Here is a 250,178-nt window from a genome sequence, read left to right as displayed (position 1 = left end):
TGCCTAGTCATTTCTTCCCACGGTAAGTGTTGCCAAAAGGAAAAATTACTTCACAGTGAAGAAACCTGTCAAACACTGCTCAACCGCATGATCAAGGTTAACATAAACAGCAATGTCTTTTTGGTAGTATTTACCCTTGATATGACATAATGACAAGGTCACTTTTCATACAGTCTTACTCCCCCGAAAAAGCATAGTCCTAGTCTAACTATGAGAAGAACATCAGACAAATCTCACTTGAGGAATATTCCGCAAAATGCTTCACCAGTATTCCTCAAAACTCAGGTAGTGAAAAACAAAGACTGAGAAACTCGCATGCAATGTAGTGTCCTAGATGGGATCCTGTAACAGAAAAAAAGAAAAAAGATGTTAGTGAAAGAATTCATAAATTCCAAATTCTCATTTTAGTTAACAGTAATTATTGGCCATTTTTAGTTCTGACAGTCCTACATGTAAGATGTTAACATTAGGGGAAACTGAGTGACAGAAATACTCTTTCAGTATCCTGGGGGATGTTGACCGTCTCAGTAGAGCTACAGGTCTAACTCTGACTACCTTCAGTGTTAGATATCTTTCAGAGCTTGGATTTGGAGGGTCCAAAAAATACACTAGCATATTGTCTTTGAGTGACAGGACTCCGGATGACTTATTTCTTCTTCCTGCTTTTCTGTACATTCGAAATTTTCTTTAACAAATCAGTGAAACAAAAACCACTTTAACAAATTAACAAGAAAAAGTAGTACTTGAGTCCAGTTGTAGGTAGATAGATGTTCTGGGAACTGGAGCAGGTACACCTGTTAGTAAGTTTTCTGCTTTAGTAGAATGGGCTTTCTGTCCAAGCTTGCTGACAAGAAAAGTACAGTAGGGAGAAAGCTAACCTTGGGTAATTCACACATTTCCCAATACTGAATATGTGGCTAATACTGAAAGGTGTGCCTCAGGGAACCACACTGAAACTGTTTCCATCAGTTGCCTGACTGTATCCATTGATTGTGTGGTACTCAAGCAAACCAAACTATGATCTGATTAGCCCCACTTCCCGATTACTAGTACTGCTTTATATTGAAAAACTAAAAGTGATAAGTTCTTGTGGTTAAAAAAGAATGTCTAGATAAGACATGGAACTTGCCTGGTGGTCCAATGGTTAAGAATCCACCTGCCAATGCAAGGGACACGGGTTTGATCGCTCATCTGAGAAGATTCTACATGCTGCAGGGCAATGAAGCCCATGCACCACAACCACAGAGCCCACGCTCTAGAGCTAGAGAGCTGCAAGTGCTGAGACCCAAGCCCTGAGAGCCAGTAGCGTGAGAAGCCACCACAATGAGAGACCCGCACACCCCAAAGAAGAGTAGCCCCTAATCGCTGAAACTAGAGACCAGCAAGGAAAACCCAGTGCAGCCAAAAATAAATTTTAAAAATTTTAAAAACAGGACATGAAGTAAAATGTCATCTCCCTGCCACACCCCACATAATCTGGAATGAGAATCTTCCAAGCAACAGGAGGTAATAGACATATAGACGTTCTTTTATTTCCTGCTTCCTTTACCTGTTCTAAATGAATCATAACTGCTCCTGTTCTATTTATGGATTACTGTCCCCACGCCCACCCCTCACAGTATCTGTCTGTCTATCTAAAGCAGAGGTATCACTTGGGGTAGAGCAGTGGAACTTCACCAGCTTCACAATTTTCATCAGTACCCCAAATCTCTCCCAATAGACATACAATTCTAGTGAGAACTGACTGTAGGGCAAGTCAAAGCGAAGTCTAACCCAGAACAGAAGCTCTTCCACCAAACTTGATACACTTTTGCTCCTACTATGAGGAAGTGCAGGAACTGCCGCTAAGAAAGTTTTTGTACGCTTAGATTTGACTTTATTTTGCCCTCAACATCTGCTGAGAAGCCTCGGGTTTCTTCAGTTGAGTTCATTTCTCCTGAGGAGATCAGTTAGGTTTTTGCTCACTATAAACATGAAACTAACATCATATGAGAATGGGGAAGATAGATGAGGTCCAGCTGTGGCACAGGCAGCCTTGCAGTTACTATTCCTGTTTCCAGCTTCGTTTCTCACCACCTTTCCCCTCTGCCCCCTCACACCTGCTCTGGGTTGCAGCTTTTTCTGCCTATTTGAATTATCCACTTGAAAGTGAGTCCCTTCCCTCCCCAACTGCATGCACCAGGGCCTCTACAGCTGCTTCAGTTTTCTCTGATGTCTATTATTTTTTAAACATTTATCATCTATTTCATAAAAGTGTAAGGAGAAATGGAGAAGTATGTTCTTGATCTGCCATCTTGAATCAGAAGCCTCTGACCCCAATTGCTTTCTTTTATGATCAGTTATCTCAAATTTTCAGTTAACTGACAGCGTCCTTTAACTTGTTTTCTGAAACTATTTGGGACTTTAAAAAATACCTTCTTGGGGGACTTCCCTGGTGGTCCAGTGGTTAAGAAGCCACCTGTTAATGCAGGGACAGCAGTTTGGTCCCTGGTCAGGGAAGCTTCCACATGCCGCGAGGCAGCTAAGCCCGTGAGCGCACCTGTGTCAGCACGCTAAAGCCCTCGGGCCTCAGCAGTGGGACACAACGCAGGTAGAAGCTCGTGCACCACACACTGCCACTAGAGAGCAGACCCCTCTTGCCCCCACTAGAAAAAAATCCACACTCAGGACCAAAGACCCAGTGCAGCCAAAAAAAAACTGGGGGACTTCCCTGGTAGTCCAGTGGCTAAGACTGAACTCCCAAAGCAGGGGGGCCTGAGTTTGATTCCTGGTCAGAGAACTAGACGCCACATGCCACAGCTAAGACCCAGTGCAGTCAAATAAATAAATATTGAAAAGTAATTTTTAAAATACCTTTTCTTTTACCTTGACAGGAACTTGGAAGGGAAGAGACATAGATCTCTGTGTTCATCCCAATGTGCAAAACCAGAACAGAGTTATACGTTGCCTCCAAAAACGTTGCCTCCAGATAGTGAACAGAAAACAGTATTTTCTTACTCAACCCTCAATTTATATATAGCTGACAAGAAAAAAACACTGATTCCAATAAAAAAAAAACAGGCAAAGTATATATGAATAAATCATTCCTATAAGAAAACATGCAAATATAACAAAGATTTTTAAATAACTCTTGGCTGGAATCTAACAAATGCAAATTAAAACAAATGAAATATCGATTTTCAGTGATCAATTTAAAAAAGATTTTTAGTGAAATACTCAATAGAAGTGATAGGGGAAAAAAAAAGAAGTGATAGGGACAGAGTAAAGGGACAAAGCAGGTGATTAAGTAGCTAATCCCACTTGGAGATTAAAGTAGAAAAAAGTATGAGACACCCCTGTAAGTTAATGATTACTCAAGAAGGCAGGTATACTTAAGCACAAAACCAAGCAGGCTTGCTTAGCAATAAAACCATGTGTCAGAAGCATGAGACAAGACCCAAAACAATAAAACAGTGGGGGCAAGATCCATATCCTGCTCACAGAGCTCAGTGTTAATGACCCCTAGCACTTGCTCTCTGCACACATAAAAAATAATTTAGGGGAAGGTGACATTTCAAAGTGAAAGACCCTCATTGTACTGAGACCTCAAATTATTTTTTCATAGTGCCGTGACAGTCCTGGCTTGACAATGTAGGGAAAATAAAACTCTCCTGCCCAACCTGGAAGAGGAACTGATGATGGAAACCTGACGTCCGTCTACTCACGCATGAGGAAGAATGTGGTTTTTCTCCCTCCCCACTTTTCCTTTGATTATAAAATTGTAGCCCACTAAGTTCTCCCTCTCACACCACTGCTTGTAAGCCTCACAAGCATCCCACTCTAATAAATCACTTCTTTCCTTGTTGGAGCTTCAAGTAACTTCTTTGTTGAATGAGATAGGAATAGTTTTTGAATATTAGAAGAATAGTTTTGTGCTATTCAAGGTATGACACCTACATATACTATCCTTTTCAATTCTTCATCTGTATTGTTAATACTATTTCAATCATGTTCATAAATCCATAAAATTAAAAAATTAACAAAGCAAGAAATCAAGCCCGGATCACTACTATCCCATGAGTTGCATTCCTGCCATGGTGCGTTTCAGGCTCTAGAGGCAGTACTGTGAAAGGGACACAGGAAGGGAGCCCACAGCCAAATATTAATATAATAGCTCAGAGTTTCCACCTGGCAAAGCCCAGAGCTCCCCAAAACCTTAGGGAACAGGCAACAAGAAAGTAATTAGAAAAGTTTGAATTGTATTTATTCCTTTTGTTTTTACATCAAGTTCCTATAATTCAATGTTTAACAAAGTCTGGCTTGCCAAATTCCTGAAAACGTACTCGTGGATTCCCAGAGATGGTGCAAGCACTGAAAGCAGCCTGCACGCCACTGAGCCTGAATAGCTATCGTTCTCCTAAGGACTGCCATGTTGTCTTACCCGAAGTTTTGGTTGTTATCAATAAAACTGCTATGAACATTTCTGTACAACTCTTTGCATGGAAGAATGCTTTCATTTCTCCTTGGCGGATACCTTCAATTTACTGGCTGACAGGATAGATGTATAGGTGTGCGTATTTCTAAAGAAATGACCAGACCTTTTTCTAAAATGATTATACCATTTTATATTCTTCAAAATATAATTTTATTTCTTTTTAATTTAATTGTATAACATGTGATACATTCCTGTTGTTGTTGTTTCAGTCACTATCTTGCATACGGCTGTGACCCCACAGACTGTAGTACACCAGGTTCTACTGTCCTCCACTATCTCCCAGAGTTATCAAGTCGGTGATGCTACTTAACTATCTCATCCTCTGCCACCCCGTTCTCCTTTTGCCTTCAATCTTTCCCAGCATCAGGGTCTTTTCCAGTGAGTTGGCTCTTCACATCAAATGGCCAAAATACTGGAGCTTCAGCTTCAGCATCAGTCCTTCCAAAGAATATTCAGGGTTGATTTTCTGTAGGATTGACTGGTTTGATCTCCTTGCAGTCCAGGGGAGTCTCAAGAGTCTTCTCCAGCACAACAGTTCAAAAGCATTTATTCTTCAGCACTCAGCCTTCTTTATGGTCCAACACTCACATTTATACATGACTACAAGAAAAACCATAGTTTTGACTAGACAGAATTTGTCAGCAAAGTGATGTCTCTGCTTTTTAATACGCTGTCTAGGCTTGTCATAGCTTTCCTTCCAAGGAGCAAGTGGCTTTTAATTTAATGGCTGCAGTCACCATCTACAGTAATTACAGAGCCCAGGAAAATAAAATCTGTCATTGCTTCCATTCTTTCCCCTTTTATTTGCTGTGAAGTGATGGGGCTGGATGCCATTAATATTAGTTATTTTTGATGTCAACTTTCAAGCCAGCTTTTGGACTCTCTTTCACCCTCATCATGAGGCTCTTTAGCTCCTCTTCACTTTTTGCCATTAGAGTGGTATCATCTGCATATCTGAGGTTCTTGATATTTCTCCTAGTTATCTTGATTCCAGCTTGTGATTCATCGCTGAATCACAAGCTGAGTTGCTGACATTTCACATGATGTACTCTGCATATAAGTTAAATAACCAGGGTGACAATATGTAGTTTTGTCATACTCCTTCCTCAATTTTGAACCAGTCAACTATTCCATGTCTGGTTCTAACTCTTGCTTCTTAATGCACATACAAATTTCTCAGAAGACAGGTAAGGTGGTCTTGTACTCCCATCTATTTAAGAATTGTCCACAGTTTGTTATGATTCATATAGTCAAAGGCTTTAGCCTAGATAATGAAGCAGTATTAGATGTTTTTCTGGAACTCCTTTGCTTTCTGCATGATCCAATGAATGTTGGCAGTTTGATCTCTGGTTCCTCTGCCTTTTCAAAACCCAGCTTGTACACCCAAAAGCTCTTGGTTCACATACTGCTGAATCCTAGCCTGAAGGATTTTAAGCATAACCTTGCTAGCATGTGAAGTAAGTGCAATTGTATGGTAGGTTGAACATTCTTTGGCATTGCCCTTCAGGATTGGAATGAAAACTGATCTTTTTCAGTCCTGCGGCCACTGCTGAGTTTTCCAAATTTGCTGGCATACTGAGTGCAGCACTTTAACAGCATCATCTCTTAGGATTTGAGATAGCTCAGCCTGAATTCCATCACTTCCACTAGATTTGTTCACAGAAATGCTTCTTAAGGCCTACTTGACTTCAAACTCCACAATGTATGGCTCTAGGTGAGTGACCACACCATCATGGTTATGTGGGTCTTTAAGACCTTTTTTGGTATAGTTCTGTATATACTTGACACACTTCTTAATCTCTACTGCTTCTAGTAGGTCTTACCTTTTCTGTCCTTCATCATTCCCACCCTTGCATGAAATGTTCCCTGATGTCTCCAATTTTCTTGAAAGGATCTCTAGTCTTTCCCATTCTATTATTTTCCTCTAACTCTTTGCATTGTTCATTTGAGAAGGCCTTTTTATCTCCCTTGCTCTTCTCTGGAAGTCTGCATTCATTTGAGTATATCTTCCCCTCTCTCTCTGCCTTTTCTCTTCTTACCTAAGCTATTTGTAAAGCCTCCTCAAACCACTTTGCCTTTTTGCATTTCTTTTTCTGTGGGATGGTTTTGGTCACTACCAATGTGGGAGACCTGGATTCGATCCCTGGGTTGGGAAGATCCCCTGCAGAAGGGAATGGCTACCCACTCCAGTATTCTGGCCTGGAGAATTCCATGGACTGTATAGCCCATGGGGTTGCAAAAAGCCAGGCACGACTGAGTGACTTTCACTTTCAGTTTTCCTGTACAATGTTACAAACTTCCATCCATATTTCTTCAGGCACTCTGTTTATCAGATCTAATCCCTTGAATCTATTAGTCGCCTCCAGTGTATAATCATAGGGAATTGACTTATTAATAGGTCACACTTGAATGGCCTAGTGGTTTTCCATTTGCTCAGTTACTCAGTCATGTATGACTATTTGTGACCTTGTGGACTTTAGACTACCAGGCTCCTCTGTTCATGAGATTATCCAGGCAAGAATACTGGAGTGAGTTGCCATTTCCTCATCCAAGGGACCTTCCTGACTCAGGGATCAAACCCATATCTCCTGTGTCTCCTACATTAGCAGGCAGATTCTTTACCACTGAGCCACCTGGGAAGCCCAGTGATTCTCCCCTGCTTTCTTCAATTTTAGCCTGAATTTTGCAATAACGAGTTCATGATACAATCCACAGTCACGTGGCAGAGCTGTTCTCCTGGGTTCCCTTACCCTACTGCTCTCCACCCGGGTGCCCTTTCCCAATAAAATCCCTTGCTTTGTCAGCACATGTGTCTCCTGGGACAGTTCATTTCCGAGTGTTAGACAAGAGCCCAGTTTCAGGCCCTGGAAGGGGTCCCTCTTCCTGCAACAATTTAATCATCTTTTTTCATGTAATTTAACCAACCAAATAAACACAGTTTAATTTCTCTCTTTGGGATGTTTCAGTTCAGTTCAGTCGCTCAGTCGTGTCTGACTCTTTGCAACCTGATGAATCGCAGCACGCCAGGACTCCCTGCCCATCACCAACTCCTGGAGTTCACTCAGACTCACGTCCATCGAGTCAGTGATGCCATCCAGCCATCTCATCCTCTGTCGTCCCCTTCTCCTCCTGCCCCCAATCCCTCCCAGCATCAAAGTCTTTTCCAATGAGTCAACTCTTCACATGAGGTGGCCAAAGTACTGGAGTTTCAGCTTTAGCATCATTCCTTCCAAAGAAATCCCAGGGCTGATCTCCTTCAGAATGGACTGGTTGGATCTCCATGCAGTCCAAGGGAACTCAAGAGTCTTCTCCAACACCACAGTTCAAAAAGGGGCCCTCTAAATCATCCCAAAGTTAGCTAGAGGTCAAAGGAACTTCAAAAGAATTTGATTTGGAAGTTTTACCAAAAAGATCAATTAAAAGCATTTAGAACATTTGGTCAGATTTAGTCAATGTTGATGGGTGTATCATTTAGCTTGTTGATATGTCACATGGGAGTAAATACCAAGACTCGAGGTCTAGTGAAAGTCAGCTCCACCATCTTGGACCTAGTTGACTCTAACCAGTTTTTTTATGGCTGTGTAATTTTTAACAAAATCCATTTATCTACCTAATTGCAATCCAATTTTAGAAAATCCTGATCATGCATAACTCTTTTTAGTATTTTTTTATACCTTTTACTTTTTTTTTTTTAATGAAAACACACTTCCTATTTTCCTTTAGTAACCAAGAACTAACTTTTATATTAGCATTTTATAGATTGGTGAGCATAAATACCAGTGATAATTTCTAAAACCCTTGCTTTCTTAGAACATTTTGCTGCTGCTGCTGCTGCTAAGTCGCTTCAGTCCTGTCCGACTCTGTGCCACCCCATAGACGGCAGCCCATCAGGCTCCCCAGTCCCTGGGATTCTGCAGGCAAGAACACTGGAGTGGGTTGCCATTTCCATCTCCAATGCATGAAAGTGAAAAGTGAAAGTGAAGTCACTCAGTCGTGTCCGACTCGGCAAGAGTACTGGAGTGGGGTGCTAGTGCCTTTAGGATGGCACCAACCATTATTTATTTATAGTCCCAAATCTCTTTAGTTTCTCTGTAAAAGGAAATTAGTGTTTAGTAGTAAATGTTTCAAAATCTTATTTTATTTGGAAATGACCTAACTATTTGATAGACTTCCAACACTTAGCACACTTGGCACAACTTTTAGAAATTTAAGTTCCACCAATCTGGAGAGACTATTTTAGACAGATATTTCTAAAGAATTATCACTTTTAATAGCTTTTATATAAAAGCTCATATTCATTTACATTTTTTTAGAAGTTTCTTCACTCGAGGTAATTTCCTTGTTGACAAACGAGTAAGAGGTATAATATTTAAATTATATTAAACCTAGGTACAATGAAAATATTCTACTTAATTACTCTAAGACATGTCTATATTTGATAGGTCAACAAACAAACATTAATATCAAGTATTTAATACTAAATATTTCCCAGTTCACATGAACCTGGAATTTATTGTTTAATTTAGAATTATTTGATTTGTAACTGCTTACCTTTTTTCAAGCCAATTAAATAGAGCTCATTTACAAATTAACCTCAAAAATATTACCCAGAGACAAAGACATACCAAGACATATTTAGACAGACACAGTGAAGATCTAGCTTCATTTTCTAAGTTTAGTCATGAATTAGATATTACAATATAAAATTTACTAGTTTATAAAAAAACAGTTGAAATAAATAAAAATTTTAAAGTCTTTTTCCCTTTTTCCCTCAGTCTCGGGAGTTAGAGATGGTCTAGATAAGTGTTCCTGAGCGCCCTGGTCTCAAGGCACAGGGAAAGAAAATCAAGTTCTAACAAAATGACGGCAGGCCTAAACCAAATGGTGGCCAGACAAAGCAAAATGGCCATCAAAAATCACAACATAGAACACAGAGTTAAAACACACACATATAAACCTGGCAGTCCTCATCAGACATTCCCTTAAATACAAGAATACAGTCTCTCAGAAAGCCTCCTATAGAGACACAGAACTTCAGATCCAAGTACTAACAGCTTCAAAGATTTCACAGGGAGCAAAGGAAGCCAGCTTGAAAGAAAAAGGGGGAGAAGGCGGGAGAGCAGGGCAAAAGGGGTAGCCTTACAGACGTCTCCTGCCACCTGCAGCTACCCAGGTGTTATGGGGCTTTTCCCTGGGCCTCCAGAGAATGGAGGACTGGGACTCGGCCCTACCAGAAATCAGACCAGAACGGAACCAGAATTCGAGTTCTCTGCCAAGAGGAGGTGATCAGTCTCCAATCCTCAGCTCAGGCTGAGGCCCTTCAACCAGATTCCTGCATCCAGGACCAGGGAACTAGAAAAACGAGGAAGGATAGGAAGGGTTAAGGAGAGGAAAGAGAGGGAAGGGGAGAGAGGTCAATAAAGTCTCTTGTTCCTTACCCGGTTGGGGCACTCTAGCCAGTTGTCCGCGTCAAGAGGAGGCCAGGAACAAAAGGGTCCCAGTTGTGGTTGCTGGGTATGGTCCATTGGCAGGCAAGCTGGCCCCTGAGTACCCCGAGTGGTCAGGATGTCAGTCTCAGGGAAGAAGAGTCCCCGCCAGAGTTGCCATTTGTAGCAGGAAGGGGGACCCCTTCCAGGGCCCAAAACTGGGCTCTTGTCTAACACTCGGAAATGAATTGTCCCAGGAGACACATGTGCTGACAAAGCAAGAGATTTTATTGGGAAAGGGCACCCGGGTGGAGAGCAGTAGGGTAAGGAAACCCACGAGAACTGCTCTGCTGCATGGCTCGCAGTCTCATGTTTTACGGTGATAGGATTAGTTTCCGGGTGGTCTTTGGCCAATTACTAATTCAGAGTCTTTCCTGGTGGTGCACGCTTTGTTCAGCCAAGATGGATGCTAGCAGGGATTCTGGGAAGTGGACGGACTTGCAGTGTCTTCTTTAGACCTTCCCTGAACTCTTCCGGTTGGTGGTGGCTTATTAGTTCCATATTCATTATCAGGGTCTCCTGTTATAATACAATTCATGCAAATGGTTATTATGGTGCCTGGCCAGGGTGGGCGGTTTCAATCAGTGTGCTTCCCCTAACAATATCACAGAGAAGACAGTTTAGACAACCGAAATTGACGTTCTCACAGTTCTGCAGACTGGAAGTCCAAAGTGCCAACAGGTTAGGCCTCTCCTGAGGCCTTTCCCCTCTCTTCTTGGCTTACAGATGGTCACCTACTCACTGTGTCCTCACTTGGTTGTCCATAGATCTATATTGTCTGTATCGTAATCTCCTCTTATAAAAACATCAATCACATTGAATAAAGGCCCACCCTACTGACCTCATTTTAACTTAATTACCTCTTTAAAGCCCTATCTACAAATACAGACATTTTGAGGCATTGGGCTTTAGGGCTTCTACACACGAATTGAAAGTAGGTGACATATCTCAGCCCATAACAACAGTTCTACTCTTTGCTTTGTCCATTTAACAGTTTCAGTTCAGTTCAGTATTCAGTCGCTCAGTCGTGTCCAACTCTTTGCGACCTCATGAATCGCAGCACGCCAGGCCTCCCTGTTCATCACCAACTCCCAGAGTTCACCCAAACTCATGTGCATCAAGTCGGTGATGCTATCCAGCCATCTCATCCTCTGTCGTCCCCTTTTCCTCCTGCCCCCAATCTCTCCCAGCATCAGAGTCTTTTCCAATGAGTCAACTCTTCGCATGAGGTGGCCAAAGTACTGGAGTTTCAGCTTTAGCATCAGTCCTTCCAATGAACACCCAGGACTGATCTCCTTTAGGATGGACTGGTTGCATCTCCTTGCAGTCCAAGAGACTCTCAAGAGTCTTCTCCAATACCACAGTTCAAAAGCATCAATTCTTCGGCGCTCAGCCTTCTTCACCGTCCAACTCTCACATCCATACATGACCACAGGAAAAACCATAGTCTTGACTAGACGGACCTTTGTTGGCAAAGTAATGTCTCTGCTTTTCAATATGCTGTCTAGGTTGATCATAATTTTCCTTCCAAGGAGTAAGTGTCTTTTAATTTCATGGCTGCAATCACCATCTGCAGTGATTTTGGAGCCCAAAAAAGTAAACTCTGACACTGTTTCCACTGTTTCCCCCTCTATTTGCCATGAAATGATGGGACCGGATGCCATGATCTTTGTTTTCTAAATGTTGAGCTTTAAGCCAACTTTTTCGCTCTCCTCTTTCACTTTCATCAAGAGGCTTTTTAGTTCCTCTTCACTTTCTGCCATAAGGGTGGTGTCATCTGCATATCTGAGGTTATTGATATTTCTCCCGGCAATCTTGATTCCAGCTTGTGCTTTTTCCAGCCCAGCATTTCTCATGATGTACTCTGCCTAGAAGTTAAATAAGCAGGGTGACTACATACAGCCTTGACGTACTCCTTTTCCTATTTGGAACCAGTCTGTTGTTCCATGTCCAGTTCTAACTGTTGCTTCCTGAACTGAATATAGGTTTCTCAAGAGGCAGGTCATCTTTTTCAGAATTTTCCACAGTTTATTGTGTTCCACACAGTCAAAGAATTTGGCATAGTCAATAAAGCAGAAATAGATGTTTTTCTGGAACTCTCATGCTTTTTCAATGATCTAGCAGATGTTGGCAATTTCATCTCTGGTTCCTCTGCCTTTTCTAAAACCAGCTTGAACATCTGGAAGTTGTTTACCTTGAAGATATTTCCATTTTATTATATAGATAACCTGCTCATTTCTATCTTGAGTTATGGAGTCAACTATTTAGTCAGTCCCAATATGACAAACACTGGGATTGTTTCAGATATTTTGCTACTCCTAGCAAAACTGCAATGAATAAGCCTGAACGTATTTCATTTTACACTTCAGAGAGTATCGCTGTAGACAAACTCCCGGAAGTGGAATTGTAGAATGAAAATTTTTCTTCTGTATACTTTTCTTGATTTGTTGTTGTATAGCTGCTAAATTGTGTTTGACTCTTTTTCAGCCCCATAGACTGTAGCCTACCAAGCCTTTCTGTCCATGGGATTTCCCAGGCAAGAATACTGGAGTAGGTTGCCATTTCCTTATCCAGGGGATCCTCCCCACCCAGGGACTGAACCTGAGTCTCCTGCACTGGCAGGCAGTTTCTTTACCACCGAGCGACCTGGGAAATCTATATTTGTCTTGATATACATCACTGAATGGTCCCCTCTGCAATCCAGCTATGTGTCTGCTTCCCCACAGCCTCACCAATAGAGAGTATTTCTGTTCATATGTCAAAATTTCTTTTTGGTGCTTGCCAGTCTAAGAGGGGAAAAGATGCTATCTCAGAGTTTTTTCTTTTTTTTAATATTTATTCTATTTTTATTTGACTGTACCGGGTCTCAGCTGTAGCACTCGAAATCTTCCATCCTCGTTGTGACTTGTAGGATCTTTAGTTGTGGCATGTGAACTCTTTGTTGTGACACGTGGGATCTAGACCCCCGACCAGGGACTGAACCCTAGCCCCCAGCGTTGGGAATGCGGAGTCTTACCACTTGACTCCAGGGAAATCCTCTCTCAAAGAGTTTTAACTTTCTTTTTATGAGTGAGGTTGAATCTTTTTATTTTTTATTTTTCATGTAATTAAGAGAAATTTATTTCTTTTTCTGTGAACTTTCCTCATTTTTTGATTGGATTTTAGGGCTTTGTCTTATTGACTTCTGGAAGCTCTTTAAATACTAGGAGGTTAGTTCTTTGCCTATGGTTTGTGTTGGAGCTATTTGTTAATGTTAATCATTTGTCTTTTAATGTTAATCATTCGTCTTTTAAAGTGAAATTGAAAGTTGCTCAGTTGTGTCCAACTCTTTGCGACCCCACAGACTATAGAGTCCATGGAATTCTCCAGGCCAGGATACTGGAGTGGGTAGCCTTTCCCTTCTCCAGGGGACCTTCTCAACCCAGGGATCGACCCAGATCTCCCGTATTAAAGTCAGTTTGTCTTTTAATGTTAATGTTAATCAAAGACAAATGGTCAATCATTTGTTAATCTGTCTTTTGGCTGTTCTCATGGTGCTTTTTTTGTCAAACCAAAGCTTTTCATACCCACGATGTCTAGATTTTGATAGGCAGCTTAAAAAGGTTTTCTTGGAACTCTGCTCAATGTCATGTGCCATGCTGAATGGGAGAGAGGTTTGGGGGAGAATGGTATGTCAGATCAGTTTACTTCTCTTCCTGGGTTCTTGTCTCATTGCAACAAAAATTTGGAGCAATGGGCTAAACAGTCTGACAAGTTACAGCTTAGTTCAGCTCAAGCAGACAGATCTTTTATTCTGAGAAGGCAATGGCAACCCACTCCAGTACTCTTGCCTGGAAAATCCCATGGCTGGAGGAGCCTGGTAGGCTCCAGTCCATGGAGTCGCTTATTAGACACTTGAATGACATGAGAACAGGCCCACCCCGAAGGAATCCTCATTCTTCCTGTTGATCCCTCTTGGCTTCCTCCTTTCATACTTCCAGTCTCCTCCTTTGGGCCCGTGCAAAGTAGCGCTTATCATGGAAAAAGCAAGAGAGTTCCAGAAAAACATCTATTTCTGCTTTATTGACTATGCCAAAGCCTTTGACTGTGTGGATCACAATAAACTGTGGAAAATTCTGAAAGAGGTGGGAATAACAGACCACCTAACCTGCCTCTTGAGAAATCTGTATGCAGGTCAGGAAGCAACAGTTAGAACTGGACTTGGAACAACAGACTGGTTCCAAATAGGAAAAGGAGGACGTCAAGGCTGTATATTGTCACCCTGCTTATTTAACTTCTAAGCAGAGTACATCATGAGAAACGCTGGGCTGGAAAAAGCACAAGCTGGAATCAAGATTGCCGGGAGAAATATCAATAACCTCAGATATGCAGATGATGGGAGAAATATCAATAACCTCAGATATGCAGATGACACCACCCTTATGGCAGAAAGTGAAGAAGAGCGAAAAAGCCTCTTGATGAAAGTGAAAGAGGAGAGCGAAAAAGTTGGCTTAAAGCTCAACATTCAGAAAACGAAGATCATGGCATCCGGTCCCCTCATTTCATGGGAAATAGATGGGGAAACAGTGGAAACAGTGTCAGACTTTATTTGTTTGGGCTCCAAAATCACTGCAGATGGTGACTGCAGCCATGAAATTAAAAGACACTTACTCCTTGGAAGAAAAGTTATGATCAACCTAGATAGCATATTGAAAAGCAGAGACATTACTTTGCCAACAAAGGTCCGTCTAGTCAAGACTATGGTTTTTCCTGTGGTCATGTATGGATGTGAGAGTTGGACTGTGAAGAAGGCTGAGCGCCGAAGAATTGATGCTTTTGAACTGTGGTGTTGGAGAAGACTCTTGAGAGTCCCTTGGACTGCAAGGAGATCCAACCAGTCCATCCTGAAGGAGTTCAACCCTGGGATTTCTTTGGAAGGAATGATGCTGAAGCTGAAACTCCAGTACTTTGGCCACCTCATGTGAAGAACTGACTCATTGGAAAAGACTCTGATGCTGGGAGGGATTGGTGGCAGGAGGAGAAGGGGATGACAGAGGATGAGATGGCTGGATGGCATCACTGACTCGATGGACATGAGTCTGAGTGAACTCCGGGTGATGGTGATTGAACAGGGAGGCCTGGCATGCTGCGATTCATCGGGTTGCAAAGAGTCAGACACGACTGAGCGACTGAACTAACTAACTAAAGTAGCTCTTGTACTCACCTCCAATCAATGAAAGGGAATGCAAATGGGCATATGCTATATAACAGTAGACTATGCTCTTTATCGGAGAAGGAAATGACATCCCCCTCCAGCGTTCTTGCCTGGAGGACCCCAGGGACTGGGGAGCCTCATGGGCTGCAGTCTATGGGTTACAAAGAGTCGGACACGACTGAAGCGACTTAGCAGCAGCAGCCTGCTGTTTATGTCTTTCCATAATTCAGTCTGTTTTAATTAGATGTAGAATATTCATGATCCCTTACCAGGCTCCTCACTGCCTAAGGTTACTTGGAGAAGCCCCTGTGGTCATTTTGTGGTGCCTAGGACACAGATGCAGAAGTTGAAAAGTCTCTGTGTTTATTTTGCAGCCTATCCGTGAGCTCTCCTGGGTGTGTCTAAGATGGAGTTCAGAGATCAGCTTGCATCTGTTTCAGCCAGGCCTCCCCTTGTTGCCTTTGTCTAACTTCCTACCTAACAGATACATGTATACGTGAGGCTAAGTCCTTTAGCTGTTCACCTGAAACTGCCACAACATTGTTAATCAGCTATACCCAAATAAAAAATAAAAAGTTTAAAGTTTGATTTTTAAAAAAAGGCTTTTTTATTCCAAGATAAAAAATTATTTTTTGTTTATTTCCTATTCTTTTATAATTCCATTGTTGTACATTGTATCTTTTTTGATTTGGATTTTATTCTGGTATGGTAAGCTATAGATTCAATTTTATATTTTTTCAGATGGCTGTTTCTGTCCAAATACCATTTATTTAGTAGTCCATCTTTCTTCGCAGTGACTTGAGATGCTGCCTTTATCAGATATCACTTCTGAAAATAATCTGAGTGTATTTCTGAATGTTCTATTTCATTGATCTGTCTATTCATGTATCCGTGACACACTGCTTTGTTGGTTGAGTGTAAGGCTCGGAGAACCGCGCTCTGAAAGGAACACTCAGGGACAGCCTCTAGTGGACTGACAAATTTTATTATCCAGCTGCACAGTTTTATGGTCTCAGGGAACAGAGCATAAAGCAGACTTGCCCGTAGCCTTTCTCGATAAACATCAAAGCAGTCAAGCATAAAATACAGTTCCCACCGCCCAAGACATAACATAGCCTTGTCGAAACTCTAAAGGGAGTCTTATCATGAAACAACAGTCCTTGCTCCAAGAAACAGGTGGTCAAAAGGAAGACTTTGAATGCCTCAAGGCCGGGCATATTGACCCTTCGTCATCCGTTCCCAGCCTCAGGCACTCGATGAATGCTCATAACCCTCCGTTATGGTTGTTCCAGCTCCCAGCCTTCATCATGAGTGGAGCAAATATTTGCTCAAAGCCTTCCAGCTCCTCCGCATTGAGGATTTTAAATACGTTTTCTTATTTTGATAGGTCTAGTAGCACCTTTACTATTACTCTTTGCCCTCAATGTTTTCCTGGCAAATATTCTATTTTTTGGCTTGAAGGATCTTAGTTTCCCAATCAGGAACTGAGCCTGGGTCCTGGGCAATGAAAGCTGAGTCCTAACTGCTAGGGAATTCTCCAGATACTCTTGCTTTTGATTTTTCTTGTTGATTTTTTCATGTGTACATCAGAATCACTTTACCTAATTAAAAGTAATTATTGGTGTTTGATAGGAATTGTATTACATTCATAAATTTAGAAAAAATTATCCAAGAATAATGCTTTTCTCCATGTATTTAAGAGGTTTTTTGTGTGATTTGGTGCATATTTTAAATTTTATTCATATAGACATTTCACAACTATTATGCAAGTTTTATCTCTGGGTATTATTGTTATTTTCACATATTGTTTTGTCTATAAATAATCAACCTTGTATAAAATGGATCTTCTCTTTCATCATATCTTCTAATTCGTTGTTAATTTAGATACCTTATATTTTTTCCCATTTTGATAATCACTGGTTGCTCTTGTTAGTATAGTTTTTTAGATGATTCCACTTGCTCCAGATGTGATGTTTAAGTGAGAAATAAACTTCTCTATTGTGTGAAAACACTGAGATCTGGGGCTTGTTACTGCAGCATTTCCTAGCTATCCTGACAGATACAAGTGATTTTAAAAAATAGAGAGACTAAATACACAAATATATTAATATTAGGGTTAAATTCTGTGTGGACAGTGGTATGCAAGCAGGAGTTTAAGAAGAAAAAGCACAATGGAATTCTGTACTGTTACCGAACTTATTCATGTATTTCTAAATTATCTTTGGCTTATTGGGTCTTCCTTAAACTGCAAGGACTTTTTCTAGTTTCCATGAGCAAAGGCTACTCTTCCTTAGGGTACATGGGCTTCTCATTGCAGTGCCTTCTCTTAAGGTGGAGCACAGGCTCTAGGGCCGGCAGGCTCAGTAGTTGTGCTGCTCTGGCTTAGCTGTCTTCTGCATGTGCGATTTTCCCAGACCAGGGATCTAACTGCTTCCCTTGCATCAGCAGGTGAATTCTTAACCATTAAACCACGAGGAAAGCCCTTTATTCATGTACTTTTAAAATGGAAACTAAGGAAATGGCAACCCACTCCAGTACTCTTGCCTGGAAAATTCCATGGATGGAGGAGCCTGGTGGGCTACAGTCCACGGGGTCGCAAAGAGTAGGACACGACTGAGCGACTTCACTATCACTTTTCAGTGGGACTCAAATCACCATAGTGTCTATATTACAACGGTTAAGAGTAACATCTACTTGTATTTAAAACCATCTTCTAACCTGTGACAAAAATTAAGTCCTTTGCAACTATTTTAGTGAATGTGGCTCAGTCATGTCCGACTGTTTGCAACCCTATGGACTATACAGTTCATGGAATTCTCTGGTCCAGAATACTGGAGTGGTAGCCTTTCCCTTCTCCAGGGCAGTTTCCCAACCCAGGGATTGCACCCACATCTCCCACACTGCAGGCTGATTCTTTACCAACTGAGCCACAAGGGAAGCACAAGAATACTGGAGTGGGTAGCATTTTAACGTGCACGTCTATCTTAGAAATGCCAACCAGTCTTTAGGAACTGTAGTAGATGTTCTCGGCTTGGTCAGGGAAAGATAGACTGTCTGGACCCTCCCAGCTGAGCAGAGACCACAGGATTCCTCCACCTTTCTCCAAGGCAGAACCATTGGCTCTCAGATCCACGCAGGGAACCTGGGAGCCCTAGTAACGTTACAGAAATAGTTGAGAGCAGCTCTGGAAAAGCGCAAACCCCAAAGTCCCCTTTTAAGAGCAAGTGCCCTGAAGTCAGACGTTCGGGTTTCAATCTGGTCGGCTTCCAAGAAGTCTGTCTGCTCTCGAAGGAACTTGTCAGCCTCTTCGTGCCTTAACTGCTTCATTTGTAAAACGACTTATTGTATCAAGTGACTTAATGAATGCAGAGCACTCAGAACGGCGAACGCGAAGAGCGCCGAGCGCGCGAGCTCGGGAGGTCCCGCAGTTAAGCCGACAGCCGACCACACAGGCCGGGGGACCGGGGCCTGGCACTGGGGAGGAGCGCGCCCCCACCGCCGCGCCTGCATTTACACAAGGGTTCCTGTAGTGCGGGGCTATTTAAACACACGAAATCGAATACATTTTTTTTTCCCTTAAGAAGTTAATAATTATGTTCCACTGGGCCCTTTCCATACCATGAGAGTAGGACCCCAAAGATGGCCTAAGGAAAAATATTCCACATGAGCGTTTATTCGAATGAGTCAACAGATACCCTGCGGGCGCCATTTGACTTCTGTCTGAACCCCCCCGCCCTGGACGCGCCAGACGCCGAGACAACAGAAATTCTGCCCGACAACCTCTGTACGCGACAGCTCCCGGAGGCCTCCGGCTCCCGTCGCCTCTTGGACGTCGGCGGGAGCGCGCACGCCGACCCGGAGCCCGGAAGGCGCCGGCGGGTCACGTGTCGGCGCGCCCCCGCCAAGGCGGGCTCCAGGCGGAAGTGAGGTTTGGGCTAGGCGGCAGCACAGCGTCGGCGAGGAGCGCGGGCTGCGGCGAGGCGGGCCGGGCAGAGCGGGGCGAGCGGGAGCGCGGGCCGGGTAAGCGGCGGCGGCGGCGACCCGGGCCTCGCGGCTCAGCCCCGCAACGGGCAGGCCTACGCAGCGCGCGCCTCTCACCGACCCCGACCGCTGAGCCCGCCCTGGGCCGGCGAGCTCTGATCACTGAGGCCCAGTCTGCCCTCGCGGCGCGGTGAGTGCGGGCGGGGCGGGCGGCGGACTTGGCGGCGGCGTGCGCGGCCGGAAGTGCGGCGCTTTGTGCGGCCGATTTGGGCGGCGCCAAGGTCGGGCCCGCGGCGGCGCTTTGTCCCGCGGGGCCAGGCGGGCGGGTGCTGCCAGAGGGAGGCGGGGCTGGGCTGCGGGGCGCGCTGGCAGGTGCGGCGTGGGCGGCGGGGAAGCTGCCCCTGGGCGGGCGAGAGCGGCGTTTGTTGCACAACAGTGTTCTCTGGGTCTTTTTTTTTTTTTTAAGGTCCAGGTGATCAGATCAGGAAAATGCAAAAAATGGGGAAGCAATGGGGTGGTGTTTCGGTTCGTAGGATCTTATCGTTTCCAGTGTGTAAACTATCCACTTTTCTCACAAAGTAAACATTATTCCATTTGCTTGGCAGAAGCTTTAGCTTGAAAGGGTTTCAATGTTTTATCCAGAAAAGACGTGTCGTGGCCCAACCTTGGTTCACTTTGAAAGAGAGGTGCGCCTTTACAGCGTCCACGAATAGGGTCTTCCTGTTTTATAGTGTATATAAGCGTGCATCTAATGGATTGTATGAGTTAGTGCTTCATTAAACTCATATATAAAAGTATTTTGGAATGTTTTGCCAAGCAAGGCTTTCTTTAAGTGAAAAGGTTTGTCTCCTTCCCCTTCCTTAAATTCTCAAGTCACCCTTGTGTAATTTTTAAGATTATTGTCTCAAGTAGTATATGAAAAACTTGGCAATAATAGTAGGGACACATTTTAGAACTTTGGTTAAGTAAACAAGGATTGGGTTAGTTTTGCTTTGACAGGAAAGAATTAGGCCAATTGTTCTGTTGTTGAAGGTACTATGGTGCACATTGTGAAGTTTTTTTGTTTTGAGGTTTATAGGGTGGGCTTGCTTTAGTATGTGTTTGCATAATTACTTCCGTTCAGTCGTATTTGTGACTAAATGGACAAACTAAGGTGTGCCAACAAGGGTGCCTCTAGTCAAAGCTGTTTTTCCAGTAGTCTTGTATGGATGTGAGAGTTGGACTATAATGAAGGCTGAGCGCCGAAGAATTGATGCTTTTGAACTGTGATGTTGGAGAAGACTCTTGAGAGTCTCTTGGAGTGCAAGGAGATCCAACCAGTCCATCCTAAAGGAGGTCAGTCCTGCGTGTTCATTGGAAGGACTGATGTTGAAGCTGAAACTCCAATACTTCGGCCACCTGCTGTGAAGAACATTGGAAAAGACCCTGATCCTAGGCAAGACTGAAGGCGGGAGGAGTAGGGGACTGCAGAGGATGAGATGGTTGGATGGCATCACCGACAGGATGAACAGTTTGAGCAAGCTCTGGGAGTTGGCCATGGACAGGGAAGCCAGGCGTACTGCAGCCCATGGGGTCGCAAAGAACTGGACACGACTGAGCAACTGAACTGAACTGAAGGTGTGGTAGAGGTCCCTGCAGGCTTTAAGAGTTGGAAACTGCAGCCTTTCTCTAGGTTCTGTGTAGCAGTCATTCTAGACACGCCGATCAGGTAGCATCCCCTCTTCCTGCCTCCTGCTCTTCAGAATAGGGGAAGGATCCTACAAGCCAGAAGGGCGGAGGAAGCTGCTATTGGTATTACTGCTTCTGCCCTCTTATCCAGACCTGATAGATTTGTTAGATTTTTACTTAGTATTCTACTCTACAACTGCCATTCAACTCATTTCCGTTTTAAGGTTAGACAGAATTGTGATGTCAAAATTAATTCAGTTTTCAAATGAGAAAATGAGGAGTGTAATGCCACAGAGGCAGAGGATTAGAATTGGGAAAAAGAAGCTTAAGTGCGTATAAATAATATCATTTTAAGTTTTTTTTAATAGGTTTGGTAGCTTAAAGGCAAATTTTTGTCTCCCAAACTTATCTTATTTAAACAGCTTCTTTTCACTGATCAGTTGAGAGCAATTTTAAAACAGTAGCACACCAGCCAAATAGAGGTATGGTTGCTTTTCTTATGCCTGTGTTCCACTTTATGTCTATATCTTTGAAGTTCTGTGCAGAAATATGTGGATGTCTCCCAGCAGATTGGAAATCTTGATAGTGAAGCTTGAGTTTGGAGGCATTCAGAGTCTATCTTATTATGTGCTCTTCTTGATGTTATCAGGTGTTACCTAGACTTTCCAGTGTTGATTGTGTTCGGATTTTATCTTGTGTATTGCTGTCTGAGAGAGAGAATTTAAGCCCCTTGACCTTAGTTTTCTTGGTATGAAGAAAAATAATACACAAGGCCTCTACAGTCCACAGGGTAGCAAAGAGTCAGTGAAGAGAGTGACTTCACTTTCTTTTTTTTTCTTTTTTTAAAGTTTTAGAATTACTGTTTTGTGTGGGAACTTTGTGTAGGTCATGGTATATTTTGAGACTAGAGAAATTAGTACAGTGATGGATGTTAAATATACTTTCTGAGGATTATTAGATTTCAAGTTGAGAAATTTTTGCTGTTATCTTTTTTAAACCCTAATCTGCTGCTGCCAAGTCCCTTCAGTCGTGTCCGACTCTGTGCGACCCCATAGGTGGCAGCCCACTAGGCCCCGCTGTCCCTGGGATTCTCCAGGCAAGAACACTGGAGTGGGTTGCCATTTCCTTCTCCAATGCATAAAAGTGAAAAGTGAAAGTGAAGTCATTCAGTCTGACTCTTCGTGACCCCATGGACTGCAGCCCACCAGGCTCCTCCATCCATGGGATTTTCCAGGCAAGAGTACTGGAGTGTGGTGCCATTGCCTTCTCCGAAACCCTAATCTGAGACTTACCTATTTTGCTGCAGATGTCAAACCACCCATAGGAATTCTGACATTTTCGTCATTACAAATGCGAAACTTAAAAAGTGACACTAGCTTCCCTGGTGGCTCAGAGGGTAAAGCGTCTGCCTGCAATGTGGGAGACCTGCGTTTGATCCCTGGGTCAGGAAGATCCCCTGGAGAAGGAAATTTGGCAACCCACTCCAGTATTCTTGCCTGGAGAATCCCATGGATGGAGGAGCCTGGTAGGCTACAGTTCACGCGGTCGCAAAGAGTCGGACAGGACTGAGCGACTTCACTTTCTTTCTTTCTTTCTGGCTCTAGCCTTGAAATTGGGATTCTTGGACCATACCAAATCAGACTGGGAAATTGGTGGTTTCTGGGTGACCATAGGCACTAAAATCCCAGGCAGAGTGGTGATGGTGGTTTTTTACCTTTAACTTTTCATTACTTAAAAAGTATGCAAATACAACATACAGCCATGTGCCCAACAATCCCATTATATAGGTTGCTCAGGGCTGGTGCACTGGGATGACCTTGAGAGATGGGATTGGGGGAGGAGGTGGGAGGGAGGGTCAGGATGGGGAACACGTGTACACCCATGGCTGATTCATGTGAATGTATGGCAGAACCACCACAATATTGTAATTAGCCTCCAATTAAAATAAAAAGAAAAATGTTTTAGATTACAGACATTGTGTCATTTTTACCCTTGTACAGTTTAATACATACTTCTAAAAATCAATGCATCTTTACATAACAAAATGCTATTCTCACATATAACAAAATTAATGATTGTTTAATGCCATTTGATATCTAGCCCATGTTTGTTTGTACCCCTCAATCCTTAAAATATCTTTTTATAATTTTTTCCATCTTAAAATCAGGATTCAAACAAAAACCTCCTGTGGCCTTTGTTAAATCTATGTTAATCTAGAACCATCCTTCTTCCTACTGTCCGCCTTTTCCCAGACCATTGACTTACTGAAGAAGTGACCCCTTGCCCTCTAGATTCCCTCCTTTTGGCTTTGTGTGATTGCTTTATGGTGTTCAGTATTTTTCTCTAACTCCTGCCTTTTTCTGTCACCTGGGAGGTAGATGTGTAGGGTGCACTGGATTCAGATTTTAGTATTTTTGTAGCAGTACATCTCAGATGATGCAGAGTGATTCCGTCGTATGAGGATGCATGTAACAGGTGGCTTGGGGGGGCTTCCCTGGTGGCTTAGTGGTAGTAAAGAATTCACCAGCCAGTGCAGGAGACATGGAGTCAATCCGTGATCTAAGAAGACCGCACTTGCCTGTGTGCCACAGCTGCTGAGCCTGTGCTCTAGAGCCCAGCAGTGGCAGCGATGAAGCCCGCACACTCTAGATCTTGTGGCGTGTAACGAGAGAGGCTGCCAGATGAGAAGCCGGAGCAGCAGCTGGAGAGTAGCCACCTCCCAGCACAACTAAAGGAAAGCTCGAGCAGCTGTGAAGACCCAGCATAGCCAAAATAAAAATTTTAAAAAATAAGTAGTTTGCTCTTATTGATGTTAAGATTGGTCAGTGGGTTCAGCATTCATGTCCACTGATCAATAAACTGAGCACAATTATATGGTGGTTTGAACATTCTTTGACGTTGGAGTGAAAACTGTCCATTTCCAGTCCTGTGGCCACTGCTGAGTTTTCCAAATTTCCTGGCATATTGTGTGCAGCATTTTAACAGCATCATCTTTTAGGATTTGAAATAACTCCGCTGGAATTCCATCACCTCCACTAATTATTTGTAGTAATGCTTCCTAAGGCCTACTTGACTTCACACTCCACGATGTTTGGCTCTTGGTGAGTGACCCCACCATCATGGATATGTGTGTCATTAAGACCCATTTTTGGTACAGTTCGTCTGTATACTCTTGCCACCTCTTTTTAATCTCTTTGTCCTTTGTTAGGTCCTTAACATTTCTGTCCTTTATAGTGTCCATCCTTGCATGAAATGTTCCCTTAATATCTACAATTTTCTTGACATGATCTCTAGTCTTTGCCATTCTATCTTTTTCCTCGATTTCTTTGCACTGTTCACTTAAGAAGGCCTGAGTTTAGAAAAGGCAGAGGAACCAGAAATCAAATTGCCAACATTCATTGGATCTTAGAGAAAGCAAGGGAATTCCAGGAAAACATCTACTTTTGCTTCATTGACAGTGCTAAAGACCCACTTTGACAGTGTGGGTCACAACAAATTGTGGAAAATTCTTAAAGAGATGGGAATATCAGATCACCTTACCAGTCTCCTAAGAAATCTATGTGGATCAAGAAGCAACATTTAGAACCAGACATAGAACAACAGACTGGTACAGAATTAGGAAAGGAGTATGTCAAGGCTGTAATATTATCATCCTGCTTATTTGGTTTTTGTGCGTAGTACATTATTTGAAGTGCTGGCTTGGATGAAGCACAAGCTGAAATCAAGATTGCTGGGAGAAATGTCTACAACTGCAGATATGCAGATGATACCGCCCTAATGGCCGGAAGTGAAAAAGAAAGAGCTTGATGAGGGTGAAAGAAGAGAGTGAAAAGGCTGGCTTAAAACTCAATATTAAAAAAAAAACTAAGATTGTGGCATGTCAAATAGAAGGGGAAAAGGGGAAGGAGTGACAGATTTTACTTTCTTGGGCTCCAGAATCACTGCAGACAGTGACTGCAGCCATGAAATTAAAAGGCGCTTCCTTTTTGGAAGGAAGCTAAGACAAACTTAGACAGTATATTAAAAAGCAGAGATATCAGTTTGCCACAAAGGTCTGTATAGTCAAAGCTATGGTTTTTTCAGTAGTCATGTACAGATGTGAGAGTTGGACCATAAAGAAGACTGAGTGCCAGAGAATTGATGCTTTCAATTGGTGCTGGAGAAGACTCTTGAGAGTCCCTGCACTGCAAGGCTATCAGACCTGTCAATCCTAAAGAAAATCCACCCTGAATATTCTTTGGAAGAATTTTAGCTGAAGCTCCAGTACTTTGGCCATGTGATGTGAAGAGCTGACTCATTGAAAAAGACCCTGATGCTGGGACAGATTGAAGGCAAAATAAAGGATGAGATGGTTAGATAGCGTCACCGACTCAGTGGACATGAATTTGAGCAAACTCTGGGAGATAACGAAGGACAAGGAAGCCTGGCGAGGTGCAGTTCACGGAGTTGGAAAGATTCGGACATGATTTAATGACTGAACAACAATCAATAAGCATGTATTCCAACAGTTCTAAATTAGATTTTATATAATCATCTCAATTTCATGTTTATTGCTATGAAGATTCCTGTATTTTCAATTGGACAGTTCTATTTATTAAAGAACATTCAGAGCATATGAACTATCTTTGGACTAGAGAGATGCAGGGGGCCAGGACTGAATAAGCTATTTTCCCTGCCCTTGAGGGTCAGCATCTTAGGGGAATCTCATCATTTGAACAAGTAACTTAAGAAGCTGGTACAGTATTGTTCATAGACCTTGTGCAAACCTTTTTGTTGAAGTGGGAACTGCAGCTTTTTCTTTCATTAATCCTGTTACTTTTTTACCTGTAAGTTTTAATTATAACTTCTTAATCACTTTAGGAAATAGTTATTAGTCTCTTGGGAAGCATAAATGCTCTCATAAATAACTTCTGGGTAGTTTGGATGTATGATATTTAGAATTCAAGTGTAATTCTGTACATTTTTTTAGTGGCAAATGTAGAGTAAGATTTTATTAGTGGTTTAGACTGTAAGGTTGTGAAAGGAAAGCCTTTGTGGTATTCAGTGCTTTGAGTTGTCTACAGTTCTTGGCTGTAATGAATAATTTTGTTACAAACAGTTCAGGTACAGGTTTTTGTGTGGATATGTGTTTTCACTTCTCTTGGGTATATACCTACGGGTGGAGTTGCCAGGTCAAATGGTAGCTCCTGTCTTTAACTGCCATGCTGTTCATCAGCTTCATTGCCTACCGGATGATATCTCCTGCGCAGCCCCACATTTAAGGGTCTCCATGTGATAGTTTCAACCTAACCTATGTCTCCGTAATCCTCTTTGTTGATTCACATGTAGCCCAAGCTCTAAACAAGCCCAGTTGCAAAGTGTCCCTAAAGTGCATCTTGCATTTTCTAATTTCTGTGGCTTTTCAAGATCCTACCTGTTGAGAGCTTATACCACCTTTGCAATCCAAGTTATTCCTGACCATTCCTCTCCTCCTGCATTAAACTTTTGCTCTTCCCACTCAACCCTCACAACACTTTATTCCTTTATGGCCCTTAACACTCTGGCCCTGAGTCATCATTGTTATGTCTTCTGACTTGCAGACCTGCCTGTCCAGTACAGTACCCACCACCTACATGTTGCTGTTCGGAGTTCAGCTAACGTGTAGGTCTTTGGTCTAGCCACATTTCAAGCGCTCAGGTAGTGACTGCTGTCTGTGGACAGAGCAGATGTACATTTCCATCTTCACAGAAAGTTCTCCAGGACAGCACTTTTCTAGATGGTGAACTCAGAACAGGGACTGTGACTTGTCTTTCTTCCCCCTCTGTGGCCTTTGTGTAGTGCTTTACGTATTCAGTTAAGAAAATGAAATTAGATCCTGGCACAGAATAGACAAATAGTGTTGAAAAGTATTCACTTTTCCAGAAATGATTGCTGAACCAGAGAAGTAGATGACATATGTGAAAAATCTCCACATCTTCTGTTGTAGATCCACCAAGAGTGGGTTAAAAGTGCAAGCTAATGGGGATTGACAAGTTACCAATTTGTTTCTTCTTAAACTGTGATGTAATATACAGTTGGTTTTCATGTCTACTTCTTAGGCTTTGCTCTCCTTGTTTCTAAACTGTTCTGTAGATTTGCATTGTCCAGTATGGTAGCCTACAGCCAAACACGACTATTTAAATTCGGACTGAAGTTAAATAAAAAATCAGATCCGATCCTAGCCACATTTTTCAGGTGCTCATTGTTTCCTTGTATTAATAGCTAATGGATGCTCTATCAGACAGCACAGATAGGGAGCATCTTCATCCTTGTTCTTTTGGGCAGCACTGATCTAGATTTCTGTCTTAGCTGTGGTTGTGGATGTCATGTCAGATTTTGTTCTGCCTTTTGGTTTGGAAGTTAAAGAAATAAGACAGTTTTTTAGGTAATGAATGTCCCAATCACAGATATCTCCAATTAATTTCTACTTTAGAACTTAACTGCACAGGCTAAGGACTTGACCAGGTATACTTTTGTGTGTACTGAACTGCTTGGTTGTAAATATTCTAAGTCAGTAAGCTGAGGTAGAAATTTGAAGTGATGTGTTTTTGTATTTTTGTCTTCGTAATGGAATTTGATGCCAAGAGTGTTAAGTCAGCAGATAGTGGCACCTTTTTTTGTGTGTCATTGTCTTTGGGGCTAGAGGTACTGCAAACAGGACTAAGTTCCAGTTGCCTGTGTACATTCTAGCTGAGGATGCAGTGGGGCAGGCTGCTGCTGCTGCCGCTGCTAAGTCGCTTCAGTCGTGTCTGACTCTGTGCGATCCCAGAGACGGCAGCCCACCAGGCTCCCCCTTCCCTGGGATTCTCCAGGCAAGAACTGGAGTGGGTTGCCATTTCCTTCTCCAAGTGGGGCAGGCAGACACTGGCAAGTACATGTACACTTTATGTTTTTCTCTTTTTTTGGCCATACCACATAGCTAGTGGAATATCAGTTCCTCAGCCAGGGATTGAACCTGGGTCATGGCAGTGAAAGCCCGGAATTCTAATGGCGAGGTCACCAGAGAACTGCCTGTTTTTCTTTTTAAATAGATTTAATTTTTTTAGAGCAGTTTTGGGTTCAGAGCAAAACTGAGCAGAAAGTGCAGAGTTTCCATATGCCTGTTGCCCCCTCCCCCATTGCTGTTTTTATTTTTGAATTTAAGATCCCTTTAATCCTTACTACCAAGTAAGTCAGTGATTGACTTACTGGATAAGGAATACTGAATAGTCTTAATTAAGCTCACACTTTAAGAATGCATTGGGTGATAAAATTCAGAGGAAGGGATAAAACCATGGTTGTAGCTGTGCAAATTCTTGAACTTGTCAGGCAAAGAAGATTGTGAATTATAGAACATTGACTGGGTTAGTAGAGTTGCTGTAGTTAATTTGTCTCTTTTAGGAAATACACATATATTTTATTTATTTTTAGGAAGTATATAATTTAACGTGTTGTTTCAGAAATAGAGAAAGGTGCAAAAAGAACATTAAACCGCTCCATCTAGAGGCAGTCACGGTTCATGCTTCATTCTCCTCCCAGATAGTTTTCCGTCTGAGCTGGAGGTACGCATGCCCAGGGTGTAGGTGCACATTTGGGATCACACTGCATTTCAGTACTGCACTGCCTCCCCTTTTACCCCAGTTATCGTTATAACATCCTGTGCTTTTAAACACTTAAAAGAAAAAAGCAGCTGCATGGTATTCATGCTCTGGATAGATTTGGTTAAGACTGTTCTCTGCAATAAGGACATTTAGATTATTTATAGTTTTTTTTTTTTTTTAACTGTTTGAAGAAACAGGGACATGGAGAACACTTTTTTCCCTTAGCTTCTGTTGGACTCGAGAGTTATAAAGCAAAGCATGCAGTGTCCTGGGGGGGCACCTGTTAGGGCTTTGGCATTCCTTTTCTGTTCTCTGTTGGTTAGCAGCAGTGTGGAGTGCCTTGTTTCTACATTTCAGAATAGATTAGAGAAGGGCCTCTTGCTACCTGCTCTTTTGAGACTGATGATGGAGAAAAACCTGAGAACAAAAGTGCTTGGCTAAATCACTTTTTTTCCCTTTTTAGTTCTTGAAATCATGAATCCTGTTTATAGCCCGGGTTCTTCTGGGGTACCCTATGCAAATGCCAAAGGAATTGGTTATCCAGGTAAGCACGTGAAATTTTGTTTCCATTATTAAACTTTGAATACATGGTCCATTTCTGTGTCATTAAGAATGCTGTTGATGGACAGACCCAGCTCACATGGCTTAGATAAGGAAGAAAATGTGTCAGCTCATGGCACTGAGAAAGAGCCTGATCTGGTGGTTCCAAGGGTAGGGACTGGGTCTGGTTTCTTTGCTTCCTGTGCTCAGCTTCACTTCCTCAGTGTTGTCGCAGTGTGGGTCACAGGTCACACTTCTCCCCGTTGTGGTGGTGTGGTGTTCAGCCCCTCCCTTGGCGGTGAGTCTCTTTATCCGGCTCTATAGGAAAGCCCCATGGGACTTCTTGTTCTCTTCATGCCAGCCCCCTGGATCAGGAAGGGGAGTCCACTGATGAATTTATGCCTGAGCCACATTCTCCACCTTGATGAAGCCTACTAGTCAAACATGGGCTGAAATAGGGTGAAGCAAAATTTGTGAGAATAGGAATTGATGGTCAAAAATAGCAAATGGTTGCCCTAGTTGAAAGGAATAGTTGTCTGTAACATTACAATTTTGGGTTTAGATAATATGGTGGGACAGATACTCTTAAAGCCCTGTTGCTCAAAACCCCTGAAAAATTGAAGAAACATTTCAAAAATGTTTAACTGAACTTTTGCAAGAAAGCCATTTCTACAGCTAAGTATGAAGGTGACATAAAAACCAGAGTATTTGGCCATTGAGTTGATGTGCCTACCCTAGGGGCATTTGTTCTTTGTGGGTTTTAGCAACCCTTTTGGGGACGAAGTAAAGTCTCTGCTCTTCTTAAGGCTGGGATTTGGAGTGGGACCCCTCATCAGTCTGATTCCTCCAGAGGGTGATACTCCTATAAGAGAGGTAAGTAAATCAGTCCATACTGGTTCCATGGAGAAGTTCACTTCAGCTTGGGCTCTGGGAAGGAAGAAGTCTTTTCTAAGAATTTTTAACCATTCAAGAATGTTTTGGATTCTGCTTTGAATTACTTGTCCTTCCAAGGGGTCCATAAATTGAGAAACTAACAAAAAACATAGTCTCTGGGCTGCATTACCGCTGAAGCACCTGACAGCAACAAGCGCAGAGCTGTGTGAAGGCAAGCGCTCCCAGTCCAGCTTGTGCGGGTGGCCCAGAGTTCTGCCTGGTAAGTCAGAGTCATTATGAAACACCGTGCTGCTGTTCATCGTGTCTGCGTCACCAGTCATGATAGACAGCAGGAATGGAGCATCAGGTGGAAACCACATCAGACGAGCGTGCTGGTAATACCTGAAGATGCAAGAGAAAGAATCACAGCGAAAAGAACCAACTGGAACTTTAAAAAAAGCATTTGAACAGAATTCCAGTTAAACCACAGGCAAACACTGCTAGAGGAGGGACCAGTATGCAGCATAAGGAAGGGGAAGTAGACTGGTTACGAAATAGAGGTGTTAGGATGAGAAGTTTTGAGGAGAATTAAAAGCTCCAGAAGGACTAAGTAGAGAGACTAGAAGAAAAATAGTGACAGGATTTTCTGGAATTGGTAAAAAATAATTTAGTGGTGAGACCTCCTGTCTTGAATGTATTTGCACTAGTTTAAACAGAGTTCCAGGTAATCTGCTGAAGAGAATCCTGTGTAGATCTGAAATCAGGGAGTAGGTAAAACCTGATGGTGTTAGCATTGCCTGATAGACTACGTAATCAAATACTGGTTGCCTGCCATATACCAGGCATGTACTTTTTAGGGTTTTTTTGTTTTTGGTCTTTAAAAGGAAATTTCTAAAACTTTAAATCTTTAACATTTTATAACTGATCCTTATTTTATTCATTTCTTCATACTTTGGAGAAGGCAACAGCAACCCACTCCAGTACTCTTGCCTGGAAAATCCCATGGATGGAAGAGCCTGATGGGCTGTAGTCCATGGGGTTGCGAAGAGTCAGACACGACTGAGCGACTTCACTTTCACTTCTCACTTTCACCCATTGGAGAAGGAAATGGCAACCCACTCCAGTGTTCTTGCCTGGAGAATCCCAGGGATGGGGGAGCCTGGTGGGCTGCCGTCTGTGGGGTCGCAGAGTCGGACACGACTGAAGTGACTTAGCAGTTAAACATATCTCTTGCCTTGCTTTTAGTATTTTGGTCTCCTTGACTTTGATAAAACTCTCTGATCAGCAAAAGTTCAGTATAGAAACTTGTAGCCACTCTAGGTATTTTGATTTTAAGGCTAGGATAACTTTAGTACCAAAAGCAAGACATCACAAGGAAAGAAAGTACCTTTATACCGTTTTATGCTTACCATTCCATACTTTAATACGAATAGATGGAGAGTCTTGTCCATAATTTTCTAAAATTTACACTTAATGGGAAAAAAGGAACATCTAATTGTAGTTACATGAGTCCTTCATACCTGTGAATTTTGGGTATCATGTCCTGGAACCTGGGATACTGAGGGATGACAATAATTGCGTTCGTATACACCGTCTTACTATTGTTTCCTAATTCATAGCTCCTGTATTTGTTTTGTTCACTTTCTTTTTCTTTTGGATTAACCAAATATTTTACATTAGATTTTTCCTTCTGTTAATTTTTGAAGAAATTACTATTTAGTGATGACTAACAATTACAACACATTTTGCCCCCCCCTTTTTGTATATCATTACCATGCCTTAAGACATTACTGTTTTTATTCTGTGCAGTCAGCATTAACTCACACATTATTTTCATTGCTTTCTGTATCTGTACGTTTTTTGTTTGGGATCATTTTCCTTTTACTGGGATAAATCCCTTTAGTTACCCTCCTCCCCCACTCTTACTGCATGTCTGCTAGCAGGGAATTTTTGTGAAAATGTTTTTCTTTTGCTTTCATTTGAGCCTATTTTTGATGAGTGTACTGGTTTTTTGTGACTGCTGTGACAAATTGCTACAAGGATGGTGGCTTTAAAACCATAAAAATTGATTCTCTCACAGTTGTGGGAGTCAGAAGCCAAAATCCAGGTGTGGCAGGGCCTCACACCCTGTAGAAGCTGGAGGGGAGAATCCTTTCTTGCTTCTTGAAATTTCTGGAGCGTAGATTGCTTTGTGCACACATCATCCCGGCTTCTGTTTTCATGGTTACGTCATTTCCTTCTTATCTGTGTTTCACAGTGTGGACACTTGGGTTTAGGCCCCCACCACCTGTAATCTATGATGAGTATCTTGAAATCCTTAACTTATGTTGACAAAGACCTTTTCCCAAATAAGGTAACATTTATAGGTTCCAGGGATTTGATGATATTTCTTCTGAGGAGTTCCTTTTTTTTTTTTTTTTTTTTTGCCTGCCACACTGAGTGTACAGTTTTAGGCTGGCAGTTATTTTCTCTCAGCACTTTAAAGGTAGTTGTGTTGTCCTCTGGTTTCTGTCATTTTTGTTTCTTTGAAAGTAGTATTTCCCTGCTCCCTCCTTGCTGCTTTTAACATATCTATGTTTCTCCTGTGGAATGACTAGACGTGACTGTGTTTTGTGTTTATTCTGCTTAGTGCTCACAGAGTTGTTTGGCTTGATTTTTTTTTTTTTTTAATTCATTTAGGTTATGTCAGGTCTTAGTTGCAGCCTGTGGGATCTAGTTCCCTCAGCAGAGATAGAACCTGGGCCCCCTGAATGGGGAGCGCAGAGTCTTAGCCGCTGGACCATCAGGGAAGGAAGGAATGGGAAGAAAAGAATATCTCCTCTGAAGTGAAGGTAGTTTTTCCAAGAGAGTAGAGTTTAGTCTCAATTTAAGGAGAACACTTTTAAATAGCTTGGACAGCTCAAAACTGCTATTTAGGGAACTGAAAACCAAGTAAGCCAAGAACAACATTAAAAAAAAAATTCTGGCAAGGTAGCAAGAGGATGAAAAGTTGGGTTTGTATAGTTTTCAACACAGAAGTAAGGGAAGAGGCACCTCTTCTCAAAAGGCTCTGAAAACCTGTGGCATCAATGGATAGTTGCAAGGGGTTGGGGTTTCTTCCTCAAAGGCTCCTTGGGCACTCACCCCTGTCTACCCTACCCCGTTACTACATGCACCCTTTCTCCCTCCACTTCTACACCGAAGGGGCAGCACTTTCTAGACTTGAACCTCCAGGGACCATCTCTGCAGCCTGGATTCTCCCTGGAGCCTGGGGAGTTCTGCAGCTGGAAGCCAGATTGCAAGGCTGCCAGAGGTGCGTCGGACCTGGAAAGAGCTGGATGCAGGCGACTGGAGCTGTAAAGCTCACCCACCAAGGGGGAGAAGGAGCACATCTTTTTATGGAGCAGGATCAGCCTGCTCCCTACCCCTTTGGTGATCAATATTCACTTGATGAGACAGGGACCAGCTTCTGACTGTCCCCCTGGACCCTGCCCTAAGAGGCCACTGGCATCTGTGATAGTGCGGGTCCCGACCTCAGTCAGCTGAGGCCAGCGCTTCAGGGGTCCCTCCAGTCCCATCTCAGACCCCTCCTCCCTGGAGCACAGAGGGACTTGGCTGAATCAAGGGTTCCACGAGCCTATGGACCAGTTTTAATCCCTAGAGCTTGAGATTCAATTAAATATTACTGGAACCTACTGTAAGGTAGGTAGTCTTCCCTGTAGCCCAGATGGTAAAGAATCTGCTTGCAATGCAGGAGACCAGCTGGGTTGGATTCCTGGGTTGGAAAGATCCTCTGGAGAAGGGAATGGCAGTCCACTCCAGTATTCTCGCCTGGAGAATCCCATGGGCACAGAAGCCTGGCGGGCTCCGGTCTGGCCGCAAAGAGTTGGACACGACTGAGCGAGTAACACTACTGCTACTACTGTAAGGTTGGGAGACTCGGAGACTGAGACTCAGCACCATGGGTGCAGCCCTGGGACCTTGCACAGGGCACCCCCCTCAACTTCAGGAGGAGGGTTGCTGCAACTCCGCCAGGGCCTCTGCAGCTCCTGCTCCCAGATTCCCCCTGGACTTGTAGGTTACTGGTGGAGCAAGCCTGGCTGGTGGAGGGCAGGGGCAAGATGAGGGACCAAAGACTTAGACACTGTGCACAGGTCTCCTAAACAGCTGCAGCAGCTCAGAGCAAACCTGAGCTCTAGTTTTCAAAGAAATACAGTTATTTTGAAGACCACGTTGCAGTCTCTGGATCTGTGGTCTGTTATCAGTTTATCTTTTTTGTTCTTTTTCACTCATATATGGTCCTATGCCTTAGCATTCCTAGTATTTTTTTCATGGAATGTAATACATGGTGTATTAAAAAGTATAGGTGGTCCAGTTGATGTCTTACCCCCCCATTTGAGGTATGATAAGAAAAAAACTGTAAGTATTTAGTTTGTACAGCACTTTTTTAAAAGTGTATGTGATGATTTGATGTATGTATATGTTGTAAAATGACTACCACAATTAAGTTTCCCCAAATACCACCACACTGGGGATTCGAGTTTCAAAAAATAAATTTTGGAGGGCACATTGACATTCAGTCATATCATGCCCCCCGTCCAACTGTGTCCATATATTCTAATTTATTCTTTGTTATATAAAGGGTGTTGTACACTGAGATGGAATTAGGAGTGCAGACATCATTGTGGTGGATGACACTTGTGAAGGATATGGTGGGTGGAAGCAGCATTGGGGAGGGGGAGCCTCAGGGCTGTGGTGCACGTGTGCAGTGTCAGCTGGCTCGTTGAGGAGCCCTGCGCAGGCAGAAGTGGCCCGAGAGTGTGCTGCTGCTGAAGGCTGTCAGCCTCCTTCCTCCTTGAGGCTGAATAGGCTTCTGGAATGGAGGTGCAGGTGGTGGTGTTCGCTTTGGTTTGTCAGCTTCATCATTGTTCCCTCAGCTCACAAAGGTTTGCCTTGATCTTTGTGTTTTACATAATACTGCTGCATAAGCCTGCAGGTTGTGGGGTTTTCATAGTTTAATTCAACCAGTTTTTTGGATGGATATGTTGTTTGAAGGATTTTGCTATTCCAGTAATACTGTAGTGGATTGTGTTTGAGGAAATTATCTTCAGGGTGGATTCCTTGCAGTGAAATGGCCAGGGGAGCAAGTGCATGCAGATGTAATTTTTTTCCTGTTCTTAAAAATTTTTTTTTAATTTTATATTGGAGTATAGTTGATTAGCAGTGTTGTGTTAGTTTCAGGTCTACAGCAAAGTGATTCAGTTATGCATGTACATGTATCCTTTTTCAAATTCTTTTCCCATTTAGGTTATGACAGAATATTGAGCTGAGTTCCCTGTGCTCTATAGTAGGTTCTTGGTTATCTGTTTTAAATATAGCACCAACTTTACTCTGTTTACCATAAGTCCTTCTCTAAGTCTGTGAGTCTGTTTCTGTTCTGTAAATAAGTTCATTTATATCAATTTTTTTTAAGAGTCCACATAGAAGAGATACCGCATGATACTTGTCTTTGTCTTGCTTCACTTAGTATGGTGACTTCTGGGTCTGTCCATGGTGCTGCAGATGGCAATATTTCATTCTTTCAGTGGCTGAGTAATACTTCATAGTACATATACTACATCTTCTAATGCAAATGTAATTTTAAAGGTACTAGGAAAAAATCGTACTTCTTTGTATTCCTACCAGAAGTGTGTGAGTCTGTTGTTTCCCCCACAGCCTTGCCAGCAGAGTGTGTTGTCTCCTTTTGGATTTTCTCCAGTCTGAAGTTAGAAATGTGGTTGGCAGTTCTCTCTGTTCATGTCTTCTGTTGACTGTTTTTTCCTTTTTTTTTTTTAACTTAAAAAATTATTTGCATATTGTGTATTTGCCCATTGTCTAAATAATTTGCAAGTATGTTTCTTGTGAAAAGCTGTCTTTTTTTACTCAACTAATGGTATTTTTTGCTATTCTGAAGATTTTGTTTTCATGAAGTGATTAGGATTTGAGATCACTTCCAATTTCTTGCAAGAGAGGAGTGCAATATTTAGCTTTACAGCCCCTGTGTGCCAGAAGAGAGGTAGAGTAGATGTTGGAGACAGTTTATGGTGCTTGCCAAGGGGCATTTTCAGGAGGACAGTTCTGTGGCCAGCGCAGTGGGCAGGAACAGGAAGGGACAGTGGTTCTTAACCTTGTTGATTGGAGCCCTGCAAATGAGAATCTCCTGGAGGGATTATAGCTCCTCACAGCTAGTTGTGTTGTTAGTGAAGACTAGCAGACCTTGGCTCTGTGCCCTGTAGTGCCCCAGTGACTCGTAACTGGGTCCAGCTGAACTGTGAGGGCCCTAGAGGAGATAACTGAGGCCCCTCTGGTTTTGACCGAAATTTCTTTTGTGTTCACATGATTGATAAGTGGTTATAATTTAGTTATATTAAGGATCCCTCATTTGTGTTAATAAAAGTCAGGTTGCTTGCAAATGGATTGTGAGGTTGGATTTTTCCCAGTTCCATGTGTATATACACTTGTATATGGTTAGAGCCTCTTTAGTGCATGAAGCTCTTAGTGCTCTTATTAATCTTGCTAAGTAATGAATTATGTGAATAAACTAGAGTAAAGCTGCCAGAAATATTGTGAGTTTTCTGACTTCATTTTGGGTTTTTGTTTTTCCTTCTTCATTTAATTCCACTTCTATCAAATGTTTTCAGTTATAGAAAGTTGTAAGCATTTACTCATAGGTTTAAATGACATGTTTACGATCATGACCCATCACAACTCTGAGGCAAGGAGACAACTAGAGGCAGCCTGCTGAGTACCCACGTGCTGTTGGGCTCCTGAGCTCAGTCTGGGAGTTGTGGTGAAGAAGGTGAGAACAGTCAGGTCTTTGGGAGCCCTGGTTTTAAAATCACACTGTTTTTTATTTTTCTCCAGCTGGTTTCCCAATGGGCTATGCAGCAGCAGCTCCTGCCTACTCCCCCAACATGTACCCTGGAGCGAATCCTACCTTCCAAGCAGGTATGCAAGCCCACATGTGCTGGGTGGCAAAAGTGTTTTGTTAATGTGACTGTGGGAGAATGCAAAGGGGATGAATTTCAAGAAGAGTGGTTATAGAATTAGAATTTGGGGTTTGTATTGATTTCTTGGTTCATAGGATTAGGCTTCTTGATAAGTAGAATAAAAACTTAATTGGTTTTGCATTTAAAGCTTTGTATATTGTGTTTCAGATACCCTTCCACAACACAGAACTTCATTCCAGTCACAGCTTGGTACAAGTAACTGTGCCAGACTTTGTATGTATTTATGAAATAGTGTTATTACTAGAAACTAAAGATCATCTTGCCATATTAATGGGTAGAATTTCCATGTTGCTAACATTTTTAGAGATAACTGATCTCTCTCTAGTACTTTAGCACTTTGATTATGGTTTTAAAAGAAAGTCTTATTTTCTGTGTAAGGTCCATAAGAATATTTTCAGATTTTAGAAATCAGTGGTACAGTTGAAAGTGGAATTTGTTTGAGTCTGGATCTTGTAAAGATAGTTTTTCTTAAATGGGACTTTCCTCTGTGAGCCTTCATTTTGGTGTTGGCTCATTGCAGGCTTTATTCACCCAGAGTGGACTTTGTGATTGTGCTGCAACTGTGGTGGCCTACACTCTGACCCAGAGGCTCAGCCTCCTGAGTCTGCTGGGGTGTGTTTGTCCCTCAGAACCCATAGCCTCACATAGTTAACTTCACAGGAGAGGAGACAGCAGCAGGGTCGTTGTCCTGAGTTCTTGGTTTGATAATCATAAAATTCTTCCTTCCTTCTGCCCCTGTCTCCCATTCGAGTCCTATCCTTACTGCCTTTGTTCGCCTTGTAGCTCACACCCAAAGGAAGGCCTTCTTGGTGTGGTCTTCTTGCCTCCAAGGTTTCTCTCCTTGACTTCGTGTTCCTTGGCCTTATACCAGAGTCATGTTTGCAGGTTGATTTCCCATGACTCTTTAAGACACACTGAAGCCTAGAGTCTCCAACTTAGAATTCCTAGGTCTTTGCCACAGTGACCTGTTCTTTCCGAAAAATATTCTTCTTGTGTTTCTGCATGGCTTTTGCTCGCACTCTGTCTCTTACACCTGGGCTGGAATACCTGCTCCTTCATCCATCTTTTGGGATCTGTAAGGGAACGTCCCTTCCCTGGGATGAAGCAGTATTTTTCCCTGTTATTACTCACTGAATTCTTTAACTGCTAAATGGTACTACTATCTCCTTTTATAAGACATCTTATCTGGTTTAACTTTCTAAACACAGCTGTCTGCAGGTATGACTGCCTCTCAGTAAACCGCATGTATTTGAAGGGCACTCGATACGACGCGTGGCATCCTTTCAGTTTCATGTGGTCACTCATTCCTCATCCCCAGAAGTTTTCTTCTGCCCCTTCGTGACCTTGCCTAGGCTCCAGGAAATAGCTCACCTGTTTTCCCTCACTGCAGATTACTTGTAGTTAATCTAAAATTTTGTACAAGTGAATCATATAAAATGTATTTTGGAGGGTGCTGGCTTTCATTCAGCACAATTTTTGACATCCACGTTGTAGTTTATATCAGTAGTTCATTTCTTATTATTTTTCCATTGTACAGAAATTCCACTAATTGCTCATTCGTTCACCAGTTGATGAACATTTGGCTTGTTTGCAGTTTGAGGCTGTCACAAATGAAACTGCTGTGAATATTTGTGTACATTCTTTATATGAGCATACACTTTCATTTCTCTTAATGAATACTTCAGGCAGGTAGGTATACGTTTAACTTTGTAAGAAACTGCCAAACTATCTTCCAAAGGGGTTGTGACATTGTATGCTGCCACCAGCAGTGAAGGAGAGTTCAAATTCCTTTATATCTTTGCCAATACTTGGTAGTCATTCTTTTTAATTTTAGACATGCTAGTGAATATGTAGTGATATGTTAATGTAGTTTTAACTTGAACTTATCTAATAACTAATAATGTTAAACCTTGATTCATGTGCCTGTTTGCCATTTGACTTTGGTTAACTGTGTACATCTTTTTCTGCCTGTCTGTTTTTAAGTTTGTTTTCTTATTATTGGGTTTGAGAGTTCTTTATCAGATACATGATTTGCGAATATTTTTTCATAGTCTGTGGCTCTTTTCAGTCTCAACATCGTCTTTAAAAGAGCAGGAGGTTTAAAATTTAATGAAGTTCAGTTTATCATTTTGTTCTTTTATGGATCATGATTTTGGTATCATTTCTAAGACATCTTTGCCTAACCCAACATCACAACAGTTTTCTTCTAGAAGTTTTACAGTTTTAGATTTTACTTCTAGATATATGACCCATTTTAGGCTAATTTTTCTGTATGGTGGTACGAATGAATTGAAGTTATGTTTTGCATAAGTACTAGTTTTTCTGCTATGTGTGATCATGCTGCAGACCTCCAGAAAATGTCATTGTTCTAGAATTCTCCAGTGTAGCTCACTTGTACTCATTTTCTGTGTGGTACAAGTTAATGTAAAAATGTACTAGAAGCTTCCAGTTTCTTCTTATCTTTCACAAAAAGAGCCTCAGGTTTATTTGCGGCTGGTGAAGCTGCTTTGCTTGGCCTGCAGGTATGAAGTGCTCCCCTGAGGAGGAGGTTTGGTGTGTAGAGGGCAGGTACTACTGTCTGATAGCTTTCTCCTTGCCAACCTGTAGAACAGCTGCCATTCCTCTTCCTTCTTGTAGAGAACTGGGTCCTTTCTTTTCCAAGACTGCTCTTAAGCTGTTCCTCTAACCCAGAAGCTGGGGCCTACAAGGGGGGAGTAGTGGGCGTAATGGGCATGGCGGCTGCTGAGAGGACCTGCCTTTGGACGGATGTCCCCTGCTGAGTGCTGGATGGTTGTCGACTGCCGCACTGCTGGCCCAGCATTGCCAGATCTTCAGATTGTTAGGAGATGCTGGGAATAAAGATGTATGTAAAATTTGCAAAAAAAATAAATGGTACTTTGAAAGCCCCACCAGTGTCCTGTTGAGTGCTTTTAGCCACCTGACTGGAGTCTGAGCTACAGCTGTGTCCCTTCTTTTTCTGAGATCCTGTCAGTATTTTTATAACTTGAATTTTTAAATTTCCTTTTTTAGTAAAGGGCCTTTTTTCTTATCTGTTGATTAAGTCAAAATTTGTCACTGTAAAACAATTAAAATTTTTCTCCATTTCTGCTGCTTTCTCAATCTTCTGGTCCTCTCACCACCAGATTTTCAGACAAAGCTGATGTGCAGTATATGGAATGTGTATGTGTATGTGGCCTTTAAAGCAGTTTTGAAGCCCTAACACTGTTTATGTCTTAGTTCTTAGAAGTGTGACATAGGGAGGGTTTAGAGAACCTTAACGATGAGACGTCGTGTCTTTTGCTGAAAGATTGCATTACTCAGAATCTGGAGATGAGGGTGATATTAGTTGCATTCTCATGAACAGGCATAGTAAGCTGACTACATGCGCATCCGGAGAGGAATGTCTGGTTTTGGAATCAGAACAATATACTGGAAAGTGTTCAGGCTGTTGTGTTAGCAAGATGTGGCCCAAATCCTGACTGTGTCACTCCTGGGAAAGATGTTTCATTTTTGGCATGTATTTAATGACTCATTACATCTCCTCAGCTATGTTATTTGAGGATTCTAGCAGCAAGCATGCAGTTGTACTCGCAAGGCACATTCAGGCACACATTCAGGATTCTTTTCTACTTCCATTTACAGCCAGCAGTATCTGTAACTAACATCATATCTGCATTGATCATCAAGAAAACATTCAGTTTTTTGTAGTAAGCGCTGTGTAAGAGGTGATTTAGGTATTACATGGACACTGTCTTTTTACAAGATGAAAACATTGCTAAGAGTAATGCAAAGGCTTCTGTGATTGCTTCCGTGCATGGCTTGGTGGTGGATAAATTAGGGAAACATGTTTGGAGGACAGTTGGGCAGTATAATAGAAAGAAGCTTAAAATTGAGATCAGCATGCAAATAGTTATGTGTAAGTGCAGATCTACCTGGTAAAGTAATGGTTTGATTAAACTGTTGGTTTATTTCAGTGTTTAACTGGTCTTACTATTTGTTTGAGAGGGATATTAAATAAGTGAAAATGCTTTATGATATGCTGCTTTTTTTCTTTTTAAACCCAGAATTATGTCCATGAAGTAAGATCCCAGATTTGTTAAAAATTAAGGTTCACTTTGAACTTACGGTTGATGTGGGGAAGGGGTAGTTAGGGAGTTTGGGACGGACGTGTACACATTGCTGTATTTAAAATGGATAGGGCTTCCCTGGTGACTTGGTCAAGAGTCCACCTACCAGTGCAGGAGAATGTGGGTTTGATCCCTGATCTGGGAACACCCCACATGCTGGGAAGCAGCTAAGCCCATGCGCCACAGCTGTTGAGCCTGTGCCCTGGAGTCTGGGAGCAGTAACTCCTGAGCCCACATGTTGTAACTGCTGAAGGCCAAGCACCCTGGAGCCTGTGCCCTGCAACAGGAGAAGCCGCTGCAGTGAGAAGCCTGTGTGCGCTGCAGCTGGAGAGGTGCTCCCACCCTCTCTCTGCTGCAGTGACCGTGTCAGTATGCATACTGCTGTGAACGTGTGGCTGTTTTCTTCTGCAGTTACTTGTTTCTTCCCTGGGCCTAGTGTCCTTTATTAGATTTCTGTAACTGCATAGTTAATTAAACCCTCAGCTTCCGCCCAGGTGTGGAATCTCTTCTTAGCTTTTTAGACCATGTAAGGTGTTTGTGTTTTCCCCTCTTGGTGATGTCTTTTTGAAACCTCCTCTCATCTTCTGGTCTTGGCTGCTTGTCCTCTGGGGCTTACGCTGGGTCTTTCTCCTCCATCATCACAGGGAGTTCGCGCCTCTTCCCTTCCACGTGATTCTTTGTCTACTTTTTTAGTTATTCCTTGGTGTTAGTGGAGGATCTTTGCTCAGTAATCTCTCAGGAGAATATTAGAAAATCATAGTTTTAAGATTTTTCATGTTTGAAAACAATTTATTCTGTACTCACTGTTCGTGGTTAGTTTGTCTGGATATAGAATTCTAGGCTAACAGTTATTTCCCCTTAGAATTTTGGGGACATTGCTGAATTATTTGCCAGTTTTGTTGTTGCCATTAAGAATGCCATTACCTTTTGAAGAACATTTTATGTGTCTGTTGGCTGCGTTTGGTCTTTGTTGGTGCACACGGGTTTCTCTGGTTGCAGCGAGCAGGGGCTGCTCTTCACAGTGGTGCGGAGGGCCCTCATTTCGGTGGGTGCTCCTGTGGAGCACAGACTGTAGGTTGTGGTTTCAGCAGTTGCAGCATTCGGCGCTAGGGCCGTTGCTCTGCATGTGGGATCTTCCTGGACCAGGGATTGAACCCCTGACCCCTGCATTGGCAGGTGCATTCTTAACCACTGGACTCCCAGGAAGACCCAGTATCTTTCTGATGCTTGGTTGGCTGAGCTGGGCTTATCTTTGGTGTTCTGTCTCCGGGTTCTGAAATTTCATGATGCTGTGTTTGGTGCAGGTTTACCTCTTCGTATGTTCTATATGTTTCTGAATTTCCATATTTCCTAAGTAAATGTCTTACACTTGGAAAGTTATTAAATGAAATCTGTGTGGTATGCAGTACTTTGGGGGAAAAATGATCTGTTTCCAAGTGAAAAGCTTCTGCCCCTCAAGAGTTCACAGTTGGAGAGCTATGGCCCTGTCTGTGCGTGAGTTCTGCCCAGAGAGGGCAGCCCATGGCAGTGTGTGTTTCCTGAGAGTCCTTCTGAATGACCTCTAGGAAAGGGGCATGTGGAAAGCCATTAACTGTTTTTGAAAGACCAAGCAATGAATGTATTCGGTTTTGCATTATGAATCATTGGCACATCTAAAAATTATTTCACAAAAGCTTTGTCTGTTTTTGATATTATGAGATGTATATGCTTTTGTTTGTATTTTTTAATTTTAAGTTTGTAAGACTCCTGTTGAGGTTGTTTGTTGTGACACAATGAATCTAGTGCTACATAAAAGAAAAAGGAATGTGTCTACACACATTTGGTTTTTAATTGACTGAGAGACAAGTTTGCATCCCTTGAAATTGATTCACATTTGCCTCCTTTGAAATTGATTTGTCTTCAGTGTTGGATAGAAAGTGATGTAATATTTGTGCCCATACGAAAAGCCAAAATCAATTTCCAAGTTTAGGACATAGTTCACAGTTATAAGAATAAGCAGTAGGATAATATATATATTAGAAATTGTTGTTATAATTAGCAGAAATAGTGGGTGACTGTTTTTCCATTATACAGAGAAGCTGGAAAAAACTCAGTGAACATCGATAAATGGACTATCAGAGTTCTACAGTTAAACTTTAAAATCAACTTTTAAAATTAAACATTTTACTCCGTCCATCCTAAAGTGTGCCTTGTTTTTTCATGTGTTTGAAGTAAGCTGTGAACGTTGATACACTTTCCCCTATTTATTTCAGTGTGCATATTGTTAGTATTTGTTTACAGTTCTTTTAGGTTTTGATTTTAGGTGAAATATACACATATGAGATGTGTACATTTTAAGTACATCATTAGTCATCTTTTTATCTTCAGTAAAATGTACATATGAGGCAGGTGTTAAAAAGGACACTTCAGGTGATTAAGAGCCCTCAGGCCAGCTGGATGGACCTCTGCCACAGTAGGCCTCTGCTGCTGCTGCTAAGTCGCTTCAGTCGTGTCCGACTCTGTGTGACCCCACAGACGGCAGCCCACCAGGCTCCCCCATCCCTGGGATTCTCCAGGCAAGAACACTGGAGTGGGTTGCCATTTCCTTCTCCAGTACATGAAAGTGAAAAGTGAAAGTGAAGTCACTCAGTTGTGTTCGACTCCTAGCAACCCCATGGACTGCAGCCTACCAGACTCCTCCGTCCATGGGATTTGCCAGGCAAGAGTACTGGAGTGGGTTGCCATTGCCTTCTCCAGTAGGCCTCTAGTGTCTCTTAAAAAAAAGCTTGACATCTTCTGTTGGCCTGTTGTTGATTGTGGTAAATAAAGGACTTCACCTTTTTTCAGTGGGTGTGGTGGGGCAAAAGAGTCCTTCAGAGTCAGAGGGCTCAGACTCTGGAGGGGTGTGTACTTAGATCTTCCTAACTTGGCTTTATACTATGTCCTTGAGGCTTATTTAGGTGGACAGCTTCCTTTTTCTCTTCAGTCCAAGCTTCAGGCTCTTGCTGAAGTTAGAATAGTGACAAAATGGTCATGGACTTTCTTATTAGGAATATTGAACTTTGAATATTCAGTATTGAATATTGAATAGTTTTTCTAGAGGCTCTTTTCTCCTGATTTTTCTTTCAGGTCGTGGACGTGTTACTTGTATGTTTTCACTTCCTCAGACAGTTTCTCCGTTTTCTGTTCTGTTTATGAAATACTTTGTCCTGTAGAGCTATGCCTTTCTATAGAACGTTGGCTGTATGTATTGACCATTGGCATATTTTACCTTTATTTGCTTTTGTAGATCAGATAATAATATATCAGATAATAATAATCCGATCAGGTTATTTTTCAGATCAGATTGCTGAAGACCATGCCGTCCTAAATTACGGCCTTCTTAAAGACTCAGCAGCCTTCCGTGTTTGTTCCTAGTAGTGGTGGGCCTCTGCTTGCTCCTTCCTTGTGCCTTCAGCTCCTGCAGGTCTGTTGTCTCCTGGGGCGTTTTCTTAGATCCTCTCTCGGCTGTGTGCCGCCGTCTGAAGGCATTATTTTTTTCACTTTATTTTCCTACAGAACATTTTCAAATATACAGAATAATGGAGTGAACAATATAGTGAATCCATAATATCCAGCACTGAGACTCATCAGTCACTGTTGCGCCATGTGTGCTTTACCTACTGTATAAGAGAGAGAGTGTGTGTGTGTTCCAAACCAGATCAGAGTTACGGTCTTTTAGGCTTTTGTCCTTCGGTGTGGCCCTTAACATAATGAAGACATTCCACTGCATGACCACAATAGTTATCATACTTAGAAGCTGTAATTCTCTCAGTTATTTGATAGCTCATATTTCAATTTGCACAGTTGTCCCAAAAATTTAAAAAAAAAAATGGAAACAAGATCTATTCAAAATTTACATGTTGAATTTGTTTAAAAAGTTGAATTCATTATGTCTCGTCTGTTTTAATCCGTAAGTTTACTTCACCTTTGTAAAATACTTTGAAAAACCTTTTATTGTGAAAATTTTCTAATACAAAAATACATAAGTACACAGCAGTATGATGTCCGCTTACCCGCACCCTAAGCCTCAGCAGTTACAATATACCCAAGTACACAACAGTATGGGGTCCACCTGCCCATGCCCTGGCCTTAGCAGTTAATAGCTTCTAGGTGGTTTTTTTTTTTTTTTCCATCTGTATTCCCATCAGTTTCCCCTGTGTTATTTGAAGCCAATGTCAAGACATCATATTCATCAGTTTTACAATATTATCTTTAAATGATGAATTTAAAATATGTATCACCACACCTAAAAAATAACAGTAATTCTTAAATAGTATCAAATACTACAGTCAGTGTTTATATTTCCAGTTGTTACATCTATGTCATAGATATTTTTTAATTGTACAGTGAAGAAGGGGGCCCTTTCTGGTTCTTTTCAACCTATGACAACTGGCTAGCCCCAGAGAATGTGATTTTCAGGTTTGAAGTCTTAGCAGTTGTTCTGAAAATATGCAATTTTGTGACTGTTTTGATTGTCTGACATTTTTATAAAAAACTGGTATCCTTTTGGTCAGATGTAAGTTTAGTGACTCCTGTGAGGGTCTCTTAATTCAGGCCATTGGGACCGTGTTTAGCAGTGTTCTGTGAGTTACAAACTCAAGGACGCCACTGCTGCATGGTTTTGAGAAATGGGAAGGAGAGGTTAGTTCTGGGAAGAGGAAGCTGTCCAGACATACTTTGCCTTCGTTCGCAGCCTTCCATTCTTGAGACTGCCTGCTCCTCCTTCTGTCTGCAGGACTGTGTCTGCGCTGCTCTGGGCGTGCTCCCTTTCCCTGTGCTTTCCCCCTGAAGGTGGCACCTTGTCAAGAGGGCTGGACCTTCTTTGGTGGGCCCTGTTGGCCCTGAGCATGGCAGCTGATGTTGGTGATGAAGAGCCACTCTGCCCTGATACAGTGCTTCCGTCACTGTGACTGGTAATGAGTGTGCCCCCCAGGCACCAGTGTCTCATTTCCGTCTCTGATTAGGAGCTGTTATTGAGCCATCTCCTGGGAGTGTCAGTGCATCGTTAGAAGTTGGTGGCTTTGTAGTTACCTTTTTCTTTATAATTAAGGAAAATGTTTTGCTACCTTATTGTGGTGTAATTGGTATACAGTTAAGTACACATATTTAAAGCTTCAGTGTGATGGATTTTTACATATCTATACCTGTGAAACCATCACTTTCCTTTTCTGTCTCTCTTAAATACTGGTAGATGAACAGCTAGAGAGAGGGACTTATTTAAAGTTGCATTTCCAAACCCTGAAAGTCTGTTTATTCTACTCTCTTTTAGCCCAGAATTGGTCTTAAATTTTGGTGTCTTCAAATTTTGGCATTGTTTTTACTTAACGTCATATTTAGTGAATTTCAGAATACTGGGTTAGCCAAAAAGCACCCCCCCACACACACACATAAGGCAAGTTCTAGGAGCACTTAGTTGTTTTTAACTTCATTCAAAACAGTTTTGTTAGATTGTATTGTGACAGCTATCATATCAGCATACACTTTTTAAGAATCTTATCAAAATTGGTGAATTTTTCTGTAGCCATTTTATTATTGAAGATGGTAGAAGAAAAGCAACATTTTTGGCATATCATGCTTCATTATTTCGAGAAAGGTAAAAACGCAACTGCAGTGCAAGAAAAGACTTGTGCAGTATATGGAAAAGGTGCCGTGACTGATCGAATGTGTCAGAAGTGGTTTGTGAGATATCAGGGTGATTTCTTGCTGGACAGTGCTCTATGGCCAGGTTTAACAGTTGAAGTTGATAGCAGTCAAATTGAGATATTGAGAACAATGAACATTGTACTACTCAGGAGACAGCCAACATGTCTGAAGCAAGCACTGACAATCATTTGCACCAGCTTGGTTATGTTCATCTCTTTGACGTTTGGGTCCCACATAAGTTAGGATAAAAAACCTCTTGACTGTATTTCCACATGTGATTCTCTACTTAAACATAATGAAAACATTCTGTCTTTTGTTTTAAAAACACTTGTGATGGGCGAGAAAAAGTGGATACTGTACAATAATGTGGAACGGAAGAGACTGGGGCAAGTGAAATGAACCATCACCAACCCTATACCAAGGGCCGGTCTTCATCCAGAGAAGCTGATGTTCTGTGTATGGTGGGATTGGAAGGGAGTCCTCTGTTACGGACTCCTTTTGGAAAACTAAACAATTCCAACAAGTACTGCTCCCAGTTAGACCAACTGAAAGCAGCACTTGACAAAAAGTGTCCAGAATTAGGCAACAGAAAATGCATAATCTTCCATCAGGATAATGCAAGACCATGTTTCTCTGATGACCAGGCACAAATTGTTACAGCTTGACTGGGAAGTGCTGGTTCATCCGCCGTATTCACCAGACATTACACCTTTGGATTTCCATTTATTTTGGTCTTTACAAAGTTCTCTTATTTGAAAAAATTTCAGTTCCCTGAAAGACTGTAAAAGGTACCTGGGACAGTTCTTTGCTGAGAAAGATAAAAGGCTTTGGGAAAATGGAATTATAAAGTTGCCTGAAAAACAGCAGAAGGTAGTGGCTATATTTTAGTGAATGAGAAATGGTTTCTCAGACTTTTTTGAAAGCACTTTTATTGAGATATAATTTGCAGATGAGCCATCCTTAAAAGTGCACAGTTTGGTGTGTTTAGACACGTATACAGGTTGTATACAGATGTGTAACACCACCGCAGTTGAGTGACTTTGTTCCCATGAAAGGTGCCCTCATGCCCTCTGATCCCTGGGTACCTCTTATTGGTTTTCTGTGTAGATTATGTTGATCTTTCTTGGAGTATCATGTCATGTGTTACCGTGTCTGACTTCTTTTGCATATTTTCGTTTTTTGAGATCTATCCCATGTAATTAACATGTGTACCAGCACTTCTGCCTCTTTGATTGTTGAGTAGTATTTAGTTGTTTGGTTGTACCACAGTTTGCTGATGGGCTTCAGTTCAGTTCGGTTGCTCAGTCGTGTCCGACTCTTTGTGACCCATGGACTGCAGCATGCCAGGCTTCCCTGTCTATCACCAACCCCCGGAGCTTGCTCAGATTCATGTCCATCGAGTCGGTGATGCCATCCAACCATCTCATTCTCTGTCATCCCCTTCTCCTCCTGCTTTCAATCTTTCCCAGTATCAGGGTCTTTTCCAGTGAGTCAGTTCTTCGCATCAGGTGGCCAAAGTATTGGAGCTTCAGCTTCAGTGTCAGTCCTTCCAGTGAATATTCAGGGCTGATTTTCTTTAGGATGGACGGGTTGGATTTCCTTGCAGTCCAAGGGACTCTTAAGAGGCTTCTTCAGCACCACACTTCAAAAGCATCAGTTCTTCGGCGCTCAGCTTTCTTTATAGTCCAACTCTCACATCCATACATGACTACTGGAAAAACCATAGCTTTGCCTAGATGGACCTTTGATGGCAAAGTAATGTCTCTACTTTTTAATATGCTGTCTAGGTTGGTCATAACTTTTCATCCAAGGAGCAAGTGTCTTTTAATTTCATAGCTGCAGTCACCATCTGCAGTGATTTTGGAGCCCCCAAAAATAAAGTCTGACACTGTTTCCACTGTTTCCCTCTCTGTTTGCCATGAAGTGATGGGACCAGATGCCTTGATCTTAGTTTTCTGAATGTTAAGTTTTAAGCCAACTTTTTCACTCTCCTCTTTCAGTTTCATCAGGAGGCTCTTTAGTTCTTCTTCACTTTCTGCCATAAGGGTGGTGTCATCTGCATGTCTGAGGTATTTCTCATGGTATTCTTGATTCCAGCTTGTGTTTCATCCAGTCCAGCATTTCTCATGATATACTCTGCATATAAGTATATAAGCAGAGTACAATATATAGCCTTGACGTACTCCTTTCCTGATTTAGAACCATTCTGTTGTTCCATGTCCAGTTATAACTGTTACTTCTTGACCTGCATACAGATTTCTTAGGAGGCAGGTTAGGTGGTCTGGTATTCGCGTCTCTAAGAATTTTCCACAGTTTATTGTGATCCACACAGTCAAAAGCTTTGGCGTAGTCAATAGGGCAGAAGTAGATCTTTTCCTGGAACTCTCTTGCTTTTTTGATGATCTAGCGGATGTTGGCAATTTGATCTCTGGTTCCTCTGCCTTTTCTAAATCCAGCTTGAACATCTGGAAATTCATGGTTCACGTGCTGTTGAAGCCTGGCTTGGAGAATTTTTAGTATTACTTTGCTGGCGTGTGAGATGAGTGCAATTGTGTGGTAGTTTGGGCAGTCTTCGGCATTGTCTTTCTTTGGGATTGGAATGAAAACTGACTTTTTCCAGTCCTGTGGCCAGTGCGGAGTTTCCCAAATTTGCTGGCATATTGAGTGCAGCACTTTCACAGCATCATCTTTTAGGATTGGAATTAGCTCAACTGGAATTCCATTACCTCTACTAGCTTTGTTGGGCTTAGTGGTGTAGGAATAAGTTTGCTGTGAATGTAAAAGCTCAGAGACCCTTCCTGGAGAAAAACTGTTCTCTCTTGGGATGGGGAGTTAGGAAGGGGAGCCAGGCGGTTTACAGCTTACCAGATAGATTCTCAACCACTCTTCCAGATTGTGGTCCTTCATCACTTCCTGGAAACAGGTGCTGATTAGGTCGTGTGTGTGTGTGTGTGTGTGCGCACGTGTGCGTCTGCACGTGTGCGTGTGAGTGTGTGCACGTGCTTAGTCGCTTAGTTGTGTCTGATTCTTTGCAACCCCATGGACTGTAGCCCACCTGGCTCCTCTATCCATGGGGATTCTCCAGGCAAGAATACTGGAGTGGGTTGCCATGCCCTCCTCCAGGGGATCTAGGTCTTGGGAAAGGGGCTTTTCTGTTGTCAGGCTGCTGCTTGACCCTCTTCACTGCTGGCTAAAAGTGTAGCTTTTTTGAGTTTGCCAAGTCATCTTCCATTTCTGCTTCTTAAAGGTTCTAAGATTTTTAGGTTCCAAAATGTCTTTTCTTCCCTTCTTATCTTCGTGGCTTTATGTCTTTTTATTTATTAACCTGCTTTATTGTAATTTTGGGTGGGGACAAAGGCAAGTGTATGTGTTCAACTGCTACCTTAGACCCAGGAGTCTTTACCATAACCCTACTGTTTGACAAGTTTTTCCTTTTATTTTTGCTGCAATTAACAATGCTGGGGATGAGCATGCTTACCGTTGAGACTTTGTTTAAATCTATGCTTATTTCTTTTTTAATTGAAAATTAATTCACCATTTTTAAAGGTCATATTCCAATTCTAGTTGCTGTAAAATATTGGGTATATTCCCTGTGTGTTTCCTTGTAGATTGTTTTATACATAATAGAGTTTACCTCTGAAATCCCCTTCTGCTATGTTGTCCCCTGCTCCCTTTCATCTCCAATGAACCACTGGTTCTGTATCTTATGAGTCTGGTTTTGTCAGTTATATTTGCTAGTTTGTATTAAGATTCCACATATAAATAATATCATGCAGTTTGTCTTTCTGTCTTATTTCATTAAACATAATACCCTCCAAGTCCATCCGTGCTGTTGCAAACAACAAAATTTTATCCTTTTTTAATGGTTGAGTAATACTTCCTTGTGTGCCTGCATATGTGTGTGTGTGTGCATTTAATACATCTTCATCTGTTGATGGACCCTTAGGTTGCTTTCATATCTTGACAGTTGTAAATAATTCTGCTATGAAAATTGGGATCCACATATCTTTTCAAATTAGTATTTTCATTTTCTTTGTCACAATACCCAGCAGTGAAATTGTTGGTTTATTTGGTAGTTCTGTTTATAGTTTTTTAAGACACTTCCATACTGTTTTCCTAGTGGCTACACCAGTTTTCATTCTTACCAACTGGTGTACAAGGATTCCCTTTCCTCCACATCTTCACCAACAGTTGCTTTTTATGTTCTTAATTTATTAATAGCCATTCTCACAGGTGTGAGGCAATACCTCATTGCGGTTTTGATTTGCATTTCCCTGGACAGAGGAGCCTCGCGGGCTCCAGTCCATGGGGTCTCGGTCTGACACAACTTAGCCATTGAACAACAATGGCAGTTGTGGTTATAGAGCTTCTCAGGTCCTCAGTGGTAAACATTCTGCCTGCCAAGCAGGGGATGTGGGTTCCATCCCTGAGTTGGGAAGATCCCCTGGAGAAGGGAATGGCAACCCACTCCAGTATACTTGCCTGGGAAATTCCATGGGCAGAGAAGCCTGGCAGGCTACAGTTTAGGGGTCACAAAGAGTCGGACATGACTTAGCGACTAAACATCAACAGTAACAACAAAGACTAGCTGTGTTGAGCATCTTTTCATGTGCTTGTTTCTTTAAACAAATTTCTAGAAATAGATGGTGGGCCTAAAAGAAATACATACTTTTAATGCCAAATTGTGATCTAGGAATGGCATGCTAATACATATTCCAACAAGATGGATGTTTCTTTCCTGTTCTGTGTGAATATGTACTCAGTAGAATGTTCTCCCTTGCCTCCACCGCACCCCCCACACACATACTTGCATATCAAGTTTAAGAAATGAAGCCAGATTGTAGTGGCGGTGTCCAATATGACTGTGGTCGGGACTGGAATACTACCTTGTTCCTTGCTGCACACTTGCTGCCTCCCTGGGTCTGGTCATGTGTGGGTTTGAATTAAGGCTTTGGCCGTTTTTGTTTCAGGTTACACTCCTGGCACACCTTACAAAGTGTCCTGTTCCCCCACCAGCGGGGCAGTGCCACCGTATTCCTCCTCCCCCAACCCTTACCAGACTGCTGTATACCCCGTGCGAAGTGCCTACCCCCAGCAGAGCCCGTATGCACAGGTAGGCCTGGGGTGCGCTATGGGTGCCGTGAGGAGTCTCCTGGGCACTGTGTGTGGGAATGGGTCGGCTCCTCGGGGCTCTGACCCAGCGTGTGGGCCCCTGTGGCGTTTGTCTCTTTTCTTTCCCCAGCAAGGCACGTACTACACCCAGCCCCTGTATGCAGCACCCCCTCACGTCATCCACCACACCACGGTGGTGCAGCCCAACGGCATGCCAGCGACGGTGTACCCTGCTCCCATCCCTCCACCGAGAGGCAACGGGGTCACCATGGGCATGGTGGCGGGCACCACTATGGCCATGTCAGCGGGTGAGTCCTTGGCCCCGGGGTGCCTCCTCTGTGATGGCCTGAGGGCTGGGGGGGAAGGGAGAGTTCACCAGAACTCTGACCCTTGGCTTTGACTTTTCATTGCTAGAGTTGTGTGAAAGGACATCTGATCCTTTGGGAGGAATGGCATGTTATCTTTTTCTTTACTTCCTCTCCTTTCTTTTCCCTTCTTCAACTGAGTTTGAGTGTGAGGTTTAGAACCATAAGCCAAGTACCTTTTCCATAGACATGACTGGCTAGCCCTCTCCAAATTTGGTAAACTGAGTTACTTGGCTGTAGGGACAAGGAGTGGCCAGATCCCTGTGGTGAGCACGTTAAAGCTTGAGCAGAAGGGAGGATATTCTCTGATCTGGGGGACTGACCCTCTGGTCCTTCCCTTTAGTGTGGGCTACTAGCGCAGGCCAGCTTGTCTTAATGGGAATGTTCTCATGAATTGCAGAAAGCCAGTCTTGTGTTCACAGAGCTAAGAGCTGCTTATAGAAATCCTTTGGCATACACGTAGACTGTTTCCCAAGGCTGCTTCTAGGTTGGGAAGATAAACCACAGAGAGAAGAGATCCTTGGCTTGGACCGGCCTGTCTCCATGGAACCTTGGAGCATTTGAGGGCTTGGTTAAATGTCTAGGAGTGAGGTCATCTCCTGTGGGAATGTAAGCTATTTGTGCAGGGGTGCCAGGTACACACAGTGACTGGATTGCATGGCTGTAACTTTTAAAGAATACATTGTTTCCTCTTTGTTTTGTAGACTTTACTTCAGCATAAGGGAAATGTCAGAGAGGAAGGTGGTTCAGGATACCATGTGTGTTTCTGTTCAGTGTCTCTGATTTTATTTGGTTTTCCCACACTTACCCCAGAGGCAAAGGAGAGTCTGGCACAGATAGAAACTCAGTGTTTGAGGCACACGGAGGGAGGCATTGGCAGGCCCTGGTGTGGGTGCACGCAGGGCGCAGGGGGCCAGGTGAGACTGTGAGGTTTGAGGCGGTTCTTGGCTATAAGTGGACACAGATGGCTGCTGAGTTTCCTGTATTTATAGGGAAAATAAGCTTAGCTTAAGGCACTCAGAAGCTTGCACATTTGGGAACCTCCCTGCTCCCCTCCCTTCTTCCCAGTTAGTTAGTACCATCTCAGCCATTTCCAGGTGTAGAGGTCGCTGGTGCTACCACACTGTGTGCCACATCTCTGGAGGGCTTCATCTCGCAGAACTGGAGCTCTGCATATCGAACACCTCTCCCTTCCCTCTGCTCCAGACCCTGGCAGCCGCCACTCTCCTTTCCGTCCCATCCATTCGACTCTTCTAGGGACCTCACGTGCATGGGCTCAGGCAGTGTCTGTCTTCCGTGACTGGGTTATCTCACTGAGCATGATGTCCTCAAGGCACAGCCATACTGTGGGACGTGACAAGTCTCCTTCCTGTTAAGACTAAAGAACGTGTCTGTTTTGTTTTTGTCATCCCGCCTGCAGAAGTAATTCAGTGCATTTGTGTGAAGGGGAAGCACACAGGCTTCTACAGGCATGCCGTCACTGTGAGCCTGCTGTGTTTACACAGCCTTGGCTTGGATATAATCGGGTTCTGAGAGCACTGTGGGTCACGGCCACCCCGCTTCCTCTCTGCCTCTCCTTGCCACGAGGGTCGGGCAGGAGCTCTCTTTGTTGGAGGTACTGGGGCAAGGGGAGTGCTGCCCTCCACTGAGATGCTTGCTCTTCCCTCTAGGTACCCTGCTGACTGCCCACTCCCCAACTCCTGTTGCTCCCCACCCTGTCACTGTGCCCACGTATCGGGCCCCAGGAACGCCCACCTACAGCTATGTGCCCCCTCAGTGGTGATCACCCTGCAAACGTAAGTGACCAATGAAGCCCAGGCCCAGCTTTGTGGCTAAAGTGCATTTTTTAAGTGGAGAATGGGAGATCTATGACAATTTAAACAGTGACAAGGAAACTGATACCTGATGATTCGAAGGCAGTGCCACATTTAACGTTTTGTCTTTCCTGGGACTACAGAGGAAGGAAGAGGAAGCCATTTGAGTTCTTGCTGTGTGCGCCCCTGCACTATGTTACCTGGACTGTGCTCTGGTCTCCTGCCCGCCTCCTGTAGGAAGTAGGATTCCAGTTGTAATTGGAAGTTCTTAGAAACCAGGCACAGTCACCTCTTTTGCTGTTGCCCTTTCTTGTCTTAGTGGATTTCCTCCTCCTCCAGTTGAAATGGCTCCTTTTCAGAGCAGTGGTGCCAGAGGAGCTGTGTGTGTGACTGTGTGCCCATCTTTCTCCCCACCCTCAGGTTTGTGGATGGAGCTGTGCAGTCACATCATGGAGGTTCCACAGCTGGTGCTGCAGGCCTTCTGCCTCCAACCAGGACTTTCTTCGTAATGCTCTCGACACTTAGCTAAACACTACTGCAGCCAGCCTAGCAGGTCCCAGCGCCCTCAGTCTCCAGCTGACTCTTTGGGTTCGTCTTACAGCAAATCCTGTTTGGTGGGCTGCCAGGCAACTTTTTAGCTAACTGTAACGATAAAAGGGAGTATTAATCTATTCTGAATCATATCTAGTTGAATGCATGTTAAAAAACACACACACACACACACACAAAGCTTGCTCAATCTACCTGCAGTGACTGATGCAGAACCATCATATGCAAAATCCAAAGGAATGGAAAAGTATTTTACAACTTGTATCACTAATGCACTGTTGTAATGTATGCAAAGTCTTAAAGTTATAAGTGTTAAAGTGAATTTCTTCATAGAGCATCTGAGATCTCTTCGATGATTCTTCAGCCTTTGGGGTTGAGGTGGGTTGCCAGTTGGATACGTGGACTTCGACTTTCCAGCCATCTGTTCCTTTCACGCTGACCACAGTGAGAGAGAGTTGCAGGCACGGGGAGAGTGTGCGGAGGCCCAGCACTGCTTGGGGTGCAGTCAGGTTAATGGCTTTCTTTCCATTTAGGCTTGTGGGGTCTGTGTGATGTGGATGTTCTTACGGATTACCATGAAAGATTAGAGTAGGGTGCCAGTACAGTGAGGTGATATAACAGCAAAACAGTTTTCTCTAAATGCTGTCTAAATTTTTGTTACAAATCACTTACAGATGGATATGATGTTTTCTATATCTTTATTGGAAAAGTCCTATGTAGAGTTTAAATTATTTTCCTGGGATGGAAGAGAAACAGCCACACTTGGAGGAGGTATTGACCTCTCCTTTATTTAGCTTAGGAAAAGTCATCCCTATTTTTTTTCCCCTGAGAAATGTTTTAGTTTCCTGAAAACATGTGTAGGAATTGCTGTTCTCCCTCCCACAAGGAAGGGCAAAGATACCAGCTGCGTTACGAAGAAAGCTGTACATTTAAGAACTGTTCAATGGGAACAAAGGATTGACACTGATGGTTTCTTGTAGAGAGGCAGGGCTGCGGCTGTCCTTAGGCGCCCAGCTTGACGGGGACTTGTCCTGAGGCCGCTTGGAGGGGCTTGTGGAGATGGGAGTTGGGGGTGAGGGAGTGACCTGTCGTCTGTGACCCCTTCGACCATTTCTCCTGTGGCTGAGGAGACTTGGCGCACAGCAGTGGGCAGCAGAGGGCCAGGCAGCGTCGAAACGTGTCTGCCAGTTAGAACATGCTTGCCTGTTACTACAGAAAGGATTTTGTGTTTAAAATCTGAATATTGTACATAAGAAGCCAAGAGGATTTTTTTTTTTTTGCTTAAATATCCCCAGCCTGTATCGATGGTTGTGTGTGTCTGTCTGTCCTCAGATGGAGTCAGAGGGGTTGGGGGTGGGGAGGGTTTGTTGCTCTTCAGCCTGTTGGGGGTGGGGGTGCCCCTGCTCCACCCATCCCATCGTTGTTTCGAGTGCTGTGGGCCTTGGCTGGGGAGGGGACCCTAACTCTTCTTACAGATCCGGCAGCTGGTCAGGGCTCTGGCACTGGGATGGCATTCAGGCCTGGTTGGTGAGTGGGGCAACTGACTGCTGAGCCTTGGTAACTATTTTCTATAGTAAGTATTCATCATAGTTTTCTTTTTCACATTTTATTTTATAAAAAGTTTAGGGATATTTTTGCATGGATCATTGTACACAGAAGATTTATTTCTACTGTCTGTAACATAGTATGTTTACTGATAAGTACTTTAAATTGGAGAGCACTTAACCCACCTTTGTATGTATGTGTGTGTGTGTGTGTGTGTGTGTGTGTGTGTGTGTGTGTGTGTAGTAGTTGTCTACCCCAGACACACCATGTCCACCTCAACTCTTTGCTGGTTATTCTGTCTGTTTAGTGGGTGGTTGGTAATGTTCTAATGGTTCCGGGGCAGAACTGGTCCAGTAGCAGAGAAGTAGGCTTGCCCAGTTTAGTGTAGTGAGTGAGTTTTGTATAACTCTTTAAAAGTCCCAGTCTCTCTCTCTCTCTCTCTCTCTCTCTCTCTCACAAACACACACACACACACACACACACACACACACACAGAGACTACCTGTAAGGGTTAGAGTCATTTGAATTCAGGAAGAAGTTATGAGAAGTTCCATAGGCTCTTTCTTCAGTATTGTCTGAGACACACACACAGGGTGAGTGTTTTCATGAGCACTGAATTAAATGGTGTTTTTAAGAGAAAAAAAAAGAGTGGGTTGTGTTTTCTCCCCATTTACGTCAACTTATAAATACTATGCCCCTTTTAATGTCTAAAAAATCTTACTTCCCTTTTGTGAGGTTGAGCTGGAAAACTTCATCAAATACTTCTGCATTATGGAATACCTATGTGTGGAAATCTTTTCAATTTTGAAACTATCAGGGCATCAGTTATCAAATATGAAAGGTAGAGCGTGTCTAGCAGGTGAGAATCTGGACATAATGAATAGTAACAAAACTGTCATATGTTGTAATTGTAGCAGCATTTAGTTCCAGTAAAATTAAGGAATAGAGCTTCTGTTATAAAATGCATAATTTGATATCTTAAGCACAATAGTAGAATATTCAGAGAAATTTTTCATTTTTTGTATGTGACATTCTTAATTTGAGGGTCTTTTAGCTAAATTACAGTTATTTTAGAAATTGAGACAGGAGAGTAAACAGATACCATCATGGGTATTTTTTTAAAAATTCTGTTCTACAGCCCTCCTCTAAGGTTTAGGAGATATGTTTCTCTTGTTTGGATCTGGGCCAGGTGACTGGACATTCTCCGATGAGTGATGGTCCCGTCAGCTTGCTGTCTGTGAGGAGTGCAGCCGGCATCAGGGCCACTCATGGGAACAAGCACAGAGGCGCTTCAGGATCTTTTATGTCTCTTGTGTTGAGTCTTCCCTGAAAATTTTTGTTGGTTTGGTTACTAGGCCTCCCAGTTACATTACGTGACTCTGTTTGTTGAGTGCTATGCAAATGTGGTGTTATAGGAGTCTCCGGCGGTCCTGAGCCTCGGGCTGGGAATCTGGTCAGTGCTTGCCGCATCCCAGACCGGGCTCGCAGTGCCTGTCCCTCCTCTGGCGCTGGCACTGCACACACAGGAAGAGCGTCTGGGGGCTCGGGGTGTGCCCGTCTCGCAGTGCTGTCCTGCCAGAGGGTGGGGAGAGCATAGTTGACACTGGATGCATCCATGTTGGGGCCTGCTGTCTAAGAAGGAGACCCAGACTTCTTCACCTGAACTTGGTAGACATGTGGAAACAGTATTACTCTGACCAGTTGGGCCGCCTTCTCCCTATCTGGCAGCTAATGGCTGGACGCCCCAGTTCTTCGCGGCCTGGGCATCTCCCAGACAGGATAGCACACCTGTCTGACATCCTCTGGCCATGCAAGGGCAGGCTTGAGGATGTGGGGCTTGAGGTGGGGGACAGCTTCTGGCTCTTCTCTTGGTGCTTTCTAAGGAGGGGGTGTGTCTTTAGAGCGGAGTGATTGGCATAGGGGAAGGGCGGCCTGCATGACTCCCTCTCTACCACATTTCAAATGTTGGCATGTTTTTTTCTCCTAAGCTGTTTAATACTCAGCCTAAGCTTCTGAAAGGAGCCTGCAGATGACATGCTGCAGAGGAGGGTCTAATCTTTTCAGATAGAAAGTTGCAGAGTTGATGTTTCAGAGGATTTGTCTTTCCCTACCCTATTGACTTGAAGAACAGAAAACCTCTGGTGTGATCTTATTTGAACCCCCAGGACCAACCTCCAGTCACCTGGGACAGAGACAGGAGAGCCTGGCACCTCTGCACAGGGAACCTGCAGTGAGCACTGGAAGGCTGTGCTTCCAGGACACGGGTGTTGAGAGATGATGAGTGTCTTACTTGGCCTCCTGAGCCCTGAGGTCTCCTGTAGGTCCTCGTGCAGACCAGTGGTTAGCAGAAGGCCAGCTCTCCTGTGTTCCTGGGGGGTTGCTGTGATGGCCACCCAAGAGAGACCTAAGGGAGCCACTGTTACTGACTAGGAAACGGTTGGTTTTTTTTTATTTTTAATGATTTTTGAATACTGTTTTTTTAGGCCATTCTCTTAGTACTTTTTAAAAACTTAAGTCAGCATTGTCTTCCAGTGTTAAAGGCACCCCTCCCCGCCTCCCGCCTTTGCATTGAACTAAGGTGTCAATCGATACAAAGGAATGGAACATCCATCCTGAGCCAATTCCATTATGTGTAAATTCTTACTATTTTAATTTTTTATGCAATCTGATGAGTGGATGAACTCAGATTTAAAATTCTTAAAAGCACGTTTATTGTAAATTGTTATGTATTAATACTGCAGTTTTCAATAAAGATTGACTTGTGTTGCATATTATGATTTTCATGCCTTTTCCCTATAGGTTTTGCCTCCAGGTGGCTTGGCCTGGATGGGAGGTGGTGTAGCGTGTCTCACCTTAGAAAATCCAGGGGGTTCCGGCTCAGCCCCTGTGACCTTGGCAGTGTGTACAAATGTGAAGGCGGCGGGTTGTGGGGAAGGGGAGGGAAGCCACCCTCTCCTGGTCCTGTCGGCTCAGTCCTCCTGGAAAGAAGACACATCCTTCCCCATTTCACCAAAGGGGAAGCTCAGACCCAAAAACATTAGGACTGCCTGTCCCCCAAACTCACATTTCTGATAAGTTCAGCTCAACAGAGACCCTAGAAGCAGCTGGGGACAGAGGTGCTGAGACAGCTCCTAGTTTCCCTGAGCCTCTGAACACTGAGCTGCTCTCCACCAAAGCCTTGGCGGCCTGGCTTATTCCTTTAGTCTAAAGAAAGGCTTGAGGTGGAAAGGTAATAGGAGGGGAGGAGAAAAATGGATAGACAACAATAGAAAACAAGGGCTGGCAGCCAGGTTATTTTTCACAGGTTTCTTTATGAAATTAAATGTGGTTTCTGCTTGGAGAAGGTATAGTGCAAGAGTGACTGTACATGCTGCTGAATTCCCATGGGCCACAGGGGCGGCTCTGTGCTCTGCCCCATGCCAGGCCCTGGCCACCCTCTTCGGTGCCCCTCCTCCATGGGATGTAGGCTTCCTTCCAACCTACGTGCCCACCAGCTTCTGGGTGGGTCAGTCCTGGGTGCTGGGCCACAGAATTCAGTCCTTATGGCTTCTCACACTCACTTAGGGTAAGGCAATCTTTCTGTGTCACTAACAATTCTCTATTGTTGGAATTTAACAACAAAATCCAAACTGGAACCAGGTTATAGAATCATCCCACAGCTGCAGGTGGACTGGTTACAAATCCTGACAGAAGTTTTCAGTTGACTATGGTTCTGTTTTCTTTCCACTATAAACAAACACATCACAAGTGAAGAGAGGGTGTCCAGCAGCCAGGAGTGTCTACAGAGGGACTGGGAGGAAGTAACAGGTGGGCTCTGGGCCAGATGTTTTTGTGCCCAGAATTCCTGGTTCCTGCCAACCAGGGGTGCAGGTTGCCTGGCCCACCAGCTGGGGGCCTGTGAAGAGGGCAGGAGGGCAGAGAGGTACACAGCCTGGCTCTGCAGGTAACTGAAGGCAGAGGCGGTCTCCTGCCCAGAGGAAACAGGAGCAGGAAGGATGATTAGATGTGCAAAGAAGAGAGTTCAGAGCGGCCATTCTCACACACGCTGGCCTGTTGGGTGGTTCTGAGCTGTGGCTCCCAGGAAGCCCAGCACAGGCTTGGAGGGTGTGGGAGGTTCACGTGCCGGGGGCCTGCCTCTCCAGCCAACTTCTTCAGCACCCCAGCACCGGGGAGGAAACTGAGAATGCGGGCACTGAGCAGATCCCACACTCAGCCCTGCTAACTTGCAGTTTGTAGAACAGACAGAGGGCCGGATGTGGTGAGCCTCGGATAGGAAGAGCTGGAGCCCCACCGGCAAGGCAGGTCCAGATGGTGCCACTAGTGGGGCACGGGCTCACTTGCGGAAGGGTGCCAGCCGGCTGATGCTGTGCCAGAAGGTGGATGGCTTTCGCTTGGGCTCTGTCAGCACCAGGACCTGTTGCTGAGGCAGGCTGGTGGGGAGGGTCGGATGCTTCTGGCGTGCCAGGTAGTAGGGTCGGCCGAGGGCTGGCAGGGGAAGAGTCAGGGTCAGAGATGCCTCAGGAGTTAGGCGGTACAGGGCAGAGCCTGTAGGGGTGGACTGGGCCATCCCTAGGCTGCTTCAGACATCCCCCTTTGCTTCCCCTGGGGCTGTCCACATCCAAGGGCCTGGGCTGCCCTCCATGGCCTGCAAGGGGTGTAACCAGGGGGAGCTGGAAGGTGCGGGGTGTGGAGTTGCTCTCATGATGATGTCTGTAGGAATGGGCTCTCAGCTCCTTGGCTAGGCTGGCTGCCAGGAAGCAGTCCTGCCTGGGAAAGAGCACTGGCACTGACGATGCTGCTCGGGGGATCTGAGGAGAGCAGGAGCGTCGACCAGGTGCCTGCAGTGCAGGCTTCCTCCTCAGCGGGCCCTCCCAACCCACTGTAAAGGGCAGTGGGCACCTCCGAAGACCCGGGTGCTGGCCCTGCTTCAGGCCATCACCCGCTTACCTTTGGGCTTCCCAATGGCCTGCTGCTTGCTGGCATTCAGCATGGCCTGCTTCTTCTGCAGCTGGGTAATGGAGAAGCCTGGGAGGGGGCCACAAATGAGACACCGGCTTCCTGGTGAGAACGCAACTGCCTTCCCATCTCCCCTGCCCATGGTCCTCTCATTCTGGCACCAGAACAATTTGTGTGTGCCTGAGGGCCCAGCAGGCCACAGGGTCTCACCCACCTGCCCCACCAACTGGCTCTGTCCACCCAGGCAGAGGAGATGCTCTGAGGAGCTTCTCTGGGGGCCTCCTTTGCCCTCCTCCATGACTCAGCCTGACCCATTGATGGCTACTGTCCTTTCTTGGCACTCTAGGGGAGGCTCTTGGCCAGATCAAGGACTGACCTGGTCACTGCCTACTGTGATGGCCGGGGGACCAAGGACAGGAGGGGAATGCAGTGGGCGGATGCCGTGCTCATGTGGGGTAGGGGGAGGCTTCTGGAGGCCAGGGTCCACCTCCCACTCTAACTGAGCAGAGGCCCTGCCCTCTAGAGGGTGTGCATGTGAGTGAGTCAGGGGAGCGACCCTCAGGCATGCAGACCTACAGCGAGGGTCGAAACCAAGACACGCCCCAGAGCCTCACCAAACCCCGAGGTTTTCCCGGTGTGAGACCTGCCTCTCACAGTTGCAAGGTCATGTCGACTTCCTTGCACCCAGTATGCAAAAAGCGCCGGGCGGGCCCTCACGTGAAGCAAGGCCGAGTGGGGTCTCGCACCTGTCTCCTGGTCCAGCCGCACCTGCTCCCGCTCCCTGGCAAAGGCCTTGAGCCAGCGCTGCTTCTGCTCGGGCTTCTTGGCACACAGCAGGTGGCTCTCGCCCGAGGGGCCACAGCGCAGCCGGAAGGCATTCCTGACGCTCACGTGGAGCTCTCTGTCCTTCCCGTCCTCCAAGTCCACCACCTGCAGGCTGTCCATGTCCACTCGGCCCTTATAGTAGAGCACATCCCGGCGGAGAAGGTCCTGCCAGAGACAGCATGAGCCCCTGGCCTGCCTACTTGCCCAGCGCCTCGGCCTAAACCACTCTCCTGACCACATCTAAGGCCCTGCCTCATTTTCTTCCCTGAGACTGGAAAGGCCAGTGGGCTATCACCCACCTCCCTGGCAGAAAGTTCTCTCAGGAGAGACGACAAGCCTGGCTCGGCCCACAACTGCATGCTGAAACCATGGCCAGGAGCGGCTGTTTCAGTTAGCAGTTACTCAGCAGCTTGGGGGTCTCTGAACACTCATAGTCTTGTGGGGGAGGCAGCCATGGAAACAGGTCGCAGGCAGGACCCGCGCTACACAGCAGAGAAAAGCAGCAGTCTGCCAGGGCCGCGAAGAGCCTGCACTCAGGAGGGCCGCCCGGCCACGTGGGCCCGTTTTCAAGAGGGAGTCAGCAGCAAAACAGAAGATCCCAGGGTTGGGGAGGGGAAGCTGAGCTTCGCAGGGAGAGAAGAGTTGGCTTGAGGCCCAAGCAGGGCTTTATCAGCACGGAGGGTGTTCTTACCAGCACTGGGCCCTGGTCAGACTAAGGGTCACCCTCTGGTCCCTGGGGCAGTAGGCTCCCTCTTAGACACCTCCCTCCCACCACTTTGGCCCAAAGTGCCTGACCAGGGAAGGGCCTCCTGTACACATGGTCCTGGGGAGAGGAATCGCGTGTGTGTGGCTCGTTTTCTCGGGGCAGCTACTTCTAGCCCTCAGCCTCACTCCTGCCACAGCTGCTCTTAACAGGCCCATCCAGCAGGGAAGAATGACTCTGGTACCTTCTTACAGTAGATGAGCTGGTGGTCAAAGAGAAAAAACATTCTCTGCTGGCTCTTGGCTTGTGGCTGTGTGATGCGGGTCAGCTCCCCCGAGTGGATGAGTTCCGAGCTCCTGACCAGGAGATCTTCCCCCTGCGGAATCCAAGGGAAGCCGTGAGCTGAGTGCCCCCACGCTGGGGCTCAGAGCAAGACTCTGCTGGGCTTTGTGTCCTGCTGAGTGCCCCCACGCTGGGGCTCAGAGCAAGACTCTGCTGGGCTTTGTGTCCTGCCTCCTGCTGAGTTGGTGTGGTCATTGGCGGTCTTGTCTGCCGTGGCCCCCACTGGGCCAGGGCCTGCAGCAGACCACAGAAATTGGGGGAAAAAAATTAGTGGTGGTTTGGCCTATAAGTTGTCTCTGCTAAGTGAGGCCCTACAGCAGCCAGTGGCATATTTGCATTGTGGCTGATCCCTATCGAGATGTCATCAAACTGAAAGATACTCTGATTTCGAAGACTTAGTATGAAATAAAGACTGTGGCTATTTCACCAATGACATTTTATATGTTGATTACACGAATTGATATTTTAGATATGTTGAGTTAAACAAAACATTGTTAAAGTTTGTTTCATTTTTTCCCCCCCACTTTTAAGATGGCTGTATGTGCGTGCGTCCTCTTAGTCATATCTGACTCTTTGCGACCCCATAGTCTGTAGCCCACCAGGCTCCTCTTTGTCCATGGAATTTTCCAGGCAAGAATGCTGGAGTGGATTGCCACTTCCTCCTCCAGGGGATCTTCTCAACCCAGGGATCGAACCCACATCTCTTGTATCTCCTGCACTGGCAAGCAGATTCTTTACCAACTACGCCACTTGCAAATGTAAAATTCCCTGTTGTGATTCACATGGTACTTTGATTGGACAGCACTGCCCTTAGAGAATAATTAAACTTGGCTGAAAGTCACTTCCAAGGCCAGTCTTTTAAAAGAAGTTAAGGAGGTCTTCCAGCTCAGTGTACCTGAAGTCCCATCATCAGACATTACAATTTCAGATGAAGCTGTACTATGTCTGGTTCCTCCAGGAAAATACAAATCCCAGGTATTTGTTTGGGATAAGTGAGTTTGTGGGGACCCTTAGCCAGGGCTGGGCCTCAGAACCCATGATCAGGAAAGCAAAACCCAAACACTGAAAACAAAACATAAATCATAGCACTCAGCCCCACTCCTGGGGATTCTAATTCCGTATTTCTAGGGTGGGGCCCAGGAATTTGTTTTTTTCATTGATGTTTTGGTTGGTGAGTGAGAGTGGAGAGAACAGGCCAGGAGTGCCATCATTAGTTCAGGCCTCCTTGCTGCCCTAAGAGGTGAGACTGGCCCACACGAGGGGATTGTGTGTGCCCGGAAAACAGAACCGAGAGGCTCTGACCGGTGGCAAGCTGTTTCTGGTCCTGCTGTGGCAAACCTGACCACTTCTGTTGAGAACCCCAGTAGTTAACTCAAACTTGGGGGCCCAGCCTGTCCCTGGAAGCTGGCTGGTTGCACCCTGGGAGGAGCATGTTGCGTATTACACGTGTCCTGAGCCCTTCACCAGGAAGGAGGCCAGCAAGCCTCCTCCGGGAGCAGCGCCTGAGGCTTGGTGTTTGGAGAATGGCTGGGCTGGCCCAGCAGAGGCCCAGCTCTCTCTCCTGACACCAGCCTGTTTGCTGGTTCACAGAAGCATGGCACCCTGCTTCAGCTCCCTCTTAGGATTTCTCAGGGGGCAAGCATGATTTTAATGCCAGGGCCAAGCCCTTTGGTATTTTCTGAGGTATTGGATCCTCACCTCCCAGTCCTCTATAGAGCTTTGCCACTGAGCAATCTTGTCGATGTTTTCAAGTCTCCGTTTCCGTTCATTGATGAGCTGGGCCACATTTTTCATGGCATGTAAGGCAGCTTCCACGTCCTTGAAATCCCTGGGGCCAAACAGAGATGGCAGAGGGCTTATGGATCAAGAGCAGAGGAGGGCTGGGAACATCCTGGAGCCCCCCGTGGAGCCGCTTCCTTCGAGGGCTCTGCCCCTGGGCTATTTCTTCACTTGTCAAGTGCACCCTCCCATCTTCTGCATAAACGAGGCACGGAGCAGAACTTTATATCCTACTCTCGCCCTCTTCCTTCCTGTCAAGGATAGCTTATGAAGGCAGGGACTGTTACATATTTTAAGCCTGTGCTGTTGCCCCAGTGCCTGCAGCATTGCCCAGCACACTACGAGCCTCCACAAATGGACTGACCCAAGGCCTGGAGAGCCACCCCTCTCCCCCAGCACCCTCCTACCTGTGCTGGGGGTGTGTGTACTTGAGCAGCTCTGCCAGTTGCAGAGGGTACTTGCAGATCTTCTGCACGGGCGTCAGGAGGAAGCCATCCAGGGAGATGTCAATCATCTTCTGCAGCAGCCGGCAGGCCTCGAAGAAGTACACGTACTTGCTGAGCTTGGCGAGGCGTGAGAGCTCCACGCAGGCATTGGGGTGGTTGTTGCAGTACTCTGAGTAGATCTGGAAGTCTGCTTGCTGCAGGCACAGCTCAGGGTGAGAAGACAGTCTCCTGCTCCCCCAGGCCATGGGCAGTGTTGGGACAGGGGTGGGAGAGAGTGCAGGGGATTCAGGTTCTGTCTACCTGCTTCTTTGGGCACAAGCTATGCAGAATCATGCCCAAGGACATGAAAGACCCCAGAAAACTCAGGTACAGAGTGCCTACTGCCAGTTGGCTTTCTCTCCTGGGCTCTCAGCATATATTCTGACAGTATGCCAGGTACTGGGGTGAAATCAATGATACTAATATGAAAGGCCAAAAAGGAGAGAGAGAGGGAGATTGAGATGAAATGGGTGCCAGGGCCAATGGCTGTGCCTCCCAGGCTGTCTTTCTTCTCAGCCCAGGGTTTTGTTTCTTCCTTACAAAGCTCTGGCTTCACATCTGAAGACAGCCACTGTCAACGTCTTTCCTCAACACCACGTGACACAGACATACCCATGTTGCACGTGTGTCCTACGGGAGACTCCCTGTGTCTGTTTCTGTGTGTATCTTTCATCTGCCTGGAGTCAGAAGGAGACCAGGGCTGGCATTTAGCAGCCTAGGACTTCGTGAACTTAGGTGGGAAAGGAGGGTGGCATCAGCTGGCTGCCTGACAGGCTGCAGTGATGGTCACACTGGGTAATGCTGATAGCATGCCTTGTTAGACCTGCCCTAGTTCCCACTTCCCCGTCACAACTCTGCCTGTTGACAAATGGACCCAGATCCACAGTCGCTCAGGTGCCCAGACACACCACCTGCTCCTGAGGTCTCCCTCAGCTCTCCACCTGCCACTAGCAAGAGGTGGCAAGGCCTGCCCACCCCCCACTGCTAGCAGCCAGAAAGGAACACAGGTTGTCCTTGATGGGCTGGGCAAGGCGTCTTCTGCTCAACCTCGTGTGACTGCTACAGGAGAGGGTTAGAAATGAGTCCCATCTAGCCCAGACCAGTCCAATGAACCTCGGCTAAATGTCAACCGGCATTTAGAGTGGAAATAAGAATTACTTCAACCCAAATTTCAGTGTGCTTACTGTGTAAGGAACCCCAGAATTTGCTAGGAATGTCCTTAGGGTGCCCAGCCCACCTCTGCCCCAGGCAGTTCCTTTCAGGGCTGAAGCCTAGGCCCTCCTACTCCAAGGAGCATTCTCTTCCTTGGGCCCCAGGCTGACCCCCAGAAGTGGTGACACTTCTAAAACAGGGTAGAAGGGAGAGGGCAGTTGGGGTCAGGGCTGGTGGGGTAGGGCGAGCCCCCAGCAGAGATGGGCAGAGCTGGGGCTACTGCCCGGGGAGGGCTTGGGGCCCAGGCCCCAGGGCCAGTGTGCTCACGTGCTCCAGGAAGCAGGCACCCAGCTCGCTCAGGTGAGGCCGCTCCCGGTTGAACTTCTGCTCCAGTGCCTTCACAAAGGCCTTCTGGCATCTGTATATGTCCTCGATGTTCCCGAAGATGGTGCGCAGCTGCTCCTCGCTGAACATGTCTGCCCGCTTGCGGCACTGCCTGAGGTACCCCTGGGGGTGCGGGTGGTCAGGGTCCCCTCTGGGCCCCACCCTGCCAGCCCGCCCACCTGCCAGCAGCCTCACCTCGCAGATGTCTCGCAGGTGCTTGATGTAGTCTCGCTCCGTGCTGAGGATCTCGTTGATGACATTGGTCCGCATCTGGTCCCTGCTGCCCTGTGCCTCGGTGCCCCCGCCATCCCCAGCCCCTCCATGCCCAGGCCCCAGCGCCTCATCGTCTGCAGGCTCGTCCTGGTTCACCCGCAGCTGCAGACAACACGGCCAGTCAGAGTCCCCCCAGGGTCAGCGCTCAGCATCCCACACGCTGACATCACGGAACTGACCCTCGGAGGACTCACGGCGTTACAGGGGCAGGAAGCTCCCGCATCACCTGAGTAGTGCCCAGAGGGACGGGGAGGGCAGGTCCAAAGGCGGGTACCCAGTCCCCATTTTCTCCCTCACGTTTGGCTCTGCCAGCACAGAGGCTAGAACGGTGCAGATGCTCACTACAGGGGTTCTGCCAGCACCTGCTCACACTGGGCCTACTGGGGGCTGTGAAGCAAGTAGATAGGTGGTGTGGCCTTGCTGGCTCTGAGACTATAACTAGGAAGGGCTCAGGGGGCAGAGAGGGCTGTTAACCCAGGAGGTCTGGGGCAAGAGAAGCAATGAACCTCAGGGCCTGGGGCCTCCCCTCCCCACTGCCCTCTGCCTGACCTTTTGGAGGCTGCACCAGGATTCCTTCCCTGGAGAGCAAAGGCTGCCTCAGGTCTGGGTTTGCTCCCTGTGATCTCCTGGGTTAAAGACTGAGCTTGTCCTTGCCTCAATTCCCTAGGTGTAGTGACAGTTCCCAGAGTCCAGGACTGTTGTGAAAGTTAGAACTGAGTATCTGCGCACATGGTCTGCACAGCTTCTGAAGATCCTGGGAGGCCCAGCTGCCTGTGGCAGTGGTATTCTAACATGCAGACCCTCTGCCCCCAAAGAGACCCATCACTTCTGACCCATTCTTCTCTGGCCTCTGAGGACTCCTGGAGAGAGGGCAGGGGTAAGGTGCAGTTGGTGGTGGCGCAGGAGGAAGGCTGTGTCTCAATTCCCAGGCTGGGCTTCCTGGGAAGCTCACCCAGCCCTGAGCCTGCAGTCCCACCCATGGGTGAGACATCCACATCCAGCACCTCAGACCCCAGAGCAGATTCAGGCTTGTGTTTCAGAGCCTGCTGCTGGCTCTTCTCAGGTCTAGGAAAAGCCAGGGCCAGTGCCATACCCGCACAAAGTTCGCTGGAAACCAGCCCTCGCCGTCAGCGACACGGCCCCACCACCACTCTCTGTTGGTGGCGTCCATCACTTCGATGACATCTCCAGCTTTGAAGCCCAGTTCCTGGTCATCCATGGTGACATGGTCCCAGAGCGCTTCGGCACAGACCACACTGCCATCGCTGATGAGCTGTGGAGAGAGCCAGGGAGGACATGTCAGGGGGTAGAGGTGCTCCTCTAGCCTCTGTCCCCCTACTCTGGAAAGAGGGAATCCTGGCTTGTTCACAGAGGAGTGGACTGATGGGGGCTCCCCTGAGCTCCTCAGGGGGACAGGGCTGTGCCCAGGGCATGTGCCCAGACATGCACTATGTCTAGACTGGCACTGAACTTATCACTGGAATCCTGGTGAGCCATCAAATCTGAGTGCAAGCATGCTGCTCCCCCCGCTGTACAGGGCACACATTCCTCCCGTCCCCACTGGGCCAGGATTCAACTACTGGCTCTCAGCTCCCGCTGTGTCTCTGCTGTGCTCTGTGATGCTGGGCCAGGGCACTGCCAGCTGCATCTCTGCTGTACCCCTTGGACCCCATCAGGGGCTCCTACTGTGGACTTTGAGGGGACCTCAGAGCTGGAGAGAGAAGGGCCTCACTCCTTCCTAGTGGCTTCTTGTGGACACGCAGTACCTGTAAAGCCACCTGACAAACAGCAACGCCTCTTTCCTCAGGTCTGGCAGTGCCCAGCCATTGCAGTAGCTGGATCTGGTCTGCAGTGGTTTTTGAACGCTTGCAGAACCAGTCTCCTGGCACCCCTGGCACCAGCTGAGCAGTACCTCTCCTCAGTTCTAGATCTCCAGCCCACAGGATTCTCACTCTTTCTGATTCCACCATTTCCCTTTATTCCCCAGCTCTAACGAAGGTCCATCTTAAAACTGCCATCTCTAACAGAAACCTCAGGGCTGTTCTTGAGCACGTGGTGACTGAGTCAGCTACTTTATACCTGCTGAACAATTCTCAACATTAATTTCTCCCTGTGAAAATGACTGGTGTGGTTCCTCTTTCCCACATGATCAGAAATCACATCAGGAGGGATGCTCCCCTCCTATGCAGTCCATGTGCTCAGAGCTCTGTTTCACACTGGGCTTGAAGCAGGAGGTAGACCCCCCCTACCCCCACCCAGGGTGAGCAATTAAGAGTTTATTCCCTGTGGACAGGAACTCCGAAATATCAATAAGCAGGACAAAGAGAGAAGGCTGAGCCCTGCCGATATAAAGATAAGATACCACACGTTTCTCATTCTTGACGTTAAGGAGACCTTCCTGACTAGAAAGCTCCTTGGAGCTTTCATAGGCCCCTGCAGTGGAATCCATCTTGACTGAGATGTGCAGGCACATGGGAGGGTCCCGAGGTATACCAAATACAGACTCAGAACCAGGCAAATCAAAATGACTGGCCAAAGGAAACTTGGACCAAATGCCCCCTAAAAGTGACCATGAGGGTGTGACTCTGAGTGTGCCCATGTGTCTATCCACATGTACTGTACTCTTCTTCCTCCTAGTACACGTTTCACTTATTTCATCACTCTCTTTGTGGGAAATCTTTTCTGCAAAGCTGAAGAGCCAGGGCCTTGTCACCGACCACTGACCTAGTGGTCAGGATGTGGGTCTCTAACTGTTGTGACCCAGCTCAGTCTCTGGCAGGGAACTGAAGCCCTACTTCAAGCCGCTGCAGGCCGAGGCCACCTGAGATCCGGCCGACTCCTGCTTTTATGTCATGTGGGCTCAGCATCTCCTCCGTGAGTGACAAGCGGCTCTGTGGGCTTTGGGCAGGAGGAGGAGCAGACTGGGGCTGCCCAGGAGGTGAGGTCTGTGCTCCTCTACTAGGGCCAAGTGTTGGCTCTCATTGTCACAGGCCTGGGCCAGCTCTTTGGCTAAGCGGTCAAGGCCTTGGGGCATCACCAGACAGCCCCTCTGTGCTCTTTCCTCTTCTGAGCTGCTACCCAGCGAGGGGCCTTCTTTGTTCCAAGGGCGGTCCTCCCACCAAAACAGGAACTAGCGAGACTAGCTGGTCTCTACCTCAGTTCCACTTGCTATCTCCACAGTGTCCCAAAGGGACAGGGTGGGAGGTGGGAGGGGTGCTTAAGTACTGGTGCCCATTCCAGCTGGGCCTTGCCTCCAGGGTAGGGCCTGAGAAAGCATGTTCAGAGACTACCATGAAGTGCTTTATGTTTTGGTGGGTGGGGTTTAAGCCTGTTCCAAACCCCAGTGAAATGACTTTTCAGAATAATCTACAGCTTATATGTACACCCATTCTCATAGTAGCAGCTCTTCATGGGCTGCACATTTCTGTGGTCCACCCAGGGACCCTGGGCTCAGAGCACTGGGCAAATCCTGGGGGTCACAGACCCCCTCAAGACACCACTGTACTCATCCAGCTAAGAAGACCCACTATGGGTTTGTCCTTTCCTGCAGGGAGAAGCCTCCTGGCTGCAGTGAGGCCAGGATGAGACAAGTGGACTTGGTGGGGCCAAACAAGAGGAACTGACCAGCTGCAGCCTGGGAGCAGGCATCAGCCTGGGCGGTTAGCACAAGCAGGCTGCCATCCAGGTCTTGGTGGGTCTGGCCCCACACCAGGATGAAGCAGAGTGCCTCAAAGGTGGTATGGGTGAGCCAGTGTGGACACAGCTGCAGGTGAACATCCCTGCACAGGGACAGTGACCAAAAGTAAGTGTGCCCATAAGGATGGAGGCTATTTGGGAAGATTTGTATGTTTTGAGTGATGAGTTACCGAGACTGGGGAGGATTCACCCCTGGAGCTGCTTAGGTAACCTGAAGTTAGGATCTGGAAGGGAACAAAGCTTCTTGTTTATTAAGCTTTGTAGATTTGATCCTGGAGAAGTGAGTGTTCTCAGACTTCCTATTCCTGCAAGTCCCCCAGCGCAAATCTGCCAGTTCACTTTCATAGGCCGGCTAATGGGATGCTACACTCTGATCGGAGAACAATCTGTTAGATGGCAGGTGGATGCTGTCCATCCTCAGGGCACACAAACTGCACACACTGGTCCCCACACAGGGAGGGAGTACTGCAGACACACTAGGTAATTTCCACCAGAGGAACCAGGTCAGGTGTCTCCCCTTGTCTCCATATTCCCTCAAATGAGCCCTAAGCAAAAGCCCCTCTTGAATGGCCAGTGCTTCCTGCTCTTGCCAGTCTTTGCAGAGAGGTGCGGATCCTCCACAGGTGGTTTTCTGCTCAGCTGGAAGGGCTCCAGCTCTGGGGCAAAGAGACACAGCTTACTGGAGAGACCAGGACTCATGACACCTTTATGGACAATCCCATACTCATCCTGATCCATGGGGGTCACTTTTGAGTCCCAGCACCTTGCTGGGAACAGGGGAGCCATGAGCAACTTACACAGTTTCCCTGTGCCTTGGCCCCCATCAGCTCAGAGTTCCAGGGAGCTGGATCACCAAGCTCCCCTGTACATCCACAAATGGGAGGTGCTTAGAGGAGTTACAGCTATGACATTAACCATTTGTGTGATGTCACCAATACAGAATGTAGCTCCAAGGGGTCAGAGATGCAGTCTACCTCCAGGGCAGCCCAGCGGCCACCAGAGCCAACAATGGTGTGCTTCTGGACAGGGGCCCTTCCTGGCACTCTGAAGTGCAGCTGCACGGAAGGCAAAACTCAACCTGGGCAGGCCCAGCGGCGAGGGTTCTGGGCTCAACCTTGGGCTGGTAATGAAGAGCACAAGCTGCCTCTGAGGTGTGAGGTTTTTATGTGGGGGCAGGTGGAGGACTGCACCAGCGGAGGGGGAGTCAACTTCAAGACTAGGATAAGCCAGGGACAGGGGGCAAGATACCTTTTTGTGCGTCTGAGATTTTGACAGGCCGGGGAAAGCCAGGCTCTGCCTGAGTGCCCCAGGATAATCACCCATCACCCTCCCCACCCTGCCCCACCTCCTCTCTGTCTCACACATGTGGGTTGTTGGAGGATTCCACTCCGACAGTCTTGGGAACAGGGCTTGGCTCCCACGGCCCCCTGCGCAAGCATCCTGGGTGTGGGGCTGTTCAGAATGCTCACTTGCAAGAGGCAGGGTGGTGGGTGGCCGTGCCTTTGGTGGGGGGCATGCTGACTGAGAGCACTTAAGACTTAAAATGGTCAAAGCAACTGCAGATAACATGAACAGAGGAAACCACTCATCCTCAGACATCTCAACCCATACAGAAAAGCACGTCCAGATCTGCTCACACAGTGGTCACATGTGCAAGGTTCCCTGACAACCAGATAGCCGCGGCCACAGCTGCATCCGCATCCTCAGTTACACACACAGACGCGCCATTTTACACACACGCGCGCGCGACAGGCGTGGCACATGTGTTACCTCGTCCCTGAGTCACCCACCTGGCCGCATCCCAGGGGAATACACACAGACGGGCCCTAGCACCCGGGACTTGCGGCGGAGGCCTCTCTTCAGCGGCCGGCAGTGCGGCGCTACCCCGGCCGCACCTCGGGCTGTTGGCGACTGCGGGCTGGGGGTGGCAGGAAGATGCTCACCGGCGCCACTCACCCCGGCGGTCAGCGGAAGGCCAGCAGAAATATCAGCACGACGTTGATGAGCACAAGCAGTGCCAGCACGGCGAAGACCACCACGCGCTGGGCGCCGGGGGGCAGGTTGCAGCGCAGGAGGGCGCGCAGGACGCTCCCGGGCGGCGCGGGGCGGCGCCGGGACTGCGGGGCCCTGGCCATGGCGCCCGGGCTCTCGGCCCGCGCGCCCCGAGATCCCGCCGCGATAGGGCGGCTGTGAGGCTGCCGGGGCGCCCGGAGTGGGGCGGAGTCGCCGCACTCTCCAGGCCCCGGCTTCTCCCTAGCGGCGCGCGCCGAGGTCCCCCCCAGTCCCAGCCCCGCTACCCAGCCACCGACGTGGGCGGGGCAGGGGGTGGGGCCGGGCGATCCGGCGTGCTCCCAGCTCCGCCCGGAGCGCCTCCTCGCTAGTGGTCCCAGTGGTCCCGGTTCCTAGCCGGCCGGGCGCACAGAAGACCAGGGTGCGCTCGGGGCGCCGGAGGCCAGGGATTCTGAGTCCTAACACCAAGGACTCTCCTTGACCCTGACTTCACAGGCTAGTGAGTGCGGCTCAGAAAAGTCAGACAATTTGCTGTCAGAAAGAAGCTCGCCCAGGAATTTGAATTCTGGATAGACAGCGATCCATGCAGAGGTGCTCCAGGAAGGCCCTGACTCAGGACATCTGCTTACGACCTTGCCTATCAGCGCAGCATTTTGTTCCTATGAGAAAGCATCTGGCTTCTTCAGCTGCCGACCCTCCTCCCCAGTTTCATTGAGGTATAACTGACAAAGATTGTGTATATTTAAGGCGAACGACTGGATATTAGACATACACTATAAAATTACCCCCACAACCAAATTAACTACCATTTCCATCACTTCAAAGAGGTACCATTTTGTCTGTGTGGTGAGAACACTTAAGAGCTAATTACTTAGCAAATTTTAAGTACAATATTGTTAATTATACTCATCATGCTGTACATTAGATCCCCAGAACTTATTCATCTTGTATAATTAAAACTTTGTACTCTGACCAACGTCTTCCCATTTCTTCCCCTGCCCCTCAGCCCTTAGCAAGCATTCTACTCTGATTGTATGAGTTTGACTTTTAGATTACACATATAACTGAAATTATGCAGTATTTGTCTTTCCGTGTCACTTAGCATAGGGATCATTCACATTGTTGCAAAGGGCAGGATTTCCTTCTTTTTTTAAGGCTGAATAATATATATACCACATTTTTATTCATCCATTCATCTGGATATTAAGTATAATACCTAATACTTAGGTGTTAGACTTCCATGTCTTGACTATTGTGAATAATGCCGCAATGAACATGGGAGTGCAAATATCTCTTGAGAGATCCTGATATCATTTCCTTTGGATATACATTCAGAAATGGGATTGTTGGATTATATAATAGTTCTATTTTAAATTTTTTGAGGAATCTCCATACTGTTTTCCAAAGTAGCTGTACCAATTTACATTCCCATCATCAGTGTGTAAGGGTTTTCGATTCTCCACCCGCACTAACACTATCTTTTGTCTTTTTAATAACAGCCATTCTAATGTGTGAGGTGATACCTCATTATGGTTTTTGTTTGCCTTTCCAATGTTGAGTGACAGTGAGTATTTTCTTTCAAGAAATGTCTATTCAGGTCCCTTTGCCCATTTTTAAATTGGGTTGTTTTTGTTTGTTTTGCTATTAAGTTGTGAGTCCTTTAAGAGATTTTACCTATTAACCTTTTATCAGATACATGGTTTACAAATATATTCTCCTACTCCATAGGCTGCCTTTTCAGTCTGTTGAGGGTTTCCTTTTACTGTGCAAAAGCTTTCTAGTTTGATGCAATCCAATCCCACCTACTTTTGCTTTTGCTGCCTGTGGTTTCCAAATGTGTCATACCCAAAAATCATCACCCAGACCAATGCCAAGATTTCCCTTTGTTTTCTTCTAGGAGGTTAATGGTCTCAGGTCTTACATTTAAGTCTTTAATCCATTTTGAGTTGACTTTTGAGGGAACAATTTTATTCAGCAGCTAAAAAAAAAAAAAAAAAAAAAAAAAAACACCCTATGTCCAGTACCTAGGGACTTCTTTTGCTTCCTGGTCAGAGCCTTCAGTCTTAACCTTGTAAGGCTCAGAGCTCACATGCAAGCCTCTTGTTCCATCCATGTGAGGAGCTCTGTCACAATCACTGTGCCCCTCCGATGGGTCAGAAGGCTGCAGCTGAGGGGGCCAAGGAAACTGAAGAGCATCTAAGATGTGGGCAGAGGTTTCCAGGCTCCATGCTCAGCTCTGTGGCTCCTGGAGTAGGAGGAACCCATGGTGGGATTATGTGCAGTGGCGGGGTGTTCCCTTGTGGGTGACAGTATGTTCAGATTCCATGTGTGTGCCCGCTCTATATGGATGTAAGAGATGAGGTAACCTGAAGACGTTACCATCCTGCTGAATAGTGCAGGTGAAATACCTGTGGGTGTGGCAGAGGAGGGTTGGGATATGTCCAGCTGGGCTGTCTGCTCCCTGCAGATCTGATGGTTTAGCCTGGCTCTACCTATCTGTCTAGTAGGGGAAAACAGTCCTGCTCCTGCCCAGTTCTTCAAAAAACTGGTTCAAGATTTTCTCTCTTAACCTCTTACAAGGATTGTAGGGGCTCCCTGAGCCCCAAATCCCATACCTCTGGTGGGGTATGGCTCAGACCTCTGACCTGGTCATTTTACCCCTATGGTTCTAGAGCCATCAGACACCCAGGAAAGAGGGCACAGAGGGCTGTGTGTCTTCAGGCCACGGGTCAGGGCGGTGCTGAGTGCTGTGGGTCTACAAGACCTACCTGGCCTCAGGGGCCATGCTTTAGGACTTCAGTCATGGCCCAGTTCTGGGATGAGGTTTCTGTCCCCTCTACAGCTGAGCAGCCCAGCAGAGTTTCAGTGGGAGAAGAACCTCTGAACGTGGGCCAGAACAGAGAACTGAGCGGTGGCCTCTTGTCCAACCTTGGGCACCCAGGCTTCAGACCCCGGTGTCTGGGTACATGGCAGGAAAGACAATAGCAACAGGCTTTCTGTATTTCATGACCAAAAGCAAAGCCAAAAAAAGCTTAAAAGCAAAGGCCTAGGCCGCCGAGGGGTTCAGGCTGGAAGGATCCAAGCCAGGGAGAGGAAGGTAGGTGGAGGAGGCAGCAGGGCCTGGCCCACCAGGCTGGTGGCGTGGGTTGGTGTGCAGGTCTGTGAGCAGGCAGGATTGCTGTGGAGATGGGGGCAAGGCTTTGGGAGTTGAGGGAAGAATAAGGCTGCCCTGGGCTGCTGGCCATGGACACTTGCAGGCCTGGAGCACTGACCAGCACTGGGCTCCTCCCTGGGGCTGAGGAGTGGGTGCAAGAACCATGTCAGGTCTGGGGACAGATATCCCGGATCACAGGCACTGGGGAAGACAGAAACTCCTGGAGAGAGGGGGGTCAGACCCCCTCCATGGAGGGGTGGTCGCAAGTTGGCCTTGAGTCCTGTGGTGTTCTTTAAATGCTCCATAAATAAGTGCTAGGAGCAACAGGAAGGCCACACTACCTTCTACCCTTGGTAACTCTGTGGCCCTGTGCGCCAGGCCAGTCCTGCTTCCTACCTGCTGTGCTGCTTGTGTGTGTGAGTCAGTCACTCAGCTGTGCCTGACTCTTTTCAACGTCATGGACAGAGCCCACCAGGCTCCTCTGTCCATGGGATTTTTCCAGGCACGAATACTGGAGTGGGTTGCGAGTTCCTTCTCCAGGGGATCCTCCCAATCCAGGGATCAAACTTGGGCCTCCCACATTGCAGGCAGATTCTTTACTGTCTGAGTCATCTCAGGGAAGCTGTGCTGGCTTACTTATTGGCAAAACTCCTTAAAAAATGTTTTAAGCCCCAGGTTGGAGTACCAGCTTTATGTCTGTCTGCCCTCTAGTCTGGGTGTCATCTTCTCTTGGCAGGATGATCCACGAGCTGCCACCAGGCTACCTTGCCCTCCTGGAGCAGGGCCATCAGAGCAGCTCAATACACAAGTGCTTAGAGGGGAGCCAGACACATGAAAGCCCTTAGTTCCATGCAGGAAGTGGGCAGAGCTGGGGGCAAGCCCCACTCCCCATGTGTGCCGTCCTGCAGTGCAGCTTGGCCTGGCCCAGAAGGGAGACACTGTTGTCTGCAGGTTAGTGAGTGGCCACCAGGAGATCCCAGGCCTCCTGGCTGAGAGCTGTGCCTACCATCCTCTGGTTCTATCTCACAACTTGGTGTGGGGGTTAAAATGAAAAGGAAACCATGACTTCCAAAGACATTGCCTACTTTTAGCCTTCAACTCTTCAGAAAAAAAAAAATCCCTAGGGTAAGAATGTCCTCAAGCCTGACCTCAGGGATGTCGCTGGCTCAGCAGGGCATGGCTGAAGCCATAGAGGCAGGGAGAGAATGGAAGGAGGGTAGAAACTGGGCAGATGAGCAGGCCCAGGCCTGGGCCTGGTCACAAGCATCTGGAGGGGACAATGATGAGAGGGGACAATTCTGGGCCCTGACACTAACTCATCCTGCAGGAACTGGACCATCGTGAGCTGTGAGGCACAAGTTAGGTGCGGGAAATACAGGGAAAAGACACCGCTGTGCCCCCTTCTCCTTCCATGAGGGCACATGCAGTAAAATCCAGAGACGTGTACAGATGGGCACTGTCTGCCCCCGCCCCCGCCGTCAGCTCCCTGAAGGCAGGGCGGCCTCCCGTGCACAGCTCTGTCCCAAGGCTGGGACACTGCCTGACACACACACTCAGTAAATGCGTGTCTCAGGCATACAACATGAGGCATACACTCCACATCCAGACCCTCACGTGGCCACACACACGCGCTCCTCACACACTCAGAACACAAAAGGGCTTCACTGTGCCCCTGTGATGTGCCTGCTCTTCAGCCCAGGTGGTCTCCGTTTCCTCCTGCTTAGGAAACAGTGACCACTCCTTCTTAGGTCACCAGGAATAAGAAAGTGTCCCAATTTAGAGCATGACACTCATATGTTCTTAGAAAGTCCAAGTGATGTTATTTAGTATGGGCTTTTCTCTGACACCTGTGGCTTCTGTTATTTCCAAGCCTGAAACCCACGCTGAGCCCCAGCAAGCCTTCTGGCCACACACGTGAGCGCCATGAGCATGAGAGGGGCCAGGGATGCAGAGGAGGACACGCTGCCCTCACAAGGCTGGGTGAAACAGCCTGTCACCGGAGACTCAACTCTTACGTCTCTTTGGAGTTCCCGATAAGGTGAATCTGGTGAATGCTGCCAACAAATCATAACAAATACTGCCTTTCCTGAGTATCCAGTACACCTGGGCACAGTGACTCTGACATGCCAGTGGGCACAGGTGCAACATCTACCCCACATGGAGGAAACAGAGGCTGAGACGGAATAACCTGCAGCAGCTCCTCCACTACCCAGTGTCAGGAAGGGGGTCAGACCCAGGCCCTGCTCTGCGCTGTGCTGCCTGCTTCAGGACTTTGTACGTCGGGGTCTGGGAGTGCTGGTGGCTCTCATGGGGAGAGCAGCCCAGTCTCTGCCCTGAGTCAGCTCACTGCATCGCTGGAGGGGCTCTGCAGCTAGCCCTGGCCCTCCTCTGCGGTGTGCTTTGTCTTCCCCCTCCATCCCGGGGGCTCTCATAGGGTGTGGGGAAGACCAGAACCTTGGAAGCACTGAGGGTTCTAAACATAAGTACAACATCAGCACCCTGTCCACGCAGTAACCTCAAACACCAGGCAGGACCTTTGAACCAAACAAGAAACAAATTCTCTAAGCAGTCAAAATAGGTCCTATACAATTCATAGTCCCAATTGCGTCATTTCCATCAAAATGTGGCCCCCTCCTGCCCCACATCAGAGATTATTTGTTCTTCTAGAGCACTCCTGGCTCTTAGCTTTCCTCATCCAAAGCATCTGAGAGTGGACAATTCGTCAAGGGTTGAAAAGGCACGTCCCCAACCAGCAGCACGATGTGACCGGCCAGATTCCACCACCAGGTAGGAGACTGCTATAAAAAGCAGACACGAGAGCTGTAACAAGGCTGCACTGATGGCCAATCAGATAACCCCACACCTTCTCAGCGTCCTGGAAAGCTTTACGTTACTGTTCCTTCCTCATTATCATCCTCATCATTGGAGACCAAGAACCTACTGCATGCCACGTTACTTCCGTTTGTTACTTCAGTCTGTCCTCCTGCAAACACATGGTCACCCTATTCTACAGGTCAGTAAACCAGTGCTCACAGGGCTACCTGCTCAGAGCTGTGTGTCTGGTCACTGCAGGGAGGAGTTCTGATCCAGGGGTGGGAGGCTCTCCCCCACCGTACATGGCCTCCCACCAGGGTTGGGCCCCAAGACTGGGAAGGGCAGCTGAGTCATCAAGGAAAAGCGAAATATTTTCTGTGAATTATGCTTAAAACGACATCATTTTGGAGCCCCTTATACTCAAAACAGCTTATTAGAAGCACTTAAAGAAAGGCTTCAAAAACTGGGAAAATCAACTTATTTGGATGCTGAATCCTTATGAATAATGGATTTTGAAGAAATCATTACTTCATGGCTATTTTAAATCATTTAAGAGGCTAACCCCTGTCCTCCTTCCTCCCAAACAGATCTTCCATTGAGGATGATATTACAGGGGTTATATCATAGGTGCTGGGTACAACACCTACTATTCTGGGTTCCCTGGAGGCCCCATGAAGGCAGAGAGGAGGGACCTCGGATTTGACAGCTCTGCTCGTGGACACCACATTCCAAACTGGGAGCCATAGACTGAAATTGTGCCCAGTGCACACCGTGCCACTGTCATCTGCTTGGAACACAGTCTGTGGCTGTCCGGGCCTGCATGAATGTGCTGAAGTTGCTCTCCTGGCTGGGCCGTGCGTCCCACGCAGCCCACGCAGCCCCGACTGTACCTCATTGATGGCCAACTGCTCGCCGCCTCCTCCAGTGTGGCTGTAGTGGTGGCTGGAGCTGTGCACATCCTCATACAGGTCCTCCTCACTGCCCGCCTCATCTCCACGGAGGGCTGTGTCCAGAGCTCCATCAGGGAGGGCTGGAAGGAGAGAGAGAAGCTGCCAAAGAGGACTGACAGAGGGGACACACGGAGAAGGAGACAAGTCTTTCAGGGATAAACAGTCCTTCTTTGAGAGGAGAGAGGGGCTCAGGGAACCAGATTCTCAAACCATTCTTGCTGCAAAAACATAATCTGGTTGAAAGAGTGCACTGGGTGACTTCATACCATCACTATACATCACCTACCATTCAGTCCCCACCAGTTCCATAAACAAGGACACACAATTATATCCAGTGGCACCCAAGACCCCTCCAGTTGAATCAGATTCAAAATCACATACCAATGTATCAGATATAGATGGTATACCTTACCATACTTTATACATGGTATAAAGCCCTTTAAAATGTTACTATTAAATATATGTATCTCCAAAGAAATATACAGTATATAGATGCAAATATTGTTTGAAAATTAATTAAATACATTTATTATTATCCTGATATTTATCATCCTGTTTAAGAAAATACAGACTCTTAGAATTCAAACTCCTTTATAAAGTAAAAGTAAATGTCGCTCAGTCATGTCCGACTCTTTGTGACCCCATGGACTGTAGCCTACCAGGTTCCTCTGTCCATGGGATTTTCCAGGCAAGAATACTGGAGTGGGGTGCCATTTCCTTCTCCAGGAGATCTTCCCAACTCAGGGATTGAACCCAGGTCTCCCGCGTTGTAGGCAGACGCTTTACCATCTGAGCCACCGGGTAAATCTCAAACTCCTGTATATACCACTTCAATCCCACTCCCCACTCTCTCCTTTAGAGTTATCCAGTATTTCAAGCTTTTTATAAATTATACCCAGGCTGTCTTTGTTTTAGCATGTATTTCTGTTGACTTTTGCATGGTTTGACCTCATATTAAAGGAACCATCCAGTAGCTTTTCTTCTCTGATTGGCTTTTTTCCCCAACAGCTCATGTAGCTGTGATTGATTCAGTCTCCCTGATGCACAGTCTTGCATTTTGTGAGTATCTTCAGTTTTGCAGGCAGGCTGCACTGCTGCAGAACAGCCAGTGTTTCCCAGTCTGTCACTGGTACAAAGGATGGTGATGCAGACCCACATGCCTCCCGGACTTTCTCCCAGTGTTTCCCAACTCTTTTTCAAGGAACTGTCTCCATCCAAAAAGCCTCTTACACACTGTTTTCCTATTCACCCCAATCAAAACTTAATACCACAAATATACTGTATATTTTAAAGTTCTGTGGCTCTTTGGAGGATCACAAACTATTGTAATAGCTAAGATTTTCACCCCCCTTGGATGAAATCATTACCTGTGGTGTGAAGTCATGCTCCTGGGTATAGACAGCTAGGGGTGACATCCCTAGGTCCTGGGCATACCACACTCTTCCCTAAACTATCCTACCAATTTAGACTTCAGACAGTGTGTATGAATGTTCTCACCACTCTACATCCTCCCAACTCTTGGGGTGGGCATTGTCAGACATTTTCATTTTTGACAGGCTGATAGGTATGAGATGAGATCTTAATTTTTATTTAAAATTTTAATTAAAAATTTTTAAATTTAAAATTCTTAAAATTTAAGAATTTTAAGATCTTAAATTTTAATTTAAAATTCTCTGCTTACTCATGAGTTGAACATCTATGTTTATGGATTATTTGTATTTCCTTTAATGTGAAGTGTCTGTCTGTTGAGTTGTTTTATCTTTAATATAATCATTAATGTAAAAAATATATTTCTATGTGAGTCTAGTTTTATATATATATATACTTTCCTCCCTCTATTCTGGATTCTAAATCTTTGTCACCCATCTGTGCTACAAGTATCATTTCCCTGTTTGTAATGTCTTGTCTCTTTAAGGTATTTTTGATGAACAGAAGTTCTTAATTTAATTTATTTACTTATTTTTTAGCCATGCCATATGGCTTGTGGGATCTTAGTTCCCCAATCAGGGATCCAACCTAGGCCCTCTGCAGTGAAAGTTCAGAGTCCTCACCACTGGACTTCCAGGGAATTCCCAAGGAGTTCTCAATTTTAATATAGACCAATTTACCAACATTAGCATGTATAGTTTATATTTTTTTAGAATTTTTTAATCCCTAGTGCATGGAAACACAATTGCTTATCTGTCTCCTGCGGCTCTGGGTCTTCGTTGCCGTATGAGGGCTTCTCTGCAGCTGTGGTGTGCATGCTCCTCACTGCGGTGGCCCCTCTTGTTGCAGAACACAGGCTCTAGGGCACACAAGCTTCAGTAGCTACATGACATGGGCTCAGCACTTATGGCGCTCAGGCTCCAGGGCACAGGGCCCATGGGCTTAGTTGCCCCATGGCATGTGGAATCTTCCTGGACCAGGGATCGAACTTGTGTCACCTGCATTGGTAGGCGGGCTCTTATCTACTGGACCATCAGGGAAATCCTGGTTTATTTTTTTTGTGTGTAGGAACTTCTCTTCTACCTCAAGGTTATAAAGATATTCTCCTTTCATGTTTTATATTTTTCTTTAGACATTTAGGCTTCCCAGGTGGCTCAGATGGTAAAGTGTCTGCCTGCAATGCGGGAGATCTGGGTTCGATCCCTGGGTCGGGAAGATCCCCTGGAGAAGGAAATGGCAACCTACTCCAGGACTCTTGCCTGGAAAATTCCATGGACGGAGGAGCCTGGTATGCTTCAGTCCATGGGGTCGCAAAGAGCCAGACACGACTGAGTGACTTCACTTTCACTTAGACATTTAAGTTTTTAACACACTTGGAAATGATTTTTGTGTTATCGTGTGTGGCTGGAATCTGTAATACTGTGATTTATAACAAGAAATAGATGCTTGATGTTCAACCTGTTCCTGGCACAGAGCTCCTGCAACCCTGGGAATGTCCTATATGTGACAAAGGTGTCTTATGTTATGTTAATGATAGGGTCCTGAACTGACCTGAGCAAACCCATGTCTGTGCCTAAAGACCAAAGGGTCTGAGCCCATCTTGGGAGCAGAAGCCTTTTACTGACATACACAGTCAGGAATCCCAAGGAACTCTCATAACTTGTATTTCATTGGCATTTGAAAACTGTTTTAGTATGGAAACTTTCAAATGTGTACAAAGGGAGACATGATAGTAAAAGGAACCTTGTACACCCATCACCCAGTTTTGATAATTCTCAACATGTAGGCAGTTTTGTTTCATCATCTGCATAGCTTCCTCACTAGATCCAAGACAAGACATAGTTTCATCTATAAACACTATAATATATATTTCTAAATAAGATGAGGACTATTTTTTTTAAACTACAATATATATCTTAAACAGACTATAGTCCATCCAAGGTTGTCTGTCATACCTTCTCTACAACATGAAAAAATCTTTGTATTTTGAAATAAATGTAAAGTATAGGGTGCTGAGACTCTAGTGTAGAGTGATCCTGTCTCCTCTTCACCCAGTTTCCCCCAATGATTATATTTCATATGACTCCAGGAAACTGCCCTTGGTATATGGCCTGTAAATTGTTCTATGTCACTTTATAGCTGTGTAGATTTGTGTAACAACCACAGCAACCATTATATAAGCTTGGGAGGTTGACTTTTTTCACTCAGGCAAATGTCCTTGGGATTCATCCAAGTAGTTGCTTCTATTTTTACTTCATTCCTTTTTATTGCTTACTAGTACTCCATGCAATAGATGTAAATTTTGTTTAAACATTCACCCACTGAAAGACATCTAGGCAGTTTTCAGTTTTCAGGTTCAGTTCAGTTCAGTTGCTCAGGACTCTTTGCAACCTCATGGACTGCAGCACTCCAGGCCTCCCTGTCCATCACCAATTCCTGAAGTTTACTCAAACTCATGTCCATTGAGTCGGTGATGCCATCCAGTCATCTCATCCTCTGTCATCCCCTTCTCCTCCCGCCTTCAATCTTTCCCAGCATCAGAGTTTTTTCAAATGAGTCAGTTCTTCGCATCAGCTGGCCAAAGTATTGGAGCTTCATCTTCAGCATCATTTCCTCCAGTGAACACCCAGGACTGATCTCTTTTAGGATGGACTGGTTGGATGTCCTTGCAGTCCAAGGGACTCTCAAGAGTCTTCTCCAACACCACAGTTCAAAAGCATCAATTCTTCGGCACTCAGCTTTCTGTATAGTCCAACTTTCACATCCATACATTTCAATTTTAGGCTCTTACAAATAAAGCTACTGGGAACTCTCATGTACAGGTTTTGGGGTGGTCATAAGTTTTCCTTTTTCTGAGATAAATGTGATTGCCCAGGAGTACAATTGCTGAGTCATACTAATGTAGGAAATAGATGAGCTCCAGGTTAGATGTTACAACTGGTCTCCTGTTCACATTTCATGACGGATAAAAGTGGGCTTCAAGCTGGATACTAACTAACTGTTAGCATTTCTTGAGATAAGAGATAGGTGAGCTCCAATTAAGGCATTTACAATCAGCTTCCTATTTGCCCTCTGAAATGGAAGTAACAACAGAAACAGGGTAAATAGCCAGTGTTGGTCTCTTGTAAACACTTTAGTGTAATAGTCATGGCAAGGACAAAGAGGGGAGAAACCCTATTTGAGTAAAGGATTAAGGGATCTCCACACCCCCTTCTCTTGGGACAAGGGAGAGACTACACGTGCACAGAAAGGCTCCTAGTAGGTCAAAAGTGAAAGTCGCTCAGTTGTGTCCGACTCTTTGCAACTCCATGGACTGTTCTCCAGGCCAGAATACTGGAGTGGGTAGCCTTTCTCTTCTCCAGGGGATCTTCCCGACCCAGGGATTGGTCTCCCGCATTGCAGGTGGATTCTTTACCAACTGAGCTATCAGATTATGTGGGTCAAAAGTTAAGAGATAATGCCAGGCCATAATGAATCGTGTTCCTCCCAGAAGCCTTCATTTCAAGACCTGTCTTGTCTGAGGGGTGTGTGCATATCCCAGGGCAGGGTCCTAGGGTAGGTCAGGTGTGGAAAAAGAATTCAGATAATTGGCCTGAAGGAAGACAACAACTTGGAAGAACTGCCCTATATAAATAACTTAACCACCTCTCTACTGCTCTCCTCATAAGTGGAGATGTCCACACCCTTCCTCTCTGGGTGGGCATCCCTACATTGCTTCTGTCTTAACTAAAAAGACAGAAGCTTCTATGCTCTCCCACTTGTGCTATGTCTCTAATAATAAACTTTGTACCTGCATTTACAGCTTCTGCGTCCGCGATAAATGCATTTTTCACTGGGGGCAAAGATCCAGGGGAAAATAGCTTCTACCTTCTAACCTTGTTGGTCTGATGGCTAGGATTCCTGGTTCTCATCCAGGCTACCCAGGTTCAACTCCTGGGCAGGGAATTAAGATCTTGTTGCACACCACCACTTGCTGCTGCATTGTTGAGATCAATAGAACAGTTGATTTTTTTTTAAAGAAATTGTTGAACTATTTTCCAGAGTGATTGTATCATTTTACATTCCCACTACAATGGATAAAAGATCCAATTTCTCAGCATCCTTACCAGCATTTGGTATTGTCTGTATTTTATACTGTAGACATTCAGATAGGTGTATAATAATATTGCTTGTTGGTGTTCCGTCATACTCTGCGACCACATGGACTGTAGCAATCCAGGCTCCTCTGTCCTCCACTATCTCCTGGAGTTTGCTCACATTCATATCCATTGAGTTGGTGGTGCTATCTATCCATCTAAGAATATTGCATCTTGATCTTTGTTTGTATTTCCCAAAAGGCAGGTGGTGCTGAACATCTTTTCCTGTGCCTATTTGCCATTCACATATCTTTTCCAATGAAGTATTTCATGTTTCTGCACATTTTCTATTTTATTGTTTATTGTTTTATGTTGAGATTTGAAAGTTCTGTATATATTCTAGGTATGAGTCCTTTTCAGACATATAGTTTGCAAGTATATTCTCTCACTCAGTCTGTTGCTTATCTTTTCACCCTCTTAACAAAGATTTTTACAGAGTAAAAGTTTTAAATTTTGACGAAGTTCAGTTTATCAATTTTTCCTTTTATGAGTGATGCTCTTGGAATCACATCTAAGAACTTCACCAAATCTTAGTTCCAAAAGATTTTCACTTATGTTTTCTTCTAAAACCTTTATAGTTTTACCTTTTACACTTGAACCTATGATTCATTTTACTTTTTTTTTTTTGTATAAAATGTGAGATTTAGGTGAAATTTCATTTTTATTGCCTATGGATGTCCAACTGTTCCAGCACTATTTCTGAAAAAAAAAAAAAAACAACTTTCCTCTACTGAATTATTCTGCACTTTTGTCAAAATTCTGTTAGCCAAGTGGGGATATTACTATCAATTTTAAAAAAATTAAAAGAATTATAAGATAATACTATCAACTGACAAATTAGATAAACTAGGTTATATGAATAAATTCTTAGAAAAACACATTACTAAAATTGACTCAAGAAGAAATAGAAAATCTGAATAGATCTATAATTAGCAGGGAACTTGAATCACAAACTTCCCAACAAAGAAAAGCTCAAGATTTGACAGTTACACTAGTGAATTCTACCAAACATTTACACAACAATTAGTATTAATCTTTCTCAAACTCTTCTGAAAAAGGATTATATATTAAAAGAATTACATATCTTGACCAATTGGGATTTATTTCTGGAAATTCAAGAATGGTTTAACATATTAAAATAATTCAATATAATATAAGACAGTAATAGAATGAAGGGGGAAAAAACCCCCACATGGTCATCTCAATTGACGAGGGAGCACTGACTAAGTTCAACACTAATTCATGATCCTATTCAAAGCAGGATGCAAAGAGAAGGTCCCCAACATGATAAAGACCCTATGTGAAAAATCCATAGTTAACATCATGCTTAACAGTGAGAAACTGAAGGCTTTTCCTTAAGATCAGGAGCAAGACAAGGCTGCCTGCTTTCACTGCTTATATTCAACACAGTGTTGGAAGTTGTGCCCAACTAGGCAAGAAAAAGAAATAAAAATCATCCAAATTGGAAATGACAAAGTAAAATTATTTATGTTCATAGATGATACAATCTTAAATATAGAAAGCTCTAAAGATCCACATCAGATTTTAGAGCTAATACATAAATTCAACAAAGTTGCAGGATATAAGTCAACACACAAAAATCAGTTTTATTTTTATATACTTGCAGTGAACAATTTGAAAAGAAAAAAAACAATTCAAATTCCACTACAGTAGCATTGAAAATAATAAAATACTTAGGAATAATTTTAACCAAGAAGGTAAAACATTTGTACAATGAAAATTGTAACATTGCTGAAAACCATGAAAAGAAAACCTAAATAAATGGAAAGACATTCCATATTTATGGACTGAGAGATTTAATACTGTTAAGATGACAGTACTACTCAAAGCAATCTACAGATTCAATGCAATCTCTATAAAATCCTAATGGCATTTTGACAGAAGTAGAAAAACTCATTCCAAAATTCATATGGAATCTCAAGGGACCCTGAATAACCAAAAATATCTTGAAAAAAATTAAGCTGGAGGGCTCACAATACTTGATTTCAAAACTTACTACAAAGACACAGTGATCAAACAGTATGGTACTGGCATAAGGACAGACATATATTCTATTGGTCTAACAGAATAGAATAGAGATTTCAGAAATAAACCATCACCTAAATGGTCAATTGATTTTCGACAAAGGTGCCAAGATAAGTCAGTGAGGAAAAAGACAATCTTTTCAATAAATTGTTTTAGGAAACTGGGTACACACATGCAAAATAATGAAGTTAGATTTTTATCTAGCACCATATACAAAAATTAACTCAAAATGAATCAAAGACCTAAACATAACAGCTAAAACTGTAAGACTCTGAAGAAAACAGAGGAAAGGTTTTATGACATTGGATGTGGACACTATTTCTTGTATATGACACCAAAAGCACAGGGAACAACAACAAAAAATAGATAAATTGGACAATGTCAAAAATTTGAAGTTCTGTACAATATAGGATACTTTTAAGAAAGTGAAAAGGCGGCCTATTGAATGGGAGAGAATGTTTGCAAATCATCCATCTGATAAGGGAATAATATCCATAAATACATAGAAGGACTCCTACAATTCAAGAACCACAACAGAAACAACAAACTGCTTTAAAAATGGGCATTAAAAACAACCATACCACTCTGAATGTGCCTGATCTTGTCTGATCTTAGAAAAATGGGCAAATATCTTGGGTAGACATTTCTTCAAAAAAGATACAGGGCAGTTGCTGTAGAAATGAGTTCAGCAGGTCCTCAAAAAAGCAAAAAATAGAATTACCATATGATCTAGCAATCCCACCTCTAGGTATGGACCCAAAAGAATGAAAATCAGGGACTCAGATTCTAGTATACCAATGTTCATGGCAGCATTATTCATAATAGTCAAAAGGTGGAAACAACCCAAATGTCCATCAACAAATAAATGGATAAAAACAAAATGTGGTATTTACATATAATGAAATATTATTCAGCCATAAAAAGGAATGATATTCTGATAATACTGCAACATGGACGAACCTGGAAAATACTCTGTTAAGTGAAATCAGCCAGACACAAAAGGACACATATATGATCCCATTTATATAAGGTACCCAAAGAAAGGCAATGCCAAAGAATGCTCAAACTACTGCACAATTGCACTCATCTCTCATGCTAGTAAAGTAATAAAATTACTTTAGTAATTCTCCAAGCAATACGTGAACAGTGAACTTCCAGATGTTCAAGCTGGTTTTAGAAAAGGCAGAGGAACCAGAGAGCAAATTGCCAACATCCACTGGATCATGGAAAAAGCAAGAGAGCTCCAGAAAAACATCTCTTTCTGCTTTATTGACTATGCCAAAGCCTTTGACTGTGTGGATCACAATAAACTGTGGAAAATTCTGAAAGAGATGGGAATACCAGACCACCTGACCTGCCTCTTGAGAAACCTATGTGCAGGTCAGGAAGCAACAGTTAGAACTGGACATGGAACAACAGACTGGTTCCAAATAGGAAAAGGAGTACGTGAAGGCTGTATATTGTCACCCTGCTTATTTAACTTCTATGCAGAGTACATCATGAGAAATGCTGGACTGGAAGAAACACAAGCTGGAATCAAGATTGCCGGGAGAAATATCAATAACCTCAGATATGCAGATGACACCACCCTTATGGCAGAAAGTGAAGAGGAACTAAAAAGCCTCTTGATGAAAGTGAAAGATGAGAGTGAAAAAGTTGGCTTAAAGCTCAACATTCAGAAAACGAAGATCATGGCATCTGGTTCCATCATTTCAAGGGACATAGATGGGGAAACAGTGGAAAGTGTCAGACTTTATTTTTTTGGGCTCCAAAATCACTGCAGATGGTGACTGCAGCCATGAAATTAAAAGACGCTTACTCCTTGGTGTTTGAGTCCTTTAACGGACCAGAACCTGGTGGTCCAGAGTCGAAAGTGAAAGAGAGAGCCAGAAGGAGGGAGGGGGAGAGAGAGAGAGAGAGAGAGAGAGAGAGAGAGAGAGAGAGAGAGAGAGAGAAAGACATGGGGACCCACGCTCTGATGGAACAAAGGTGTTTTATTAGCAGAAATGCAGGCTTATATATCTTTAGTAAGATGATTACTCAACTATTACACAGGATGAAAATTTATCAATAGCCACAATATGGATAGTCTAATACATACAAGGTCGCTGACACTGAAAAGAGTCACTGAAGGGAGTTACTGAAAGGCATCCAAGCAGATACCATTTCTCATGGTCTCAGGCCTGAAAGCTGCATGCAGCTCTACTCATTCTCGGAATAGGAACTGATAAGGAACAGAGAATTTATGAGAAACAGCACGTAGGAATCCTCCTATTAAACATTCCCTGACAAGGAAAGTTATGACCCACCTAGATAGCATATTGAAAAGCAGAGACATTACTTTGCCAACAAAGGTCTGTCTAGACAAGGCTATGGTTTTTCCTGTGGTCATGTATGGATGTGAGAGTTGGACTGTGAAGAAAGCTGAGCGCCAAAGAGTTGATGCTTTTGAACTGTGGTGTTGGAGAAACTCTTGAGAGTCCCTTGGACTGTAAGGAGATCCAACCATTCCATCCTAAAGGAGATCAGTCCTGGGTGTTCTTTGGAAGGACTGATGCTGAAGCTGAAACTCCAGTACTTTGGCCACCTCATGTAAAGAGTTGACTCATTGGAAAAGACCTGATGCTGGGAAGGATTGGGGGCAGGAAGAAAAGGGGACGACAGAGGATGAGATGGCTGGATGGCATCACCGACTCAATGGACATGAGTCTGAGTGAACTCCAGGAGTTGGTGATGGACAGGGAGGCCTGGTGTGCGATTCATGGGGTCGCAAAGAGTCGGACTCAATTGAGCGACTGAACTGAACTGAACCTCCCTGCTGCCTAGCACTGCCTCTCAGCTGGGACCAGATGCAGAGCCACTTTCCATATGTACTGACAGCCCGGCCCGACCCAGAAGAGACAAGGAGCGGGTCCTGCAGCCCCCATGCCAGTCTGTCCTCTGCATGAGACTGGCCTCTCCCCACGTGCCCTTGACTGCACTGCTGCCTCTGCTCAGTGCTTCATCTGCCTTCCACTCTATCTAAATCTGGTCCAGCTTTCACGTTAAACAAACAAACAAAAATTATTTTTTTGATAGACTTTACTTTTTATTTTTAATATACTTCCAAATTTTTTGGCCATTTGCACGCAGGATCTTAGTTCCCCAGCTAGAGATCCAACTTGTTTTGCCTGCAGTGGAAGCATGGAGTCCTAACCACTGGACTGTATTGCCAGGGAAGTCCATAGGCTCTACTTTTTCAAACAGTTAGAGATTTATAGAACAGTTGGGCAGACAGTACAAAGGGTTCCCGTATAACTCACACCCAGTTTCTCTCATTGAAATCTTAATTAAGATCTTAATTGATAGGGTACATTACTAATAATTAATGGACCCACATTGATACATTATTAACTAAAGGCTATAATTTCCTCAGGGCTTCCCTGATAGCTCAGTTGGTAAAGAACCCACCTGCAATGCATGAGACCCTGGTTCGATTTCTGGGATGGGAAGATCTGCTGGAGAAGGGATAGGCTACCCACTCCAGCATTCCTGGGCTTCCCTTGTGGCTCAGATGGTAAAGAATCCGTCTGCAATGTGGGAGACCCGGGTTCGATCCCTGGGTTGGGAAGATACCCTGGAGAAGGGAACAGCTACCCACTCCAGTACTCTGGCCTGGAGAATTCAATGGACTGTGTAGCCCATAGGGCTGCAGAGTTGGACATGACCGAGCGACTTTCACTTCACTTCATACTTTCCTCAGTTTTTCCCTTAATACACTTTCTGTTCCAGGATCCCCTATCATATTCAGAGATCCCCTTAACTCAAGATTTTGGATTTAGGTTGCACAAAGTCTGCTTTTTTTAAGCTCCTGAGTACTTTTTCATTCAGCAACGAAAACTTACCAAAATCTATGACATCAAATCTGAACCCTCTCTGCACTTCAAGGCTTATTTCTCAGGGTTTTCTCACAGGAAAGACTGTGACCTTCTTTTGTCCTCCCCAGCCTCCATGTTCTCTACAGGTGAGAGTAAAATAACTTTTACTGAGAATTTATAATGTATTGCCTACTAATCTATCAGATTCAAGTCTACCTGTGAAACAGGTATTATTAGACATGTTACACAGATCATTCTTGAGGCTCACAGAGGTTAAGACACTTGCTAAAGTCTCACAGGCAGTCAGCAGCAGAAGCAGGATTAAAATCTGGCCAAATGCCCACACTCTTGCCTGCACCTCTCCAGGGCCTCTGAGCTTCTGGCTTCCATGAGCACACAGCCTCTTGCTTCCCTGTGGCCTTTTCTCCCATGAACCATCCTCCTATATGCAGCTGTTTGCTGCCCCAATTCCCTATTATTCAAAGCATTAAGTTCCAGGGAAATCAGTCAACTATAGGTCTTCATGTATAAAAGATGCTGTTTGGTTACAATTACTTCAAAAAGCAATTACATTTAAAATGTGTTGTCATGCTTTAGCTGTAAGTGAAACATGATTTTTGATACATGGCTATTTTATGTTCAACAAATGTGAAGTGGAAAATTTAGGTAATGACTTTGATTTTTTAATTTAACATATTGAGCCCACAATATAGATCACAGACTTTTGGACTACAAATCCAAAGAAGGCAAATTACAAATTTTGGTAAATCAATATAATACTCTATAATATAATGAAATTACATCACATAATACTTTAATGAAAAATTTCATTTTTACTTTAATTTTCTGCAATGCAATAAAATATCATGCATTACTTTAATAATAATTTTCAGTGCAAACAATTAAACATCATGATTGTTCATGGTAAATTTAGCTGAGCATTATTTTATTTTTTTTCAAGTGTGCCAGTACATTTTATGGATATTGTTGATTTCTAATATTAATTTAGTTTCAGGTATATCATATGCAGATTCAAAATTTTACAGATTATAATTCATTTTAAGTTATTATAAAATATTGGCTATATTCCCTGTGCTGTACAATATATCCCTGCAGTTTATTTATTTTATACATAGTAGTTTGTACCTTGTAAGTCTCTGCTCCTATCTTGCTTCCCCTTCTTCTCCTCACCCTGGTAACCACTAGTTTGTTCTCTATATCTGTGTGTCTGCTTCTATTTTATTATATTTATTTGTTTGTTTTATTTTTTAGACTCCACATACAAGTGGTAATATATAATTTTGTCTTTGACTTTATTTCACTAAGCATAATACCTACCAGGTCTATCTATCTTACTGCAAATGGCATTCTAACATTCTTTTTTATGAGTAATATTCCATACACACACACACACACACACACACACACACGTGTATATATATATATATATATACACTATACACACACACACACATATACACCACATCTTCTTTATCTATTCATGGACACTTAGGTTGGTTCTACATCTTGCCTATTACAAATAATGCTGCTATGAACACTGAAGTGCATGTATCTTTTTGAATTAGTGTTTTCATTTTCTTCAGATATATACCTAGCAGTGGAATTGATCATATGGTAAGTCTAATTTTAGTCTTTTGAGGAACCTCCATAATGCTTTCCACAGTGGCTATACCAATTTACATTCCACCAATAGTATAAGAGGTTTCCTTGTTTTAATTTTTAAATTTAAATTTATTTATTTTAACTGGAGGCTAATTACAATATTGTATTGGTTTTGCCATACATCAACATGAATACGCGATGGGTGTACACGTGTTCCCCATCCTGAACCCCCCTCCCACCTTCCTCCCCATACCGTCCCTCTGGGTCATCCCAGTGCACCAGCCCCAAGCATCCTGTATCCTGCATCGCACCTGGACTGCCGATTCTTTTCTTATATGATATTATACATGTTTCAGTGCCATTCTCCCAAATCATCCCACCCTCTTCCTCTCCCACAAAGTCCAAAAGATTGTTCTATACATCTGTGTCTCTTTTGCTGTCTCGCATACAGGGTTATCGTTACCGTCTTTCTAAATTCCATACATATGCACTAGTACACTGTATAAGAGGTCTTTTTTTCCACATTCTCATCAACATTTGTCATCTGTGGTCCTTTTTATGATAGCCGTGCTGACAGGTAGGAGGTGATATCTCATTGTGGTTTTGATTTGCATTTCTCTGATTAACGATGTTGAGCATTCTTCCATGTGCCTGTTGGCCAGCTGTATGTTTTCTTTAGGAAAAAATGTCTATCCAGGTCTTCTGCCCATGTTTAAAAAAGTTTCCTTTCAGGCTCTCCAGTTTCTTTTATCTCTTCCTTCCTTCCTTTCTTTCTCTCCTTTTGGCTGCACTGGGTCTTTGCTGCTGTGCATAGGCTTTCTCTAGTTGCAGCAAGTGGGGCTACTCTCTAGTCGCAGTACACAGGCTTCTCGTTGTGGTGGCTTTTCTTGTTGCAGAGCCCAGGCTCTAGGGCATGTGGCCTTAGCTGTGGTGCATGGGCTTAGTTGCCCCACAGCATGCGAAATCTTCCCAGACCAGGGATCAAATCCATGTCCCCTGCATTAGCAGGTGGATTCTTTTTTTTTTTAAATTTTTTCCTCTTTCTTTTTAAATTTTTAAATTATTAAAGTATGATAACACATTTACAGGAGACTTGGAAAATACAGAACAAAGGTACATGTAGTTTCACAATATCTTACAATTATTTTTTAAGCAGATAAATTAAGATTTTTAGTTGGAGTTTCAGTGTCAAGTTCTCAAAAAATAATAAAATGAATATACAGGAAAGTAGGATATAGTAGACCTGAAAAGCACTATGAACCAATTCAACATAACTACAAGTTTCACACAACAGTAGGACACAAATTCTATTCAAGTTCCATAGACTATAAACTAGGAGACACCGGACAGGGACATAAAACAAGGTGCAAAAATTTCACGGTCTAAAGGTACAGAAGTCATACAGAGTCTGTTCTCTGATCACTGTGGAATTATTTTAGACATCAATATCAAAAGATATTTGAAAATAGCCCACATATTTTCAAGTGCAATGTGACATTTACCAAGAGAAGATCTTTGGCTAAGTCAGAAAAATGAAAAAACACAAAGGGTGATTGCAGAGAAGAAAGCATTTAAGTGAGAAATTGATATCAAAATAGGAAGTTAATATCAAAGATACTTAAAATAACCCAGGTATTTGGAAATTAAATGTTGACTTTTAAATGATGAGTGTATCTAAGAACCAATGACAAGGAAAATTAGAAAATACTTGAAACAGAATAAAAATGAAAAGAGAATTTACCAGAATTTGTTGCATGCAGCTCAATGCAACTAAATACCGTGTGGAATCTTGAATAAGGTATGAAAACAAATAATGGATACTAGCATGAAATTCTGTGAAATTTGAACAAAATCTGTAGTATCTGTAATAATACTGTATCATGTGTTAATTTCCTTTTTTTTCTTTTACAACAGTATCTCTTTATATTTGAAGAACTGGATTAGAAGTTTCAAGCCTAAAATTTATTTTTAAAACCAAATCACTAAGATGATAAGCTTTCTAGACTTTTAGTAGTAATATTAGATGCCAAAATACATGGAATGATACCAAACATTTGAGAGGGTATAAATTAAAAATCTAGCATTCTATTTATATTAATTCAAATAAGTGGAATCAAAATGTCAGAAATTTTTTAGATAGTCAAAAATTCATACATTTTCTAAAATATGTATATTATACATACTATTTATATGCATATAAAATGCATACAAAAGCTCTTCTATTACACTTGATAAAGGCTTGAGAAAGAACAACAACAAAAAGAAGAGAGGGAGGTACTGGAAAACAGACTAAATGAAATGGGAGAATATAAAATAGAAAACATGAAATAAACTGGATAAAAGTAAAAGATCATGAAATAGTCCAGTTGTGTCTAAAAATGGCTGCTCACTAGAAACACATCTGGAGATTCAGAGACTAAAAAAGCAATACCTGGGCATTTGACTTTTCAGAAAAGTCCAAGATAATTCTGGTATGCATCTGGATTTTGGAAAATGATTACAGTTTTTTCTATTAATGGTAGTTTCAGTGATATAGAATTCTATTATCTTTCAATTGACTAATCATGATACAATGGTATTAAGAGAATAATAGTTACATAATCACAATAGTAAGAGATGTTTATCAGTTTTCACAATCAACAGCCAGACAAAAAATAAAAGGTAATTACAACTGCAAGTCATAATGGAAACATGATTAACTTAGCAATATAATTACATACAATTTTGGGGGTTAAGCAGAGTGATGTGGTAAGTCAAAGTGCATACATGCATATGTTTTCATCCACCAGCCAATCTATGGCTTTTGGTTGGCATTTAATCTATTTACATTTAAGGTAATTATCCATATGTATGATCCTATTACCATTTTCTTGATTGTTTGGGGTTTATTTTGTGTAGGTCTGTTACTTCTCTTATGTTTTCCTGCCTAGAGAAGTTCCTTTAGCACTTGTTGTAAAGCTGGTTTGGTGGTGCTGAATTCTCTTAACTTTTGCTTGTCTAGGAAAGCTTTTGATTTCTCCATCAAATCTTAAAGAGAGTCTTGTTGGGTAGAGTATTCTTGGTTGTAGGTTCTTCCCTTTCATCACTTTAAATATATCATGCCATTCCTTCTGGTTGGTAGTTTCTCAGAGAATCAGCTGATAATCTTATGGGAGTTCCCTTGTATGTTATTTGTAATTTTCCCCTTGTTGCTTTTAGTATTTTATCTTTGTCTTTAATTTTTGTCAGTTGATTACTATGTGTCTCGGCTGTATTCCTCCTTGGGTTTATCTTGCCTGGGACAGTCTGTGCTTCCTGGTTGACTTAGTTGACTATTTCTTTTTCCATGTTAGGGAAGTTTTCAGCTATCATCTTGTCAAATCTTTTTCTGGGTCCTTTCTCTCTCTGTTCTCCTTCTAGGGCCCCGGTAATGCAAATATAAGTGCATATAAAGTTGTCCCAGAGGCCTCTTAGGCTGTCTTCATTTTTGTTTCATTCTTTTTTCTATATTCTGTTTTGTGGCAGTGATTTTCACCATTCTGTCTTCCAAGTCACTTATCCATTCTGCTACTGATTCCTGATATGTTATTCATCTCTATTTGTTCTTTAGTTCTTCTAGGTCTTTGGTAAACATTTTTGCATCTTCTCCATTGTTTTTCTGAGATCCTGGATCATCTTCACTATCATTATTTCTTTTTCTGGAAATTTGCCTATCTCCACTTTATTTAGTTGTTTCTCTGGGATTTTATCCTATCCCTTCATCTGGGACATAACCCTCTACTTTTTTCATTCTGATTAACTTTCTGTGATGCAGTTTTCATTTTAGCTGCTGTGGGACTGTGGTTTTTCTTGCTTCTTCTGTCTGCTCTCTGATGGATGAGGCTAAGAGGCTTGTGTAAGCTTCCTGATGGGAGGGACTGGCAGTAGGAAAACTGGGTCTTGCTCTGTTTTTCTGTGGGCAGGGCTGTGCTCAGTAAAATTTTAATTCAATTATCCTCTGATAGGTGGGGTTGCACTCCCTCCCAGGTTGTTTGGTCTGAGGTGCCTAGCCCTGGGCTCTATGGTAGGGTTAACGGTGACCTCCAAGCGGCACCTTCCAGGGTTGCTGCTGCCTTTGCCCCTGTCCCTGCTGCAAGCCACACCAACCCACACCTCCACAAGAGACCCTCCAACACTAGTAGGTAGGTCTAGTTCAGACTCCTGTGGGGTCATTCTGAGCAGTTATTTTAAACAAATTAAACTTTTAAAAGCTTTCTAAAAATGATACAGTTTCCTTTTAGCATGTAAACTGCTAAAGTTAAATGCAATAGGACCATCTTATGTATCTAAAAGGTGCCTTTGCCCCCAAAAGAACTGATGCCAATCCTTCTCAAAATATCCCCCAAAATAGAAGAAAGAACACTTCCAAACTCACTTTATGAGGCCATAACTACCCTGATTCCAAAACCAGGCAAAGACATATTTTTCTGACAAGAAAACTACAGACTAATATCCCTGATGAATATCGATGCAAAAATCCTCAACAAAATACAACACATTAAAAGAATCATGGATCATAATAAACTGAGGAAGACTCTTACAGAGATGGGAATATCAGGCCATCTTACCTGTCTCCTGAGAAACCTGTGTGCAGGTCAAAAAACAACAGTTAGAACCATATATGGAACAACTGACTGGTTCAAATTTGAGAAAGGAGTATGACAAGGCTGTTTATTGTCACCCTGTTTATTTAACTTGGAGATCAAATGAAATTCCAGGGTGAATGCGTTACAAGTTGGAGTCAAGACTGTCAGGAGAAATATCAACAACCTCAGATATTCAGATGATACCACTTTAATGGCAGAAAAAGAAGAGGAACTGAAGAGCCTCTTGATGAGGGTGAAAGAAGAGAGTGAAAACGCTAGCTTAAAACTCAATATTAAAAAAACATATGGTCCTATCACGTCATAGCAAATAGAAGGGAAAAAGGTGGAAGCAGTGACAGATTTCCTCCTCTTGGGCTCTAAAACCATTGTGGATGGTGATCGCAGCCATGAAATTAGAAGATAATTGCTTTTTGGCAGGAAAGCTATGACAAACCTAGACAGTGTATTAAAAGGCAGAGACATCACTTTATCAACAAAGGTCCATATAGTCAAGGTTATGGTCTTTCCAGTAGTCATGTATGGATGTGAGAGCTGGACCCACCAGGCTCCCCCGTCCCTGGGATTCTCCAGGCAAGAACACTGGAGTGGGCTGCCATTTCCTTCTCCAACGCATGAAAGTGAAAAGTGAAAGTGAAGTCGCTCATTCATGTCTGACTCTTGGTGACCCCATGGACTGCAGCCTACCAGGCTCCTCTGTCCATGGGATTTTCCAGGCAAGAGTACTGGAGTGGGGTGCCATTGCCTTCTCCAGAGCTCTCTATGCTAGCTGGTAAATAATCTTTCTGCAATGCAGGAGACCTGAGCTCAATCCTTGGGTTGGGAAGATCCCCTGAAGAAAGGAAAGGCTACCCACTACAGTATTCTGGCCTGGAGAATTCCATAGACTGTGTAGCCCATGGGGTTGCAAAGAGTCAGACATGACTGAGCAACTTTCACTTCACTTCACATGCTGTATTCCCCAGCTGGCCCTCTGCTCATGCTCAGATTTCCAGATTGAGCATTAGCTAACTCTGCTTTCAACTGGTTGATATCACCTCTGGTTTCCCTTGCTCACCAAGTCAATCTCTTGTACTCTTTTCTTTAGAACATTTTGGTTATAACTGTATGTGTGGAAGTGTGTGTGTGTGTGTGTGTGTGTGTGTGTGTGTGTATGTCCCAGTATTCCTGTAATTACCTACTTGATCTTCTCCCACTAGAACACAGGCACAAGTCACCCCCAACAAGAAATCAACACAAACCACCAACCAAAATTTCCCTCCAAGGGCAAAAATCAAAAAGAAGTAATATAACCCTAAAGCTTGGGAAAAGGAGACCTCAAGTGGAGCAAACTAGAAAAGAAAAAGATGAAAAGATGGAGAAATACAGCACAAATGAAAGAGCAAGGTAGAAACTCACAAGACCAAATAAACAAAGAGGAAATAAGTAATCTCCCTGAAAGAGAATTCAGAATAATGATAGTAAAGATGCTCTGAAGACTTAAAAATAGAATGGAGAAAATGCAAGAAGCATTTAACATAGTTTATACAATCACCAAGGACATAGAAGAAATAAAGAATAAGCATACAGAGATGAATAACACAATCACTGAAATTAAAAATACTCTAAAAGGAACCAAAAGCTGTATAACTGAGGCAGAGGAACGGATAAGTAAGCTGGAGGATAGAATGGTGGAAATAACAGCTGAAGAGCAGAATAAAGGGAAAGAAATGAAAAGAATTGAGGAAAGCCTCAGAGACCTTTGGGACAATATTAAATGCACCAACATTCGAGTTATAGGGGTCCCAGAGGAAGAGGAATAAAAAAAAAAAAAGCATTGAGAAAATTTTTGAAGAAATTATCGTAGAAAACTTCCCCAACATGGGAAAGGAAATAGTCAATTAAGTCCAAGAAGTGCAGAGAGTCCCCTACAGGTTAAACACAAGGAGAAACACATTGAGACACATATTAATCAAGCTAACAGAGATTAAGCACAAAGAAAGAATATTAAAAGCAGCAAGGGAAATGCAACAAGTAACATACAAGGGAAAATCCATACGATTAACAGCAGATCTTTTAGCAGAAACTCTGCACGCCAGAAGGGAATGGCAGGATATATTTAAAGTACTGAAAGAGAAAAACCTACAAACCACGGTCACTGTACCTGGCAAAGATCTCATTCAGAATTGATGGAGAAATCAAAAGCTTTATGGACAAGCAGAAGCTAAGAGAATTCAGCACCACCAAACCAACCTTGCAAAAAATACTAAAGGGAAACACAAGAGAAAGGAAAGACCTACAAAAACAAACCAAAAACAATCAAGAAAATGCCAGTAGGAACATATGTATCAATAACTACCTTAAATGTAAATGGATTAAATACACCAACCAAAAGATACAGACTGACTGAATGGATACAAAAACAAGACCCATACATATGCTGCTTACAGGCGACCCACTTCAGACCTAGAGACACATAAAGACTAAAAGTAAAAGGATGGAAAAAGATATTCTATGAGAATGGAAACCTAAAGAAAGCTGGAGTGGCAATCCTTATTTCAGACAAAATAGACTTTAAAATAAAAATATCATAAAAGACAAAGAAGGGCACTACATAATGATCAAGGAATCAACCCACAAAGAAGACATAACAATTGTAAATGTCTATGCACTCAACATGGGAGCACCTCAATACATAAGGCAAACACTAACAGGCATAAGAGGAGAAATCGACAGCAACACAAGTGTAGGGGACTTTAACACCCCACTTTCAACAATGGACAGGTCATCAAAACAGAATCAATAAGGAAACACAAACCTTAAATGAAACTTTAGACCAAATGGACCTAATTGATATCTTCAGAACTTTCCATCCAAATGCAGAAGAATACACGTTCTTCTCAAGTGCACATGGAACATTCTCCAGGATAGACCACATCTTGGGCCATAAATCAAGCCTCAGTAAATTTAAGAAAATTGAAATCGTATCAAGTATCTTCTCTGACCACAACGCTATGATATTAGATATCAACTACAGAAAAATAACTGCAAAAAAACACAAAATTTGAGATTAAACAATACATTACTAAATAACAAAGAGGTTACTGAAGAAATAAGAAAAGAAATCAAAAGATTCCTAGAAACAAATGACAATGAAAACACGAGGACACAAAACCTGTGGGACTCAGCAAAAGCAGTTCTAAGAAAGAGGTTTATCTTGTATCTTGAGGACCCAATCATACCTCAAGAAGCAAGAAAAGCATCGAATAGACAGCCTAACTCTGCATCTAAAGCAGCTGGAAAAAGAACAAAAAAACCCCAAAGTCAGCAGAAGATCATAAATATCAGAGCAGAAATAAATGAAAAAGAAATGACGGAAACAATAGCAAAGATAATAAAACCAAAAGCTGGTTCTTTGAGAAGATAAACACAATTGACAAACCACTAGCCAGACTCATCAAGAAAAAAAGGGAGAAAAATCAAATCAATCAAATTAGAAATTAAAAAGGAGAAGTAAGAACAGACAACACAGAAATACAAAGGACCATAAGAGAATAGTATGAGCAACTATATGCTAATATGCCGGGGTCCAGCCTCAGCAGAGTCCAGGGATACCCTCAGGATGAACGGCATTGGCGAACGAATGAATGACATGGGGAGACCAAGCTTCAGTGAGCAAGGCCCATAACTTTATTTTCAAAAGGGGCTTTTATACCCTGACTTGTACATAGAGGAAAATGAAAGATGCAAGGTCATGCAGAGTCAGCTCAAACACTCCAGCAGTTTTGCCCTTATCGAAACCAGGATTTTTTTCTGCATATCTTTCCCATAAACAAGGGTCCTATGTTGTGTACATTATCTTATGGCCTTGGAGGCCTGTTGACATTCTATGACCCTTTTTTGATAAAGGTTGATCAACCAGAAAACTTGTTTTCTCTTGAAGTGTTTTTTCTTTATACCTCTAATCTGTGTCAGCCTCAGAAAGTACTAAACAGAGTTACATTCTCATGGAGCAAAGGTGCAGTGGGTTACAACAAAAAAAAGAACTTATTAGCTCAAAGATCCAATGTGGTTAATACCAAGGCTACTACTTGTTTTTCTTACATTCCAACTATATTAACTAATGCACTCCCAGGCACACAATGGATAAGGGATATGGGAACTTGGCAGCAAGCATTAGCTCAGCAATGAAACCCTTCACCAGTATTATTTTAATAAAACTTTTTTACACATTGAAGGGCTCTATATTTTTAGAATGTTTAGGCTTCCCATGTCATGGTTTGTGAACAATCATATGCGTAGTTGCAAGAGTCTGGATAAACCTGCCAAGCAAGCTAGAATGCTAACAGGGGGTTTTAATTGAAATGCTCCTTTCATGCCCAGGAGACTTATCAACTAGAGCCCTAAGCTGATTTTCTCCATAAAAAGGTGGTCGGGGATAGCCTCCTGTTAATGTCAGAAGAGTTGGTGAAAGGCATAATATAGTAAACAGTAGACAGACAGATTTTGGTTTGGGGTAGATGCTCGAGCAGGGCCAGGGAATCCCTTGGGTCCTGATCCGCCTTGCCTGTCAGGTCTCCTCCACATGACCTTGTCATGGGTGGGATCTCCCATACTGGCTCCTGGCACTAATAAAATGGACAACCTAGAGGAAATGGACAGATACTTAGAAAATATCAGCCTCCCAAGACTGAACCAGGAAGAAACAGAAATTATGAACAACCCAATTACAAACACTGTAATTGAAACAATGATCAAATATCTCCCCAAAAATAAAAGCCCAGGGCCAGCCACATGGCTTCACAGGGGAATCCTAGCAAACATTTAGAGAAGAGCTAAGACCTATTTTTCTGAAACTCTTCCAAAAAATTGCAGAGGAAGGAACATTTCCAAACTCATTTTATGAGGCCACAATCACCCTGATTCCAAAACCAGGGAAAGACAACACACAAAAAAGAAAACTACAGGCCAGTATCACTGATGTACATAGATGCAAAAATCCTCAACAAAATTCTAGCAAACAGGACCCAACAACACACTAAAAAGTTCATGCACCATGATCAAGTCAGGTTTGTTCCAGGGATGCAGGAATTCTTCAATATATGCAAATGAATCAATGTGATAAAATATATCAACAAATTGAAAGATAAAAACCATATGATCACCTCAATAGATGCAGAAAAAGCCTTTGATAAAATCCAGCTTCCATTTATGGTAAAAACGTTTCAAAAAATGGTCATAGAAGGAACCTACCTCAACATTGTAAAGGCCATATATGAAAAGCCCACAGCAAACATTATTCTCAATGGTGTAAAACTAAGCTTTCCCTCTAAGATCAGGAACAAGACAAGGGTGTTCACTTTCACCATTATTATTCGACATAGTTTTGGAAGTCCTAGCTATGGCAATTAGAGGGCAAAAAAAGAAATAAAAGGAATCCAGATCAGAAAAGAAGAAGTACAACTCTCACTGTTTGCAGATGGCATGATACTATTCATAGAAAACACACACACACAAAAAAACTATCAGAAAATTACTAAAGCTAATCAGTGAATTCAGCAAAGTCATGGGGTACAAGGTCAATACAGATATCACTTGCACTCCTATACACTGCTGCTGCTGCTGAGTCACTTCAGTCATGTCCGACTCTGTGAGACCCCATAGACAGCAACCCACCAGGCTCCCCCGTCCCTAGGATTCTCCAGGCAAGAATACTGGAGTGGGTTGCCATTTCCTTCTCCAACATTAACAATGAAAAATCAGAAACAGAAATTAAGGAATCAATACCATTCACCACTGCAACAAAAACCTAAGGAAACAAAAGACCTGTATACAGAAAACTATAAGACACTGATGAAAGAAATAAAAAATGACATAAACAGATAGAGAGATATTCCATGTTCCCGGTAGGAAGACTCAATATGGTGAAAATAACTATACTACCAAATGCAATCTACAGATTCAATGTGATCCCTATCAAATTACCAATGGATTTTTTCACAGAACCAGGACAAAAATTTTCACAATTCATATGGAAACATAAAAGGTCCTGACTAGCCAAAGCAGTCTTGAGAAAGAATGGAGCTGGAGGAATCAAACTTCCTGGCTTCAGACTATACCACAAAGCTACAGTCATCAAGACAGTATGGTACTGACACAAAAACAGAAATATAGACCAATGGAACAAGACAGAGAACCCAGACATAAACCTGCACCACCTATGAGTACCTTATTTTTAACAAAGGAGGCAAGAATATACAACAGGGCAAAGACAGCCTCTTCAGTAAGTGGTACTTGGAAAACTGGACAGCTATGTGCAAAAGAATGAAATTAGATCACTACCTAATGCCATACACAAAGATAACGTCAAAATGGATTAAAGACCTAAATGTAAGACCAGAAACTATTAAACTCTTAGACAAGAACACAGGCAGAACACTCGGTGACATAAATCAAAACAAGATCTTCTATGACCCACCTCCCAGAGTAACGGAAATAAAAACAAAATTAAATAAGTGGGACCTAATTAAACTTAAAAGCTTTTTGAAGAGCATTACAAACAAGGTGAAAAGACAACCCTCAGAATGGGAGGAAACAACAGCAAGGGAAACAACTGACAGAGAATTAATTTCCAAAATATACAGGTAGCTTATACAATTCAATACTAGCAAAGCAAACAACCCAATCAAAAAGTGGGAAAGGGACCTGAAGAGACATTTCTCCAAAGAAGACATACAGATGGCTAATAAGCACATGGAAAGATGCTCAACATCACTCATTATCAGAGAAATGCAAATCAAAAGTACAATGAGATAACACGTCACACCAGTCAGAATGGCCATCATCAAAAAGTCTACAAACAATAAATGCTGGAGAGGGTGGGGAGAAAAGGGAACACTCTCAAATTGCTGGTGGGAATGTAAACTGATACAGTCACTATGGAAGATGGTATGGAGACTCCTTAAAAAGCTAGGAATAAAACCACCATCAGTTCAGTTCAGTTCAGTTCAGTCGCTCAGTCATGTCCGACTCTGCAACCCCATAAATTGCAGCACGCCAGGCCTCCCTGTCCATTACCAACTCCCGGAGTTCACTCAAACTCATGTCCATCGAGTCAGTGATGGCATCCAGCCATCTCATCCTCTGTCGTCCCCTTCTCCTCCTGCTCCCAATCCCTCCCAGCATCAGAGTCTTTTCCAATGAGTCAACTCTTCGCATGAGGTGGCCAAAGTACTGGAGTTTCAGCTTTAGCATCATTACTTCCAAAGAACCCCCAGGACCGATCTCTTTTAGAATGGACTGGTTGGATCTCCTTGCAGTCCAAGGGATTCTCAAGAGTCTTCTCCAACATCACAGTTTAAAACCATCAGTTCTTCAGTGCTCAGCTTTCTTCACAGTCCAACTCTCACATCCATACATGACTACTGGAAAAACCATAGCCTTGACTAGACGGACCATCATATGACCCAGCAATCCCACTCCTAGGCATATACCCTGAGGAAATCAAAACTTTAAAAGACACATGTACCCCGAATGTTCACTGCAGGACTATGTACAGTAGCTAGAATATGGAAGCAACCTAGATGTCCATCAACAGATGAATAGATAAAGAAGCTGTGGTACATATATACAATGGAACACTACTCAGCCATAAAAAGGAATGCATTTGATTCTGTTCTAATGAGGTGGATGAAACTATAGCCCATTATACAGAGTGAAGTAAGTCAGAAAGAGAAATATAAATATTGTATACTGACACATATATATGGAATCTGAAGAGAGGGCACTGATGAATTTATTTTCATGACAGCAATGGAGAAATAGATATAGAGAACAGACCTATGGACAAGGTGGGAGGAGAGGAGGGGGAAGGGGAGAGGTATGGAGAGAGTAACACAGAGATTTACAATACCATTTGCAAAGCAGATAGTCAATGGGAATCTGCTGTATGATGCAGGGAACTCAAACAGAAGCTCTGAGACAGGCTGAAGGATGGAGTGGGGAGGGAGATGAGAGGGAGTTCTGGGAGGGAGGGGACATGAGTGTAGCTAGGGCTGATTCTTGTTGATGTATGACAGAAAACCACAAAATTCTGTAAAGCAATTATCTTTCAATTAAAAAAATTTTTTAAATCACATACTCTCATTAGATGCAGGAAAAGTGTTTGAAAAAATTCAACACCCTATTCATGGTTAAAAAAAACTCAACAGACTAGAAATAAAAGGAAAGTAAATTAATAAAATGAAGGCAATGTATGAAAATCCCACAGCCAACATCATACTCAATGGCTAAAATTTTAAAGCTTTTTCTCTAGATCAGGAACAAGACAAGAATGTCCACTCTCCAGTAATGCAAATCTCAACCAAAGCAAGTAGGGGAGAAAAAAGACATTTAAATTGGGAAAGAAGTAAAACTGTCCCTGTTTGCAACTGTACATGATCTTATATACAGAAAACTCTTAATATTCCATAAAAATACAGTTAAAAGTAATAAACAAATTTGATAAAACTGCAGGATATGATGTCAATGTACAAAAATCAGCTGTGTTTGTATATATTTACAAACACTTTCTGAAAAGGAAATTAGCAAAACAATGCCATTTATCATAGCACCAAAAAAGAATAAAATACTTATTCAGGAATAAAGTTAACTAAGGAGGTGAAAGACTTGTCTACTGAAAACTACAAAACACTGAAGAAAGGAATAGGGATTTCCCTGGTGGTCTAGTGGTTAAGAATCCATCTTGCAATGCAGGGCATGTGGGTTCGCTCTCTGGTCAGGGAACTAAGATCCCATATGTTGAGTGGCAACTAAGACTGAGTCGGGAAGTTACTTAGCTCAAACACTCCAGAGCCCACGTGTCACAACTAGAGTCTGGATGCTGCAATGAAAGATCCTGAATGATGCAAGGAAAGATGCCACAACTAAGACCTGATGCAGCCAAATAAATAAATATAAATAAAAAAACACTGAAGAGAGAAATAAAAGAAGACACAGTAAGAAAGACTTCCTCTGTTTAGGGATTAGAATATGTAATATTATTGCACTATCCTATCCAAAGTGATATACAGATTCAATGGAATCTCTATGAAAATTTATTAGGCATTTTATTTTACAGAAATAGAAAAGAAAAACCAACACTGCAACTCACATGGAAGCACAAAAGATTGCAAATAGTCAAATCAGTCCCAAGAAAGAAGAACAGACATCCTGATTTAAATATATTATGAAGTTCTTCAAACAATACAGTACTGGAATAAAGACAGACATATAGACCAATGGAACAGAATAGTGAACCCAGAAATAATCCTATGCATGTATGGTTAATTGACCTTTGACAAGAGTGCTAAGAATATACAATATGCATTCCTCAACAAATGATGTTAGGAAAACTGGATTATCCACATAAAAAAAGAATGAAACTGAACATTTATCTTATACCTTACAACAAAAATGAACTCAAAATATCTTATACATAATACCTGAAACAGTAAAACTCCTAGAAGAAAACATAGAGGAAAAGCTTCATGATATTTGTCTTGGCAATGATTTCATGGATGTGACACCAAAAGAATAGGCAACAAGACCAAAAATAAACAAGTGGGATTATATCAAACTAAAAAGCTTCTGCACAGAAAAGAAACAATCAACAGGGTGAAAAGGTAAGCTATGAAATGGGAGAAAATATTTGCAAACCACATATCTGATAAGGGGTTAATCTCCAAAATATATAGGGAACTCCTACAACTCAATGTCAAAAAGCCTAATAACTCAAAAAAATGGGCTAAGGACTTAAATAGGTATTTTTCAAAAAAAAGTCATACAAATGGCCAATGAGTATGAAAAAAATGCTCAAAGTCTCTAATCATCAGAGAAATGCAAATCAACACCACAACAATATATCACCTCACATCTGTTACCATGGTTATTAGGAAACAAATATACAAACCAAAAGATGATGAGAGGATGTGGAGATACTGGAACTCTAGCACACTCTTGGTACGAATGCAAAATGCTGTCTCTGCTATGGAAAGCAGGATGGAGGGGCCTCAAAACATTAAAAATAGAACTGCCATATCATCTAGCAACTCCACTTCTGAATATTTATCCAAAAGAATTGAATTCAGGCGCTCAAGAAAGTATTAGATTCCCATGTTCATTGCAACAATAACCAAGATGTGGAAACAAAATGTCCAGCAGCAGATGAGTGAATAAAGAAAATGTGGTGTGTGTGTGTGTATATATATATATACAATGAAAGATCGATTCAATCTTAAAAAAATGAATGAAATTTTGCAATATGTAACAAGACAAATGAAGCTTGAGGACACTATGCTAAGTGAACTAGGCCAGTCACAGAAAGACAAAAACTGCACAATTCTCCTTATAAGAATTTGATTCTTATAATTGATTATCTAAAATCAATCAAAGAATGGAATGTAGTTGCCAGTGACCAGGAGGAAGGGCAAACAAGAGTTACTAATAAATGGGCATAAAGTGCCAGTTAAGCAAGATGAACAAGCTCTTGAGATCTGTGAATATCATTGGACCTAAAGTCAACAATGATACACTTAAAATTGTTAGGAGGGCATTGCTGTTATTGTTCAGACACTAAGTGGTATCCAATTCTTTGTGACCCCATGGACTATAGTAAGCCAGGCTCCTCTGTCCTCCACTATCTCCCAGAGTTTACTTAATTCATGTCCATTGAATTGGTGACATTGTGGCTCAGACGGTAAAGCGTCTCTCTACAATGAGGGAGACCCGGGTTCAATCCCTGGGTTGGGAAGATCCCCTGGAGAAGGAAATGGCAATCCATTCCAGTACTATTGCCTGTAAAATCCAGTGGACAGAGGAGGCTGGTAGGCTACAGTCCATGGGGTCACAAAGAGTCGGACACGATTGAGCGACTTCACTTTCACCTAACGACTTCACCCTCTGCTGCCCCCTTCTTCTCTTGCCTTCAATCTGTTCAAGCATCAGGATCTTTTCCAGCAAGTCACCTCTTCACATAAAGTGGCCAATGTTTTGATGCTTCAGCTTCAGCCTCAGTCCTTCCAATGAATATTTAGGGTTGATTTCCTTTAGGATTGACTGGTTTGATCTCCTTGCTGTCCAAGGGACTCTAAAGAGTCTTATCCAGCACCACAATTTGAAAGCATCAGGTTTTCAGTGCTCAGCCTTCTTTATGATCCAACTCTCCCATCTATACATGACTACTGGAAAAACCATAGCTTTGTCTAGATGGACCTCTGTCGGCAAATTGATATCTCTGCTTTTTAATACTCTGTCTAGGTTTGTCCTAGTTTTCCTTCTAAGGAGCAAGCGTCTTTTAAATTCTTGGCTGCAGTCACTATCCACAGTGATTTTGGAGCCCAAGAAAATAAAATCTGCCACTGCTTTCACTTTTCCCTCTTCTATTTGCCATGAAGTGATGAGACAGGATGCCATGATTTTAGCTTTTTTAATGTTGAGTTTCAAGCCAGCTTTTGTACTCTCCTATTTGACCTTCATCAAGCAGCTCTTTATTTCCTTTTCACTTCCTGCCGTTAGAGCGGTATCTTCTGGACATCTGAGGTTGCTGATATTTCTCCTGGCAATCTTGGTTCCAGCTTGTGATTCATTGCTGGATGAATTACAAGCTGGGATGCTGGCATTTCACATGATATACTCTGCATATAAGTTAAATAAGCAGGATGACATTATACAGCTTTGTCATACTCTTTTCCCAATTTTGAGCCAGTCAGTTATTCCATGTACAGTTCTAACTGCTGCTTCTTTTTCAAAAAAATTAATTAATTCATTTTAATTCGAGGATAATTGCTTTACAATATTGATGGTTTTAACCATCCATTAACATGAATCGGCCACAGGTGTACATGTGTCCTAGCCATCGTGAACCCCCCTCGCACCTCCCTCCCCACCCTCTAACTGTTGCTTCTTGACCTGCACAAAGGTTTCTCAGGAAGCAGGTAAGGTAATCTGGTATTTCCATCTCTTTAAGAATTTTCCACAGTTTATTGTGATCCACAATAGTCAAAGGCCTTTAGCATAGTCAATGAAGCAGAAGTAGATGTTTTTCTGGAACTCCTTTGCTTTCTCTATGATCCACTGAATTGGCAATTTTATCTCTGGTTCCACTTCCTTTTCTAACCCAGCTTGTATATCTAGAAATTCTCAGTTCATGTACTGCTGAAGTCTAGCTTGAAGGATTTTGAGCATAACCTTGCTAGCATGTGAAATGAGTGCAACTGTATGGTAGTTTGAACATTCTTTGCCATTGCTCTTCTTCAGGATTGGAATGAAAGCTGACCTTTTCCAGTCCTGTGGCCACTGCTGAGTTTTCCAAGTATGCTGGCATATTGAGTGCAGCTCTTTAACAGCATTGTATTTTATGATTTAAAATAAGCTCATCTGGAATTCTATCACCTATGCTAGCTTTGTCGTAGCAATACTTTCTAAGGCCCATTTGACTTCACACTCCAGGATGTCTGGCTCTCGGTGAGTGACCACACTATCATTTTTATCCAGGTCATTAAGATCTTTTTTTGTATAGTTCATCTGTGTATTCTTGCCACTTCTTCATCTCTTCTGCTTCTGTTAGGTCCTTACCATTTCTGTTCTTTATTGTGCCCATCCATGTAGGAAATGTTCCCTTGATATTTCCAATTTTCTTGGAGATTTCTAGTCTTTCCCATTCTATTGTTTTCCTCTATTTCTTTGCATTGTTCATTTAGGAAGGCCTTTTTATCTCTCCTTGCTATTCTCTGGAATTCTGCATTCAGTTTGGTATACTTTTCCCTTTCTTCCTTGCCTTTTGCTTCTCTTCTTTTCTCAGCTATTTGTAATGACTGCTCAGCCAACAATTTGCCTTCTTCCATTTCTTTTTCTTAGGGATGGTTTTGGTCACTGCCTTCTGTACAATGTTGTGAACTTCCATCCATAGTTCTTAGGCACTCTATTTACCAGACCTAATCCTCTGAATCTATTCATCACCTCCACTATATAATCATAAGGGATTTGATTTAGGTCAAACCTGAATGGCTTAGTGGTTTTCCCTACTTTCTTCAATTTAAGCCTGAATTTTGCATTAAGGAGCTCATGATCTGATTTCATGTTAAATGTTCTTAACCAAGATAAAATAAAATTAAAAATAAAATTGGCTTTGTTTCATTGTGAGTTGTCCTTAAACAATGTAAGCATGTGAAACTTTAATGCTTAACTCATGGAGGTTGAGCTTGCCAGCACCAGTTTCAAGTAGAAGTAACTTTTCAAAAGTTGCTTCATCTTCCCATGCACAGTGGACCGCTAAACGTTTGCTGGTCTTCACATCTAACCTCATTCTATTGGACCTTTTAGTTTGTGAGATCTGAACTTCTCTTTAGCTTAGACTAATCATTCATCTGGCTTTTCTTTAGCCTGTTATTAAAAAATCCTGCCTAATGTAAATTCACACCTTTTAAATAGCAAATATAAATAGATATATTGCTAGTTTGGAGAGACCTGAGGAAATTTGTGGTTTACACTAACTGGATGATCATTTCTCTATAATTGCTATTGTGGGTGTCTTTAGGTTCCTTCCTTCAGAGGTTAATTCTTCAGTTTCAGTTCAGTTCAGTTGCTCAGTTGTGTCTGACTCTTTGCGACCTCATGAACTGCAGCATGCCAGGCCTCCCTGTCCATCACCAACTCCCAGAGTCTACCCAAACCCATGTCCATTGAGATGGCCATCCAACCATCTCACCCTCTGTTGTCCCCTTCTCCTCCTGCCCTCAATCTTTCCCAGCATCAGGGTCTTTTCAAATGAGTCAGCTCTTTGCATCAGGTGGCCAAAGTTTCAGCTTCAACATCAGTCCTTCCAGTGAACACCCAGGACTGATCTCCTTCAGAATGGACTGGTTGGATCTCCTTGCAGACCAAGGGACTCTCAAGAGTCTTCTCCAACACCACAGTTCAAAAGCATCAATTCTTCAGCACTCAGCTTTCTTCACAGTCCAACACTCACATCCATACATGACCACTGGAAGAACCATAGCTTTGCCTAGACGGATCTTTGTTGGCAAAGTAATGTCTCTGCTTTTTAATATGCTGTCTAGGTTGGTCATAACTTTCCTTCCAAGGAGTAAGCATCTTTTAATTTCATAGCTGCAATCACCATGTGCAGTGATTTTGGAGCCCCCCCCCACCCCCGGCAAAATAAAGTCAGTTTGGCAGGTAATATTTGAAACATTATATTTAGTCATAAGTCCCAAGTAATTGCTGAGGTAATTCTTTTCACAGTGATTATGGTTTCTTGAATCAGAATAGTTTTTCTTAAATCTTGAGAATGTAGAAGGTTTATAAATAAGCCTCTCATATTCTACATGTAAATGAAACATTGGTAGATTTCATTTCCACTGTTCTGTCCATAGAATCAATTAAAGTATGTTCTTGCAATAAGTCTTGATTTATGCTGTATGAATATGTGACTTCGCAGGGTAAGGTGTTTCCACCTCTGTGCTCCAAAGCCTATGAGGGCGTAACTGTCAGTGTGAGCCAGCTGCTGTTGGCCACAGTCACTCTGGGTTCACATTTGCATATTTGCATATTTGGACATTCCGGTGCTGCAGTCATTGTAACAGCTTCCCTTAGGTGGTTGAAGATGTGCTCTGGAGCCAGTGACCCACTCTGTCAGGCAGTGCCAGGTGACATGAAGCAGTGCCTGCCCTGCCCCAGTCTTTAGTCCTGGTGCTGAAGACTCACTCGAGTTCTCCAGCCTGGAGCTTTCTCTGCAACTCCTGCCTCACAGTTTCAACCACCTGCTTGCTCGTCTGCCTGAAGGCCTGAAAGGTATCTCAAAGTTAATATGCCCAGAGCTGCCCTTCCACCAACACCTGCTCGGCTCACAGGCATCCGTATCTCAACAGCCCACAACCGCATTCTTTCAGTTGCTCAGAAAAAAATACCTTGGAAGAGAACTCAAACAATACAAAAGGAAACCACCAAACCACAAAAGGAAAAAGTAAGGAACAAAGAAGAAACACAAAATCAACTGGAAAATAAGGTTTAAAATGGCAATAAAAACATACCTATCAACAACTATCTTAAATGTCAATGGCCCAAATGCTCTGTCTGATCAAAATACATAGATTGGCAAACAGTATAGTAAAATAAGAACCTACAATATGCTGCCTACAGGAAACCCACTTTAGGGTGAAGGACACACATAGATTGAAGGTGAGGGAATGGAAAAAGATATGTTATACAAATGGAAATGATAAAAAAGGAGGGGCAGCAAAACTCACATCAGACAAGATAGACTTTTAAAACAAATGCCATAAAGAAAGATAAAAAAAGGACACTCTATAGTGACAAAAAGATCAACATATAAGAGGATATTATACTCACTAACAAATATACACCCAATATAAATGATACAAATGAACTTATTTACAAAACAGAAACAGACTCACAGACATAGAAAACAAACTTATAGTTACCAAAGGGGAAATGAGGGAGGGACAAATTAGGAGTTTGAGATTAGCAGATACAAACTACTCTATATAAAACAGATTTTTTAAAAAGGTCCTATTGAATAGCACAGGGAATTATATTCACTGTCTTGTAATGAACTACAATGGAAAAGAAAATGAAATATATATCATATATATATATATAACTGAATACTTTGCTGTATGCTAGAAACTAATACAATACTGTAAATAAACTACACTTCAATAAAAATAAATATATGCACCCAATATAGGAGGACTTAAATACATAAGACAAATACTAACAAACATAAAAGGAGAAATTAATGAAAATACAATAATAATAGGAGACTGTTACACCCAACTGACATCAATGGGCAGTTCTTCCAGACAGAAAATCAATAAGGAAACAGACACGCTGAACAACACAATAGAACAATTTGATTTAATTAATATCTTCAGGAATCACATCCCTCCTGCCCCCGCAAAAAACAGAATACACATTTTTCTAGCACACATGGAACATTCTCTAGGATAGATGACATACAAGAACATAAACAAGGCTAAACATTTACAACGGCATGAAACTAGTAATTAACCTCAGAAAGAAAAATGAGAAAAAGATGCTTACATGGAGACTAAACAGCATGCTATTAAAAACCAATGGATCAATGATGAAATCAAAGAGGAAATTAAAAAATAACTTGAGACAAATGACAATGAAAACACAACCATATAAAGTCTATGGATGCAACAAAAGCAGTTCTAGGAGGGAAGTTCATAGTGATACAGGCCCTTGTTAAAAAACAAGAAAAACATCAAGTAAACAACTAAGGTCCCACATAAAAGAGTTAGAAAAAGAAGAACAAACAAAACTCAAAGTCAGCAGAAGGAAGGACTAATAAAGATCAGAGAGAAAATAAACAAAATAGATATTTAAAGATAATAGAAGAAAATCAATAAAACCAAGAACTGTGCTTTTGAAAGTATAAACAAAATGAACAAACTTCTGGCTAGGCTCACCAAGAGGCAAAGAGAGAGGACTCAAATAAAATAATAGATTAAAGAGGAGAAATAATAACTGAGACTGCAAAGATACAAAAAAGCATAAGAGAATACTCTAAATAATCATAAGCCAACAGACTGGACAATCTAGATGAATGAGACAAGTTTCTAGAACTTTCAGTCAGTTCAGTTCAGTCACTCAGTTGTGTCTGACTCTTTGCGACCCCATGAATTGCAGCACACCAGGCCTCCCTGTCCATCACCAACTCCCAGAGTTCACCCAAACTCATGTCCATTGAGTCGGTGATGCCATCCAGCCATTTCATCCTCTGTCATCCCCTTCTCCTCCTGCCCCCCAATCACTCCCAGCATCAGGGTCTTTCCCAATGAGTCAACCCTTCACATGAAGTGGCCAAAGTATTGGAATTTCAGCTTCAACATCAGTCCTTTCAATGAACACCCAGGACTGATCTCCCTTAGGATGGACTGGCTGCATCTCCTTGCAGTCCAAGGGACTCTCAAGAGTTTCTCCAACACCACAGTTCAAAAGCATCAATTCTTTGGTGTTCAGCTTTCTTCACAGTCCAACTCTCACATCCATACATGACCACTGGAAAAACCATAGCCTTGACTAGACAGACCTTTGTTGGCAAAGTAATGTCTCTGCTTTTGAATATGCTATCTAGGTTGGTCATAACTTTCCTTCCAAGGTGTAAGCGTCTTTTAATTTCATGGGTGTAATCACCATCTGCAGTGATTTTGGAGCCCAAAAAAGTAAACTCTGACACTGTTACCACTGTTTCCCCCTCTATTTCCCATGAAGTGATGGGACCAGATGCCATGATCTTTGTTTTCTGAATGTTGAGCTTTAAGCCAACTTTTTCATTCTCCTCTTTCACTTTTATCATGAGGCTTTTTAGTTCCTCTTTACTTTCTGCCATAAAGGTGGTGTTGTCTACATATCTGAGGTTATTGATCTTTCTCCCGGCAATCTTGATTCCAGCTTGTGCTTCTTCCAGCCCAGCATTTCTCGTGATGTACTCTGCATAGAAGTTAAATAAGCAGAGTGACAATATACAGCCTTGACGTCTTCCTTTTCCTATTTGGAACAAGTCTGTTGTTCCATGTCTAGTTCTAACTATTACTTCCTTGACCTGCATATAGGTTTCTCAAGAGGCAGGTCAGGTGATCTGGTATTCCCATCTCTTTCAGAATTTTCCACAGTTGATACTATATATGTGTGTGTTAATCAGTTAGTCATGTCTGACTCTTTGTGACCCCATGGACTGTAGCTCACCAGGCTCCTCTGTCCATGGAATTCTCCAGGTAAGAATCCTGGAGTGAGTTGCCATTTCCTTTTCCATGGGATCTTCCTGACCCAGGGATTGAGCCCAGATCTCCCACAGTTCAGGCAGACTCTTTACTGACTAAGCCACCTAAAGACCACACAGAAACTACTAGAACTGATAAATTAATTCAGAAAAGTAGCAGGATATAAGATTAACATATGGAAATCTGTTGTAATTTCTTGACATTACAATGAAATACAAGAAAGGGAAAATTTTTAAATTGTATAAAATTCCTTTTGTAACTGTATAAAAAATACTTAAAGATACATCTGACTAAGGAGGTGAAAAGTATAAAACATGCTGAGAACTATGAAACATTGATAAAGCAAACTGAAGATGATTCAAAGAAATGGAAAGATATCCCATGCTCCTGGATTAGAAGAATTAATACTGTTAAAATGTCCATACTACCCAAAGCAATCTACATATTTAATGTGATCCCTATCAGATTACCCAGGACATTTTTAAAAGAACTAGAACAAATAATCCTAAAATTTACCTGAAATTTACAGAAGACCTAGAATTGTTAAAGCAATCCTAAGGAAAAAGAACAAGCTAGAGGCATAACCCTCTCAGACTTTAGACAATATTACAAAGTTATAGTAATCCAAACATCATGGTATTAACAGAAAAACAGAGACATGAATCAATGGAACAGAATAGAAAACCCAGAAATAAACCCACATGCCTACAATCAATTAATCTTTGACAAAGGAGGAAGGAATATACAATGGAGAGAATTCTCTTTGGCAAATGGTGTTGGAAAAGCTGGACAGCCACATATAAATCAATGAAGTCAGGACACTCCCTTATACCATATGCAAAAATAAACTTAGAATGTCTTAAAGACTTAAATAAAGGACATGATACCATAAATTTCCTAAAAGAGAACATAGGCAAAACATTCTCTGACATAAATCATAGCGATGTTTTTTTTAGGTCAGTCTCCCAATGCAAAAGAAATAAAAGCAAAAATAAACAAATATGAGCTAATAAAATTTATAAGCTTATGCACATAAAGGAAACCATAAGCAAAACAAAAAGACAACCCACGGAATGGGAAAACATTTGCAAATGATGCGACTGACAAGTGTTTAATTTCTGAAGTATACAAATAGCTCATACAACCCAATAACAAAAACCCCAAACAACCCAATCAAAAAATGGGTAGAAGACCTAAATGGACATTTCTCTAAAGAAGACATCTAGATGGCCAGGCACATGAAAAGATGCTCAACATCTCTACTGTGTATGCTCAGTCGCTCAGTCATGTCCAACTGTTTGCAACCCCCTGGACCTCTGTCCGCTAGGCTCCTCTGTCCATGGGATTCTCCAGACAAGAATACTGGGATGGGTTGCCATGCCATATTCCAGGGGATCTTGACCCAGGGATTAAACCCATGTCTCTTCCATCTCCTGCATTGGCAGGCAGATTCTTTACTATTAGTGCCACTTGGTAAACCCAATATGTATGTATCAGTTCAGTTCAGTTCAGTTCAGTCGCTCAGTTATGTCCGACTCTTTGTGACCCCATGAATCGCAGCACACCAGGCCTCCCTGTCCATCACCAACTCCCAGAGTTCACTCAGACCCATGTCCATCGAGTCAGTGATGCCATCCAGCCAGCTCATCCTCTGTCATCCCTTTCTCCTCCTGCCCCCAATCCCTCCCAGCATCAGTTTTTTCCAATGAGTCAACTCTTCGCATGAGGTGGCCAAGTACTGGAGTTTCAGCTTTAGCATCATTCCCTCCAAAGAAATCCCAGGGCTGATCTCCTTCAGAATGGACTAGTTGGATCTCCTTGCAGTCCAAGGGACTCTCAAGAGTGTTCTCCAACATCACAGTTCAAAAGCATCAATTCTTCGGCGCTCAGCTTTCTTCACAGTCCAACTCTCACATCCATACATGACCAAAGGAAAAACCGTAGCCTTGACTAGACGGACCTTTGTTGGCAAAGTAATGTCTCTGCTTTTCAATATGCTATCTAGGTTGGTCATAACTTTTCTTCGAAGGAGTAAGCGTCTTTTGATTTCATGGCTATAATCACCATCTGCAGTGATTTTGGAGCCCCCCAAAATAAAGTCTGACACTGTTTCTACTGTTCCCCCATCTATTTCCCATGAAATGATGGGACCAGGTGCCATGATCTTCGTTTTCTGAATGTTGAGCTTTAAGCTAACTTTTTCATTCTCCTCTTTCACTTTCATCAAGAGGCTTTTTCGTTCCTCTTCACTTTCTGCCATAAGGGTGGTGTCATCTGCATATCTGAGGTTATTGATATTTCTCCCGGCAATCTTCATTGCAGCTTGTGCTTCTTCCAGCCCGGCGTTTCTCATGATGTACTCTGCATAGAAGTTAAATAAGCAGCGTGACAATATACAGCCTTGACGTACTCCTTTTCTACTTGGAATATATATGTATACATACACACAACTGAATAATTTTGCTGTACTCCTGAAATTAACACAATATTGTAAATCAACTATACTTTAATAAAAAAAAAATCTTGGCGTTCTCCTGGACTCTTCTCTTTCTCTCACAACTCATATCCTAATCTATCAGCTCTGCGTTCACGTTGTTATTCAGAACTCAACCATTTTTCTTACTTCTGTCCCTGGTGCAGGTCACATCAACTGCCCTCTCCTCCATGGATGACCCAACAGCCTCCCGGCTGGCCTCACTACTTGAGTCCATCATTCTCTACACAATAACCAAAGTGACCCTTGGTAAAATACAATCAGATCACATCACTCCTCTGCCTAAAACCTTCAAAGGCTGCCATTCAATTCAGAGGAAGAGTCAGAATCCCCACCATGGCACCCAAAGCATATGGCTTATCTGGTCTCACTTTTTCATTTTGGATCTGCTTTTAAAACACAAACATGAATTTGATTTTTAAGGTGAACAGATGTAGGGCTCTGTAAAGATGATAAATTCCTTTCACTATATTCTAAACATGCAAATAAATTAATCTTTTACAACAGTAACACTCACTCTGACTTAACCATCCTCGATTATTCTTAGATAGAGGTGTTTGCTTAATTAAAACTTAATTTCCCATGACAGGGACTGTCAAAACATCTCCCTCAACCACTCCATAAATTAAATACTTATTTTATGTCAAGAAGTTTGTAATAGTGAACAACTGGTACCAGACAAAGCCTTCCATAGATAACTGTAGCCACTAAAAAAATATAAACACTGCTATCAGATGACACTGGGGAATGACCTAAAACAGCCTCTCCCATTACTCTTGCCAGAGGTTTATCAATTACAGACTTAAAAAAGTAACTAGACTTTGCACAGGAACAATTTTTATTTTTTTATCCTATCATATATTTGCTTTTCATTTAATTAATTTCTTCTCTCACATTTAATATTCCCTTCTTTCTACCTAATTTTGAATTTAACTTGCTGCCCTTTCCCGAACTTCTTTAGATGGATACTCAGATCTTTGATGTAATACTTGGTGATTCACTGAGCTGTTGGTTTCACTGTGCTCGACAGGACACATTTGGAATACTATTGGCTACAAACTTCCAAGAGGAACCCTGACAAATATGACCACGCCTAGTTGAAGGAAGCTAGGATAATGACACATCTCTGAACATCAGGAAATACTGATGGTTACCCTGGCAAAGGGAAGAGTTGGAAGCAGCGGAGATGAGAATGATTTTCAGACATTTGCAAGACTGGCACATTTAAGAAGAATAAAATTTTATTTGAATTACTTCAAAGAATGAATAACAGAAAAAAGCTATAGGAAGGTTGATTTTTGCATCGGGGAAAAGCCTTTCTCAAAGCTGTAAAGTTTCCAAAATTTAGACTAAGAGGACATCCCTGGTGGTCCAGTGGTTAAGACTTCACCTTCCAATGCAGGTGGTGCAGGTTTGATCCCTGATCAGGGAGCTAAGATTTCACATGCCTTGTGGCCAAAATACCAAAACATAAAACAGAAGCAATATTGTAACAAATAAAGATTTTAAAAATGGTCCACATAAAAATATCTTAAAAGAAAAACTTAAGTGTTCAATTAGGGATAAGGGGAGTGACATCTGACAGGAGTAATAATGAAGGGGTTCTTGATTGCCGTTAATGTTAAATGAGAATGGCTTTTAGCTTTCTGGGTGATACTCTTCTCCTAAGTCAGAGACCAGTCTTAGTTCTATGAACAGAACTACCATAGGCTACTTATCTCAGGAGTATAAACATAAACAGTGTCATGGAGGAGGGGACCCCAGGACTGGATCACACAGCCAGGGCCTTCCTAGCAGAGCCCAATAGATGCTATGCTCCTAGAAGAAAGCGGGGAGGTCAAGGTGGAGTCAGCCAAGGGGAGTCCTGAGGACAGATTTTAAAAATCAGTTTCTGCTCTCCCATCCTGCCTAGTCCCATTACCAATCAGAATCTAGGGCAGTTTGTTAAAAAAATTCTACATATAAAGTCTTGATTACAGATGATTAGAAGAAGGAAAGGATTTAGAAAAGGATTCATTGCAAGATTTCTTTCAATAGCAGGCAACCCCTTCCCACCTCTAGTACATTTAAAAGACAGTTCAGCTTTGCTCTTATATGAAACAAATCAGTTTTTCATTGTGAAAAATTTTAAACAGTGAGTACATAAAATGAATAGTAGAAGACTGCCCACCACAGTCCCAGTATAAAACACTATCAATTATTTGGCATGTATCTTTCTAATCCATAGTCTGAACATATACATAGACATACATGTCAAGATTCAACTTTTCAAAATTTAACATATACATATCTGTATGTGTATGATTCATGACATTAATCTAAGAAGAAATGAAACCACTGAGTACTGTTTATTAAATGGCAGGCATTAAGCTATGTATTTTAATTCATTTATCTTGCTTAATTCTCCTAACAACTCAGTAAACAAGTGTTATTCAATCTCATTTGAAAGTTGAGAAGTGGAGGCAATGAAAAGTGCTTTTCCTAGTAAGTGCTTGAGGTCAGATTTTGCACACAGGACTGTTTGGATTAAATTCTCTTGCATTCTCCTCTGTTCTGATTCTCTCTCTTGAGGCTTGCAGGTGGCACTGCTCCATCATTGTGCCTTCACAGTCAATCTGCTGATGAAGAAATTTGAAACCCATAATAAAAAGAGGTTGGAGTTGTATAAACGAGACAAAACAGTCTCAACAAAATGATATTTGCTTAACGTTTTTTTAAAGAAATGTATTTATTTATTTTTGGCTGTGCTAGTCTTCGTTGCTGCATGTGGGCTTTCTCTAGCTGTGGTGAGTAGGGGCTACTCTTTGTGGTGGTGCCCAGGCTTCTCACTGTGGCAGCTGTTTTGTTATGGAGCATGGGCTCTCAGTGTGTGGGCTTCAGCAGCTGCAGCCCTCAGGTTCAGTGGTTGGGGTTCTTGGGCTCTAGAGCGTGGACTCAGCTTAGTTACTCTGCCGCATGTGGAATCTTCCCAGACCAGGGATCAGACCCAGACCACTGGCAGGCAGATTCTTACCCACTGCACCACCACGGAAGTCCAATATTTGCTTAATGTTTTATTAGACAGATCCTAGAACTCCTTCCTAATGCGTGTGACCATGACTCATGAAATTCAACTTTCCAATCCTTCAAATGCTAAACTGCTAACCTATGGATATGTAGTTTTCCTTCCTCCTCAGTATCACAAGCTCCCCAGCCCAGCACAGCCCACAGCCTCTGGGACACAAATCTTCCTAACTGCGAACAAGGCAGTTCTAAAAGGGGACCCAGTTATAGCTGTATAGAGATCTTGCCACATTTGCTTTGTCTCCCTAGCTGTTTTTTTTTTTTAACTGAGATATAATTGACACATAATATTGTGAAAGTTTAAGGTTATAACATGTTGATTTGATATTAATACATTTACATATTGCAATGATGATCACACTGTAGCATTACCTAATACCTACATGAAATTACATAACTATAATTTTTTGTGGTAAGAATAATTAAGATCCATGCTCTTGGCAATAAAGCAACTGTTAAGTTTATAACAGTATTGTTATCATAATTACTAATTCTGTGCATTAGATCTCCAGGACTTATTTATCTCCTAGTGGCAAGTCTGTACCTTAAATAATACCCTTCTAGTTCTCTCTCCAACACATTCTCTCCCCACACATATGTGACATTTGTCACACACTTTGTTTTTTGCTGAACCATTTAAAGGTAAGATGTGGCCATGATAACAGTCACCCCAGTACTCAGCATGCATCTACAAGTAAGACATTCTGCTAGATGAGCACAGTGCCATGATCAAATGTAAGAAAATGAACATTAGTTCAATAATACCTAGATTAGAGCTCACATTAAAGTTCCCAGTTATTTCTCAAAGAAGTGTTTATAACTGGTTTGTTGCAAAAACTCCTATATATCCTACTGACCCCTTGCCTCTTAGGAACAGTCTTTCAGAGTCATCTGAAATGCTGTGTTCTGGGCTTAAGTCCTCAGTTTTGTCCACCAAATACAACATAACTCTTAACTTTAAGCTTGTGCATTTTTTGTTCAATTGACAACATCTACACCAGGTTGGGGGCAGGTTGTGAGGGGGTTGATCTTGCCCTTTCTAGAAGGCCTTAACTGAAATGTCCCCTGGATACAGATCATTCTTCATTCTCGAGTTAGCACAGAGATCTGGACCTGGGCTCTGAAAGGACATGGGTGAGGCAGAGACCACCGTGTGCACTGGGGTGGGAGGGAGGGCTGGCAAGTGCATATAGCCCCAAACACACAGCAGGGAGCAGGACCTGGGATGTGGCCCTGGAAGGACTATGGATACCAGCTCTCAGGGTATGATGAGGAGGGATCAACTTTGCCACTGGGTGAGCTTCCTCACCCCCTTCCCTTCCTGGGCCTTCATTTTTACTCTGAGGGGAAGACAATCATAAAATGGAAACAGTTTAGAATCTGGTTTTAAAATGAACAGATATACAATAATTCTAAAGATATACCAGGAGCTGGCCCCACGCTTGCCCAGCCTCCTCGATTTCTCATTCTCTGCCCCTTGTCCACCCCAGGCAGGTCTGGGCCCCTGGGGGATTTGGGAGCCCCTATGTGAAGCTCCTTTCCATTGATGGCCTTGTTAGTCCACTGAACAAAAAAATCACAACCTAAAAGTTGAGAATTATATTTTATTCATTGGATATACTGAGAACTTAAGCCTGGAAGACAGCCTTTCTGATCACTCTGAGGGACTGCTCCTAAGAGGTATGGGAAAAGCCAGGATATATAGGAATTATGGCAATAAAAACACAGACAGTAGGAACATCAAAAGATTACTGTTAGTGAAAGAAAACTAGATATCTCAAGTTAAGTAATTTAGCACTTTTCTATGTATGGGAATATGCAAGAGTCTGGGATTATGGAGATGCACTCTTTGATATGCACCTCAGCTATAAGGGGCCAGCACCCTGCTTCCCTCCAGCCTGAACCCCCTCAAGGTGCACAGTTGGGGTGGCTGTGGGGGCTGCTGGCTTCAAGGCTGCAATGTCCTCTCTTCACTGATATGGCAGGAACTTTCACAGCCCCTGCCAAAAGCATTCCTTTGTTGAAAGCTTTCAGATGTAAAAAGTCCTATTTTGACAAAAAACTCCTTATAATGGATCCCTACATGAACATTTCTAAATCATTATTGTCCGGTTACTTTAGTTCTTTCTAATGAAGCCCATCGATTTCATAGCAGTCAATTTTGCAGAAGATGGATCTGAAAACTCTCAGCTAATGCATATGTAACTGTGCTTAGGTTTGAATTTCAGGCTAGGTTGTCAGATATTATTTTCTCTTCAATGTCTCTGCATTTCAGTAGCATTCTAGCAACTGCTGTCACATACTATCCAAAGCAAGGGAATGCTGGCTAAATCAGAGTTCAGAAGCGATTATTCCAATTTTAACATCAGAGTCTCTGGGACATGGCAGACCCTGGCAGGTTGCTGTCTCTTTCACTGACGCAGCAATCTGGACAGAGTGCTTTTTAGACATTTTTTTCACCCACCTGCCCACAGGCAACTCATCCTAGTGCTTCTGGGGACTCAATGAACCATGCATGCAATCCCATCAATCAGTGTTTACGAGTGTCTCACCAATGACCAGAACTCTCCTTAGAGCAGTTGCAGAGCTTACTAGAGAAATTTCAAGAGATGGTTCTCATGCTCAAGAAGGAAGACACTAAACTAACATTCACTGAGAAGTTATGATGCTGCAGGAATTTTAACATATATTATTTTACCTCACACACAGTATAAGACAGGAATCACCATTGTTTTAAAAATAAAGAACTGAAAAAAAAAAATAAAGAACTGAGTGAGGGTTGGAGAGGTTGTGTCTTAGAATAAGTAGGAGGAGGGTGTGAAGTCTAGCCACAACCAGAGCAAGCTATTTCCACTGAGAAACCAAGATGAATATATAAGACAGTAAAACCAAGTGACAAGGGATTACAGACATGCCCTTGTACTAGAAACCAAGGGAGATGTTGTGAGCGGGAGGGTGTTTCCAAGAATGAGAGACACTGGAGCTGTACCTTAAATTCAGCTGGGATTTTGGATAGACAAAGGGAGAGGAAAGGCTTAGGGCAGGATCAGGAGTGTGAGGCGCTCTGAACTCTCAGGAAGATCCAGAGGGCCCTGCCCCACTGGAGAAGAAAGATTTATTTGGAGAATTTTGGAAAGACAAAGACAGAGAAGGTGGCTGCAAATACAAAAGACTCCAAAGCCTTGTGGAATTAACCTGTTTGATGAGAAATATTTTTGGCTCCTGATTTCAACACGGGTTTTGGATTCACACAACCTCATTTCCAGATAAAAGAGTCAGTGGAATGAGGCATTCTTGAACTAACTGTGTACTTCATATTCCTATTATGATCTATGGAGGTGGAGCAGTCTGCCTAGTGAAACAACCAATGCATGAGAAACAGTGAGGCAACAACTCAAACAACACTAACCAAGCTGGAAATGAGGAACAACAGGTCCCGGCCCTTGCATCACTATCCAAGACCCACTTCACTGACTCACCTCTGTCCCAGAAGCTGTCTAGGCCTTGTGGGAATGTTATGATTGATCTGTGAAAAACCCAGAGAGAGAGATGAGGGCTGGTACTGCCAGGGGACAGTTCTTGGAGGAAGGGGAGGGCCTCACTGAGCAGTGAAGTGTAGGTACAATTTGGAGACTCAGAAAAGAATGGGGAAGGAACTCAAAATGAGGTTACCAAGTACACGAGTGAAGACACAAGTAGGGACAAGCATGCTGATTCTTTAGAGTCTGTTTTGGACAGAGCAATACCTATATGTCAGGGATTAGAGAAATTGACCTGATGTGGAAAGGTCAACGCAGACTTCTCTCAGGAACAGATGGTAGGCCCTTTGCCACAGATGGCAGGCAAAGTGCCTCTTGATCTTGCTCACCTCATGGTATACAGAGAATTGGTAATGTCGGTATCTGTGTACTTCCTAGGGAAAGAGACAGCACTACTGTATACACACAGGGAATAGATCTCAGAGGTGGCATGGATCCAGCTGAGTGAGCATGGCTACTCTTCTGAACACACTTATCCAGGCTGTTCTGCCTTTCAGATACAGTATCAATAGTATACACATCACCAATGCCCTAGCTATGGCCTGACCAGTTGCTCTATTATCAGACTTCAAATAGCTCGGTCCAACATGGGGAAGAGTGTGCTCATTTGCTCAGTCCCTCCACCCTACTGCTGACTCCTTCAGATGTCAACTGAAGTCTTTTAGCAGCTTTTCTCCTGTGCTACTGTTATGAGCCATATCTCCTATATCTCATCCTGTGCAGTGAGGGTTTTGAAGTTTTAGTTCTTATATTAGGTCTATGATGCATTTTGAGCTAATTTTTGAATATGGTGTGAGATAGGGCCTAATTACATTCTTTTGCATGTCCATATCCAATTGTCTCAATCCCATTTGTAGAAAGACTGTTTCTTCATCCAGCGAATGACCTCAACACCCTTGCTGAAAATTAATTGAGAATAGATATATGGAGCTATATCCGGACTCTCTGATTCCTTTAACCTGTATGTCTATCTATGCCAGTGCTATACTATCTTCATTCTTGTAGCTTTGTAGTATGTTTTGAAATTGGGAAGTATGAGTCCTCCAACTTTGTTCTTTTTTAAGGTTATTTGTCTATTCTGGTTCCCTTGAAATTCTATATGAATTAATTTCAGGATCAGCTTGTCAATTTCTGCAGCTGAGATTTTTGACAGGGGTGATATTAAATCTGTTGATCACAGGGTGTCTTTCCATTTAGTTAGGTATTATTTCAGTTATGTTTTATAGTTTTCAGTGTACAAGTATTGCATGATTTTTGTTAAATTTATTCCTAAAATTTTAATTTTTTGATGTAGCTTTCAGTGTACAAGTCTTGCACTATTTTTGTTAAATTAATTTCTAAAATTTTAATTTTTCATGCTATTATAAATGGAATTGTCTTAATTTCATTTTCAGACTATACAGTGCTAGTGTGCAGAAATACTCATTTCTGTGTGTTGATCTTATATTCTGGAATTCGTTTATTAGCTTTAAGTGTGGGTATACTGTATGTATATCCTTTAAAATTTCACAGATGTCATCTGTGAATATAGTTTTACTTCCTCCTTTCCAATCTATATGCCTTTTATTTCTTTTTCTTACCTAACTGCTCTGTCTAGAACTTCCAGGAGTGTTGAACAGAAGTGGTGAGTGTAAACATCCTTGCCTTGTTCCCCTTGATTTTAAGGGGAAAGTTTCAGGCTCTCGCCATTAAGTATTATGTTAGCTGTGGCTTTTCATATGTTCTCTGGGACATTTTCTGGGACACCCAGACTGGTTAGATTTCTCCTTCCTTGATGTACACAGCATCCCATACTTCTCTCTACAGAAATACTAACAATATCACCCTTTGCAATTACTCTTGGTAATGTGTTTTTACACTCCCTCTTGCTGGTCTTTCCCCAACTAGGGCAAATTTTCTGTGAAGGAACAACTTGTTTCTGACTGTATTCCAACAGCTCACACAAAGCCTGACACACGCTGGGCATGCATGTGTGTTTGGCAAGTGTCTGACACTAGATTCCAGCTCTCAGCTGTGGATCCCGGCCCCCTTGGGCAGGGGCCCTTCAGGCCTGTAGCTTCCCATGAAGGAAGGCCCATCTCCAGCCCTTTCTTCTTGTCACACAGTTGCCATTAGTGGTCTCTCTGTTTGCTCTCAGCCATCCTCAGACACCGTGTACAAGAGTAGAAGACAGACTAACCAGGTTCTCAGGAATAAGCCTTCCACCCAAGGAAGGTCCAGGATGCAGAATGTGATCAAGGATGACAATACCTGAGAGCTTGGGGAAGGGTGCAGTGAGGACATCTGGATGGAACAGGCCAGGATGGAACCTGGCCTGGGTCAAATCCCACGGAACCATTAGCACCATGACCTGACACATCCACGTGTTTGATGTGTTAGTATCTGTGCTAAAGTGTCTGCCAAGTTGAAGGGTGAGAGGGGGCCCTCCTGTTGACTCTCATCATCAGTGAGGCTGGGCATGTGTACTGATGACTTAGGTGCTCTGTTAAGCACTGTGTATTCACACCATATGCCCACTGTCATGGTGACGCCTGGCTTCCTCTTATCCACTCTCAGAAGTTCTTCATACATTCTTTACACCAATCTTTTGCCATTTACAAGATACTGTAAGTAGCTTTACTAGTCTGTGACTTGCTCTACTTCCTAGTCTGTGAAAAGTAACACTGTCTAGAAAGTCTTTTGAAGTAGCATTACATTTTAATGTTATTAAAGTTATCTGTCTTTTGCTATATACTAGGGTTTCTTTTTTGGCTTTGACTTTCCTGACCACTTAAAGGCATATATCTTTTCCCTCTAGTTACGGTTGTATTTAGTTTTGGTTTCTCATTCAATTCTAAATCTGAACACCTAAGTAAAATGAATAAATTCCTAAAAATGTAAATAAAATGGTAAAATGTACATAAAATGGCATGGGAAAATGTGAACAAGCCATTTGAGAAACAAGATTTAAGAAATTAAAATGGTTTTAAAAAATAAAAACCTTTCTGTCCCAAATCTCTTGGCCTGGATGGTTTTATACAGGAGGCTATCAATCTTTTAAAGAACAGTTAATTCAGGGAATTCCTTGGTGGTCCAGAGGTTAAGACTCTGTGCTTCAGCTGCCCAGGGTCCAGGTTTGAGCCCTATTTGGGGAACTAAGATCCCAGAAACCACAAGGCACAGCCAAAAATAAGTTAATTCATATCTTATACAAGTCCTAGGAAGTAGAAGAAGAACAAAAACTGCTCAACTGAGGCTAGTATACTATGATTCAAAACTAAATAAAAGAATACATGATAATAAAAAATCAGGTTCAGATCTCCTTTGTAAAAGTAGATGTAAAAATCCTAAACAAAACATTAACCCACCAATATAATAGTACATTAAAAATAATGCATAATGCTTAAATAAGGGTTTATCCAGAAGGGTAATGGTTCCACATTAGATAACTGATCAGTGAAGTTCAGCACAATAGTAGACAAAAAGAGGGACAAACAAAAGATATTTCAATCAATTATGAAAAAGTACATTAGAGGCATTAAGTTTAATGCCTACTTAAAAAATCTTTTTGCAAAACTGGAATAATAGAGAATTTCTTTCTTTTTACATATTAATTTAAAAAGTAAAAAGAACCCATTTTATTATGAAAATGTCCAAATACAGGTAGTTCTACTATAATGCAACACACGTAATATCACCATGCTATGTAAAAATCATGCAATAAAAGCTACAGGATTTGGGGAAAAGTGAGGCTAGGGGAATAATACTCAAATGACTGGTTGGTAACACGCTAATAAAAGACAGAAGTCCATTAAAAATGAAAATCAAATGAAAAGAAATGAAAAAAGAAGGAAAGAGCAGAATGTCAATAGCTAGCATTGGGAAAACTGGATTACTAGATGGAGAAAAATCAAACTGATTCCTAGCAGCACATTATACAAAAGTGGACTCCAAGTGATTTAAAGACAAAAGAATGGTAAAAATATGAAATCAAATGCTTATAATATGAGAGAAATAAGGCAGTAACTTCTTAATAGGACAAAGCACAAGCCATAGTTCAGTTCAGTTCAGTCACTCAGTCGTGTCCGACTCTTTGCGACCCCATGAATCGCAGCACACCAGGCCTCCCTGTCCATCACCAACTCCCAGAGTTCACTCAGACTCACGTCCATCGAGTCAGTGATGCCATCCAGCCATCTCATCCTCGGTCGTTCCCTTCTCCTCCTGCCCCCAATCCCTCCCAGCATCAGAGTCTTTTCCAATGAGTCAACTCTTCGCATGAGGTGGCCAAAGTACTGGAGTTTCAGCTTTAGCATCATTCCTTCCAAAGAAATCCCAGGGCTGATTTCCTTCAGAATGGACTGGTTGGATTTCCTTGCAGTCCAAGGGACTCTCAAGAGTCTTCTCCAACACCACAGTTCAAAAGCATCAATTCTTCAGCAAGCCAACAATATTGATCAATTAAGACATTATGAATAAGATTGCAGTAAGATGACAGATTGAGACTATATTTGCAATATTTGTATCCAACAAAGGGTGGTATTTAAATACAAAAGTAACTCTTGCAATCAATAAGAAAAATGTAGAAACTCAAATTGAAAAATTAGAATCAGATAAATGCAAATTAAAAGGATGAGATCACTTTATTTCCATTAGACTTGAGGTGAATTAGAAAGCTGGTATTTTCCAGATTTTGGTGATGGTGTGGGGATATGGTACTCTCATACTCCTGGTGGAGGGATGCAATAATCCTGGCAGAACTTAATTAATACAGATTAAGATAAATAGAGATAATCCATGGTCCAACAATTTCTTCCTAGATATATGTTCTCCCAAATGCCACAGTTTATAAATAAACATTTCAATGTTATATTTTTCGTCCAGCCAATTTCGGCAGTCGCCAGTTGAAGGCAATCTGGGTATTCATCAATGGAATACTTGGTAAAATGTGACAAAAAATCGTAGACAAAATCATAGACAATGGTGAGAACAGAACAGCAGCACAGGTAGACCTCAAAAACATAATGATATGGTGTTTCTGCTCCACAGGTGGTGACTGTAATCCACACAAGCCACTTATGGAGAACAGTTAGAAAAATTAGACAAAATGTAAAATACAGGCTTTAAGACATGTGAGAGCTATCCAATGAGGTCAGGATCCAGAGAACAGGCTCAAGCAAATAAACCAAGTATTTATGGGTGTCCTTCCCTTGGAAAAGAGGTGCTGAATCACACATGACAAAGCAGAGGAATAGCTAGAGGGTGGGACAATACTTGTGATGATCCCAGGAGGTTAGAGGGAGAGAAAATGGATGCAATAGCTCTCCAAAGAGGGTGAGGGTGGGGACTTTCTCTGCTAGGACTTCAAAAGACTACATGCCTGGAGTGGGGATAAATTAGGTAGGCAGGCCCTTGTAGGACTTGGCTTGGCTTTGAATAATTTGAAACCGGACTAAGGTAAGGCAAAGTACTACTGCCCAGAGTTACTTGGCAGAAGAAAATATGAATCCCCTTTGGGGTAAGATATATCATCCTGAGCCCAATATTATTTCTATAAACAATTCTGTAAATACTTTGTTTGTCATAAATATAACCAGGCACATGTAAAGGAAAGGCAATATAAACAAAAGAAGAACTTCAATAGAAACAAATCCACAGGCAATCCAGAAACTGGTTATTTTCTGGTTATAACCAGAAACTGGTTATAAGACACAGACCTCAAAATTAATATATAGGTTCAAGGAGATAAAAGGCAAGATTGACTATGTCAGCAGGGAGTGAAGATCATAAAAAAAAGGAACAAATGGTACCTTTAATTCAATAACTGAAATCAAGGGCTCAATAAATGGGTTTAACAGAAAGTTAGATACAACTGAATAGCGAAACTAGGTCAGACAAAAATATTGTAAATAAAATAGGGATAAAATGATGGAAAGCAGAGAGAGAGTAATGGACACAGTAAATTCACTTCTCACTAATGTCCACATGTAATTGAAGTTCCAGGATATGAGAGAGAGAACATGCTAGAAGCAATCAATGTTTGAAAAGAATGGCTGAGAATGTTCCAAAATAGGTGACAAACAACAAATCACAAGTTCAAGATGCCCAATGAACTCTAAGCTGAATAAATGAAAAAAATAAAACAACAACAAACTATATCTAGGCATATCAGTAACATTGTTGAAAACCAAAGGCAAAGAGAAAATCTTATAAGGAGCCAGGGTGGAGACAGATTGACTTTTAAATGTGCAGAAATTAGGGAATTCCCTAGCAGTTCAGTGGTTAGGACTTGGTACTGTTGCTGTGGGCCCAGGTTTGATACCTGGTTGGGGAATTAAAATCCCATAAGCCTCATGGTGCAGCAAAAAATTAAGAAACAAAATAAAACAAAACTGTAAATGCAGAAATTAGACCAACAGTTGATGTTCAACAAAAACAATGAGAACTAGAACACAATATAATGATATCTTCAAAGTATCTATTTCTATATGCAGAAAAAAAGGAATTAAAGTAAAAGGAAGGCATTTTCCAACACAGAAAAACTGAGAGTCTCAAGCAGATATACTTTAAAGAAAATACTCGTCATCTTTATTCTGGAAGAAGGAAAAGGATCCCAAGTAGGAAACTGGAGGTTCAGGAAGAAATGAAGAGCAACGAAAAATCAAAATATATGGGAAAGTAAAAACAAACACTAACTCTACAAAACAGTGATGTTTTGTTGAGTTAAAAATACATAGATTAAAAATATACAATTAAAGTAAAATTAAAATATGTGACAATGATGGCCTATAAGTCAGGAGGGGATTATTCTAGTGTCCTTGCATTGTCTATGAACATGTTAAGAGTATTTATTTTACTTATTAGACTTTTATAAGAGAGTGGTAATTATAATCTCTAGGGCAACCACTAAAAAATAATAACATTTATAACTATCAAGCTAACAGAAGATTAAAAAAGGGAAAAATAAAAAATAGTTAATTCAAAAAAGAAATTGAAAGCAACCCAAAATAGACAGAATAAATGAAGCATACTTATTAAGATGGAAGATCCAAATCCAGATATATCACTAATCACATTGAATTAAATATTCCAATTAAAAAAGAGATTTTCATATTGGATTTTAAAAAAAATCACTTACTTGCTATTTATAAGAGATACATCTAAAGTCAGATAAAGGTTAACAGAATGATGTGTCATGCAAACACTAACCAAAAGAAAGCTAATGCACTTGCATGTATATCAAGGTAGACATTAAGGCAGTATAGACTGTAAGAGATAAAGAAGAACATTTAATAATGTCAAAAAGGTATTATTTAAGGAAGAGAAAACCAAACCTAAATTTCTATGCTTTAAAAAACACAGCCTCTAAGAATACAAAACAAATAGAAAAATTAAAAATGCTAATGGAAGATTTTGGGATACTTTTCTCTGCAACTAAAAAAAGCAAGCAAATAAATGCAGCAAGAAGACTTAAATGACACAGCTTGAATCCAATAAAGACAGAATATACATTCTTTACAAGTACATATGAAACACTGAAAATGCTGTAAAAATCAACAAAATTTCAGTAAATTTCAAATGGTTGAAATTATGCAGATCTTTTCTCTGCCAATGCATGTCAGAAGTTAAGAATAAAAACCTAATTAGAAAATCCATATATATATATATTTAGAAATTAATAATATACTTTTCAATAACACACAGGGCAATGAAGAAATTTCAACAGAAATTAGAATATATTTTAAACTGGAAATTAAAATATGAAAATCTCTAGAATGCAACTTAATCTGCTTAGAGGAAAGTATACTGCCTTAATCTTATATTAGAAAAGAGGATGGGCCTTAAACTCTTTATTTTAATCTCAGTCTTGAATGATGCTTCGTTGAGGTAAGAATTTTTGGTACTTTGAAGTGCTCTGAAGTTATTATTAAATTTATTATTTTCCTGGCTTCCACTGTTACTAAGTGAAAGTGAAAGTCATTCAGGTGTGTTCAACTCTTTGAGATCAGATGGAATTCGTGGAATTCTCCAGGCCAGAATACTGGAGTAGGTAGCCTTTCCCTTCTCCAGGGGATCTTCCCAACCCAGGGATCGAACCCAGGTATCCTGCATTGCAGTTGGATTACTGGTGTGGGTAGCCTATCCCTTCTCCAGCGGATCTTCCCAACCCAGGAATCAACTGGGAGGTCTCTTGCATTGCAGGCAGATTCTTTACCAACTGAACTATCAGGAAAGCCATTACTAACTAGGCTTTCAATCTAATATAGTTCCTTGGTGGATAATCTGGCTTCTCTCTCTCTCTCTTTCTGGTTGTTTTTAGTATCTCTACTGACTGCAGCCGTGAAATTAAAAGACGCTTACTCCTTGGAAGAAAAGTGATGACCAACCTAGATAGCATATTCAAAAGCAGAGACATTACTTTGCCGACTAAGGTCTGTCTAGTCAAGGCTATGGTTTTTCCTGTGGTCATGTATGGATGTGAGAGTTGGACTGTGAAGAAAGCTGAGCGCCAAAGAGTTGATGCTTTTGAACTGTGGTGCTGGAGAAGACTCTTGAGAGTCCCTTGGACTGCAAGGAGATCCAACCAGTTTATTCTAAAGGAGATCAGTCCTGGGTGTTCTTTGGAAGGAATGATGCTAAAGCTGAAACTCCAGTACTTTGGCCACCTCATGCGAAGAGTTGACTCATTGGAAAAGACTCTGATGCTGGGAGGGATTGGGGGCAGCAGGAGAAGGGGACAACAGAGGATGAGATGGCTGGATGGCATCACTGACTCGATGGACGTGAGTCTGAGTGAACTCCAGGAGTTGGTGATGGACAGGGAGGCCTGGCGTTCTGCAATTCATGGGGTCACAAAGAGTCGGACATGACTGAGCAACTGAACTGAACTAACTGAACTGACTGTCTTTAGAGCTGAGTGAAAAAGCTGGCTAAAAACTCAACATTCAGAAAACTAAGATCATGGCATCTAGTCCCATCACTTTATAGTATATAGATGGGAAACAATGGAAACAGTGAAAGATCTTATCTTCTTGGGCTCCAAAATCACTGCAGATGGTGACGGCAGCCATACAGACTGAAACTGAAGGGCTGGAAAAATATATTCCACGCAAATAGAGACCAAAAGAAAGCAGGAGTAGCAATACTCATATCAGATAAAATAGACTTTAAAATAAAAGCTGTGAAAAGAGACAAAGAAGGACACTACATAATGGTCAAAGGATCAATCTAAGAAGATATAACAATTATAAATATATGTGTACCCAACATAGGAGCACCGCAATAGGTAAGGCAAATGCTAACAAGTATGAAAGGGGAAATTAATAATAACACAACAATAGTGGGAGACTTTAATACCCCACTCACACCTATGGATAGATCAACTAAACAGAAAATTAACAAGGAAACACAAACTTTAAATGATACAATAGACCAGATAGACCTAATTGATATCTATAGGACATTTCAACCCAAAACAATGAATTTCACCTTTTTCTCAAGTGCACATGGAACTTTCTCCAGGATAGATCACATCCTGGGCCACAAATCTAGCCTTGGTAAATTCAAAAAAGTTGAAATCATTTCAAGCATCTTTTCTGACCACAACGCAGTAAGATTAGATCTCAATTACAGGAGAAACACTATTAAAAATTCCAACATACGGAGGCTGAACAACATGCTTCTGAATAGCCAACAAATCACAGAAGAAATCAAAATATGCATAGAAATGAATGAAAATGAAAACACAACAACCCAAAATCTATGGGACACCGTAAAAGCAGTGCTAAGGGGAAGGTTCATAGCAATACAGGCTTATCTTAAGAAACAAGAAAAAAGTCAAATAAATAACCTAACTCTACACCTAAAGCAACTAGAAAAGGAAGAAATGAAGAACCCCAGGGTTAGTAGAAGGAAAGAAATCTTAAAAATTAGGGCAGAAATAAATGCAAAAGAAACAAAAGAGACCATAGCAAAAATCAACAAAGCTAAAAGCTGGCTCTTTGAGAAGATAAATAAAATTTATAAACCATTAGCCAGACTCATCAAGAAACAAGAGAGAAGAATCAAATCAACAAAATTAGAAATGAAAATGGAGAAATCACAACAGACAACACAGAAATACAAAGGATCATGAGAGACTACTGTCAGCAACTATATGCCAATAAAATGGACAATGTGAAAGAAATGGGCAAATTCTTAGAAAAGTGTAACTTTCCAAAACTGAACCAGGAAGAAATAGAAAATCTTAACAGACCCATCACAAGCATGTAAATCAAACTGTAATCAGAAATCTTCCAGCAAACAAAAGCCCAGGACCAGATGGCTTCACAGCTGAATTCTATCAAAAATTTAGAGAAGAGCTAACACCTATCCTAGTCAAACTCTTCCAGAAAATTGCAGAGGAAGATAAACTTCCAAACTCACTCTATGAGGCCACTGTCACCCTAATACCAAAACCAGACAAAGATGCCACAAAAAAAGAAAACTACAGGCCAATATCACTGATGAACATAGATCCAAAGATCCTTAACACAATTCTAGCAAACAGAATCCAACAACATATTAAAAAGATCATACATCATGACTAAGTGAGCTTTATCCCAGGTATGCAAGGAGTCTTCAGTATCCAAAAATCAATCAATATAATACTCTACATTAACAAATTGAAAGATAAAAACCATATGATTATCTCAATAGATGCAGAGAAAGCCTTTGACAAAATTCAACATCCATTTAAGATAAAAACCCTCCAGAAAGCAGAAATAGAAGGAACATACCTCAACATAAAAAAAGCTATGTATGACAAACCCACAGCAAACATTATTCTAAATGGTGAAAAATTGAAAGTATTTCCCCTAAAGTGAGAAACAAGACAAGGGTGCCCACTCTCAGCACTACTGTTCAACATAGTTTTGGAAGTTTTGGCCACAGCAATCAGAGCGGAAAAAGAAATAAAAGGAATCCAAACTGGAAAAGAAGAGGTAAAACTCTCACTGTTTGCAGATGACATGACCTTCTACATGGAAAACCCTCAAGATTGCCGGGAGAAATATCAATAACCTCAGATATGCAGATGACACCACCTTATGGTAGAAAGTGAAGAGGAACTAAAGAGCCTCTTGATGAAAGTGAAAGAGGAGAGTGAAAAAGTTGGCTTAAGCTCAACATTTAGAAAATGAAGATCATGGCATCTGGTCCCATCACTTCATGGGAAATAGATGGGGAAACAGTGGAAACAGTGTCAGATTTTATTTTTTTGGGCTCCAAAATCACTGCAGATGGTGATTGCAGCCATGAAATTAAAAGACACTTACTCCTTGGAAGGAAAGTTATGACCAACCTAGATAGCATATTCAAAAGCAGAGACATTACTTTGCCATCAAAGGTCCGTCTAGTCAAGGCTATGGCTTTTCCAGTGGTCATGAATGGATGTGAGAGTTGGACTGTGAAGAAAGCTGAGTGCCAAAGAATTGATGCTTTCAAACTATGGTGCTGGAGAAGACTCTTGAGAGTCCCTTGGACTGCAAGAAGATCCAACCAGTCCATTCTAAAGGAGATCAGTCCTGGGTGTTCTTTGGAAGGACTGGTGCTAAAGCTGAAACTCTAGTAGTTTGGCCACCTCATGCAGAGTTGACTCATTGGAAAAGACCCTGATGCTGGGAGGGATTGAGGGCAGGAGGAGAAGGGGACAACGGAGGATGAGATGGCTGGATGGCATCACCGACTTGATGGACATGAGTTTGGGTGAACTCTGGGAGTTGGTGATGGACAGGGAGGCCTGGGGTGCTGCAGTTTATTGGGTCACAAAGAGTCAGACATGACTGAGCAACTGAACTGAACTGAATCAATGAATATAGTAAAGTTGCAGGATATAAAATCAACACACAGAAATCCCTTGCATTCCTATACACTAACAATGAGAAAACAGAAAGAGAAATTAAGGAAACAATTTCATTCACCATTGCAACGAAAAGAATAGAATACTTAGGAATATATCTACCTAAAGAAACTAAAGACCTATATATAGAAAACTATAAAACATTGATTAAAGAAATCAAAAAGGACACTAATAGATGGAGAAATATACCATGTTCATAGATTAGAATAATCAATATAGTGAAAATGAGTATACTACCCAAAGCAATCTACAGATTCAATGCAATCCCTATCAAGCTACCAACTGTATTTTTCAGAAAACTAGAACAAATAATTTCACAATTTGTATGGAAATACAAAAAGCCTCGAATAGCCAAAGCAATCTTGAGAAAAAATAATGGAATTGGAGGAATCAACCTGCCTGACTTCAGGCTCTACTACAAAGCCACAGTCATCAAGACAGTATGGTACTGGGACAAAGAAAGAAATATAGATCAATGGAACAAAATAGAATGCCAGAAATAAATCAACCCACCTATGGACACCTTATCTTTGACAAAGGAGACAAGAATATACAATGGAGAAAAGACAATCTCTTAAACAAGTGGTGCTGGGAAAACTGATCAACCACTTGTAAAAGAATGAAACTAGAACACTTTCTAACACCATACACAAAAGTAAACTCAAAATGGATTGAACATCTAAACGTAAGACCAGAAACTATAAAACTCCTAGAGGAAAACATAGGCAAAACACTCCGCAACATAAATCACAGCAGGATCCTTTATGATCCACTTCCCAGAGTAATGGAAATAAAAGCAAAAATAGACAAATGGGACCTAATTAAAATTAAGAGCTTCTGCACAACAAAGGAAATGATAAGCAAGGTGAAAAGACAGCCTTCAGAATGGAAGAAAATAACAGGAAATGAAGCAACTGACAAAAAACTAATCTCAAAAATATATAAGCAACTCCTGCAGCTCAATTCCAGAAAAATAAATGACCCAATCAAAAAATGGGACAAAGAACTAAACAGATTTCTTCAAAGAAGATATACAGATGGCTAACAAGCACATGCAGAGAAGGCAATGGAACCCACTCCAGTACTCTTGCCTGGAAAATCCCATGGATGGAAGAGCCTGGTGGCTACAGTCCATGGGGTCGCTAAGAGTCAGACAAGACTGAGAGACTTCCCTTTCATTTTTCACTTTCATGCATTGGAGAAGGAAATGGCACCCCACTCCAGTGTTCTTGCCTTGAGAATCCCAGGGACAGGGGAGCCTGGCGGGCTGCTGTCTATGGGGTCGCACAGAGTTGGACATGACTGAAGCGACTTAGCAGCAGCAGCAGCAGCAACAAGCACATGAAAAGATGCTCATCACTCATTATCAGAGAAATGAAAATCAAAGCCACAATGAGGTACCATCTCACCCCAGTCAGAATGACTGCTATCCAAAAGTCTACAAACAATAAATGCTGGAGAGGGTGTGGAGAAAAGGGAACCCTTTTACACTGTTGGTGGGAATGCAAACTAGTACAGCCACTATGGAGAACAGTGTGGAGATTCCTTTAAAAAATTGGAAATAGAACTGCTATATGACCCAGCAATCCCACTGCTGGGCATATACACTGAGGAAACCAGAATTGAAAAAGACACATGTACCCCAATGTTCATCACAGCACTGTTTACAATAGCCAGGACATGGAAGCAACCTAGATGTCCATCAGCAGATGAGTGGATAAGAAAGTTGCGGTACATATACACAATGGAATATTACTCAGCCATTAAAAAGAATATATTTGAATCAGTTCTAATGAGGTGGATGAAACTGGAGCCTATTATACAGAGTGAAGTAAGCCAGAAAGAAAAACACCAATACAGTATATTATTGCATATATATGGAATTTAGAAAGATGATAATGATGACCCTATATGCGAGACAGCAAGGGTGGGATGATTTGAGAGAATAGCATTGAAACATGTATATTATCATATGTGAAACAGATCGCCAGTCCAGGTTCGATGCATGAGACAGGGTGCTCAGGGCTGGTGCACTGGGATGATCCAGAGGGATGGGATGGGGAGGGAGGTAGGAGGGGGGTTCAGGATGGGGAACACATGTACACCCATGGCTGATTCATGTCAATGTATGGCAAAACTACTACAATACTGTAAATAAGTTAGCCTCCAATTAAAATAAATAAATTAAAAAAAAAATAAAAGACACTTGCTCAAGAAAACCTATGACAATCCTAGACAGCGTAGTAAAAAGCAGAGACATTATGCTGTGACAAAGGTCTGCATGGTCAAAACTATGATTTTTCCAGTGGTCACGTATGGATGTGAGAGTTGGACCATAAAGAAGGCTGAGCACCGAAGAATTGATGCTTTTGGACCGTGGTGTTGGAGAAGACTCTTGAAACTCCCTTGGACTGCAAGGAGATCAAATCAGTCAATTCTAAAGGAAATCAACCTTGAATATTCACTGGAAGGACTGATGCTGAAGATGAAGCTCCAATAATTTGGCCACCTGATGCAAAGAGCCGACTCTTTGGAAAAGACCCTGATGATGGGAAAGATTGATGGCAGGAGAATGGGAAGACAGAGGATGAGATGATTGCATGGCATCACTGACTTAATGGATGTGAGTCTGAGCAAGTTCTGGGAGATACTGAAGGACAGGGAAGCCTGTCCTTCCTTGTGTGCTGCAGACCATCAGGTCACAAAGAGTTGGAAATGACTGAATGAGTGAACAACAATTGTCTTTAGGGGTTTCCCTGGTGGCTCAGCGGTGAAGAATCTGCCTGCCAATGCAGGAAACTTGGGTTCAATCCCTGGGTTGGGAAGATCCTCTGGAGAAGGAAATGGCAACCCACTCAAATATTCTTGCCTAGGAAATCCCATGGACAGAGAAGCCTGGCAGGCTACAGTCCATGGGGTCTCAAAACAGTCAGATACTGAACTCAGTCACTAGACTAGACTAAGAGACTAAATAGCAACAACAACATCTTTAGAGTTCCGTAGTTTCACTATGATGAGTAGTGTGTTGTCATTATTGAGTTACGGATTCATAACCTAATGATTCAAAAGCAGAGACATTACTTTGCCGACTAAGTTCCATCTAGTCAAGGCTATGGTTTTCCCAGTAGTCATGTATGGACGTGAGAGTTGGACTGTGAAGAAGGCTGAGCGCCAAAGAATTGATGCTTTTGAACTGTGGTGTTGGAGAAGACTCTTGAGAGTCCCTTGGACTGCAAGGAAATCCAACCAGTCCATTCTGAAGGAGATCCACCCTGGGATTTCTTTGGAAGGAATGATGCTAAAGCTGAAACTCCAGTACTTTGGCCAACTCATGCGAAGAGTTGACTCATTGGAAAAGACTTTGATGTTGGGAGGGATTGGGGGCAGGAGGAGAAGGGGACGACAGAGGAAGATGGCCAGATGGCATCACTGACTCGATGGACGTGAATCTGAGTGAACTCCGGGAGTTGGTGATGGACAGGGAGGCCTGGCGTGCTGCGATTCATGGGGTCACAAAGAGTCGGACACGACTGAGCGACTGAACTGAACTGAACTGAATTTTGGAAAAATTATAGCTATGCATCTTTCAACTATTTCTCTTATTCTATTTTCTTCTATTTGGACACTCATTAAATATATGAATGTTTCTCAAATGCCCTGGGTTATCACTAAGCAGGAACTAACTTTTAGGTGATTTCCCAATTTGTAGGGTCTCAGCAATGAACTGAGGTAATGTGGAGTCATGTATGGTACAGGCCCAAGATTTCACATTCTCAAGGAGTTTTTTTTCTCAACAATGTTTTTTTTTTCTCCCTCAGTCAGAATCTAAACAGAGATAACAAGAGCTGAGTATAATAAAAAATCCACTCTTGCACCCTGATGTACACCTCTTAGTGGGTCTCAGTTTTGGATAAGGTTTTTAGTTCCATCTCCCAGCCTCACATCAGTCTAAGGACTGATCTGTTCCCAAGTAAACAACACCAACTCTAGCTGCTACATTTTCCCATTAAATGCACTGCTGTTCCCCAATAGCTGCAGTGTCAGGGAAAAAAATAGAAGAAGGCTATGCTCAGTTGTGTCTAACTCTTTGTGGCCCCATGGCTGGGGCCTGCCATTTCCTACTCCAGGGGATCTTCCCCACCCAGGGATCAGAACCCACATCTCTTGCATCTCCTGCATTGGCAGGTGGATTCTTTACCACCAGCACCACCTGGGAAGCCCCAGCGTCAGAAGATATGACTATTAACTCTTGTCTGTAGGGCCTCCTAGTGCTGGCACCTGAGACTTCTCTTTCATTTCTATGTGTTGAGCTGTGCAGTAAATTTTTGTTGTATTTTATCCAGTACATCAAAAAGTTTATAACAGGAGTTTTTCAAGTTATCTCAGCACATCATCTTGCAGAACTGGAAGCTGTAATTTTATTTTTACCAGTACAAAAAAATGCTAGCTGAATTGTGACCTCAAAGCTGTAAACTCATCAAGAAATTAGCAAGAAATTAAATATTTATTTTAACAAAGAATCATGGAATCTTGCTCTGTAAAATGTCAGACTGGTGATTTTTTAAAATTAAAACAATATCCAAAATACTACCCACAAATCTTTTACATACCTCTTTAAATTGTTTATAAATCATACTCTCCCTCCCAGTCACAGAGATTGAAGAAAAAAGAAGCAGAAATGAGCTAAGCAGAAAGAAGTCTAAATTTCAAATATAGTCAATTTTTATTAGGAAAAAAACAAAACAAAACTGCTATTAAGAATTTGTTCAAGAACTTAACCAGTTAATACCTGGAGATCATTATTTATGTGGATTAGCTGCCTATGTTTTTTCCACCCACAACTCTTGGTCACAGTTGGTGCCTCAGGGATGATGGCCTCAGTCTTAGATCATAACCACTGACAATGGTCCTTAGGGAAAGTAGAAGGAAAGTTAAATGCTGATTAAGCATTTAATATGTTCCAAATACTGTTCGGAACTTTACTTTCAATATTTCAGTTAGTTAAGTGTCATTAATCTTGTTCTAGAGATAAGAAAATTCAGGCTCCAGATTAGACAATGCAGCTGAGCCAAAGAGTTCACAAAGGCTGCAGACAGGACTTGACCTCAAACAGGTATGACTTTGAAGCCTGTGCTAGGTCTACTCCACTAGAAAACCTTCTTTAGTATCTGCTGATAAGCAAAGAAGTTAAATCAGCATCTCTAGATTCAACTAAATAAGAAGAAATGGATTCAAAGTGTTTAGGCTGAAAATACAAAAATGTTAAAGCAAAACAGGCTTGCTGTTTAATCCTCAGCTATTCAGTATATTTTTCTCAATAGAGGAAAATCTAGAGACGCTGATTTAATTTTTCTTTGCTTATTAAGTATCAGGAGATACTGAAAAAGGCTGAACTAGGTCTGTATGATATCAATTCACTTTATATATAATTTTTTTTCCTGAATCTGTCAAACTCTAAAAGCTCACTTCAAAATTTAATATCTCTAGACTCCAAAGCTGCAAATCTGACTGGATCCCAACAAATCGCAGAGGTTAGGAAGTCCCAGGTAAAGGTGAACATGTGCAAGGGAAATGATTCACTGTCCATGCTATTTATTTGCATGAGCATCTGCCTGGTGCTCATGACAATGCTGCCTGGTATCAGGAACAAGGAGTTTAGAATGTGTGTCCTGGGAGCAGAAAGCTGATGGAGACAAGTCTAGCACATTTCACTGCACACAAGGCACACCAACACAAGTACCAAATGGGGCTATAGGATGATCTCAGCCTGTGTAAGTGAACAGAAAAAAAATCTGGAAGAAAAAATACTAAAATGTTAAGAATGGATCTAATTGGGAAGAGAGGTTATGGGAAATTTTGTTATATTCCTTTACATTTATTCTTCTCAGATTTTTAAAAATCACACTGATGCTCACTGCTATTTTACAAAATATATTATTTATAATACAGCATATTTCCCTAACACAAATATACCAGGTCTAATATATTACTGAAATTTTAGAAGATAATCCTGTTCTAGGGATTCATACCAAATGGTAAATAAAGTCACAAGCAAGGGACTTCCCTGTGGTCCAGCAGTTGAGAATCTGCTTGCCAGTGCAGGGGACACAGGTTTGATCCCTGGTCTGGAAATATTCCACATATCTTGGAGCAAATAATCCCGTGCGCCACAAAGTACTGAAGCCCACATGTCTAGAGCCTGTGCTCTGCAACAAGAGAGGCCACTGCAATGAGAAGCCCACACACCATCACCAGAGATTAGCCCCCACTCACTGCAAATAGAGAAAGCCCATGCACGGCAACGAAGACCAAAGACAGCCATAAAAATCTTGTTTTCAAAGATCCACAAAATTTAATTCAAGCATATCAGAAACCTTCAAATTTTACATGTTTTGCTCAGAAAATACAAGTTTATCTAGAAGTTTATCTTAAGAAAATAATGATGAAAGGCTATAAAGATACCCAGTAGAGTTTAAAATACTAAAAAGTTGTAAACAACCTAAATGCTCAAGAACAATGTATTAACTAAAAATACCATGACATGTCTATAAAATGGACTAACATGTAGCCATGAAAATACTATTGTTGAGAAATATTTAATAACATCTAGAGAAGCCCACAGCATGTTATAGTGTGTGAGTGTGTGTGTGTGTGTGTGTGTGTGTGGCAGGGGGGGAAACAGGTCATGAAACAATACTATGAGTTTCATCTTGTTAATGAAAGGTTTATACACAAAATAAAGATTGGCCAATATATACCATAATGTTAATAGAAATGTTATCTGGGTTGGGAGATTTCAACTGATTTTTTCTAAAATTTCTATAATGATTATATATCAATTTTGTAATACTAAAAATCAATAAAAATTAATTCTTTAAATCTGAACTCCAGATCAAATTTCATTTCTTTGAGTCCACATATCACAACTTCATGTGTGATACTAATATCCAGCCCAAGATGCTTCCAGATATGGAACACAGCCTACTCAGATGTAGCCTGAACTGGGAGTTCTGACCTCCAAGGCCAACAGGAAAACTCCAACCTAAGGAAGTCTCTTCCGGTGCCCCTGGGGTGGACTTCAGGGGTATGGAATGAGAAAAGCCTCGCTTGCCTCTGGTCTCTCTTGGCTGAGTCTGTTGCCAGTGGCCGGCCAGCCTCCCTGGGTACTCACTGGGGCATAGACTGACCTACTCATCCACAGAGGATGTACTCAGCTTGTTTTTCTACCAAGAATTAAATCATTTATTCCATGAATTTATTGAGCATCTACTCCCTCTGTGCTAGGCAATAAATTAGGAACTTTTGCACACAATACTTCCTTAATTCTCATGAAAATCCTCAGAATCATGTTATGGTTCTGATTTTACAGATGAGAAGCCCGAGGGGAGAGAATCAGGTTGTTTGCTCACTCCTCACAGTAAGAGACACAGTCAGGATCCAAGCTCTCAAGCCTAGTGCTTCCTAAAGGTTATTTCTTTAAAAATAAACAATAAAAGATCAATTTTGATGCTTTGAACATTAATCCACATCTATTACCACATTCATAAGCTGCTTTTCCATTAAAATCCCAGTCAATGTGGCCTTGACATAGCTAATGCCCACTGCTGAGGGTCTGCAGGCTCTGCCAGGAAACCAGTGAGGAGCAGCATCAAAATGTGGAGGTCTGCAAATAAAAACTACAGTGAGGTATCACCTCACACTGGTCAGAATGGCGATCATAAAAAAAATCCACAAACAAGTGCTGGAGAGGGTGTGGAGAAAAGGGAACCCTCTGGCACTGTTGGTGGGAATGTAAATTGATACAGCCACTATGGAAGACAGTATGGAGATTCCTTAAAAAAACTAGGAATGAAACCACCATATGACCCAGAAATCCCACTACTAGGCATACACCCTGAGGAAACTAAAATTGAAAAAGACACATGTACCACAGTGTTCACTGCAGCACTATTTACAATAGCCAGGATATGGAAACAACCTAGATGTTCATTAACAGTTGAATGGATAAAGGACTGTGGTACATGGACTATACAATGGAATGTTGTGCTGTGCTGTGCTTAGTCACTCAGTTGTGTCTGACTCTTTTCGACCCCATGGACTGTGGCCCTCCAGGCTTCTTTGTCCGTGGGGATTCTTCAGGCAAGAATACTCAAGTGGGAAGCCCTGCCCTCCTCCAGGGGATCTTCCCAACCCAGGAATCAAACCCAGGTCTCCCGCATTGCAGGCGGATTCTTCACCATCTGAGCCACCAGGAAAGCCCCAATAGAATATTACTCAGCCACAAAAAGGAACGCTTATTAGAACATCAGTTCTAACAAGGTGGATGAATCTAGAGCCTGTTATACAGAATGAAGTAAGTCAGAAAAAGAAAAACAAGTATCATGTATTAACACATATACATGGAACCTAGAAAGATGGTTCTGGTGAACCTATTTTCAGGGCAGCAATGCAGATGCAGACACAGAGAGCAGACTTATGGACAAATGAGCCAGGGAGGAAGGAGAGGGTGAGACGAATGGAGAGAGTAGCATGGAAACATATACACTACCATATGTAAAACAGATAGCCAATGGGAATTTGCTGTATGACTCAGGGAACTTAAAACGGGGCTCTGTAACAACCTAGAGGGGTGGGAAGGGGTGGAAGGTGGGAGGAAAGTTCAAGAGGGAGGGGAAATATCTGTGCCTACGACTGATTCATGTTGATGTATGGCAGAAGCCAAAGCAATATTGTAAAGCAATTATCCTTCAATTAAAAATAAATTTTAAAAATGTGGAGGTCATTCCACAGTGGAAGGAGATTCACCATCAACTGGGTTCTTTGAGGAGCCTCTTCTGGAAGCCAGAGATGCTGGGCTACCTTCTAACTTCCCAGTGCTGCCTCCTTGTGCTTCTCCCCGGGGGAATCTGGGTCCAGGACAGTGAAGCGCAGCTCACAGACTCCCTGCTGGCCTGGGAAGGCCTGAGCACGGGCCTGTACCAGCACAAGGCAGACTCAGTGCCCAGGCTGGCCCAGCCCTTTGCTGCCCGGCCACATGCAGGTGGCTGAGCCCTTGTCACAGGTTGTGGGACTGCTGGAACTGTGGTAGATACATCAGAAGGAAGACATGCAGAAAGTACAGAAAAGTCTGCTTGCTGTGTGAGATGGGTGACAAGAGGCTAAAAGAGGCTCCTTCTTCCTGGTGCTTGTGCAAGGAAGTGCTCTTCCCGCTGAACTGGCCAAAGCAGGAGAGGCTCTGGGAGAAAGAGCAGGTGCGGACACTTATTAAGCACCTCTTGCCAATTATTTTCCCCCAATTTCACCTGGGTCTCACACTAGCACCTTTACAATCCTGTTTTCTTAGGGACATGGCTGCAGCCTGAACATGAAGCAGAGGCACTGCTGAAAGGGACTGTGTGGCTAAGGAGATCTCACAGTTGGTTGTGCTGGGCCTCAACTTAGTCTGGTTCTATTGCAGGGGATGGGGGTCCCGAGATTTGTCCTGTGGTCCAGCTCAGCCCTTCTGATGTCTGAGCACAGAACAGCTGCATCCCTACACCACTGCAGCCAGACCCCACTGAGCCCATCTCACCAGCTTTCAAGGAGCCTCTCCACTTCAACTGGCTTAACAGTCCTGTCTGAGCTGTGCTTTCTAGCAATCAGTGTCTTCATGACTTCCTGTGTATAAATAGCATCTTTCTAATGAGACTAGAAAGTCCCTTGCAGTAGAGCCCTCTTCGAACATCTGTCTGCCCAGCTCATAGAAGCAATTATGACTGTGCTAGCTTCCTAGGAAGACACTGCTTTCCACAGCAGACAGAGAAGGAAGCTGGCATGGATGAGAGCAGCAGCGAGTACCCTCACAGACCCCCACTACTGCCTGATCCCCAGCTTCTTGCTGGGCCAGGTTGCATCTCAGCTTTCTTATACCACATCTCTTCTTTTGCTTAAGGTTAGATCTCTCATTTTATATCACTTGCCTCTAGTCTATGGGTCCCAACTTTTTTTTTCATTGTATCTTACACAATTCAGGTTCTTAGTTAAGACTAATGAGTTCAGAGAGTTGTCCAGATTATTTCCTGAAACTATCCGAAATGTTTTCACATCTGCCTTCATCTGCCTTCACCCCTCAAAACGAATTGTTTGCTGGCACTACTATCGGCTGATATCAATAAGTGTACTTCAGAAGGCTCTTTTATAACCTCTCACCTGACTATCTAACCATCCTGGCAATAAACTTGGAGCCCAGGGGAGGCTTCCAGCATCTACAGTGCAGGTGGAGCAGAAAAATGTGAGCACAAGGTCAGCATCTCCCAAATGTGTCCCTCAGATGTACATGTGTGGTGTGAGTACACACACACACACACACAAATTCTGGAGTCAAATGAACTTTGAACGTGCTACAATGCAGATAAGAAAATCATAGGCTCTGAGATGGCTGACCTGCCTTCCCCAAAGTTATCTGATTGTGGATCCCCTTTTTCACTTAATATTGCTCACAACTAGTGCTGTAGTCTGGAGAAGGCAATGACACCCCACTCCAGTACTCTTTCCTGGAAAATCCCATGGATGGAGGAGCCTGCTGGGCTGCAGACCATGGGGTCGCTAAGAGTCGGAAATGACTGAGCGACTTCATTTTCACTTTTCACTTTCATGCATTGGAGAAGGAAATGGCAACCCACTCCAGTGTTCTTGCCTGGAGGATCCCAGGGATGGGGGAGCCTGGTGGGCTGCCGTCTATGGGGTTGCACAGAGTCAGACACGGCTGAAGCGACTTAGCAGCAGCAGCAGTAGTGCTGTAGTCTAGGCCACACTCTGGGATGCGTGTTTCTAGTTTCGCTCTCACAGTAATTGCCTTAGACAACCCCGTTGCACAGCAATTTCCTCACTGCTCAAGAGATCAAATAAGCATTTCAGATGAGATGCAGATGGAATGGAGGAAACATGGTAAACTGATAGACCAGAGGTCAATTTCAAGCTACCTAATCAATCATCTGTATGACGGGATCACCACTGAGTACACTCTGCAGACTCCCATTTTTCTTCTTTATAAAATAGAACTGTTATGAGGATTAAACAGAACAATTCTTATTTAAAATGGTATTTCTTCTTTCTTTTCCTCATCTGCATTCTTTCAGCAGTATTCTTTGAGCTACTGACAACAGAGGGTGGGTAGAGAGATGCTTAGATGACAGGTCTGGAAGCCTAGATCACTTAAATTCATGTTTTAAAATGCACCCAGAATTTGTTTTAATCAAGTACAGTAACACATGCAGACACAGAAATGACCGTTATGAAGGAAGAAGTTTATACTCACAGTCCCTAGAAATATGAAGCATGGCACACCATGCAGGGACAATGGGGAACCATCAGGGTCAGTCATGAGGCACACGGAGAGGGGGAATGTGGGCCAGTCTTTGCTGTGGCTTCAGAGGGAAGGCAAGGGAAGGCAGGGTACACAGGCATGACTGCCCCATCTGAATCACTTCAGTGGGTTCTGGGGTGTAGAGGCTGGCCTAGTGGTCTGGCCTGTGACCCTAGAGAGGTTAAGACAGGGCATAGAGGCACTGAGTGTGACAGTGTGATAAAGGACGTGGGGCACTAGATTGGGAATGTGGGCACTAGATTGCTAGATTGCATTTAAAGAATATGGGCTCTAGAGGGGTATTCTCTCTAGTGTTAGCAAGGCCCCAAGACATCAAAGCATTCAGTTCAGTTCAGTTCAGTCGTTCAGTTGAGTCTGACTCTTTGCGACCCCATGAATTGCAGCACGCCAGGCCTCCCTGTCCATCACCAACTCCTGGAGTTCACTCAAACTCACCTCCATTGAGTCAGTGATGCCATCCAGCCATCTCATTCTCTGTCGTCCCCTTCTCCTTCTGCCCTCAATCCCTCCCAGCATCAGAGTCTTTTCCAATGAGACAACTCTTCGCATGAGGTGGCCAAAGTACTGGAGTTTCAGCTTTAGCATCATTCCTTCCAAAGAACACCCAGGACTGATCTCCTTTAGAATAGACTGGTTGGATCTCCTTGCAGTCCAAGGGACTCTCAAGAGTCTTCTCCAGCATCACAGTTCAAAAGCATCAATTCTTCGGCGCTCAGCTTTCTTCACAGTCCAACTCTCACAACCATACATGACCACAGGAAAAACCATAGCCTTGACTAGACGGACCTTTGTTGGCAAAGTAATGTCTCTGCTTTTCAATATGCTATCTAGGTTGGTCATCACTTTTCTTCCAAGGAGTAAGCGTCTTTTAATTTCATGGCTGCAATCACCATCTGCACTGATTTTGGAGCCCCTCAAAATAAGGTCTGACACACTTTCCACTGTTTCCTCATCTATTTCCATGAAGTGATGGGACCAGATGCCATGATCTTCGTTTTTTGAATGTTGAGCTTTTTTTTACTCTCCACTTTCACTTTCATCAAGAGGCTTTTTAGTTCCTCTTGACTTTCTGCCATAAGGGTGGTGTCATCTGCATATCTGAGGTTATTAATATTTCTCCCAGCAATTTGATTCCAGCTTGTGCTTCTTCCAGCACTCATCAAAGCATTAGGTAATACATAAAGTGAAAACATGATAATCCAACTGATTTTGTGTACAACTTGGGAAAAGGGTACCTCATCCTGTTTATTGATTCCCAAGTTGTCAACATGTCCAGAACATAACCCAGCATCTTCCTATAACCTATTGGTCCTGGACTACTTACCTCAGTGAGAGCATCTCCACCCCTCTGGGTACCCAAGTCAAATGCCTGGGAGGTGCAGATGCCTCTCTCTTGCTCTCTGTGGGCAGTTGCCCCAGTGCTGGAAATGGATGACAAGTAGCCTTCAGTGACAGTGCCCTCAGAGACTGCTGAACCTTCAGAGAGCCATCATAGCCAAGGCCCTGCCCCTTCCTGGAGTGGTCCACAATCAATTTATATGGAAGGATAAAGTCCTCACCATCTCAGCCCAAGCTAAGACAACTATGAAGGGCCATTCTAGCTCCTGTGTAACTGGGAAGTTGGTCATGGCAGTTGATGGATCTGCATCATAGCTGATTCCTTCCTTTGCCAGCCACCCCCTCTTTTCTCTCCTTTCATGCATGTTGATCCCCAGAGACACCCAATAAACATCCTGTGTTCTAAATTCTGTCTGAGGTTGCTTCCCAGGGAATCCAACCTATGACACCAATCTACTACCAAGTCTGGGCAATGCCGCCTACTAAACCTTTTGAAGTTTACTTTCACGTGTTTCCCTACTGTTAGTGTTTCAGTGCATAGCCACCATTACTTCTTGCTTAGATAACCACAGGAAATCTCAGTAGCTCAGTGGTGGAGAACTGCCTGCAATGCAGGAGACACAGAAGATGTGGGTTCTATCCCTGGGTCAGGAGAAGGAAACTCCAGTATTTGTGCCTGGGAAATCCCAGGACAGAGGAGCCTGGTGGGCTACAGTCCATGGGGTCACAAAGAGTTGGACATGACATGCAACATCAATGTAGACAACCACAGAAGACTTTAAGGAGTCTTGGTCAAAAACCTACAGTGATCTTTCAGGTCTGACCAAAGGGAGTTACACAGACTTTTACCTGGGAAAGATACCCTATTCACAGCAGAACTGGTGCACAGCAGTCTCTGAGGGGAGTTACGGTCAGGACTCAGGTCTCTTGGCCTGCCATGCTCCACACATAGCTGCATCCTTAGCCCAGGTGCTTCTATATTCAGATTTGGGGAAACCTTGAAGACACTTTTATCCAGTCTTATCCAGTACTCCTATCATTTCCCTGCTGTCTATCCCTGGTGCCCGTCTATAAAATGAGCCCTCTGTTCTGGGGTATCTCTGCAATGAGACATTCTTTCCATCTGTGCAGATATTCAGGAAAAGGGAACATTATGGGAGCCAGTGCTTTCTCCTCTTGCTTACACTATCGTAGGGAGTGGTTAAAGGCTAGACTGTTACTCTCATTTTGGTGTCTCAATCAATTTTGTCAAAGCCTGGCCACCCAGCACTCTCTAGCTCAGTACAATTCTTGATGGACTCTACTTGTTCTCTGTACCAAAATGACCTTTCAAAGTGAAATTTGCACCCAACATTAACCAAGATAGATCATATTTTGAGCCATAAAATAAAGCTTAAAATTTTTTAAAGAAACTAAATCAAAGTATGTTTTCTAACCAAATCAAATTAAACTTGAAATCAATAAAAGATATTTGGGAAAATCCAAAGTTTGGAAGTTAAAAACACAGTCTAAGTAACCTAAAGATAAAAGAGGCACTCACAAGGGAACCTAGAAAATATTTTTAATTGAATAAAAATTAAAATCTGACATCAAAATTTGTGAGATACAGCTAAAGCAGTGCTTAGAGGAGGATTCATAGGTTTAAATGATTCTGTTAGAAAAGAAAAAAGGTCTTGAATCAACTGTCTATACTTACACCTTAGGAAACAAGAAAGAGAACGACAGAATAAACCCAAAGAAAGAAAAGACAGGAAATAAAGACAAAAGAGGAAGTCAATGAAATTAAAAACTGAAAAACAACAGAGAAAAATAAGTGAAACAAAATCGGTTCTTTGTAAAGTCAACACAATTGATAAACCTCTTGTCAGACTGACTTAAAAATAAAAGAAAGTACAAATTACCAATTACAGAAATAAAAGAAACAGACTGTAAATGCATTAAAAACACAATAGGGAACATTAGGAATACTCTATGCCCAACATTCAACAACTTAGTTAAAATGAACCAATTCCTTGAAATATCTTAAACCATCAAAGGTTTATGCCCTGAATAAGCCTGTATCTATGAAGAGAACTGAGTTCATAGTAAAACAAACAAAACAAACAAAAACCTAACAACAGCAAAGTCCTCTAGGCTCAGATAGCCTCACTTTGAATTCTACCAAACATTAACAAAACAAAAAATAATCCCAAGTCTACACAATCTCTTTCTGAAAATAGACAAGGAGGCAACAGTTCTGACAATGTTCAAGTTGATCCCTCTGCCCACAGCAAACAGAGAATATGCCTCTTTTGGTGATCTTTCCATGTTCTTTGAAAGGGTGAGTCACAAAGGACCACCCTACTCTCCCACATCCTGAGATAAGACCACGTATGCCCTTCTTTAGTGACTCCCTTGTTCTATAAAACCCCCAATTTTCTCCTTTTTTCTTTGAGACTTTCCTCACTAAAGTGCATTATCCCTATTACAACAGATTGAGTAAAACCACCTCCTCAGTTGCCCAGTGCATCCTGTTGCTGGTGCTTTTGTCGCTGTGACTTGTATAGGGCCAGACCTTGCCTTGATCTCTGCTTACTCCACACAGGTGATGAGCCTCTCCTTCCTGGTCAGTGATGGGGAAAAATGGTGTGTTTCACTCCTGATCTCCAGACTTGCATCCATCAGTAGCATGATAAGGATTTGATTCTGATACCTTTTGAGTAATCACTTGATTGCTGGTGCTGAATTCTTTGGGATTCATAGTCTGACCATTTGGTGATCTCTGTCAATAGATGAAGATGAAGTTCTCTATAGTTTTATAGAGAACTTGTTTCTGTTGAGTGGAAGATAGCAGGCAATCTGGTTAGTTTTCCACCTTAAGCTCAAATCAAGAATTCCATGCCTAGCCAGAAGTGGGTATCTGGACAGGTGATTTTATATTTCCGGATCACAAGTGACTCATGGTTGACATTGTATAATTGAAGTTTTTGTCTCTATATATCTGTATTTATATGTTTATAATTCAGAAAAGCCTTTCCCTCTCACTGCATGAACGTGTAATATTTCCCTAACTCCAGATAGTATAACCAAATTAGATTATAAGATCTCTTAAAAATTGTTTTATTTTTGGCTGTGCTCAGTCTTCGTCGCTGCTTGCGAGCTTACTCTAGTTACAGGGAGCAGGGACTACTCTCCAGTTGCGGTGCCCGAGCTGCTCATTAAGGTGACTCCTTGTGGAATACAGGCTCTATGTGTGTAGGCTCAGTAGTTGCAGTGGGCTTAGTTGCCCCATGGCATGTGGAATCTTCCTGGACCAGGGACTGAATTTATGTTCCCTGCATTGGCAGATGGATTTTTAACCACTGGACCACCAGGGAAATCGAGATTATAAGATCTCTTAAAGAAGCTTTATTCTGATTGGCCTAAAAATAAATATTTATGTAAGTTGAATATTCCAAATATTACCAGAAGTTAAGGAAATTGAATCTCAAATATTTTCAATGTGAAAAATAGAGGTATTCTCATAGAAACTAAGAAACACTTCAAGTAAATTTAGGTAAATCTTTTGACAAATAAGACTAGCTTAATATTTGGTTTAATAAACAGAGCTGTGTCTTCTTTGTGTTAAATAACTATCCATGTTAAATAATATATTTGTAAATTTTAATTTTGCCTGGGTATGTTCTTCCTAAACTTATATGAGCTTACTGATTGTATAAGCTAGCATCATATATTCTAAATGTTTAAGATTATAAAAAATGTACATTTGTACCAAACCAAATTGAGTCATTATTCTGACAAACTTTCAACAGGAAGCATGTCAGCTTGAAGATAATTTCTAAGAGCTTTAAGCAACTCAACCTTGGAGTTAACTGTTGAATGGGAAAGGTATCTAGATAATTTCAGTAAAATAGAACACTGCATCATTGATACTAAATGGAAGTTAAGTTTATACACTCTTGCTTTTTATTTTTATATGCTACAGAGAGACTGCATATAGTTAGGTCTGTTAATCAATGTGTTTGCTTTTTCCACTTTGAGAAGCTATGCTATAAGAGATGGAGAAGGCACTGGTGACCCACTCCAGTACTCTTGCCTGGAAAATCCCATGGATGGAGTAGCCTGCTGGGCTGCCGTCCATGGGGTTGCGAAGAGTCAGACGTGACTGAGTGACTTCACTTTCACTTTTCACTTTCATGCATTGGAGAAGGAAATGGCAACCCACTCCAGTGTTCTTGCCTGGAGAATCCCAGGGACGGGGGAGCCTGGTGGGCTGCCATCTCTGGGGTCGCCCAGAGTCGGACACGACTGAAGCGGCTTAGCAGCAGCAGCAGCTATAAGAAATATAGCAGAGCTACATCTGTATCTGTAGATACAGAAAGTCTATGTCATGGTCAAAGCTGACTAGGAGTTGATGGGTTTTTAAGTAAGATTTTCAAAAGGAACTTTAGTATATAATATTATACTGATAAAAAAGATTTTGATGTTCTATTAAAAGGAAAACATTTTCTTAGGTTATTGGTCAGTTATTTTTTTGGGGGGCAGCGACCACACCACATGGCCTGCAGCCAGGTCCCTGTCAATGGAAGCATGGAGTGCTAACCATTGGACCGCCAGGGAATTCCCTACTGGTCTGCTCTTAGTAAGAGGTTGTAGAAGGTTATTAATTGCTTTCTGTGTAATCTGCCTACATAGTAGAGATTCTATGTATTATCAAAATCATTCCTTTGTGCTTGATGCCAACTTTGTTATACCTTTGATTTTAAGAAAACAAAAGTTTCTTAGTTAGGAAATAGATAAGGCTCTTTACAATAATGTTTATTTTAGAAACATTTTATAAGTTAGCCAAGTACTGCTCTCAGTAACCCAGATCCAACTTAATCAGTGTTCAAATCTTGTGACAATTTTTGATATTTTACGTTTCCAAAATTAAATCCTAAATGATGACTTTTCCACCTAAAACTGTCTTTGTGATTTCCCAGAGGGCTCCTGGAAAATCATAATGCATTTGTTCTCTCACCTTATAAAAAAGTCAAGTGCTAGATATATTTAGGCATATTTGATACTGATGAGTCAAATGGGAAGAGCTGTCAAGCCAGAAGAGTTGCATGGCTTTCCCTTTGCTGTTGTTCAGTCACTAAGTCATATCCAACTCTTAGCAACTCCATGGATTGTAGCACACCAGGCTTCCCTGTCCTTCACTTTCTCCTGGAGTTTGCTCAGATTCATGTATTGAGTTGGTGATGCTATCTAACCATCTCATTCTATGCCGATCCCTTCTCATTTTGCTTTCAATCTTTCCCAGCATCAGGATCTTTTCCAATCAGGTGGCCAAAGTATTGAAGCTTCAGCATCAGTCCTTCCAATGACTATTCAGGTTGTTTTCCTTTAGGATTGACTGGTTTGATTTCCTTGATGTCCAAGGGACTCTCAAGAGTCTTCGCCAGCACCACAGTTCAAAAGCATCAGTTCTTCAGTGCTCAGTCTTCTTTATGGCAACTCTCACATCCATACATAACCACTGGAAAAACCATAGCTTTTACTATATGGACCTTTGTCGGTAAAGTGATGTCTCTGCTTTTTAACATGCTATCCAGATTTGTCATACATTTCAAGGAGCAAGTGTCTTAAGTTTGTGGCTTCAGTCACTGTCCACAGTGATTCTGGAGCACAAGAAATTAGCCTGTCACTGCTTTCACTTTGTCTCCTTCTGTCTGCCATGAAGTGATGAGACCAGATGCCGTGATCTCAGTTTTTTGAAAGTTGAGTTTTAAGCCAGTTTTTTTCACTTTACTCTTTTACTCTCATCAAGAGGCTCTTTAGTTCTTTGCTTTATTGATGTTTATTAATATACAGACCTGACTCAGACTTACTGAATTTATATATAGATATTTTTGGCATATTCTAACTGTATACTTGGCAAATTCATAACATAATTTGGTTAGGATTTTTACATCCTGAAGATTTGTCCTCTGCAAAGATCATCCTCTGTACAGATTCCCTGCAAATGTTCATCCATTTTAATAAATTAGATGTGATGTTAATGGCCTTCTTTAAGAATAGAGTTAGTCATTATGTTTATAGTTATGATGTCTCAGGGTTTTTTTGACTGAATTCATTATCTTGCTTTGTACACTGCAAGGAAACAACTAAATTTCCTTGTCCATTACATTATTATTATGAATTCTCATCAGATCTTTCATTTTAATGTTCTATCTCTTAGATGTACAAGAACCCTCTTTTGTTCTTCTCACATTATCTTTAACTCAGAAATTGTCAGTTAGCAGACTATACTCTGTAAAGTTAAGTGAAACATTTGTAAATGATATCTTTTTCTCCCTGTCTAGCCCCTCCAGAATTTAAAAATTCTTACTGAGTATTCTTATTTTCAAAGCAATGTAATTATTTGCATAGGTTCAATAAGAATCTATTCTCCTTGTCAATGGAAGGAATACCTGGAACACTGGCTATGCAATCAAACCCTTGCCTAGAATGACATATTTGGGAATGATTTGATTTAGTCAAATGTAACCAGTCACTGTAAGTAGTTAAGGCTGATTTCATGGAGTCAATGTTTACAAAGCTCTCTTGGAAAAGTGGCCTGATGTCAGGCTAATAGGGTTCCCAGAACAGAATTAGGTGATTTACATACCTGATTTTAACACATACTAGGCAGCTACAACAATCAAGAATTATGTGGTATGGGAAAAAGAACAAACCCTTAGATCAGTGGAAAAGAATAGGGAGTTCAGACACAAACAGATTTCGCTGAAAACACAGGTTTTCAGCAAAGGTACAAAGGCAGTTCAGTGGAGAAAGAAGTCTTTGAACTAAACGGTGCTACAACGTTTGCACATGCACATGCAAAAAAAAAAAAAAAAGAACTTTCACCTTCATCTCAAACCTTAAAAAGCTAACTCAAAATGGATCAAAGATCTAAGTATAAAATGTAAAACTATACAATGTTCCTGAAGAAAACACAGGAAAAACTCTTCACGTCCTCAGGTTCATCAAGATTTCTTGACTATAACACTAAATGTATGATACATAAAAGAAAAACTGTAAATTAAATTGCATTAAAATTACAATTTTTTTCATGCAAAAGAAACGATCAAAGAATTAAAATACAAGCCACAACTGGAAACAATATTTGCAAATCATATATCTGACAAAGTACTTTATTTGCAAATCATATATCTGACAAAGTACTTGTATTCAGGACATAGTACACAGAACTCTCAAAACCCAATAATAAGAAAAACTGGCAAAAGACTCAGGTACTTTCACCAAAGAAGATATAAATATAGAAAATAAGCATATGAAAAATGTTCAACATCAATAGTCTTTAGGAAACAAATAAAAACCAAATGAAACATTACATACCTAACAGAATGAGTTAAAAAACTGGCAATACTAAGCATGGACAAGATTCTGAGCAATGGTAACTGTCATACTTCAATGGTAGCTACTTTGAAAAAAAGTTTGGGGTTTCTTATAAATGACAAAATGATCTCTGTTCAAAAATAAAAAATGATCTCTGATTGTTTCCATTTAATATCACAGTAATCCAAGTCTATGCCCCAACCAGTAATGCTGAAGAAGCTGAATGGTTCTATGATGACCTACAAGATCTTCTAGAACTGACACCAAAAAAAGATGTCCTTTGCATTAATAGGGGACTGGAATGCAAAAGCAGGAAGTCAAGGGATATTTGGAGTAACAGGCAAGTTTGACCTTGGAGTACAAAATGAAGCAGGGCAAAGGCTAACAGAGTTTTGCCAAGAGAACACACTAACCATAACAAACACCCTCTTCCAACAACACAAGAGATGACTCTACACATATACATAACCAGATGGTCAATATCGAAATCAGACTGACTATATTCTTTGCAGCTGAAGATGGAGAAGCTCTATATAGTTAGCCAAAACAAGACTGGGAGCTGACTGTGGCTCAGATCATCAAATCCTTATTTCAAAATTCAGACTTAAACTGAAGAAAGTAGGGAAAAACACTAGACCATTCAGGTATGACCTAAATCAAATCCCTTATGATTATACAGTGGAAGTGACAAACAGATTTAAGGGATTAGACCTGACAGAGTGCCTGAAGAACTATGGATGGAGGTTCGCGACACTGTACAGGAGGCAGTGATGAAAATCATCCCCAAGAAAAGAAATGCAAAAAGGCAAAATGGCTGTCTGAGGAGGCCTTACAAACAGCTGAGAAAAAAAGAGAAGCCAAAGGCAAAAGAGAAAAAGAAAGATATATCCATCTTAATGCAAGGAGAAATAAGAAAGCATTTTTAACTGAACAATGCAAACAAACAGAGGAAAACAATAGAATGGGAAAGAGTAGAGAGTCTTCAAGAAAAACAGAGATAGCAAGGGAACATTTCATGCAAAGATGGGCACAATAAAGGACAGAAATGATACAGACCTAATAGAAACAGAGATATTAAGAAGTGATGGCAAGAATACACAGAAGAATTATACAAAAAAGATCTTCATGACTCAGATAACCACAATGGTGTGATCACTCACCTAGAGCCAGACATCCTGGAATGTGAAGTCAAGTGGGCCTTAGGAAGCATCACTATGAACAAAACTAGTAAAGTGATGGAATTTCAGCTGAGCTATTTCAAATCCTGAAAGATGATGCTGTGAAAGTGCTGCACTCAATATGCCCACAAATTTGGAAAACTCAGCAGTGGCCACAGGACTGGAAAAGGTCAGTTTTCATTCCAATCCCAAAGAAAGGCAATGTCCAAAAATGTTCAAACTACCACACAATTGTACTCATCTCACACGCTAGCAAAGTAATGCTCAAAATTCTCCAAGCGAGACTTCAACAGTACATGAACTGAGAACTTTCAGATGTTCAAGCTGAATTCAGAAAAGGCAGAGGAGCCAGAGAGCAAATTGCCATCATCATCAAATTGCTGGATCATAGAGAAAGCAAGAGAGTTTCAGAAAAACATCTACTTCTTCTTTATTGACTATGCCAAAGCCTTTGACTCCGTGGATCACAACAAGCTGGAAAATTCTTAAAGACATGGGAATATCATATCAGACCACCTTAACTGCCTTCTGTGAAATCTGTATGCAGGTCAAGAAGCAACAGTTAGAACTGGACATGGAACAACAGACTGGTTCCAAATCAGGAAAGGAGTACATCAAGGCTTTATATTGTCACTCTGCTTATTTAACTTATATGCAGAGTTCATCATGTGAAATGCTGGGCTGGATGAAGCACAAGCTGGAATCAAGACTGCTGAGAGAAATATCAATAACCTCAGATATGCAGATGACACCACCCTTATGGCAGAAAGTGAAGAATAACTAAAGAGTCTCTTGATGAATGTGAAAGGGGAGAGTAAAAAATTTGGGTTAAAATTTGACATTCAAAAACTAAGGTCATGGCATCCGGTCCCATCACTTCATGGCAAATAGATCAGGAAACAATGGAAACAGTGACAGACTATTTTGGGGGGCTCCAAAATCACTGTGGATGGTGACTGCAGCCATGAAAGTAAAATATGCCCTGCTTTTTGGAATAAAAGCCTTGACCAATCTAGACAGCATATTAAAAAGCAGAGACATTATCTGGCTGACAAAAGTCTGTCTAGTCAAAGCTATGGTTTTTCCAGTAGTTATGTATGGATGTGAGAGTTGGACTATAAAGAAAGCTGAGTGCTGAAGAATTGATGCTTTTGAACTGTGGTGTTGGAGAAGACTCTTGAGAGTCTCTTGGACAGCGAGGAGATCAAACCAGTCAATCCTAAAGGAAATCAGTCCTGAATATTCACTGGAAGGACTGATGCTAAAGCTGAAGCTCCAATAGTTTAGCCACCTGATGCAAAGAACTAACTCCTTAGAAAAGACCCTGATTCTCAGAAAGACTGAAGGCAGGGGGAGAAGGGGATGACAGAGGATGAGATGATTGGACTGCATCACTGACTCAATGGACACAAGTTTGAGCAAGCTCTGGGAGTTGGTGATGGACAGGGAAGCCTGGCGTGCTGCAGTCTATGTGGTTGCAAAGAGTTGGACATGACTGAGCAACTGAACTGAACCGAGTTTCTTATAAACTTAAATATTCATTTACCAAATGATCTAACAATTCACTCCAATGTATGTACTCAAGAGAAACATAACTTACATCCATAGAGAGACTCATACACTAATGCTCACAGAAGTTTTATTTGTTATAGACAAAAACTGGAAATAACCCAAATGTCAATCAGTTAGTGACTAATGAGCAAATTGCGGTACATCCATTCAGTGGAATATTATTTGCCAACTAAAAGGAGAAAATCAATTATTGATACAGGCAAAAACATATACATTATGCATTATGTCAGGGAGAATAGCCAGACTAAAAAGAAAATATGATATAACTTGATTTATATGACATTCTGGAATAGGCAAAGCCATCTGTATAGAGAATAGCCTAGCCAGCAACTGGAGGTGGGTGAAGGGATTGACTGCAAAGAGGCAGCTTTAGTTTTCCAGAGATATGAAAGTTCTATATTTTGATTATGGTGGTGGTTATACAGGTGCTTAAATGTGTCAAAACTCACAGCATTATACACCAAAGAGAGTAACTTTTACTGTGTATAACTTTTAAGAAAAATACAGAAAGATGGAAAAAAGTATGCAAGCAATTTGGTCATATCAGTCTTCTGCTTGAAACCATTCCATGGCTCCAACTGTCAGGCCACATTTTCTAGCACACAGCCACAGCCTGGTCTTCTTTTCTCCAGCCTGATCTCTTGCTATGCTCCTCGTTCAACACTATTTGCAATTCCTGCATATTAAGGCACAGTACCTAGCACAGGTGCTCAGTCAGCATAGGTTCCATTCCTTCGTACATCATTCTGCATTTGTTTATGTTAGCCCTTTCTCCACAAAGCTCTTTCTCCTCCTCACCACAGTTAACTTGCAGGCAGCAAGTCCCAGGCAATACCTCATCCTAACATGTCTCTCTAAACCACTTCCTCCCTGTCTCTGTCCCCCATAATAAGTTGGGTCTGGCACACTGCTTCTGCGCTTCCTTATCTGTAAAGACAAAGATGTTCAAGCCTTGCATATTCTGAAGAAAGGACTGATTTTCAGTTGGCTCCTGGAAGACGGACTCTTAAGTCCTTAAAATATTCCTGTCCACTAACAGAGTCTTTCATACCTGGGACCTTGGAACATGCCAGATAGTTTATACTAATTATATGATTTGTGCTAGGGCCCTTGAGCTACACTGTATTAGTGGCCTCTGGACAGACTGAAGATTAAATAAGTAAGGTCGGTCTTATGGATGCTGCATGCCTAAGTAACTGACTGCGAATGAAAACCCTAGACTTCAAGGCTTGGGTGAACTTCCCTGGTTGGCAACACTTCCTACATGTTTTCACCATGTTGCTGGGAGAATGGAGCATTGTCCATGGGCTTCTACAAAAGGGCATATTTGGAAGCCTGTGCCTGATTTCTCCTGAACTCTGTCCTATGTACCTTTTGCCTAGGTTTTAATTTGAATCCTCTCACTGTAATATATTGGAACTATGAGTATGACCACTTTTCTGTGTTCTATGAGTCCTTCTAGAGAATTATCTACTGAGAGTGGTTCTGGCACATCAAACCATCATGGTAACTTCAATCAGAGCACTTATCATAATGACCAGACACTGCCTGTCTCTCTGTGCTGTGATTCCTTCAAGGGTAATGACCTTGGATGATTTGTCTGCCATCTCTGGTGCCTAGTGCTGTGCGTGGAAAATGATGTGTTAAATAAATGTCTGATTGCAAGAAAGGCACAGTCTTTTCATGAGTCTGATTCCCTTCTGAGCCAGAAAACCACCTCCAGGGCTTGATGAGGAATGCAGATGTAGCAGAGGTTCTCCCAAGAAATCATGCAAAAGCACAGGCAGTAAGAACTGTCAACCCCAGGAGCCTGAATTAAGAATTAAGCCTGTGAGACAACACATCCAGAATAGGAATTTTTAAAAACCTCAGCCAAGTAACAGCAGTGTGATAGCATAGCAGAGGGCTACAGAGGCTATTGGCACTTAAGGGGAGATGAGAACAGGGACCAGAAAGAAGAGCCATGGAAATTTTACTCTGTCAACTACGTTTTATTTTCAAAATTTGCCTTTAAGGAAAGCCTTCTCCAAATCAGGATAAGTAACATTACAGTGGAAAATGTCAAGATTGGATATTTAAAATTCAAGAAGTCTTTGGAAATGAGGAACGTCTACCTACAGTTCTCTGCTGGATTCCCTGCTAATGTTCTGCCCTGCAAGTTAGCTGCAATTCCAGTCTCAAGTATTAGCCTTTCTGGCTCTTGCTGACAGCTTTTAAAATGTTTAGCAATATTTTCTATCACAAAAATCACAACACCAATACTTAGGTTTTGCTAAGGCTCTTTTACTGGTAATTCTTAACCTTACTTAAGCAATAAACACAGCTCAATTCAACACACCTGTACTTTGTCTTAAATGCCAACTCACTAGCAGGAAAGTGAAAGTTGCTCAGTCGTGTCTGACTCTTTGTGACCCCGTGGACTATACAGTCCATGGAATTCTCCAGGCCAGAAGACTGGAATGGGTAGCCTTTCCCTTCTCCAGGGGATCTTTCCAGCCCAGGGATCGAACCCAAGTCTCCCGTATTGCAGGCAGATTCTTTACCAGCTGAGCCACAAGGGAAGCCACTAGCAGGAACCCACCTTAAATCAACATCTCTGACTAGAATCATGGAGTTGATTAGAGAAAAGGTCAGACCTTAGATTTCAATCTCCTTGTTTTGAAAATGGGAGTACCTGGGACCCAGAAAAATAGCCCTGGCTGTTGAATAAAGACAACAGTGACCAGGCAAGTAGCCAAGACATTATTCCAATGTGTGAACTGCCTCAGGATTCTGCTTTTCTCTGATGGGCCTGGCATAGGCTTCGCTCCAAACCTAGCAGAGTCCCCTGATAAGACACACCAATCCAGGCCTGAAAGTGAAAGGAGCTCAGTTATGTCCAATTCTTTGCGACCCCATGGATTATACAGCCCATGAGATTCTTCAGGCCAGAATACTGGCGTGGGTAGCCTTTCCCTTCTCCAGGTGATCTTCCCAACCCAGGGATCGAATCCTGGTCTCCCGCATTGCAGGCGGATTCTTTACTAGCTGAGCCACAAGGGAAGCCCAACAGTACTGGTGTGGGTACTTTTCCTTCAACAGGGGATCTTCCTGACCAGGAATTGAACCAGGGTCTCCTGCACTGCAGGTAGATTCTTTACCAACCGAGCTATCCTAGTCAAACATGACCTAGCTGGGAAATTTTGAGTATGTTATTGCATCTCTCTGACCCTATTTTTGTATCTGGATTGTAGGACAGCAATGGATTTTTATGTGGTTAATGAAGTAACATGGAGCCTTATGCCTGGCATATGTAGAAGATACTCAACAAATGTACCTTCCCTTTCCTTTTTCCATCAAGTTCTCCTCTATGGCAGCCTTTCCGGTGAGATTTCCTCAACTGAACTACAGACACCCCAAAATTATTTGAATGCTACCAAGGATGTCATATCCATTCCAAAAGAATAGAATTCATTCACTGCATATAATGGGTGTCTCTGGACATCAGGACTTAATTCGATTCAGGAATTCCGTTAAGAGATGGTTCCACGGACTCCCACAGCCATACGGGGTTCATGTACCCTTTCATACCTCTAGTACAGAATACTACCCATGCAGAGCCTCCCAAAACAAGGCAGAAAGTCAAGGCCTGAGGGTTCTCATGTCAACTCTTCCAGTATCATGTTACTTTAAACCCTCCCCTGCCACTGCAGGGGCAACTCAGCCCCTTGAGGAGAAGCTTTCTGGGCCTTAGCTTTTACCTTGTCTCCCCTCACCCCACCTTTCTCCAACATCCACCCACCCTACATCTTCATGCACATACAGCTGTTCTCTCTCAACTCATCCATGCTGCCTCAGTTCTCCTAGCCTAGTCCAGACAGTCCATGGATCTCAGGAGTGTCTAATAAGCGTAGGCTTTGCCATATTCATCTGCCTTCTGCTTGCCCTGGGGGCCACCAGGGCTATCTATACTCCAGACAAACCTCCCCCCTCCCCAGGGGCTCTTTGTACCAGTCTGCCATTGCTGAGGAGGAGCAGTAATTCACTTGACTGTAGAAGTGGAAGGAAAGTTATCTGGGCAGAGAGAAGAAAGGGTTCATTTGCCAATTTGCTTAAAATTCCCCTTTGGTATTTATCTAGTTTGGTTTTCTTAAACTGAGGGCTATTTAAGCACTCTGGAGAGGAGGGAAAGGAAAGTTTCAAGGGAACTGGGATGGGAGGGAGGAAGAGCTGCAGAATTCTGAAAAGCCTTTAGTTGGAGGGTACACCAACAGCTGAGTCATTTAACTTTTCTGAGTTTCACCTGTTTGCTCTGAGACAAGACAGATTAGAGTCATGGAGTGCTCAATGCAGGTGAATGGGCATCCTTCTTCAAGTCTACTGAGTTCAAACCCTTTATCTGCCATTCTTGGTCCTCTTACACTCAACCCAACCTCTACTCCTCCTCAACCTGGCCTGTGCTCCATCCAGAAATGGTGGGGACAGGCACGGCACAACGAGGGAGAACGGGATGCCACAAGACAACCCTGTGTATCTGGAACCCTGCAGCTTTCACAGGCTGCACCCCAACCCCCATCCAGAAGCATAATGGGTGCACTACCTCAGTTTCCCCGGCAGCACCTGTCTTCCTTTATAGCTGTCACTGCAAGGGCTCAAAACTAACTTGAACGTGTCTAAGAAATAAAATATAAAGATTATAGTGTAATAGCTAATCAAGGGTCACCACTCTGGGCTTCCCTGCTTAATTAATATTTAGGGTCAATGTCTTCCTATCAATTTGCACCTAGAACTCGGTCCCTAAGATATGAAAGGCAACCCTAAGAGGAGCCCACTAGTCCCAGGGGACACCACAGCAAACCCATCTCCAGCAAACGCAGTTGCAGCAGGTCCAGGAGGAGAGCCCCTCCTCTGGCAGAGAGCCTCAGTCCTGGAGCCAGGACCATACACACACTGAATCTAGTCCACCTTAGCCAGAAAGCCTTCTCCTCTCCCCTATTTTACAGAACCCAAGGAGCTTCAGTTCGGAAAGCCAGACCTGTGACATCGGTCAAGAACGTTTAGAGAAGGGAAAGAACCCATCAAGGGATCGCATTCTATTCTCACCGTAAACACTCAATTTCCGAGTTGAGGACGCGCCTGGCTAAGAGTGGGTAGGGGGCCGACTAGGCTCAGCTGTAACAGAAGTGGTTAAAAGAAGGTACGAGGGTGGTGGGCGGTGGTGGTGGTCAATCAGAAAACCCGATAAAACAAAGATTCGGAAGAGCGAAGCAATAGGAACCAAGGAAGCAGAAGATGGAAACGAGCAACAGAAAAAGTGCAGGAGGAAAGGGCAGGCGGAGACATCGTCTCGAGGGGGATGGAGAGAAAGCGCTCTAGATGGACTGACGCGGGGAAGCGAAGGGGTGCGGCGGCGCGAGGGGCGGCGGCGGCGGCACCCTTACCGGCGGTGGCCGAGCGCAGGCTCTCCAGGCTCCAGGAGCGGGACAGGGCGCCGCGCATGCCCCCGCTGCCGCCGCGGCCCCCGCACACCACGCCGCTGCTGTCCGAGTCGGAGCCCGGGGACAGCCCGGCGCTACTGCCGCCGCCGCTGCTGCTGCTGGTGCCGAGGTCCCCGCTCGTCTGCCCGCTGGACTCGCTCGGGCATTGCTGCGCTCTCGTGCAGGCGGGTCCGAGCTCCAGCCACAGGTTCGCGGGCGACTGGGCCGCGGCGGCGCCGGGGCTGCCGGGCGACGGGGCCAGCGAGCCGGGGCCCGGGCCGGGCGAGGGGCGTGCAGACAGCCGCGCGGCGTCCTCGGCCCCATCCCCGCTGCCGCACGGCCGCCGCTCCGGGCCAGCTGACATCATGGGGCTCCGCTAAGGAGGCTCCCGGCCGCCGCCAACCGCTGGGGCTCTGCGGCCGCGGCGGCTGGGACCCTCAGCGGGCGCGGGGCGCGCGCGGCTCGGGCGAGGCCAGGTGTCCACTGGGCAGGATGCGCGCATGTGCTCGTGGCCCGTTCCCGGCCGCCCGGCGGGCGCTGAGCCGCGGCGCCGACCCCGGTGCGGGTCGCGGGCTCGGTCAGCACGCGCTCACGCAGGCGCGCACGCAGACTTGGGGCGGCCGCGGCGGCGACGGGCGCGGCGTGCTGGGCCCCGGGCAGTTCTCCGTCCCCGCAGGGCCGTGCCCTGCCGCCGGCATTCGCGCGCGTGGGTTAGGACTGGGGCATCCTTGGAAGGAGGCGTCCCAGACACCTCGCAACCATGGCGGTGAGGAGAGTTGGCGGGCGCTGGCTTTCCCCCTTCCAGGATCCAACGCGTCCTTGCCTGTCTGGGGCAGGAGTGTAGGCTGGAGGCCACGCTCAGCCCTGCAAGCCGGGTCGGGGAGCGCGCTTGGTGGCGTCGCGTCCCTCCTCTCCGGGTCTGCCACGCGGCGGTGCGCTGGGAACTTTCAGCACTGACGCCCCTCGGGCCAGCGGGCCAGCAGGAGTACGGCGGTGGTGCTCTGCCATCAAAAGTTGAGGCACGGTCCACGCCAAATAATTTTAGAAAGTGTCTGGGAAAGTCCAGTGACAGGTACAATCGAAAATAGGAGTCACAAAGCACATGAGCCAAGAGCCAAGGGTTCTAGGGTTTTTCAAATTTTGTTGTTGCGGAGGCAGGGATTAGAGAACGGAGCGTTTCCTCCAACGCTCCCACACAGCCGTGAGCGTTCTGTAGGTTCTCGGAGTGTGCCTAGAGGGAGGGTGAGATACCTCTACTGCTCCAAGCAAGCGCGATGATCAGTGAGAAGTGTGAGAGGACGTCCCAGTAACTACTGACAAGGGCTAAGCAAGGCTGCTGACAGCCCCATTCCCAGGCTCACCACTCCTGCAAGCTCTAGGGAGCTGGCTGTAAAGCAGCGTAAGTATTAACGATGGTGAGGATGACATGAGAGGTCCTTGCCATGCCCTAGCATACTAGCTGGTGTAGGGTGAAAGCTGATAAGTGGTAATCCTCTCCGCATCCCTCCACTTGGGGTCGATTTCCTGTAGCCCATCTCCTTCCCTAAGCAATGTGTGTGCCTAACTCTGTATCATAAGGGATCCTGCCTCTTCACAGATATCATCTCCTCTTCTTACAGGCCCTGGGTTATCTTTTCATATGATACCCACCCTAACAACTCAGGGGGCTGGGACAATGGCATGGCAGCGTTTATGTACAAAGTACAGAACTCTGCACAAACACAAGGCAATACTAGTGTTTTGGAAGTTCAATCGACGGGCATTGCAGGGCGACTCAGCTAAATCTGAACCTTGAAGGCCCTCTTCCCCCTTAACTTCTCTGGGAATCCTTCTTGATCATTCCATACCTTGTATGCACACTTCCCACCCATGCCTCCATTCTTTGCTGTCCTTGGGAAGGGCAGCCCTCCTCTGACTCCCCCTTGCTCTTTAGTGAAGGCTTTCTGCAAGGAGAGTCACCACCTGTGTTCTTGTCTGGTTGTCCTGTTGAGGCCTGTGAACCTAGCCCTCGTAGGTAGGAAGAACTGCTGTGGGAGGGATGAGTCACAGATCAGGAGACACCCTCCCAGTCTGTCAGCAAATCTGTGGGTTCTCCCTCCAAACTAAGTGTCCAAGTCCAGCAAGACCCCACTTTCTGTCATCACTTTCTTTCCCTTGCTCTTTGCACTCCAGCTACGGTGGCTTCCTTGCTGTCTCTCATTCCTGCCTGAGGGCCTTTGCACTTAACTGTTCAGGAAAGAGTAGAGTGTCTTCATTGAGTTCTGGTATGCAAAAGGGATCCACATTTCTTAAGACCACAGTGGTGATGGCAGCTGAAATTAAAGCTTACTACCTGAGGTTCAGGGAATATCAGGGGACAAAAGTTATGCAGTGAGATGTAGCTGCCCTGCCCCCGCCACAGGAAGTATTCCGTTGTGTATATACCACATACATACTACTGAATCATTTGAAAAAGAATGAAATAATGCCATTTGCAGCAACATGAATGAATCTAGAGAATATCATACTAAATGAAGTAGGTCAGAAAGAGGAAGACAAATACTTATATGTAGACTCTAAAATATAAAAGAAATGAACTTACGTACAAAACAGAAATAGACATAGAAAACAAACTTACGGTTACTAAAGGGGAAAGGGATAAATTAGGAGTTTTGGATTAATGGATACAAACTAATATATATAAAATAGATAAACAACAAACTTTTACCGTATAGCACAGAATAGTCAATATCCTGTAATAAAATGGAAAACTTAAAAAATTAAAAAATAAAAACTTTATTTTCATGGAATAATAAATACAGTTGCAAAAGAAGGAGTGAGAAAGTAGCAAGGAATATTAGTTCTATCCCATAGAAATTCTGTGAGAGTCAACTAAAAATTGTTAGAACAAGTGCATCTTTAAAAGCCATACAAAAATAATCAAGTATAGGATAGATATTATAACAGATTTTTTTAATATCAATTATGTAATTTAACTCGGGTCTTTTATTTGTCTTTTACTTCAGTTTTTTCAACTTAAGCAATTATACTACATGATTTCCATATGACTGTTATTCTAACACTATATACTTCCCCTTTAGCCATGGATTCTAGCTGTTAATATCTCTCACATTACTACCTGTTTAAAAAATCATAAAATATAATCCTAACGGCCTGTAAAAAAAGTAAAGAGTTCCTACATCAAGCAGAATGGGATAACCTATTTTACTTGGTTTGCAGAAACCTCCAAAAGCTTCAAAATTAAAAAGTAACTTCATTAAATATCTATTGCAAAATACTAATGAAAAATTAAAGACACAGGAGGTACGAGATTGAATCTGGGCTCTTGGCAGTGAGAGCGTGGAGTCCTAGCCACCGCCAGGGGTTCCCAAGACTGAGGTGATTTCTACCGCTCCCCTCTATCCTCTTTTATTTGAGTGCTCAACCTGGTAATCCTTGTCTGTAGTGCCCAGTTGAGAGAGGAAAGTAAAATTTCATCTGCCCTCCCATCCAAGTCCTCACATACTGGTTATTGATTCTCTCCCAGGGATAACTATTACCTTCTTGTTCGTCATTATCTAAGTCTTCCTTTTGGCTATCTTTGGCAGTGGCTCTAAGATCTTGTAAAGATAATATCTTCTGCATTGTCTTTGAGAACACCTTGAAATCTAGTTCAAACTACCAGAAATATTTAGTTTGTCTCAGCTGAAATCTGACAAGACATTTGAAAGGATTTAATAACTATATGATCAGAAATTTGGCCAAAATGGAAGCCAAGGTTCACAGCCTGTCAGGACTTTTCTTAAAGCCTTTTCCCCTAAGTTAATTGTACAGAGAGAGAGAAAAAAATTCCAAAATAGGTGGATGGGTTATTAAATCCTTTCAAATGTCTTCTCAGGTTTCAGTTGGGACAAACAATAAATATAAATCACAAACCTCAGAGAAGTAATTCTAATCTGAAGAATAAAAGAAGGGAAAGGTCATTTGAATTTAGAGAAGTGAAAAATAATGTGTCTTCTCCACAAATTAGCCAAGAAAGCTTTAGCTATCTGAAACAGAACTTATTCCAATTGTTCTTTTATAAACAGTGATTTTTACATCATTCTATCTGTCTGGTAACTAAAATTTTAAAACAAAGCTATGAGGTCTCTGTTTGCATTTGTATGTTTCTCTGTATTAGGTTGGTGAAAAGTAATTTCAGTTTTGCATTGTTGAACTTTGCCATTTGATATTGGAATACATTCCTAAATAAATTGTGGTTATGGTATATATCATTTTAATGTACATTTCTTTATTTATTTATTTTTTGCTGATAATTTATTATTTGCTGTTTATTTTATATTTATTTTAGACAATGGAACTGATGTTAGACAAAAAGCAAATATGAGTAATTTTCTTATTTGAGTTCAAAATGGTACATAAAACAGCAGAGACAGCTTGCAACCTCAACAATGCATTTGGCCCAGGAACTACTAATGAACACACAGTGCAATGGTGGTTTAAGAAGTTTTGCAAAGGAGTAGAGAGCCTTGATGATTGGAAATTGATAATGACCAACTGCAAGTCATCATTGAACCTGATCCTCTTATAACTACACACAAAGTTGCTGAAGAACTCAACATGGACCATTCTATGGTCATTTGGCATCTGAAGCAAATTGGAAAGGTGAAAAAGCTTGATAAGTGGATGCCTCATGTATGCTAAGTTGCTACAGTCATGTGCAACTTTTTGCAACCCTATGGACTGTAGCCTGGCAGGCCCCTCCTCTGTCCATGGGATTTCCCAGGCAAGAATACTGGAGTGGGTTGCCATTTCCTCCTTCAGGGGATCTTCCCTGATCCAGGGGTTGAACTCTCATCTATTATGTCTCCTGCACTGGCAGGTGGGCTCTTTACCACTACCACCACCTGGGAAGCCTCACAAGCTGACTGCAAATTAAAAAAACCTATCATTTTGAAATGTCATCTTCTCTTATTGTCTGCAACAACAATGAACCATTTCTTAATCAGATTGTGACATGTGAAGAAGTGTGGATTTTATACAACAACTGGCAATGACCAGCTCAGTGGCTGGACCGAGAAGAAGCTCCAAAGCACTTCCAAAAGCCAAACTTGCACCCAAAAAAGGTCATGGTGACTGTTTTGTTGTCTGCTGCTGGTCTGATCTGCTATACCTTTTTGAATCCTGGTGAAACCATTACAACTGAGAAGAATGTTCAGCAAATCAATGAGATACACTGAAAACTGCAACATCTGCAGCCGGTGTTGGTCAACAGAAAGGGGTCAACTCTTCTCCATGACAATGCCTGACCACATATCACACAATCGACACTCAAAAATTGAACAAATGGGGCATCAAAGTTTTGCCTTAGATGCCAGATTCACCTAATCTTATGCCACTGACTACCACTTCTTCAAGCATCTCAAAAACTTTTTGCAGGGAAAACATTTCCACAACCAGGAAGAGGCAGAAAATGCTTTCCAAGTGTTCATCAAAATTCATAAAAGTTCGTAAAAATCCAAGGCATAGATTTTTATGCTATAGGAATAAACAAATTTATTTCTCATTGGCAAAAATATGTTGATTGTAATGGTTCCTATTTTGACTAATAAAGATGTGATTGAACCTAGGTAAAATGATTTGAAATTTACAGTCCAAAACTGCAATTATGTTTTCATCAACTTAATATATATGCGGTTGATGTGTGGTATTTCCTACCTCTGGATGATATTACTAAAATTAATTTGTAAAAAGAGCTCTATTTAATTGCCTTAAAAACAAACAAGCACTTACAAACAAGCACAAATTAAGGGTTTGAGAATTATAAACTAACACAAACACTTTTCACGTTCATGAGATCTGAGAAAATATTCAGTATTAAAACTAGTTTAAGTGCATTGGCTTTGAGTCTGAGGAAACTCCAGTTCAGTTCGGTTCAGTTCAGTTCAGTTTGTTGTGTCCGACTCTTTGCAACCCCATAGACTCAGCATGCCAGGATTCCCTGTCCATCACCAGCTCCCAGAGCTTACTAAAACTCATGTCCATCCAGTCAGTGATGCCATCCAGCCATCTCATCCTGTGTCGTCCCCTTCTGCTCCTGCCTTCCTTCTGCTCCTGCCTTCAATCTTTCCCAGCATCAGGGTCTTTTCCAGTGAGTCAGTTCTTCACATCAGGTGGCCAAAGTATTGGAGCTTCAGCTTCAGCATCAGTCTTTCCAATGAATATATTCAGGACTGATTTCCTGGTTGGATCTTCTTGCAGTCCAAGGGACTCTCAAGAGTCTTCTCCAACACCACAGTTCAAAGGCATCAATTCTTCAGGGTTCAGCTTTCTTTATAGTCCAACTCTCACATCCATCCATGACTACTGGAAAAACCATAGCTTCAATTAGACAGACCTTTGTTGGCAAAGTAATGTCTCTGCTTTTTAATATGCTGTCTAGGTTGGTCATAGCTTTCCTTCCAAGGAACAAGTGTCTTTTAATTTCATGGCTGCAGTCACCATCTGCAATGATTTTGGAGCCCCCAAAATAAAGTCTGTCACTGTTTCCATTGTTTCCTGATCTATTTGCCTTGAAGTGATGGGACCAGATGCCATGATCTTAGTTTTCTGAATGTTGAGTTTTAACCCAACTTTTTTACTCTCTTCTTTCACTTTCACCAAGAGACTCTTTAGTTATTCTTCACTTTCTGCTATAAGGGTGGTGTCATCTGAATATCTGATATTATTGATGTTTCTCCCAGCAGTCTTGATTTTAGGTTGTGCTTCATCCAGCCCAGTATTTTGCATGATGTATTCTGCATATAAGTTAAATAAGCAGAGTGACAATATAAAGCCTTGATGTACTCCTTTCCTGATTTGGAACCAGTCCGGTTCTAACTGTTGCTTCTTGACTTGCATAGAGATTTCTCAGGAGGCAGTTAAGGTGGTCTGGTATTCCCATGTTTTTAAGAATTTTCTAGTTTGTTGTGATCCATATAGCCAAAGGCTTTGGCGCAGTCAATATAGAAGTAGATGTTTTTTATGAAACTCTCTTGCTTTTTTGATGATCCAGGAGATGTTGACAATTTGGTCTCTGATTCCTCTGCCTTTTCTAAATCCAGCTTGAACATCTGGAAGTTCACAGTTCACATACTGTTGATGCTGTGCTTGGAGAATTTTGAGCATTACTTTTCTATTGTATGAGATGAGTGCAACTGTGTGGTAGTTTGAGCATTCTTTGGCATCGCCTTTCTTTGGGATTGAAATGAAAACTGACCTTTTCCAGTCCTGTGGCCACTGCTGAGTTTTCCAAATTTGCTAGCATACAGACTGCAGCACTTTCACAGCATCATCTTTTAGGATTTGAAATAGCTTAACTGGAATTCTACCACCTCCACTAGCTTTGTTTGTAGTGACGCTTCCTAAGGCCCACTTGACTTCGAATTCCAGGATGTCTGGCTCTAGGTGAGTGATCACACCATCATGATTATCTGGATCATGAAGATCTTTTTTGTGTAGTTATTCTGTGTATTCTTGCCACCTCTTCTTAATATCTTCTGCTTCTGTTAGGCCGATGGAATTGTTCTCCTTTATTGAGCCCATCTTTGCATGAAATATTCCCTTGGTATCTCTAATTTCCATGAAGAGATCTCTAGTCTTTCCCATTCTATTGTTTTGCTCTATTTCTTTGCATTGATCACTGAGGAAGCCTTTCTTATCTCTCCTTGCTATTCTTTGAAACTCTGCACTTAAATGGATATATCTTTCCTTTTCTCCTTTGTCTTTTGCTTCCAGGTTTGCAAGATGGCAGAGTAGAAGGACATGTGTTAATCTTCTCCTGGGAGAACTCCAGAATTACAGGTTGCTACTGAACAACTGTTGACAGGAAAGATACTCCCACCAAAAGATATCCACATCCAAGGGCAAAGGAGAAGCCCCAGCAAGATGGTATGAGGGGTGAAACTGAGTTTAAAATCAAACCCCATACCTGGCAGAGACACTTGGATGGCTCAAACAAAACTTTGTGCACACCAGAAGACCCCACAGAGACTGAACCAGTCCTGTCTTTGAATGTTCTGAGTGTCTCCTGTGGTGGTACGGGTTAGCTGTGGCCTGCCGCAGGGTCAAGGGCTCTGGGTGCAGCAGACCTGGGTATGGCATAAGCCCTCTTGGAGGAGGTCGCCATTAACCACACCATAAAGCCACCAGAATTTACACAGCACTGGGGAAACAGACTCTTGGAGAGCACAGACAACACCTTGTGTGCACCACGACCCAGGAGAAAGGAGCAGTGACGCCACAAGAGACTGACCTAGACTTGCCTCTGAGTATCTGGGAGTCTCTGATGGAGGTGAGGGTCAGCAGTGGCCTGCTGCAGGGTCAGGGACACTGAGTGCAGCAGTGTGCATGGGACCTTTTGAAGGAGGTCACCATTATTTTCATTACCTCCACCATTAGTTTGGCCTCAGGTCAAACAACAGGGATGGAACATAGCTCAGCCCATCAACTGAAAATTGGATTAAAGATTTACTGAGCGTGGCCCTGCCCATCAGAATAAGACCCAGTTTCCCCCTGAGTCAGTCTCTGCCATCAGGAAGCTTCCATAAGCCTCTTATCCTTATCAATCAGAAGGCAGGTAGAATGAAAACCACAATCACAGAAAACTAATCAAAGTGATCACAGGGACCACAGCCTTGTCTAACTTGATGAAAGTATGAGCCATGTGATGTAGGGCCACCCAACATGGATGGGTCATGGTGGAGAGTTCTTACAAAACGTCGTCTGCTGGGGAAGTGAATGGCAAACCACTTCAGTATTCTTGACTTGAGAACCCCATGAATAGTATGAGAAGGCAAAAAGATAGGACACTGAAAGATGAACTCCCCAGGTCGATAGGTGTCCAGTATGCTACTGGAGAAGAGTGGAGAAATAACTCCAGAAGGAATGAAGAGACAGAGCCAAAGCAAAAGCAACACCCAGCTGTGGATGTGACTGGTGATGGAAGTAGTATGATGCTGTAAAGAACAGTATTGCATAGGAACCTGGAATGTTAGGTCCATGAATCAAGGGAAATTGCAAGTGGCCAAACAGGAGATGGCAAGAGTGAACATCGACATTTTAGGAATCAGTGAACTAAAATGAACTGGAATGGGTGAATTTAACTCACATGACCATTATATCTACTACTGTAGGCAAGAATCCCTTAGAAGAAATGGACTAGCCCTCATTGTCAACAAAATAATCTGAAATGCAGTACTTGGATGCAGTCTCACAAATAACAGAATGATCTCTGTTTGTTTCCAAGGCAAACCATTCAATATAACAGTGATCCAAGTCTATGCCCCGACTAGTAATGCTGAAAAAGCTGAAGTTGAATAGTTCTATGAAGACCTACAGGACCTTCTAGAACTAACACCCAAAAAAGATGTCCTTTTCATTATAGGGGACTGGAAGGCAAAAGCAGGAAGTCAAGGGATACCTGGAGTAACAGGCAAATTTGGCCTTGGAGTACAAAATGAAGAAGGGAAAAGGATAATAGTTTTGCCAATAGAACACACTGGTCATAGCAAACACACTCTTCCAGCAGTACAACAGAAGACTCTACACATGGATATCACCAGATGGTCAACACCAAAATCAGACTGATTATATTCTTTGCAGCTGAAGAAGCTGAGAAGCTTCTATACAGTCAACAAAAAGAAGCCTGGGAGCTGACTGTGGCTCAGATCATGAACTCCTAATTGCCAAATTCAGACTTATATTGAAGAAAGCAGGAAAAACCACTAGACCATTCAGGTATGACCTAAATCAAATCCCTTATGATTATCCAGTGGAAGTGACAAATAGATTCAAGGGATTAGATCTTATAGACAGAGTGCCTGAAACAATCTATTCTTTTAACTTCTTTGCTTTACCCTCTTTCTACCTATAAAAACTTTCCAATTTGTGCAGTTTCTCAGAAACTCCTTTCTACTTGTTTGGTGGGATACTATCTTGATTCATGACTTATTATTGCTGTTCGGTCGCTAAGTTGTGTCCAGCTCTTTCCAACCCCATGGACTGCAGCATGCCAGGCTTCCACATTCTTCACTGTCTCCTAGAGTTTGCTTAAACTCATGTCCATTGAGTTGGTGATGCCATCCAACCATCTCAAAACTCCATCACCCACTTCTCCTTCTGCCCGCAATCCTTCCCAGAATCTAGATCTTTTCCAGTGAGTTGGCTCTTTGCACCAGGTGGCCAAAGTATTGAAACTGCAGCTTCAGCATTGATTTCCTTTAGGATTGACTTGAGAGTCTGACAGACTCTCAAGAGTCTTCTCCAGCACCACAATTTGAAAGCATCAGTTCTTTGGCGCTCAGCCTTCCTTATGGTTCAGTTCTCACATCTATACATTACTAGTGGAAAAACCATAGTTTTGGCTATAGAGGCCTTTGTTATCAAAGCGATGTCTCTGCTTTTTAATATGCTGTCTAGGTTTGTCATAGCTTTCCTTCCAAGGAGTGAGCATCTTTTAATTTCATGACTGCAGTACCATCCACAGTGATTTTGGAGCCCAAGAAAATAAAATCTGTCACTGTTTCCACTTTTTCCCCTTCTATGAGTAATTGAATAAAGGCAAATAGATCTTCAAATTTATTCAGTTGAAATTTGTTTTTTAAACACAAGTTGTAGCAAATAGAGAATATCAATAGATAAACAGCAATTATTTTTTGAAAATGGATATTCTAGAGTTGAAGAGTGCAATAACTAAAATTAAAAATTCACCAGAGGGTCTCAATAGTAGGTTTGAATCACAGAAAAAAGAAGCAGCATACTTGAAGAGATAAATAGGATTATGCAAACTGAAGAACAGAGAGAAAAAAAGAGTGAAAAAAATAAATACAGTCTCAGAGAAATAAGGAACAAACCCCTAGCACTGTCACTGTTAGGTGGAAGAATTTCTTAAAGGTGGGTACCAGGCAGGGTCCTCCTTTCCCAGCCATGAGTAGATATAGGAACCCCATTAACCACACCAACATAATAGGAGCCCCAGAAAGAGAAGAGAGAAAGGAGAAAAAAACTCAAAGCAATAATAGTTGAAAACTTCCAAAATTTACTGAGACCCAAAAATTAAACATGTCTAGGAAACACTACAAATTCTAAGTAGGATAAATGAAAAGACACCCCAAAACAGACACATCATCCTAAACATGCTGAAAGCAAAAGACAAGGAGAAAAATCTTGAAAACAGCAAGAGAAAAATGATATATAACTTACAAGGGGACCCCAGAAAGATTAACAGCTGACTTCCCAGCAGAAACTGTGGAGGCCAGAGGCAGTGGGATAATAATAAAATTACTAAGGGAGAGAAAAAAAAGCCTCTCAATCAAAAGTTCTATATCTAGCAAAGATTTCTTTCAAAAACAAAGGCAAATAGACTTTCTCAGATAAACTCTGAGAAAATTTGTTTCAGGAGACCCAACTTACAAGAAATACCCAAGTTCTTCAGACTGAAAACAAGTTACCCTAGACGGTAATTCAAATGCACACGAACAAAAACAGCACTAGTAAAGGTAATTATGTACTCGTAAAAGATACTATAAGTTGCTTTCCCCTCTTTTTCTTTAACTGATTTAAAAGGTAATTATATAAAATAATATGTATCCAAAGTATTGTTTGTCCTGCAACAAATAGAAATGTAATAATGTAGGTTATATCTGCTAATACTAGCATAAAGGAGGTATGTGGGAACAAAGCTGTAATAGCTAGGAAAATAAGGACAGATGGTAGAGTAATAATTTTAATCATGCATTGTTGAGATTGTAACATTAATAGATATAATATGTGTAACAATAATTCCACAAAGAGGAGAAAAGGAGTAGAGCTATATAGGACAAATATTTAATTATCCTAATGGATTAAGCTAATATACATCTGAAGTTTATTCTAATATGATGTATATGATAAACAACAAGGTCTTACTACATAGAGAACTATATTCAATATCCTGTGATGTATGCATATGTATCCATATGTATAACTGAACCATTTTGCAGTAGAAATTAACACAGCATTGTAAATCAGCTACCCATCAATAAAATAAATTTTAAAAGATGTATATGTTAAACCTTAGACCAGCCATTAAAATACTCAAAAATATAGAAAACAAAAAGTAAAAAGGCAAATAGCCATTTCTCCAAAGAAGACATACGGATGGCTAACAAACACATGAAAAGATGCTCAACATCACTCATTATCAGAGAAATGCAAATCAAGATCACAATGAGGTACCATTTCACACCAGGCAGAATGGCTGCAATCCAAAAATCTGCAAGCAATAAATGCTCAAGAGGGTGTGGACAAAAGGGAACCCTCTTACACTGTTGGTGGGAATGCAAACTAGTACAGCCACTATGGAGAACAGTGTGGAGACTCCTTAAAAAATTGCAAATAGAACTGCCATATGACCCAGCAATCCCACTGCTGGGCATACACACCGAAGAAACCAGAATCGAAAGAGACACGCGTACCCCAATGTTCATCACAGCACTGTTTATAATAGCCAGGACATGGAAACAACCTAGATGTCCATCAGCAGATGAATGGATAAGAAAGCTGTGGTACATATACACAATGGAGTATTACTCAGCCATTGAAAAGAATACACTTGAATCAGTTCTAATGAGATGGATGAAACTGGAGCCGATTATACAGAGTGAAGTAAGCCAGAAAGAAAAACACCAATACAGTATGCTAACACATATATATGGAATTTAGAAAAATGGTAACGATAACCCTGTATGCGAGACAGCAAAAGAGACACAGATGTATAGAACGGACTTTTGGACTGAGGGAGAGGGAGAAGGTGGGATGATTTGGGAGAATGGCACTGAAACGTATACTATCATGTAAGAAATGAATCGCCAGTCTATGGTTGATGCAGGATACAGGATGCTTGGGGCTGGTGCACGGGGATGATCCAGAGAGATGATATGGGGTGGGAGGTGGGAGGGGGTTTCAGGATTGGGAACTCATGTACACCCGTGGTGGATTCATGTCAATGTATGGCAAAACCAATACAGTATTGTAAAGTAAAATAAAGTAAAAATAAAAATTAAAAAATAATAATAAAATAAAATAATGATGGTCACGAGTACTTAGAGGATAGAAAAAAAAGTAAAAAGGCAGATGTACCTCCAATTATAGCAATAACAACACTAAATGTAAATGAACTAAACAGTGCAATCAAGAGATAGAGTGGTGAGTGGATAAAAAATCTGATCCACATACTTGTTGTCTATAGGAGACACGTTTTAGATTCAAAGACACAAATAAATTGAAAGTAAAAAATGGAAAATGATATATCATGTAAACAGCAACTGCAAGAAAGCTGGAGTGGCTCTGTTGACATCAGATAAAATAAACTTTAAAACAAAAGATGCTGCAGACAAAGAATTACAATAAGAGAGTTAATCCATCAAGAAGATATAAGTATAAACATATATACACCTACCTAAGATCAGACCCATGCCCGCGGGGCAACCCCAGATGGGTGGGTCATAGTGGAGAGGTCTGACAGAATGTGGTCCACTGGAGAAGGGAATGACAAACCACTTCAGTATTCTCTCCTTGAGAACCCCATCAACAGTATGAAAAGGCAAAATGATAGGATACTGAAAGAAGAACTCCCCAGGTCAGTAGGTGCCCAATATGCTACTGGAGATCAGTGGAAAAATAACTCCAGAAAGAATGAAGGGATGGAGCCAAAGCAAAAACAATACCCAGCTGTGGATGTGACTGGTGATAGAAGCAAGGTCTAATGCTGTAAAGAGCCATATTGCATAGGAACCTGAATTGTCAGGTCCATGAATCAAGGCAAATTGGAAGTGGTCAAGCAAGAGATGACAAGAGTGAACATCGACATTCTAGGAATCAGCGAACTAAAATGGACTGGAATGGGTGAATTTAACTCAGATGACCATTATATCTACTACTGCGGGCAGGAATCCCTCAGAAGAAATGGAGTAGCCATCATGGTTAACAAAAGAGTCTGAAATGCACTATTTGGATGCAATCTCAAAAACAACAGAATGATCTCTGTTCATTTCCAAGGCAAACCATTCAATATCACAGTAATCCAAGTCTATGCCCCAACCAGTAACGCTGAAGAAGCTGAAGTTGAACGGTTCTATGAAGACCTACAAGGCCTTTTAGAACTAACACCCAAAAAAGATGTCCTTTTCATTATAGGGGACTGCAAGGCAAAAGTATGAAGTCAAAGGATACCTGGAGTAACAGGCAAATTTGGCCTTGGAATGTGGAATGAAGCAGGGCAAAGACTAATAGAATTTTGCCAAGAAAATGCACTAGTCATAGCAAACACCCTTTTTCAGCAACACAAGAGAAGACTCTACACATGGACATCACCAGATGGTCAACACTGAAATCAGATTAATTATATTCTTTGCAGTCAAAGATGGAGAAGCTCTATACAGTCAACAAAAACAAGACCAGGAGCTGACTACAGCTCAGATCATGAACTCCTTATTGCCAAATTCAGACTTAAATTGAAGAGAGTAGGGAAGACCACTAGACCATTCAGGTATGACCTAAATCAAATCCCTTATGATTATACAGTGGAAGTGAGAAATAGATTTAAGGACCTAGATCTGATAGATAGAGTGCCTGATGAACTATGGAATGAGGTTCGTGACATGGTACAGGAGACAGGGATCAAGACCATCCCCATAGAAAAGAAATGCAAAAAAGCAAAGTGGCTGTCTGGGGAGGCCTTAAAAATAGCTGTGAAAAGAAGAGAAGTGAAAAGCCAAAGAGAAAAGGAAAGATATAAGCCTCTGAATGCAGAGTTCCAAAGAATAGCAAGAAGAGATAAGAAAGCCTTCTTCAGTGATCAATGCAAAGAAATAGAGGAAAAGAAGAGAATGGGAAAAACTAGAGATCTCTTCAAGAAAATTAGAGATACCAAGGGAACATTTCATGCAAAGGTGGGCTTGATAAAGGACAGAAATGGTATGAACCTAACAGAAGCAGAAGATATTAAGAAGAAGTGTCAAGAATACACAGAACTGTACAAAAAAGATCTTCACGACCCAGATAATCATGGTGTGATCACTCATCTAGAGGCAGACATCCTGGAATGTGAAGTCAAGTGAGCCTTAGAAAGGATCACTATGAACAAAGCTAGTGGAGGTGATGGAATTCCAGTTGAGCTATTTCAAATCTTGAAAGATGATGCTGTGAAAGTGCTGCACTCAAAATGCCAGCAAATTTGGAAAACTCAGCAGTGGCCACAGGACTGGAAAATGTCAGTTTTCATTCCAATTGCAAAGAAAGGCAATGTCAAAGAATGCTCAAACTACCGCACAATTGCACTCATCTCACACACTAGTAAAGTAATGCTCAAAATTCTCCAAGCCAGGCTTCAGCAATACGTGAACTGTGAACTTCCTGATGTTCAAGTTAGCTTTAGAAAAGGCAGAGGAACCAGATATCAAATTGCCAACATCCGCTGGATCATGGAAAAAGCAAGAGAGTTCCAGAAAAACATCTATTTCTGCTTTATTGACTAGGCCAAAGCCTTTGACTCTGTGGATCACAATAAACTGTGGAAAAATCTGAGAGAGATGGGAATACCAGACCACTTGACCTGCCTCTTGAGAAATCTGTATGCAGGCCAAGAAGCAAGTTAGAGATGGACATGGAACAACAGACTGGTTCCAAATAGGAAAAGGAGTATGTCAAGGCTGTATATTGTCACCCTGCTTATTTAACTTATATGCAGAGTACATCATGAGAAATGCTGGACTGGAAGAAACACAAGCTGGAATCAAGATTGCTGGGAGAAATATCAATAACCTCAGATATGCAGATGACGTACCCTTATGGCAGAAAGTCAAGAGGAACTAAAAAGCCTCTTGGTGAAAGTGAAAGTGGAGAGTGAAAAAGTTGGCTTAAAGCTCAACATTCAGAAAATGAAGATCATGGCATCTGGTCCCATCACTTCATGGGAAATAGATGGGGAAACAGTGAAAACAGTGTCAGACTTTATTTGTTTGGGCTCCCAAATCACTGCAGATGGTGACGCAGCCATGAAATTAAAAGATGCTTACTCCTTGGAAGAAAAGTTATGAGCAACCTAAATAGCATATTCAAAAGCAGAGACATTACTTTGCTGACTAAGGTCCGTCTAGTCAAGGCTATGGTTTTTCCTTTGGTCATGTATGGATGTGAGTTGGACTGTGAAGAAGGCTGAGTGCCGAAGAATTGATGCTTTTGAACTGTGGTGTTGGAGAAGACTCTTGAGGACTTGAGAAGACTCCAAGGGACTGCAAGGAGATCCAACCAGTCCTTTCTGAAGGAGATCAGCCCTGGGATTTCTTTGGAAGGAATGATGCTAAAGCTGAAACTCCAGTACTTTGGCCACCTCATGCAAAGAATTGACTCATTGGAAAAGACTCTGATGCTGGGAGGGATTGGGGGCAGGAGGAGAAGGGGACAACAGAGGATGAGCTGGCTGGATGGCATCAGTGACTCGATGGACGTGAGTCTGAGCGAACTCCGGGAGTTGGTGATGGACAGGGAGGCCTGGTGTGCTGCGATTCATGGGGTCACAAAGAGTCGGACACGAATGAGCGACTGAACTGAACTGAAGATCACAGCACTAAAATACATAAGGCAAAACTGACAGAAATGAAGGAAGAAATAGATAATTCAATAATAATAGTTGGAGATATACACCCAACTTTCAATGATGGATAGAGCAACTATACAGGAGATCAAGGAAAGAGAAGACTTGAACTACACCATAAACCATTTAAGCATAATAATCATACTTAGAACACATTACTCAACAATAATAGAGCACATTTTCTTCTTAAGGTCCCTTAAAACATTAGATCACATGTTAGCCCACAAAACAAACTTCCCCAAATTAAAAGAAAAAAGGAAATAATACAAAATGTGTTCTCTGACCACATGGAATGAAATTAGAAATCAAAAATAAGGGAAATTTGAGAAACTCACAAATATGCAAAATTAAATAACAAGCTACTAAATAATTAATGGGTCCAGAAGAAATCAAAATAAAATCATAAAATACCTTGAGATAAATGAAAATGAAGATAAAATAGGCTAAAGTTATGAAGACAGCTAAAGCAGTGCTCAGAGGGAAATTTATAGCTGCAAATACCTATTTTAAGAAAGAAGAAAAATCTTAAATCAACAACTGGATCTGCATCTAATGACACTGGAAAAAGAAGTGCAAAACTAAATCTAAAACAAATTAAACCTAAACTGAAAACAAGCAGAAGAAAGAAAGCAATATGGATTAGAGCAGGAGTTAATAGAGACACAATGGAGAACAGAAATATTGAGAAACAGAAAGACAAGAGAAAAAACATAGAAAAATAAAAGAAACCCAATGCAGGTTTTCAGGAAAGAGGAAAAATGTTGACAGACCTTTAGCAGGTTTGCCCAAAAGAAAGAAGATGACTCACTAGTATAATCAGAAATGAAAGAAGGAACATTACTTCTGACCTTGCAGAAATAAAATAATTATAATAGAAGACTATGAACAATGGTATACCAACCAGTTAGATGACTTAGATGACATATACAAATTCCCAAAATGACACAAGATGCCAAAACTTATTCAAGAAAAACAGACAATCTGATTAGCTCTATAAAAAACAAAGGGATTGAACCAGTAATAAGACTGCCTACAAAAGACTGTTCTATACATCTGTGTCTCTTTTGCTGTCTCACATACAGGGTTATCATTACCATCTTTCTAAATTCCATATATATGCGTTAGCATACTGTATTGGTGTTTCTCTTTCTGGCTTACTTCTGCTTGGGGCTGGTGCACTGAGACAACCCAGAGGAATGGTAGGGGAGGGAGGAGGGAGGGGGGTTCAGGATGGGGAACACGTGTATATCTGTGGCAGATTCATGTTGTATGGCAAAATCAATACAATACTGTAAAGTAATTAACCTCCAATTAAAATAAATAAATTTATATTTTAAAAAATGACTGCCTACAAAGAAAAGCCCACACCCCCAAGTGGCTTCACCCTTGAATTCTACCAAATATTGAAAAAAGAATTAATACCAAATTCTTCACAAACTATTGAAGAAGATTGAGGGAAGATTCCTCAATTTATTTTATGAGGTCCAAATCAGACAAAGACATTAAAAAAATTATAGACCAGTATCTTTTACGAATATGGACACAAAAATCTTCAACAAAATACTAGCAAACCAAATTCAGCAAACTATAATGAGAATGACATATCTTGACCAAGTGAGATTAATCTCAGATATGAAAGGGTGGTTTAACATCTGAAAATTAATGTAATATACCATATCAACAGAATTAAGAACAAAAGGTGCATGATTATCTCAACAGAAGGGTAAATGTTTTTAAAAAATCCAACACTGTCTCATGATTAAAAAAAACTTGACATACTAGGAATACGAAAACTATTTACTCAATAAAGGGCATCTGTGAAAAAACTATAGCCAACATCTTATTCAAGGGTGAAGATGGGATGCTTTCCCCTAAAATCAGGAAAAAAACAAGGGTATCTATTCTTGCCACTTTTATTAACTGTGCTACAGGCTCTAATCAAGGCAATTAGGCAAGAAAAAAGCTATTCAGATGTGAAAGGAAAAAATAAAACTGTCTCTGCTTATAGATAACATGATCTTGTATGTAGAAAATCCTAAGGAATCCATTAAAAATCTAGAACTAAGAAAGAGGTTCAGCAAGGTTGCAGGATATAAGATCAATATACAAAAGTGAATTGTATTTTTATGCACTTTTAGTGACCATTCTGAAAATGAAATTAAGAAGATAGTTTCATTTTCAAAGCATCAAACATTATATAAAATACTTAGGAATTAATTTTCAAAGGAAGTACAAACTTGTATTCTGAAAATGACACACTGTCATTGAAAGAAACAAAAGATCTAAATAAATGGGAAAAAATCCTATGTTCATGGATCAGAAAACTCAACACTGTTAAGATGAGAATGCTCCCCAAACTCATTTACAGATTCAGTGCAATCTTCATTAGAATCCCAAATAATATCTTTGCAGAAATTGACAACCTGATTCTAAACATTGAGAACTTCCAGATGTTCAAGCTGGATTTAGAAAAAGCAGAGGAACAGAGATCAAAATGCCAAAATTTGTTGGATCATAGAAAAAGCAAGAGAGTTCTAGAAAAGCACCTATTTCTGCTTTATTGACTACACCAAAGCCTTTGTCTGTGTGGATCACAGCAAACTGTGGAAAATTCTTCAAGAGATGGGAATGCCAGACCACCTTATCTACCTCCCGAGAAATCTGTATGCAGGTCAAGAAGCAACAGTTAGAACTGGACATGGAAAAATGGATTGGTTCTAAATTGGGAAAGGAGGACGTCAAGGCTGTATATGGTCACCCTACTTATTTAACTTCTATGCAGAGCACATCATGTGAAATGCTGGGCTAGATGTAGCACAAGCTGGAATCAAGATTGCCAGGAGAAGTATCAATAACCTCAGATATGCAGATGGCACCACCCTTATGGCAGAAAGCAAAGAAGAACTGAAGAGCCTCTTGATGAAAGTGAAAGAGGAGAGTGAAAAAGCTGGCTTAAATTTTAACATTCAAAAAACTAAGATCATGGCATCTGGTCCCATCACTTCGTGGCAGATAGATGGGGAAACAATGGAAACAGTGGGTTCCAAAATCACTGCAGATGGTGACTGCAGCCATGAAATTAAAAGACACTTACTCCTTGGAGGAAAAGCTATGACCAACCTAGAAGCATATTAAAAAGCAGAAACATTACTTTGCCAACAAAGGTCTGTCTAGTCAAGGCTATGGTTTTTCTAGTCATCATGTAAAGATGTGAGTGTTGAACCATAAAGACAGCTGAGCCCCAAAGAATTGATGCTTTTGAACTGTGGTGCTGGAGAAGACTTTTGAGAGTCCCTTGGACTGCAAGGAGATCAAACAAGTCAGTCCTAAAGGAAATCAGTCCTGAATATTCATTGGAAGGACTGATGTTGAAGCTGAAACTCCAATACTTTGGCCACCTGATATGGAGAACTGACTCATTGGAAAAGACCCTGATGCTTGGAATAATTGAAGGTGGGAGGAGAAGGGGGCAACAGAGGATGAGCTGGTTGAATGGCATCACCGACTTGATGGACATGAGTTTAAGCAAGCTCTGGGAGTTGGTGATGGACAGGGAAGCTTGGCGTGCTGTAGTCCATAGGATCACAAAGAGTCAGACACGACTGAGCGACTGAACTGATTCTAAAAGTCACATGGAACTGGAAGGGACTCAAAAGAGCCAAGACATTTCTGAAAAAGAAGGGGAAAGTCGGGAGATTCCACTTCCTGATTTCAAACCTTACTACAGAGTAATGTAAAACAAGACAGTGTGGTTACTAGTACAAGAATGGACATAGATCATGGAATACAATTGACAGGTCCAGGAATAAATCCATACATCTATGATCAACTACAGCAGCCATGACCATTCAAAGTGGAAAAATAGTCTTTTCAACAAATGTTCTGCAAGTACAGAGGGCTTTATGTGATGCTGTGTGCGGTCATCATGTTGGGGTTCACAGAGTCACATCTGGACCAGTTATTTCCACTCAGAGAGGAGTGAGTGTAGTAGACTTTATCCTGGGCACCAGCCTGTGGAGCAAAAGGTGGCATGCTCTCACATCATGCTAATTCTTGACTACTCTATGAAACATAGCTAAGTTCTGAAAAGAGGCAAAGATCTCACTGGGACTGCTTAAAGCTCCCCCACCCCGGGTGATGGAACCTGTGATACACATAATAGGAAAGCTTAACTTCCTGCTTCAGCTGTGCTTGAAGGATTTTAAGAGGAATCTATAACAATCTCTGAAAGGATGTCTCCAGTGCTACTTGGCAACCAGCCATTGTTGGGGAAGAGCTGATATCTGTAAAGATAAGCAAATAGAGAAATTTCACCTATAAAAAAGTTACCAGTTATAAGAAAAGCATATGAGCTTGGAAATGGATTTATAAAACATCAACAGAAAATTTTACAAAATTCCCAACTTTCTGTTTTTAAGAAGCTTCAAGAGGACATTGGAAAGATTGCATGGAGATTAAAAACATCACTGAATCACAAATAGTAATGGAGGCAATGAATAGTAGATGAGGTAAACCAGAAAAACAAGGTTGAAGATAAAACTGAGATATCTCAAAGAACCGAGAGGAAAAGGATAAAATAATAAAAATAATGAGAGACTCTAGGGATAGAATCTGGGGTAGAAAGAAATCCCAGAAGTTCGGAATAGAAAAGTTGGAGTAGAAGAAATAATTAAAGAAATGAAAGCTTTCCTTAGCTAAATATTTACAGAGACCCAAGCTACCCCTCATAGTAATCTGGTGAATACAGGATTTATACTGTTTATGTAAAAAGAAGTATGAGATAGAGAAATGGAGGAATGTGCCCAATTTCTCACCTCTATATGACAGACAGCTAAAGGCAGAGCCCTGACTTCTGACTTTCAGAGCAGTGTCCTTGGCATGGGTATGCTGTGCAACTTGTCACGGAGGCTTTTAAAAATCTCTTATTCTGCAACAAATTCATCTGCTAATTAATTCAAATGAGGCCCCGAAATAATAGGAATATGATTATTAAGCATGAATTTGTAAGAATGTTCTCATTTCAAGAGCCAAAATGAGGATTATCCCAGGAAAAATGCTATGCTTACTTGTTACTGTCCCTTCCATAAGCCTCTAAACTATTCCAAGACTTAATGAAGAGTTTATTTTAGAACTATCTTTTTCTTTGGAAGGATTCTTTCAGCAGCTGTCAAATCCATTTTCATGACTTTGCTTACGGTGAATTTGAGATTATAACCTTATCTGGGGCAGAATAAAAGCCCACTGCACGATATAGCATAAGCACAGACATTTGGTAATGGAAAACAATCATGGTAGCTAAACATCTGGGTAGCCAGCTCCTGCAGGACCAGCACCCAGTATGCACTTAGCAGATTCAGAGGTCAGGTCTTATGTCTGCATCAGAGCTGACTCATCAGCACAGCATAGTCCATGCTCTAATGATCAGGACTCACTACTCTGCCATATCATCTTTTGCTAACCTCACTGGCTTTCTACAGGTCTTTAGCTCCAATAGGATCAAACTACAGACATCCTTGAATACCTACCCTGTCCCCATCCCCAAGTCTAGAAAAGTACATGTTTGATATGTATAGCCATTTTGTTTTTCCAAACCAGTCTAAGGCTTTTATTCTTACTTATCCTCTTTAAGCACCATATTTGGGCTTCCCAGGTGGCGCTAGTGGTAAAGAACCTGCCTGCCAATACAGCAGACATAAGAGATGCAGGTTTGATCCTTGTGTCAGAAAAATACCCTGGAGGAGGGCAGGGCAACCCACTCCAGTATTCTTGCCTGGAGAATCCTATGAACAGAGGAGCCTGGCAGGCTATATCCATAGGGTTACATAGAGTCGGACATGACTGAAACGACTTAGTACGCACGCACTGTATTTGGCCTCTTCCTTCAGTCAGCTGGATGCCTCTAAACCATAAGGTTGCCATCTAACGTAATCTGTACCTGAGATCTAACATTTGTCCTTATACTCAGAGCTTTGAGCATTTTCATCATGTCCAGCTGTTCTTGGGTTAAGTTCAGGAAGGGTGGTGGCTGTACATGAAGAGGCTGCATCCTGGCTCTCAGTTCAGTTCAGTTCAGTTGCTCAGTCGTGTCTGACTCTTTGCAACCCCATGGAATGCAGCACACAAAGCCTCCCTGTCCATCACAAACTCCTGGCTCTCACTGGGGCCCAGTTTCCTTCTGGCACAAAAATCAGCCCTTTTATGGACAAATATGTGATATGATGATATAATGCTTTTGACATAGTTTTTGGGAAAGGGCAGTTGGTAAAGAATCCGCCAACAACCCAACCTGGGTTCCATTCCTGGGTTGGGAAGATCCCCTGGAGAAGGGCATGGCAACCCACTCCAGTATTCTTGCCTGGAGAATTCCAAGGACAGAGGAGCCCGGCACGGTACAGTCCACAGGGTTGCAAAGAGTTAGACATGACCAAGTGACTTTCACTTCACTTGGGAAAGGGACTCAGAAAGACTGCCACAAAACTCAAGAGCCTTGTCCCCGAGAAGGGGAAACACCCAAGCCTCGTCACTGGATTAGACAACTCTCTCTGTAATTATTTCTTCTGTAAGTTATACCCTATTATAAGTCTCAAGGAATGGTCAGTAGTTCTGCTCAAAATAAATGAATGTAACCAGGTCTAGGAATTTAATAATAGAATCTTCCTCAAGCCAAGAATTCCTTTATCTGGGTACTAGGGACCTCTTCCTAAATGAAAGTGTTAAAGACAGTGATCTATTTCTCACACTCAAGTTACTTCTGCCAGACAAGTAAACACAGCTGTCAACAACATGCTCTCACATCTTGTTCTTTTTGCAGGACACTGTAGTGTGAAAAAAAGAGAAAGAGTCATATAACTCACCAATGTCAGGTGTGGACTCTGGCCAGCCCATGTGGTTCAATCCTGTCGGGGCACTCTGCGAGAATGGATGGCTTCTTCCAGGGAGATTCAAAGACTCTGGAGAGGTAGTGATCATCTTCCTCCAACACTGGGAGAAAAGGAAAAGAGGCAGAGAGTAAATGAAGAAAAGAGATAACATGCTGTCATTGCCACATCCTGATTTTCCTAATTGCCCATGGACTTTGCTGTGAGCAGAGCAAGCAGCCAAAATGCACACAGCTCGGGGAGGTGCCATTCATTTCAAAATCCATGTAAAAAGAAAAGTTTCTCTTGGAATCAGTAGTCTGCAATCTGTACAGCCATATGTGGCAACCATGGCAGAATAGGTTGTCATTCAACAATGTGAAATGAGGACTGTCAGCAGGTCTCCAAACCCCAAATTATACCAGCTGGTCAGCCCACACAGCCTGACATTTCTCCAAAGCAAGACATTGTTTTAGCTATATTCTTGCAGGGGTGCTTAATTAAAATGCAACTCATGGAGTTTCTGACACCTCACAGCTCTACCCTTTAGACAGTAAAGACCAGTGTTGCATGGGGACTTGGTAAGGCAAGAATATTGTCCCTTTCTTTATTATCCCATTATCCAGAAATATACTTGGTCCCTCCAGATTTTGTCTATTTTATAAAGTTATCAAATTTACTTAAATTTTGGATATTAATCATATAAATGTTCCATTTTCTTTTGTATTCCACACAAAGTAAGCAAACAGTGCTTAGAAAATTCTCTTAGTGATTTATGGAAACATAAATATAGAAACAAGGATTAGGGAATATGATACTTCATTCTATCTCCTCATTTTGAATGCAGCTAAAAACCTTGGGAGGATGTATAAGTCAGTTTCCCAAGGGCTATAAGTAAATAATAGCATGTAGGTTGGAGTAGAAAGCCAGTATTTGAAACTAAGCTAATCCTGTGGTAAGTTACCTTTTTTTGTTTGTGGTTCTTGACATCAATAGCAGCTTAAGACTGAGTATGGAGCAAACGTACTCCAAAAAGTCTTCTCTAGTCTGAAGAAAGGGGAAAGGGACCCTGAGGATATGAATAAGTAGGGAAATCTTCTATGTTATCATTTACTTCCACCCTAGACTTCCAGGAAATCCTGTTATATCCAGTATGTATGGCAGTGATGGCCAGGAAGGCCCCTAAAATTCTGAGCTAGGGGATTCTTTATGACCAGGAGAAATGTAGCCTCAAGACCATGTGGGAAGAAGACTTATTCCTTTTTTCCCACTCTGTCCTCCTGCCACTTGGCTCCAGAGGCAGACATAGTTACAGGAAGCATAAGGCAAAGTGGGAAAATGAAAGCCTAGCTTTACAAAAAGTGTAGGCAAAGGGGGACTCCTGGAAGCCAAGAGGTGTCTGGAAGAATACAGAAAGGAAAAAGATCAAGAAAATGATACCATAAAGTTGTTTATGAACACCTGGACTTATGCACAAACCTTGCTTGTGTGGATCTAACGCTAAACAGAATAGTAAAATCACTGAGAACCAAAATTTGAGAACCAAATTATGGAGTATATCATTTTATAAGTTTCAGACTAGCCACAGAGTGATTCACATTATCAAAATAACACTGAAAACACCTTGAAAATTTTAACTGACATAAGAAATATAGCTCCTGAAAGCCAGTAAGAACTTTTACCCTAAACTGAATCAGTTACTTGAAAATTTTCATTATTATTTTTCATAGAAACTAAGGCTCATAATGTAATATTCAAACATCCAAGATACAACCCAGAATTATTTGATATACAGAGAACTATGAAAATCTCAATAACTTATAAGGGGAAGACAATCAACAGATCCCAGCACCAAGATGATACAGTGTTGGAATTATGAAAGATTTTAAAGAAGTTCATATAACTGTGTGCCAAGAAGTGCATGTGAACACTCTTGAAATGAATTGAAAATAATAGCAAATGAAGCAACTGACAAACAACTAATCTCAAAAATATACAAGCAACTCCTGCAGCTCAATTCCAGAAAAATAAACTACCCAATCTAAAAATGGGACAAAGAACTAAACAGACATTTCTCCAAAGAAGACATACAGATGCCTAACAAACACATGAAAAGATGCTCAACATCACTCATTATCAGAGAAATGCAAATCAAAACCACAATGAGGTACCATTTCACACCAGGCAGAATGGCTGCGATCCAAAAGTCTATAAGCAATAAATGCTGGAGAGGGTGTGGAGAAAAAGGAACCCTCCTACACTGTTGGTGGGAGTGCAAACTAGTACAGCCACTATGGAGAACAGTGTGGAGATTTCTTAAAAAACTGGAAATGGAACTGCCTTTTGACCCAGCAATCCCACTGCTGGGCATACACACCAAGGAAACCAGAATTGAAAGAGACACGTGTACCCCAATGTTCACTGCAGCACTGTTTATAATAGCCAGGACATGGAAGCAACCTAGATGCCCATCAGCAGATGAATGGATAAGAAAGCAGTGGTACATATACACAATGGCGTATTACTCAGCCATTAAAAAGAATACACTTGAATCAGTTCTAATGAGGTGGTGAAACTGGAGCCTATTATACACAGTGAAGTATGCCAAAAAGAAAATACCAATACAGTATACTATTGCATATATATATGGAATTTAGAAAGATGGTAACGATAACCCTGTATGCGAGACAGCAAAAGAGACACAGATGTATAGAACAGTCTGTTGGACTCTATGGGAGAAGGCGAGGGTAGGATGATTTGGGAGAATGGCATTGAAACATGTATAATATCATATATGAAACCAATAGCCAGTCCAGGTTTGATGCATGATACTGGATGCTTGGGGCTGGTGCACTGAGATGACCCAGAGGGATGGTATGGAGAAGGAGGAGGGAGGGGGGTTCAGGATGGGGAACACGTGTATACCTGTGGCAGATTCATGTTGATGTATGGCAAAACCAATACAATATTGTAAAGTAATTAACCTCCAATTAAAATAAATAAATTCATATTTTTAAAAAGAAAATAATGGCAGGAAAATAGATACAAAATAGAATACAATGGAAACATTAGACCTGAAAAAGAAAAAGGCTAAAATTAAAATTTTACATGGGTGGACCTTGAGTGCATTATGCTAAAGTGAAATAAGTCAGACAAGAAAGAAGAAGACTGTATGACCTTACTTATATTGAATATGTGAAATCTTATAAAAGAAGAGTCAAGCTAATAGAGACAAAATAGCCAAAGGCAGGGAATAGGTGGTAGGCAAACTGGATGAGGGAGCCAAAAGATACAAGCTTCCAGTTATAAAATAAGTCCTGTAAGGTGCGGCATGGAAACTACAGTTAATAACAGCGCACTGTATAACAGACACAAAGGAAACAAATTGACAGTAATACAATAATAGTGGGAGACTTTAACACCTCACATCAATGGACACATCATCAAGCAGAAAATCAACAAGGAAACAGTGACATTAAATAACACATTAGACCAACTGGACTTAATAGATATCTATAGGACATTCCATTCAAAAACAGAAGAACACATGCTTTTCACATGCACATGTAATGTTCTCATGCTGGTCCACAAAACAAGTCTCAACACATTTAGAGGACAGATATACCAAGTATCTTTTCAGATCACAATGATATGGAAGTAGAAACCTATTACAGAAAGAAAAGTGGAAAAAATGCAAATATGTAGAGACTAAACAACATGGTACTAAAACCCCAATAAGTCAACCAAAAAAAATTAAAGAGGAAATCAGAAAACACCCTGAGACAAATGAAAATTAAAAACACAACTTTCCAAAGGCTATGGGAAGCAGCAAAAGCTGTTCCCAAGAGGGAAGTTTCTATTAATATAGCCTTACCTCAAGAAATAAGAGAAATCTCAAATAGATAACCAAACCTACCATGTAAATGAATTAGAAATATAAGAACAAACAAAATCCAAAGTCAGCAGAAGGATGGAAATAATAAAGATCAGAGTATAGATTAAAAAAAAAACCCACAATATGGCAGATTCATGTTGATGTATGGCAAAACCAATACAGTAATGTAAAGTAAAAACAAAATAAAAAAAATTAGTGAAAAAAAAGAGAAAAGACTAATGAAAGCAAGAGCTTGTTTTTTAAAAAGATAAACAAAATTGATAAGCCTTTAGCCAGGCTCATTAAGAGAAAGAGAGGAGCCTTCCCTAGTGGTCCAGTGGCTAAGACTCTGTGTTCTCCATGCAGGGAGTTTGGGTTTAATCCCTGGTCAGGGAACTAGGTCCCACATGCCACAACTAAAGATCCCATATGCCACAACTAAGACCTGGCACAATAAAAATAAATAGATAGATATTTTAAAAAAGAAAAAAGAGAGAGGATCCAAATACAATAACTTAAAAATTAAAGAGGACAAGTTGCAACCAATATCAGAGAAGTATGAACAATCATAAGAGAATACTGTGAACAGTTACATACCAACAAACTAGACAACCTAGAAGGAATGGATAAATTCCTAGAAACATATAATCTTCATAGTTTGAATCAGGAAGAACCAGATAATCTTAACAGACTGATTATTTGTATTGAAACTGAATTGGTAGTCAAAAACTCCCAACAAACAAAAGTCCAAAGCCAGAAGGCTTCACAGGGGAATTCTGTGTGTGTGTGCTTAGTCACTTAGTCATGTCCAACTCTTTGCGACCCTTTGGACTGTAGCCCCCCAGGCTTCTCTGTACATGAGAATTTTCAGGCAAGAATACTGGAGTGGGTTGCCATTCCTTCCTCCAAGGGATCTTCCCGACCCAGGGATTGAACTCGCACCCCTTGGGTCTCCTGCATTGCAGCCAGAATCTTTATTTGCCGAGTCATTGGGGAATTCTACCAAACATTTCAGTTCAGTTCAGTTCAGTTGCTCAGCTGTGTCCGAATCTGCGACACCATGGACTGCAGCACGCCGGGCTTCTCTGTCTATCACCAACTGCCGGAGTTCACTCAAACTCATGTCCATTGAGTTGGTGATGCCATCCAACCATCTCATCCTCTTTTATCCCCTTCTCCTCCTGCCTTCAATCTTTCCCAGCATCAGGGTCTTTTCAAATGAGTCAGCTCTTTGCATCAGGTGGCCAAAGTATTGGAGTTTCAGCTTCAGCATCTAAAGAAGACTTAATATCTAGCCTCAAACTATTTTTTTTAAACTTTTAATATAAATTTATTTATTTTAATTGGAGGTTAATTAATTTACAATATTGTATTGGTTTTGCCATATATCAACATGAATCCACCACAGGTGTACACGTGTTCCCCATCCTGAACCCCCCTCCAATGTCCCTCCCCATACCATCCCTCTGGGTCATTCCAGTGTACCAGCCCCGAGCATCCTGTACCATGCATCAGACCTAGACTGGCCATTCATTTCATATATGATATTATACATGTTTCAACGCCATTCTCCCAAATCATCCCACCCTCTCCGTCTCCCACAGAGTCCAAAAGACTGTTCTATACATCTGTGTCTTTTTTGCTGTCTCACATACAGGGTTATTGTTACCATCTTTCTAAATTCCATATATATATGCAATAGTATACTGTATTGGTGTTTTTCTTTCTGGCTTACTTCACTCTGTATAATAGGCTCCAGTTTCATCCACCTCATTAGAACTGATTCAAATGTATTCTTTTTAATGGCTGAGTAATACGCCATTGTGTATATGTACCACTGCTTTCTTTCTTTTTTTTTTTTAAATCTTTAATTCTTACATGTGTTCCCAAACATGAACCCCCCTCCCACCTCCCTCCCCATAACATCTCTCTGGGTCATCCCCATGCACCAGCCCCAAGCATGCTGTATCCTGCGTCAGACATAGACTGGCGATTCAATTCTTACATGATAGTATACATGATAGAATGCCATTCTCCCAAATCATCCCACCCTCTCCCTCTCCCTCTGAGTCCAAAAGTCCGTTATACACCGCTGTGTCTTTTTTGCTGTCTTGCATACAGGGTCGTCATTGCCATCTTTCTAAATTCCATATATATGTGTTAGTATACTGTATTGGTGTTTTTCTTTCTGGCTTACTTCACTCTGTATAATCGGCTCCAGTTTCATCCATCTCATCAGAACTGATTCAAATGAATTCTTTTTAACGGCTGAGTAATACTCCATTGTGTACATGTACCAAAGCTTTCTTATCCATTCATCTGCTGATGGACATCTAGGTTGTTTCCATGTCCTGGCTATTATAAACAGTGCTGCGATGAACATTGGGGTACATGTGTCTCTTTCAATTCTGGTTTCCTCGGTGTGTATGCCCAGCAGTGGGATTGCTGGGTCATAAGGTAGTTCTATTTGCAATTTTTTAAGGAATCTCCACACTGTTCTCCATAGTGGCTGTACTAGTTTGCATTCCCACCAACAGTGTAGGAGGGTTCCCTTTTCTCCACACCCTCTCCAGCATTTATTGCTTGCAGATTTTTGGATCGCAGCCATTCTGACTGGTGTGAAGTGGTACCTCATTGTGGTTTTGATTTGCATTTCTCTGATAATGAGTGATGTTGAGCATCTTTTCATGTGTTTGTTAGCCATCTGTATGTCTTCTTTGGAGAAATGTCTATTTAGTTCTTTGGCCCATTTTTTGATTGGGTCGTTTATTTTTATGGAATTGAGCTGCATAAGTTGCTTGTATATTTTTGAGATTAGTTGTTTGTCAGTTGCTTCATTTGCTATTATTTTCTCCCACTCAGAAGGCTGTCTTTTCACCTTGCTTATAGTTTCCTTTGTTGTGCAGAAGCTTTTAATTTTAATTAGATCCCCCACTGCTTTCTTATCCATTCATCTGCTGATGGACATCTAGGTTGCTTCCATACCCTGGCTATTATAAGCAGTGCTGTGATGAACATTGGGGTACACGTGCCTCTTTTGATTCTGGTTTCCTCAGTGTGTATGCCCAGCAGTGGGATTGCTGGGTCAAAAGGCAGTTCCATTTCCAGTTTTTTAAGGAATCTCCACACTGTTCTCCATAGTGGCTGTACTAGTTTGCATTCCCACCAACAGTGTAAGAGGGTTCCCTTTTCTCCACACCCTCTCCAGCATTTATTGCTTATAGACTTTTGGATCGCAGCCATTCTGCCTGGTGTGAAATGGTACCTCATTGTGGTTTTGATTTGCATTTCTCTGATAATGAGTGATGTTGAGCATCTTTTCATGTGTTTGTTAGGCATCTGTATGTCTTCTTTGGAGAAATGTCTGTTTAGTTCTTTGTCCCATTTTTAGATTGGGTAGTTTATTTTTCTGGAATTGAGCTGCAGGAGTTGCTTGTATATTTTTGAGATTAGTTGTTTGTCAGTTGCTTCATTTGCTATTATTTTCTCCCATTCTGAAGGCTGTCTTTTCACCTTGCTTAGAGTTTCCTTTGTGGAAGGAAACTTTTAATTTGAATTAGGTCTCATTTGTTTATTTTTGCTTTTATTTCCAATATCCTGGGAGGTGGGTCATAGAGGATCTTGCCGTGAATTATGTCGGAGAGTGTTTTGCCTATGTTCTCCTCTAGGAGTTTTATAGTTTCTGGTCTTACATTTAGATCTTCAATCCATTTTGAGTTTATTTTTGTGTATGGTTTTAGAAAGTGTTCTAGTTTCATTCTTTTACAAGTGGTTGACCAGTTTTCCCAGCACCACTTGTTAAAGAGATTGTCTTTTCTCTATTGTATATTCTTGCCTCCTTTGTCAAAGATAAGTTGTCCATAGGTGCATGGATTTATCTCTGGGATTTCTATTTTGTTCCATGGATCTATCTTTCTATCTTTGTGCCAGTACCATACTGTCCTGATGACTGTGGCTTTGTAGTAGAGCCTGAAGTCAGGTGAGTTGATTCTTTTGGTTCCATTCTTCTTTCTCAAGATTGCTTTCTCCAACTATTCTAAAATATTGAAGAGGATAAAACATTCCCAAACTCATTCTATGAGACCAGCATTACACTGATACCAAAACCAGACAAAGACACTACAAAAATTGGAAATTACAGACCAGCATCTCTGATGAACACAGATGGAAAACTCCTCAACAGAATATTCTCAAACTAAATTCAAAAGTAGATAACAAAGGATCATACTGATACACCATGATCAGGTGGGATTTATCCCAGGGATGCAAGGATGATTCAATATCTACAAATCAACCAATGTTATACACCATATTAATAAAATGAAGTATAAGGGAATTGATCAAGATGGCAGAGTAGGAGAAAGTAGAACTCATCTACCCCCACAAACACATCAAAAATACCTCTACATGTGCAACAATTGCCACAGAAAACTAACTGGAATTTGGCAGAAAGCCTCCTGTACAAACAAGGCTATAAGAAAATACAAAGTATAAAAATCACATGATCTCCCAATAGATGGATAAAAAGCATTAATAAAAATTCAGTATCCATTCATGATAAAAATTTGTCAAAGTTGGTATAGAGGTAAATTTCTTGAGATAATAAACGCCATTTATGACAAACACACCAAACATCATACTGAATGGGGAAAACCTGATATCTTTTCCTTCAGGATCAAGAACAAGACAAGAATGCCCACTCTCACCATTTTTACTTAACACAGTATAGGAAGTCCTAGCTATAGCAAACAGATAAGAAAGAAAGCACCAAAATTAGAAGGAAAGAAGTAAAACTGTCATATTTGCAGATAACATGATATTATATATAGAAAACTTTAAAATCTCTGCCAAAAAACTTTTAGAATAGATGAATTCAAAAAGATGCAGGATATAAGATTAATATACAGAAATTCACTCCTTTTATATTATATGCTAATAATTAATTATGAAAAAGAGAAGCAAGAAAACACTACCATTTACAATTGCATCAAAAGAATAAAATGTCTAAGAATAAATTTACTAAGGAGGATAAAGACATATATTTTGAAAATTATAAGACATTGATGAAAGAAATTGGAGATGATACAAATATATGGAAAGGCATTGTGTGTGTGTGTGTGTATATATATATATATATATATATATATATGAACTGGAAGAAGTAATATTGTTAAAATATCTATACTACCCAAAGGAGTCTGAAGACATAATACAATGCCTATCAAAATATCTATAACATTTTTCACAGAAGAAAAACGAATAAATAATCCTAAATTTGTATGGAACCACAAAAGTCCCCAAATAGACAAATCAATTTTGATAGAAAAGAACACAGTTGGAAGTATTATGCTGTCTAACTTCAAACTAATCTTGAAAACTACAGTAAAAAAAACAGCAGCATGGTATTGATGAAAACAGACACGTGGATCAATGAAATATCACAGAGAGCCCACAAATAAACCCATGTACATATGGTTAACTAGTCTATGACAAAGGCAGTAAGAATATGCAATGGAGAAAAAAATCTCTTCAATAAGCACTGCTGGGAAAACTGGACAGCTACATGTAAAAGAATGAGATCAGAACATTTCCTCACACCATATAAAGAATAAACTCAAAATGGATAAAGACCTATATATAAGATCAGAAAGTATAAAACTCCTAGAAGAAAATGTAGACAGTATACTCTTTGACATAGGCCTTAGCAAGAATGGGAAATACTAGAGATCTCTCAAGAAAATTAGCGATATCAAGGGAACATTTCATGCAAAGATAGGCACAACAAAGAACAGAAATGGTATGAACTGAACAGAAGCTGAAGATATTAAGAAGCTATGGCAAGAATATACAGAAGAACTATTCAAAAAAGATCTTAATGACCCAGATAACCATAGTGATGTGATCACTCACCTAGAGCCAGACATCCTGGAAAGTGAAGTCAAGTGGTCCTTAGGAAGCATCACTACCAACAAAGGTAGTGGAGGTGATGGACTTCCAGCTGAGCTATTTCAAATCCTAAAAGATGATGCTATGAAAGTGCTGCGCTCAGTATGCCAGCAAATTTGGAAAACTCAGCAGTGCCCATAGGACTGGAAAAGGTCAGTCTTCATTCCAATCCCAAAGACAGGCAATGCCAAAAAAATGTTCAAACTAGTGAACAATTGCACTCATCTCACCAATACCAAAGTAATGCCCAAAAATCTCCAAGTGAGGCTTCAACAGTACGTGAACCAAGAACTTCCAGATGGATTCCAAGCTGGATTTAGAAAAGGCAGAGGAGCCAGAGAGCAAATTGCCAACATGTTAGATCATAGAAAAAGCAAGAGAGTTCCAGAAAAAAATCTACTCCTGCTTTATTGACTGCACCAAAGCCTCTGACTGTGGATCACAACAAACTGGAAAATTCTTCAAGAGATGGGAATACCAGATCACCTTATCTGTCTCCTGAGAAACATGTATGCAGGTCAAGAAACAACAGTTAGAACTGGACATGGAACAATGGACTGGTTTCAAATCAGGAAAGGAGTACACCAAAGCTGTATATTGTCACCCTGCTTATTTAACTTCTATGCAGAGTACATCATGTGAAATGCTGGGCTGGATGAAGCACAAGCTGGAATCAAGATTGCTGGGAGAAATATCAATAACCTCAGATATGCAGATGACACCACCCTTATAGCAGAAAGTGAAGAAGAACTAAAGAGTCTCTTGATGAAAGTGAAAGAGGAGAGTAAAAAATTTGGGTTAAAATTCGAAATTCAAAAACTAAGATCATGGCATCCAGTCCCATCACTTCATGGCAAATAGATCAGTAAACAATGGAAACAGTGACAGACTTTATTTTCTTGGGCTCTAAAATCACTGCAGATGGTGACTGTAGCCATGAAATTAAAATACACCTGCTTCTTGGAAGAAGAGATATGACCAATCTAGACAGCATATTAAAAAATAGAGACATTACTTTTCTGACAAAGGTTCGTCTAGTCAAAGCTTTTTCCAGTTTTTCCAGTAGTCATGTATGGATGTGAGAGTTGGACTGTAAAGAAAGCTGAGTACCGAAGAATTGATATTTTTGAACTGTGGTGTTGGATAAGACTCTTGAGAGTCCCTTGGAGTGCTAGGAGGTCAAACCAGTCAATCCTAAAGTAAATCAGCCCTGAGTATTCATTGGAAGGACTGTTGCTGAAGCTCCAATACTTTGGCCACCTGATGCAAAGAACTGGCTCATTGGAAAAGACCCTGATGCTGGAAAAGATTGAAGGCAGCAGGAGAAGGGGACGACAGAGGTTGAGATGGTTGGATGGCATCACCATCTTGACGGACACGACTTTGACTGAGCTCCAGGAGGTGGTGGTGGACAAGAAGCCTGGCATGCTGCAGTCCACAGGGTCACAAAGAGTCAGACATGACTGAATGACTCAGTGACTGAACTGAAAATTTATATATATATATATATATATATATATATATATATATATATATATATGACACCACCCTTATGGCAGAAAGTGAAGAGGAACTAAAAAGCCTCTTGATGAAAGTAAAAGAGGAGAGTGAAAAACTTGGCTTAAAGCTCAACATTCAGAAAATGAAGATCACGGCATCCAGTCCCATCACTTCATGGGAAATAGATGGGGAAACAGTGGAAACAGTGTCAGACTTTATTTGTTTGGGCTCCAAAATCACTGCACATGGTGACTGCAGCCATGAAATTAAAAGACGCTTACTCCTTGGAAGAAAAGTTATGACCAACCTAGATAGCATATTCAAAAGCAGAGACATTGCTTTGCCGACTAAGGTCCGTCTAGTCAAGGCTATGGTTTTCCTGTGGTCATGTATGGATGTGAGAGTTGGACTGTGAAGAAGGCTGAGCGCCAAAGAATTGGTGCTTTTGAACTGTGGTGTTGGAGAAGACTCTTGAGAGTCCCTTGGACTGCGAGGAGATCCAATCAGTCCATTCTGAAAGAGATCAGCCCTGGGATTTTTTTGGAAGGAATGATGCTAAAGCTGAAACTCCAGTACTTTGGCCACCTCATGTGAAGAGTTGACTCATTGGAAAAGACTTGGATGCTGGGAGGGATTGCGGACAGGAGAAGAAGGGGACGACCGAGGATGAGATGGCTGGATGGCATCACTGACTTGATGGACGTGAGTCTGAGTGAACTCTGGGAGCTGGTGATGGACAGGGAGGCCTGGCGTGCTGTGATTCATGGGGTCGCAAAGAGTCAGACACTACTGAGCGACGGAACTGAACTGATTATATATATATATATATATATATATATGATTTGTCTCCTCAGGCAAGAATTTGTGGGTATGTGAATCCTCAGTCACATCTGATTCTTTGCAACCTCATGGATGTAGCCCACTGGGCTCCTTTTTCCATGAAGCTTTCCAGGCAAAAATACTGGAGTATGTTGCCATTTCCTACTTGAGAGGATCTTCCTGACCTAGGGAATGAATCTGCATCTCCTCTGTCTCCTGCATTGCAGGTGGATACTTTACCCACAAACCATCAGGGAAGCCAAAGTAAGCAAATGGAACCTCATCAAACTTAGAAGATTTTGCAAAGTGAAGGAAACCAATAAAACGATGAATGGGAGAAAATGTTTCCAGATGATATGTCTGATAAGCAGTTTATATAAGAAATATAAACATCTCATATAACTCTGTATCAAAAAACTCCAAACCACCCAATTTAAAAAAGGGCAGAGGACCTGAATAACCATTTTCCCAAAGATGGCATATAGATGGCCAAAAGGAATGTGAAAATATGCTCAACACGGCTAATAGCTAGTGAAATGTAACTCAAAACCACAGTGACCTCCTACACTGTTGGTGGGATGTAAATTGGTACAGCCACTATGGAGACTAGTATGGCGATGCTGTAAAAAAAAACCCAAACAAACCAAAAACATAAAAACCAGTTCAGTTCAGTCATTTAGTCGTGTCCGACTGTTTGCGTCCCCATGGACTGCAGCACACCAGGCTTTCCTGTCCATCACCAACTCCAGGAGTTTACTCAAACTCATGCCCATTGAGTTGGTGATGCCATCAAACCATCTCATCCTCTGTCATCCCCTTCTCCTCCTACCTTTAAACATTCCCCAAATCTGGGTCTTTTCTAATGAGTCAGTTTTCACATCAGGTGGCCAAAGTATTGGAGTATCAGCTTCAACATCAATCCTTCCAATGAATATTCAGGACTGGTTTCCTTTAGGATGGACTGGTTGTATTTCCTTGCAGTCCAAGGAACTCTCAAGAGTCTTCTCCAACACCACAGTTCAAAAGCATCAATTATTTGGCGCTCAGCTTTCTATATAATCCAACTCTCACATCCATGCATGAGTACTGCAAAAGCCATAGCCTTAACTAGATGGACCTTTGTTGGCAAAGTAATGTCTCTGCTTTTTAATATGCTACCTAGGTTCAGTTCAGGTCAGTCAGTTCAGTCGCTCAGTCGTGTCCAACTCTTTGCAACCCCATGAATCGCAGCACGCCAGGCCTCCCTGTCCATCACCTACTCCTGGAGTTCACCCAGACTCATGTCCATCGAGTCAGTGATGCCATCCAGCCATCTCATCCTCTGTCGTCCCCTTCTCCTCCTGCCCCCAATCTCTCCCAGCATCAGAGTCTTTTCCAATGAGTCAACTCTTCGCATGAGGTGGCCAAAGTACTGGAGTTTCAGCTTTAGCATCATTCCTTCCAAAGAACACCCAGGGCTGATCTCCTTCAGAATGGACTGGTTGGATCTCCTTACAGTCCAAGGGACTCTCAAGAGTCTTCTCCAACACCACAGTTCAAAAGCATCAATTCTTCGGTGCTCAGCCTTCTTCACAGTCCAACTCTCATATCCATACATGACCACAGGAAAAACCATAGCCTTGACTAGACAGACCTTAGTCAGCAAAGTAATGTCTCTGCTTTTCATAAATTTTCTTCCAAAGAGTAAGTGTCTTCTAATTTCATGGCTACAGTCACCAGCTGAAGTGATTTTGAAACTCAAAAAACCAAAGTCTGCCACTGTTTCCACTGTTTCTCCATCTATTTGCCATGAAGAGATGGGACCAGATGCCGTGATCTTAGTTATCTGAATGTTGAGCTTTAAGCCAACTTTTTAACTCTTCTCTTTCACTTTCATCAAGAGACTCTTTAGTTCTTCTTCACTTTCTGCCATAAGGGAAAATCTGCATATCTGAGGTTATTGATATTTCTCCTGGCAATCTTGATTCCAGCTTGGGCTTCATCCAGCCCAGCATTTCTCGTGATGTACTCTGCATATAAGTTAAATAATCAGGGTGACAATATACAGCCTTGATGTACTCCTTTTCCTATTTGGAACCAGGCTGTTGTTCCATGTCCAGTTCTAATTGTTGCTTCCTGATCTGCATACAGATTTCTCAAGAGGCAGGTCAGGTGGTCTGGTATTCCCATGTCTTTCAGAATTTTCCACAGTTTATTGTGATCCACAGTCAAAGGCTTTGGCATAGTCAATAAAGCAGAAACAGATATTTTGGAACTCTCTTGCTGTTTCTATGATCTAACATGTTGGCAATTTGCTCTCTGGTTCCTCTGCCTTTTCTAAATCCAGCTTGAACATCTGGAAGTTCATGGTTAACGTATTGTTGAAGCCTGCCTTGGAGAATTTTGAGCATTACTTCACTAGCATGTGAGATGAGTGCAATTGTGTGGTAGTTTGAGCATTCTTTGGCATTGCCTTTCTTTGGGATTGGAATGAAAACTGACCTTTTCCAGTCCTGTGGCCACTGCTGAGTTTTCCAAATTTGCTGGCATGTTGAGTGGAGCACTTTCACAGCATCATCTTTTAGGATTTGAAATAGCTCAACTGGAATTCCATCACCTCCACTAGCTTTGTTCATGGTGATGCTTCCTAAGGCCCACTTGACTTCGTATTCCAGGATGTCTGGCTCTGGGTGAGTGATCACACCATTGTGGTTATATGTGTCCTGAAGATCTTTTTTGTACTGTTCTTCTGTGTATTCTTGACACCTCTTCTTAATATCCTCTGCTTCTGTTAGGTCCATACCATTTCTTTACTTTACTGAGCCGATCTTTGCATGAAATGTTCCCTTGGTTTCTCTAAATTTCTTGAATTTAGTCTTTCCCAGTCTTTCCCATTCTATTGTTTTCCTTTATTTCTTTGCACTGATCACTGAAGAAGGCTTTTTTTTATCTCTCCTTGCTATTGTTTGGAACTTTGCATTCAGATGCTTATATCTTTCCTTTTCTCCTTTGCTTTTTGCTTCTCTTCTTTTCACAGCTATTTGTAAGGCCTCTACAGACAGACATTTTGCTGTTTTGCATTTCTTTTTCTTGGGATGGTCTTGCTCCCTGTCTCCTGTACAATGTCAGAAACCTCCATTCATAATTCATCAGGTACTCTATCAGATGTAGTCTCTTAAATCTATTTCTCACTTTCACTGTGTGGTCATACCTGAATGGTCTAGTGGTTTTCCCTACTTTTTCAATATAAGTCTGAATTTGGCAATAAGGAGTTCATGATCTGAGCCACAGTCAGCTCCCGGGCTTGTTTTTGCTGACTGTATAGATTTTCTCCATCTTTGGCTGCAAAGAATATAATCAATCTGATTTTGGTGTTGACCATCTGGTGATGTCCAGGTGTAGAGTCTTCTCTTGTCTTGTTGGAAGACAATGTTTGCTATGACCAGTTCGTTCTCTTGGCAAAACTCTATTAGCCTTTGCCCTGCTTCATTCTGTACTCCAAGGCCAAATTTGCCTGCTACTCCAGGTATCCCTTGACTTCCTACTTTCGCATTCCAGTGCCCTATAATGAAAAAGACATCTTTTTTGGGTGTTAGTTCTAAGAGGTCTTGTTGGTCTTCATAGAACCATTCAACTTCAGCTTCTTCAGCATTACTGGTCAGGACATAGACTTAGATTACCGTGATAGTGAATGGTTTGCCTTGAAAATAAACAGAGATCATTCTGTCCTTTTTGAGATTGCATGCAAGTAATGCATCTCAGACTCTCTTACTGACTATGATGGCTAGTCCATTTCTTCGAAGGGATTCTTGCTGACCATAATGGATATAATGGTCATCTGAGTTAAATTCATCCATTCCAGTCCATTTTGGTTCACTGATTCCTAAAATGTTGATGTTCACTCTTGCCATCTCCTGGTTGACCACTTCCAATTTGCCTTGATTCATGGACCTAACATTCCAAGTTGCTATGCAATACTCCTCTTTACAGCATCAGACCTTGCTTCCATCACCAGTCACATGCACACTGAGTGTTGTTTTTGCTTTGGCTCCGTCTCCTCGTTTTTGGGGAGTTATTTCTCCACTGATCTCCAGTAGCATACTGGGCACCTACCGACCTGGGGAGTTCATCTTTCAGTGTTCTATCTTTTTGCTTTTTCATACTGTTCATGGGGTTCTCAAGGCAAGAATTCTGAGGTGGCTTGCAATTCCCTTCTTCAGTGGACCACATTTTGCCACATTTTGTCAGTATATGATCCAGCAATCCCACTCTTGGAGAAAATGATAATTCAAAATGATACATGCACCCCAATGTTTACTGAAGCACTGTTTACAATTGCCAGGACATGGAAGCAACCTAAATGTCCATTGGCTGAGAAACGGATAAAGAATATGTGGTACATATATACAATAGAATATTACTCAGCCATAAAAGAACTAAAATATGCCATTTGCTTCAACATGGATGGACCTAGAGCTTGTCATACTGTGTGAAGTAAGTCAGACAAGACAAGTATCATGATATTGCTTATACATAGAATCTAAAGAAATGGTATGAATGAGCCTATTTACAAAACAGAGGTTGAGTCAGAGATGAAGAAAACAAACTTGTGGTTATCAGGGGGAAGAAGAGAGAGGGATAAATGGGGAGACTGGGACTGACATATACACACTACTATATATAGAATGGGCAAGAGAAATGGATTCGATCCCTAGCTCAGGAAAATCCCCTACAATATGAAATGGAAATCCACTCCAGTATTCTTGCCTGGAAAATTCTATGGACATAGGAGCCTGGTTGGCTACAGTCCATGGGGATCACAAAGAATCAGACATGACTGAGCATAAGCAAACACATATATAGAATAGAGAGGTAACAAGAACTTACGAATAGCACAGGGGACTCTATTGAATACACTGCAATGACCTACTTGGGAACAGAATCTAAAAAAGAGTGGATACATGTGTATGTATAACTGACTCACTTGTCTGCACAGCATAAACACAACATTGTAAATCAACTATATTCCAATAAAAATTAATTAAAAAACCACAGTGAGCTATACCCTCACATCTGTCAGAATGGCTGTTGTCAAAAAGACAACAAATAACAAATGTCGGTGGGGATGTGGAGAAAAGGCCACTGTAATACAGGTTTGGTGGCAATGTAACTTGGTACAGTCATTATGGAAAACCACACAGAAGTGAGAGAGTCAATTCCTAGGTAGGTTGATAAGATGTCCAGTTCAGTTCAGTTCAGTTCAGTCACTCAGTCGTGTGTCTGACTCTTTGCGACCCCATGAATCGCAGCACGCCAGGCCTCCCTGTCCATCACCAGCTCCCAGAGTTCACTCAGACTCGCGTCCATCGAGTCAGTGATGCCATCCACCCATCTCATCCTCTGTCGGCCCCTTCTTCTCCTGCCACCAATCCCTCCCAGCATCAAAGTCTTTTCCAATGAGTCAACTCTTCACATGAGGTGGCCAAAGTACTGGAGTTTCAGCTTTAGCATCATTCCTTCCAAAGAAATCCCAGGGCTGATCTCCTTCAGAATGGACTGGTTGGATCTCCTTACAGTCCAAGGGACTCTCAAGAGTCTTCTCCAACACCACAGTTCAAAAGCACCAATTCTTTGGCACTCAGCCTTCTTCACAGTCCAACTCTCACATCCATATATGACCACTGGAAAACCCATAGCCTTGACTAGACGGACCTTAGTCAGCAAAGCAATGTCTCTGCTTTTGAATATGCTATCTAGGTTGGTCATAACTTTTCTTCCAAGGAGTAAGTGTCTTTTAATTTCATGGCTGCAGTCACCATGTGCAGTGATTTTGGAGCCCAAACAAATAAAGTCTGACACTGTTTCCACTGTTTCCCCATCTATTTGCCATGGGGTGATGGGACCAGATGCCATGATCTTCGTTTTCTGAATGTTGAGCTTTAAGCCAAGTTTTTCACTCTCCTCTTTTACTTTCATCAAGAGGCTTTTTAGTTCCTCTTCACTTTCTGCCATAAGGGTGGTGTCATCTGCATATCTGAGGTTATTGATATTTCTCCCGGCAAACTGGATTCCAGCTTATGTTTCTTCCAATCCAGCATTTCTCATGATGTACTCTGCATATAAGTTAAATAAGCAGGGTGACAATATACAGCCTTGACATACTCCTTTTCCTATTTGGAACCAGTCTGTTGTTCCATATCCAGTTCTAACTGTTGCTTCCTGGCCTGCATACAGATTTCTCAAGAGGCAGGTCAGGTGGCCTGGTATTCCCATCTCTTTCAGAATTTTCCACAGTTTATTGTGATCCACACAGCCAAAGGCGTCCAGGGGTCCTCAAGGAGAGAGGGGTCTGGAATTCTCAAGGAGGAGGAAAGGACAAATGTTTGTTTTTCCTCTACATTCCTTAGGATTATATAACAATAATGTATCCTGCTTGAGCACAGTCTCTGGGAAAACCTTCTGGCTAATCCTGTTGTCTTAAAATGTAAATTACGGGGGTGGGTGTAAGTAAGGTCTTTACAACCTCCAGACATACTTTTTATTCACTGTAATAACTAATTAAAATTGTATAATTTAATTATTTAAACTAATTAAAAGTATATAACTAATTAAAAGTATATAACTAATTAAAAGTATATAACTCCATTGCTAACACTAGTGAGGGGTTACTCTTTCTGTCCCCTTATGATGTCTGTGTCAGAAGCTTTCTCTATCCCTTTTATACTTTAATAAAACTCTATTGCACAAAAGCTCTGAGTGATCAAGCCTCGTCTCTGGCCCCAGATTGTGTTCTTCTCTTCCGGAGGCCAAGAATCCTGGCATCTTTTCATGGGTCAGCAACAACCTTCAGAAGTTCCTTAAAAAATTGAAAATAAAACTACCCTATGATCCAGCAACTCCACTACTGGATATATATCTAAAGAAAACAAACAAAAAATAATCTAAAAAATATATGCACCCCAATGTTCATATCAGTACTGTTTAAAATTGGCAAGGTATGAAAGCAAACTGAGTGTTCATCAACAGATGAATAAAGAAGATGTGGTAAATATATATATTAGAATAACAGCCATAAAAAGAATGAAATTTTGCCATTTGCAACAATGGGGATGGGCCTGGAGGGTATTATGCTTAGTGGAATAAGTCAGGAAGAGAAAGATAGCTACTGTATATTTTCACTTAGATATGGAATCTAAAACAAAAAACTCAAAGATATAGAAAACACATCAGTGGTTAATAGTGGGGAGAGGATGAATGGAGGGGAAAGATAGGGAAAAAAGGGTTAAGAGGTACCAAAATACTATTTATAAAATAATAAGCAGCAAAGATATGTTATACAGTACAGAGAAATATAGTCATTACTTTATAGTAAATAAATATGGAGTGTAATCTATAAAACCATTGAATCACTGTGTTGTACACTTGATGCTAACATAATATTGGACGTAAATCAATCGTACTTCAAAAAGAAATGTAGGTAGAGAAAACACAAGAGAATTATATTTTAATAGTGGTTAGCTCAGCTGGTAAATCCACTTGCAATGCAGGAGACCCTGGTTTGATTTCTGGGTTGGAAAGATTCTCTGGAGAAAGGATAGGCTACACACTCTAGTATTCATGGGCTACCCTCATGGTTAGATGGTAAAAAATCCACCTGCAATGCAGGAGACCTGGGTTCAATCCCTGGGTTGGGAAGATCTCCTGGAGAAGATCTTGGAGGAGGGCATGGCAACCCACTCCAGTATTCTTACCTGGAGAATCCCTATGGACAGAGGAGCCTGGTGGGCTACAGTCCATGGGGTCGCGAAGAGTTGGACATGACTGAGTAACTAAGCACACAGCACAGTACAGATAGTAAATGAACCTCAGTGGAACTAAGATTACTAAAGGTCGTTGGAAGTGGTAAAATGTTGGTAACAGTAGACTATGATAGGTTATGTATGTATATAATGCTTTTAATGTAGTAGTGTTAGTTGCTCAGTTGTGTACAATTCTTTGCAACCCCATGGACTGGAACCTGGCAGGCTCTTCTGTTCATGGAATTCTCCAGGCAAGGATACTGGAGGGGTGGTCATTTTCTTCTAGCAACCAGTATGAAAACTATACAGAACAAAATATTCAAAAATACTGCAGATAAATTATGATGGAATCCTAAAAACCGTTCATGTAACTTACAGAAAAGAATATTGGGAAACAGAAGAAACAGAACACAAGTAATAAATTGGCAGACTTAAGCCCTAATATAATAATTATTTTACATGTTAACTGTCAAAATATACCATATAAAAACAAACATAAGAAGAATGGATAAAATAAAAAGATCCAACAATGCTGCCTATATGAAATTCAAATCAATGACAGGTTGGAAGTAAAAAGACATGAAAAAAGACATGTGTAAATATTAACCAAAAAAGAAGTGGTCATATTAATATAGTGTAGAATTCAGAGCAAAGAAAACCAATTTTACACAATCTATCTAAGAATACAGGAAAAGAGAATTACTTTCCAACTCATTTTGTGAGGTTCATATTATCCTGATACCCAAACTATGGGAAAATAGTACAAAAGTGAAAACTCCAGCTCAGTATCTCTTATGAGCTTAGATATAGAAGATCTGGATGAAATATCAACAAATTAATATAAGATTTTATAAAAATTATACATTCTATATATACTACATGACTAAGTGGGATTTATTCCAAGTAGAGATGGCTGATTCAACATACCAAAAAATTACTGTAATCTACCACATCAAGAGGTTAAAGATAAAAACATAAAATGATCACATCAGTAGACACAGAAAAAGCTTTTAAGAAAAGCTAACACATTCATGATTTTAAAAAAAATTCTCCTCCGGAGCTGTAGCAGCAAACTAGGAATAGAGAGGAAATTTCTCAACAAAATTCTACAAAAGTTCTACAGCTAACATCATACTTAAGAGTGAAAAAATGGAAATTTATCCTATTACAACAGGGAACAAGGCAAGGATATCCTCTTTTCCCACTCTTATTCAACACAATATTGGAATTCCTAGCCACTGCAATAAGTCAATGGAAAAAAAAATCATACAAATTAGGAAAGGAAAAATAAAATTGTCCCCACCCATAGAAGATATTACTCTTTACATAGAAAATCCCAAGGAGTTTTTAAAAAAAATTTCTGGAACCAATCAATGAATTCTTCAAGGTCACAGGCTATAGTACAAACAAACACACAAAAGTCAGTAATGTTTTAATATACTAAGAATCAACTTGTGAAAAATAAAATTAAGAACACAATGCTGCTTACAACTCCCTAAGAAAATTAAATGCAAAGATATAAATTCTAAAAAATGTATAGGATCTATATCTTAATCTTATATATAGAAATTTCTAAATAATACACAAAGATACTCAGAGTTAATAAACAAAGTCAGCAAATCTGCATGTACAAGATCAATACACAAGTATCCACTGTATTTCTATACACTAGCAATGAACAAATCCCAAAGTGAAATTAAGAAAGCAATTCTATTTGCAATATCATAAAAAGAATAAAATACATAGGAAATATTTTAACCAAGGATGTGTAAGACTTGTACAGTGGACATTATAAAACATTGTGAAAAGCAACTAAATAATACTTAAAAAATAAAACAACACCCTGTGTTCATAGATTTGCAAATTTGTTATATATATAAGAAGGTAATACTCTCCAGAGTAATCTACAGATTCAATTTAAACTTACCAAAATCTCAGTGGCCTTCATTTTTTTTTCCCCCAAGAAATGAAACAGCTGACCCTACGATTCATTTGGAATTGCAAGGGACAGCAAACAGGCAACACAATCTTAAAAAATGACAAAAAGGATTCACACACCCCAGCTTCAAAACTTAATAGAAAGTTATGGTAAGTAGTGTGATACTGGCAAAAGGACAGATACAAGGGCCAATAGAATAGAATTGAGAGTCTGGGAATAAACCTATATGTCTAAGGTCATTTGATTTTTTACAAGAGTGTCAAGATCATTTTGGAGAAGGTAATGCAACCCACTCCAGTACTCTTGCCTGGAAAATCCCATGGACAGGGGAGCCTGGTAGGCTGCAGTCCACGGGGTCTCTACGAGTCAGACACGACTGATCTACTTCACTTTCATTTTTCACTTTCACGCATTGGAGAAGGAAATGGCAACCCACTCCAGTGTTCTTGCCTGGAGAATCCCAGGGACGGGGGAGCCTGGTGGGCTGCTGTCTATGGGGTTGCACAGAGTCGGACACGACTGAAGCGACTTAGCAGCAGTAGCAGCAAGATCATTTAATGAGGAAAAGAATAGTCTGTTCAACAAATGGTGCTAAGACAATAAGATATACACATGGAAAAGTTTGAAGTTGGAATCTTACCTCACATAAACCACAAAAATTAATTCAAAATGAATACAAAACCTAAATATAAGAGCAAAAGATATAAAAGCTCTTAAAAGAAAGTATAAAAATAAGCTTCCATGACCTTGGATTTGGCAATGGATTCTTAGGCATTACACTAAATTCACAAGCAACAAAAGACAAACTAGATAAACTGGATTACATCAGAATTAAATACTTTCATGCAACAGTAGACATTATCAAGAAAATGAAAGGTAATCTACAGATGGCAGAAAATACTTGTAAATCATTTATTTCATGGGGTCTAGTATCTGCATATGTAAAGAGCTCTGACAGTTGAACAACAAAGAAAAATTACAGTTAAAAAATGGTCAAAGGACTTGAATAGACATTTCTCCAAAAAAAGACATACAAATGGCCAATAAATATATGAAAATATACTCAACATTAGTCACTAGGAAAATGCAAATCAAACCACAATTAGGTACCATGGTTTTAGAAAAGGCAGAGGAACCAGAGATCAAATTGCCAACTTCCACTGGATCATGGAAAAAGCAAGAGAGTTCCAGAAAAACATCTATTTCTGCTTTATTGACTACACCAAAGCCTTTGACTGTGTGGATCACAATAAACTGTGGAAAATTCTGAAAGAGATGGGAATATCAAACCACCTGACCTGCCTCTAGAGAAATCTGTATGCAGATCAGGAAGCAACAGTTAGAACTGGACATGGAACAACAGACTGGTTCCAAATAGGAAAAGGAGTACGTCAAGGCTGTATATTGTCACCCTGCTTATTTAACTTATATGCAGAGTACATCATGAGAAACGCTGGGCTGGAAGAAGCACAAGCTGGAATCAAGATTGCCGGGAGAAATACCAACAACCTCAGATACGCAGATGACACCACCCTTATGGCAGAAAGTGAAGAGGAGCTAAAAAGCCTCTTGATGAAAGTGAAAGTGGAGAGTGAAAAAATTGGCTTAAAGCTCAACATTCAGAAAACGAAGATCATGGCATATGGTCCCATCACTTCATGGGAAATAGATGGGGAAACAGTGGAAACAGTGTCAGACTTTATTTTTGGGGGCTCCAGAATCACTGCAGATGGTGACTGCAGCCATGAAATCAAAAGACGTTTACTCCTTGGAAGAAAAGTTATGACCAACCTAGATAGCATATTCAAAAGCAGAGACATTACTTTGCCAACTAAGGTCTGTCTAGTCAAGGCTATGGTTTTTCCAGTGGTCATGTATGGATGTGAGAGTTGGACTGTGAAGAAGGCTGAGCACCGAAGAACTGATGCTTTTGAACTGTGGTGTTGGAGAAGACTCTTGAGAGTCCCTTGGACTGCAGGGAGATCCAACCAGTCCATTCTGAAGGAGATCAGCCCTGGGTATTCTTTGGAAGGAATGAGGCTAAAACTGAAACTCCAGTACTTTGGCCACCTCATGCGAAGAGTTGACTCATTGGAAAAGACTTTGATGCTGGGAGAGATTGGGGGCAGGAGAATAAGGGGACGACAGAGGATGAGATGGTTGGATGGCATCACTGACTTGATGGACGTGAGTCTGGGTGAACTCCAGGAGTTGGTGATGGACAGGGAGGCCTGGCGTGCTGCGATTCATGGGGTTGCAAAGAGTTGGACACGACTGAGTGACTGAACTGAACTGAACAGATCCATTAGGATGGTATAATTTAAACAAAACAACACAACACGAAGCAACAAGTGTTAGGAAGAATGTAGAGAACTTGCAACCCTCTGCACTGTTGATAGAAATATAAAATGGTGTGGAAAAGTCTGGCAGTTCCTCAGAAAGTTAATCATGGAATTACCACATGTCCCAACAATTCCACTCCTATGTATATATCCAAAAGAATAGAAAACCTGTATATAAGCAAAAGCTTATATACAGATGTTCCTGACAGCACTATTTAAAACAGTCAAAAAGTGGAGACAACCTAATGCCAATCAATGGAGGAGTGAATAACAAAAACAAACATATCCGCATGATGGAGCAAAGTGCTGCTGTATGCTACGACAGAGAAGAACTTCAAAAGGATTATGCTGAGTGAAAAAGTCAGGCACACAAGATGACATACTATAATTCCATTTGCATGAAATATTTATAGGTAATACGTAAATCCATTGGAATGAAAATCAGATTAGTGCTTGCCAGGGTCTAGGGAGGGGAAATTGGTTGTGACTATTTAGTAGTTAGGAAGTTTCTTTCTGAGATGATGAGAATGTCTTGGAACCAGATAAAGGTAAGTCCTGCAAAATCTTGTGAATCTACTAAATGCCACTGAACTGTACATTTTAATTTGGTTCATTTTATGTTATGTAAATTTCACCTCAATTTTTAAAAAAATGGATATCAGGGATGATGTGAGACTCAGGGATGTGCACTTCACAAATACTTGATAATAAAAAAAGACTGCTATTTTATAAAGGGAAAGAATAAGAAACAGAGTTAGGGATTGTGTAAAAGGTATGCTTTATAAACTATTAAGCCATTTTTAAATAGCTGACAATTTCATGGAAAAATTATAGTGTCACTTAGAGAAAAAATCTAATTCTCTTTATATGATTTTGTTTAACTGAGATTGTTGTATGAGAATGTCATGCACCTTTGCGAGTATCAGAATTAATGCTGTCCAGCATCTAACACAATGTTTGACACAGAGTGGGCCCTCACTGAATGGTCATTACTATGGGAGGGGCTTCAGGGCAGGCCTCCCTTTCTTCAGTTCTGCTCCATCACCTGCACAGGGGCGGACACTGCAGAGCGGGAAGGGGGAGCCACAGCCTCTGTGGCTCTCAGACACATCACTGCACAATGTCTGTCCTTCAGACTGTATAGGGCAGAGGTGCAAAGGGGGCAGGAAAGGCAAGCTGATGCATTGGAAGAGGAGGTACCAGGTCATGTCCGATGACTATGGCATGTGAGCAGCTTACTTGCACTCCATCTTTGTGTGCATGAGTCTTCCTTTCAAACTGGGCCTGCTTCTTCAACTTCCTCCTCTGCGTCTTCTCCAGCCACAGGTCATCTAAACTGATGTGTGAGTGCTGAGGGATACTCCTGGGTTGTGAAGGAGTCTCCCGGGGGATGTCTTCTGCAGAAATGAAGGGAAGAATCCATGTCCCCACCTCAGCTGTAGAGAATGGCCCCGGAGCTGGCTCAGTGTGAAAAGCTTTCAGACCTTGGAAGCAACTGGGCTTTTTGCCTGGTTGTTCTTCCCACAGCATGTGATTCTAGAGAACAGAGAGGAGAACATATCAAGTGAGCACAGTGTTCTTTCTCTGTTCACTTTCTTTCTATGTTTTGGTCAATCCCCAAAATACAGATTCCAGTGAAGTACTTTGTTCACAGTAATTTTGGAAAATGTGAAGACTAGAAACAAAAGAAACCTTGTTTCCATTGAAATGTTCTATTTTCAAGACTATTTCAAAGAATCAAGCCTTCCACCTTGATCAAAGAATTAGGTCTTGAAAGTAATTCATTAGAAATATTTTTTAAGGGTCAGTGGTTTGGGCAGAAAGCTCTTGCCTAAACAATGCCCCCTGAGAACAGAATTTGAATGGAGACACACAGGCATCTGTTACTCCTTACTCAGCACAGACATTAACTAGACGTGTACACACTGCACCTTCCTTTGGCAACTATGCCGCCATACTTTGTCTGGGTTGCTGTCATTCACTCAGGAACCCTAACTGAATTTCAGAGTAACATTTGTCCACACTAGCAGAATACTTTGGCTTCTTGTTGCACAACCATCTCTCTGTGCTTTCAAATCAAAGGAGCAGAAACCTTTCTTCCCATGTGTTGAGTCTAATGACCACTATCCCCAGTCCCACTCTAGTGGACACCTCCTTCACATCCCCTCTTTGGAATGTCATCCCCAAGTACTTTGTGTATACTATTTGGTGGAAACAAAGGTGAAATTTCTCTTAACTATTTCACGAGGCTTTGTATATTCACAGATACACACAGACACAGACATACACATGGAGAAAGAAGGGGAAAGGGAGGCATAATTACTACAGAATGGCTTTGGTGTACAGCCTGGGAATTGGGACTTTTCAAAGCTTGGCAAGTGATTCTAATATACATCCAAGGTAAAGAATCACTGTGTACTTTTGGTACCAATTTAAAAAGTGCTTTACTTAGTTCCCTCTCCTCAACTTCACTCTAGCTAGAAGCCACAGGCATATTATCCATATCCTGTAAATAAGGTAATAGAAACTCAGAAAACCTAAGTGATAACCCAAGTTCACACAACTTTGTGTGTCATTAGACAGTTAATCCTTGGACAACATGAGTTTGAACAGCATGGATCTACTTGTGGATTATTTTCAATAGTAAATACTACAGCAATATAGGATCCATGGATGGCTGAATCCCTGGATGTGGAACTGTGAGTATGGAGGGCTGACTGTTAATTTATACTTGGATGTTCCACTATGCAGAGCGTAGGCGCTGTTAACCCTGGCACTGTTAAGTGTCAGCTGTACTCTTTCTGATTCTAAATCCCATATCCTTTTCACAATTATATGTGGTAAAAATTCCTGTTGTTTTACAAGTGGAAATAACATCTGCTTAACTAAGCAAGGACCACACCTTACGCTCTTTTATAATTCTCAAAGTTCTTGCAAAGGGAATGGAAGTTAGTGATCACATCTTTATGCAAGACTCTCTGTTGTGCATTTTATGTACAGTACATAAAGAAGCTGTTCTCCTAAGGCTTTCAGTGAGCAAATGACACAAAGCTTCCTGAAAGGAAGCCAAGCTACCCTCATGCTAAGGCTTCCACAGGAATGCGGTTACTGCCACTAGATATGAGCTCACAAACAAAAGAAACCCGGACTTTTCCAATGCACCGTCACCAAGCCGTCTACCAGCTTGTACAGGAGTTATTGGCTGGGACCTCCTGATGTTGTCAATGATCCTCAACTTTTGCTTTATCAGAATTTTAGAACATTACCATCTTCATAGCTTGGCTATAGGGCTTTAGAGGAAGTCCTGGCTGGAGGATGATGCTCTCTAAGTGCAAAATTTCACCTTTATTTTTTCCATTAGCTTAATGGAAAACAGACCCCTCCCTTCCCATTTCCCCACCTTGGGGGTGCTACTAGGGCCATATATCCATTCACTCGCCAAGGAATTTTAATTTTCTCAGTAAAAAAGATCTTTGCTTTGAGGTTATTAATTAGAGCAGTATTTGTAAAACCACCAGCATCACCCAGTATGGTGGGCAGCTTCTAAGATGGCCCCAAAGACCTCATCACCTTGATGAAGGCCCTTGTATGAGCCCTTCCCCTGAATATAGGCTGGACTTAGTGACTTACTTCTAATGAACGACTTTGGCAGAATGAAATATCATTTCCAAGATTAGGTGATAAAAAGGTTGTCACTTCCATTTGAGGGTGCCTCTCATGGACCCCTTGCTCTGGAAGAAGTAAGATGATATACTGCGAAAAGGGCCATGGAGAAGCTCATATGGCAAGAAACTGATGTCTCCAAGTCAATAGCCAGCATGGATCTGAAGCCTGTCAACAGCTACCTTAGTGAGTGTGGAAGCAAGACATCTTGCAGTCTGGCCTTGAGCTGAACACAGCCCCTTGAAAGAGACCATGAACCCAAGCTTAATCAGCTGGTTTTATAGCAATAGGTAGAAACTTGCTAGACCGGCAGACTTTTAAGCCCCTTCCTATCCAGCAATTCCACTACTGGGCATATATCCTGAGAAAACAATTCAAAAAGACACATGTATCCCAATGTTCACTGAAGAACTATTTACAATAGCCAGGACATGGAAGCAATGTAGATGTTCACTGACTGATGAATGGATAAAAAGTTGTGATATATATATATATATATATATATATATATATATATATATGAGAAGGCAATGGCACCCCACTCTCAAGTACTCTTGCTTGGTAAATCCCATGGACAGAGGAGCCTGGTAGGCTGCAGTCCATGGGGTTGCGAAGAGTCGGACATGACTGAGCGACTTCACTTTCACTTTTCACTTTCAGGCATTGGAGAAGGAAATGGCAACCCACTCCAGTGTTCTTGCCTGGAGAATTCCAGGGACGGGGGAGCCTGGTAGGCTGCCGTCTCTGGGGTCGCACAGAGTCAGACACGACTGAAGCAACTTAGCAGCAGCAGCAGCATATATATATATATACCCCCCCCACACACACATAAATATATGCAATGGAGTATTATGCAGCCATTAAAAGGAACAAATCTGAGTCAGTTCTAGTGAGGTGGATGAACCCAAAGCATGTTATACAGAGTGAAGTAAGTCAGAAAAAGAAAAACAAATATTGTATATTAATGCATATACTGATGAACTTACTTTCAGCGAAGGAATAGAGACATAGATGTAGAGAATGGATTTGTGGACACAGTCGGGGAAGGAGACGGTGGGACAGCTGAGAGAATAGCACTGACATATATACACTACCATATGCAAAAGAGATATGTAGTGGGAAGCTGCTGCATAATACAGGGAAATCAGCCTAGTGCTCTATGATGACCTAGAGGGGTAAGATGGAAGGGGTGTGAGGAAGGGAGATAAACGTCTACTTATTTCTGATTCACACTGCTGTACAACAGAAATGAACACAAGCAATTATCCTCCAATTAAAAATACATTAAAATATAACTAAGGAGATAAAATCCTTGTTCACTGAAAACTATAAGACTTTGATGAACAAAATCAAAGAAGACAAATGTCACAAGTAAATGTTAAGATGCTTTATGATCATGGATTAGAAGAACTAGTATTGTTAAAATGGCCATACTACTTATAGCAATCTACAGTTTCAATGCAATACCTATCAACATTCCAATAACATTTCCCACAGAAATAGCACAAACAATCCTAAACTTTGTATGGAATCCCAAAAGATCCCAAATAGGCAAAGCAATTCTTTGTGAAAGAAGAACAAAGCTGGAGGTATTGAGCTTCCTAATTTCAAACTATATAATGAAGTACTCTAATCAAAACAGTAGTGACATAAATACAGACATATAGATCAGTGTAACAGAAAAAAAGCCCAGAAATAAACTCACTCATATATAATCAACTAATTTATGACAGACAGGCCTAGAATATATGATGGTGCCAAGAATATATGATGAAGAGGACAGTTTTCAATAAAGGGTGCTGGGAACTAGACATCCACATGCAAAAGCATATCTTTTACCATACACAAAAATCAACCCTAAATGGATTAAAGGCTTGAATGTACAACCTGAAACCATAAAATTCCTATAAGAAAACACAGGCAGTAAACTTCTTACATTGGGTATAGTGAAGAATTTTTTGGATTTGACACCAAAAACAAAGGAACAAAAGCAAAAATTTACAAATGGGATTATATCAAACAGTAAAGTTTCTGCACAACAAAGGAAACCTTCAACAATACGAAAAGGTAACAATATTCAATGTGAGAAAGTATTTGCAAATAATATATCCAATAAGGGGCTAATATCAAAAGTATATTAATATATAGAGCTTACACAGCTCAAAAATAAAAAACAAACAAAAACCATCACAATTCAATTAAAAAGTAGATGGGGGCGGATGTGTGTGAATATACACTTTTTCAAAGAAGCCATAGAAATGGCCAATACGTACATGAAAAGACACTCAACAGGCCTAATCATCAGGGAAATGCACATCCACACCACAATGAGATATCATCTCACACCTGCTAGAATCATCAAAAAGACAAGAAATACCAAGTGTTGGCGAGTATGAGGAGAAAAGAGAACCCACGTGCAATGTTGGTAGAAATGTAAACTTGTACAGCCACTATAGAAAACAGTATAGAAGTTCCTCAAAACATTAAATGTAGAACTACCATCTGATCCAGAAATTCCACCTTTGGATATTCAAAGAAAATAAGATCAGTAACTTGAAAAGATATATGCACCACTGTGTTCAACTGCAGAGTTATTTGCAATAGCTAACATACAGAAACAATCAAGGTGTTATTGATAGATGAATGCATAAAGAAAATGTGGTATATATACAATGGAGTATTATTAAGCCTTAAGATAGAATGAAATCTTTCCATTTGTGACAACATAGATGGTCCTTGAGTACATTAGGCTGTTTTCAAAGTAAGTCAGGCACAGAAAGATTTATGATTTATTTTATAATCTCACTTATATGTGGAATCTAAAAACAAAAGCTCATAGATACAGAGAAAAGACTGGTGGTAGCCAGAAGTAGGGGATGAGAAGGTGCATGAAAGGAGTGAAAGGAGTTAGAAGGTACAAACTTCAAGTTATAAAATAGTTAAGTCTTATGGATGTAATATGGTGTCCTTGTTGTTCAGTCAGTAAGTCATGTCTGACTCTATACCACTCAATGGACTGTAGCATACAAGGCTCCTCTTTACTTCACTGTCTTCCAGAGTTTGCTCAAATTCCTGTCCATTGAGTTGGTGATGCTATATAAGCATTTCAACCTCTGCTGTACCCTTCTCCTTTTGTCATCAATCTTTCCCAGCAACAGGGTCTTTTCCAATGAGTTGACTCTTTGCATCACGTGGTCTAAGTATTGGAGCTTCGGGTTCAGCAACAGACCTTCCAATGAATATTTAGGATTTATTTCCCTGCAGTCTGAGGGACTCTCAATAGTCTTCTCCAGTATCACAATTTGAGAACATCCCTTCTTTAGCACTCAGCCTTCTTTAGTCCAACTCTCACATCTGTACATGACTACTGAAAAAGAAAAAACCATACCTTTGACTATGTGGACATTTGTTAGCAAAGTGATGTCTCTGCTTTTTAATAGGCTGTCTTAGGTTTCTCATAGCTTTCCTTCCAAGGAGCAAGTATCTTTTAATTTCATGGCTACAGTCACTATCTGCAGTGATTTCAGAACCCAATAATAAGGCCCAATAATAAGTCACTGTTTCCACTATCCCCCCTTCTATTTGTCATGAAGTAATGGGACCAGACGCCATGATCTTAGTATTTTTAGTAATGAATTTCAAGCTAGCTTTTTCACTTTCCTCTGTTATCCTCATCAAGATGCTCCTTAGTTTCTCTTCACTTTTTGCCCTTAGAGTGGTATCATTTGCATATTTGATGTTGTTTATATTTCTCCTGGCAATCTTGATTTCACCTTGTGATTCATCCAACCCAGGATTTTGCATGATGCACTCTGCACAGAAGTTAAATTAGCAGGGTGACAATATACTCATTGTAGTCCTTTCCCAGTTTTGAACCAGTTAGTTGTACCATGTCTGGTTCTAACTGTTGCTACTTGACCCACATAACAGGTTTCTCAGAAGGTAGGTAAGGTGGACTGGTATTCCCATTTCTTTAAGAACTTTCCAGTTTTTTGTGATCCACACAGCCAAAGGCCTTAGTGTAGTCGATGAAGCAGAAGTAGATGTTTTCCTGGAACTCTCTTCCTTTCTCCAGATCCAATGAACGTCGGCAATTTGATCTCAGGTTCCTCTGCCTCTTTCGAACAGAGCTTATAAATTTTGAAGTTCTCAAATATGTACTGCTGAAGCCTAGCTTGAAGGATTTTGAGCATGGCCTTCCTATAATAGCATGTGAAATGAGTACAATTGTATGTAGTTTGAACTTTCTTTGACATTGCCCTTCTTTGGTATTGCAATGAAAACTGACATTGTCCAATCCTGTGGCCATTGCTGAATTTCCAAATTTGCTGACATACTGAGTGCAGCACTTTAACAGCATTGTCTTTTAGGATTTTAAATAAGTCAGCTGGAATTCTGTCACCTCCACTAGCTTTGTTTGAAGTCATGCTCCCAATGGCCCACTTGACTTCCTAAGGCCACTTGACTTCACACTCTAGGATGTCCAGCTCTAGGAGTGACTACACTGTGGTTATCTAAGTCATTAAGACCTTTCTTGTATAGTTCTTCTGTGTATTATTACCACCGCTTCTTAATCTCTTTTGCTTTTGTTAGGTCCTTACCATTTCTGTCCTTTATCATGTCAATCTTTGCATGAAATGTTCCCTTGATATCTCCAATTTTCTTGAAGAGATCTCTAGTCTTTCCCACTCTATTGTTTTCCTCTATTTCTTTGCATCATTCATTTAAGAAGGCCTTATTATCTCTCCTTGCTATTCTCTGGAACTCTGCATTCAGTTGGGCATATCTTTCCCTTTCTTCCTTACCTTTCACTTCTCTTCTTTCCTCAGATATTTGTAAAGCCTCCTGAGACAATCGCTTTGCCTTGTTTCATTTCATTTTCTTTGGGAAGGTTTTGGTCACTGCCTCCGGTACAAGTTACAAACCTTTGTCCATAGTTCTTCAGGCACTCTGTCTACAAGATCTAATCCCTTGAATCTATTCATTATCTCCATTGTATCAAATAAGAGATTTGATTTAGGCCATACCTGAATGGCACAGTGGTTTTCCCTACTTTCTTCAATTTAAGTCGAAATTTTACAATAAGGAGCTCATAAACTGAGCTACAGTCAGTTCCAGGTCTTGTTTTTACTGACTGTATAGAGCTGCTTCATCTTTGGCTGCAAAGAACATAATCAATCTGATTTTGATATTGTCCATCTGGTGATGACCATGTGTAGAGTCGTTTCTTAGGTTATTGGAAAAGGATGTTTGCTATGACCAGCGTGTTCTTTTGACAAAACTCTGTTAGCTTTTGCCCTGCTTCATTTTGTACTCTAATGCCAAACTTGCCTGTTATTCTGGATATCTCTTGACTTCCTACTTTTGCATTCCAATCCCCTATGATGAAAAAGGACATTTTTTTGTTGTTGTTGGTTTTAGTTCTAGAAGACGTTGTACTGCATAGAACCTGTCAATTTCAGCTTTTTTGGCATCAGTGATTGGGGTATAGACTTGGATTACTGTGATGTTTAATGGTTTGCCTTGGAAAGGAACTGAGATCATTGTTATTTTTGAGATTGCACCTAAGTACTGCATTTTGAATTCTTTTGTTGATTATGGGGTCTATTCAATTTATTCTAAATGATTCTTGCTCACAGTAATAGATATAATGATCATCTGATTTAAATTCACCCATTCCTGTCCATTTTAGTTTACTGATTCCTAAGATGTTGATGTTCAGTCTTGCTATCTCCTGCTTGACCAGGTTCAATTTACCTTGTTTCATGGACCTAATATTTCAGGTTCTTATGCAATATTGTTCTTAACAGCACTGGACTTTCACCACCAGACATATCCACAGCTGAGCATCATTTTCCCTTTGGCCCAGCCACTTCATTCTTACTGGAGCTTTTGGTAATTTCCCTCTGCTCTTCCCCAGTAGCTTACTGGACACCTTCCAACTTGAGGGACTCATCTTCCTGAGTCATTTTTTTCTTTTGCATTTTCATACTGTTCAAAGGGTTTTCCAGGAAAGAATATTTGAGTGGGTAGCCATTTCCTTCTCCAGTGGACCCTGTTTTGTTAGAACTATTCACTATGACCCATTCATCTTGGGTGGCTCTGCATGGCATGGCTCATCGCTTCACTGAGTTATGCAAGCCCCTTCACCATGACAAGGCTGTGATCCATGGGAGGGGGGCATGTACTATACACCATGGCAATTACAGTTAACACTGTATTGCGTATTTGAAAGTTGCTAAGAGAGTACATTTTAAAAGTTCTAATGACAAGAAAAAGAATTCTGGCTGGGACTTCCCTGGTGGTCCAGTAGTTGAGAATCTGCCTTGCCACACAGGGGACATGGATTGATTTCTTGTTGGGGAACTAAGATCCCACATGTTGCAGAGCAACTAAATTTGTGCACTGCAACTACTGACCCACGCACCACAAATAGAGTCTGTGTGCCTCAATGAAAAAGATCCTTCAGGATGAAACAAAGATACTATATGCTGCAACTAAGTCCAGATGCAGCCAAATAAATAAATAATATTAAAAAAAATATGTAATGGCTTAGAATTTCCCAAATGTGAGGAGAGATTTTGATAACCTAGTTCATGAAACTTACAGGTTACCAAACAAAATCTAGTTAAACAGAACCTCTCCAAGACACATTATAATAAAACTGTCAAAAATCAAACACAAAGAGAGAATCTTAAAATAATCAAGAGAAAATAAGCTTGTAACTTACAAGGGAATCTCATAGGGCTACTAGTGGATTTCTCAGCAGAATCTTTGAAGGCCAGAAAAGAGTGGGATGATATATTCAAAGCGTTGAGAGTAAAAATCTGCAAACCAAGAATACTCTATCCAGTAAAGTTATCCTTCAGAAATAAAGGAGAGATAAAGACTTCCAGAAAAATAAAAGCTGAGATCACTATTAGACCTACCTTATAAGAAATTTAGAAAGGAATTTCACAAGCTGAAATGAAAGTATACTAATTACTAACATGAAAACATGAAAATGTACAACACACTAGTACATTTTAACTGGTAAAGTTATAGTCAAATTAAGAATACTCTGATACTGGAATATGGTGGTGTATTAATCATTTAAATCCAATATAAAAGTTAAAGGGCAAGAGTATTAAAAAAACTAGTTACAATAATTTGTTAATAAAAGTACAATAGAGAAAGAAGTAAATTATGACATCAAAAACATAAAGAGGCAGGGAATGAAAAGGTAGAGGTTTTGTATATGATTTAAGTTGTTATTAGCACAGAAGAAAATGTAAGCCTCCTTGTTAACCTCAGAGCAAAAACCTACAGTAGATGTAAAAAAGGTAAAGAGAAAGGAATCGAAGCATACCATGATGGAAAATCATCCATTCACAAAGAAAGGCAGAAAGTAACAAAGGAACTACCAAACCCCCAGGAAGCAATTAACAAAATAGGATTAATAAGTCTCTATCAGTAAATACTCTAAATATAAATAGATTAAATTCTGTAATCAAGAGTCAGAGAGTGGTTGAACGGATCAAAAAAGAAAGAAATTTTTGCTGCTTATAAGAGACCCAATCAGATTTAGGGTCACATAGGCTCAGTGAAAAGGGGTGAAAAAATATATTACATGTATGTAGAAATCAGAAGACAGCAGAGTAGCTATACTTATCTCAGACAAAATTAAGCTAAAAATTGTAATGAGGTAAAGATAATTTTATAATGATAAAGAGCTCAATTCATGAAGAAGGTATAATAGTCATAAATATAAATACACCAACACTGGAGTATCTAAGCATACTAAAGCAATATCAGAAAAATATATCAGAAGGGAAAAGCAGACAATAATACAATAATTGTAGAAGATTCCAATATCCCACTTAAAACAATGGATAGGACATCCAGAAAATCAATAAGAAAATGTTGGATCTGAACTATACTTTTAGACCAAATGGACCAAACAAACATATTCATAACATTTCATACCACAGTGGCAGAATACACATTGCTCTCAAGTACACACAGAACATTCTCCAGGATAGATCATATGATAAATCAAAGAAAAAAAAATCTTAGCAAATTTAAGAAAATTGAAATATTACCAGATATATTTCTAGACAATATTATGACTAAAAATCAATAACAGAAGAAAAACTGGAAAGCTCACAAATATGTGGAAATCAAATGGCACAGTCCTGAACAATCAGTGAGTCAAAGAAGAAATAAAAACTGAAGTAAAAATATATTGAATGAAATGAAAATGGAAACATAATACTCCAAGTCCTGGGTGGTGCAGCAAGAGCAGGTCTTAGAGGGAAATTTGCAATTATAAATGCCTACAGTAAGAAAAAAAATCTCAAATAAGCAACTTAATTTCATATTTCAAGGAACCAGAAAAAGAAGAACAAGAAATTGAGCCTGAGTTATCAGAAAGAAACAACAAAGATCAGAGCAGAAACAGATGAAATGGAGACCAGAAAAACAATAGAAAAGACAAGGAAACTAAGTGTTGATTTTTAGAAAAGATAAACAAAATTGACAATCCTTTAGCTAGACTAGGATAAAAAGAGCAAAGGCTCAAGTAAAATCAGAAATGAAAGAGCTGACATTACAGGTGATACCATAGAAATAAAAAGGATCATCAGAGACTACTATTGACAGCTATATGCAACTAAATTGAATATACCTAGAGAAAATGGATTGGAGAAGGCAATGGCAACCCACTCCAGTACTCTTGCCTGGAAAATCCCATGGACGGAGGAGCCTGGTGGGCTGCAGTCCATAGGGTCGCTAAGGGTCGGACACAACTGAACGACTTCACTTTCGCTTTTCACTTTCACACCTTGGAGAGGGAAATGGCAACCCCCTCCAGTGTTCTTGCCTGGAGAATCCCAAGGATGGGGGAGCCTGGTGGGCTGCCGTCTATGGGGTCGCACAGAGTCAGACACAACTGAAGCGACTTAGCAGCAGCAGCAGCAGCAGAGAAAATGGATAAATTCCTAGAATCAGACAACCCACCAAGACTGAATCATGAAGAAATAGAAAATCTGAGCAGACCAAGTCGTGTATTTCCCAACATAAAAGAGCTCAGAACCAGATGGTCTCATCAGTGAATTCTTAGTTCAGTTCAGTGGCTCAATTGTGTCTGACTCTTTGTGACCCCCATGGACTGCAGCAAGCCAAGCTTTCTTGTCCACTGTTAACTCCTGGAGTTTGTCAAACTCACGTCCATTGAGTTGGTGAATTCGATCAAACATTTAAAGAAGAACTAATGCAAATTCTTCTTAAACTTTTCAAAAAATTGAAGAGAGAACACTTACAAATTCACTTTACAAAACCAGTATTACACTGATACAACAAAGAAATTTATCTAAACAACCACATGCAGAAAAATGAAATTGGACCCCATCTTATACTACTCACAAAATTAACTTGAAATGAATTAAGCACATAAACATAAAACTGAATACACTAAAGCCTCTAGAAAAAAGGGAAGAAGCTCCTTGACATTGGTCTTGGCAATGATTTTTGGATATCACACCAAAAGGACAAGAAACAAAAGTTAAAGTCAGCAAGTGGGCTATATTAAATTAAAAAGCTTTGCAAGGCAAAAACAAATAAAAAATCCAATCACCTAAATGATAAGGCAATCCACAAAATAGTAGAAAATATTTGCAAACCATATATTGGAAAAGACATTAATATCCAAAATATATAAAGAACTCATACAACTCAGTAAAAAAAGAACCAAACAATTTAATTGAAAAATGGGCAAAGAAACTGAATTCATATTTTTTTCCAAAGAAGACATACAAGTGGACAACAGGTACATGAAAAGATGCTTAACATTACTAATCATCAGGGAAATATAAATCAAAACCACAATGAGATATAACCTCACATCTATTAGAATAGCTCTCATCAGGAGGATAAGTATTGGTGAGGATGTGAAGAAAAGGGAATCCTTGTGCACTACTGATGGGAATGTAAATTTGTTCAGCTACTATGAAATCTAGTATGAAGGTTGCTTACAAAATTAAAAATAAAACTACTTGAAGATTCATCAATCCCATTTCTGAGTATATAGCCAAAGGGAATGGCAATAGGATATCAATGAGTTGTCTGCACTCTCATATTCAAGACAGCATTATTCATAATAGCCTATTTAGGCATCCCTCAATGAATGAATGGATGAAGAAAAGTGGTATATATTTCAGTTATGAGAAAGGACATCCTGCCATTTCCAACAAGAGTGCAATATGTTGAGATAAATGAGACAGAGAAAGACAAACACTGTACAATATCATTCATATGTGAAATCTGAAAAGCTGAATTTGTAGAATCAGAGAGCAAAATAGTGGTTACCAGGGGCTGAGGGACTGGGTAACTTTGGAGATTTTGTGTAAGGATATAAACTTGCCACTAGAAGATGAACAAGCCCTGGAGATCTAATACACAGCATAGTGACTGTAGTCTTCAATACTGTATTATAAATTGCAAAGTTGCTAAGGGATTAGATCTTAAATGTTATCACAACAAAAAGAAATGAAAATTAGGTGACATGATAGAGATGCTAGTTAACAGTGGTAATCATATTGCAATATAAAATGCAATCTATAATATATAATTCTATCAAACCAACATGTTGTACAGGTTAAACTTATACATGTTCTAATTTATTTCATAAAAAGAACTCTCAAAACTCCACTGTAAAAATCAACAGTTCAGTTAGAGAATGAGCAAAAATATGGAGAGACATTTCACCTAAGAAGATACATAGGTATGGCAAATTCTATAGACTGAATATTTGTGTCCCCCCAAATTAATATGTTGAAATCCTAACCTCTTAAGGTGATGATATAAGCCATATGGGGCCTTTGGAGGTAATTCAGCCATGAGGGCAGAGCCCTCTTGAGTGGGATTAGTGCCCATTGAAGCGCTGTTACAGTGAAAACGGCCACCTAGGAAGAGAGCTCTCGGCAGACACTGAATCTGCTAACATCTCAATCTTGGATTTCCTGGCCTCCAGGACTGTGAGAAATAAATTTCTGTCATTTTTTAAGCTGGAGCCTATGGTGTTTTGTTACAGCAGCCTGAGCTATATGAAAAAAGCACATGAAGCACACGGAAAAAGCTCAACAGCACTAGCCCTCGTGGAATGTTATGTCAGAGTCACGAGACCACTACATGCTTATCAGTACAGGTAAAGTGAAAAACATTAAACATTTCAAATGTTGGCAAGGATGTAGAAAACATTATGGTAAAATAGTACGCCATACTGGAAAAAAATTGACACTTAAAAAAAAAACTAAACATATGCATATCATGCAACTCAGCAGTCACACTGATGGGGCATTTATCCCAGAGGAATGAAAACCTTTGCTCACCAAAAAACCTCTTCAAAAATCTTCATGGGAGCTTCATTTGTGACAGCCTCAAGCTGGAAGTGACCCAAATGTCCTTCAATGGGTAATTAATTAAGGAAAATATGGTAAAGTCATTCAATGGAATAATAGTCAGCAGTAAAAAGGAATGGATGCACACAACTCAACAGAAATCACTGGATTTATGCTGAGTGAAAAAAGCAAATCTCAGATGGTAATATTTTTGAAATGACAAAATCAGAGAATGGAGATCAGATTAGTGGTTGAAAGTGGTTATGGAAAGGGAGGAAAGTTTTGACTGCAAAGGAGTGCAGTCTGAGGCTGGTGGAATAGTATGCAGCTGGTGGTAGTTGTCACATGAATCTACACATGTGATAAAATGGTGCAGAGGTACATACACACATGTTCTTTCAGTGTCAGTTCCTGGCTTTGATGTTGTTCTATAGTGATATAGCATATTACTTTTGGGGAACTGGGTAAAGGGAACACTAAGCCTCTCTGTATTAAATTTCAGCTTCCTGTGATCTATAAATATTTTAAAATGAAAGTTTAAAAAGAACAAGAGGAAGTAAGAAAAAGCAATTGTAGTTAAATGTATTAACAAAACTGAATCAAAATAAGAATATAAAACATCAGCAACAATATCAAACCAAAACCAAGAATTATAAGATTATATGCTCATTATTCATGGAGATTAGGAGAGATATAAAAAACTAGCAAAAATATTGTAGCCTTTTTGGAAGGCAATCTGGAATCTATTAAAATTCTTATAATCATCACCCATCCCACTACTAAGCTTCTGTTTACTAAAATGTATCTATCTGTATGGTTATACATAAAATGGGGTTTTCTAAATCAGTATTTGTAATTTCCAGTAATTGGAAACAAAGTGTGTCATTATCCACAGGTGAAATGAGCAAATTTTGATACACTTATACCACGGAATAGTAAAGTTGCTCAGTCTTGTCTGACTCTTTGCGACCCCATGGACTGTAGCCTACCAGGCTCCTCTGTCCACGGGATTTTCCAGGCAAGAATACTGGAGTGGGTTGCCATTTCCTTCTCTAGGGAATCTTCCTGACCCAGGGATCGAACCCAGGTCTCCAGCATTGCAGATAGACGCCTTACTGTCTGAGCCACCAGGGAAAGTTAGATTATACCATGGAATATTATGCAGCTATTATTTAGAATTACAAGTTCTGTGAAGACACTTCCATGAATGTGAATGTTATTAGGTGGTAAACGTAAAACACAGGAAAGGTGTTTGTATAGGTGTGTATGTATGTACACACATGTATGCATCTGTTTGTGATTATAATACCTTGGAGAAAATATAGAATGTAATTCACTAGCTTGTAGGCTCATGTTAATGGAGGCCACTGTGCAGTGATGCTGAGGTGGGAGGACAGCAGGGAAAGCATCTGTGATAACACAACACAAATGAGATCCTGTTTATATAAAATTGTGTTTGTGGCTTTGTTAGAGTGTGTTTGTATGAAAGGAAGAACAAAATGATGGCCACCCAAATGTTAGGATGACTACCAGAAAAGTGTACGATTTATTGAGGAGTGAGGAAGGGGTAGGGACTGCATGGGGTGGATGAGGATGGGAACTGGACCTCTGGCGTGTTTACAATACAGCTGTATATTCTTGATGGCTCGGCCACTGTCACCAGTGTAGTTGTCTGCTTCGGGAAGTGAGGGCAACAAGAGCAAGAAGAATCTTTAAGAGCTGCCTCGCATTTTGACATGTCTGATCCCTTGCTGCAGTCGCTACAGCATGAACAAGAGATCAAACCCTGAGCCTTTGGAGTGGGAGCACTGACTCCAAGACCCTCGACTAACAGAGAACTAACCCTAGGGAGTACCAAATAGAGAACTCACACAAAGGAAACCACTAGAATACAAGACCGGGCATCACCCAACCACCAATGGCACTCTGTGCAGGACACCTCATCTAAACAACAAACTAAACACAAATACAAACCCAATCATCAGACAGGAGTACCACCTCACTCAGCCTTGCCCATTAGAGGAAAAACAAACAAACAAAAACTCAGCACAAATCTCACTGTATGTGAAGCTCACACAAACCACTGGACCAATCTTAGGAAGGCAGAAACCAAAAGGAAGAAAGAATTCAACCTTATTCAAAGAAAGAATTCAACTTTCCCTGAAGCCTGGGAAAAGGAGACCTCAAACACTTAACTTAAAGAAAAAATAAAAGAAAAGGCAGAGAAATACTGCACAAATGAGAGTACAAACTAGAAACACAGAAGTCCAAATAAATGAAAAGGAAGCAGGAAAATTACCTGAAAAAGAATTCAGAATAATGATAGTAAAGATGATCAAAAACCTTGAAACAAAATGGAGAAAATGCAAGAATGAATTAACAAAGACATAGAAGAATTAAAGAATAAGCATACAGAGATAAACAACACAATTACTGAAATTAAAAATACTCTAGAAGGAATCAATAGCAGAATATCTGAAGCAGAAGAACGAATCAGTGAGCTGGAAGATAAAATGATGGAAATAACTTTTGAAGAGCAGAATAAAGTAAAAAGAATGAAAAGAGCTGAGGACAATCTCAGAGACCTCTGGGACCTTATCAAATGCATCAACATTTGAATTATAGGGGTCCCAGAAGAAGAAGAGAAGAAGAAATGGTATGAGAAATTTTTTGAAGAGATTATAGTTGAAAGTTTCCCCAACATGGAAAAGAAAATAGTTGGTCAAGTCCAGGAGACACAAAGAGTCCCATACAGGATAAACCCAAGGAGAAACACACCAAGACACATACTAATCAAACTAACAAAGACTAAACACAAGGAAAGAATATTAAAAGCAGCAAGGGAGAAGCAACAAGTACCATACAAGGGAAACCCCATACACTTAACAGCTGATCTTTCAGCAGAAACTCTGCAGGCCAGAAGGGAATGGCAAGATATATTTAAAATATTGAAAGGAAAAAATCTACAACCAAGATTACTGTACCTGGCAAGGATCTCATTCAAAATTGATGGAGAGATAAAAAGCTTCTCAGATAAGCAAAAGTTAAAAGAATTCAGTACCACCAAAACAGCTTTACAACAAATGTTAAAGGGACTTATATAGTCAAGAAATACAACAGAAGAAAAAAGATCTACAAAATCCAAACAATTATAAAATAGCAATAGGAACATATCTATCAATAATTACTTTAAATGTAAATGGACTAAATGCTCCAACCAAAAGACACAGACTGTCTGGATGGATACAAAAACAAGACCTATATATATGCTGCCTACAAGAAACCCACTTCAGACCTAAAGACACATATAGACTGAAAGTGAGAGTATGGGAAAATATATTCCATGCAAATGGGAATCAAAAGAAAGCTGGAGTAGCAATCCTCATATCAGACAAAACAGACCTTAAAATAAACAAGACTACAAGAGATAAAGAAGGACACTACATAATGATCAAGGGATCAATCCAAGAGGAAGACATAACAATTGCAAATACCTATGCACCCAACATAGGAGCACCCCAATATTTAAGACAAACACAGACATAAAAGGAGAAACTGACAGTAACACAACAATAGTAGGAGACTTTAACACCCCACTCACACCAATGGACAGATCATCAAAACAGAATATTAATAAGGAAACATACGTCTTACATGATACATTAGACAAGATGGAGCTCATTGATATCTTCATGATATTCCATCCAAAAGCAGAAGAATACACCTTCTTCTCAAGTGCACATGGAACATTCTCCAGGATAGACCACATCTTGGGTCATAAATCAAACCTCAGTAAATTTAAGAAAATTGAAATTGTATCAGGCATCTTCTCTGACCACAATGCTAAGACACTAGATATCAATTATAAGGAAAAAACTGTAAGAAACACAAGCACATGGAGATTAAACAACACGTTTCTAAATAACCAACAGGTTACTGAAGAAAAGGAAAATTTAAAAAAAAAATTCTAGAAACAAATGACAATGAAAAACACGACAACTCAAAACCTGTGGGATGCCACAAAAGCAGGTCTAACAGGGAAGTCTGCTGCTGCTGCTGCTGCTGCTGTTGCTAAGTCGCTTCAGTCGTGTCCAACTCTGTGCAACCCCATAGATGGCAGCCCACCAGGCTCCGCTGTTCCTGGTATTCTCTAGGCAAGAATACTGGAGTGGGTTGCCATTTCCTTCTCCAATGCATGGAAGTGAAAAGTGAAAGTGAAGTCGCTCAGTCGTGTCTGACTCTTCACGACCCCATGGACTGCAGCCTACCAGAGTCCTCCATCCATGGAATTCTCCAGGCAAGAGTACTGGAGTGGGGTGCCATTGCCTTCTCCAAGAGGGAAGTCTACAGCAATACAATCCTACCTCAAGAAACAAGAAAAGCATCGAATAGACAACCTCACCTTATACCTAAAGCAACTAGAAAATGAAGAAGAAGAAGAAAAAAACAAAATTAGAAGAAGGAAAGAAATCATAAAGATCTGAGCAGAAAAAATGAAAAAGAAATGACAGAAACAATAGTAAAGATGAATAAAACTAAAAGCTGCTTCTTTGAGAAGATAAACAAAATTGACAAACCCTTAGCCAGACTCATCAAGAAAAAAAGAGAGAAGAATCAAATCAACAAAATTAGAAATGGAAAAGGAGAGGTTACAAAAAACAATGCAGAAATACAAAGGACTATAAGAGACTATTATGAACAACTAAACGGCAATAAAATAGATAACCTGGAAGAAATGGACAGATTCTTAGAAAAGTTCAATCTTCCAAGACTGAACCAGGAAGAAATAGAAATTATGAAAAACCCAATTACAAGCATTGATTTTGAAGCTGTGATCAAAAATCTCCCAAAAAACAAAAGCCCAGAACGAGATGGCAGGAGAATTCTATCAAACATTTAGAGAAGTGCTAATGCCTATCCTTCTAAAACTCTTTCAAAAAATTGCAGAGGAAGGAACACTTACAAATTCATTCTACGAGGCCACCATCACCCTGATACCAAAACTGGACAAAGACAACACAAAAAAAGAAAACCAGCAATCCCACTGCTGGGCATACACACCGAGGAAACCAGAATTGAAAGAGACACGTGTACCCCAATGTTCATTGCAGCACTGTTTATAATAGCCAGGACATGGAAGCAACCTAGATGTCCATCAGCATGGACATGGATAAGAAAGCTGTGGTACATATACACAATGGAGTATTACTCAGCCATTAAAAAGAATACATTTGAATCAGTTCTAATGAGGTGGATGAAACTGGAGCCTATTATACAGAGTGAAGTAAGTCAGAAAGAAAAACACCAATAAGTATACTAATGCATATATATGGAATTTAGAAAGATGGTAACGATAACCCTGTATGCAAGACAGCAAAAGAGACACAGATGTATAGAACAGTCTTTTAGACTCTGTGGGTGAGGGCAAGGGTGGGATGATTTGGGAGAATGGCATTGAAACATGTATAATATCATATATGAAGTGAATTGCCAGTCCAGATTCGATGCATGATACTGGATGCTTGGGGCTGGTGCACTGGGACGACCCAGAGGGATGGTATGGGGGATGGGGAGGAGAGAGGGGGGTTCAGGATGGGGAACACGTGTATACCTATGGCAGATTCATGTTGAAGTATGGCAAAACCAATACAAAATATTGTAAAGTAATTAACATCCAATTAAAATAAATAAATTTATATTAAAAAAGAGAAAACTACAGGCCAGTATCACTGATGATCATAGATGTAAAAATCCTCAACAAAATTTTAGTAAACAGAATTCAGCAACACACCAAACACCATGATCAAGTTGGGTTTATTCCAAGGATGCAAGGATTCTTCAATATACATACAAACAATGTAATACACCATATTAACAAATTGAAAGATAAAAACCATATGATCAACTCAATAGATGCAGAAAAAGGTTTTGACAAAATCAGCCCTTATTTATTATTCAGTTCGGTTCAGTTCAGTTCAGTCATTCAGTCATGTTCGACTCTTTGTGACCCCATGAATCACAGCACTCCAGGCCTCCCTGTCCATCACCAACTCCCGGAGTTCACTCAGACTCACGTCCATCGAGTCAGTGATGCCATCCAGCCATCTCATCCTCTGTTGCCCCCTTCTTCTCCTGCCCCCAATCCCTCCCAACATCAAAGTCTTTTCCAAAACTATTCAAAAAATGGGCATATAAGTAACCTACCTCAACATAGTAAAGGCCATATATAAGCCTACAGCAAACATTAGTCTCAATGGTGAAAAACTGAAAGCATTCCCCCTAAGATCAGGACAAGACAAGTGTCCACTTTTACCACTATTTTTCAACATAGTTCTGGAAGTCCTAGCCACAGCAGTCAGTGAAGGAAAAGAAATAAAAGGAATCCAGATCGGAAAAGAAGAAATAAAGCTCTCACTGTTTGCAGATGACATGAAACTGTATATAGAAAAACCTAAAGATACTATCAGAAAATTACCAGAGCTAATCAGTGAATTTAGGAAAATTGCACAAAATCAATATACAGAAATCACTTGCATTTCTAAATACTAACAATGAAAAACCAAAAAGAACAACTAAGGAATCAATTCCATTCACCATTGCAAGAAAAATAATTAAACATCTAGAAATAATCTTACCTAAGGAGATGAAAGAACTGTATACAGAAAATTAAAATACACTAATGAATGAAATCAAAGATGACATAAACAGATGGAGAGATATTCCATGTTCCTGAGTAGGAAGAATCAATATTGTGAAAATGACTATACTATCAAATGCAATCTACAGATTCAATGCAATCCCTATCAAATTACCAATGGCATTTGTCACAGAACTAGAACAAAAAATTTCACAATTCATATGAAAACACAAAAGACCCCAACTAGCCAGAGCAGTCTTAAGAAAGAAGAATGGAGCTGGAGGAATCAACCTTCCTGACTTCAGGTTATACTACAAAGCTACAGTCAATAAGATAGTATGGTACTGGTACAAAAACAGAAATATAGTCTAATGGAACAAGGTAGAGAGCCCAGAGATAAACCCATGCACCAATGCATACCTTATTTTTGACAAAGGAGGCAAGAATATACAATGGGGCAAAGAGCCTCTTCAATAAGTGGTGCTGGCAAAACTGGACAGCCACATGCAAAAGAATGAAATTAGGACACTTCCTAACACCATTCAGTTCAGTTCAGTTCAGCCGCTCAGTAGTGTCCGACTCTTTGCGACCCCATGAATCGCAGCATGCCAGGCCTCCCTGTCCATCACCAACTCCGAGTTCACTCAAACTCATGTCCATCGAGTTGGTGATGCCATCCTGCCATCTCATCCTCTGTCATCCCCTTCTCCTCCTGCTCCCAATCCCTCCCAGCATCAGAGTCTTTTCCAATGAGTCAACTCTTCGCATGAGGTGGCCAAAGTACTGGAGTTTCAGCTTTAGCAACATTCCTTCCAAAGAACACCCAGGACTGATATCCTTTAGAATGGACTGGTTGGCTCTCCTTGCAGTCCAAGGGACTCTCAAGAGTCTTCTCCAACACCACAGTTCAAAAGTATCAATTCTTTGGCTCTCAGTTCTCTTCACAGTCCAACTCTCACATCCATACATGACCACTGGAAAAACCATAGCCTTGACTAGATGGACCATACACGAAGATAAACTCAAAATGGATTAAAGACCTAAAGGTAAGACCAGAAACTATAAAACTCTTAGAGGAAAACATAGGCAGAACACCTGATGACATAAATCAAAGCAAGATCCTCTATGACCCACCTCCTAGAATAATGGAAATAAAAACAGAAGTAAACAAGTGGGACCTTATTAAACTTAAAAGTGTTTGCACAGCAAAGGAAAGTATAAGCAAGGTAAAAAGACACCCTCAGAATGGGAGAAAATAATAGCAAATGAAACAATTGATAAAGGATTAATTTCCAAAATATACAAGCAGCTCATACAACTCAATACCAGAAAAACAAACAACCCAATCAAAAAGTGGGAAAAAGACCTAAATAGACATTTCTCCAAAGAAGACATACAGATGGATAACAAACACATGAAAAGATCAACGTCACTCATTATTAGAGAAATGCAAATCAAAACTACAATGAGATATCACCTCACACTGGTCAGAATGGCCATCATCAAAAAGTCTACAAACAGTAAACGCTGTAAAGGGTGTGGAGAGAAGGGCACACTCTTTCTGGAAATGTAAATTGATAGGGCCACTACAGAAGACGGTATAGAGATTTCTTAAAAAACTAGGAATAAAATGACCATATGACCCAGCAATTCCACTCCTAGGCATATACCCTGAGGAAACCAAACTTGAAAGAGACACATGTATCCCAATGTTCACTGTAGCACTACTTACAATAGCTAGAACATGGAAGCAACCTAGATGTCCACTGACAGATGAATGGATAAAGAAGTTGTGGTACATATACACAATGGAATATTACTGAGCCATAAAAAGGAACACATTTGAGTCAGTTCTGATGAGGTGGATGAACCTAGAACCTATTATACAGAGTGAAGTGAGTCAGAAAGAGAAAGATAAATGCCATATTCTATCACATATATATGGAATCTAGAAAAATGGTACTGATGAATTTGTTTACAGGGCAGCAATGGAGAAACAGATATAGAGAATAGACTTATGGACATGGGGAGAGGGGAGGAGCGGGTGAGATGTATGGAAAGAGTAACATGGAAACTTACATTACCACACATAAAATAGATAGCCAACAGGAATTTGCTGTATGGTTCAGGAAACCCAAACAGGGCTCTGTATCAACCTAGAGGGGTGGTATGGGGAGAGAGATAGGAGAAAGTTGGGAAAGAGTTTCAAAAGGGAGGGGATATATGTATACCAATGGCTGATTCATGTTGAGGTTTGACAGAAAACAGCAAAACTCTACAAAACAATTATCCTTCAATAAAAAATTAATAAATTAAAAAAATTATTATTGAAGTATAGTTGGTTTATAATATTGTGTTGATTTCAGGAGCACAGCAAAGTGATTCAGTTATATATACATATACATTTTATATGTATATACTCAGATTATTTGTATATAGGTTATTACAAGATATTGAATATAGTTCTCTGTGCTACAGAGTAAATCTTTGTTGTTTATGTACAGTAGTTTGTATCTGTTAATTGCAAGCTCCTAATTTATCCTTCCCCAAATCCCTCTCCACTTTGGTAATCATAAATCTGTTTTCCATGTCTGTTTTATACATATTCATTTGTATCATTTTGAGATTATACATATAAGTGACCATATAGTACTTTCCTTCCTCTAACTTACTTCAGTTAGTATGATATTCTCGAGGTCCATTCATGTCCATCCATCAAGTGGCAATGTTTCATTTCTCATGGCTGAGTAATATTCCGTTGTATATCTGTACCATATCTTTTTAAAACAATCATCTGTTGATGGGCCCTTGGGTTTTTTTCATGTCTTGGCTGTTATCAATAGTGCTGCTATGAACACTGGGGTTCATGGATCTTTTCAAATTAGAGTTTTCTCCTAATATGTGCCCAAGAGTAGGGTTGGTATATTGTATAGCAGCTCTATTTTTTTTTTAAAGGAATCTCCTTACTGTTCTTCACAGTGGCTATACCAATTTACATCACCACCTATAGTATACAGGGGTTCCCTTTTCCCCACACCCCTCCAACCTTTATTATTGATGATGACCATTCTGACTGGTGTGAAGTGATACCTCATTGTGATTTTGATCTGCATTTCTCTAATAATTAGTGATGTTGAACATTTTTCATGTATCTGTTGGCCATCTGTATGTCTTCTTGGGAGGAATGTCTATTTAGGTCTTCTGCCCATTTTTTGATTGGGTTGTTTGTTTCTTTGATTTTAAGTTGTATGAGCTGTTTGTATATTCTAACTATTAACCTACAGGGAATTTTTTATGTTCTCTATATTTTTATGTATTGTTGCAATTCTTTATAAGGAGCATGTATAATTAATATGATCCAAAAAGCTTTTTTAACCACGAAATAAAATTAGAGAACAATGAAAAAGTTCAATAGGAGTGCTGGCAATAAATGAGTAAAATCTCTCCAAAAAATTAATAAAACAAAGATGAAGAGAGAATGTAGAAATGTGAGGACTATTAGAGCCCTATCATGAAGTTATAACCTCTAACAGGAGTTCCAGGGGAAAAGGAGAGAAGGAAATTATCAAGTAAATAATATATATCCTTTTCCCCAATAGTAAATGTTGAGTGTCTAGACTGAAGGGTACAATGAATGTTGAGCTCAGTGGATAAAAAGAAACTCAGATCCAGGATTATCACTAAGATATTTCAGAACAACAGGGATAAAAGAAAAACCCTTAGAAACTTCTAAATTAAATATAAAAACCCAAGCCATACACAAATGCCATGGTCCTTCTCACCAGCAACATTCGATGGTAGAGCACAGTGAAGAAATGTCTGCAAGTTTTTTTTTAGTTTTTAAAAAATTTTAGTTCTTATTCCCTTTTCATTTTATCTTTTGGCTTGCCACATGGCTTGTGGGATCTTAGTTCCTCCACCAGGGACTGAACCCACAGCCTCTGCATTGGAAGCTCTTAACCACTGGACTTCCAGGGAAGTTTTTGAAGGGTAATTTCAACCCAGAATTCTATATAAAGCCTCAGCATCTATCAAGTATGAAAGTTAAAAAAGGAGTTTTTCTTCAGACATTTAAAAAACTCTATACCTCCTACGTACTTTTTCTTAAAGAAGATATTTTTGAGCATAATAAAGAAGTAAAGGTAGATGTAGGATTCAAGAAACAGGAAGTCAGAGAGGAAAATTATGCAGAATTCCTGGAGAACAAGTCGTCTGAATTATAGCAGGAAGTCAGAGGTTTCCAAGAGGAAGGCCCCTAGGAGAAATGAGAGACTTGATAGAATACTGACATGTTTGAACACTTAGAAAATGGTTTGTAGATGACCTGACGGAGAGTTAAATTGAAGGACAGACACAGAAAATCACACATGCAAAAAATGCATTCATTATTGACTCCAGGGGAAAAAAAGTGTCACTATAATCCACTACTTGGCTCTACACTGAATAATATTTTCATGTCCTTGGTAATATAAACACTTGTTACTGATTTAGCCATATACTGGGAAAGATGATATTAGTTGAATAGGAATAGAGAGGAGACAAAAATTTAGATGCTGATTCTTCATGATGACCACAACTGGAGGTTAATAGATAACATTTTAAATAATAAATCAAAATAGCAGTTTAACATTATTATTAAAATCTAAATTGATTGTCTCTGGGTGAGGGAGGGACGAGCAGATGGCTGTCTTGTTTTCAGAGGCAGTCTTCTAACTCCTCACTACTCTCGAGTCAGGCTGTGGTGAGGGGATCGACAGTGTCCTGTCACATGGGAACTGGTGAGCACTGCATCCTCAGGTCCCACCTGCACATCTAGTCAGAACATGTATCCCAGCAGAGCTCAGGCAATCTAGGGTAACCTTAAACTTTGAGAAGCACAATGTTAGTACCATTTTATTTTATAACTATGCGCATGCATAATTTTGATAACTTTTCTTAAAGTAAAAGGAAAAAAAAAACTCACCCTAAAAAACAGGGAGAATAAAGCATTTTCTAAAGCTTATGCTAAAGCTGAAACCCCAATACTTTGGCCGCCTGATATGAAGAACTGACTCATTTGGAAAGATCCTGATGCTGGTAACGATTGAAGGAGGGAAGAGAAGGGGATGACAGAGGATGAGATGGTTGGATGGCATCACTGACTCAATGGACATGAGTTTGAGTAAGCTCCATGAGTTGGTGATGGACAGGGAAGCCTGGCATACTGCAGTCCACGGGGTCACAAAGAGTCAGACACGACTGAGCTACTGAACTGAACTGAAAGCTTATTTACAAGGATGTTCACTGTGGCATATTTAAAAAGTTGTGAACAACCTAACTGTTCAAAACAGTAGAAAACTGATTAAGAATTGAATGCATACATACAAATGAATACCATGTAGTCATTAAACTAATGATATAAATGTTTTCCTCTAATTAAACTTTTAATTTTGATATAATAATTGTAGATACCCATGCAGATGTAAGGAAAACTACAGAGAGGTCCAGTGTCCTCTGTACACAGACTCTCACAATGGTACAGTACAGTATCACCACCAGGAAGAGACACTGAGACAACCAAGACCTCACTGAGATTCTCTGTTTCTCTCCAGTCATTTGTATGTGGGCTTGTGTGCATATGCATGTGCATGGTATTATATATTCAGTTCTATGTGGTTTAATCACATATGTAGATTCAACTACCTACCACCACATCCCGATACAGAACAGTGTCATCACTTCAGAATCTTTGGGTTGCCCTTTTATAACCTCACCCAACTTCTCCCCTCGAACCTCTGGTAATGACTAATATATATTGTTCATTGCTATAATTTTTCATTTTAACAATGTTTTATGGATGGATTTCTATTGTATATAAATTTTTGGTATGATTTTTTTCCCACTCACAATACTTCTCTGGAGAACCATTAAAGTTGTATTTCACTATTATCCATACTGTGGAATATTACTACTGTGCTATAATACTACTATGACTGTATAATATTATAATACTATTCCATGGTATGGATGTACCACACTTTGTTAACCATCTACCCAGAGAAAGATATCTGGGTTGTTTCCAGCTTAGGGCTACTATGAACACTTATGTATTTATGTGTAAACTAAGTTTCATTTTCCTGAGATAAAGACACAAGTGCAATTGCTGGGTCATACAATAAACCCAGGATCAGCTTCATAACAAACTGCCAGCCCTTTTCCAAAGTAACTGTACTGTTTCACATTCCTACCAGAAATGTGCAAGATACTCAGTTTCTTCACATCCTTACCAGTATTTGGGGTTCTCATATATCTTTATTTTAATCATTCTAATTGTATTTTTAATTTGCATTTCTTTTTTGGTTAATGGTCTTTTCATGTGCACATTTGCCATCTGTATATACTCTCTGGTTAAATGTCTTTTGTCCATTTTGTAGTTAGATTGTATTTTTACTGTTGAATTTTGAGATTTTATATTCTAGAACTACTCTTTTGTTGGATAGTTCAGTTCAGTTCAGTCGCTCAGTTGTGTTTGACTCTTTGCGAACCCATGAATTGCAGAACGCCAGGCCTCTCTGTCCATCACCAACTCACGGAGTTCACTCAGACTCACGTCCATCGAGTTAGTGATGCCATCCAGCCATCTCATCCTCTGTCGGCCCCTTCTACTCCTGCCCTCAATTCCCCCCAGCATCAGAGTCTTTTCCAATGAGTCAACTCTTCACATGAGGTGGCCAAAGTACTGGAGTTTCAGCTTTAGCATCATTCCTTCCAAAGAAATCCCAGGGCTGATCTTCAGAATGGACTGGTTGGATCTCCTTGCACTCCAAGGGACTCTCAAGAGTCTCCTTCAACACTACAGTTCAAAAGCATCAATTCTTCTGTGTTCAGCTTTCTTCACAGTCCAACTCTTACATCCATACATGACTACTGGAAAAACCATAGCCTTGACTAGATGGACATTTGTTGGCAAAGTAATGTCTCTGCTTTTCAATATGCTATCTAGGTTGGTCATAACTTTTCTTCCAAGGAGTAAGCGTCCTTTGATTTCATGGCTGCAATCACCATCTGCAGTGATTTTGGAGCCCCCAAAAATAAAGTCTGACACTGTTTCCACTGTTTCCCCATCTATTTCCCAGGAAGTGAGGGGACCAGAGGCCATGATCTTCATTTTCTGAATGTTGAGCTTTAAGCCAACTTTTTCACTCTCCTCTTTCACTTTCATCAACAGGCTTTTTAGATCCTCTTCACTTTCTGCCATTAAGGGTGGCGTCATCTGCATATCTGAGGTTATTGATCTTTCTCCCGGCAATCTTGATTCCAACTTGTGCTTCTTCCAGCCCAGCATTTCTCATGATGTACTCTGCATAGAAATTAAATAAGCAGGGTGACAATATACAGCCTTGACGTACTCCTTTTCCTATTTGGAACTGTTGTTGTTCCATGTCCAGTTCTAACTGTTGCTTCCTGACCTGCATACAGGTTTCTCAAGAGGCAGGTCAGGTGGTCTGGTATTCCCATCTCTTTCAGAATTTTCCACAGTTTGCTGTGATCCACACAGTCAAAGGCTTTGGCATAGTCAATAAAGCAGAAATAGATGTTTTTTGGAACTCTCTTGCTTTTTCCATGATCCAGCGGATGTTGGTAATTTGATCTCTGGTTCCTCTGCCTTTTCTAAAACCAGCTTGAACATCTGAAAGTTCACAGTTCACGTATTGCTGAAGCCTGGCTCGGAGAATTTTGAGCATGACTTTACTAGCATGTGAGATGAGTGCAATTGTGCAGTAGTTTGAGCATTCTTTGGCATTGCCTTTCTTTGGGATTGGAATGAAAACTGACCTTTTCCAGTCCTGTGGCCACTGCTGAGTTTTCCAAATTTGCTGGCATATTGAGTGCAGCACTTTCACAGCATCATCTTTCAGGATTTGAAATAGCTCAACTGGAATTCCATCACCTCCCCTAGCTTTGTTCATAGTGATGCTTTCTAAGGCCCACTTGACTTCACATTCCAGGATGTCTAGCTCTAGGTGAGTGATCACACCATCGTGATTATCTGGGTCATGAAGATCTGTTTTGTACAGTTCTTCTGTGTATTCTTGCCACCTCTTCTTAGTATCTTCTGCTTCTGTTAGGTCCATACCATTTCTGTCCTTTATTGAGCCCATCTTTGCATGAAATGTTCCCTTGGTATCTCTAATTTCTTGAAGAGATCTCTAGTCTTTCCCATTCTGTTGTTTTCCTCTATTTCTTTGCATTGATCGCTGAAGAAGGCTTTCTTATCTCTCCTTGCTATTCTTTGGAACTCTGCATTTAGATGCTTATATCTTTCCTTTTCTCCTTTGCTTTTCACCTCTCTTCTTTTCACAGCTATTTGTAAGGCCTCCCCAGACAGCCATTTTGCTTTTTGCATTTCTTTTCCATGGGGATGGTCTCGATCCCTGTCTCCTGTACAATGTCACGAACCTCATTCCATAGTTCATCAGGCACTCTATCTATCAGATCTAGGCCCTTAAATCTATTTCTCACTTTCACTGTATAATCATAAGGGATTTGATTTAGGTCATACCTGAATGGTCTAGTGGTCTTCCCTACTTTCTTCAATTTAATATGTGGCTTGCAAATAAAGTCTCCCCAATGTGTGGTTTAGCTTTTTATCTTCCTACCAGAGTGTTTCTTTGTACAGCAAAAGGTTTTGATTTTGATGAAATTCAACTTATTATTTTTTTTTCCATTATGGATGTAACTTTGGTATTGTGACTAAGAACTCTTTATTATTTTCTAGATCTCAAAGATTTCCCCCTAAAAATCTTATAGTGTTATGTTTTACATTTAAATGTGTGATTAATTAATTTTGAATTGTTTTTTAATAAAATGTGAGGTTAGATTTAGTTTTTTCCCCTATGGATGTCCAAATACCTGAGCCTTGTTTGTTGAAAAGACTATTGTTTTTCCACTAAATTGCTTTTGCATCAGAAACCAGTTGAGTGTATCTGTATGTATCTGTTTTGGGGTTCTCTACTCTTTTCTTGTGATCTATATGTCTATCCCTACCCCAATACCACAATTGATTAAGTAGCCCTAACTAATATTGGGTAGATGGAGTCCTCTTACTTTATTACTTTTACAAAACTGTTTTAGCTATTTTAGGGCCTGTGCCTCTCCTCATAAATTTTAGAGTACAAAAGACTTCAAGGTTAGAAAATGTTCACATTGTACTTCCCCACCCTCACTTAAAATCTCTAAGTAGAAACAGCACTTCCCAAGTCAGGGAAGAGGATGGGAGAAGGTCAGGTAAACCACTCAGCATTCATTAAGCAGATGCTCCCACAGTCATTTCTTTTCTTGCTCCCTCTTGATCTTGGTCTCCTTCTAAGCCCCCTTAGCCAGGAGTACAAACCCATCTATGTACAAATAAGATTATAAATAAGATGCTAAAATTTGCTTTCCCTGGAATCCTAAGTTCTCTGTCCCTCTACCTGAAATTAAAAATCTCTACATGCAAACAGCACCTTTTTACTCCCAAGGATTGCCTCCTCTTGTTCTCCATCATACACACAAATATGCTAGAATATCCCAGGTGTAAGGTGACACTGTGGAGGGCTAAATTACATGGCTGTCTGTAGTTAAGGAAATTCTTCCTCATCACTGAGAAGTTGGACTGGACCTGAGAGAGCCACCTGAAAGGTTCTGTTAGACTTCAGACTTCTAAGCTAAGGGAGTCCTATCCCATTAACATTTTTGATTTTTCTTAATTACATTTTAATGTTAATAGTCTTTTCAATATCGGAAATAATCTTATTTACTCAATTATTTACTCACTCTCACCTCCTGCCCCTCCCTTGAGGACAGAGATCTTTTTATACGCTCTTCAATACTATATCCATAGTGCCTAGGATATTGCCTGGTCCACAGCTGGTGTTCAGTAAATATTTATCAAATTGAAGAAGAACATGGTGAGAGGATGTGGTCACCTGGACAGCAACAGTATATACATCTACAGCAATAAAGACCCTGAGCTGGCACAAGGATGGACAGAGGCTAATGGAACACAAAAGTCAGCTGTAGACATCTCAGAGACCTACATGTAAACAGTAAGTCCATGAAAGTTTTAAAAAGGTAATTTAGAGAAATCTATTTCTGCTTTATTGACTATGCCAAAGCCTTTGACTGTGTGGATCACAATAATCTGGAAAATTCTGAAAGAGATGGAAATACCAGACCACCTGACCTGCCTCTTGAGAAACCTCTATGCAGGTCAGGAAGCAACAGTTAGAACTGAACATGGAAAAACAGACTGGTTCTAAATAGGAAAAGGAGTACGTCAAGGCTGTATATTGTAACCCAGCTTATTTAGCTTATATGCAGAGTACATCATGAGAAATGCTGGGCTGGAAGAAGCACAAGCTGGAATCAAGATTGCTGGGAGAAATATCAATAACCTCAGATATGCAGATGACACCACCCTTATGGCAGAAAGTGAAGAGGAACTAAAAAGCCTGTTGATGAAAGTGAAAGAGGAGAGTGAAAAAGTTGGCTTAAAGCTCAACATTCAGAAAACGAAGATCATGGCATCTGGTCCCATCACTTCATGGGAAATAGATGGGGAAAGAGTGGAAACAGTAGCAGACTTTATTTTTTTGGGCTCCAAAATCACTGCAGATGGCGATTGCAGCCAGGAAATCAAAAGACGCTTACTCCTTGAAGGAAAGTTATGACCAACCTAGCTAGCATATTGAAAAGCAGAAACATTACTTTTCCAACAAATGTCCATCTAGTCAAGGCTATGGTTTTTCCAGTAGTCATGTATGGATGTAAGAGTTGGACTGTGAAGAAGGCTGAGCGCCAAAGAATTGATGCTTTTGAACTGTGGTGTTGGAGAAAACTCTTGAAAGTCCCTTGGACTGCAAAGAGAGCCAACCAGTCCATTCTAAAGAAGATCAGTCCTGGGTGTTCTTTGGAAGGAATGATGCTAAAGGTGAAACTCCAGTACTTTGGCCACCTCATGTGAAGAGTTGACTCACTGGAAAAGACTCTGATGCTGGGAGGGATTGAGGGCAGGAGGAGAAGGGGACGACAGAGGATGAGATGGCTGGATAGCACCACCGACTCGATGGACGTGAGTCTGAGTGAACTCCGTGAGTTGGTGATGGATAGGGAGGCCTGGCATGCTGTGATTCATGGGGTCGCAAAGAGTCAGACACGACTGAGCAACTGAACTGAACTGAACTGAGTCATGACTCGGGGGTAAAGAATAGATGGATACTCTTGAAAACAATGAAATTTAGAATTTCTGTTCATTAAAAGATATCACCAAAGAAGGAAAAAGATAAACCATGGAGTGGGAAATCATATTGATGGCACATTCAACCAACAAAGTGATTGTATCCAGAATATGTACAATCAATAAGTAAAAGACAACTTCATTGACAAATGGACAAGGTATTAGGTCAGACACGTCCCCAAAGAGAATATCCAAATTGTCAAAAAGCATTAAAAGGGTGTATAGAAGCTCTATACCTTCAGCAAAAACAAGACTGGGAGCTGACTGTGACTCCGATCATCAACTCCTTATTGCAAAATTCAGACTTAAATTGAAGAAAGTAGGGAAAACCACTAGACCATTCAGGTATGATCTAAATCAAATCCCTTACGATTATACAGTGGAAGTGACAAATAGATTCAAGTGATTAACTCTGGTAGACAGAGTGTCTGAAGAATGATGGATGGAGATTTGTGACACTGTACAGGAGGTGGTGATAACAACTATCCCCAAGAAAAAGAAATACAAAAAAGCAAAATGGTTGTCTGAGGAGGCCTTAGAAAGGGCTGAGAAAAGAAGATAAGTGAAAGGCAAAGGAGAAAAGGCAAAGAAAGAAAAGGAAAACTCTGAATTCAGAGTTCCAAAGAATAGCAAGGAGAGATAAGAAGGCCTTCTTAAGTGATCACTGCAAAGAAAAAGGAAAACAATAAAACAGGAAAGACTAGAGATCTCTTCTTAAAAATTAGAGATACTAAGGAAACACTTCATGCAAAGATGGGCACAATAATGGACAGAAACGGTGTGCACCTAACAGAAGCAGAAGATATTAAGAAGAGGTGGCAAGAATACACAGAAGAACTATCCAAAAAATATCTTAATGACCCAGACAACCACGATGGTGTGATCACTCACCTAGAGCCAGACATCCTGGAGTGTGAAGTCAAATGAGCCTTAGGGGGACTTCTCTGGTGGTCTAGTGGTTAAGACTCTGTGCTTCCAACACATGGGACATGAGTTCAATCCCTGGTCAGGGAAGATCTCATATGCCTTGTGGTCAAAAAATAAAATTAAAAAAAAATGAGCCTTAGGAAGCATCAGTATGAACAAAGCCAGTGGAGGTGATGGAATTCCAGCTGAGCTATTTCAAATCCTAAAAGATGATGCTGTTAACTCAATATGCCAGCAAATCTGGAAAACTCAGCAGTGTCCACAGGACTGGAAAAGGTCAGTTTTCATTCCAATCCCAAAGAAAGACAATGCCAAAGAATGCTCAAACTAGTGCACAATTGCACTCATCTCACATGCTAGTAAAGTAATGCTCAAAATTCTCCAAGTGTGGCTTCAACAGTATGTTAACCAAGAACTTCCAGATGTTCAAACCAGATTTAGAAAAGGCAGAAGAACCAGAGATCAAATTGCCAACAACCGCTGGATCGTAGTAAAAGCAAGAGAGTTCCAGAAAAACATCTACTTTTGCTTCAGTGACTATGCTAAAGCTTTTGACTATGTGGATCACAACAAACTGGAAAATTCTTAAAGACATAGAACTACCAGACCACCTTACCTGCCTCCTGAGAAATCTGCATGCAGGTCAAGAAGCAACAGTTAGAACCGGACATGGAACAATGAACTGATTCCAAATTGGGAAAGGAATACCTCAAGGCTGTATATTGTTACCCTGCTTGTTTAACTTATATGCAGAGTACATCATGCGAAATGCTGGGCCGGATGAAATCAAGATTGGATGAAATCAAGCCAAAATCAAGATTGCTGGGAGAAATATCAATAACCTCAGATATGCAGATGATTCTACAATAGAGTCAGAGAGCAAGGAGGAACTAAAGAGCCTCTTGATGAAGGTGAAAGAGGAGAGTGAAAAAGTTGGCTTAAAACTCAACATTCAAAAAACTAAGATCATGGCATCCGGTCTCATCCCTTCAAGGCTTACAGTTGGGGAAACAATGGAAACAGTGACAGACTTTATTTTGGGGGGCTCCAAAATCACTGCAGATGGTGACTGCAGCCATGAAATTAAAAGATGCTTGCTTCTTGGAAGAAAAGCTAATACAAACCTAGACAGCATATTACGAAGCAGAGACATTACTTTTCTGACAAAGGTCTGTGTAGTCAAAGCTACGGTTTTTCCAGTAGTTACATATGGATGTGAGAGTTGAATCATAAAGAAAGCTGAGCATTAAAGAATTGATGCTTTTGAACTGTGGTGTTGGAGAAGACTATTGAGAGTCCCTTCAACTGCAAGGAGATCCAACCAGTCCATCCTAAAGATCAGTCCTGGATGTTCATTGGAAGGACTGATGCTGAAGCTGAAACTCCAATACTTTGGCCACGTCATGTGAAGAGCTTACTCATTGGAAAAGACCCTGATGCTGGAAGGGATTGAAAGAAGGAAGAGAAGGGGACAACAGAGGATGAGATAGTTGGATGGCATCACTGACTCAATGGACACAAATTTGAGCAAGCCCCAGAAGTTGGTGATGGACAGGGAAGCCTGGCATGCTGCAGTCCATGGGGTTGCAGCGTTGGACACAACTGAGTGACTGAACTGCACTGAGCATCTTTAGACATTAGCCAGTGCAGCGCTCAGTTGTGTCTGACTCTTTGCAACCCCATGGACTGTAGCCCTCCAGGCTCTTCTGTCCATGCATGAGATTTCCCAGGAAGAATACTGAGTGGTTTTCCATTTCCTTCTCCAGGGGATCTTACTGACCCAGGAATGCAACCTGCATCTCTTGCATTGGCAGATGGATTCTTTACCATTTGTGTCACCTGGGAAGCCCTCTTCAGACATTGGGGTAATGCAGATTATGTCTACCTGCTTAGCAGAATGGTTAAAATTGGTTAACAATATCAAGTAAAGGCTAATAAGACTATGGGGAAAAGGAAACTCTTATGGAGTGAGTGTAAATTGGCACAATCACTTTGGAATGATATCTGGCAGTATCTAGTAAAGCTAGAAAAGCTGAAGTTAAGCAGCCCCAATGACCAAGCCATTTCACTCCTAGGAGGCACATCCAACAGAAAGGCATATGCTCATGCAGTAGGCACCTGGGCACAAAGCTTCCTGGCAGCAACAGCTGACTGATACATATGCTGTGCAATGCTGATTCAAAGTCATTGTACATAATGATGAAAATGAAAGAACTTTCCACGCACAGCACAAGGATGAGTCTTAACAAAATTAGAGTAAACCAAGTGGATAAGGAATAAAAGAACACATAAGGTGGTATGCACATAAAGTTCAAAAATAGGCAAAAATAAACTACATTGTTTGGAGGCACAAAGGTAAGCAGTAAAACTATAATGAGACAAAGAAGTGAATACCATAGAAGGTGGCACAGAGCCTATGGCCAGCTAGGAGGAAGGACTCTTGGACCAGGAAGGGCTGTAGTGTTCTAACTCAAGTGCAGGTTACTCAGTGTTTGTTTCACAGCAATATATTGTCTACACATTTATGCACTAGGCTTTTCTGTATGATGCTGCATATCTCAAATTAAAAGAGCTCTAAAGGAGCAAACTGCAGGATGTGAAATCACAGGAAGTTAAAGCGTCTATAAATTACATGGAAGAAAAGTTATGACAAATCTAGACAGTGTATTAAGAAGCAGAGGCATTACTTTACTGACAAATGTCCATCTAGTCAAAGCTATGGTTTTTCCAGCAGTCATGTATGGATGTGAGAGTTGGACCATAAAGAAGGCTGAGCACTGAAGAATTGATGCTTTCAAACTGTGGTGTTGGAGAAGACTCTTGAGAGTCGTTTGGACTGCAAGGAGATCCAACCAGTCAATCCTAAAGGAAATCGGTCCTGAACATTCATTGGAAGGACTGATATTGAAGCTGAAGCTCCAATACTTTGGCCACCTGATGTGAAGAGCCAACTCATTGGAAAAGAACCTGATTCTGGGAAACTTGAGGGCAGAAGAAGGGGGTGATGGAGGTTTGAGATGGTTGGATGGCATCATCGACTTGATGGACATGAGTTTGAGCAAGCTCCAGGAGATGGTGAAGGACAGGGAAGCCTGGCGTGCTGCAGTCAATGGGGTTGCAGAGTCAGGCATGACTGAGTAACTGAACATAGATGAACATAGATGACATGATCATAGCCATGTTAAATATATGGCTCCAGAATAAAATCTGGAAGAAAATTTAACAGTGGTAGTTTTGGAATAAAAGAACTGTTGCTTCTTAAGAGCGTTGTGGAATGAAGAAATGGGAACACCCCTGGATTCCTTGCCAATTTCTCCTGAAATTACAGCCTGCTCTCCCAGGAGCAACCACTAGATGGAGCCTCACCTTTAGCTCTAAATTCAGTTTCTGCCCATGGTTGCCCAGGGCTTCAGCTAGAGAGAGCAAACTTTTCAGAGCTTTTCTTCCCTCTCCTTCCCATGTACATGTATCTGCCACTCGCTTGTATTGGTATTCACATATGTTCTGATGCACAAGGGTGTGATTCTCATTCCTCCTGTGAGGTTTAACACAGAAAGAAGAATATGAATGAACATTTATCCAGCATCCACTTCATGCCTGACTCATTCTTATGTCCTTTACCATCACAGCGTGCAGGCTGTCTGGGTGTTTGCTGAGGCTCCCCACACTTGGGGGCTTCCCAGGTGGCACAGTGGTAAAGAATCCACCTGCCAGTGGAGAAGATGCAAGAGAATTGGGTTCAATCCCTGGGTTGGGAGACTCCACTGGAGGAGGAAATGGCAACCCACACCAATATTATTGCCTGGAGAACTTCACGGGCGGTGGAGCTTTGTGGGCTATAGTCCATGGGGTCACGCAGAGTCAGACACGACTGAGCACACAGCACACATACACGCCCCCGTGCCTGCTCCTCCCATAAACACAGGGACAGTCTGAAGGGAATGCTGTTTCCCACTGTGTACAGATATACACATTAATATGTATAGCACTACTAAATCAGTTCCATGATTATATTATTTAGGCACTAAAAATCTTTTTGGACTACTTGATTTTACTCTGACTGTTTAATTTTACCTCAATATTAATCAATAGAAAAATAACTAAATACAGTATAGCGATACTATGAAACAGCATGCCGGTTTCAACTACAGAACAATGTATATAAAACCCCTGGAGGTCTGTATTTGCTGTTTTATTGAAGTAAACAAGAAAGATACAGGGTAGTATGTGTGTATGACCTGCTGTGTAACCCTCTTTTTCCCAAAGTGAAAGTGAAAGTTGCTCATGCATTGTTGCTCATGCTCTTTGTGACCCCATGGACTATACAGT

At 41.5% G+C, this 250,178-nt stretch overlaps 2 protein-coding genes across 4 annotated transcripts; one reads left to right on the top strand and one right to left on the bottom strand.

The window, feature by feature from the left end:
- The first annotated feature begins 19,195 nt into the window (after positions 1–19,195).
- Positions 19,196–54,737, top strand: FAM168B (family with sequence similarity 168 member B). 2 transcript variants are annotated; one of them, XM_068968582.1, is made up of 7 exons: positions 19,196–19,325; positions 28,865–28,945; positions 36,697–36,780; positions 51,604–51,746; positions 51,876–52,053; positions 53,781–53,906; positions 54,345–54,737. In XM_068968582.1, the coding sequence occupies exons 2-6, from the start codon at positions 28,876–28,878 to the stop codon at positions 53,891–53,893; spliced, it is 588 nt and encodes a 195-aa protein (XP_068824683.1). In that variant the 5' UTR covers positions 19,196–19,325; positions 28,865–28,875; the 3' UTR covers positions 53,894–53,906; positions 54,345–54,737. The 2 variants fall into 2 exon arrangements, with proteins under 2 accessions (XP_068824683.1, XP_068824684.1); XM_068968583.1 differs by lacking the exons at positions 19,196–19,325; positions 28,865–28,945 and adding an exon at positions 29,750–29,814.
- A 5,614-nt stretch (positions 54,738–60,351) lies between these two features.
- Positions 60,352–164,651, bottom strand: ARHGEF4 (Rho guanine nucleotide exchange factor 4). 2 transcript variants are annotated; one of them, XM_068967656.1, is made up of 14 exons: positions 164,635–164,651; positions 164,249–164,579; positions 117,713–117,727; positions 72,775–72,800; positions 69,461–69,476; positions 68,011–68,190; positions 66,840–67,019; positions 66,588–66,767; positions 65,031–65,263; positions 64,543–64,672; positions 62,747–62,878; positions 61,721–61,964; positions 60,966–61,043; positions 60,352–60,503 (listed from the first exon to the last, which is right to left on the bottom strand). In XM_068967656.1, exons 1-14 carry the CDS (start codon positions 164,649–164,651, stop codon positions 60,352–60,354), a joined length of 1,914 nt encoding a protein of 637 aa, XP_068823757.1. The 2 variants fall into 2 exon arrangements, with proteins under 2 accessions (XP_068823757.1, XP_068823756.1); XM_068967655.1 differs by lacking the exons at positions 69,461–69,476; positions 72,775–72,800; positions 117,713–117,727.
- Positions 164,652–250,178: the final 85,527 nt, after the last annotated feature.

This window comes from Capricornis sumatraensis, chromosome 3 (assembly GCF_032405125.1).
Source record: "Capricornis sumatraensis isolate serow.1 chromosome 3, serow.2, whole genome shotgun sequence".
NCBI classification, from domain to species: Eukaryota; Metazoa; Chordata; class Mammalia; order Artiodactyla; family Bovidae; genus Capricornis; species Capricornis sumatraensis.
Note: the sequence above shows the minus strand (reverse complement) of the source record. Positions and strands in the feature narration are given on the sequence as shown.

Excerpts from the sequence above, each read along its gene's own strand:
- FAM168B (XM_068968582.1), top strand. The coding sequence starts at position 28,876 with ATGAATCCTGTTTATAGCCCGGGTTCTTCTGGGGTACCCTATGCAAAT. Across the intron at positions 28,946-36,696 it reads CAAAGGAATTGGTTATCCAG|CTGGTTTCCCAATGGGCTAT; the intron begins GTAAGCACGTGA and ends ATTTTTCTCCAG. Across the intron at positions 51,747-51,875 it reads AGCAGAGCCCGTATGCACAG|CAAGGCACGTACTACACCCA; the intron begins GTAGGCCTGGGG and ends TTCTTTCCCCAG.
- ARHGEF4 (XM_068967656.1), bottom strand. Across the intron at positions 66,768-66,839 it reads ACCTGCGAGACATCTGCGAG|GGGTACCTCAGGCAGTGCCG; the intron begins GTGAGGCTGCTG and ends CCGCACCCCCAG. Across the intron at positions 60,504-60,965 it reads GGCCATTGGGAAGCCCAAAG|CCCTCGGCCGACCCTACTAC; the intron begins GTAAGCGGGTGA and ends TTCCCCTGCCAG.